Source organism: Jaculus jaculus, chromosome X (genome assembly GCF_020740685.1).
Source record: "Jaculus jaculus isolate mJacJac1 chromosome X, mJacJac1.mat.Y.cur, whole genome shotgun sequence".
Lineage (NCBI taxonomy): Eukaryota > Metazoa > Chordata > Mammalia > Rodentia > Dipodidae > Jaculus > Jaculus jaculus.
The window spans coordinates 27827690-28030451 of record NC_059125.1 but is presented as its reverse complement, the minus strand read 5'-3'; the positions used below and the strand labels follow the sequence as shown (position 1 = coordinate 28030451).

The 202762-nt window shown below is 39.8% G+C and overlaps 2 protein-coding genes across 5 annotated transcripts in view; one reads left to right on the top strand and one right to left on the bottom strand.

The window, feature by feature from the left end:
- Nucleotides 1-17051: 17051 nt before the first annotated feature.
- On the bottom strand, nt 17052-140913 carry Pcyt1b (phosphate cytidylyltransferase 1B, choline). Of its 4 annotated transcripts, XM_045140790.1 has the most exons (9): nt 106925-107053; nt 76966-77107; nt 75510-75609; nt 67529-67645; nt 50885-51036; nt 48550-48628; nt 42392-42534; nt 38108-38296; nt 17052-20794 (listed from the first exon to the last, which is right to left on the bottom strand). In XM_045140790.1, exons 2-9 carry the CDS (start codon nt 77029-77031, stop codon nt 20582-20584), a joined length of 1059 nt encoding a protein of 352 aa, XP_044996725.1. In that variant the 5' UTR covers nt 77032-77107; nt 106925-107053; the 3' UTR covers nt 17052-20581. The 4 variants fall into 4 exon arrangements, with proteins under 4 accessions (XP_044996725.1, XP_044996724.1, XP_004670052.1 ...); XM_045140789.1 differs by lacking the exons at nt 76966-77107; nt 106925-107053 and adding an exon at nt 140620-140888; XM_004669995.2 differs by lacking the exon at nt 76966-77107 and having other exon boundaries at nt 106925-107281.
- An 18621-nt stretch (nt 140914-159534) lies between these two features.
- Pola1 (DNA polymerase alpha 1, catalytic subunit) overlaps nt 159535-202762 on the top strand; it is a 357662-nt gene continuing 314434 nt past the window's right edge. The window contains exons 1-20 of the mRNA XM_045140429.1: nt 159535-159658; nt 167163-167287; nt 168557-168653; nt 169840-169911; nt 177118-177233; nt 177670-177732; nt 178535-178627; nt 179010-179097; nt 179348-179552; nt 179648-179826; nt 187520-187632; nt 188541-188657; nt 190179-190253; nt 191096-191234; nt 191910-192064; nt 194381-194465; nt 195517-195578; nt 196994-197083; nt 198604-198720; nt 200717-200892. Coding sequence (XP_044996364.1) covers nt 159616-159658; nt 167163-167287; nt 168557-168653; nt 169840-169911; nt 177118-177233; nt 177670-177732; nt 178535-178627; nt 179010-179097; nt 179348-179552; nt 179648-179826; nt 187520-187632; nt 188541-188657; nt 190179-190253; nt 191096-191234; nt 191910-192064; nt 194381-194465; nt 195517-195578; nt 196994-197083; nt 198604-198720; nt 200717-200892 — 2210 coding nt within the window. The 5' untranslated portion in view covers nt 159535-159615. The remainder of the gene's footprint in view (nt 159659-167162; nt 167288-168556; nt 168654-169839; nt 169912-177117; nt 177234-177669; nt 177733-178534; nt 178628-179009; nt 179098-179347; nt 179553-179647; nt 179827-187519; nt 187633-188540; nt 188658-190178; nt 190254-191095; nt 191235-191909; nt 192065-194380; nt 194466-195516; nt 195579-196993; nt 197084-198603; nt 198721-200716; nt 200893-202762) is intronic.

The following is a 202762-nucleotide window of genomic DNA, read 5'->3' as shown; positions in this document are numbered from 1 at the left end:
ACTCCAGTTTTCCAGTATTGAGTTCACTGATTTAGAAGTTTTCAAAAAACATTTCATTTTTATTATTTATTAGAGAAAGTGAGTGGCTGTATAAGTGCAGCCAGGCTTCTAGTCACTATAAACAAACTCCAGACGCATGTGCCACGTTGTGCATCTGGCTTACGTGGGTTCTGGGGAGTTGAACTTGGGTCTTTAGGCTTTGCAGGCAAGTGCCTTAACAGCTAAGCCATCTTCTCCAGCCCAGAAATTTGAACTTACAGCCAGGCATGGTGTAGTACACACCTGTAAAAGATTGGGCAGGAGAATCATGAATTCATGGCCTGCCTGGGGAGTGCAGCAACACTTTGTCTCAAAAAATTATTTAAACTTGTGTTCTTTGCCCTTTACTTATCCTGTAGGGGCATTTTAGTTATCCACATTACCACCACGATGACAGATTTTTTTCCTCTGGGAAGTTTGCTCAGACCAGCTGCAATTGACTTAAATTGCAAATCTGTTTCTCTTAATTAACAGTGAGCTGCCTTTCTTCCGTGTCATATTACCTGAACTACTGCTAGCTCCTTTCATCTCTGTAAAGATCTAATCAAAGAACTCTCATGAAATTATATAAAAAATATTGATGTCCTTCCAAGAGACTGTTGAGAGAGAGCCATATAGCAGCTCATTGTTTTCCAGACCCTTTCAGCGTCTTGAGGGTGGGGCTAGTTCAATAGGATTATTTTCTTGTGATGTAAGAATAATGATCCTTTACATTTAAAGACTCTGGCTTCCTTACAAATGTTAAATAGTATAGCTGTACTTACTAGGCCTAACTCCTTTATTTGCAAGCAGAGAGAGATAGAGAGAACAGAGAGGATGGCACACCAGGGCCTCCAGGGGCTGCAGATGAACTCCAAATGCATGTGCCACCTTGTTCACCTGGCTTATGTGGGTCCTGGGAAATGAAACCTGGGTCATTAGGCTTTGCAGGCAAGCATCTTTACTGCTAAGCTATCTCCCCAGCCTCCATTCATTATGGATTTAAGTATTTGAGGATCATGCCTATTATTTGAAATGATGCCAGGCACATAGTAGGTACTTAGTCCATATTTGTTGAACCAAAGAATGCAAACTGATAATTTACCATAGGTGGTGTGGTGGGAAGTTCTTTCGAAGTTCTTAAAATATCCTTTTCTCCAAGTTAGTAATTTGGGACAGGAGCTGTGGAAATACTGAATTTCCTTTGCATAATGCTAAGATAAGGCCTTCAAACGTGGAGAAATGGCAAGAAGTAGATATTGGTCCACAAGAGACATATGATTCATTCTTTGTGTCTGATTATCTGATTTACGGATCTATAATACACAGGGATTCTTTCCACTCATTGACAGCATGTTACAGTCTTGCTTATAGATTCCAAAGAGCATTCACATTCAATATCCCCTATGATCCTTAAAATGCCAGGAGGCAGGCCACCCAAGTCTTTATTTTTGTGTGGGAATCCAAAGCAGTTAAGTGGCTTGCCAAGGAGACAGGGCAAGTGATTAGCAGAACCAAAATGAGCGTCTGGGTCTTCCTGTTCCTAGATCAGTGCTCTGAACAATTTGAAGAGATTTATTGGCATATTAATCCTCAGGGGCAAGCTATAAACTAAACATTTTCTATAAAGCAAGATAATTTCATTCAGGAAACATTTGCTTTTGTGTGTTTTCACATTGGCATAGAGGAGATAATCAAGTAGATTTGGTCCTTGGAAAGACAGGAACCTTAAAGTGCATGTCATGCATGACGAGTTCTCTAGGTTTAATTCTATGTTTTAAGGAGATCAGTCTTCACTGCTAAGACTCTGCATCCAAGAGTCGTTGTGTTCATCTTTTTGTGGACTGGAGTTAGATTCTGGCATATTTGCAAATGTCTCTTGCCACCACTATTGGATAATAAACTGGCTCTCAGATTCTTGGATCCCATCCTTTCTCTTTGATTCTTTGGATATCTTTATTGTCTATGTCTACTGGTGCTGAGAATTCTGAGTCTAGATGGGGTTTTCTTCTCCTTTTGATCTAGATGACCTGCTTATTCGTCCTGGTTACCTGTGATTCTGTTTCTTTTTGAGATGTAGTAATGTTATTTGAATGTATCTCAGGGTTGATAGTGACCTTCTTTCCCTTATACACAGTGAGCATTAGATACTGAAATTTTGGACCTCGATGCTTTTGTATCATTTTGTACTGTTCCATTGTTGGAGAATTTGTGGTTTTATTGGCTCTGTGTTATCTAATCTTCACATTTATCTTTCTTTTTGATGGCTTTCATCTCCTTGTCTTCCTTCATGCTGTCTGATTCTTTTTCTGAAGTCATCTTCCATTTCACCAACACTGTTTTCCTCTACCATTGTTTCTTGGCCTTGCTACTTGTAATGTGGCTTGCACATCTGTTCCGCTTTTGTTTTCTTTACTTCTCTCTTTAGCTCAGTTTGTTGTTCTCCTTGATATCTTATTTAACTTCTTTGAGAATCAAACCATTTTGCCTAATTTTTTTCATACTTTATGAAAAAAATCATTCTTTTTATAGAATGTATTTGTATGCATTTTGATTTATCTGTGAGACACGCTCTTGGAGTCCATGATATGGGGTTGTGGTTCATATTAGTTTCATTATAGGTAGAGACAGCTTTTTGCTCAGTTTTTGGACATGTGTGCTGGGGGTTAGGAGTACTTATATAAACATGCATTTATTCTGCCATCTTTCCCAGTGGTCCAGGTGCTTAAACATTGACTTTGAAGATAATGTCCTTCATAATCTATATGTTAGTAAACAGACGGAACCAATATTGCCAGCAGGAGAGCTCCATTAACAACTTAATCAATACAGGATTTTTGTTTGCTGTTCTGTGTGCAAAGATAACTTTTAACTCAGGTTCCTGTTCCATTGATTAGAACTAGCAGCACCTTCTGGTTTGAAAATAGGGGACACATGAAATCTTAATGAACTTGAGAAGTTATCAGCCTTTGACAGTGATTAATTAGTTAACTAAACAAGGCAGAATATTTCAAGCTAGTGTGTAATTAGAGTTATCTAGAGAAGTATTAGCTCGTTTTATTAACAGGTGTAGACAAAGAGTCTAAGAGCTTTACTGTGGCACATTTTCTTACCTGTCTTTCCAGTCAATCCTTTGAAAATGTGATTCATTAATAGAAAGATGTGCTGGTCATAATAGTGCACACCTGTGAACCCAGTACTTAGTGTGGCGAAGGTGGAGACAGGAGCAGATTTGAGACAAGACTAAGTTACATAGACTCTCTGAAAGAAAATAATAGAGGATGGGAGAGCTGGAGGGAGGGATGAAGAACGGGTATGAAGTCTTACCATGATTTTTTTTTTTGTTAGTTACAAATCTACATTCAAATGGTTTGTAGGTCTGGGGCCTACTGTGGAAGGACATGGGGAAATGTTGGGAAAGTATATTTGTGGCATATCATGGGGTGGGGATGGTTATTTAGCCTATTTATGGGATTGAAGCTTCCCTGCCTTCAGTCAGCAAATTCTAGTAGACACCCAGCAGCAACTTCTGTCACTTTCAGAGCTCCCACATATAATGCTCAAGAAACATGAGTGGCAACCTTGCTGTATCCCCTAACTGCACTTGAGACAAGGCCTTCCCCTAAAGTCACAGTCTGTGCTAATGTGAAATGAAAAATTGAACACAGGTGATTTCATGTGCCTACTGACAGGAAGGTAGCAGGTAGAGGAATCATGGAAGTCTTCCGTTAAGGAGTGCACACGTGCTAGAAACTGAACTAAATGCCTGCCTGACACAAGGCAGCCATCAAAGCAGAGAGAAATCCCTGTGTCGAGCTCACAGTCTAGTAGGAAATATAGACTAGAAACAAAGAGAATAAGTTTACAGTTCAAGGGAGAAATGAAAATTATGGAGGAAATGAAACGGTGAGTTTCATCAGAGACAGAGTAGAAATAAAAATGATTCCCAAGTTGTTTTCTCCTTTGAATCTATCAAGATGAATTTGCAAAACCCACCTTTGTGCTTGGCTCTGCACTGGACTATGTGAGGTCCCTGCACTGCAGTGTCAGATAAAGACTGGGGACAGAATCCATCTCACTCATTGTCTCATTGACCAACAGAGAGCAGTGGTCAGCTGAGAAAGAGATGGCTTTTGTAATCAAATTTCATCTAGTGATGTGGACTGCTGTTTTCTTGTAACAAAAAAAAAAAAAAAAAAACAAAAAACAACCACATGGGTTTGGATTTATCTTTTTAGGACTTCAGAAATCCTCATGTAAATAAAAGTTTGAAGTATATGGAATGATGATGCTGGAACTAAAATTGCTGCTTGTCAGGAGAGACCCTGTTTAACACATCCAAACTCATTTTAGAGGTAGAAGGAGTATTCGTTTTCCCTTCTCAAGTCTGTAGTGTGGTATCAGCTGTGCTCACTCTCCAAAATGAAAACAGTGAGATAATATTTCAGCCACAGAAGTCTTCCGAAACGTGTTTCCACATTCCCATCTGTTTCTGAAGTAGGGACAACGATTTATCCCCTAATCTTTGTGTTAGGGTTGGTTGGAGTGGCCAGGACACGGCCACCTGCACCTCTCTGGCAACAGCCCCACTTTCCGTCAGATGGAACATCAGAGCCACACCTGTCTGCCCCCAAGGATAGAGCTAAGTGACCTAGCAGTGAGAGTTTTCATTGAGTGGAAATCGAATTTGTTTATTCCTATAGATACATCTAGTTTCAACCTTTTTAGTTGCCTTACTTACATATGAACAAAAGCACCCTAGAGTACTGACACACAGTTATGTGTCTGTATTAAAAGAAAGCCCCTCATCATTTCCCATTAATACCCTTTAGGTGTCGTTAATCAAGTTCGGAAGACATCCTATAGATGCATTTAGGTGTGCAGAAATTGTACTCAAGGTAGAAAATTGACCTCAGGTCTCAACATCCTCTCCCCATCAGTATGGGCGACTTCAGCACCAACCCATTCAAAGTGGTGACATTAGCCTTTGAAGGAGGTCTGCCTGCAAGTCTTGAAAGTAACAAACATTTGATATTTGGAATCCCATAGTCAAGTTAGGATGATTGGGAATCTTTTTGGTGGGACTTTAAAAAAGAGAATTGAGATGGTAAATCTGTGGTAATACCAGATCCAGGAAGCTTACAGTGAAAAGAGTATGAACTTACCCTGAAAAATATTTCTCTGTTCTATAAATCTCTCAGTGACATTTGGATTAATCAAGCATAATTAAATATAGTTAGGTTTTTGTCAGGTTGTAGTTCAAAATAATATTCATCTATGGCGAGGGTAATATATTCTGTAGAAATTTTATTAAGCACTTTAGTTAAGCAAACACTAAGGAGAACAAAATCAGCCTCAGGAAGGTTAATTACTAAAAAAAAAACCACAAAGTATAGTAGATTATGTAAATCATTTTAATTTTGAATACCATGGTTTGAGCTTTAATTTACATAGAGAGGTATTTTGGATTTGTTTTTCACATTCTATTTTCCAGAAGTACAAAATTATACTTGCATTCTTTAGAAGTACTCATCATTCTAGGATTCCATTAAGCTTGCTATAACTTTCCCCTATTATAGTTTGCAAAAGTGAAGACTTAGAGTTTCATTCCAACAAATATTCTTAGGATCCCGCTAGGTTTGTGTAAATTATAAGTACTGTATTTTTATTTCTACACAAATGGTGACTTTAAGTGAAGTATCAGGCGAGAATGTATGAAAGTATTCAACCCATGTGTGACTTTACAAGTGTTCATTTAAAAGAGAATTAAGAATGGTAAAACGTAAGGAAGATCAAATTGATTTTATATGTATTGTTTTTGGACTCAGACACACACTTGCACTACCCTTGCCTATCTCAGGGATAGCCTTTGATAAGAAATGTCTATAACTGTTTTGGAATATATCCAGATTTGCTAGTAAATATCAGACCTAAAGTTTTAAATGTATTATCCTCTCAGGAACTTAACATTATCCAAGAAACCTGAATTTGTACTTTTCATGAGAAATTACACCCAGATTTCCTTTGTGTTGTAGGCAGACAAAAGTCTCTTTATCATCGTTCTTTGGGATTTTCATAGAAACCCTTGTAATTTGTTTTTTTTTTTTTCAAATATTTTATGGACATTTCAGTGAGGGTCCTATTTTACATCAGAATGGACTCCTTTTGGGAATCTTTTACTTTAAAAAGATATTACACAATTCTAAATTCTCTTAATTTAAAAATGGCCTGTTAAATACTCTGGGTGGCTTTTCCAAATGGAGCAAAACAACACAAGCTAATCAATACCAGCCCTGTAGTTTGCAAAGTAAAGAGACATGGAAGTCTGGCAGATAGGACTGGTCCAACTTATTTCCGATTCATCTGTCTCCCAAAGTGATTGAAAATGGCAGTGCTCCAGCTGAATGCGTATTAATAACAAGACTACTTCACAACTAAAATGCCTTATCTTCAGATTCTTTTTGAGAAGAAAAAAGTAATAACATCCACCGCTGTTTTTGCTATTGACGTATGCTAGATACTAACAAGGAAGCTGTGAAAGTTAACTGTGATGGTAAATCCGTGGCACTCACCATTTAGCCATGCTGAATGTCATGTCACAAAGAGTTGGTGAAATTAGGTAGGATGACTATCGAATGTGATGTTGTTTACATCATGGCACCCCATCACATAAATTCCATTCACTTTTTGTCAGAGTATTTTCATTGAGAACCCTCTATCTCTATTTTCTATTAAAATGACCTATATGTTTTCAATAAGAAATGACTTATGCCTTTGTCTTAAAAAGTGCTGAGGTGGTTAATTAGACTACTTCAGTGTCTTGCCAGCTGATGCTTGTAGCTAGCTATAAGGATGTGAGAGGACTTGAGATTGCCTGCCACTGAAGAGGGATCAGGCTGGATCTTTGCAACCTCATTTGCTGAGTTGTCTCAGAAGATAGAATTTTCCTGGTTGTTTAACCAGCCAGCAGAGGAAAATAGAAGGGACATGACTGGCCCGGTATCTGCTCCTTCTCCCTTGTATGCTTATGTAAATCCTCCTGGGGAGAACATCACCTCTTATTAAAGTCCTCAGGTTTGTTACTTTTCATGTTGAAAAGTCATTCTTAGAGCTGATACATGACTTAGTCCAATACAATTGTGCATGCACTTAATTTTTTTAAGACTAAGTGTATTTTGACTCGAGTGAACATGAAAACTAAAGTTTCCCTAGAAAGTACAAAGCACCAAGTGGTTTGAGATATTCAGGGGACTGAAAATAGAAGATAGATAGAAGTATAGCTCAGTGGCAGAACACTCGCCTAGCATGTGAGAGGCTCTGGATTTCACCTCTAGCATCAACCAAAGAAAAAACAAACTGCATGGCTTATACTTGATATCATCCGTGCTTTTCGCTCTGCTCGTCGCTACAGATGCTTCGCTCTTCTGTGGCGCTCGGATTCAAAGCTGGAGTTGTGCTTGAGTCAGTTCTAGGCTACAACATACTTCTAGAAGAATGGGATGGCTAACCATAATCCGTGCAGAGCTCGGTGTTAAGATCCTTCGAGGTCACCATTGCTGCTAAAGGTTTATATACACACCTACATATCTGCTGCTGCGCTAAGTTCCCACTCCTGTGTGTGTGTTTGAAATGGAATTATCTCTCATAGTTAGAATACTACTTTTGAATGCCTAAGAAATGGTTGAACTGAATTAGATTGGAGGAAAATTATTGTGCACATCTCTGATGCTACAATTAAGTAAAAAGGGGTTTTTTTGCCTTGCAAATTTTTCTGCATAACTACTTGACTTATTAAAGTGCTGTCTAAATGGAATAAGTGCTGACTTGAGAAAATGTTAACTTACACATGAAATAAATGTTCATTATAATATTTGTACCTAGAAGTACAAATCTGACCTGGTTCACTCTGCACGTCTGACAACTTGGTTACCAGGGGTAAATGTACACACATGTCCAGTGTTCCTAAGCAACCTGGTGGTTTGTAAAATGAAGCCCAGACCCCACATTCTGTGCTGGTACAGTGTCATGAATGAAGAATGACTTTGGATGGGGTCATTTATCACTTCATGTTCATATGGAGTAAAATGTCGTCTTGTGATTGTTGGGAAAACACAACGAGAGAAGTGTGTGACTCCTATCATTCCCCATAAGTTGCTGAGCAATCTAGTGTTTGTCATAGTCAAGCTAATCTTGTAGCACATGGACAATTCTGTACCCCAGTAATCAGAACAATAAAACAGTTATTCACAGTGCATCGGTGTGTTATTTTCTGATCTCTGGTCTCTGTTCTCCTCATTCCCACCTAGCAACTTTACCTTCTTTGTCAGTTTCTGAAATTCAACACATAAACAGCAGCAAGCTCTTTTGCAAGTTGTCGGGAACTCAGAGGGTGCTGTTTTAAATTCACTTGATTGATCAAAGGAAAATTCTATGTGAATACTCTGTAGCAGAGCACACTGAACTCAGGAATATACATCCTGTGAGTAAAGTAGAGCAGCTGTGTAACGGTAAACTACTATATTGGTGATTTTCAAAAGATAACCCATGAATTAGGTGAAGTGGAACGTGTAATATATTGTCCAACTGACATTTGAGAGTGAAAAGGAATACTATTACTAATTATACTGTAAGCTGTATAAGCAAGTGTAAATTGGGACTGTCCTGGGAAAGCTGGTACACCTTGGTCATAACTCGCTATACCACGATTACCAGAAATGATGTTTAAATGCAAACTCCTGGGTTCTTCCTCAGCTCTGCCAACTCAGATTTCCTGGTATTGGGACTCAGAAATCTCCATTTTCACAAACACTCCATGGGAATGCTTTTTAAAGTGTAAGTTCAGGACCTGCTTCCGTATGCAGTGGTCTGATGATAACCTGCGGTTTTCAATTAAAAGACTTGGTTCTATGGACCTCATGGGGTGTGGGGGGGAATGAGAGGGCAGAAACAGCAGCAACACCAGTGCCCCCAAAAATAGTAGATGCAAAGCCGGGCGTGGTGGCGCACACCTTTAATCCCAGCACTTGGGAGGATTACCATGAGTTTGAGGCCACCCTGAGACTACAGAGTGAATTCCAGGTCAGCCTGGGCTAGAGACCCTACCTTGACAAACCCCAAAAAAGATAGTAGATGAAATTATGCTCTTCCTAAGTAAAAACATGCAGTCTTCATGTTAGTTAGCAGTGTGCCACTCTTATGTAAAGATTCAGAGTGAAGGGGTGTCTGGCTGGTTTTGTCCGTTTGATGCAGGGTCTCACTGCAGTCCAGGCTGACCTGGAACTCACTCTGGCCCAGCCTGGCTTTAAACTCATGAAGATCCTAGCCTCCAGAGTGCTAGAATTAAAGGTGTGAGCTAACATACACACAAAAGCCACCAAGAAAAAATTAAATAAAATTATATTTAATTTTTTTTTTTGTTGTGGCCCCATCCCAGATCAAGTTTCATCTTATCTTTGTTACCTTAGACATTGATCATGAATCCAGCTCCTCTCAGGCTCACTTTGTTCCCTGAAATGACAGTGTCATGTCACAATGTCAAAAGCACTCCCACTCTACATCTCGTTGTTCCACGAAGCTAGTGCAGAGCATTGCACTTCAGTGTGTTTGCGTTTAGTTCCTTGTCCTTCATCTCAGAATCCTTCCCAAATGACTTCATAATGCATGCTTATGCGTGATTGTCTGATGATAATATTTTCAGATGTTCACTTGCTAATAACACATAGATTAACACTTTGATCACATGAATAATTTATAAGGCATTGTGTGGAAGGGGTTGCCCTCTGGGAAGGGTTTCTGTAGACCACCATCTGCCACTAGAACTCTGAGTTGATGGAAATGTTAACTGTTCTGGAAACTATGGTTGTCACGAACCACTTGGATAGCCAAAATGTGGCTAGTGCAACTGAGGAATTAAATACTCATTAAAAAAAAAATTAGACACCTGTGGCTATAGGCAAAAGGGCTGTTATCTATAACTATTTCATCTACTGAATTTTTTAAAACCTACACTGAATGCCCATCTTTGCCAGTTACTGGGCTAGGTGCTTGATAGCAGTGATCATTTCCAAATGTTGCTCTTCTGTCCTTTGTCCTCTGCCCACTGATGACACTTGCATTGACATAGTAGTTGTAGTAGTACTTCATTTCAGGCAACTCAAGTGAGCTGAAGGGGAGCTGGGTCACTATCAATGGCTTGGGTCCTCAAGCAAAGTGTGTATGTCAAAGATGGCTTTGGGAGTTCACCTTAGCCTTTCTGCTGTTCATGGACCTACAAAGAGATCCGTCAGCTCCTTAATATCAACATACTCAAAGAGTGCTTCAAATAGAAATATTTTTGGTGTGTATTTGTTTGTGGGCGGGGGCGTGCATGTGCAAGTATGTGGAGGTCAGAGGACAATTTTTAGAATCAGTCCTCTCCTTCCACCTCGTCTGACCCAGAGTCTCTCGTTGGTTATTCACTTCACTCCCAAGGCTGGCTGATCCAAAAGCTTCTGGGAAATTCTGTCTCCATCTCCATGGTACCACAGCCATGTTGGGATTCCAAAAACCCTACACAGCATCCAGCTTTACATGGGATGTGGGGATCTGATCTCAGATATGCATGCCCTTGTGTAGCAAGCACTTTATCCACTAAGCCATCTATCTCCCCAGCCCTTCCAATAAACTATCTTTTTGTGTTCCATCTTAATATTTTATTGCTTTCTGTACTGATTGTATATGTCAGTGCAAATAATAGCTTCTGGAGGTTATAAAGCATTCCTGAATTGTAGGCCAGGGCTTTATACTTGACAACCTTTTCCTTTTTTTTTTTTTAAATAATCCAAACAGTAATACCTAGCCATAATACAGAAATTCAGAGCAAAAGGTCAATCCTAATATATTGTACTTAAAACATTCTTAAATTTGACATTTTCCAGAGGAAACTAGCATACTTCTAACAAATGATTAGTCAAAGATTAAAACTATGAACAGGAATAGGAGCCTGAAGGGAAAAAAAAAGTTTTTAAAAAGCACATGCAAACACTACAGCATATGTACATTATGGTCAGGCCCAAGCACAATTTAAAAATTATATTTGGTTATATGCTAAGAATATGAACTACAAAGTTTTACAAAATTAGTAAAATAATAGTCAATAGTTTATAATAAAAACAAGTTCACATGTTAGTGTTAAACCTTTTTATCTTTTTTCAATTACCTAGTCAAGAAAAACGTTCAAGAACTCACAAGCAAATGCAATACCTTTACTTTTAAAATTTTGTTTTCCTGGGCTGGAGAGATGGTTTAGCAGTTAAGCGCTTGCCTGTGAAGCCTAAGGACCCAGGTTCGAGGTTTGATTCTCCAGGACCCATGTTAGCCAGAGGCACAAGGGGGTGCATGCGTCTGGAGTTTGTTTGCAGTGGCCAGAAGCCCTGGCGCCCATTCTCCCTGTCTCTCTATCTGCCTCTCTCTCTCTCTCTGTGTGTCCATTGCCTTCAAATAAATAAATAAAAATAAACAAAAAAAATTTTAAAAATTTTATTTTCCCTGACTATAAATCTTGGAAATCTTTACATTCTGGAATATTTAGTAAAATAATGTAAGATTGATTAGTTACTAAGATAATTATAAAGTTCATATTTTGTTTATTCTGTGTGTTTTTGTTTTATAATAGATTTATTTTTAAAAGGCAAAACATTTAGACAATTTTTTTTCTTTTTTTAATTGACAACTTCCATAATTGTAAACAATATGTGTGGTGTGTTTTGTATGTGTGTGAGTGTATGTACAAGCACACAAATGCATGTTTGTGGAGGCTAAAGGTTCAGATTGGATATTTTCGTTAATCACTCTTTTTTTGCAGGGGAGGATTGAAGTAAGCTCTTGCTCTAACTCAGGCTGACCTGGGATTCACTATGTAGTCTCAGGCTGGCCTCAAAATCACAGCTATCCTCCGACCTCTGCCTCCCGAGTTTTGGGGTTAAAGGAATGTGCCACCATGCCCAGCTAAAGCATGTTTTGATTTCCATCTTATCTTTTGAGTCAGGGTCTCTCATTGAACCCAGAGCCCACCAATTCTGCCTAGGTTAAATCACCAGCAATCCCTAGGGATCCTTCTGTCTCTGTCTCCCTGGCACTGGGATTGTTAGCATGCTCTAGTGTGTCCAGCTTTTCAGTGGATATTAGGGATCCAAACTCAGGTCCTCATGCTTGCTTGCCTAACACCTTACCCACTGAGGCATCTCCTCAGCTCCCTGCTTTTGGTTTTTGAAACAGGGTAGTGCTGTGCAGCCCAGGCTGGCTTATGGCAATCCTTTTGCCTCAGCCTTATGTGCTGAGATTTCAGGTGCGCACAAGTCAGAATTTTTGATGGCCAGAAACATGGACTTTTCATTAGAGCTCAGTAGAATCAAAGGCAGAAACAGATGAGAGAGACTAGAGCTGACAGACTATTTATGCACTAGGGACAGGGGTTGTGTGCCTTTGAATTTTTGTGTTCCCAGCACCTAGTAACCCAAATGTTACTGAATATTCTAGATAGAGTATATGGAAGTCCTTCAGTTAAAATGTGGATCAAGTACCAAACAGCATAAGTAAAGTTTCTCTGGAAGGAGTTTGATACTGGATGGCTAGAAGTGAGTCTCACTCAAATAACCAGGACCCAAATCCAGGAAACGAATAGGCAGGAGACAGGTTTCTTCTGATTGCTAGAGGCTGGATTCCTGGGCTTGTTTCAGTGGGAACATGTCCAGTGATGAAAGACTTCCTTTAGCTGCCCTTTGAAAATTGCCTTGATGGAGCTACATGTGAATTAGAGGATATATACAGCGGGGCCCTTTTGAGGTATGATGGGGTGGCTCTTTCCTTAGGATCTACATCTCTCTGAAAAAGAGAAGCAGATTCTCTAGTGAAGAGTAAGTTAGCACCAGGACAAATGAGACAACCCTTACTTTTTATAGAGAATTTAGTAGGTGTAGGCCCATGATTGATAGTAGCTTGATAATGGAGAGTGGGCTTATGTTTGGGTATGGTTCTGACTTGTTTCCCAGCTCCAGCTATGGGTCCCACACCACTGAGGGGATCAGTTAGCCAAATAAAGAGCAGTTGGTTCCCCACCATGGCTGTGTGCCACTATTGCACTTGTGTGGGCATCACATCAGGTTATTTGCTGCTAAGTAGGTTAGGGAGTAAGGGGAGGTGAGTGGCTCATCAGTCTCCTTGTCTTCTGCCATGGCTTTATCGACGTTCGTGAGCTGAGGATTTCATACTTTGCTTCTCATGGAGCAGTTAGCACATTTACCTGGCTAGGATATCTATTATACCTATTGCATCTTTTCTGGATGTCCAGACTCAAGAAACATTCAAACAAGGACATTACTAGTAGCTGTTAGATAAAAAAAAATTAAATGTTAAATAGGTATGTTAGAAAAGAAAATTGATCTCTCTGCCTGAAGTTTGTTGTTATTTACCTGGAAAAAGATTTGATGGTTAGCCAGCTGTGGCAGCACACACCTGTATTCCCAGCACTTGGGAAGCAGAGAGGAAGATTGTGAGTTTGAGGCTACCACATCCAGGGATTTGAAGATTTCTTAAAGATTTTGATCACTGGGTATACTTTGACATGTATGAATTGTCACACTGTCTGAAAAATGTCACTATGAGAGTCTGGAGTTAACTCTTCAATATTCAACTCCAATAGCCAGTGAGGATACCAGCACAAAAGGTTCGTATTTGCAAACATTTTTGGAAGTGCACATGAGTTTTAGGACACGCTGGAATTTATAGTTTTTCCCTAGAGAACATGTCTGAGGCATTGAGGCATTTTAAGAATAACAAGTCTCCAAAAATAAAAGGGAGAAATATCTTTGAGCCTATAGGGGGAAAATCTAGATCATTCAATTTTGCTATAGGTCAGACATATCTGGCCTTTTCTTATCTATGCCCCATTGGGGGAGTCCTTCCACCACCTTCTGAGAAGTCCCTTCTAGAGTATTAAGATTTCTGGAAGATTTCCCTCTCCCAGAAATCCTGACCCCGGACACCTTATGTCAGGACTGGACTGACTAGTCTGGCTGCCCATCCACGGGGCTGACATAAAAGACCCAAACCTGGGTCTCAAGATACATACACTTTTTCACTTTAAAGAAACCACATACCTGCCCAGGTGGGCAGGAACCTTGCCTTTTCATTCATTTCCTTTAAGCTCTGTCTCTCCTAAGCTATAATTTAATAAAATCACTCTAAATCTTATCCTATGGTCAGTAGACTTCATTCATTATATGACAAGGATCTGGAGACCTCTGACTTAGTGGAAATTTTGTGTGACTGTGACAATCTGGGACCCTAACTCCCAAGAGCCAAGATAAGGCTCTGACACTCTCAAAGATACCTCAAATGCCTGTATCAGTATCATAGAAGAAACCAGTAACTTGCCTTAAATACAACCTGTCAAGAATGTGTACAATTTGAATGGCAAAGCAAGTAATATAGCCTATGAATAATAGGCAATCTGTTTTAAAATTCTCTTGTCTTACTGATTACACCTCTTGCTTTGTTTTGGAGCCCATGCTAATGTCAAAACTGTATTCCTTTCAAAGAGCTAACCCCCTCCAGACGAAGTTAAATGGAGCTCCTAAATTCAATGAGGCAAGTGCATATATGTAACTCTCGGGACAGCCACAGTGGCCTTTATTCTTAACATTTGGAATCATGCCTACATCTTCGTCTATTTACTTCCAGTTGAATAAAGTTTTCCCCCAAAGATGGAAAAGTGGTCAGAATGTCCACCTTCAAAATTCTAGGTACATTTGAAAAGCATCTTATTTTTAGTTTTCTGAGGAACCTACACAGTGATTTCCATAGTAGTTGTACCAATTTACATTCTTACCAGCAGTGACTAGAGGTTCCTCTTCCCCCACATCCTTGTCACCATTTTGTCCTATGTTTCCTTGATGAGAGACATTCTAACTTTGAAGTGGAATCTCAAAGCAGTTTCATTCCGTGGTGGCCAAGGATATTAAACTTTTTTAAATGCTTACTGACCACTTATTTGGGTTCAGTGCTGTAGCCTGTTTATTAATTGTATAATCTGATTTTTAAATTTTTTTAAAAAATTTATTTATTTGAGAGCAACAGACAAAGAAAGAGAGAGAGAGAGAGAGAGAGAGAGAGAGAGAATGGGTGCACCAGGGCCTCCAGCCACTGCAAACAAACTCCAGACGCGTGCGCCCCCTTGTGCATCTGGCTAATGTGGGTCGTGGTGAACCGAGCCTTGAACCCAGGTCCTTAGGCTTCACAGGCAAGTGCTTAACTGCTAAGCCATCTTTCCAGCCCGTATAATCTGATTTTTGATGTTTAATATTTGGAACTCTTTCAAAGAAAATACCCCATGTTCTCTCTCATATACAGAATCTAGATTTATATTTACATATATGTATAGAGACTATGAGAGGAGAGGAAGAGTTATAAGGGGGGAATAAATGAGGGTGAGGGATTCCATGTGGTGTGAAAGCACAAGGAGGGGGACTAATTGGAAATAAAGAGACCAATAAGAGGGGGGGAGGACTGGGAAGTGGGATGAATAAAAACAAATATGAGGACATATATGTATAGAAATGCTACAACACTAACTTAAATAAATAACAGCATTCTTCAAGTAGGAATAAAGGTAGATGGGGGCTCGAAAGATAACTCAGAGGTTGAGGTGCTTGATTCCCCAGTACCCACGTAAAGCCAGACATACAAAGTGATGAATGCACCTACAGTTCTTTTGCAGTGGTTAGAGGCCCTGGCATATCCACTCTCTCCCCCTCTCTCTCTTCTTGCAAATAAATAAATAAAAATATTTTTTAAAGGTAGGCAGGGAGCTGGGTGTGATGACACATGCCATTAATCCCAGCATATGGGAGGCAGAGGTAGGTGGATCACCATGAGTTCGAGGCCATCCTGAGGCTACATAGTGAATTCCAGGACAGTTTGGGTAGAGTGAGACCCTACCTCGAATCCCCTCCCCCCCCAAAAGGTAGGAACTATAGAAATGGCTTAGCAGTTCAGGTGCTTGCCTGCAAAACCTAAAGACCTATGTTTGACTCTCCAGGTCGCAAGTAAGCCAGACACACAAGGTGATGCAAGCGCACAAGGTCACACATGCACACAAGGGGGCGCATGCATCCGGAGTTTGCTTGCAGTGGCTGGAGGCCCTGGTGCACCAATTCTCTCTCACACTATTTTTCCCTCTTTCTCTCTCATAAAAAATAAAATAAAATAAAAATGTAGGTGGAAACCAAGAGCCTTTTATCATTATGTTTCAAGTGTGAAAATAAGGTCATCAATGTTGCTGGTTGTGGGGGACCCAGAGTATTGCCCACACAGTGAAAAGTCCTTTTTCCAGAGTGCTCAGTGATAATGTGGTGGCTGGGAGAAGCTTGGAGGATATGGAGGTTAGCTCATAAATCCAGAGATTTCTACAGGCAAACAAGACCTCAGAAACTATTTCCTCCAACCCCCTCCTTTTATGGAAGATACTGAAGCTGGAGAAGTGAAGTGATTTGGCCAAGGCTACAAAACAAGTGAGTAATAGGATCTGGGATTCAAAATCCTGGCTGGGATCACTACATGACCTCCCCTCCAGGTAAGTCTGTTCCTAATTATCTTAAAAAAAAATGAGAGAGAGAAAAGTGGCATGCCAGGGCCTCCAGCTGCTGCAATTGAACTCCAGATCTATGTGCCATCTTGTGCACATGTGCAGCCTTGCACATGTTTCGCCTTGTACATCTGGATCTGGAGAGTAGAACATGGGTCTTCAGGCTTTGCAGGCAAGTCCCTTAACTGCTAAGCCCTCTCTCCAGCCCCCTAATTATCTTTTAAATGAAATGAGGGTCATTTGGCACCTCCAAGATTTGTCCCAATTCAGCACAAAGCAGGATGAGATCTTTCCAAAGTGGGCAAAACCAGTTAGTGGTCCTTGATAGCTGCTTCAGTGCCTGTATTCTTCCACATTGGGTTAGAACTTCTACATTGGAATACACAGAAACAAGACACACAACAGGCCAAAATGCAACTCTGCATCCCTTTATTTATAAACAAGTTGGGAATACTGTGGTCCATATGGGAGCAGGGGAAGAGGGGCTAGAAGGTATGGGGATGGAAGAGGGGTGATTCCAGTAGTTCACATGATTCAGCACCAGAGCAAATGCTTGGGCATAAGGTCAGTCTTTAATCCAGACTAGTTGACTTCTTGTCTTATATGTACAGCAGTCTTAAGTGTGTATGCTCTTCTTATGGCTTTGTCCCCAGACACACTGCGGCAACACAACAGAAAAACTAGACAGGAAGAGATATTGAAAATGCTTATTTTTTTGACAAAATCAGATGGTCAGGACTGGTGGTGAGGGGTACCTGAGGTACAGGTTCATCTCTGCTAGATTTAACTGAGCCAATCACATCATCGCATGTCACTCTCTGGGCTATGACTGAGCACTAAAATAAGCCCTAAAGATAGGGAGAAAATAAGCTTGTACTCTTCTTGTAGCCACCTTTCCCCCAACCAAAGGGTAGAATTACAGTATTTAGTATCCTAAGTAATGGAGTGGCTACATCTCTTGCACCCAGAGCAAGTCAGAAGCCAGATTACATCAGTGCTTTTGGAAGGTCCTGGTACAGGGGAATTCTCTTGTCAGAAATAAGCTATTCAATGTGACTGTCACCTTACAACTCTACCCCTGTTATTTAGATGGAGAAAAGAAAGTCAACATTTGGTTTGAGGGATCCTTTCAGGGAGGAGATGGGAGTGTTAACATGAGGAAGTCAGCCAGAGAGGCTTGGACCCCCAAATACCACATAGGTATCCAGTAGCCTTGGAAGTATGTAATAGGAACCCTTCTTATCCTTCATCCATTAGGGGCCATGTTAACCCTGGAAAGGAAATAGAAAATACCCACCCTACTTCAGTCTCATTTTATCCCATATTCTTAACCTACCCCATTCAAAATCCTAAATTGCTTCTTTCCCTTTCTAAAGAGAAAGTACCATTTTCCTCACTTTCTGTCACTTCTGCTCACCACTCTGAGCTTGTAATACGTTGTTATTCCCACCTTACCTTGCTCTTGGCCATGACAGTTAATTGGATGGCCCAATCCCAGTTCATCTTAGGTGTGGGAGTTGTTGTTGGGTAAGGGATGGGAAAGACTGAGAAATGGCCAAGAAATATTAAAGGTTGGATTGTAGATTCATCCCATTCCTTCGCAACAGACTTGTGGCCTTAGGAAGGTGAGGAGATGTTGCACAAGGTTGAGGATGAAACTTTGAATTCACTTATAGGTTGTTTTGGCCCATGCCTGCAGTATCTCAGGCATTGGCCATTTTCCATCATTGGCATCTATGGTCCATACATGGCACTTGTCAGTATGGTATGTAAGGTCTGCACATTTATAGTCAGCCTGATATATCAACCCCACACTATTTGCCCCAGAACAAGACTCCATTAAAAGTGGATCTGTCCTAGGTCATGGAGTCAGAGCATTAAAAGGCCTCCTCAAGAGAAAATTTCCCCTGCAGAATGAGATGTTGACATGGCTTAAGAGAAATTTCCTTTTTTCTTCCTTTCCTATCTCCAGGAACCTCTTTCCTCCTCTTCCTCTGTTCTTAGTATCTTCGCGTGCCTAGTGGATCTCCTTATCCTTTCACTGCCGCAAGTGCCGGTTGATGGAAATGGAAAGCATACATGCACCATTCATGCTGGGTGCATGGAAGAAACTTGAGGTCAAATGTGCACAATGGAAGAATGGAAGCCCTTGCTTCTCGCTGGACAGCCATGCTCTGGGAGGGCCTTAATTGCAAAAAGAACTTGCCTTCTCACAGGCCATGTTCCTGCTAGCCCCCTGCATTGCATGAATGCTTTACAGAGTTTTGGAGAAAGTGCCAGGAACAAGTAGGTCCCAAGCTAGCTTAGCCTTACAGTTTTGCTTTCCAAAAATCACCACTGGTCTCCAAGTGATCAGGGAGGTAGTTTGACCCCCAACACAAAGGGGAAAGACTTGTTGCCTTTCTTCATTGGTGGCCCCCAGAAGGCTTGTTCTCAAGGCCACTGGAAAGGGGTACTTCTGCGATTAGAAGTGCTGGGCTCTGCCGACAAATTGAAGGTTAAGGCCTTTGCTCAGTCAAGTCCCAGCTCGGTCTGACTTCATCAGGATAACCAAGAGACTGGATCCAAACCTGGAATGCAGCTGATCATTCCCTCCATGTGGTTAGAGAGCAGTAGCTTCCTATACTTCTGCAGCAATCTGAGAGTCTTCCTCCCATTCAGCAAACCTAGGGCCAGAAATAACTTCAACACTACTCAGACCATTCAAAGGACCAAGCCTCCAGTCTTTTTAAGACTTTTTAGAGATTCCATTCACCCAAAACATAATGGGAGGCCATAAGAACAACAGTAATTTTCTGGAACAAACCATTTCTACAGGAATCTGGTATGAGCTTTTGATAAAGTGCCCAAGTCACATGGGAACCGTTTGGTTCTTTAGATAAGGATTTCAGTAGGATGTTTGGGTAGAGAGCAGGAGAGGCATACATGGTAAAATACCACCACCATATAGTCATATTGCATATTGGATATACCCTGGGGTGGCATATTTGAAGCATACATAGAACAGATACGTGCAGGTAGCACCCCCTATCGGTATACTATGTGTTTGGTTCATCAAACTGTTACTTGAGGTCTATGAAACTGATCAGAAATGGAGTCATTCCATAATAGCATCCTTTAAGAAGATGTTCCAAGGGATATTTTTCATCTTCCATACATGGAGCTGAAGCAAAGAAACTCGTTTTGTTGTTGTTGTTTGTTTGTTTGTTTTTTTGACCAGGATATGTTTTCTTGGTAAATTCCCATCAATGCAGGTAATTTCTGGCAAACAAGGAAGTCACACCACTGATGAGAAAATACAGCCAGGAGCATGTCAGACCTTAGGTGGAGTTCACCTTGACACAACTGTCCTCTGAATGGAGAAGTTAAGGTTCATACTAGGTGCCCTTTTCTATGGGGCCCAAAGTGAAGCTGTGTCTCTGAGCCATGGTTCTGGAATGGGAACGAGTTGATGAATCATCACGTCTCAATGGCTGCGCTGAAAAGGCTGGAATTTGTCTGTAACTTGCCTATTATGGAAGTACTTTGCCACCTCAGTTAGAAAATAACTTATTCTGGAGGAGCTTGGGTGATAGGAGGCAACGTGCAGGACCCTAAGAGGGCTGGACATAGAAGGGTGAGGCAGCAGCGGCTTCTGCAGAATCACACTACTCAGTGCAAGTCTCCATGGGGTGCTCCCCACTTTTCCTTAGCAAGGTTAAAGGGGAGTGATTCTATGATGCTAAGAAGGTTTGTGCAGGCTGTCATGTTGGAAACCTCCATGTGGAGCCCAGGCCAAGCTGTGTGGAGGAGGGGGAGCTGGACCAGACTTCCCCTTGGCAGAACTCCAGTCTCCCAGAAGAACTGTGGCTCCTGAAATGCTTCCCCCTTCAACCACCACCCAGGCTTCCCCAGAAAACCCTCCCCATCCTGTGTGGTGTGGCTCTTGCTGGCCAGCCGCCTTTACTTCTCGTCCTCGTCCCCCTCACTCATGCTGCTGATGGAGGCTGAGGCTGCCTTGGGTGATGAGGGGGGAGAGGTTTTGTTGGGGAGCCATGAGAAAGTTGGGGATGGGGAGCGGGAAGGGGACCGACTCCGGGTGGGACTGCTCACAGGGCTCTGCTTTGGGGATAAGGCCTGCAACATCCGGCTACTCCTCTCCTGGAACATCTGCTTCTAGAAAGAAAATTGAGAAAAGATGTCTCTTAACATAGCAATTTCAGGCAGTATCTAAAGAGAAAGGAAGGGCAGAGTGGAGAACCCCTTCAGACTTGTACCCACAAACAGACTTGTCCAATCAGTATTTCATGTTGTCCAAGGCTGGGTGGGAGGAACTGAGTGAAATTCTGGGCCAGTGAGATGTCCATACATAAGATCCCAATCCCTGCTGATTCTTCAGACTTTTTCCTTCACATTTTTTCTTCCATCTGCACAACTTAACTGTTAGGCAAAATAAGTGTCCTAAGTGCTTATGGGGTGGGAAAAATAAAACAAAAAGCATTTATCTTCATGGGTATGAGGAGGCATTGTACAATAAAAAAAAAATGTGTGGTACACCAGATGGAACTGTGCTCTGTGAGAGAAATGAGAGCAGATAGCAAGCCAGGTGGAGTGGTGCACATCTTCACTCCCAGAACTTGGGAGGTTGAGATAAGAGGACTGAAGGTTTGGGGCAAGCCTGGGATACATAGGAAATGAAGGCACAAAAAAGGGGTAGAAGGCTGAACAATGAAATGGAGTGTTCCTGCAAAGCCCCACTGCGAAAATGCTATTTGGGCAAAGACCTGAAAGAGATGAATGAGGGAGCCCATGAGTGGAAATCTGAGGGAAGTAGATTCCAGGCAGAGAATCCCAAGAAGACAGCAAGCAGTGCCTCAGGAAGAACAAACAGGCCATGGGATTGGAGTGGGGTCTTCTGGGTGGAGAGTGTGATGTGGAAGGAATTGAACGGGGGTCATGAGAGAATTAACAGACAGCTGAATCACTGAGATTCTTGGCAGCCATTGTGGGAACTATTTCACTCTTGATTAAGGGCAGAAGCAAGGCTATGGAGGCAGTGGTGGGGAGCTGAGACCCATCCACAAAAACGTCAGGACAGGGCCTTCTCAGAGAGGAGGAACCTCTGGAAAACTCTTAGCAAGAGTAACAAAATCTGCTTTTTGTTTTCCCAGAAACCCTCTGTCTACTACTGGGGACAACTGCAGCAAAGAGTGCAGGGGCAGGGAGACTAGTGAAGAGTCCATCACAATAACAACCCAAATTATGATGGTGCCTGGTTCAGAGTGATGACTATGATGAGAATAATAAAAATAGGATCAATCCCCAATATATCCCCCCATTTTTTTCTTTGGTTTTTCGAAGTAGTGTCTCACTCTAGTCCAGGCTGGCCTGGAATTCGCTCTGTAGTCTCAGGATGGCCTCGAACTCACAGCGATTCTCCTACCTCTGCCTCCCAAGTGCTAGGATTAAAGGCATGCACCACCATGCCCAGCCCCCACTCTTTTATTGTGGTATAATAAACCCTCTATTTCCATGTGAAGTTCTATGAGTATAAGTATACTCATATACAAGTATACACAGTTTTGTGACGACCACCATACTGAAGGCATAGAATTCCATCAGCCCTCAAATTCCCTCATGACCCTTTGCAGTCAACTCCTAGCCCATCCTTGACCACAATTCTGTCTGATGTCTATCCCTCAAGTTTTGCCTTTCCCAGAATGTCATCATGTAGTCTAGCTGGCAAGCTAGGAGGACTCGCTGATAGATGGAAACATGTAAAGAAGAAAAGAAGTCAAGTGGCTCTAGTTTCTGGCCTTGGAACTGGAAAGGAACACCACCATTTTCTGAGGTAGGGAGGACTTGGATATGAGGAAGTTTGGGTGGTAAAATTAGTTTCCCCATTTATATTTTTTTAATTTTAATTGTTTTAGGTTTTTGAGACAGGGACTCATGTAGCCCAGGTTAGCCTCAACCTCACTATATAGCCCGGAATGGTGTTGAACTGATTCTTCTGCCTGTGCCTCCCATGTGCTTGGGTAACAGGTGTGCTCCATGATGTCTGGGTCAAAAAGCAAATTTCCAGTCTGAAACTTCAGGTCATTCTTGCATGGTGCTTTCAGATCTGAGCCCTTCTCTGATGTTTTTAGCCTTCTGGGAGACACAATATTGCTTTGGATGCTACCAGCCTAGATGCCTCCTGCCCTTTGCGTGGAGCTCAGCAATGCCCACCCCCTTCCACACTTGTCTACTACCTACCATGCAATGCTCTCCTGTGTCACCTGGGGCCTTCTGTTTGCTCATCGCTGAGCCTTGGTTCCCCCAACAGCCCAGTTCAAACTAGTTCTCATGGCCAATTTTTCTGGATGCCTGAGAATCCCTTATCCAGTGCATGCCACCAGAAGTATTTCATATTTTGTATTATTTTTGATTTAGAGAAGCATACACACACACACACACACACACACACACACACACACAAATAGCTCAGAGATGGGACCCAAATCTGGACAAGAAATTTATTGTTTTATATATACCTCATACACATAGTCTAAAGATAATTTTATATGGTATATTGGGTTCACCTCTATTTTGCCTGTGACCATCACATGAAGTCAGGCATGAAATTTTTCATTGTGACATCATCCTGTCAACTAGCAAGAGATTTCAGATGTTGGGGCCCTTCAGATTTCAGATTAACAATGTTCAATCTGTATTGGCCACCTTAGACTTTGAATGTCACAGACCATTATGGGGACTCTCTAGGGACAAAATGCTATACAGGAGGAAGAGGAAGCAGATCATATAGCTGAAGGAAGTAGCTATGCCTGACCTAGGTCTTTGCTACTGCAAAGAAAGCAAGCTTAGATGTGGGGGTAAACCCATGGGAGCTGGTAGAGAGAGGACTGGCTTAGTCGACAGTACTAAGTGCAATTTCTTTTTTAAAAAAATATTATTTATTTCCAAGGAAAGAGAGAAAGGGAGATAGAAAATCAATATAGTCAAAGGGGAAAGTGTGAGTGGGGGAGGGAGGGAATTAACATGGGAAATTTTTTATAATCATGGAAAATGCTAATAAAAATTAAAATAAAATAAAAAAATCAATATTGGTGCACATGCACCAAGGCCTCTTGCAAATAAGCTCCTTTACCTGCTGAGCCATCTCTCCAGTCCCTAGGTACAACTTCTTTGGCATGAGTACAACCCCAACAGCCTATGGGGTGGCAGGCAATGTACTGATATGCCAAAAGAAGGTAGGACTGCCTCATCAAGAGCTCACGGAAGATTTTGATCAAGGTAAGGGTATGATCAAACTTGTGCTTACAAAGCATCATCAGATGTACATGTAAAAGTAACAAAAAACCCCATAAAGACAAAGATTAATGCTTGACCATATAAAAACTTTGGAACTTCAAAAAACATCATGAGCCGGGCATGGTGGTGCACACCTTTAATCCCAGCACTCAGGAGGCAGAGGTAGGAGGATTGCTGAGAGTTCGAGGCCACCCTGAGACTACATAGTTAATTCTAAGTCAGCCTGGACCAGAGTGAGACCCTACCTCAAAAAAACACATGAGTAACTTCTCTGCCTTTTGGCTAAGATCAAGTCTAGTAAAAAACACCATAAAAGCTGAGGAGATAGATGCCTTAGTAAAGTGTTTTCCTTAAAGCACAGGGCCTGAGTTCAAGCTAGGGAGACAGAGATAGGAGGATCCCTCGAGCTTGCTGGCCTAACTAGTGAGCACCAGGCCAATAAGAGATCCTGTCTTTTAAAAAGATGGACAGTTTTCCTGTGGCATGGACACTCGCAATTGTCCTCTGGCCTCCACTGCACAAGCATACACATGCACATGCACCTGAATCCACATGTGCACCCACACATAGGTATGTGTGCATACACACACACACACACACACACACACACACACATTTTAAAAGAACCATAAAACAAACAAAAATATGGGAAATTTTACAACAGTGGCTGAGGGTTCAGGCATGCACAAGACCCGGGGTTGCATCCCCAGCACCACAAAGCAAATAGGTAGCTACAAATTATAAATCTGGGTGTATAAACAGTGCTTATAAGTAATAAAGGAAAAGATAAAAGCCTTGTGAAAGTAGAGCAGAATGGACCTTTGGCCAAGACAGCCAAGCTCAGGAAGCACATGGCAAATCTCATAAGTCAACACAGAACCTACTGAGTCAAATGAGAGGCCCAACAATCCTATAGCAATCTGGGAAAGAAGAGATCTCAAGTTTCCAGCTAAGATAACACAAGCAACACAGAAACAAGGTATGATCTAGCAATGCCAGTGAGGACTCCTGGAGGCCTGCCCAAGACCACAGCACCATTCCGCATTGCCATGGGGTTGGAATAATCTTCCATGCACCATCTTGAGGGAGGATTCAGGAAACAGGGTTTACCTGAAACAAACTGTTTTCAAGCACATAGAGATTGGTATATTGTTAATTGACTCATTTAAAGTTCACCTTTGTTTCTCCAATATTCCAGAACAGTAGCCTTAAAGAAAATTCAATCAGTTGCAAAAAAAAATTAGTAACAAATGCATATTTCAGAAGTGGTGACTTGTGCATGAAATCCTAGCATCTAGAAGGCTGAGGCAGGAGGATTGCCATGGGTTTAAGGTCAGCCTGGACTACCTAATGAATTCTAGGCCAACCTAGGCTACTGAGTGAGACTCTACCCCCCAAAAAAAGAAAAAGGAAGGAAGAAAATAAAGTAGAAAAAAGAAAAGAAAAAGGCATATGGCATTTATAAGTGGCTTACAAATTTATAAATGTATTAAAAAATGTTAGGCATCACCAATGACCAAATTATTGAAATGAGACTTTATACACACACACACACACACACACTGAGATAACGTAAGGTTTTTTTAAATTGGTAATGGTTAGAATGAATAAAGGCACAGTAAACAGCCATACTCCCGTTGCTACTGCTGGCAGGAAGATAACATAGCAACACTTTCCTCAGGGGTATTTTCTCTGGCAATATGTACAAAAGCTGTTTTTCCTGAAGAGACAATCAGACATGTAAGCAAATGTTTATTGTGGATATGCATATTGCAGTATCATAACAGATAAAACTGCAAACTCCCTAATCCTAGAGGAATCTTATGTAACTCCAAGAAGATATACTAACCAGCTGATAAAATCAGTTTCTTAGAGAATATTTAATAATATGAAAAAATATTCATGAGTCATGGCAAACTCAAAATGACTTTAGAATAGTATGTTCTGCATGATTTCAGTATTATAGAAGAAATGTATAGAATGTCAATGGAACAAAGTTCTGGTTGACAGGACTACAAGTGATTAAAAAAAAAACATTTTAGTTATTTATTTGAAAGAGAAAGAGAGGGAAGAAAAGAAGCAGATAGAGAGAGAGAGGGAATGGGTACACCAGCGTCTCCAGCTACTGGAAACAAACTCCAGACGCATGTGCCACCTTATGCATATGGCTTACATCGGACCTGTAGTATCGAACCAGGGTCCTTACACTTCAAAGGCAAAGTCCCCTTAAAGTCTTTACATTTTTTTTTCTTTTGGGGTATTGGGGATTGAACACAGGTCCTCCCACATTCTAGGCCAGTGTTCCACCATTAAAATATATCCTTACTATACTCTCTTTTTCCTCCCTCTTTCTCTTTCCTTCTTCATTTTTTTTCACACAGGGTTTTATTAAATTGTCCATACAGGCCTTGAACTTGCAATCCTACCTTAGCCTCCAGAGTAGCCGAGATTACAAAACTGTGCCATCAGGCTTGGCTAGTCATTGCTCTCTAATAGTTCTATAATGAATACAGGCAGCTCTTCATAGTGCTACTTTCATATCCATGTATTCAACAACTACAGGTCAAATTTATACTTGCAGTGGACATGTTCAGACTTTTTTCTTGTGGTGATTCTCTAAACAATATAATAAAATGGCTATATATATATGTATATGTATGTATGTATATATAGCATTTATGTTATATTAGGCATTATGTCATTGAGATGATTTATAATATGTGGGAAGATATAGATAGTTTACGTGCAAAATTTATGCCATTTGATACAAGGGCCTTGAGCATCCACAGTTTTTTATATCTGAGGGAAGTCCCAGACCAGTCCACAGAAGATACTAAGAGGTGGCTTTTGCCATCATAAAATCTATTGTGGAAAAGAAAGAAGGTCAAGTAACCTGGACAGATAATCAAGTGCAAGGGCAGGCATTGCAATAATGACACATGAGGAACATTAAAACCTGTTAGTTTCCTTTCCTAAGCTCTAGCTCATCTGTCTTTAGAGTCTCAAGTTTCTTCTGGAAAATATATTAGAGATGATTTGCCAATTACTGAGATCCTTTCCAAATTGAAAATTCCACATGTCTACAAAGACACCAATTATTTACCTTCCATTAAGGGAACTGATAATTCTACCAAAAGACATCCAACTCCCAAGAAATCGAACAGAAAAAAAATAGTGAGGTACAAGAGCATTACCTTAGATTAAGCCCATTTATGAGACAAACTCAAATGCCAAAATGATTGGGTGGCCTATTATTAACAGCAACATTAAAAAAAATCCTTGAACCTCTAGCAGGCACTTTAAAATATGTGTTTTTATTACTGTAATCTTTAAGTATATTTTTAGTGGCAGCCATTAGCCCTCCTGCTGTTAATGGATTGTCAGCAATTCCATTAGAAGCCCACTTTCTAAGAAATCTACATCTTGTCTACTCTAGTTTGAATCAAACCCATAACTGAGAATATTCTGCCTAAAAGGATGGAAGAATTTGAATCCTTAATGATAAACAATGGTGTTGTACTTCATAAAATGTGGTATCCATGCAAAACAAGCTGGGCCTTGCTTTGCAGGTTCTCTGATCTGTTTCTGGTGCACTTGCAAGGGTGGTTCCCCTGCAAAGGAGCTGAATCAAATCGGGTCTGGAGACAGTTTGTAATGAGCTTCCTGGGAAGAAAAGCACTTTAGAAATATAACAAATAATGAAGACCATGGCATGACATTTTCAAAGAGAAAAGGTATTTAAATTCAATCTTTTACTGTATTAAGTGGTTTCCATTTATAAAGTTTTCCCCCAAGAAAATAATCCCATTTATAGTCCTGTCCATATGAAAGTAATTTTCTATTTCCCTCCTACAAAGTTTTCCCTTTTAAGAAGTACTTAACATCTAGTGAGGCAGTAAATGTCTTGACAAATGCCTTTAAAGGTTTCCGTGTTTCAGATATATCCTGGCATATCAGTTAAAGTGAAGTTTTTTTTTAAAAAAGTATGATCTGGTTTGGATTTCTGGTAAGCAAGATGAAACCCAAGGAGAAATAAGAGCTGATGTTTCAGGGCCGGGCGTGGTGGTGCACGCCTTTAATCCCAGCACTCAGGAGGCCGAGGTAGGAGGATTTCTATGAATCCAACGCCACCTTGAGACTACACAGTGAATTCCAGGTCAGCCTGGGCTAGAGTGAGACCCTACCTTGAAAAAACAAAACAAAACAAAAATCATCATCATAATAAATAAAATAAATAATAAATTTAAAAAAGTTGATGTTTCAGTTGTGGCCAAATCAGTAAGTGTCATCATCATCCATGACTAGCCTTCCCCTGCCATGGTCTGTGTACCCGCTCTGCTGTAAGGACTTTAAATATGAGCCAATTATTCCCAACAATTCCAGTGGAGATAGCTGAGCTTACTTTTCCCATTTACAAATGCTGTGATTAAGGGGTAGAGGTGCAAATGAACTTGCCAACACAGGGTGGGGTGTGGCTCAGTGGAAGAGCATATGGGAGCCATGGATACACCTTAGTGTGGAAAAACAAATGATGACAACAAAAGAATGTGCCTCACAGCTCAAGTGAATCCATACTAATGATGTCTCTCTTGTAATTACCTACTTTCATGGTAAAAGATACTTGGACACTTGTGTACTTGCTTTAGATAATTAAAAAGTAAACATTCATTTATGTGTGTATGTGGATGTGTTCATGCATGCCATGGGCATGCATGTAGAGGTCAGTGGACAGTTTTCAGGTTGGTCCTCACCTGTCCGCTTCATTATGAGTGTTTTTTGTGCTGTAAATTTTTGCTCTGCTCTCTTCTTTGTTGTACTCACCATTAGCCTCGGGGAAATTCTCTTGTCTCCGCCTACTATCTCATATTATGTCAGTGTGTGAGAGGACAGAAGTTTCTTTTTTTTAAAGAGAGAGTGAGACACACACACACACACACACACACACACACACACACACACACACACACAGATGCTTGCCCCACCTAGTGGGCATGTGCGACCTTGCACTTGCCTCACCTTTTGTGCATCTGTCTTATGTGGGATCTGGAGAGACAAACATGAGTCCTTAGGCTTCTCAGGTAAGCACCTTAACCACTAAGCCATCTATCCAGCCCAGCTTCTGGTTTTTGACGTGGGGTCTGGGGATCAACTCAAGTAGCCCAACTTGAGCAGTGAGTGTGCTTTATTCACTAAGCTACCACCCGGCCTTGTTTAAAGATAAATTTTCAAAACTGACTCTGCACTTGCTACTTAAGCATGAGGGCCTCTTGGGCTGGAGAGTGGCAAATTTGACTCCCCAGAACTCATAAAAAGTTGGGCATGACCACACACATGTGTGACCATAGAGAACACCTGATGGCTGGGTGTGGTGGTACATGTCTTTATAATCCCAGCACTCAGGAGGCAGAGGTAGGAGGATCACCATGAGTTTGAGGCCACCCTGAGAACATATAGTGAATTCCGGGTCAGCCTGAGCTAGAGTGAAAACCTACCTCAAAAAACAAACAGCAACAAAAAAAGACCTGCCCTTGGCATACATGCAAATGGGCCTCATTCATCTGCACACACACGTGTATACACCAAATGCATACTGTACACATACATACATACAAATTTGCAAAAGCTGCTACAACATTGATCCATGCTAGAAGATGGGCAAACCTTGAATGTATTATGCCAAGTAAAATAAGCTAGATGCAGGACAAATACTGTATTATCAAATACTACTTATATGTGCTACGTAGAAGAGTCAAATTCATAAAGAAAGGAAGGAGAAAGGTGTTGCCAAAGGCTTGGAGGGATTGCTTTAAGGGTACAGTTTATTTTTTAATGCATGTGTGCATATGTGTGTGTGCATGTTTGTGTGTGTGTAGCTGCATGTGCATGTGTGCATGCATGTGGATGCCAGAGGGCAACCTAGGGTGACATTTTCAATGCTATCTATCTCCTTAGAGACAGAGTCTCTCATCTCTCATTGTCCCAGAGCTCACCAATTAGGCCAGTCTGGCTTCTCAGTGAGCCCCACAGATCTGCCTGTCTCTGCCTCTCCGGCACTGGGACTACAGGTGCATGCCACCACACTCACCATTTTTGTTTGTTTGTTTGTTTTTATTTTTTATTTTTTTATGGTAGAGTTTTACCCCAGGCTAGGCTGACCTAGAATTTACTATGTAGTCTCAGGTTGGCCTTGAACTCATGTAGATCCTCTTACCTCTAACTCCCAAGGGCTAGGATTAAAGATGTACCCCCACTATGCCTAGCATTGCTAATTTTTTAAAACATTTTTAAAATATTTTATTAATTTGCAATCATAGAGGCAGTGGGAGAGAGACAGAGACAGGGACAGAAACAGAGAAAATGGGTGCACTAGGGTCTTTTGCCACTGCAAAAGAACTCCAGAAGCATGTGCCACTTCGTGCATCTGGCTTTACATGGGTAATGGGGAATCAAACCCAGGCCATTGGGCTTTGCAAGCAAGCTTCTTTAACATCTGAGCCAGCTCTCCAACCCCTAATTACCAACTTTTTAATTGTGACAAATAAATTTACAATTTTCCATTTTAACTTTTTATTTTCAGTACTGAAGACCAAACCTTGTGTATGCCTGGCCAGTGCTTTACCATTGAGTTATGCCTCAGCTTCATTTCAACTTTTTTTTTTTTTTCATTTTCCAAGATAGCATCTTTCTCTGGTCGAGGCTGACCTGGAATTCACTATGTAGTCTTAGGCTGGCCTCAAATGCACAGCATCCTCCTACCTCTGCTTCCCGAGTGGTGGGATCAAAAGGGTGCGCCACCATGCCTGGCAATACACGCAGCTTTTTTACTTGGGTACTGGGGATACAACTCAGGTACTCACATGTACACAGCAAATACTTTAACAACTGAATGGTCTTCATAGCACCTAAAATGTGTTGTTTCTCTATTTGGGATGATGGAAACATCCTGGAAATGGACAATGGTGATGGTTATACAATATTTTGAATATACTTAATGATGCTGTTCACTTAAAAATAGTTATAATGGCCGCATGTGGTGGTGCACATAGCAATTGGAGGTTGGGGAGCTGGCCCAGCAGTTAAAGGCGCTTGCAAAGCCTGATGGCCTAGGTTTGATTCCTCAATACCCATGTCAATCCAGATGCCCAAAGTGGCACATGCTTCTGGAGTTCTTTTGTAGTGGCAAGAGGCTCTGGTGCATCCATTTTCTCCCTCGCTCTCTCACTTTCCCTCTCCACCTCCTCTATGCTTGCAAATAAATAAAATACAATTGTTTTTGTTTAATCTAGCAATGCCATGCTAGTCAGTGTACCCCTTTAATCCTAGCACTTGAGAAGCAGAGGTAGGAGGATCACCATGAGTTCAAGGTCACCCTGAGACTACATAGTGAATTTCAGGTCAGTCTGGGCTAGAGCCACACCCCACCTTGGAAAACAAAAACAAAATCACAATGCCCTCACATTATTTCAATTTTGGTTTCCCCAAAAGCAAACACGCAGGTTTTTTTTTTTTTTTTTTTTTTTTTTTTTTACTGCTGAGGATTAAATTCAGGGCCTTGTATTTAGTAGCAAGAGTTCCACCACTGAGCTAAGTCCTCAACCCCCCACACAGTCTGTTTTGTAAAAGTAATCTCATGTATCATATGGCACATGATTTTGTGACTGGTCTGGGACAGGAGAATAAACTCCTGGTTTAAAAAAACCTGGTGTCTGATAAACTAAAAATCTGCATTAGATTTAAGATCATTCTCTCCTGGTGCTAAATTAAAGGGCCCATGTTGACATGGCAAAAAAAAAATAGACACACTTCATTTTAAACAGGAAGGAATTTATTCTCAGAGTCAGTGAAGAAATACAGTGGCAGATCATTCAAAATGATAGTTTTAATATTTTATTTATTTATTTGAGAGAGAGAGGGGTGGAAAGAAGGGGCATGCCAGGGCCTCCAGCCATTGCAAACAAACTCCAGAAACAAGCTCCCCATGTGCATCTGGCTTACGTGGGTCCTGAGAAATCAAACCTGGGTTCTTAGTCTTAGCAGACAAGTACCTTAACTGCTGAGCCATCTCTCCAGCCCCAGAATGATAGTTTTAGAAAACAGCATCTGTAGTTGAGGTGCTAATATTTAAATAGGTTGTGTCTGCTCTGGGAATTCAGATAGTTCAAACAAAAATAATAAAGTTTCCTTTAGAAGATCCTGTCACCAAAAGCAAACCATGAGTGCTGGGCCAATATGCTTGACCCTGAATAGTGAAGAACCATTTGGAGACAGCCCCACCTCCCACATGGCAACAAAGCTGCCCAACTGACCTTGTGAAAGCTCTTTCCTCCAGACCATGTGCCTTCAGAGAGAATACCCACGAGCAAAGGCAATACTGAGTCTTTTTAAGAGAGGTATTGTTGTTTGGACTGGAATGTCCCCCAGATGCCTAAATTGTTAAAGGCTTGCTTTCTTGCCCATAGCACTTCTGGGAGATGGTAGAAACTTTCACAATTGAATCCTAATGAGAAGTCTTCTCTTGCTGGGTAAATTCCCTTGAAGGGAATTGCCGGGCGCCACCCCCATCCCTGTCCCCTTGCCTCCTAGGTCCTGTGAGATGACTAGCTTCCTCCACTATATGCTTCCACCATGAAGTGCTCTCTCACTCACCACACGCCCAAAGGCAACAGGGCCAACTAACCAAAGACTAAAGCCTCTGAAATTCTCTCTTTCTGCTTTGCAGAAAGCTTTATTTGCTACATCCATCTTAAGAATGCACTACAAATAGTACAAGAGTCAAAATGTTTTTGGAATACAAAGCTAAAGATGTTTAAAGACTCGTCTGTTTGAAAATATTTGTTCTTTGTTCTTAATCTTAAAAAAGTTCACATGTTAAGTTAAAATTCACCTCAGTGGTGTACATGAAATTATTTTTCCCTCTTTTTAAAAACTGTTTCAGGGCTGGAGAGATGGTTTAGTGGTTAAGCACTTGCCTGTGAAGCCTAAAGACCCTGGTTTGAGGCTCAATTCCCCAGTACCCATGTAAGTCAGATGCATAAGGTAGTGCATGCATCTGGAGTTCCTTGCAGTGGCTAGAGGCCCTGATGCGCCCATTCCCTCTCTCTCACTAATAAAAAAAATAATAAAATATTTACTTTTGTTTATTTATTTATATTAGAGAGAATGTTTAAATGAGACTGGGTGAAGCAAGATCTGTAGCCGCTGCAAAGGAACTCCAGATGCATGCACCACCTTGTGCATCTAGCTTACATGGGTCCTGGAGAATCCAACCTGGGTCCTTTGGCTTTGCAGGCAAGCACCTTTACTGCTAAGCCATCTCTCCAGCCCTTTTCTTCTTTTTTATTTTTACTTTATATATATATATATTTTTATTTATTTATTTGAGAGCGACAGACACAGAGAGAAAGACAGATAGAGGGGGAGAGAGAGAGAGAATGGGCACGCCAGGGCTTCCAGCCTCTGCAAACGAACTCCAGACGCGTGCGCCCCCTTGTGCATCTGGCTAACGTGGGACCTGGGGAACCGAGCCTCGAACCGGGGTCCTTAGGCTTCACAGGCAAGCGCTTAACCGCTAAGCCATCTCTCCAGCCCTACTTTATATTTTTTCAAGGTAGGGTCTCACTAGAGCTAGAGCTGAGGATGACCTGGAACTCACTCCGTAGTCCCAGGCTGGCCTTAAACTCACAGCTCTCCTCCTACCTCTGCCTTCTAAGTGCTAACTTTTCCTCTTTTTAAAGTTATTGTCTTGGTTTTGTCTTATGCTAATGCAAGGCTGAGTAACAGATGTCTTCTATGGTTAGAATATAGGCTAGTATGACTCAAAACAACTTAGAAGACTTGAGTTAAATAAGTAGAGTAATGTGATTGGAAAATAAAAATTTGGACAATCCGCCAATCAGACTGAATAAAGTGGAAACAGAAAATACATTATAGTAATTAAGAAGGACATAGTTTGCTTGCTTCAAATTCCCAAACACCACTGTGGCATGAAGCGTCCAAGATAAGACTCCAAGATGACCTCAAGGGCCCCATCTCCTGAGATTCACCTCCTTGTGTGGCATCCTCCCACAATAGTTATGAAGCAAATTTCAACATTCCCTGGGGCCAGAATGAATGTCTGTAAAGTTGGAGGAGGCAGAGAAACCCTGGGAACTGATATAGCCATGCAAAACTAGAGTTCATGACCTTCGTAAAAATATTGCCGAAGCCAAGTAAACAAAGTCAGCCTATTTTGTTGCTAATGTTGTTTAAGATAGGGTCTCACTCTTTAGCTCAGACTGGGCTGAACTCATGATAAAAGTCTGCCTGTCAAATCTGATCTACCAAACATTCAGTTGTAATCCAACCTCTGTATTTAGCATAAGCAATGAAAAACTAATGAGATGTATATGTATATGGATTATTTAGGCCTCATTATATACTTTTGCTGGAGGGTTCTGTAAATCAGTTTTCCTCACACATCCTTTCATTTAGATATTCCTTCACTGTAGAAACATTTATGGAGTCTCTTCTACTATAAGCTACATAGTATCCTGCATACCAATCCTGCTGTACCAAATTTTAAACCTTAAACCCTTCTATTTTGCACTTTTCCAAATTTGGATTATTTGTATCAGTACTGTATTTGCAGGTTATGAAGATTCCTTATTTTTTAGCTTTATTTATTTATTTATTTGAGAGTGACAGAGACAAAGAGAGAAAGAGGCAGATAGAGAATGGGTGTGCCAGGGCCTCCAGCCACTGCAAATGAACTCCAGATGCATGTATCTGTACCCCCCCCCCCCGGCTTATGTGGAATCTGGGGAATTGAGCCTAGAACTGGGGTCCTAGGCTTCACAGGCAAGCACTTAACCACTAAGCCATCTCTCCAGCCCAAGATTCCCTATTTTAAGAAATGAGTTCCAGTCCCAAATCCACAAATAAAGAATTATTATAATAATAGCATATTCATGAAAAGCAAATTACTTATCTTGGCGTTTAACATCCTTGTAACTATTCCTGTACGTTTAATGTCAACAGAAAAAAGTAATATCTAAGTCTTGCTGATACAGTAAATTAATGTTAATAACAGTTTTGACACTAATAGCAAGTTTTAAAAAGAAAAACCTCCAGTCTCTAAGCCGAGTTTCATGTCTTCAAAATCACCTCAGCTCGCTGTTACCAGACTCCCAAGAACAACTTCAGCTACTATTGCACCTTCATTGGGAGCCTGAATTGATTGGGAGATAGAAAGTTTCTACAAAATTATATCCTTGCCTTGCCTTTGCTCACCCCAGGTGGAAAAAACATCCACCCCCTGAGTAACAATCTGAGGCCTTTTCAGCAGAGACATTTCTGGAGCCCTGTAAGCAAATAAGTAGCTGTATGGCTTCATTAAAAACCTGCTCACTATTTCTTCAGAGCCTGAAGATTAATTGTGAAAATGCAAACTACTAAGGCACACATTAGATCAAATGAGAGTTCAGAATTTATGTTCAGAGATCAGAGAACAGAGTGTTCACTCTGTCTTTGTGTTCTTCCATAGTGCCATGCATAGACAAGAAGATTAACAAATGTGCCACGACTTTAAATCATCTGAGCTGAACATTTTAACAGGCTTTGGGAAAATGAAAGAAAAAAAAAATGAAAAGGAGCCCAGTGCTTGGCTCTTCCACTTTTGCCAGCGCTTTCTGGAAGTTCTTAAGAGCTCAAGTAGAATTTGCACACTCTCCACCCTCTCAAACTCAGCTTGGAGATAGGATATGGTTGGCCTATAACATCTACTTCCATAATGACTTAGAGGCCTCCAGGGCTTTAAGCATCTCTTCCAACTTTCCGAACTTTGTTCTTTTTCTATTACTAATTGAATGTTTTGCTTTTAGATAATTCTATAATGAATGAACTCAAATGAGCAAAGGCAGCAGTGACAACCCATCAATAAAATAATTAAGATGAAGTGGATTTTTATTAGACTTCTCATATCATAATATGAAATCTCTGCTACTTAAAATAAGAAAAATCAAATAGAATCATTTCTTTTTGTTTTAAAAATGAAATTAGCTTTAGGAGTGTTTCATAGAATTCTCATCAACTCTGCTGACAGTACTGGCTATTCACTCTGGGAGGAACATGCACAATAGGAATGTCAATAAAATACAGGGCAATTTCCCAATTTTTCTTTTCCTTCCTTTCTTTTTTAAAAATTATTTTATTTTATTTATTTGAGGTGGGGGTAAGAGAGAATGGGCATGCCAGGGCATCAGCTGCTGCAAACAAACTCCAGAAGCATGTTCCACCTTGTACATCTGGCTTATGTGGGTCCTGGGGAATCAAACTTGGGTCCTTTGGCTTTGTAGCAAGTACCTTAACTGCTAAGCTATCCCTCCAACTCCCTTCCTTTCTGTCTTTCTTTTATTGTTTTCTTCTTTCTTTCTATATTTTTCTTTTAGGCTGGGTCTCACTCTAGCCCAGAATGACTTGGAGCTTACTCTATATCCCAGGCTGGCCTAAAATTTATTCATATCTAAGCCTCCCAAGTGCTGGGATTATATAAGTGTGAAGTACCACACTCGGCTTCTCCAGAATTTTCTTTTCCCTTTCCCTAGTTAACATTCACAGTTGTCTATATAAGTTAGGCAAATAAAAATCTACATTTTGGGGGCTGGAGACATGACTTAGTGGTTACAGTGCTTGCCTGCAAAGCTTGAGGACTTGGGTTCAATTTCCCAGTCCCCATGTAAAGCCAGATGCACAAGGGAGCACATATATCTGGAGTTCATTTGCAGTGCCTAGAGGCCCTGGTGAGCCCATACTTTCTATCTACTTCTTTCTCTCATAAATAAATGAATAAATAAAATAATTTTTAAAAATCTACACTTTCTATATCATATCATGACCTCAATTCCTTAAGATTTTTGAGACTTAGTCCTAACACTTACATGGTATGGAAAAAGGGGAAAATCTGGGTACAATGGGGCACAGACACAGGGGAAAATTCTATGGTTCTCTTCCTTGCCAGTGGGTGATAGAGGAGAGTTCCTCATGACAAAAAGTAGTGGGTGCAGCTACATTTCTTTTGCATTCTCCTCTGAGTGTGGAACAGTATTCTCCAAGTATAATGGCTACTGACAACTTAAAAAAAATTATTTATTAATTTGACAGAGAGAGAGACAGAGAGAGAAATGGGCATGCCAAAGTTTCATGTTTTTGTGAATAAACTCCAGATGCATGCACCATTTTGCACATCTGGCTTCACATGGGTACTGAGGAATTGAACCTGGGTCTACAGGCTCTGCAAGCAACTTCCTTTAACTACTGAGCCATCTCTCTAGCCCAGCCACTGCCATCTTAATTGGAGAAGCTGTGATTACTCTTAGGAGAACCTAAAGATTGGGATGGTTGGTGTGTAGGAGGAGGAGAGGGTCATTACACTGTCACCTGAGATTCCATCCAGCCATTCACTCCTTCCTGTACACCTCTCCCAGGTGCATGTTGTCTCAGGAGGTGCTAGAGTATATAGAGGGAGGAAGGTTAGTTGAAGCAAGCGTGGAAAATCCATCTCTGCAGCTATGGAGAAGTCACCATCCATGCTGGGGTAGAATTCTATGGCCATACAACTGTCTTGGGCTCATCCATGCTCCTGTAAATAACCCTTCTCCCATGTTCCCATAAGTAATTTCATGAAGCTACCCCTGAGTGCAATCATTACTTTGGTCTATTGTTGGTGCTGTATTTGGGATGAGCAGATTCTTGCTCATATCTCCCCAGGAAAAGTTAATGTACTATCTCCCCAAAACAAAAATATCTGTGGTTGATCTAAAAGTGCATTGGCTTCATCTTCCAACACAAAGTCCAAGCTCCTCTGACCTGCTTCACCCTTACTTCTAAGCTTTGCATCATCTCCAACAGGGACACTTGAATGAGCCGAGAAACCAACATCTACCATAGTAGACTTCTAATGGTAAGCTCTAGATGGGGAGTAGAAACAGAGCAGTCCTGGCTTTGCATGCTGTTGTGTACCACATTGAAGGATAAATCAGTAACTGAATAAAGAAGTGACATGGACTTGAATTCACCTGGGATGATGACCAAGCAGAGGCCACACAGTGGAGTGAAATAAGAGACACCTTTAAGTGGATTCATGAAGAGGATAAACTGAGAATACTTAACATTATGAGTACAAGTAAAATAATTACATACCCATGCTCCATCAGGGCCAAACAGCTCTAGGAAGTTGCCAATGAATTCCCTTGACTTCTCCTCCCATTTTTGAATTAGATCATGACTCTTTTCTTCCACTCGGTTAACAAATTCCTTTGACCTCTCTTCCACATTCTTGACCTTTTCTTTCATCTTGTCTACTTGGTTCTGGAAACGGTATTTCTTCTCCTGGTTAAAATTTACAAAAGAAACAAATGAATTGATCCAAGACGACATAAGAGACAACAATCACTCAAACTAATGGTTATATTTTATGTCAACTTGGGTTTGTTCCTAACCAAAAGTCAGGGATGTCACCAGTTCACAAAGGCCAGATTGATGGGAAGGCATATTTCTTGTAAGGAACGTCACTTGTTATTAATATCTTCAGATATGGAAAGGGAGGTACATGTGGTTATACTATCTTCAGTCTATTAAATGTATATTAGTTGAACTCATGAGAGAAGAATGAAAAATATACTACTGCCCTTTAATAGGCAAAAATTTCCACTTGGCTTTGCTGAGATTTAGACAAAAGTATGAGTTATGTACAGAATAACTGCTAAGGCTGCCTGAAATGTCTGTTTTGCTAGAACAGTGTTAGAACTTACATTAAGTGGCCACTGACTGGGCCTATGTCTTTTGCTAAAATTTTCACTGCAATGGTATTTTCCACTAAGGTAGTTGAAGTGTTTTGGTTTTCTTGGACATAAAAAAAACCTTTTGCGCTGGGCATGGTGGCACACGTCTTTAATCCCAGCACTTGGGAGGCAGAGGTAGGAGGATTGCTGTGAGTTCAAGGCCACCCTGAGACTACATAGTGAATTCCAGGTCAGCCTAGGCTAGAGTGAGACCCTACCTCGAAAAACCAAACAAAAAAAAAAAAAAAAAAAAAACCTTTTGGGGGCAGAAGAGGTGGTTCAGCGGTTAAGGTGCTTGCATGCAAAACCTAATGATCCAGGTTTGATTCCCCAGAACCCACATAAAACCAGTTGCACAAAGTGGCACATGCATCTGGCGTTCATTTGCAGCAACTGGAGGCCCTGGTATGCCCATTTTCTCTCTCTTTCTCTCTCCCTCCCCCCCCCCGTCTCTTCTTTATCTCTCTTTGCTTACAAATAAATAAATAAATAAATAAATAAAAAGAAACAATTGTTCTGATAGTCTCTCTGAATTTGGATTTTGTTCTTATAGCCTTTATGCAACAATGCTGTCCACCTATATTCCTGAAAGCCACTGTGTATTGGTCAAGTTATTTGTCACCTGTAAACCTCAATTTTCTGATCTTTAAATGGAGGTGATAATCACCCCTGTCTCACAGGATTGTTGTGGCAATCAGACAAGGTCATGCACACAAGTGCTTGTTTCAAAGCCCAACACTTACAGTAAGTGTTCCACATATGTTGGATCTGTTTTAAATATTAAGTGGCATAGGCATTTATTTGCATTACCCAATAAGCATGTTATCAGAACAATGACGATAACATGAGACAAAGGGTCTTTCCTATGAAAATCATGATCTATTTTTTTCTAAAGACATGATAGGATGGATATACTGCTTTTCTTTACTATGATGGGACTCAAGTTCATTCTGTTGACTTTTCTGAAATAACTTGAATGTTTTTAAACTGGCTCAACATTTCCTGGTTTAGACATTTCAACCCTTGTTGCATTTTTAGGATGGAATATGAGCTGTGTATATTACCACTTAGCAACATATTTGCACGTACATGCCATAGGAAGTCACTCTACCTTTTATCATTTACTATGAGTTGCTTAAGTTTTCTGGGTCTTTCCTTTCCCACTTCTATGTAGAATATTTTCATTCATTACCCATCCACAGTAGGCTTATCACACGGATTAAATGAGATAATATAGGTAAAACACTTAGATGGGTATATAATAAGCTCATTATAAGTGTTAGCTATTGTTTTTAAATCATGCTCCTCTATAGTTTGTTTTGCACTGCAAACAGCAGACTGAGCACTGGCTGGGAGTCAGGAGATTAGGAGAGAGATGCCACCTCCACCTCTCCTTTACTTAAAGAATGCTGACCAGGGCAGCTCTCTTGGCTCAGCTTTCCTTATCTCAAAATTGAGGGCTATAGACTGGATGACTGGCCTCCGTCAGGTCTCTGCCACTTCTAAGGTTCTGTGATTCATTTATACACCCATTCAACACATTCAATTTCCTGTCTGAGCTGTGACCAGGTTTGTTGTCACAGAAAGGCAGCAAGCACATCCCCACTGTCCTCATGGTTCCCTGAGCTAAGTGGCTTATCTAAAGACCATTTAAAAAGAGTGAGCAATAACTTTTGGAAATGGCTCACAATGCTTGGATGGTTGACTGAATTCAATTTAAAATAACAGACAGTTTAATTTATTGAAATAACCAGGGCTTTATTCTCTATAAGATACCAAATCATCACGTTGACTGATTTTTTTTTTTTCCAGCCACTTGTTTGGGTGCCACTCGAACCTGACATTTTCCATTTTGTTGCCCGGCTTGCATGAAGCCAGAGGGCCTGGATTCCAACACTCCCTACTTCATGAAGACAATTAATAATCACTGATTTTCAATTAATGAACCCCTTCTGTTTTGAAGGTACCGATGATCAATTGTGTAAGCTGTTAGATAATTATACATTGAAATTACCCTTTGAAAATACACCATCTATCTGTGGCCAGGGGAGGCTGGAATTCTAGATGTGTCTACAGAACACTGGTTTGAGTCAAAATAGAGGCTCCCTGGAGGCCTGGCAACTAGTTGTCCAGACTCACTAACATCACCCCCAGCCACCCAGCTACACTCTGCCTCATAACAGCTTGTTTTGCTTGTTTTAAAGATTGTTTTAACAGTGCTCTATTATTAAACTAACAGCAGCTCTGTGGGAACAATAAGGTAGAAATACAAAAGGAAGCCAAAGACTTCAGGCTTTATTTAAGCAGCTGTAATTTCTCTGGACAATAAAAAACAGCTGTTAAGGTTTCTAATAAGCATCTGCAAGGCCTTAATAAAATGAAAATTGTAAAATGTTAAAACAAGAAAGCATTTGCTCTGAGCTTAGCATCTCATTGCCTCTGCCCTCCTTCCTTTCCTTTGAGCAGAAGATAACACTTGCCTTCCCAAGAGGCAGATTTCCCAGAAACCTTTTGCTCACATCTAAAAACTAAAGAGGAAGGTTGGGTCGAGGGGAGGGAAGTTAGGAAACTCCTTTATAAAATGTGGAGCTCACTATTTAAGCTACTTGGTTAACTGCTGCTACTCCTTTGGACACTGGTTTCCTCATCTGTAAACTGAGGATAAAGCACATTATTATTGAGTTGGGAGTAGTGATGCATGTCTGCAATCACCACACTCAGGAGACTAAGGCAGGAGGGTCATGAATTTAAGACCACCATGGGCTACATAGCAAGTTGGAGACCAGCCTAGACAATATATCAAGATCCTGTCTCAAAAACCAAATACATCTTTGCATTGTATATGGGATAAAATGGGCTAATAAATGTAAAACATTAAGAGCACTGTATGCCCACTGCACTCATGAGCTCATGGTAGCTGTGATGATCTGTACAAGATAAGGCCACTCAACATTCCCTGCAGATGGAGGATGAGATGATGAGGACCAACCCCTCCCTCAAGCACTAATGGCAGTTAGTGGGTAGGAAGAGGGGAAGTCATTCTCTTCAGTGGTAAGCAGTAGGAAGAAGTAAGGGTTCAGTGGAGTGGGAGAGGGATAAGAGAGGGTAATGTGGCATATATGATCAAAATACAATAAATAGGGCTGGAGCTGGGAGTGGTGGCACACGCCTTTAATCCCAGCACTCGGGAGGCAGAGGTAGGAAGATCCCCATGAGTTCAGGGCCACCCAGAGACTATACATAGTGAATTCCAGGTCAGCCTGAGCTAGTGTGAAACCCTACCTTGAAAAACAAAACAAGAAAAGTAAATAGGGCTGGAGAGATTGCTTAGTGGTTAAGGTGCTTGCCTGCAAAGCCTAAGGGCCCAGGTTTGATTCACCAATACCCATGTACACCAGATGCACAAGGTGGCCATGCATCTAGAGTTTGTTTGCAGTGGCTAGAGGCCCTGGCACACTCAATCGCTCTCTCTCTCTCTCTCTCTCTCTCTCTCTCAAATAAATAAATAAAATATAAAAATACAATAAATGCATGTATAAAATTGTAAAAAAGGAAAGAAACATTGCTTGGCATATAGCACTCAGGAAATAGAAGCAGGTGTGTAATGTGGTAGCTCTCAGAGGATGTGGGGTGGCACACTTACATTTATAAAACTGACATTCAGTTCCTTGGCGGTGTATCCTCTCTGGAGGTTGCGTCGAGCATAAACATCATAGTCACGGACAATTCTGGTGATGATGTCTGATGTTGAAATGCCTTCTGTTCTCTGAGTTGGAACAAACATGCCTGTCCAGGGAGGAAAGAAATGATAAAGCTAAGATGACCTCACTTTGCCTACTTCCTTTAATGACTTTTCTGTTTCAAAATATTTATTTATTTGCAAAAAGAGAGACAGACAGAGAGAAAAGGCATGCCAGAGTCTCTGGCCACTGCAAACAAACTTGAGATGCATGAGCCACATTGTGCATCTAGCTATTTGTGGGTAGTGGAGAATTGAACCCAGTTCTTCAGGCTTTACAGGCAAGCACCTTAACTGCTGAGTCATCTTTAATGACTTTACTTTGCAGGACAAAACTGAAGCTTCAGGGTAGACTGGGAAGGCCTTCTTACCCAGCTCTAGCTGATTCTTCCAGTCTCAGTACCATACACTTCCCCCACCTTAACACTATAAAATTATCATCCCAATCCTGGCCCTGAAATTTGATCATGTTCTGTTCTTCACTTCTATCCTGACAGCCTCTATCACCTACAGAGTTCATCCTCGTCCTCAAAGTCCAGCTTTAAGGTTATGTCTCTGTGGGATCTTTCCTCATATCACCAGGAGAATCAATGGCATTTTGGACATAAAGGTGTCTTCTGTTGGCAAAAATATGTTTGGTACCTGTCTCTGTATTGAATTGGACATTTCAAATGTAGATCATGCCTTCATTGTCATTGCATCTTCAGTGCCCAGCTCAGTAAATATGGAAAGGTATTCAATAGATACAAATGGAATAAGTAAGTGAATGAAGAACAACAACTGAGTCAATGAGTTAATTAGATTACAGCAACTCTGCTTCTTCCCCAGAAGTCTGCATCATATTTTCCTGCCCACAGGAGAAGCAGAAAAACACTATTTTGTTATATCTGATCTAAATACGTGTCTGTGGGTGCTGGACAATTTCATCTCCCTAACAACAGTCTACTCTGCCTGGTAGTTTCACCTCCCAAAAGTCCTTTAATCTGGAATATGTGGGACAGAGGAAAAGTAAACAAGCACAGGATGCCCGGTTCTAATAGTTCTATGAGATTTCCTCCAAGTCTTTCAAGACATGTTTGAGTATACTAGCCAATGCAGCTCTAAAGAGGCCACAAATACAACAAAGAACTGGATTCATGCTCAAAATTCTGAACGACAATCACGTGTTGGCAAATGAGATATTCCTCCCTGATATTGTTATAATCACTTAGAGACATCACACATTGGTAGCATGATAAAGTCTGGGGCAAGGTTCTCAGTTTAAACTTGGGCTCAGTTTAGACTTAACCTTAGTCTCCTCAACTGAGAAATAAGTCAGGTGAACAAGCTTTTTCAGCCTCTGCAAGGCCTTTATATCACATACTCATCAATAACTGCTTTCCCTGCCTAACTATGAGCTACATGAAGGAAGGGAACATACTGCTCTTGTTCTATTCTATAGTCTTGATGGCACTATAAAAATATTTGTTCAGTGAATGACAAAATGAATATTGATTGCTGAGCACTTTTCTGAGGCAGTTTAGGGTTAATAGGCACCCCTCAAAGTAAACTGAAAGTACCCAATGTCTTTGAGCCTGTAAGGGGAAATCTATATGTTCCTTATCTCTTTTTTTCTTAAAGGAGTTTCAACCCTAGATCTCTTTTTCCTTAAATCTGACTCTCTCCTTAGATTTCTTCCTCCCTATAAGAGTTCCCCTTCCTATTATAAAGCCCAAATTAGAGTTATAAGGCAGATTATCTGCTTGGGACCCTCCTGTTTTTCATGGGCTTTGCCTTCTTCCCTTTAACCAATGAGCCATCCCTCCAGCTCTCAGTGGAAGTTTTGTGTGATCAGGACAGTCCAGGGCCCTAACTCCTGGGTTAAAAGCCAACAAAGAGTGAAGAATGGCTCCGTTGCTCTCAAAGACACCCCAAATTCCCATATCGCTTCCAATCTCACTTCTCTCTGAATTCTTCAGTCTTTAATATCAACTAGAATGTTCATTTGGAATGAATTAATGAAAATATATATATATATATATATATATATATATATATATATATATATATATATATATATATATATATTCTGCACATTCACATATCATCAGCAGGGTGGCACTGCTGTTCTTAAAGACAGAGCATCAGATTTCTCAGAGGACAGAGTAAAGGTTGGCCACTAGACCTGAAACTTCTTTTGTCACCTTCTAAGACTGAAGAATCCAATACAGAAAACCAAATGGAAGACAAAGGATTCAAACATCTAACCACATGGGCATAGATAACACTACAAGTGTCCCAAGCATTAGGTGAAGAAACCCTATGTGACCCTGAGCCAGTGCCCTGGGACAACATCTCCACCTTAGGGGAAGCAGTTGGGAGCTTTCTGGTGAGAAATCAATATCATCTTTCAGCAGGCCTGCTGAAATATGAAGAAGGTTTTCTAGCTACTAATGGATTTTGTGCAAGCCACTAAAATATCAGTAATATGAGCTTGCCCTGTCGTGGAAGCTAGAGGGTGAGGTCTCTGTGGCTGAGCAACTGAAAGTAGATCTAGGATTGGCGAGGTTTGCTTTGGCTGGTTGAGAGGTAGGTCTCTGAAAGAAGCCAAGCCCTCTGCTGACATAATGAGGCACCCAGCTTCCTCCAAATCCTAATTATTGCTCTGCTAAAAATATTCAGTAATGAGCATGATCAGAGAACCTTTTTTATCATGCTTTTCAGAATTGCAGCATTTGGTTATGGAGCTATTTAAAGAAACAGCAAAGCACATGTTAATGAAGAAACTTTCAACAGTAGTAGGCAATATTAGAATGATGATGAATAATGTGGACCTTACAGTCTGGTTCATCTTGGCTCCAAATTTTGTCCAGTTTTGCTAAAAGCTTTTGACACATAGTTCTGACGAGCAGAGCAGAATGTTGTAAAGCATAATTCATGTCCTTGATATCCCTGGCTTCATTTGAAGTGATTTTTGGCTTCCAAAATAAGCCATGATTAGAGTACAAAAGCCACATGTGAATGCTCATGCCATTTCTGAGCAGCTTTCTCCCACAATGAACACTGGCCTTCTCTTTGTAGGTCCCAGCTAGATATTTTAGAGTGACTCTCCCTCCTAGTGAAGAATCAGTGGAGCAGAGTAATGGATTACAAGGAAGGATCCCTGTACATATGGTGTTATATAGCCTTAGTCTTGAGTCTGTACTCCCAGGGCAAGGAAAATATCACCTGATCACTCAATTCAGTAAGGGAATTATAGACGATTAAAGAGGGCCATGATTTCTTTACCCTTGACTTTGAGCTAGCTTCATTAACTTCCTTGTCCTAAAAATAATAAATGATGCCATATGACTTCCAAGGCTAGATCACAAGAAGCCTTGCTGAATCCGTTAAAGTTGCTTGTTTGTGCCAGGCATGGTGGCACATACCTTTAATTCCAGCACTTGCAAGGCAGAAGTAGGTGGATCACCATGAGTTTGAGGCCACCCTGAGACTACATAGTGAATTCCAGGTCACCCTGAGCTAGAGTGAGACCCTACCTCAAAAAAAGAGAGAGGGGATGGAGAGATGGCTTAGCAGTTAAGACATTTGCCTGCAAAGCCAATGGATCCTGGTTCAATTCTCCAGGACCCTCATAAGCCAGATGCACAAGGTGGCAAATGCATCTGGAGTTCATTTACAGTGGCTGGAGGCCCTGGTGTGCCCATTCTCTCTCTTTCTCTCTCTCTCTCTCAAATAAATAAATAAATAAATAATTTTAATTTTTTTTTAATTTTTTAAAATTTTTGTGTATTTTTATTCATTTATTTGAGAGCAACAGAGAGAGAAAGAGGCAGAGAGAGACACACAGAGAGAGAATGGGCGTGCCAGAGCCTCCAGCCACTACAAACAAACTCCAGATGCATGCACCCCCTTGTGCATCTAGCTAACGTGGGTCCTGGGGAATTGAGCCTCAAACCAGCGTCCTTAGGCTTCACAGGCAAGCCCTTAACTTCTAGGCCATCTCTCCAGCCAATATATATATATATATATTTTGGTTTTTCGAGGTAGGGTCTCACTCTGGCTCAGGCTGACCTGGAATTCACTATGTAGGCTCAGGGTGGCCTCAAACTCACGGCAATCCTCCTACCTCTGGCTCCTGAGTGCTGGGATTAAAGGCGTGTGCCACCACGCCCGGTACCAGCCAATATTAAAAAAAAAATGTTTTATTTTTATTTATTTAAATTGAAGTAACAGACAGACAAAAAGGCAGAGAGAGAGAGAATGGTTGCACCAGGGCCTCCAGCCACTGCAAATGAACTCCAGATGCATGCGCCACCTTGTGCAACTGGTTTACATGGGCAATGGGGAACTGAGCCTCGAGCTGGGGTCCTTAGGCTTCACAGGCAAGTGCTTAACCGCTAAGCCATGTCTCCAACCCTAATTTTTTTTTAAGTTGCTTGTTTGCTAGATCGTGACCATGTGCAAGTATTGCAGTAACAAACAGAACCAAGTTCTTGGCTGACTGCCAACATTCAAGGCCAGCCACTATGTGTACAATATGAGAATCTGGATCCATCTGAACTTTCAGATTACTGCAATACCTGTCAGCTTCTGACTATAACTATTTGAAAGAGTCAAGCAAGAAGGACCCTCTAGGGTCAGAGATGCAGTTCAGTGGCAGAGCACTTGCCCCACATGTGGGAGACCATAAGTTCAATCCTCAGTGTCAGACAAAAAAGAAAAACAGAAGTCCCCAATCTCTGTTAAGATCTTTTCCCACAAAAATCATGAGCAATTCCAACGGTGGAATAAAGAAAATGTGGTGCATACACAACAGTGGAATTTTTTTCCGCCATAAAGAAGAAAAAAAAATCTTTCCTTTGCTGGAAATTTATGCAACTGGATATAATCATATTAAATGAATTAAGCCATTTTCTTTCATTTGTAGTTCTTAGATTTTACGTAGTCTCATAAAATCATGTGTGATGATATGAAAGTAAAAGTGACATTGTCTGGAGGAACAAAAGGGGCCAATGGGGAAGGGGCCAGAAAAGGGAAGCTAAGGGTATTTGGAGGATATGTTCAACATATAATATATGCTTGTATGAAAACTTAAAAATAAATTAATTTTTAATATCATGAACAAAATCAAGTAGCTTTTTTTCCTGATTTTATGAGGTAGAGTCTCTCTCTAGCCAAGGTAGATCAGGAATTCACTCTGTAGTCTCAGGGTGGCTTCGAACTTACAGCAATCCTCCTACCTCTGCCTCCTGAGTGTTGGGATTAAAGGTGTGTGCCACCACGCCTGGCCAAGTAGCGCTTTTTTTTTTAAATTTTTATGTAGGGTCTCACACTAGCTCAAGCTGACCTGGAATTCATTATGTAGTTTCAGGGTGGCCTTGAACTCATGGAGATCCTCCTACCTCTGCCTCCAAAGTACTGGGATTAAAGGTGTGCACCACCACGCCTGGCTTAAGTAGCTTTTAAAAATCACTACCTTTGGGAGTCATTTTGTTATACAATAAGAAGGATGCTGGACTGGTAGAGTTAGAAAAATGTTGAAGTTGTTCCTACTCCCAGATAACTGGAATTTGACATTGTATTCCCTATTTCCTATACCAGGAAAGCAACTTATTCTTAGCTCACTAAAGGCCACTTGCCCAGGAAGAAAACTACTACCAGTGTTCCTACACTACCAGGTAGCTAAGATACTCTTGACCAGTGATTCAGCCAACCCTGAAGTAACTCAGGCCATAACCCATCACCCATCATGATGTAGCTCATGAATGAAATAAGTTTCTTCTCCCTCTTTCTCCATACTGTGCTCTACAGCTCCACAACAGCTTGGCAAGGCTGAAGCATCTGGGATTTCCTGTCCTGGAATGCTTTACAAGCAAGATTGAGACTGAACAGTGTCAGGGCTCCCATTCTTACCCAATGTTCTTGATCCCTCAGGGAGCCTTTGCTAAGAGGATGGGATAGACCTGCTTCTTGAGAGACACTGGAAATTTCAACACTCTGTTTATATATGATGTAGGCCTGAGGCAGCAGTCTCTTCTAACACCTGATTGTGTGCTGTGGTGGATAGGAAAATGCCTCACCTGCTTCCTTTATATGCTTATAAACATCATCAGAACCAGCAGAAGAATATGGTATGTCATCATGAGCCACAAAGTCAATCTGTTGAAGAGAAGATAAGAGTGTGACATTACCACTGAAACAGAGGGAGGGGTAGGTTTGCAGATCTGAAGAGCACTGTGTCCCCTTTCAGTGAAATGAGGTAGTAATATGTTAGATTTATAGCATGAGTCTGAATCATTGGATGAAAGGAATTTCCAACTGTATATACTTCTTTTTGGAATTTTTTTTTAATTTTTTGAGGTAGGGTTTCACTCTAGCTCAGGCTGACCTGGAATTTACTATGTAATCTCAGGGTGGCCTTGAGCTCACAGTGATCCTCCTACCTCTGCCTCCCAAGTGCTGGGATTAAAGGTGTGCACCACCATACCTGGCTTTAGCTGTTCTTCTTGAAGAAAGTTTTCTTCTATTCTTCTTCATACCTGATTATCTTTTTATTTTAATACATGTGTTTTCATGTGTGTGGGGGGGTAATGTACATGTATGTGCATGTAGAGGTCAGTGGACAATTTTGAGTGCCATCCCCAGGAATGCCATCCATCTTTGTTTAGTGTCTCACTGAACCTTGAGCTCACCAATTAGGTTAGATTATCTGGCCAGCAAGCCCCAGGGATCCTCCTGTCTCTAATACTCCTGTATTACAAGCATGACAAACATGAGCCACCATGCCCAGTATTTTTATGTGAGTACATGTTTGTAAGATAAGTACATTACCAACTGAGCTATCTTTCCAGCCCCTTCATTCCTGATAATCTTCATACCTGTTTCCTGTTACACCCATTAAACACTTCTGGCACAACCTTTACTTTTATAGCCTTTTACTCAACCTTGACAAGTGGTTGAAAGGAGAAGTTTAATGTGCCAGAGTAAGATTTATGCTCCGCCACTTTCTAGTTTTAAAACTCATAAGATGATGGGAGGATTTTACCAGAATTTCTCAGTCTCAGTATCAGTAACATCACTGGCTAGGTAATTTTTTTGGTATGGGGGTCTGTCCTATACATTGATTAGAAGATGCTGAATAGCATCACATGTCCTCACCCACTAGATGCCAATGGCACACTCTAGCTATGGCAACCCAAATGTTTCTATACATTGGTCCTTGATGGGAGAAACTCACCCATGAATCACTGGAGTGAGTGACATAAGCATATAACAGTACTAAAAATAATAACTGGTATAAGGTAAATGCTCAATACATGACTATTATTACTATTATTCATCCTATTTTTAGCACTTAGACTTAGCTCCCTCTCTCCAATATATAATACTAGCAACTTTTTAAGGTAGCCATGAAATTGAATTAATTTCATATAATAGCTAAGTCTTGAGCACAGTGCTGGGCACATGGTCAATACACAATAAATAGCAGCCATCATTGTCATTCTTATTATATCCTAAAATGCCCATCACATGCTGAATATACAATAGATGCTTAGTAGAAAAAAAAGTGTGATTACTGGAAGTAAGTAAATCATATTGTAGTTTTTCCTTTTTCTTTTTATTCTCACCAGGAAATTGTCTCCTCTGCTATTACCCATGCACATTTATCAGTGTTCTCTATTCTCTTCTGCATTGCGGATTTAAAAATAGAAAAGAAAATTCTTAGAACAGCTTAATCTTATTTTTTTGTACTGCTTATAAAAAGAAGGAATAGCTCCTAATGTGGGGCTGGTAGGGAGATACAAAGCACATAATTTGATGCAGCTCAAAAGAATTTCTTGTGTTTCAACTAATAAACATCTTATGTCAGTAGGAATCTCAGAGTCACAAAATTATAGATATAGAGTTCTTTCCTTAAAGGCTGGCTGGCCCCTGACCTTCTATATAAGATATATGTTCATTTGTTTCATGTAAAAGGATATCTGTGAGTCTATAAGCACCAAAATGATGCTGGTAATAGTAGTGACAATAACATTCTTAGAGCTCTTGCTATGGGCTAGTCAGTTCTCCAAGCATTTTATTTAGGTTATTTCATGAGATCCTCCAAATGTCCGCATGAGGAAAACACCAGTATCATCCAATTTTAAAGATGAAGTGAGTACAGTGTAGTTAAACATACTGTTCACAGCTAGCAGGACAGGCAGCATTTGGACCTGGCTGGTACCTACACTCAAGGAAGGGAGAAGACAGCAGTCCTCAGTCTCAGGCAGAAGAGAGGTGTGACATCAGGTGATGCCTGTGACAATTCCTGAAGCTATCTCCTTGAGAAATTTGGAGAGTCTTTAGGAGTTTTTCAGTCTTGGCTACAGAGCAAGACTCCCTGATCCTGCTACAGATAGAATGTGAGAGAAGTACCTTGTGTTTTTCCAGAAACTCTGGTGTGAGAGTCCATGGCGCATCTCTGATGACTTCATCCACATAGCGACAGTGTCTAAGAGCTTCATATCTCTCTGCTTCATTCATCACAGTAAAACCTTTGAATTTGTGAGTAAGGTCATCACTGCAAACTGAAACAGACAAAGGTAATTAAATACTGTTATCAACCTCCTGGGAACTGATGTGGCTTCTTCAGAAAAACAAAGGGAGCATAGCCTCTCTAAGTGTGCTAAGTGTGGCAGTTTTTCACTGGAAAAAAAAAGATCAAGAGAGTGAAACAAATGGAAATTCACCAGGAATTCAGATTTCATTTTATTGCTAATTACCAGAGTGTTCTCCATAGAGTCTTCTTGAAAATTATTCTGCACACTACCTATTGTGACTTTCCTATTTTTTCATCCCCCATCCCACCCTTCAGTGAAAATTACTATTCAGAAATGAAATGATCAAATAAAGGAGAAAGAGAGGAAAAGGAACCAAACATCTTGGGTCCTAGGCTTGATCAATCAGTTCCAATTACTTCAATAGATCACTGTATTTAGTAATACAGTTGGGGTACACATATACACACACCCTTCCATTTTCTGGATCAAGGTTCAGTTGCTACATACCAGGCCACGCCATCAACAGGAGAAAGTCATAAAATAGAAAGTATGACCCGGCAGAGTTCACCATTTCATAATCACTTGTCCTTTCTAGATCTCAAATTTTAGAACCCTCAAATGAGAATAGTAGTGTCATTTATTTCCAGCCTCAGGAAGGATGTTTCTTTTGAGGAGTTCCACCAAAGTGCTTTGAAACAAACAAAACAAAATATTAATTTCTAGCCTAACTTTTGGTTGGTTAAGGCAGCTTTTCCTAAAGTTTCTTGTTTTCCAGGAAGAAATATCATACAGTCCTTGTTTACTAGGGTCATAGTGGGTATATTGCTGCAGCTGATCAGAGCTGGCCTCACTGCTACTTGCAATGAGGTATTTTTCCTTTATTTGCACCCAATACATTTTCTAATTTTAGCATTATAAGAAGATATGGTTTACAAGGATGTAGTAGACAGCTTCAGGTTCACTGAGATGAACTCCAGACAAGGCACAGTTATGGAGGAAGGGATTTATTGAAGCTTACAGATCCAGGGGAAGTTCCATAATTGCAGAAGAAAATGGCCTGCCTTCATGGGCCCAAACAGAGAGAGAGAGAAATACAAGCCTAAAGGTTAAAAGCTACAGCACACTTCAGGAACTCCAGCTAGGCACACTTTGCATATCTTTTTTTTTTTTCCTTCTCTCCAGACCTAAGTTTTTTTATTAGCTCACAAAGAATTAGGTTACATGATGGTGTTTTTATACAAGTTTTTTGCTTCCCTTCCCCCCTTGTCCCTTCCTTTGCCTTCCCCTCAACTTAATCTTCTTTTTGCTTTCATACAACCTGTTTCCCCTTGTCCATGGCCCCTTCTCATCACTTCCTGTTCCCCTCTCATGGTCTCCTATAGCCCTGGATATTTTTTAAATTTTTATTAGCATTTTCCATGATTATAAAAAAAATCCCATGTTAATTCCCTCCCTTCCCACCACACTTTCCCCTTTGAAATTCCATTCTCCATCATATTACCTCCTCATCACAATCATTGTACTTATATATATACAATATCAACCTATTTTTGCATATCTTTAGATTGAAATTTGAAACCCACCACCACAACTTAAGATCCACCCAGTGACATTGCCTCCAGCCAGGTGGCTACAGATGCAAACTACAAAGTAATAAAACACTGTATATATTGGGGGCCATCTATTCAAACTGCCACATTCCACCCCGGCCCCAATAGATTCATAACCATCACACATTGTAAATTGTATTCAGCTCAATTTCAAAGGTCCCCATAGTCTTGACCAACTTAAGATAGTAAGTCATGTAAAATCAAACAAGTTAAATACTTCCAACATATAAAGGCACAGAGTAAACATTTTCATCTGGTAAAGTGCATAGCAAGGACAGACTAAAACAATGCAAACTCAACTGCCATTAAACAAACTTCAAACTTCTGCAGTTCAAGTTCAATATAACCAGAGACTGACAGTGTCCAGATTTTCCAATTCTGCACCTCCAGCTGGTCAGAGTAGCCAGGGAACACTTCCATCCTAGGCCAACAGTGTGCTCTATGGTAGCCCTTGCATAGTCCTGCTATATCCAAAACATTTTCAAGTCTTTATGCAAACCACGGTTCATCTTCCGAAAGCTCTTTAAGCCCATCAGGGCATCAGGCCCTGCCTCATACCACATCTCAGCAGTGGCTCCTGGAACTGTTTACAATTCATGACCACTCCTTGCATTTTTCATGCTTCTAAGACTAATACTAGGTGTGCAGGACACAGCCATATTCTTAATTCAGGAACGAAATAAATCATAACCTTGAAAAGCAGGTTCCTTCTCCAGTCAACTCTTTCCAAAAGAATTTACATTTCTATGATAGTCTTTCCTCCATCAGGCTTTCCATTATTTTAATGTAAATCAGTTGGGCCATCTTCCTGAAGATTGCTAATGTGTTCACAATAGCAGGTTCAGTAACCTAAGACAAGTCTCAGTGCCTGTAATTTTAACTTGTTTGAGGTTTTCCAACTTAAAATCTTAAATTTCACACCAAGCATACCAGTCCATTACAAATTTAACCTTGATCAAACTCTCTGGGCCTGGGCATCAGGACGCAGCCAGCCCTTATGCCAGTAGCCCAGTCCCAACAAAGTCCTCTGCCATCTTTCCTTCCCCTTAGAAAGCTCATAAGCCACACCTCAAAGTTCAATACTGTCTGCACTTAGAATTCTCAAACTCTCATCAGAATAGTCCATTAAACTTGGCTTACCACTCCAGAAGGCATCTTCAGTTGCAAGCACCAAATCCATGCCCATTCCTCCAAAACAAAAGTTCCAAAAGACCAACATCTACATGGTCAGGTTCATCTTACCCTACTTCTGGTACCAACTTGTATTGTAGACAGCTTCAGGTTCGCTGAGATGAACTTCCAAACCAGGCATAGTTATGGAGGAAGGGATTTATTGAAGCTTACAGACCCAGGGGAAGTTCCACAATGGCAGGAGAAGCTGGCCTGCCTTCACAGGACCAAACACAGAAAGAAGCACAAGCCTCAAAGCCACACAGCACACTTCAGGAACTCCAGCTAGGCACACTTTGCATATCTTTCGATTGAAATCTGAAACCCACCACCACACCTTAGGATCCACTCAGTGACACCACCTCCAGCCAGGTAGCTGCAGATGCAAACTACAAGATAATAAAACACTGAATATATTGGGGGCCGATAATTCAAGCTGCCACAAACAGCAAGGGAGGAGGCTCATTGAATAAAGTGCTTGATAAAGACAGATGCTGTAGCAGGTGTCTATATTCCCATCAAGCCTACAGTGAGACAGGAGGCAGAGACATAATTGGAAGCTTACAGACTAGCCTGGTGAACAGAGCAGTGAACAAGAGACCCTGCCTCAAACCAGGTGGAAGGTGAGAACTGACACCCAAAAGATTTCCTCTAACTGCCACATGTGCACTGTGGCTCATACACCTCCATTCTCCTAAAACACATCCAAAAAAGATATGGTTTACAAACAAGACTACAATCATTTTTTCAGAACCAAAGCTTTGTCTACACCCAGTACCAAATCTGACCCCAGAGTGAGAGCTACCACCAGCAATGCTTAGCACGTCCCGGGAAAACCTCCCTTTGTAGCTCCTTCACACACCCCACATCCAGATCATCAGCAAAACTGCTGGCTCTGCCTTCAAAGGAGTAAGGAGCTTATTTTGGGGAATATTCTTTTGGGTTTTGTGCTCTTGATCAAAGAGTACAAAGTTTCAATTAGACTGGAGGAATAAATATTAGTTATCTAGTGCACTACATGGTGACCATTTAAAGACAACGCAGAGAAAAATCAACTCCTACCAAATCAGAGAGCCAGAGCCTCAGAGGCCCCCAACACCTCAGCACTGAAGCAGACCAAAAATGAACCCAGCATGGCTCAGGGAAATTTTGTGGAAGACGGGGTGGAAAGAATGTCAGAGTCACATGTTGAGTCATGATTTGCAGAGATATTTATCATACCAATAACTGGGAGCTAACTCCACAATGCACGACCCATTTACATCAACAAGGAGGGTCCAATGGGAGGGGGTAGATCATAGATGAGCCTAAACAATGGTACCAAACTGCGTGTATTTGCTGAAAAGAAAACTAATAAATTAAATTAAAAAAATAAAATAAAGTACTGTGGATTTTCCTGCTAGGGAATAAAAGTATTTTAAAATCTAAAAATAAAAAATAAAAAATAAAAATAAATAAATAAATAAATAAAGATAAAGCATGGTATACTTTAAAATTGCTAAGCCAGAGCTCAGGGTGGTGGTACACACCTTTAATCCCAGCACTTTGGAGGCAGAGATAGGAGGATTGCTGTGAGTTTCAGGCTAGCCCTAGACTATATAGTGAGTTCCAGGTCAGCCTGGGCTAGAGTGAAACCCTACCACGAAAACAAAACCAACAAAAAATTGCTAAAACAGATTCTGACTCTCGCCACAAAAAAGCAAAGATAAATTGATGAGGTGACAGATATGATGATTACATTGACTATTTTTATAATATATATACATATACATAAATATATATATTTAAATATCATGTTGTGCCCCATAAATATGCACAATTATTATGTTAATGATAGTCACATGTCACTTAATTATAGGGACAAGTTCAGAGAAATGCAATGTTAATTGATTTCATGACTGCAAAAACACTGCAGTATACACTTACACAAAGCTAGATGGCATAGGTCAATCACTAGATGTAACCTTTTGCTTTTTTACCATGTGTGAATGGTTAACAAAAAAGGGCCTTGTGCATGCTAAAGAAGCACTCTACCACTGAGATACATTCTCAGCCCAGACATAGCCTTTTTATGCAAACAAAGGACACATTGAGCAACGAACATGAGATATGCAGGGCTGCTGCCCATGTAACATAGCACAATGTTTCATAGTATGCTTTTAAAATAAGTAGGTATGGCCGAGCATGATGGCACACACCTTTAATCCCAGCACTCAGGAGGCAGAGATAGGAGGATTGCCATGAGTTCAAGACCACCCTGAGACTACATAGTGAATTTCAGGTCAGCCTGGGCTAGAGTGAGACCTTACCTCGAAAAAATTAAAAAAGAAACAAAAAAAAATAAGTAAGTAAACTCTAAATTAATAATTAATAAAAAGTAGAGTAGAAGTCAGGCTTGGTGGTACACACTTATAATCCAGCACTCAGGAGGTTGAAGAGGACAGGGATCATGAGTCTGAGGCCAACTTGGGCTACATATCAAGATCTTGTCTCAAACAAAAAAGAATTATAGCACAGTAAGTATTTAACCATCACCAACTATTTCTTGTATTGTGTAGTGTATAATTTTATAGTGTACTTTTTCTTAAAACAGGGTAAAAACAGTCCAAAACAGGCCTTTAACTGAGGAACCTCTTGCCTCAGAATTCTAAGTGTTGAGATTGTAGACATGCACCACTGTGCCTGATGAGACTTTCATTTTCTGGCAACAATACCTGGTCCCCTAATAGGCTCATAAAAGATATACTGAAAGAATTAATTGTGCCTGATGCATATAGCTGTTCAATAAATGTAATCATTTGCAATAATAGATACGTAGGGCTGGAGAGATGGCTTAGCGGTTAAGCGCTTGCCTGTGAAGCCTAAGGACCCCAGTTTGAGGCTCAGTTCCCCAGGTCCCACGTTAGCCAGATGCACAAGGGGGCGCACGCGTCTGGAGTTTGTTTGCAGAGGCTGGAAGCCCTGGCGCGCCCATTCTCTCTCTCTCCCTCTATTTGTCTTTCTCTCTGTGTCTGTCGCTCTCAAATAAATAAATAAAAAATTTAAAAAAATAATAGATGCATATCTATCGGTAGCTATACTTCAGCAACACATATGCACATAAGACTAATGAATCTGTAGATATATGCTTATTTCCTATAAATGCTTCCTGAGACACTTTCTATTATAGCAGTTTATGCTATCAAAACATTATGTCAAAGTGTTAATGAGGGCTGGGGAAATGGATTAGTGGTTTAGGAGTTTCCCTGTGAAGCCTAAGGACCCCAATTTGATTCCCCAGGACCCATGTAAGCCAGATGCACAAGGGGCACAAGCATCTGGAGTTTGCTTGCAGTGGCTAGAAGCCCTGGTGAGCCCATTCTCTCTTTCTCTCTGCCTCTTTCTCTATCTCTCTCTTAAATAAATAAATAAAATATTTTTAAATGTTGATGAGTTTTAGAATTGCCTAAGGGGCTTGTTGAATATAATATAAAATAAATAAAGATGATTGGGCTCTGCTCCTTAAGCTTTTGATTCAGTGGATCTGTAGTGGGGCCCAGATAGCTCTGTTTTTGAAAATCTTCATGGGTGATTTTGATGCCTACAATTATGAGGTATATTATGAACAACTTGAATAAAGACACCTGCTTGTCTTTGAATCATCCATCATGGCCAGAGGCGGGAGGGACCAGGGGAAGTAGGTAACAGGGCCATAATGACTATGTATTAACTCATTGATTATGTCTTTTGACTCTGTAAATAGGAATTATTTATGAGCCACACTATACAATTTAAAAACTGATATAGGACTTTTTAGATACTCTTTCATGACTTTCTTAAAATATTTCATAACAAGAATCATATTAAGTAGAGATGGATTTCATATCTATCAGTTTCCTATTTCAAACACAAAACTAGCCCAGGACTGCATCCTCCCCCTCTTTGAATCTTAATCTGAGCAATCTGGTATAACTTTTACATGACCAAGATAATGGCCTCCTGAAAGACCACAGTGAAAACAAACATCCTGTTTACACCAATACAGGACTCTTTCATATCCCAGGAGTGACCTCAGGAAGCAGCTGAACATGCTGACCAGTTATTGTCTAAACATTAATTACGCCCAAAGCAGCACTGTTGTTCTTGAGACTTGGCAAATGTACTCTGACAACCAGATGGAGAACTCCAAGCAGTTGTATTCCATGGATGAATTCATTGCTCTCTCTGGGAGCTCATGCCACAACTAACCTATCCTGGCAGCTCAGTGTACTCAAAATGAAGTACCCTGCAGGAGAGGGGGGAAAATAGCATGGGAACTTTGGAGCCCAATAGAATAAGATTCTAAATCACAGCTCTGCGCCTCCTCACTGGGAAAGTTATTCAAACTCTCCAAGTCTCAGTTGTCGCTCTTAAAAACTTTATGGTAAAGTTTCAAGAATTAATTTTTAAAAGATAGTTTATTTATTTATTTGAGAGAGAAAATGAGGCAGAAAGAGAGAAAGAGAATGGGTGTGCCAGGGCCTCCAGCCACTGCAAACGAACTCTAGATGCATGTGCCACCTTGTGCATCTGGCCTACGTGGGTCCTGGGAAATCGAACCTGGGTCCTTTGGCTTTGCAGGCAAGCGCCTTAATGGCTAAGCCATGTCTCTAGTACCTCAAGAATTAAATTTGAGGGCTGGAGATATGGTTTAACCGTTAAGTCACTTGCCTGTGGACCTAAGGACCCAGGTTTGATTTTCCAGGTCCCATGTAAACCATGTGCACATGGTGGCACATGCACCTGCAGTTCATTTTCAATGGCTAGAGGCCCTAGCATGCCCATTCTCTGTCTTTCTCTCTCTGTCCCCCTCTCTCTGTCTCAAATAAAAATAAATAAAAAAGAATTAAGTTTGATAAAACACATGAGCAGAGAACATTAGCCATTTGGCAATAGTAGTGGCAACATTTCCATTGTGGAACTATTCCTTTGGGTTTTGAACTGTCTTTTCCCTGTTCCAACACTAACCAGGTACCTAAGGTTCTCACTACAAACTCTTTAATTCAAATCCTGAAATGGGGGTTCAGAAGATAGCTCAGCATTTAAAGGCACTTGCCTGAAAAGCCTGCCAGCCCAGGGTTCAATTCCCCAGTACCTACTTCAAGCCAGATGCAAAAAGTGGCATGTGTCTGGAGTTCTTATGCAGTGGCAAGAGAGCCTGACAATCCCATATTCTGTCTTTACCTTCTCTCTCTCTCTCTCTGAAATAATAAAACCTGAAATGTTAAAACGGATAGAGGAAGACATGTGGAAAATACTTCAAGATATAGGTATAGGCAGGAACTTTCTGAACAAGACTTCAATAGTATAGGATATAGCTCCAACAATCAATAAATGGGACTGTAAGAAAACTGAAAATTTCTGTATATCAAAGGAAACTATCATTAAAGAAACAGATAATATACAAAGTGGGAGAAAATCTTTTCCATTTACACTTCAGCTAGGGGGCTACTAAGTAGAATATATAAAGAAGTGAAAAAGTTAAACACCAAAAAAAACCCTTGCCAATCAATAAATGAGCTAATTCAATGAACTGTTCTCAAAACACAAGTGGCCAATAAACATTTTTAAAGTGTTCAATATACTTAGCCATCAGAAAATGCAAATGGAAACTACTTGGAGATTATACATCACCCCAGTTAAAATGACTAGAATCAAGAAAAGAGACAACAACTTCTGGCAAAAATGTGGGGAAAGAGAAACTCTTATTCACTGCTAGTGGGAGTGTAAACTAGTACAGCCATCATGAGAATCAGTATGGAGATGTTTCAAAAAATTAAAGGTAGAACTACCATATGATTTAACTATACCACTTCTAGGCATATACTCAAAGGACTTTATATCCCGACACAGATATATACTAGCACATAGATAGCTTTATTGCATGTTATTCACAATAGCAAAGAAATGTGGCCAGCCTAGGTGTCCATCAACAGATGAATGGATAATGAAATTATGGTGTGTATATACACAATGGAATTTTATTTAGCTGTAAAGAAAAAGGAAGTTATGCCAGGCATGGTGGTGCACACCTTTAATCTCAGCACTTGCGAGGTAGAGACAGGAGGATTGCCATGAGTTTGAGGCCAACCTGAGACTACATAGTGAATTCCAGGTAGGTTTGAGCTACAGTGAGACCCTACCTTAGAAAGAAAAGGGAAGTTATAAAATTTGCAAGAAAACGGATTGAGTTGGGAAGTATTAGTGAGGTAACCCAGACTCAGACAAACAAAAACATGTGCTTTCTTTCATATGTGGATCCTAGCTATGTGGATGAGTGTGCAAATAAACTATGAAATTAGAAAGGAGATAGAGAGGCAGGCAGTAAGGCACATGTGATATGAATGTTATAAAAATTAAAAAAAAGAATACCTGGCCAGACATGGTGGGACACTCCCTTAGTCCCAGCATTCAGGAGGCTGAGGTAGGAGGATTCCCATAAATTTGAGACCACCTGGGCTTCAGAGTTCCAGGTCAACCTGGATTAGAGTGAGATCATACCTGAAAAAAATCACCTAAGGCAATAAATAGATAAATTTGTAGGAGAAATCCCTATATGCTATAAATTTTAATTTCTTAACCTATTTTAAGTGAAATACATTTTAAAATTAAAGTGGAAAAAAGTACTTTAATTTATAAATGGATAGTCTCAATTTACTAAAAAACTGCCACAAGGCCAGGCGTGGTGGCGCACGCCTTTAATCCCAGCACCCCAGCACTCGGGAGGCAAAGGTAGGAGGATCGCTGTGAGTTCAAGGCCACCCTGAGACTCCATAGTGGATTCCAGATCAGCCTGGGCTAGAGTGAGACCCTGCCTCAAAAAAACAAAAAAAAAAAAAAAACTGCCATAAGGATAAGATTGCACAGAAATTTCAAATTACTGCTTGCTAGATACTTAAAAATCATATACACAAGTCTGATAATTGAGGTAGACTATAGCACTTGCAGTTATCCCAGTTTCTGGTCCTTTAATAAATTATCTTTGCTAAGTACCAAATGTTTCTACCAAATCCTTGTCCATGTACTTTTAGCAATCTCAGCTTTGTGAATGAAGCATTTGCTCCATCCAGGTGCATTTGTGCAACAAACCTCCCTGTGTGATGTGAGGGTGACTGTGTGGGGGTTTGAAAGTAAAATGCCCCCCATAGCCTTATGGGTTTGTGATTAAGCCTCATACTTGGTCCCCAGCTGACGGAGCCTTTGGGAGGTGTGTCACTGGGAGCAGGCCTTAGAATTTTATAGTCCAGCTCTAGTTGCCAGTGCTCCAGCTCCATTTCTTTACTACCTCTTTGCTGATAAATGATGTGAGCCAGCTTCCTGCTGGTACCATGCTTTCCCTGTTATGATGAAATTTCCCCTTGAAACTATAAACTGAAATAAACCCTTTCCTTCTATAAGTTGCTTCTGGTTGGGTGTTTTGTCCCAGCAACAAGAAGGTAACTGCTCAGACTGCAATTAATATGACATGTTTTTTTTTTTTTTCACTTCATCACAAGCATTTTATTTTGTTTCGTTTTTTTGAGGTAGGGTCTTGCTCTAGCCCAGGCTGACCTGGAATTCACTCTGTGGTCTCAGGTTGGCCTTGAACTCACAGCTCTTCTCCTATCTCAGCCTCCTGAGTATTGGGATTAAAGGCATGTGCCACTATGCCCAGCTCACCACAAGCATTTTATTTATCTGTACACATCATACCAAGAACCAACCTTTTAACCAACAAAACAGAATATCTTTCTTCAAGAGCATCATTAACTTTCCTTAGAACAGAATTGTCTGTCACTAAGTTGGTTTGTGATACTCTGAAAAGATAATCTAAGACAAAGATCTCCTCAGAGTAGGGCACACACATATCCCTGAGGCATGTAAAAATAGTTTCGAAGACTTCTAAGCCCAGGGTTTTAAGGGAAACAATGTCTAAAAACCCCACTTCTAACAATATTATTTTCTTTAAAATTAATATATCTGAAGAAAAACTTTATTCCAATTTAGGACAGAGGCACCATCCAAACCTTATTATATTGCATTTCAAGGGGTGAAGGGTCACACCTCCAGGTCAAACCAAATAGGAACCTCATGCAATGGCCATTCAAAGCACCACAAACCTATGAAAGCTTCCTGTCTCCCTTCTATAACACACTAGTATACAGATGAAGGTGTTAGAAACTAAGTGCAGGAGAAAAGAGAATGATGCAAATTTTGGCCTAACAATTTTGCCTCCTCTCCTCCCAAGAATCATCAGGGAACACATGGATCTTGAGGGATAAGGTCCAGGAATTCAAAGCAAAAGGAGCATTGGAAAGAAATATTGAATGTAAAATTGGCTTTTTCATGTAGTTAAGGGTAAGCATTTTTCTAGCTATTCTCAACACTCATATTGAATCCTAAAAATGGCTTTTCTCTTGTAGTTAAGAGTAAGCATTTTTTTTTCTGGCTATTCACTTCAAAATCACTTTAATAAGCCAAAGCTGTACAGGCCGGCACTGCTTGCTTCTCAGAATATAACTGGAATATTTTCTGGAATTATAATATTTTAAGATACACTGGAATAAACACATGGGTAAAACATTGACATTTTTTCAGATTTTTACATGCATTATTTTAAAAGGAAGTTAAAAAACAATTTTATAAATTCCCATCATAAAATATTCCATTTACAGATAGTCTTTATCCAATTTCATCTTCTACAATGCTTATTTTCTACCTCTACCTAACAAAAAATAAAATTACTTATTTCCAGAGCAATTCCCTTTAGTAGTATATGCCTCTCTCTCTCTCTCTCTATTTTGATACATAAGAAAATTTCAATCACAGTATCTAATAGAGATAATGAAGTTATTTCTAATTTTCATAATTGATTTTACATAATTATTTCCAAAGATCAAACATTAGAATTTGCTATACACATACATATCAACATTTTGAGGAGTAACATGTCTTAAAAATATACTTCTTTGTTTATATAATATCATATTTCAACTAATTAAGCATACTGGCTTATTGTCTTATAACATTGTATTATGTCTTTAGTATTTTAATCTATTATTTTTTGAGGTAGGATCTAACTCTAGGCAAGGCTGACCTGGAACTCACTCTGTAGTCCCAGGCTAGACTCAAACTCACAGAGATGCTCCTATCTCTTCCTCCCAAGTACTGGGATTAAAGGTGTGAGCCACCACATCTAGCTAGTATTTTAACCTTGACTGATTATTTTTGTATACTACATTTTATAGTTTATTTCTCTGTTTTTCATAATGCTTCCTTAAACACATCAGTAAAGTTGAATTTAAAAGTTCCTAGGTATTCTCTCTCTCTCTTTCTCTGCCTCTTTTTTCCTCTGGTGTTTGTTTGCAGCAGCTGGAGGCCCTGGCTCTCTCTCTCTAGCAAATAAATAAATAAAAATAAAATATATTTTTAAAATTTTCTAGGTTTTGGGATGGATATATGGTTTAGTGATTAAGGCTCTTGCATGCAAAGCCAAAGGACCCAGGTTCAATTCCCCAGGACCCACATAAGCCAGATACACAAGGTGGCACGTGTGTCTGGAGTTCATTTGCAGTGGCTGGATGCCCTAGCATACCCATTCTCTCTCTCACCCCCACCTCTTTCCCCTTCAAATAAATAAATAAAAATAAAATATTCAAAAAGTTTCCAGGTTTTTAGTAAATTTGACCATAAGGACAGGTTTTACCATTTAGGTTAGAAGGTATGTTTTATGATAATAGTATTTTTTTCATAATATATTGACTTGTGGGCTGGAGAGATGGCTTAGTGGTTGAGGCATTTGTGAAGCCTAAGGACCCAGATTTGATTCCCCAAGACCCACTTAAGCCAGATGTAGAAGGTGGCACATATGTCTAGAGTTCCTTTGCAGTGGCTAGTCCCTGGTTTGCCCATTCTCTTTCCCCATCTTTCTCTCTCTCTCAAATGAACGAATGAATGAATAAATAAAATCTATTAAAATACATAAATGGTGTGATACAATTACCAATATTTCCATTTTACCAACCCTTTCTGAATATCTTATTGAATATGTTGCTTTCAAGTAAAATAACAAGGGTTATAATTAAAAGCATCTGATAAGTCTTTTTGTTTTGTTTTGTTTTTGTTTTTTGAGGTAGAGTCTCACAGTAGTTCAGGCTGACCTGGAATTCACTGTGTGTTCTCAGGGTGGCCTCAAACTCATGGCGATCCTCCTACCTCTGCCTCCGAAGTGCTGGGATTAAAGGTGTGAGCCACCACGCCTGGCTTAAGAGAGATGTTATTGATCAAATTTATCTTTATGTTTAATAATTCTTTATCAAAATGCATAATTAAATGCTTTGGTTAATTGTGTACTGAGTTTTACACATTTTTTGAGGTAGGGTCTCACTGTAGCCCAGGCTGAGCAGGAACTCACTCTGTAGTCTCAGGCTGGTCTCAAACTCACGGTGACCCTCTGACCTCTGCCTCCCAAATGCTAGGATTGAAGGCATGTGCTACCATGCCCTGCTTAAATTTTACACATTCTAAAAAGAAGTATGACAGGGATAAGTAAAAGATTTGCAAGCCCCAAAACATTATATTAGGAAATATTACAGGACAGAAAAAAGATTGGGAAGAAAGAAAATTTATAAATTATTTGGAAAGTGTAAAAAAGCTTGTCATGCATTTTGTAAATGTATGAAAGTACATGTTGAAGTGTTATGGCATTTAGATGCTACTGGAAGAATTTAAGTGAGTTGTAAACAATTGTGTTTGATTTAATTAATTAATTAATTTTGGTATTTGTGGTGTTTGTGTGTGTGTTTACATGTGTGTGAGTGTGGGTACATGTGGAGGTCAGAGGACAATGTTCAGGTGTTAATTCTCGCCTTCTACCTCCATTGAGGTAGGGGCTCATGTTGTTCGCCACTGCTTTTTAACATCAGGATAGCTGGACCCTAAGTTTCTGAAGAATTCTCCTGTCTTTGCCTACCTTCTCATCCCTAGCTGTGGCTTGGATTACAAACACCAGCCATAGCATCAGTCCTTTCTCATGGGTGCTGGGGTTCTGAAATCAGCACACACACACACACACACACTCACATACATACATATGTACATAGGCATATATGTATTTAGAGACAAGGTCCTATTATGTAGCTCAGGCTGACCTGGAACTTGTGATTCTCCCATTTCAATCTCCTAGGTATGAGAATTAACAGCATCTTGGTGCAGTTTTGTTTTGAAATATCAGTATGGGACTTTGGCATCTAGTCCAGCATGTAAATAGCTAAAACATCACCACCTTATTGTAGCAAGTACAAGGAAAAATAACTGATAACTCAACAAGCCTCTATAAACTTATCAGAGAAATGAGGTCAGAGGGCAAATTGCTGTCCTTGAAGTTGGAGACAGACCAATGGACAGACAGATGGAATCACAACTTGCTGAACAGAAGCCACAAGCTATCAGTTCTAGGCAGCAAAATTTCAATTGACAGATTGTCAGAGCTCTATGTGGACACATGTGAAAGTTTAAAATCTTTTCTTTTTACATTTTTTGTTTATTTTTATTTATTTATTTGAGAGTGACAGAGAGAGAAAGAGGGGGAGAGAGAGAGAGAGAGAGAGAGAATGGGCGAGCCAGGGCCTCCAGCTACTGCAAACGAACTCCAGATGCATGTGCCCCCTTGTGCATCTGGCTTACATGGGTCCTGGGGAATCAAGCCTCAAACTGGGGTCCTTAGGCTTCACAGGCAAGTGCTTACTGCTAAGCCAGCTCTCCAGCCCTGAGAGTTTAAAACTCCAGGTCACACAGTTAACTGTGACCCACACCAAACTACCTCCAAAGATTACAATGGCCAAATAATACAAACTCACGTGATCACAGAGGTCTTCCCAGCACTCTGGTGGCCTGGGAGACTCACATGGTAGTGTTCACCCAGGTTAACCATGAGCAACCAGTGGCTTATCTGCCTCCTTTGAGTTCCCTCTACATGACTTGCCTGGTCACCACTGCTTTCCACCATCTTGTCCTTCTGAAAGAACTCTATTCAATAGCCACATGGTCACCACCCTTAGCAAAATCTGCAACATGTTTTTGTAAAACTTCTCAAAAGTAGTCTTAGACTTGCAGAACTTAAAGAATACTTTGAAAACATGAATAGTGTCTTAGCTACACTTGTTTTCTTCAGTAGTGTCACAAAAACTAATCACAGCAAATGGGTATCTATGCTGATCCTCGAGAGCTACAGAAATGACATGTGACACTCAGTCAGGTGCTATCTTTTCTCTCTCTGTGTATGTTTCTTTTTTGTTGTATTTTTGAGGCAGGGTCTCACTCTAGCCCAGGCTGACCTGGAACTCACTCTGTAATCTAGGCCAGCTGTGGACTCAAAGTGATCCTCCTACCTCAACCTCCTGAGAGCTGGGATTATAGGCATGAACCACCATACTTGGAGAAGTACTATCTTTTTTACCAAAATTGAAATAAGTCAGTCTTCTGATGTTTGTGTTTTGTTTTTAGAGTTCTGGGAACTGAATTCAAGGTCTCATGCATGCCAGTCAAACATCCTAACTCTAAGGAACACCGTTACTCCTAGTAGGCCTTCTGAAAGACAAACCTTCAGTTTATATTGAACTGTTCTTTCCATATGCTTGGGAAGTAAGTAAGTCTATTCATTGTGTATCAAGGTGGCCTGCTTATGTAAACCCCATTTTGTTCTTTTTAAAAATTAAATTTTAGCCAGGCATGGTGGTGTATGCCTTTAATCCCAGCACTCGGGAGGCAGAGGTAGGAGGATCGCCATGAGTTTGAGGCCACCCTGAGACTACATAGTGAATTCCAGGTCAACCTGAGCCAGAGTGAGACCCTACCTCGAAAAAACAAAAACAAACAACAAAAAATTAAATTTTAGCCAGGCATGGTGGCACACGCCTTTAATCCTAGCACTGGGGAGGCAGAGGTAGGAGGATCACCATGAGTTTGAGACCACCCTGAGATCACATAGTAAATTCCAGGTCAGCCTGGGCTAGAGCAAGACCTTACCTTGAAACCTACCCCTCCAAAATTTAATTTTATTTATATGTGTGGAGTGTAGAGGTGAGTACCAGGGACTCTTGCCACTGCAAATGCCAGAAGTTTGCACCACATTTTGTACCTGGCTCATATGGGTGGCTTGGGATTTGAACACTGAGCCAACAGGCTGTGCAAGCATGTGCTTTTAATCACTGAATTATCTTCCAAGCCCCCAGCCACTATTTGTTTATCATATTGCACATAATTCACCTAATTATGGCTGTTTAAATCCACTACTGCTAGTACAATACTGCCCTAAGTGTTGTGGGTCACACACAAATAAAATAGAAAATGACCGTGTTTGTCTTCAATCATCCTAAACCCCTTCAGTTCTCTAAGATTTGAAACCAGAACAATATTACTTTTTCTTGACCCTTTGGAAAGTTTTAGAAACATAAATTGTATCATGCCTCACATATCAGAAGAAAGGCATTAATGGAAAACATGAAGCCGCTACCCTTGGTGGTATCATTAACCTGTCTCTCTCCAAGGATGAGTGGTACACAACACATGATATAATTTCCCCTATAGTTTTTTTTATGTCATTTTAAATTTCAAGTGTGGCAGTATGGATTGAACTGGAAGCATTAACAATGCCAGATTTTATGGACAGAAATCTAAAAGGGGTCCTTTTTGGGAAGCATTTTATAAAGGAGCCTTGGACAATGACAAAATGCACTTCTTACCTCCTACCAACAAGTAGCTGTTGGGAAACAGTGTTTTTGCTTGCATAAGTGCCCTTGCATGACCCGAGTGGAAGAGGTCAAATATTCCATCTGCATATACTCTGACGGGCCTGTCAACTGTGGAAGAAAGGAACTATTAACACAGCTGAAGAATAAGGAATCCCAGTTACCTTCCACTAGTGTAGCACCATAAGAAAGTTTACCTGCAGAAAACATAATCTCTATGTGCCATCAGTTTCACTTTAGTGCATGGAGTTGATTTTGAAAACAGGATCTTCTGGGCTGAGTGTGGTGACACACACCTTTAATCCAAGCACTCAGGGTAGCCAAGGCTGAGGCTGAGATAGGAGGATCACTGTGAGTTGGAGGCCAGCCTGAATCTACATAGTGAATTTCAGGTCAGCCTGGGGAGACCCTACCTCGAAAAAACAAATTAAAAAAACAAACACACAGGTTCTTCTAAAGATATCAGAGTAGAACAAACAAAATTAAGATCAAACCAGAATATAACAGCATTAGCCAACAAGGAAGACAAACACAGAACACTGGGGCGTTCTCTTGATCCCAAGTGGAATCTAGATGTCTGAGCCAGCAGATTTGGCCTGGCAGGAACATCAAGGTATCAGCAACAGAAGAGCTTGGAAAGGACAAGTGACTACATCTTTGAATCTGGCAGCCCTGAATAAAGACCTGAGTCCTATTTTCAAAAGCAATGATGTGCTGGAGTCTGCTCATACTGCCTAGATATGTTGCCCACATTTTTCCCCCCAAATTCAAGGTTCCTTGGTGGCTGGTTGAAATTAGCTGTTGGTAGGGATATTTACAACCCAGAAATTGGCAAATGCTCCAAATCAGGCTTTTTACATTAGGGCCAGTATTAAGGCATTGCTCAGCATAGTTGCACAAGGCAACTCTGTAATTCTGTGGTGTAAGAGAAGGGACATGCTCCCAAGAGAGAGGACAGTCAGTGTACCAATGTTGCAAAAAGGGTTGGTGATATGGGTTAGAATCAAGCAGTCAATATGACCTTCCTCCCTAGTCCTGTAGAATGCTATTGCTGAGCCAGGGCAGAGCCAGTAACCCTTCAAATCAGAAAGGAATGCCAATTGGCAGGGTTCTACCAATTCGCCAGATGAAGCAACTTAGAAAATGGGAAGAAGAGGGTTCTCTTTTCTCTTTGCTATCCCCAGCCTGAGAGTCTAGAAGATACTTGTTATATTTGTGGAGAATTTTGTATGTTTCTGCCAACCTTTCTCTATTCTTAAAAAAGGAACTAGAAAGTGAAGCTCTAAAAAGTAAATCCAAAACTGGATGACAGGAGAAAGAATCAGTTTCTCATATCAATGTACCCTTGTTCTAGGCATATCTCTGCCTCTTCTCCATGGTCACAAATAGCATAAAGACAAGTTCAACTTCCCAGTACCCATGTCAGATGCACAAAGTGGGGCATGCATCTGGAGTTTGTTTGTGACAGCTAGAGGCCATGGTGTACCCAGTCTCTCTCTTTGCTTATAATTAAGTTAAAAAAAAAAATAAAAGCCAGCCTGAACTACACAGTGAAACTATCTTTAAAAAAGATAACTATGAGGGCTGGAGAGATGGCTTAGCAGTTAAGGCACTTGCCAGTGAAGCCAAAGGACCCAGGTTTGATTCCCCAGTACCCACAAAAAGCCAGATGTACAATGTCACACATGAATTGTTTGCAGTGGCTAGAGGCCTTGGCATACTTATTCGCTTCCTCGTCTGCCTCTTCCTCTCTATCTCATATAAATAAATGAATAAATAAAACATCTAGAAAACTAAAAACAAGGGGACTATGCGCAGTGACTACCATAGAGACTCAAAACTCATCAAAGTGCTGAGAAAAAGAGACAGTGGCATATTCGGCACTGTGTGAGACATTATCATCACACCTTCTCAAGAGTCAGGGACCATTGTGGAAGAGGTGCCTGAAAGAATGTAAGAGCCAAAGGAAAGGGAGGAGTGCTCTAAAATACTTTCTTCCAGACACAAAGTGGTCATGCCATTCATGATTTCACAGGTAGGTAGCTGATGCTAACTGCACAAGACCTGTGTAATAGGAGGAAAAAAAATGATAATATCAAAATAGAAGAGGGACTAGTTGGAAAGAAGAGATTCAATGGAAGTGGGATAGGGGAAGCAGAAAATGGAGGATGGAAAGCGGATTATGATCCTAGTATATTGTCTATATATGGGGAGGTTGTCAGTAAAAATGAATATGAGAACTTATTCCTCCTAACAAGCTTCCAACCTTATGCCTATTATAGAGTTATCCTCCTCTTTCTTTTTCCTACCCTTACTCTTATAAGTCTCAAACAACCAGTATTCTCACTAATTACCTTGATTTGATTATTATCTAATACATACATGAATTAAAATTTCACATTATACCTCAGAAGTATGTAGTTTCATGTTAATGAAAAATAAAGGGCTGGGGAGATGTCTCAGTGGATAAAGCGCTCACAGTTCAAGCTGCAGTGCCTTAGTTCAATCTCCAGACCCCATGTAAAAAGTGTCAGGCTTTTGAAATCCCAGCACATTGAAATTGACTGCAAGATGGGAGGCAAGAGACAAGAGAATTGCCTGGATGCTCCTGGCAAACAGAGCATAGAACAGCACAGCAAGAATCTATAGCAAGAATCCCTGCCTCAACTGAGGTAGAAAGTGAGGACTAACTCAAAAGTATTCCTCTGACCTTTACATGCATTCTGTGGCACATCTGTGCCTACACACACACACACACATGAATATGTGCACACATGCACACACAAGCAAACATGTACACACAAGTAAATAAAATAATAAAAATAAAAATACAGGGGTTGGAGAGATGATTTAGCAGTTATGGCTCTTGTTGGCAAAGGCTAAGGACCAAGGTTCAATTTCCCAGCATCCACATGAGCCAGATGCACAAGGTGGAACATACATCTGTAGTTTGTTTGCAGTGGCTAGATTTTCTGGCATGGCGATTCTCTCTTGCTCTCACTTTCATTCTCCCTCTCTCAAATAAATTAATTAATTAATTAAAAGAACACACACACACACACACACATATGCAAAATAGAGGGGCTGGAGAGAGGACTCAACAGTTAAGGTGCTTGGTTGCAAAGCCTAGTTCAATTCCTCAGTACTCACATAAAGCTAGATGCACAAAGTAACACATGCATCTAAAGTTCATTTACAGTATTTAGAGGTCCTGGAGTACCCATTACCTCTATCCTTCTCTCTCTTTACTTGCAAAGAAATAAAATATTTAAAAAATACAATATAGAAAATGAGATATGTGAGGATTGCCAGTTCTCTCAAGACACCAGAAAAATTACCAAAAAGGAGTTTAAAAAATATTTTCCCCAGGGTTAAATAAAATGATGAAGAAAATGACAATGTATGGGAGACATCAACATTGTGCAAAGTTGATTATCAAGAATTAAAAGTCTACAGGGGCCAGGCATGGTGGTGCACACCTTTAATCCCAGCACAGGGAGGCAGAGGTAGGCAGATCTCTGTGAGTTCAAGGCCACCCTGAGACCACATAGTGAATTCCAGGTCAGCCTGGACTAGAGTGAGACTCTATCTTGAAAAACAAAAATGACTACAGGGAACAAGAATTAGACTTAGGGCAGGAAGGAAAGGATTACTGTTTTGCTTTTTTTTTTTTAACTAAGGGAAGTATAATTTTTTTTTTTTTTTTTTTGGTTTTTCGAGGTAGGGTCTCACTCTGGTCCAGGCTGACCTGGAATTAACTCTGTAGTCTCAGGGTGGCCTTGAACTCATGGCAATCCTCCTACCTCTGCCTCCCGAGTGCTGGGATTAAAGGCGTGCACCACCACGCCCGGCTGGAAGTATAATTTTAATGTACTTTTTTTAAAATCTAAGAGTGGCTGGAGGGATGACTTAACAACCAATTGCAAAGCCAATGACCCCTGTAAGCCAGATGCACAAGTTGGCATTTGTTTGCAGTGTCTTGAAGCCCTGGCATGCCCATTTTCTCTTTCTCTCTCACCCTCACTCTATCTGCCCTCCCTCTCTCAAATAAATAAATAGAAATTAAAAATAAAAATAATAAATCTAAGATTCTTACTAACTTTTAAAATATATGCATGCATTCTATTAATGCTACAAAATGAATTTTTAGGAGCTGTGAGTATGGCACCACTTTAGAGTACCTGCTTAGCATGTACAAGGCCCTGGGTTAAATTCCCAGCACCACCAAAAAATGTAATTAAAATAAATCAGTGTAAACTTCTACTGAATGATCTTCAGGACTTAGATTTAAAACTGCAATTAGGTCTTGACAAAATTCAAGCTTACTAATTTAGAAAATAAAGAAATATTTTATTAATAGATGCTGAAGGTACAATGTTTCTGATAAGTTAAATTTCACTAATAAAAGTCTAAAGACTTTATGTCAGACTAAGAACCGTGACTATTTTCAATTATGCACTATTTTGCACAAACAGAATTGCTTTCACAGGATTATACTGTATTCTAAATAAGGCACAGTAAACAGAAAATGCTTTGATATGACAAACTGTCTAATGAGGGATCCTGGGTTTCAATGCTCTTATTCAATTTCAATTCAATTGAGGAAAATTTGTTTTAGGATATAAATCTCACAAGAAAGCAGATGGCAGTTTTATAGAACTTTTTGTTAATGATTCAGAGGTGATCAGGATAATGAATTCAGGAAGCAGGGAGGAAAGAAAAGTAAAGAAAGATGACATAATTACTGAGAAAAAAGACCATTTAGTAAATTTGAAGACTATCTGTAGAGTTGATTTTGCAGTGAGCTCACTTTTTAAAATTGTAATGTGTCAGCAACTTCCATACTGTGGGAAACTACAGGGACCAAAACAAAAAGAACCTGGTATTGGGGGAGGGAGGGAGAGACAGAGAAGGAAGAGGAGGAGGAGGAGGAGGAGGAGGAGGAGGAGGAGGAGGAGGAAGAGGAAGAGGAAGTAGAGATGGAAGAGGAGGAGAAGGAAGGGAAAGAGAAGGAAGAGGAAGAGGAGAAGGAGGGAGGGAGGAGAGAAGAGAGAGGAGGAAAGAAGGACAAGGAGAGAAAGGGAGAGATAGAGAAGAGAGAAGAAGGGAGAGGAGAGAAGAGAAGAGAAGAGAGAGGGAGGGGAGAGAGAGAGAAAAGGGCAGCCCCCATTGTAATGGCAGTAGGGGTCAAGCTCTCACAATCTGAGGTAAAGTGCAGCTTTACCACTCAGCAGTGGTCCTCAGAGCAGCCGCACCATCTGGAAGGTTGTTAGGGTTGTAGAATTTTGAGACCCACCCCAGTTGAACAGAATCAGAGACTTTAGGGGTGAGGCTCAGCCATCTGTGTGTACACAAATCTAGATGATTCTGATGTGGGCTCAAATGTGAGACACCCTGCCACTTACTAGCTGAATGACCTTAAGCAGTTTGCCAACTTCTCCAAGCCTTCATTTCCTCTTATGTGAAATACTAAGTACCAACCATACAGACTTGTGAGAGTGAAATAGCACAACACATATACTTAATAGATACTTTTACTATTATTTAAGAAAATATTTCATTCAAGAGCAAATAGGCAACCTACAGAATGGGAGAAAATCTTTGCCAGCTATACATCTGACAGAGGGTTAATATCTAGGATATACAAAGAACTCAAAAAATTAAATAACAAGAAATCAAACAACCCAATTAAAAAATGGGCTATGGAACTAAACAGAGAGTTCTCAAAAGAAGAAATACAGATGGCATATAAACATCTAAAATAATGTTCTACATCCCTAGTCATCAGGGAAATGCAGATTAAATCTACATTGAGATTCCATCTCACTCCTGTCAGATTGGCTACCATCATGAAAACAAATGACCATAAATGCTGGTAAGGCTATGAAAAAAGAGGAACCCTTCTACATTGTTGGTGGGAATGCAATCTGGTCCAGCCATTGTGGAAATCAGTGTGGAGATGCCTGAGACAGCTAAAAATAGATCTACCATACAACCCAGCTATACCACTCCTAGACATACATCCCTAAGGACTCACTGCCTTAGAGATACTTGCTCAACCATGTTTATTGCCACTCTATTCACAATAGCTAGGAAATGGAACCAGCCTAGATGTCCGTCAACTGATGAGTGGATAATGAAGGTGTGGCACATTTACACAATGGAGTTCTACTTAGTGGTAAAGAAAAATGAAGTTATGAAATTTGCAGGAAAATGGATGGATCTGGAAAGGATTATACTTTGTTATGTAACCCAGGCCCAGAAATCCAAACATCACATGTTCTCTCCCATATGTGGACCCTAGCTAGCTACAAATGATTAGATTTCTATGTGAGTAGGAAGAAAATTCAGCAGCAGAGTCCAGTAAGTTAGAAAGGAGATATAAAGGTAATAGAAAAGGATGGAGAAGGACTTAATAGGATACTATTGTATATATGTAACTAGAAGAACAGATTAATGGGGGTGAAAAGGCCTAAGAGAGGTCAGGGGAAGAGATTGAGTAAAGGAAAGGTAGGTGGAGTGCTATTCAAAATCTAAGAGGATATAAATAAGTCATATGGAAACCTACTTTTTTTTGACAATGGAATACTCAGAAGCCATAGATTGTTACTAGAAAATTTTCAGTGCCAGGGATGGGATACTTTCTACTGAGTTGTTGGCCAGAAAGGTCTCTGATGCCTCTAAAACATTACAGGCCATTTCTGAAGCCCTTGGTTTCCTACCAGCAATAGATGGTAAGACCCTATTGCTGAAGACTCCACATACTTGGGCTGGGAGGTCACTGAGAAATCCTGATGGAACTGAGCTGGTAACCTCCTCCATATAGACCAGCTGACAGAAAGCTGGAAGAAGCAATGCTGCATGCAGTTCAATGGGAGAGAGAGAGAAATCACCAGTGAAGATAGTCAACAGTGGACACTGCAAGCCTTAAATTTAGCCAGCCAGGCCAAATGAGCTAATGGGTACAATAGTGGCACATCTGTTATGGGGGGAAACAACTACTCTCTAATTGGACCAGAGGCCCACTCCATGGGAGGGAATATATCCCTGATACTGAAAACCTACAATAGGGGTAGTCATGAGCCCCAAGGGTGTAACATCTGCTGGTGTCTGGCTAACTATGCTCACCAAACTGCCCAGTAAGCACTTCTCTTAATGTTCATACTCATATATTAATGCTACTCTCACTTTTGGTTAGAGAAGCTTCTCTTTTCAGATGGCAGTGATCTTGGGATGACTCAGAAGGTACCATGGTACTGAGAAGAAGTGACAGAGGAGTGCTCAACATATATGGTATTTTATAGTTCTTTTAAATTTTTTTCCCTATCTATCCTCTACTATATGCTAAAGGGATGAGTGGAGGAACGCACTTCTATGAACAGAGGCTAATCTTTGGGAGATGTGATTGGATTTTTTTTTTAATTGTAGAGATTTAAGAATAATGATAATTACAGTGGCTTGGGTTCCTCAAAGTCTTGAAAAATAGAACTTTCATTAGAATCTACCACAGAAAAACCATGTAGAGCAGGTATGGTTATTCATGCTTTACATATGAGTAAATAGACTCTAGTCGTTCTCATGATTTGACCCAAGTTGTAGAACCAGTAAATGACAAAACTGGAGTTCAATCTCATATGTTCTCTTTTATTTGGCTACTTTGGTTGGAGTAAATTATCACTATTTTACTTACTTTGTTTTTCTTAGACAGGGTCTCACTTTATAGCCTGGACTATTCTGGCACTCGCTATGTAGCCTGGGTTGGCCTCAAACTCGAAGTGATCCTCTTGTCTTACCTTCCCCAGTATTGGGATTACAAAAGTGTGTCATCACACATGGCTGGTTATCACTGTTAATGTTCACTCTTCTTGAAGTGCACTATAATCCAGAAGTTCCACTCTGATTGAGAGTGCTGCTTTTGTAATGGCACCAAATACCAAAACAGAATCCATGGGAGGAACAAGAAGAATAGTCTCACCTGGTGTTCCTAAGCGGGCCTGAGCAATGGTCAGCTTTTCATGGGGTGCTTGGCACTGGCAGCTAGATTCATCTGCAAATGGAGCTGGTGCAGTCAGTGTCTAGAAAAGGGGAAAAAAGAGAAAGGGAATATAGTCTGATAAAATTTCCTTCAGCACTATGCTCCCCTGAAGTTTTAGTTCCATCAAATACACAGTGTGATTACAAGTAGACTATAGGGCTTGGGAGAAAGCTCTGTGGGTAATAGCACCTGCCGTGTAAGCACGAGGACCTGGGTGAGCTCCTGTCACCCCAGTTCTGAGCAGGAGGCAGACATAGAAGAATGTCTGGAGCTCAGTGGTCAGCCAGTCTGACTTAAAAACAGCGGCACCAGCCTCAGTGAGAGATTATCTCCAGGAAACAAAGCAAAAGAGTGACAGGTCACCTGATTCTATTCTGGCCTCCACATGCATGTACATGGAACATACGCATCTACAATCACCTGTGCATACACTACACACACACACAAACATGAATGAATAAATAAATAAAAGATTAGAAGTAGAATATAGTTAAGTGTGGTGTTTCATACCTGTAAACCCAACACTCAAGAGGCTAAATTACATAGTGAGTAAAGCTGCATAGTGAGTTTCAGGACATCCTGGGCTACAAAATGAGATCCTTTCTCAAAAAATATAAAGGAGAGTTGGAGAGATGGCTTAGCGGTTAAGCGCTTGCCTGTGAAGCATAAGGACCCCGGCTCCAGGCTTGATTCCCCAGGACCCAAGTTAGCCAGATGCACAAGGGGGCGCACGCATCTGGAGTTCGTTTGCAATGGCTGGAGGCTCTGGTGCAACCATTCTCTCCCCTCAACCTCTCTCTCTCTCTCTGTCAGTCTCAAACAAATACATAAAAATAAACAATTTTTTTAAATACAAAAGAAACGATAAGAGAATTAGAACATATCTTCTGGATCACTAAAAGAGATATTTACGTTAGAAATAAAACACATCTTTGTTACTGAGTCCTTCTCCCTCTTTACCTTGAACTGGTACTCCAGAAATCATAAGAGCTAGTCAGGTGTAGTGGTGTACACCTGTAGTCCCAGCACTCAGGAGACAGAAACAGAAGAATCAAGAGTTCAAGGTCAGCCTCAGCTACATATTGAGACTCTCAAAACATTTTTAAAATAGAAAGAGAAATAATGCAAGCTTTTCAGTGTCCTCGGGGTCCACCATATGTTAGCTACTAGATGAGGCACTCTGGAGTTCTTTTCCCTTTAGGGCTCACAACACTATGACAAACACATACTTGTACTCTTGTGTAGCGTATGCTGACACTATGCCTATTTCAAGGAAAAGGCAACTGAGGCTCAGCAGAGTTAAGAAATATGCTAAGTCATGCCCGTGGAAAGTCAGAATGTCTAGCTTTGAACATTTCCTAACCAACAAGGGCAGTCTTCAAACATTCAGACTCACCCACACCCGGGGCACTCTGCTGAAAGGAACCTCATATTCGGAAGCATGGCACGACATCTCCTGCATTCACACACTCCAACCCTCCAACCTGGCCAATCACAAACTGATGTCTCTTCAGTGCACAGGCCAAAGCTGCTGATATCTGTGTCCAAAGAGCGGGAAAAAAAAATAAAAACACCAGCAATTCTGGCGGGCTGCAGATAACTGTTCCTGTGGTAGCTTCACCAGCCACCAATGGCTGGAGGCCCCGCCCCAGGCAGCTTGGGCTGGAGCTCTGGGGAACGCTGAGAGAAAGATGTAGTCACTTGGAAGCCTGCCCAGGAAGTGGCCCTGCATTTTTTAGTCAGCCTCTTAAAATGAAAACCTCGCTCTCTTCAGACAGAAGAAGACAAAGCAGGCGGTGTTTTTGTAAACAGGGCAATCACAGTCCAGAGTTGTCCACTTGCAGCCTATGAGCTATGCCATTACCACAGTCATCACTACATCATGCTCAGTAATTTTAAAGCTAAAGTTGACTAGTCACTGCAAACATTACGCAGTGCTGCATGAATTGTTTCTTAGAAATGGAGACAGGTGCTCCTTAACTAGGAAAAAATCAACTGAGGAAGTACAGACATTGGCACAAGGGCTGTGATTTACTTCTGCCTTCATGCATTCAATCAGCCATTCATTAAAATATATGTCAGACACTATCTTAAAATGTGAAGATAGATTTGGGGGTAGGATCACTCTCTGCTTTGTTTTGGTTTCTGGTTTTTGAGACAGGGTGTTGCAATGTAGCCCAGGTTGGCTTTGAGCTTACAATTCTCCTACTTTAGCCTCCTGAGGACAGGAATTTGTCACAATGATTGAAGGTCAGTCCCTTGCTTTTGAACAGCCTATTTTCTCTACACTGACAGGAACTGCTTCCACCAGCCCCACTCACCTTGGAAGTGGGAGTCTTGGCCTAGTTTTGCTTGGAGTCCTCCCAGTTATTTCCCCAAGCCTTTCTTAACCCTCACCCTCTTCTTCAGGGTTGTGAAAACAAACTGAGACTTGGGAGAAAATCAAGAAACTTGAGTCTATTATTGATTATTTTTCAGATACATTAAGGTGAGCTCGTGAGCTCTGGTGAGCAAGATCAGCATGTGTAATGTGACAGAGGAGTGCCAGGACAAGAGTAGGAACTGTTGGTAAGACTGATGTTCAAATTCTCTCTGTAGCACTTGCTGGCTGTGTGTCTTAATGTGGCCCTTCTGGTTAAAAAGAACTGACATTCACTAAAGTGGGCCAAAGGGATGAGGGATTTATTTTAAGGCTACATTGGCACAGAAACCATGGAGAAAGAGAAGAGTAGAGCGTGGCCTCAGAGTGTCAACTGCTTTGCACCAATCTGGCTGTTTTCGACATGTGATTCCTTCTGTTCACTCTATGCCTACTCTTCCACCATAGTCAAGTCTCTGCTTACCTTACGGTCCCCTAACTTCAGCTTGAATATGACTCCACATGGCTTTCTCAGCCAGCAACCCTTCACAACCAGTCTGTGTTTATATATATATTTTCCAAGCTTGGCTTGGTGGCATACTTTAATCCTAGCGTTTGGGGAAGCAGAGGTAGGAAGATCACCATGAGTCATTCCCAGACTACATAGTGAATTCCAGATCAGCCTAGCTAGGGCAAGACCCTACCTCAAAAAAACAAACAAACAAAAAATAAATAAAACAAAAACATTCTAGTTTTTTTGTTTGTTTGTTTGTTTATCAAGGTAGGGTCTCACTCTAGCCCTGGCTGACCTGGAATTCACTATGTAGTTGTTTCAGGGTGGCCTCGACTCATGGTGATCCTCCTACCTCTCTCTGCCTTCCAAATGTCGGGATTAAACATGTGCACCACCATTCCCAGCCCAGCTCCCATTTTAATGGAAATTAGAAAATATCAATCTTATTGTCAACAAACACATATAATTTGAAAAATCAATGCTATTATATCTGCTGGGTTTTTGTTTGTTGTGCTTCTTTTATGTTTGAGACAGGATCTTGCTATGTAGTCTAGGCTGGCCTTGAACTCATAATTCTCCTCAGTGGTAGAGTACTTGTCTACCATGTAAAAAGCTCTGGGTTCCATCCCTAGCACCACAAAAAATTTGCCAAGGTAGGGTTGAGGAGATGACTCAGCAGTTAAGGCACTTGCCTACAAAGCTTAATGACCAGGGCTCAATTCCTCAGTGCCCACAAAAATCCAGATACACAAGGTGGTGCATGAAACTGGAGTTTGCAGCAGCTAGAGGCCCAGGCACACCTGTTTTTTTTTTTGTTTTTTGTTTTCTCTCTCTCGTCTTGAAAAGGAAGGAAGGAAGGGAGGAGGGAAGGAAGGGAGGAAAAAAAGAAAGAGTTATAGGTTTTCCAAGATAGAATCTGCCTGGCTAAACTCATCTTTTCAGGTGACCACCCTAGGGCATAAAACCTGTGACAAGAAATTCATGGGTGACCTAAAATTGTCACTTTAACAAGCTAATTACTAATGGGGCAAAAAAAGCTGACTTAGCAAATTCTTTAACTTATCTAAGCCCGACATTATGTGCAAAACAAGCAACTATCATACAGAATTGTTCCAAAAAGAGAATGAATATGCATAATATGCTTAGTAATCAGAGAATTATAGCTATTACTGCTATCCTTATTATGTGTACCATATAACACTACATATTTTGATATAATAACAGATAATGTAGTTTTCCATTGAAACAAGCAAATTGACTTATGAATGGACTTTGAGGACACAACCCAAATGAGTAAATTATTTGGTAAATAAAAATATCTTACAGTAATGATTTGTTACCACTTTTTAAAAAAATTTGGAGGCTGAGAAAAGGAAAAAGAGGGAGAGGGAGAGGGAGAGGGAGAGGGAGAGAGAGAGAGAGAGAGAGAGAGAGAGAGAGAATGGACATGCCAGGGCCTTTCAGCTACTGTGAAAGGACTCCAGACATGTGCACCCCCTTGTGCGCATGTGCGACATTGCATGCTTGCGTCACTTTTGTGTCTGGCTATATGTGGGACCTGGAGATTCAAACAAGTGTTCTTAGGATTTGCAGTGCCTTAACCACTAAGCCGTCTCTCCAGCCCATCCATATCTATTTCGCCCAAGTTGTCCTATAACTTGCTATAGCCCAGGCTGGCTCAGAACACATGATCCTCCTGCCTCAGCTTCCCAAGTACAGGGACTGCAGGTATGGGCCATTATACTCAGCCATTACTCTGTGTGTGTGCAGTGAGTCTTTTTCACATGATCTGAAATAAATTACTATTTGAATATTATTTTTAAAATATTTTATTTATTTATTTGAGAGAGAGAGGAAAGAGAATGGGTGCACCAGTGCCTCTAGCCACTGTGAACTCCAGATGCATGCACCACCTTGTGCATTTGGCTTTATGTGGGTATTGGGGGATAGAGCCTGGGTCCTTTGGCTTTGCCAGCAAGCACCTTAAACACTAAGCCATGTGTATTTGGAGATTTTTATGTGTTAATCAAAAAGTTTATTAAGGAGTGAAGTTGTCAATTTTCAAGGAAAATGTATTCTAGAGTTGATGAAGGTGGTATTTAGAGCAGAGGTGAAGCCATTTATAAAGCTACAAGGTTTATTCAAAGATCAAAAAACAGTTCATGGGGCTGGAGAGATGGCTTAGCAGTTAAGCACTTGCCTGTGAAGCCTAAGGACCCCAGTTCTAGGCTTGATTCCCCAGGACCCACGTTAGCCAGATGCACAAGGGGGAACACGCATCTGGAGTTCATCTGCAGTGGCTGGAGGACCTGGCACGCCCATTCTCTCTCTCTATCTGCCTCTTTCTCTGTCACTCTCAAATAAATAAATAAATAAATAAATAAATAAATAAATAATAAATTTAAAAAACAACAGTTCATGTACACTGAATTTTGGTGATATGATGACCCTAGGAGTAAGCAAAGGTGAGAATGAATTTACATAGCAGAGAAATACTCTAAGTGTATTTGTATGTTTGTGTGCAATATGCACACATGTGAGCATCTTTTTTTTAATTATTTATTTATTTATTTGAGAGCGACAGACACAGAGAGAAAGACAGATAGAGGGAGAGAGAGAGAATGGGTGTGCCAGGGCTTCCAGCCTCTGCAAACGAACTCCAGATGTGTGCACCCCCTTGTGCATCTGGCTAACGTGGGACCTGGGGAACCGAGCCTCGAACCAGGGTCCTTAGGCTTCACAGGCAAGCACTTAACCACCAAGCCATCTCTCCAGCCCTACATGTGAGCATCTTTAAAGCAATTGAGGACACAATCCCCAGCTTAAAATCTAACTCACCCAGATTACATTATCTAGTGTTTATTAGCACAAGCTCCATGTTTAAGTGAGGCTAGATGTGTGGAAGGTAGATAAATAGAGGAGAGGCATAAGAAAGACAGGACCAAAAAAGCATTTTCTAGGCAGCAATCTCAACAAAGTCAATTTTGAATAAGAGAAGGCATTGGTTTGAAAAGGCATGTGCAACTTTTAGTAGTCTCATATTTGGATCCAAAGTCCTACTATTGTTTTCAACATTCAAACCATAGAAACTAAGAGTTTTGGATACTGGGAATGATAAGAGGATAGAATATTCCCTGCTGGAGAGCCATAGTTCAAAGTCAGGGTTAAGAAGGCACATGAGATTTTTTTTTTTCCACAGCAGAAGAGAGCAAGGACTTCAAAGGGTCAAGAAGCTCTGGCCCAGTGCCCTGGATCTCACATGTACAAGGGCCTTGCAAGACCACATACTTGGAGCTAGGCCACAAGAAAACTTCTTTCTGCTTAATTTAAAGTTTCAGAATATCCAAACATTGCATGTGAACATGCTGCCTATTTGCCATACATGTTCTGGTTATGTAAGTTGTACCACAGTACATGAAAGCCATATTCTCAGCAGGAGTTTTATGGAAAGGCATTATATGTTGGGAATTTCATTTGTAGAATCTCTTCAGGTGAGCATTGCCAAATATTTACTTTAAAAAAAAAACTATTAGGTCACCAGGTATGGTGGTGCATGCCTGTAATCCCAATACTCAAGAAACCAAGGCAAGGGGCTGGAGAGATGGCTTAGCAGTTAAGGCACTTGCCGGCAAAGTCAAAGAACTCAGGTTCGATTCCCAAGTACCCACATAAAGCCAGATGCACAGGGTGGCACAGGCGTCTAGAGTATGTTTGCAGTGGCTAGGACGTCCTGGCACATCCATCCTTTCTATCTCTCTCTCAAATAAGTATTAAAAAAAGAAACTGGCCGGGCATGGTGGTGCATGCCTTTAATCCTAGCACTCGGGAGGCAGGAGGATTGCCATGAGTTTGAGGCCACCCTGAGAATCCATAGTGAATTACAGGTCAGCCTGGGCTAGAGTGAGACCCTACCTCGAAAAACCAAAAAAAAAAAAAAAAAAAAACTAAGGGAGGGAAATCTTGAGTTCCAGTCCAGCCTGGGATGCACAGCAAGATATATACACACATGCCTATACTACAAAGTGAATCCCACATCATTCTTTGATAGAGTGAGACCTTGCCTCAAAAAATAAAGAAGCTGGATGTGGTGGAGCATGCCTTTAATTCCAGCATTCAGGGCTGGAGAGATGGCTTAGCGGTTAAACGCTTGCCTGTGAAGCCTAAGGACCCCGGTTCAAGGCTCGGTTCCCCAGGTCCCACGTTAGCCAGATGCACAAGGGGGCGCACGCATCTGGAGTTCGTTTGCAGAGGCTGGAAGCCCTGGTGCGCCCATTCTCTCTCTCTCTCCCTCTATCTGTCTTTCTCTCTGTGTCTGTCGCTCTCAAATAAATAAATAAATTTAAAAAAAAAATTCCAGCATTCAGGAGACAGAGGTATTAAGATCAATGTCAGTTTAAGGCTAGTCTGAAACTACATAGTAAGACCCTACATTGAAAAACAACAACAATAACAACAAAAATATACACACACAAAGACATCATACCAATTTTATTCCCCAGTCTCTTCTTTTAGGGAATGTATTCACTCATCCCTGAACATAATTTATTTTGAAGCAGCATCTCTATGGTGGTTTGAATCAGATGTCTGCTATAAACTCATGTGTTCTGAATTCTTGCTCCCAGCTGATGTAGTTTGGGAGGTGGGGCTTTGCTGGAGGAGGTGTGTTGTTGGGTACAGAGTTATGGGTGTCACAGTCAGCTTCCTCTTGCTCGAATCCAGTAGAATCCAGCTCACTCATCTGTTGTTTTCCACCTGTGGTGGCAGAGGTGATGTTCAGCCTCTGCCCATGCCATGCTGTTCCCTGCCATCATGAGCCTCCTCTCAAGACTGTAAGCCAAAATTAAAAAAAAAAAAAGTTCCTCCTCCAATCAGCTATATTGGTTGGGTGCTTTATCTGTATTACAAGAAGTTAACTGCAACAGTTTCAGTCTAGCTCAGGCTGAACTGAACTCACTGGGTAGCTCAGACTAGTCTTGAACTCCTAATGGTCCTCCTACTTCTGCATCCTAAATTCTAGGATTACAGGCATGAGCCACATGTCTGGCTTCTGAATGTAATTTTAAGCTAGATTTAATTTAGGGTCAGAACATTTTTTTTGAGGAAAGGAAAATAGATTCAACTGTTTGTCCACAGGTCTGACATATACAAGTTACTATATTCTTGAATTGGATCATTGAATATGTAGAATCCCACATCAGGCAGCTGTAACAAAAGCCTCACCAGAAGATTTACACAGAGTAGAGGAAAAAAGATGCCTAGGACATGGCTCAGCACCAAGAAGTATTTGTTTTCACTTTATTTGGGATGATCTACACATCTACTTCTGTAATAGCAACTGGGCATGGTGGCGCACGCCTTTATTCCCAGCACTTAGGAGGCAGAGGTACGAGGACTGCCATGAGTTTGAGGCTATTCTGAGAATACAGAGTAAGTTCCAGGTCAGTCTTGGCTAGAGTGAGACATTGCCTCAAACAAAAGAGAGAGAGAGAGAGAAAGAGAGAGAGAGAAGTAATAGCCACCATTATAAAGTATAAGACAGATAACATATATAATGACAAGGAATCATTTCTAAGAGATTCCACTGAGTGTAAAATGCATGCAAGTCACAAAACAATATGTATACATGTGATACAATATGATAGATACCATTATGGTTAAAAAAAAGGAAAGGATAACTGTAGAAATGAATTGGAACAAAAATAAATTGGAATAAACATTGTTCATTTGTGGATATTTGAATTCAAATGATAATGAAACCTAAAAAAAAAACCAAAAACTAAAATTTGGCTGAAGAAATGGCTTGGTTGTTGAGGCACTTGCTGGCAAAGCCAAGGGATCCAAGTTAATTCCTCAGTACCCACCTAAAGCCAGATGCACAAGGTGTCACATGAATTCGGAGGTTTTTTTCTTTGTTTTGTTTTGTTTTGTTTTGCAATGGCTAGAGGCCCTGGCACATGCTATTGCTCCCCACTCCCTGACTCTTTTTCTCTCTCAAATAAATAAAATAATACTTTTAAAGATTTAACTGGGTATGGTGGAGCATGTGTTTAATCCCAGTACTTGGGAGGCAGAGGTAGGAGGATTGCCAAGAATTCGAGGCCACCCTGAGACTACATAGTGAATTCCAGGTCAGCTTGAGCTAGAGTGAAACCCTACCTTGGAAAACAAAGCAACAACAACAAAAATAATTCAATTAAAATTACTTCAGTACTCCATGATCATTTGTATACAGCCACTGTGTATCACATTGGACAATGCAGATATATAGAGCATTCCCATCATCACAGATTTTTATTTGACAGCAGTGGCCTATGAGAATCAACACCAAACACTTAACTGGATGTACCTAACCTGGGGAAGTAGGGATCATTTGGAGAGAAGAGAACTATTAAAGATTTGGAGAGTGCATGATATTCCAGGCCTAGTGGTGAAGACCTATAACCTATACTAGGGAGGCTGAGGTAGGAGGATCACCAGTTCAAGACTGGTTTGGGCTATAGGATGATTTCAAAGACAGTTTTGGCAATTTAGTGAGAGCTTATCTCAAAATAAAAAGTAAAAAGAGAGCTGGGGATATAGCTCAGTAGTAGTGTGCTGGCCTTGGGTATGAAAGGCCCTAGGTTCAATCCTTAGTACAGAAAAGAATATGTAGTAGGAGGAGGTATGAGATGATCTGGCTGTGCTTTTGTTGTTGTTTTTATTTATTTATGTTTTCGAGGTAGAGTCTCACTCTAGCCCAGGCTGACTTGGAACTCACTCAGTAGTCCCAGGTTGTCCTCAAACCAACAGTGATCCTCCTACCTCTGCCTCTCGAGTGCTGGGATTAAAGTCATGTGCCACCACACCTGGTCCAGTTGCTTTTATTTATTTACAAGCAAAGAGAGAAAGAGTTAATATGGGCATGCCAGGGCCTCTTGCCACTGCTAACAAACTCTAGAAGCTTGCGTCACTTGGTGAATTTGGCTATTTAGTTTTATGTGGGTACTGGGGAATCAAATCCAGGCTAGCATGCTTTGCAAAGAAGCACCTTCAACCACTAAGCCATCTCTCCAGCTTGATTTGTTTGTTTTTGAGGCAGTCCAGGCTGACCTTAACTCTTAATCGTCTTGCCTCAGCCTCCTGGGTCCTAGGATTATAGGCATGAGCCACCATGGTTTTGCCTATGGCAAAATAGGATCTTGGCTAATGTTTGGAAAATAAGCTGCTGAGGTCAAAGGTAGAAACAAGAAAACTGCTGCTGTAGAGGTAATTAAATGTCAGGTTCTGGACAGATTTTAGATAAAATCTGGAATAAATTGTATGTAAAGTGTGAAAGAATAAAAAATTGGGATAATCCCAAAGTAACTGGCCTGGGAAACTAGAAAGCCTGGGCTAGCATTTCCTTAGCATGGGAAGGCAGTTGAAGAGAAGGTCTGTGGAAGGAAGGATGAGAAGATATAGAGTCCTAATCTCATTCATTTGCTTTGACATTCTATCAGATCTCCAAATGGAGATGTCAAACAAACAGTTGCTTGTACAAGTCTGGAGTTGAGGAAAGAGGACTAAATCAAAGATGAGGGTTAGAAGCTGAAAAAATATAAGTGTGTTTGAAGTGATTGAATTAAACTCACCCACCCAGCTAAAGGCATAAATGCAGGTAGAAGACAGGACCAGGTTGTCACATGAGGAGACATTAGATGCATGACATGTCTCTTCCCTCCATTTTGGAGTCTTCAAAAAAGCAATGGCTTAGCAACTTCATTGCTGTATCTCTGTTCCCTAAAAGTTCCTGACATACAGATTGGCCACCATCATGAAAACAAATGATCATAAATGTTGGCGGGGATGTGGGAAAAAAGGAACCCTTCTGCACTGTTGGTGGGAATGCAATCTGGTCCAGCCATTGTGGAAAACAGTGTGGAGGTTCCTAAAACAGCTAGAGATTGATCTACCATATGACCCAGCTATAGCGCTCCTAGGCATATATCCAAAGGACTCATCTCATTTCCTTAGAAGTACATGCTCAACTATGTTTATTGCTGCTCAATTTATAATAGCTGGGAAATGGAACCAGCCTAGATGTCCCTCAACAGATGAGTGGATAATGAAGATGTGGTACATTTATACAATGGAGTTCTACTCAGTGGTAAAGAAAAATGAAGTTATGAAATTTGCAGAAAAATGGATGGACCTGGAAAGTATTATACTAAGTGAGGTAACCCAGGCCCAGAAAGCCAAGCACCACATGTTCTCTCTCATATGGGGATCCTAGCTACAGATGACTGGGCTTCTGCGTGAGAATAAAAATACTTAGTAGCAGAGGCCAGTAAGTTGAAAAGGAGACATAAAGGGTGGAGAAAGGAAGGGAGGAGGATACTTAATAGGTTGATATTGTATATATGTAATTACAATGATTGTAATGGGGAGGTAATATGATGGAGAATGGAATTTCAAACGGGAAAGTGTGGGGGTGGGGAGGGAGGGAATTACCATGGGATATATTTTATAATCATGGAAAATGTTAATAAAAATTAAAAAAAAAAAAGTTCCTGACATATAGAAGGTCTTCAACAATATCAGTTGAATGGGGATTGGAGAGAGGGTGGTTATTGTTAAAAAAGGAAATAAGCATTAAATTCAATAAGAAAATACATAAACTTATCAGTATTTCATAAATTTATTTTATCATAATAATATATGTTATAGAGAACTAAGGGAAGAGAAGAGGGGAAAACAAGCTTTCCAATTGTGGTGATTTGAATGGAAATGTCCCCCACAGCTGCAAGTGTTCCTGTTTAAGCTTCCTACTTAGTCCCCAGTAGGTGGAGCCCTGCTGGCAGAGCTATGTCGATTAGGGTGGACCTTGGAATAAGTCTAGCCCACTGGATGTTAAAGGCTACCTTGCTCTTGCTAGTCTCTGCTGCAAATGGGTGATGTGAGATGGTCACTTTTTTCTACCACAATGAAGCTTCTTCTGGAAACAGTAAGCCCGAAATACATGCTCTCTTCCCTTCCATAAGCTGCTGCTGGCTGGGTGCTTTGTCCCAGCTAGGAGAAGCTAACTACTACACCAATAATTGTGCTTGTGCAGACACAACTGTTGCTAACACTCTATGTTTAATTTCTGTCTTTCTAATATGTCATATATAGAGATAATCAACTTTGGAATCTTGCTGTATAGTCCTCTTTCACTTGGTTTATCATGATTATTTTATCACAGTATTTAAAGAGTTCTCCATTTCACTAATTTGGAGAGTGGCAAAACATTACACTGACTAGAAAAACCATAGTATAAATATATAAATATCTATTGCAGTATATTTTTTCTATTTTTCTACTATAAGCAACATTCTAAACATAATTCTGGACCTCTGATTACTTCCTTAGATAGATACCTAGAAGCTAAATTACTTAGATCAGGAGTATGAACATTTTAAAGATAAACATTTGAAGAACGTCTTAACATGTATTGGTAAATTACCTTCTACAAAAGCTGTATCAGTTACATTCACATTACAATGTATGAAAGCACCTATCTTGCTGCCATCTCACGGGCATTCTGTACTATCTTTGTCAATTTTATAGACCAAAAAAGGTATCATGCTGTTTCAATTTGCATTATTTTGATTACAAAAAAGATTGAACATTTTTCAAATGTTTATTAGCCAATTGTATTTTCTTTGAGAATCTGTCCTTTGCCCAGTTTTCTATTGTTGAGAATAAGAGGGTTGAAGTTGTTTAAAAGCAAAATACCAGCACAGTAAAAAAAAAAAAAAAAAAAGTTGCCTAAAATATCTTTTAAAATGCATTTTGCTGGGAGCTGAGGAGATGGCTCAGTGGATAAATTACTTGCTGCACAACTCTGGTAACTCAGTTCAAATCTCCAGGCCCCATGTAAAAAAAAATGCATTTAGCAATTTTATTTAAAATTCCCTTGTCAGATATCCATTTGGGGGCTGGAGAGATGGCTTAGTGGTTAAGCGCTTGCCTGCGAAGCTTAAGGACCCTGGTTCGAGACTCGATTCTCCAGGACCCACGTTAGCCAGATGCACAAAGGGTGCACGCGTCTGGAGTTTGTTTGCAGTGGCTGGAAGCCCTGGCGTGCCCACTCTCTCCCTCTCTCTCTCTCTCTCTCTTTCTCTCTCTGTCACTCTCCAATAAATAAATAAAAATGAACAAAATAATTTAAATAAAAAAAATTTTAAAAAGATATCCATTTTGTATATTTATTTATTTGCTAGGAGAGAGAAAGACGAGAGAGAGAGAATGAGCATGACAGAGCCTCTTGGCACTGTACATGAACTCCAGGCACATGTGCCACTTTGGACATCTGACTTTATGTGGGTACTGAAGAATCATATTCAGGTGGTTAGGCTTTGCATGAAAGCGCCTTTAACCACTGAGCCATCTCTCCAGCCCTCATCTACCCACCTTTTTTTTTTGAGATGAGTGTGGTGGTTTGGGTGTGAAATGTTCCCATAGCTTCGTGTGCTTATGATTAAGCCCTCATACTCAATGCTCAGCTGGTGAAGCCTTGGGCGCTGGGGTCTTGCTGGAGGATGTGTCACTAGGGTCAGCCTTGAGGTTTATATAGTCCAGCTCCACCTTGCCAGAGCAAGCTCACTTTCTTGCTGCTTCCTGCCAGCTGCTATGGCAGATTGTGATGCCCAGCCTCTGTTCTGTCATGCTTTCCTGCTATAATGAAATGTCCCTTTGAGATTGTAAGCCAAAATAAACCATCTCCTCCCATTAGCTTTTGGTGTTTTTGTCCCACCCACAAAAAAGGTAACTGCAACAAAGGGTCTCTCATTGACCTGGAATGCACCCATCTGGCTAGACTAGCTGGCCAGTGGGCTACAAAGAGCCTCTTGTCTTCTCCCCAGTGCTGAGATTACAAGCCTATGCCATCACACCCAGCATTTTAGTGGGTACTGGGGATGAAACTCGGGTCCTCATGCTTGCAAAGCAATCACTTTACCAAATGATCAATCTACCCAGCCCTAGAACTCCACATAAAAACACTGGTATATGAACACCTACATCTGGCTCAGAATATTAATTACCACCCTTCTGGAGTTCAGAGATCTGAATTTTTATTATGCCCTGGGACAGAGGCTTCCTTAAAACACTGCCTGCCCACAAACTGTAATTCTCTCCCATGTGGTTATCTTTGGAACCTCACAACAATAGATTTCAAATAGCTAAAACAGTTCTAGAACTATAAATAAAATGACACTTCATTAATTATAAAATGTACATTACCTTCATATTTTAACATCTCCAAAACTAGGAAGAGACTCCTAACAAATATTGCTTCAAAATTGGCCATTGTTTCACTTAACACCTCTGAAGTGGAAGTGTAACTTATAGTTAATAAGTCTTGGATTAATGAAATGAATAGGGGCTAGTACTAATAGAAAACAATCTTTCTCTACAGATAAGAAACTCTCTCAGACAGTTAATATTAAGGAGTTTTTAATGACCAACAACAAAAATCATATAATGTATTCATACCTCATCTTCCCCCCAAAAAAGAGAATAAAATTTGAAAGTTTAAAATAATAATTAGGCAGGCAGAGGTAGGAGGATCACTGTGACTACATAGTGAATTCCAGGCCAGCCTGGGCTCCAGTGAGACCGTATCTCAAAAAACAAAACAAAACAAAACAAAAATAATAATAATAGTTAGAAAATCTGAGGCAAAGAAGGGAAAAATATAGATATTATTTTTAGACCAGAGGTGAGGTATGGGGATATAGCTCAGTGGTAGAATGCTTGTCTAGTAATATTTGAAGCTCCGGGTTCAATCCCCTGCATTAAAAAGTAATAGGATCAGGCTGGAGAGATGGCTTAGTAGTTAAATGCTTGCTTGTGAAGCCTAAGGACCCTGGTTTGAGGCTCAATTCCCCAGTATCATGTAAGCCAGATGAACAAGGTGGTGCATGCATCTGCAGTTCATTTGCAGTGGCTGGAGGCCTTGGTGCACCCATTCTCTCTCTCTCTCTCCATCTTTCTCTGTCACTCTCAAATAAATAAATAAAAATTAACAATTTTTTTTAAAAAATGATAGTAACAAGGGTGAGTAAGTACACAGAAATGTATTTCATGGTTATAAATATTTTAGAGATGTGAACCACAAAATGGCTTTAACTACAAGCAGTCATAGCAACAAAGAGAATAGAGTTAACATAGTTTTTATTTATTTATTATTTATTTATGCATTTATGAGAAAGACACACACACATAGAGAGGGAGAGAGAGAGTATGTGTGTGTGTTATGGGTGTGCCACTGCAAACTTCAGATACGTGTGCCACTTAGTGAGTCTGGCTTTACATGGGTACTGGGGAATTAAACCTAGGCCAGCAAGCTTTGCAAGCAAGTGTATTTAATCACTGATCCATCTCCCCAGCCCCAACATTGTTCTTAATAATAATAATTTAAAAAAAGTTGTTGAGAAAAAGCTCAGCATTACTGATGCCAAGTTGTGGGTATGATGGGGGGGAGGGGAATGCACATGTATAGAGGACAGGGGACAACCTTGGAGTGTTGTTGCTCTCCTAACACATTTTTTAAATTTAATTTAATTACTTGAGATAGTGAGAGAGGGAAAGAGGCAAACAGAGAGAGAGAGAGACCAAGAATGGGCATGCCAGGGCCTCCAGCCACTGAAAGGAACTCCAGATGCAGGTGCCACCTTGTGCATCTGGCTTACATGGGTCTTGGGGAATCAAACCGAGGTCCTTTGGCTTTGCAGGCAAATGCCTTAACCGCTAAGCCATCTCTCCAGCCCCTTACACATTTTTTGAGACAGGGTATCACTTTTTGTTTGCCACTAGGAAGGCCTTGGGATTCTCCTGCTCTGCCTCCATTGCCATAGGTGCTTTGGGATATGCCACTTTGGGTCTGGCTTTATGTGGATGCTAGGGATCCAAACTCTGGTTAGCAGGCTGATAGAACAAACACATTTAACTGCCATACCATCTCCCAAGTTCCACTAACATTTAATTCTAACATATGAAGTTACACTAACACCCCATCTTTGTCACCATTATCAAGTTGAGGTGTCCTAAAGGGAGCACACAAATTAAGCAGCCTGGATAAATATTACCTGGGCCTTGATAATTGCCTTTGTGGGTTATATATTACGTAGTCTTCATTAAACCAATACTCACAAGGTGAGCAGGTAGCTTAAAACATTTTCTGTAAAGAAACAGAGAAGTGGGCTGGAGAGATGGCTTAGTGGTTAAGCACTTGCCTGTGAAGCCTAAGGACCCTGGTTCAAGGCTCGATTCCCCAGGACCCACATGAGCCAGATGCACAAGGGGGCACACGCGTCTGGAGTTCATTTGCAGTGGCTGGAAGCCCTGGTGTGTCATTCTCTCTCTCTCTCTCTCTTCCTCTCAAAAAATAAATAAATAAAAATAAACAAAAAAATTAAAAAAAAAGAAACAGGGAAGCAAAAGCAATATAAGCCCAGGTAAAATGACCTGATTTGATCCTTCTACTCCCTATATAACATGAACAGGTATGACAATGACAATGTCATATAACAAGAGGACAGATGAATGGAAAAATATTACACAGAAGACCATTAAAAATACCATGATGCAAGCTGGGGAGATGGCTCAGCAGTTAAAGGCACTTGCTTGCAAAGCCTGCCAGCCTGGGTGAAATTGCTCAGTACCCAAGTAAAACCAGATGCTCAATGCAGTGTATGTGTCCAGAGTTCCTTTGCAGTAACAAAATGACCTGGCATGACCATTCTTTATCTAGCTCTCTCTCACACAGAAATAAATAAAAATAATTTTTAAAATACTGAAATGGTTCACCTCAAGCATATACTAGAGTACTAGCTAATGATTGTATACAGCTATTGTAATTATCATCATACACTAAAATGAAACATCCATAATATAATGACAAATGAATCCTTTTTTTGTTATTGTTATTTATTTGAGTCTGGTCTCACCAGGTTAATTTAGAACTCACTCTGTTGCCCAGACTGGCCTTGAATTCATGGTGATTCTCATACCTCGGCCTCCTGAGGACTGGTATTATGTGTGTGAACACCACATCCAGCTTGACAAGTGGGTCTCTCAGCTTCAATAGTTCAAGTCATGGGATATTCAAACCAATCCTTACCAAATATTGTTATGTGTAATGATATTAGAAGCCTTTTTTGAGTTAACTGTAGTTCAATAGACAAAACCCACAAAAGCCCATACCATTACAAAAACATCTGATCTTTCTTTATGCCATAATAAAATGATATGTTTGGATGTATAGAACAAAAACTGATGTCAAACTAAAATGCAATCTTTTGTCAGTAAATATATGTAGAAGGTATATACAAAACACTGCTGAAGATTAGAAGAAACAAGCATTAAAACAAATTATGTCGTGTGGGAGGTTTGCTATACAGTTGGATGGAAGCACAGATGTTTCTAACATGCCTTTCCCTGAAATACATTACAAACAGTATTTCAGTAATAAAATTTTTTTCTGAGTAATGGGCAAATACATCCATAGAAGATATAGTTGGTAAATTGATGACTTTAACAAAAAATACTATTTTTCTGGAAAACATGTAATTACCAATAAAGTAATTGCTTTGCCCTTGGCCACCTGATCTCCCACCTACATGAGAAATATCCTTCTGTTTTCTGTGACCCTTCCTCTGTTGGCTTTCTTGTTACTTCTTAGGTTCTACACTTGGAGATTGTGAGGTAAAGTAGATTAATTTAACCAGATTTCGTGTGGATATAGGCGGATATTGGGAGGATTCAAATAGCTTAATTACAGGGTCAGTTACTTTCTAGAATTAGCCCTGTAGTAGGATTATGCTCTTGTTGGCTAATCATTCAGTCTATTTCCTTCTGAGTCCAGAAACTTACTGCAAAGCCTAACCATTGTTAGATACAAATATGATTGAGGGCCATGGGTTTTAGTTGAAAGATTGCCTCCATAGAGATGGAGGACTGGTCCTAGAAATAAAACACATTAGTTCCAGGGTGTACCTAGGCTGTCTGTGGGGCTGGTTATACTTGCCCCTAAAAGGGTTGAATGTATTGAAATTATGCTAGCAGTAAAGAGCTCAGTGTTAAGTTGGCTCTGACACGACTCCTCAGAGTGTAATCTGTTATATCATGAAAATTATTTAGAAATGGAAAATATATGATCGTCTTTCTGCATTACTGAGGTCAAAATATGTTCAAGCATTGTACTAAAGAATAACATGCACACAGAAAATACATGACTCCCAAGTGAGTGGCTCAATGCACATTCATAAGCTGAGAACACCCAACATCCAGATCAAGTCACTGACAACTTGCCAGCATCCACTCTGCACCCCTGCCAGAATATGGACTTCAAATATCATTGGTGAGCTCTGCCTATTTCATTTTATATCTTATGGAAACAATACCATGTAGTGCATTTTATTTTATGTCTTGTTTCCTCTAGTATTAAGCTTGTGAGATTTTCCACTTTCTTATAGGTAGTTGTGTGGTTATCATTCTTGTTGTCTACCTAGAACTGCAATATATGAATATATTACAATTTATTAATCCAGTCTTTTTATGCTGGACATTTAGGTAGTTTCCAATCTGGAATAACGCTGCTAAAAGATCCTAATCTTAGCATATTTTTTGGTGACCACATGTACACACTTCTTAGGAGAGGAATTAATAGATCAAAAATAGTTGAGAATGTGCTGGAGAGATGGTTTAGCAGTTAAGGTGCTTGCCTGCAAAGCCTAAGGACCAAGGTTTGATTCCCCAGTACCCATGTAAGCCAGATGCATAAGGTGGCATGTGTGTCTGGAGTTCTTTTGCAGTGGCTGGAGATCCTGGCACACCCATTTTCTCTGTGTGCCAAATAAATAAATAAATATTAAAAAATATTTGAGGGGCTGGTCAGATGGATCAGTGTTTAAAAGCACTTTCTTGTAAAGCCTGTCTGCCTGGGTTCAATTCCCAACCCACCCATGTAAACCAGACACAAGAATGGTGTAACAGCCAGGTGTGGTGGCACATGAATTTTATCCAAGCACTTGAGAGGTAGGAGGATCACTGTGATTTCAAGGCCAGTTTGAGATTATATAGGAAATTCCAGATCAGCCTGTTCTAGAAGAGACTCTACCTCAAAAAAAAAAAATGTGTAACATTTGCCAGGGCCCAGAAAAAATTGCAGGGAAAGTGGCCACATGAATACTGCTCTGACTGCTAGCCTGACAACCAGCTCCAGGGTGATGATGGCAGCCATGGTGATCAATCAAAACCTGTCAAAGCATGAAATCTAGAGGCTACAGAGAACTCAACACTAAATCAGATTGCCAGCAGGTCTGCCATGGCTCAGAGAACACTGCAGAAGAGGAGATGGAAAGACTGTAAAAGCCATAGAGTGGGTAGGAATATCCTGAGGCATCGTTCTCCATCCCACCCCCCACTACCTCACAGGGACTGACTGAGCCCTTCATAACTCCACAGTGAATATCATAACTGCACTGAGGAAGGACCCCAGGGTAATGGAAGAAGGAGTGAGGGGATAAAAGAGTTACCTGTTATGATATATGTAAAATAACTAAATAAAAAGTGAAAAATAAAAAATAAAGTGGTGAAAGCATCTGGTGTTCATTTGCAGTGGCAGGAAGCCCTGACATGCCCATATGTGTGCAACACATTCACACACACATAAATAAATACATAAATAAATAAAATATTTGAAACTGGGTATAGTTCAGTGGTTAACCACATGCCCAACAACATGCAAAGCCCCATGGGCTCAATCCCCAGTTTTGAATTTCTAATCTTACCACAAGGAACCATAGATGTCTGATTTGTTTCACAGTCTTGGTTCTGTAAATAAGAAATGTGATATGGGAGGGCTCAAAGTGCACGCAAGCACATCTTGCTTCTGAATATGCTGAAGACTTGAGCAGGTGGATCATTGATCAGTGGTTTGAAACACATGTTCAGCTTAGAAGTCAGATAAATCTAATATTAAATTTCACCTTAATTGGTTAGTATCTAATATTTGGGAAATTTTGATTGATTTTCCCATAACATAGGGTATAGTAGTTCTCGATTTATGAGTCTACAGTCTATTTAAATGTGGTACACATATACAGCATTCAACATAATATCCAACACAGTGTGACTATGAATGCCTGTTCCATTTCCCCACTGCCCACAGAGAAAAATGAATGAGACATTTAGCCTTGAACTAGTATAGAACATTTACCTTATAACTAACCAATGTGGAGGTACAATAAAATTTATTATTATGTGACTGTGGCTACAGTCAATATCAGACACACTAAAGTCCTTGAAGCACAGATGTACGTGTGTCCCAGGATTAGGTTTTCAACATCATTGGTTTGCCAATGAACTATACACATCATTCATGCTATTTCTATTAACCTATTAATGCTGTTATTACTTTTATTAAATGTCAGTTTAAATGACCCTCAGCATTCTCTTACACTGATGTCAGGTTCAGCATGCATGAATTACAGAGTAGAAAACAAAAACACCAAGTCAAAGACTTTGGCAGGAGGGAAGAGATAATATGAAAATGAATCTTGCTCAATAGGCTAGCCCTGTGTGGCCCTGCACATTATTACATAGGCTCGTACTAACAGGGCTCACTGCTTTATTTTCTAATCACTGTGTTTTCAAGTCTGCTTTCAAGATTGTTGAGTGCTGAACTGTCTTTTTATCCCCAAGCAGGGTCAGCTTCCCCAGCCTCCCTTACAACCCAGTTCATGCTGGGATAAAGAGGAAGGTAGGAATGTTAAAACAATAATACTATGGTCTGAGGCCAGCAACGGGTAATCAGACCCTAGCAAGGTAGAGGCTGTTACCTGGGAGATTATTGGAAGAAAATAGGCCTAGCTTGCAATGACTTAGTTTGTTCCTACCTTCATCCAGCCCCCTGTGATCAGACAGAATAATTCTTTGTCTACATTATTTCCCTAAGGGTCACTGAATAGCTTTGCACAGGCATCAGCTAAAGATACAAGAGCTTCAGAACTATGGCCTGACCCATCACTGGGTTTTAACCCCAAGTATTAAACTTAGATGGACAGCTGCTATTAAGAAAGAACCCTATGGTCCAATACCATGCTGCTGTGCCTCAAAGAAAGCCAGTGTTTCAAACTTAACAATTCTGAAACATAAATGAGGAGGCTGTTGTTCACATGGAGAGAAGATTTGGCATAAGTTTCTTTAAACAATGAATAGAACACAGCAAATACAATTTGGAATGCATTCCGCCTGTTGAAGAAGCAGCTGAAGAATAAAGCAGAAGACAAAAGTGGCTTGTATAACATTCGTAAGATTTCAAAGTGCTTTGTGAACATTTGTTATGGATGTTTAGCCAATGTGTCTTACTATAACATCATTCAACCTACTTTGACCCCAATGGATTAAGAAGGTGAAGAGTGGGACAAGCAGAAATATTGCAGACCATGTTCCACAGTCTAAGAAGTATTGGCCACCTATTTAACTTATTATGGGTAGTAGAATTAGGCTTCAGAAGAAAAGTGATTTGCTTATGCCCACATAATAATTCCATAACAAAATGATACTGCAATGATATAGCAGGCTCCAGTAAGTAGAGATTAGGTTTTAGCTTCTCCAGGCCCCAGCCTTTTTACTATAGCCTAGTCTACTTACCCCTGACTAGTTTTGCATTTGTCCTAATGGCAGCTGATGTAGAGCCCCATTTGCTTTCATCACTATATCTCATCAGCAAGAAACCCAGACTTTCTACTGCTCTCTAATTTCAGCCTTGTGGCCTCTGAAAAAGAAATATCTCAGGGTCGGACCTAAATTCCCAGATTATCACAGAATGGCATTGCCGTACCTTCCAGAACCAAGCCACCATGTTTTTGCTGCTACCTTTAGAGATCTAACAAAGCTGTCAGATGAGAAGGGCCTTCATCTTTCACTATTCTCACTTTTGTAATTTATTCTTACCTAAACCATCTTTGCCATCATCCTCTCCTTTCCCGCCTGAAGTCAATCTTTCTATATGGGTGCTGGAGCCCAATCTCTTTAGCTTAGAGGATATTTAATTCATCAGTCTTCCCTACCACCTTCACTCTCTCCCTCTCTCACTGGCTTATATCCATTTATTTAAGTGCAAGTTTCTGTCATCTTAAAAGAACAAGCTAACCAGAAACTCTGGCAACTTGTATGGATAAAAGAAAAGAAAATGGAAAGGAATAAAGCTAAAAGGAAGGAAGGAGGGAATAACAGAAGAAAAGGAGAAAGTGAGCATCTTGCCCTAAACACTACTTTGTCTATCTCTGGGTATCTTATATTATATTGTTAGCTCTCTCAGTTAAGCTTCTATTTTCCTGCCTACTAGAGTCTCCTCAACTTTCCATCTAGCCTCTACTCACACTACTTTATTGAAATATCACTACTAACTTCTTCTTAAACCAAACCCAACATTCTTTCTTTTTAATTTTTTTGTTTATTTATTTATTTGAGAGAAATAGACAGACAGAGAGAGAAAGAGGCACATAGATAGAGACAGAATGGGCATGCCAGGGCCTCCAGCCACTGCAAACAAATTGCAGATGCGTGTGCCACCTTGTGCATCTGGCTTATATGGGTCCTGGAGGATCAAGCCTCAAGCCAGGGTCCTTAGGCTTCACAGGCAAGCATTTAACCACTAAGCCATCTCTCCAGCCCCTTCTTTCTTTTTATATCATTTGATCTCTCTGCTTCTGGTGGACATTCTCTCTATGGAACTTATTCTGACCTTGGTCTCCTGATCTCCCAGTCATCTGTGGAATAACCACCCCCCCCCCCGTCTCTCTCTCTCTTTTTTTTTCCATGAACTTCCTTTGTTGGATCTTTAAATGGCTTTCCTTAGGATTCCATCCTGGAAAGATCCTGGAATAAAGTTGATTAATTTAACCAGGTTTTGTGTAGAGACAGAATATATAAGTGGGATTTTAGTAGATTTAATTACAGCTTTAATTAAAGCTTTGCTGTCTCTCCCTGATTCCCCAAAACCTGATAGGATATCTCAGATTAAGTTAATTTCTAGAATTAGTTCGTGGAACAGGGTTATTTGGACTGACTGACTGGTTTTTGGTGGTTTATTTGCTTTTTTCTGTTATTGTTGGCTCTACTTTTTTTGAGGCAAGCTCAACAGACTGGCCTTTTATTTTATGTGAGAGTGAGAGTTGGGGAGAGAAAGAATTAGTGTTCCAGGGCCTCCAGCCACTGTAATTGAACTCAAGATGCATGTACTACCTAGTGTGCAATGTGTGACCTTACGTACTTGCATCACCTTGCATCTGGCTTACGTGGGACCTGGAGAGCCGAACATGGGTCCTAAGACTTCACAGGCAAGTGCCTTAACTGCTAAGCTATCTCTCCAGCCCTCTACTTGTTTTTAACTGGCTTCTCAATCATTATCATTTGGAAAGAGAACATTCTAGAGTAACATCATTAAAAACAACCTTGAAAGGGCATAGTCACTAGAATGTATACAAAAAAGCAAGCACAAGATATTTTACATTCACAGAGGAATGATACAGTGATGTCCTTTGCTTTGTTTTTCTTTTTTTTTGGGGGGGAGAGTTCTCTTTCTTTCTTTTTCTGACAAAGTATGGCTATATAACCCAAAGTTGCCTTAAATTTGTTATCTTTCCATTTTAGTCTCTCAAATGCTGAGATTACAAGAGTGAGCCACCATTAGTATTGTCCTGATTTCAATCTACTGCCTTTTCATTCCAGAAAGTGATCCACTTTGATTGTCATCAGTTTCACGTACATCTATTCCATGCTGTGTCTCAGATTCAAACCTTCAGTTTAGAAAGTTCCCCCTTGAATTCCAGAAACATTAACTAGATAAAAGTAATGTGAATCCCCATGCTGTCTTCCTCATCACTCTCACACACTCTTCCCTCTTGTTACTCACTTTTCAGTGATGGCACCCACTCTCTGGATCAAAAATAAATGGGTCTTGAGACTTTGGTGATGGCTTAGCAGTTAAGAGTGTTTGCTGCATAAACCTAACTACCCAAGCTTGGATTTCCAGGCCCTACATAAAGTCAGATGTACAGTGACTCACACATCTGTAATCTTAATGCACCTAGAGCAATGACAGGCAAAGTCAGTTGAATTCCCAAGCTTGTGGGCCAGCTAGTCTTGCCATCACAGTGGCAAAAATGAGAGACTCTGCCTCAAAGTAGGAGGAGAACACCAACACCCAAAGGTTGTCCTTTAACCTTCCGACATATGCAATGGCATATGTGCACCCATACACATACATGGATCACGCATGCATATACACACAAACACACACATATATACAAAAACTGAGTTGGGCATGGTGGCATACACCTTTAATCCCAGCACTTGGGAGGCAGAGGTAGGAGGATCACTGCGAGTTTGAGGCCACCTGGGACTATACAGTGAATTCCAGGTCAGCCTATGCTAGAGTGAAACCCTACCTCGAAAAACCATAAATAAATGAATAAATAAATAAATAAAAATAAGCAAAAGTGTCTGGGAATGGTGGCTTACACCTTTAACCCCAGCACTTAGGAGGCAGAGATAGAAGGATTGCTGTGAGCTTGAGGCCTCCCTGAGACTACATAGTGAATTCCAGGTCAGCCTGGACTATAGTGAAACCCTACCTCAAAAACCAATAATAAATAAATAAATAGTCTTTCCTTGACACTGCCTTGCTCTCAGACTCAATGATCAAATCCTGGGGCATTTACCTCTCTAATATCTCCCAAGTCTGTCTAGTTCTCTCCTTCCCTGTTGCCCCCTATACCTTCAAACTTGTTAATTCTAATCTAGATTATTTTAACAGCCTATTAATTGAAACAATAAAATGACAGGAAATATGAGTACAAAATATGAAGTAACATTTTAGTTATGACTTCAGATGTGTACTGTGAAAAGCATTCAATCATTATGGCTCCTCAGATCTCATCTTGCATAGGGCAAAGCAGGTAGATGTCTGAGTTCCCCCTAAAACCACATGTTGGCCACTGAGCATTTGAAACTGCCTAGTCTGAATTGAGAGGTATTGCAAGTGTGATATACTCACTGGATTTTAGATTTAGTATGAAGAAAACAATGAAAAATATTTCATGAATAATTTTATATGAATTGCATATTGACATAATTCAGATATATGACATTAAATAAGATACATTATGAAAATTAATTTTCTCAAACTTTTAAAACTATGACCACTAAAACATTTTAAATTATATTGATGACTTGCGTTGTATTTCTATTGTTGAGTTGTATTTCTATTGAACAGTACTGCCCTAGAGCCTGGAGTGTGCCACTCACAATGGGGGTTTAAGAGCCCCTCAAAAACATGGGCTGGAGAGACGGCTTAGATGGTTAAGGCGCATGCCTACAAAGCCTAAGGACCCAGGTTCGATTCTCTAGGTCCCACATACACCACATGAACATGGTGGCACATTCGTCTGGAGTTCACTTGCAGTGACTAGAAGTCCTGCATGCCCATTCTCTCTCTCTCTCTATTAAACAAATAAAAATGACTTTAAAAATACAGTTAGGGGTCAGAAAGTAGAATATTTTCCTCAAATACAAGAACTTGTCTTAACTTTAGGATCATGTTAACAGAGGCCTCCATGCTGGGAGGTACTTCTGCTCAATGTATAAAACACAGATTTTAAGAACATATAATATATTAAAGTCAAATTTATAAAAGGGCTCTCTAAGGGATTTTGGAATGCTGGCATTAATCCACATACCAAACTACTGCCTTTTGTTAAATGGAAATAATCTCTAAAGGCAGGAGCTTCTTTCTAAACAAATATTAATAAATATATATATTTATTTACATGTGTGCATACATGTGTGTGCATGCCAGGGCCTTTTAATGCTGCAAATTAATATCTGGCTTTATGTGGGTGTCTGGGGAATTGAACCCAGGCTGACAGGCTTTTCAAGCCTTTACCCTGGGCCATCTCCTTAGCCCCAGACTCACTTATTTCTCTCCACAAGACCTGTGTGTGAAAGTTGTTAACCACCTGGCTGACTGTAGATTTGGTTAGTAAGGGACTAAACTTTCTCTTAGTTGCCATGTAAAGCCCTCTGTATCAGTGAATGCTTTCAACCCCCAGAACTACCTGAATAATGGCCTATGTAACCCTTTTGATTTCTATATGATCAAATACCAAAATAAAACAAAGAGAGTACTTACCTTATATTTGACTTAAGTTTACTTCTTCTGTACGGAGTTTAGCTTTAGGCAAATGAGTGCTTGGGGTGGGGGGATAGTGAGAGAAATAATTTAAAAGAATGGAAGAAACTAATTCATTGATTCCATGCTCAATACACCTGGCTATTTCAGAAGGAAATGGATGATGCATTTGGACAGAGACCAGCGGGAAGATGTCTAATAATAACCTTGAGCAAAATTTCAGTTGACCACAGTAAATGCCGAAAGAAGCTTATATTCATTTTTTTTTCACCAATACAGCACATTAAATGCATCTTGCTTTTAAAATGCATGCTGGCCGGGCGTGGTGGTGCACGCCTTTAATCCCAGCACTCAGGAGGCAGAGGTAGGAGGATCGCCGTGAGTTCAAGGCCACCCTGAAACTCTGTAGTGAATTCCAGGTCAGCCTGGGCTAGAGGGAGACCCTACCTCAAAAAAACAAAAAAAATAAAAATAAAAAAAAATAAAAAATAAAATGCATGCTGTTCTGAGTGGCCAAATAGATGGTAATACTAGTAAAGGAAGACACTGAAGTCTGGAAATCCAGTCATCTTTTTGAGTGCTAGTGGGTGAGCATCTTACATCCCAATTGACATAATGCACCTTCTGCAAGACAGCAGTGTCTTGGCACAACTCCACTTTGAAGTAAAGCCTGAAATGAACTCCTGCTAGTGTGGCATATTGAATCAGCCCCTTTTTTATTTCCAAGGGCTTCTAGGTTGCTCTGTGGCACATCCATCTTCATGGACGTGACTGTTGCAGGCTAGAATTACAACTTTCTTCAGACAACAGAACACACCCCTAGAAGAACTTGACTAAGGTCACTAATTCAATCCTTAAGCAGACACTTTTCAGGGTGGCTGGGTCTTGTTAGGAAAGGTTTATGGAGCATCTGCTAGGCCCAGAGTATTTGTCTAGGCAAGGACAGTGTCTGGGGACATGTGAGGACAGTCCATGCCCACAAAGAGTGCTCATCTCTCAGGTGTTAGGTTTCTAAGAAGGGCTGTTACATCACTGTCACTCAAGGCCATTCAGTTTCTCTTCTTGACAGCCAAGCTTCTGAGTCATCTTACATCATGTTAAAGCAGGAAATATTAAAGAATAGAAAACCAGTCAAGGATTAAAAGCAAATACAACAATGGAAAGAAGAATTCTCAGAAATATCCCCAACCTTTTATCATGGTGAAAAGGGAAATAAGGGTCCATTCCTAAAATACAGGCTCTATCACAAAGGAAAAATAATTTTCTATAATTAATTTTCTAATTTCTTCAGCAGTGTTATTTTATTCCATTTGTTTGTTGCCTTGTATTTTTCCTGTAATGTGGAAAAAGGTAGCTGGGAAAAGAGTAAGTATTCCTTTCAGAAAAAAATCACCTAGAAGTATGAGTAAATATCAACAATATTATTTTCAATTTGCTACTTTACTGGGATCAAAAATATGGATTGTGGGCTGGAGAGAGATGGCTTAGCAGTTCAGATGCTTGCCTGCAAAGCCTAAAGACCCAGGTTTGATTCTCCAAGACCCACATAAGCTAGATGCATATGGTGGCACATGCATCTGGAGTTCGTTTGCAGAGGCTAGAGGCCCTGGTGTGCCCATTCTCTCTCTCTCTCTCTCTCTCTCTGTCTCAAATAAATAAATAAAGCTAAATCTGAAAAAAATTCAAAAATATGGATTGCTTTAAAGCCCTGTTTATTAAGGAAATACCAGCTTCTGCTTTTGTTTCAACAACTGGGAGAAGTGACCTGACATCTGAAGGGGAAACTTGAGTGTGCAGTTTTATTTCAAGCAGGCCCCTCTCAAATCCTTCACTCACTTTCCAAAATTAGTTAGGCAACTCACTAGCCATACCCTGCTCATGACTGTGACATAAGTGACCCACGTGTGATTAGTTATGATTAGCTTGGTTGGCGGGGAAACATTAACTTTATAGTTTAAAGATATCAACAAAGCTATATGATCAACAGGCACAACTAAAAACCACAAAAGAACTTAATTTCACGTCTTCCTGTGCCACTCATTTTCTTCATCAATGAAGTTTATGAAGTAGTTAACATGTGCATATTAGTTATTGAAGTAAAATCCTCAGCAAAGGAAAATTAGCTATATTGAGTTAATCACATTTTAAAATATAACCAATCCTACAGTGATCAAGTTCACTAACAAAAGAAAAGGCACTCCAAAAAATTTAGTAGTAGTTTATAAATTTCAAGCCTCTATTTAAAGAGCCAATTTCAGTAGCTCATAATAATGGCAGGCAACATGGTAACTCTATTTTATAAAAAGTAGATCAAAACAATTACCTCAACAGGTCAACTTCTGTACATCCCTGTCATACCTATGCTACGGGTTTGTGTATGATTCATTCTCATATTCTCATTCTCTCTCTCCAGCCAAAAAGATATGAAGAAAAAGTATCTCATTTAAGAGTATGTTGTAGGTGAAAGACCTACTTTTTAGGCATATTGCTCTGGGTTCAATTCCTAATTCTGTTCCTCAAAGTACTGTGACCCAAGGGAATGTTGCTTATTCTCTCTGAGCCTCAACTTCATTATTTCTAAAATGAGTGGGAGATGAGGGTGAGTTGCCACCTTAGATGAGCTGTCAAAAGTGAAAGTGAATTGTGAGACTGGGCTGAGTGCCAGGGCTGAGTGTTGGGGTTGAGCAATAGGGCCAGATGCCATCCTACTGCAGCTTCCTGGGAGCTAATAAACAAGGCAAAGCTCGGCAATGACAGAGAAAACAGAAGAGAACCAAAATCCATCGATAAGACAAGAAGATAGCCGACTGCCCAGCATGAAATATGCCACCTCTACCACAGCTGCTGGGGCCCAGGAGAAATTGCAGAGGAAGTGACAACATGAATACTGCTCTGACTGCTAGCCTGACAACCAGCTACAAGGTGATGATGGCAGACATGGTGATCAATCAAAACCTATCAAAGCAGAAACCCAGAGGCTACAGATAACTAAACACTAAATCAGACTGCCAACAGGCCTGCCATGGCTCAGGGAATATTTCAGAAGAGGGGACAGAAAGATTGTAAGAGCTACAGAATGGGTAAGAATAACTTGAGACATGGTTCCCCCCTTCCACCTGCTACTCCACAAGGACTGAATAAGGGCTTCATGACCCCACAGTGAATACCATAACTCCACTGAAGAGGTCCCCCAGGGTAACGGGAGCAGAATCAGAGAAATAAAAGAGTTTAACCTGGGCCAGATGTGGTGGCACATGCCTTTAATCCCAGCACTTGGGAGGCAGAGGTAGGTGGATCACAGTGAGTTCAAAGCTACCCTGAGACTATGTAGTGAATTCCAGGTCACCCTGGGCTACAGCGAGACCTACCTCACACACACAAAAAAGAGTTTAACCTGTTATATATAATAAAAAATTTAAAAAGTGAAAGTGAGGCTGGAGAGATGGCTTAGCGGTTAAGGAGCTTGCCTGCAAAGCCCAAGGACCTAGGTTCAATTCCCCCGTACCCATGTAAGCCAGATGCACAAGGTGGAACATGTGTCTGAAGGCCATGGCATGCCCATTCTCTCTCTCTCTCTCTCTCTCTCTCTCTATCTCTCTCTCTCTCTCAAATAAATAAATAAAATGTTTTTAAAAAGTGAAAGTAGAAAGCAAACTGAACTTATTCCCTTCTATTGTTTTTTTCTCTGCTCACCTTTCTCAGGCAGACTAACCAAAGAACAGAATAGCTAAAAGGTGAAAGGGTAGGAAGTGAAAACAAGAGGATAATTTACAAACTGGTCCTAGTTGCTGCCTTTTTCTCCCCTGCCCTATATCTCTGTCAGAAAAGTATGTGATTCAAATTTGGACACTGAGTTTACTTTAAAAACTATATCCTAGGAGATTCTGTAACAGACTTTTAATGGCATTTGTTTCAATGCTAAACCATGAGATGTTTAGTGACTCCAAGGAATTCCATAGGAACAAACTTATTGAGGTAATTTATATTCCATAAGAACATAGATGCTACATGATGCATGTTATTCAGTAACTGGCTAAAGGGTTGAGAAGCAGTTCTTATTAAACTGCCCTTAAAACATGCTTCAAAAAAATAGAAGCAGTGAACAAAATCTTAGGACTCTAATATAACTTCTTTTGTTTTCCTGCTTTTTAGGAAGTTCTTCTAAACCTGCCTTCAAATACTTACTGACCCTTACTAAGAAATTACAGTTTAATAATGGATTGGCATTAAAATATGTAAACCCTCATTTTGGGGGCTCACAGAAAATACTACACCACAAACTCCTTTTATAAACCCCTCTTCCCAGGGTCAAGTTCCACAGCCAATCAAACACTGTGCCTTTGAATTTGGGAGAAATAAGGAAGAAAGGAAAACTCTAAAGTGTACCCTTGGATTTGAGGGGCCAAAAGCAATCTCTACAAGTTCCAGAAGTCTTCAAGCCACTGAAAACCCACCACCCATGTGATGTTTTCTGATTCCTTGAGGTCACATGTTGAGGTAGTTGAGAACAAACTTCCACATTTACTTGGACTCAGGACCAAGAAGCAGTGAGGCTGGTCAATTGGGATAGCAGTTACTGAGAGAGAAGGAAGCCTTGAGGGCCGTGTTTCCACACTTTCATTCTTAAAGGCATGCAGTCCCATTCTAAATTAATGTAGCATCTCCAGGTCTCTACTACCTGAATAGAAGCCTTCCAAGCACACTCCAGAAATTTTCACCATTTTAAAAAAAATCACGTTATTTCTAAATACATCCTCGAGGGACTCACATTTGTTTATTTATTTTGCAATTTTCAAACGAATGGGGAAGTTTTGCTTCCATGTCGTTTTCATCCACCGCCCCCCCCCCCCACCATCAGGCACAAAAAAGCAGGGAGGATGGAATCATTCCTGAGCTAGAATTTAGAACTTCATTAAGGATAATGCTGCAAGCTTTGTGAAGAAAATCATTTTTTAAATTATACCGTAGAATGTTTATTTTTTTAACCTCCAGATGACAATATACCTAAAAGGAAGCATGCATTCCTTCCTCCCAAAGCACAAAAACATAGCACATCCCCGGCAGCCCGTTTCCTACCCAGCCAATACAATAATGCTTTGTAAGCTGACAGCAGCGTCCTGTATAGAAGCTAAATATAAACAGCTGAGAAGGATTAGGCAGTAGCTCCATTCTCATTTACATGAAAATCCTCTAAGCATCATCTTCCTCGCTGGCTGTGGGCACAGAAGAAACTCTTTTGTGCCCTAGCCACGCATGCATTCACATCCTTTGTCTTTACTTACCAGTCGAGGCTGTGGGCATGTGTGCTCTATTTCCTCCATGGTTTCTGAGGGAGGCTCATTGGAAAGGGATTTTGGGATACCTGTTTCTGACTCAGCATCAGTGGTAAGTACTGGCATGGCCAGTGAATGATCCCTCCAGCTCTACACCCTCTGGGAGTCTCCTCCCAGACAGAGAATGTTTTCTTTGTCACGTATTTTTCTCTTCTTTACCCATCCCCCTTTTTCCCTTCTATTTTGAATTCCCTGGGGGAAGTAAAGAGGTTACCCTCTCACACCGCCCCTTTCTCTCAGAAACCAAGCGGCAAGGCCTCAGTTTATCACTATAACAACCAGACGGCACTGGAGCGTCTGGTGCGGATACAGTATCCTCATTTGCATGGAGCGCTCTGGTTGGCTACTGTCATCATAGTACCACTCCACCGGGGAGCGGCCGGGCCCCATTGGCTGGCTGGCAGTACCCACCGGGCCTGAACTTGCTGCTTTTGTTTCTTCTATTTAATTCAGTTGCGAGGTCTCAGTCCATGCGGGGTAAAGGACTTGGGCTGCACTTCCTAGATAAGATAAAGCTGCTTCCTGAGAGGCCCGGGACGCCTCAAGAAAGAGCATAGCTATAGACCTCCACTAAAAAAGGGGACCATGTCCCTGTCATGAAGAGTATGATGTGCTGTAGTGAGACTATTTGCTAAATAGAAATCACCATTAATACAAGGCCACTTTGAAGCTCAAACCTGCTGTGCCAATTGGCAACTGGCCTCCGAGGGCCTTTCAGGGCATTGGTTGTGAGCACCTGAGTGCCTCCCCCACGTTCTGCATGAACCCAGACCCTGTCCGACCCCTAAAGCCTCATGTCATCCTGGAGTCTATCCCTGAGGCTGCCATAGGAAGAACTTTGAAGGGGTTAAACTGTCTTTGGCAGCCTGCCTCTCACGTCTGACTGCCCTCTTCAACTGCTTCCTCCCTCAGCCACTCTTCCTCTCTAAGGAAGTTACCTGCCTCCCAGGACGCTGGTTTGGCATCCCTCTGCTCCCACTTTAACAGTTCTGCGTCCCATTTCCTAAGCTCTCTGCTCTCCTTCAAGTGCTCCTGGCAATCAGAGAAACATCCTGGAAGGAATGTTAAACGATGAGGTGCCTTAGGGTTTAAATTGTCCTAGAACACAATTAAAAAGGAGCAATTTGAAGATACACACTGAGAGGAAAGAACCTGGAAGGGTGTTTGTCCTAGTGAAATGCCCTATCTAATACTAATGCAAGTTATAGTCGCTAGTATTTATTAAGCACAGGCACAGTACTAAGAACTTTACTTGGATCTTGTTTAATTTTCATAAGAACTCAAAGAAGTAGATCCTATTATTATCCCCACCTTATAGGTGAGGAAATGGCAACTTAAAGTAATTGCTTTGGGTCTCAAGGTTCACAAGTAGTGGAGCTGGAATTCGAAGGATTTTAGGGTGGGAGGCAGATACGGCAGAAAAAGAACTGAAGAGGAGTCCACTGAATATCAAACTAGGTGTTTCTAAATCTTTCATTTTGTCTATAGCCATGTTTTTCATATATGTGTGGTCCTGGACCAGTAGAATCACCAAGGAACTTCTTAGAAATGCAAATTACTGGTTCCATGACAGACCTTAACCAAATTAAGTAGGTCTGGGATGGGGTGTGTGTGCATGTTCATGTGCATATAAGGTGCATATGTGTATAAGTGTACATGCATATGTGTATATGTGCATGTGCATACATATGGAGGACAACCTTGTGTGCCATCCTCAGTGTTGTCTACCTTTTTGAGACAGGGTATCTCATTGGCTCACAACTCACCAAGCAAGCTAGACTAGCTGTCCAGGGAGCCCAAGGATTTACCTCTCTCTGCCTCCTAAGCATTTTTTGAAGATGAAAGCTGTGTTCTCATGCTTGTTTGACAAGCACTTTACTGATAGCTATCATTCCAACCTGAGTTTGCATTTTTATTGAGTGCCTAGGCAATTCTAGTGCTGCCGGTATAGGGACCAAAATTTGAGAACCAGTAGTCCAGAAGATGGGTTAAAAATACTAGCCCTTTCTTCCTCATAGAACTTGGAGATCAAATGAGATATGCTGACCCTCCTTGTGAATTAGAATGCTCCATAAAGGAGTTCACTTGTAAGCCTGTAGACCCATGTTTAATCTTCCTCAGCACCCACATAAAGCTAGACACAAAGTGGTACATGTGTCTATAATCCCAACAGGCCTATGGCAATAGGAAGTGGAGCCAGGAGAATCTGGAAGCTTGTAAGAAGCAGCAACAAAAGGGACCTTGTCTCAAAATAAACAGGGAAAAGACAAACACCCTAAATTTGTCTTTAGACCTCCACACTTTTGCTGTACACATGCATGCCCATATATATAAACACCATGTACATGTACACATACATATATGCATACAAACACAAGTAAATATTTAAAAATAGAAAAAGAGAGCCAGGCTTGATGGTGCATATCTTTAATCACAGCACTTAGGAGGCAGAGGTAGTAGGATTGCTATAAGTCTGAGTCTAGCCTGGTACTACAGAATGAGTGCCAGGTCAACATGGACTAGAGTGAGACCATACCTTGAAAAAAGAGAAACAGAATGTATCATGCTAATGGAAAGAGATTTTTAAAAATATTTTTATTTTTTTTTGTGTTTATGCACCAGGAGCTCTTGCCATTGCACACAAACAGCAGAAGCTTGTGACATTTTTTGTATATGGCTTTATGTGGGTGCTTAGGGAATTGAACCCAGGCTGACAGGCTTGGCAAGCAAGTGCTTGCAAACTGCTGAGCCACCCCCCCCAATCTGGAAGATAGTGGATTTATTTGCTCCTCAAATAAGGAAAGAGTACTCGTTTTAAAAAAGAAAAGAGATAATGCAGCAGAGAATTTCAATCTGACAGGTAAAATCCTTCTAATTAAGCTGAGGATGACATCACTTGACAATATATCCCTATACTCCAATGACAAAAAAAACCCAGCACCAGTACCTCTTGGATCACCTGAAGAGTAATCATTTCCTTCCTACCTGTTGCAGTTAGGTTCACATTGCTGGTAGAAATCACCCGACCAAGAGTAGCTTGTGGGGAAGAAAGAGGTTTATTTTGGCTTATAGACTTGAGGGAGAAGTTCCATGATGGCAGGGGAAATGATGGCATGAGCATAGGGTGGACATAACCCCCTGGCCAACATCAGATGGGCCACAGCAACAGGAGAGTGTGCCAAACACTGGCATGGGGAAACTGGCTATAACACCCATAAGTGCACTTCCAACCATACACTGCCTCCAGGAGGCTTTAATTTCCAATTGCTATCAGCTGGGGTGACTAGCATTCAGAATACCTAAGTTTATGGGGACACCTGAATCAAACCATCACACTATTCTTTCTACCTTTCTGGTAGCACAAATCACTGGTAATACCAAGTCAATCAACATGGAAGACCCAAACCCAGAATTACATTTCAAAAGCTCCTTTCTTCTCATAGTGGATGATGTGAGAATGAGGCTGTCCTTACAATTCTGATATTTTCTTTGATTTATGGCAGTGGTTCTGAAAGTGTGGTCTCCAGAGGAGCAGTAGCAGTAGCAGTATCAGCCCTGGCAACCTGTCTGATATTCTCACTCTTCACCCCAGACCCACTGAACCCACTGGCTGACCTGGAATTCCCTATGTAGCCTCAGAGTAGCCTTGAACGCTCAGTTGATCCCCCTGCTTCAGCCTCCCAAGTGCTGGGATTAAAGGCATGTGCCACCGTGCCCAGCTTGGAAATATGGGTTTTATTTAATATATTTTAGGCAAGCCCAATAGAATGGCTTTTTTTATGAGAGACAAACAGAGAGAGAGAGAGAGAGAGAGAGAGAGAGAGAGAGAGAGAGAGAGAATTGGCATGTCAGGGCCTCCAGCCACTGTAAGTGAACTCCAGACATGTGTGCCACCTTATGTGCATGTGTCACCTTGTGCATTTGGCTTACATGGGATCTGGGGATTCAAACATGGGTCCATACGCTTCACAGGCAAGTAAGTGCTTTAACCATTAAGCCATCCCTCCAGCCCCATAATATTTTATTATTTATTTGTATGTATAGAGAGAAAGGGAGAGAGAGAGAGAATGTGTGGGCATGCCAGGGGCCTCTAGCCACTGCAAATGAGCTTCAGATGTATGCACCAGTTTGTGTATCTAGATTTATGTGGCTATTAGAGATTTGAACCTGGGCCATCAGACTTTGCAAGCAAGTGCCTTTAATCACTGAGCCATCTCTCCAGCCCAGAAATCTGGGTTTTAACAGATGCTTCTGGTTTGGGAGATACTAAGACATATGCTAAAGTTTGAGAATGAATCAGAGTCACATATTCACATTGGAAATCACCTAACTCACTGCATTCTAGGCCACTGAATTGTGAGCATGGATCCTAATTGGTCCTCTAATGTTGGGCACTCCCAGGTACAGGCTGGAGCCTTCAGTAGATGGGCCTGAGCTGCCAGGCATGGCTAAGAACCCCTGGGCTACAGGAGGTCACTCCCTCTCCAAGCCTGGCACACCTGAACTTAGGCTTTGCCCTGTGACCTTTGGCCAGTTGCCTAGGAAACTCCTTATATGGTATCAGCCAGAAACCTTTGTGCAGCCCATCCCCCTGTACCCTATACCTTCTCCTTGCCATTGCTTACGTGCTGGAATGTATGTCCCCTTATGCTGATTAGGCATCAGCAAGCAACCTTGTATATCCAATCCCCTTAGGACCCTCAACTGCTTATAAATCCATTTCCCTATTGATTAAACCAAGCTGTCCACAGAGACTGTCTCCTGAAAGTGAAGCATCATCGTGCTCACCATGGTTGCCTGGATGCCTTAAGGGAACTGTGGCAGGACCTGAGGATCCAGGAACCCACACTCTAGTTCCCAGTCTAGAATAGGAGGCCCACTATAGTTTTGCCTACTTAGTTAGCTGAGTTCTGATGTCTAGCTGGGTGCTATAAAATGCTCTTGCCCCAGGGCATGGACTACTGTCTTAGACCCCTAGTCTTTTCCATTTCAAAGTGGGTAGATAGTCTTTCTCCTGCCCTGTGCATCTTCCCCTGTCCCAGCATACCAGGGGCTGCTTCTGTATAGGATTCAGCTCTTCATTGAGTCACCCATGTTAGATCCGTATTCACTCTATATCCTTGACCTTGACAATTACAGCTTCTGATTACCCTAAAGGTCAGTTCTATACCCAAGTCTATAACTGCTAATCTCCCTGCAGCATAGCCTTGGCTTCCTCTTGCCCCTGTCCTTGAAACTGGCATTACATATGTGCACCATTATGTGTGACTACATTACTCTTATAATCAGGAGGGAAAAGAGACAATATTATCTTCCTTCCAAAAGGCATCAAGGGCTGGAGGTGAAAAAGGGATACTTAGTACATGCACAGGTGTGTGGACCTTAGTGCAAGGAAATAAGAAAGCTGAACTGAGGAACAGGGTGTGGTTGACACACTATTTCCAGCTAATGGAGGCAAAGGAAGCATATTGGAGACAGATTATTCAGAAATACCCCAAAGAACATTTTGAAGCAGTGCTCCTAAATTCTGTAACCTCTCCATAAAGGGCATGCCTACTGAGACCTTGTTAGTTCAGTACTGCCCTGAAAAGTACCATCATTATTGATTCTGCCATTTACCAGGTACGTTTTAGGTTCTTAGCACTAATCTAAGTACTTAGCACAGACTACCTGTGGCCCCACGACACCTGATCAGATAGGTGTAGTTGTACCACTTTGTAGACTAGGAAGGTGAGCTATCGAGACCTTCATTTTAGCTTCTAAGAAACCCATAAATCTCTTCATATTAACAATATTAAATTGTTGAAAATACTATTTCCAAAGATTTTCACTAAAATATTCTCTTTGGAGTAGACACAGCTTGCTCAAATTCCCTCAGGCCTTACCACTGTAAGTCAGTACCTGCTCCACTACCAACCACAAACACCATCATGTCTCTGTCTGACCACTGTACCTCCTAACACCACAGAACAGACATGAAGGGCACACACTTCTAAGTTCTCAGCCAATGATTTAAAAAAATTATCTATTTATTTAAGAGAAAGAATTAGAATGGGTGTACCAGGGCCTTTAGCCACTGCAAATGAACTTCAGATGCATGTGCCACCTTGTGCATCTGACTTACATGGGTACTAGGGAATTTGAACTGGGTTCTTGACTTCGTAGGCAAATGCTTTAACCACTAAGCCATCTCTGCAGTCCTCAGCCAATGATTTAATGAGAAAATATCCAAGATCCTCTAGCCCCCACGTGGCCTCACTCTTTTACTACTATTTCTACTCCCAAATTGCACTGTGGATTATGTTCCATTTGCCACCATAGCAGCTTGTTTGGCAGTGCATCCTGTATTGGCTTCCTTCCTTTCCTTGCTTGACTTGATCACATTCCTGTGAGTGTTCCCTAAACTACTTGAACTTGAATCCTCTAAGGATGTGCTTCTGGGGATATCTCAATCTATGACGCATTACAGCTGCTCCACCATAAAGTTGCAATATGATATTTGTTTTTTGTTTTTTGAGGTCAAGTCTTATTCTACTCCAGGCTGACCTGGAATTTATTATGTAGTCTCAGGGTAAGTGCTGGGATCAGAGGTATGTGCCACTCCACCCAGCACAATGTGATTTTTTTTTTTTTTTGGCAAGGCACCTCTATTATCCTCATTACATTGGATAAAAATAAATTACTACATAATATATAAATATGTTTTTTGTCATGCTGAGATTAGACCCAGGACCTTGGGCATACTAAACAAATGTTCTACCACTGATCTCTGAATAAAGATCTTTGAGCCTTCTCCTTTTGTTTTACAGTGGGTAAATATGGCCTTTAATAAAGAAGGAATTTTTGTTGTTATTAATTTATTTATTTTGGTTTTTTTTTTTTTTTTTTTTGGAGGTAGGGTTTCACTCTAGTCCAGGCTGACCTGGAATTCACTATGTAGTCTCAGGGTGGCCTTGAACTCACAATGATCCTCCTACCTCTGCCTCCCGAGTGCTGAGATTAAAGGTGTGTGCCACCACACCTAGCCATTTATTTTATTTTAAATCTGTGAAACAATGGATCTGGACTCCTAGTGGGTATTCACATTTACATATGGCAGAAAAAATTAATAAAAAATATATTATCATATTCACCAGTGGGTCATGAATGGGGCTGATATAGGGCCATGATCCATTAGAGGAAAGTAATGTGAAGACATAGTAAAGCTTTTTTAAATTTTTAAAAAAATATTTTATTTATTTATTTGAGAGAAAGAGGAAGAGACAGAAAGAGAGAGAATGGACATGCAGGGCCTCTAGCCACTGAAAACAAACTCCATATACATGTGCCACTTTCTGCATCTGGCTTTATGTGGGTATTGGGTTAATCAAACTCAGGCCCTTGGGCTTTGCAGGCAAGTGTCTTATCTGCTAAGACATCTCTCTAGCCCTAAATTATTTCTTTATTTTTTTATTTATTTGTAAGCAGAGAGAAAGAGGAAAAGACAGAGAGTGAGAAAACATAAGCATGCTAGGGTCTCTTGCCACCAAAAACAAACTGTAGACACATGAGCCACTTTGTACATCTGGCTTACATAGGCACTGGGGAATTGTACCCAGATCTTCAGACCTTACAAGCAAGTTTTTGTAACTGCTGAGCCATCTCTCCAACACCATAGTAGAGCCTTAAGGCTTTTATGTTTTGAAAAAAAAGTAAAAGTTCAAGAAATAGAATGAAAGTACTTTGTTTCACTCTTAAAATGGATTTTCAATTTCTGTAATAACCAGAAGAAATTAGGCTTCAAAAAAAAAAAAAAGGACCTGTCAACTTGTCTTAAGTTTTCTTCTGTTCTAGCCTTTGTTATGTGGCTTTGTGTAAACTGTAAAAATTTGAAATGGCCACAGTTACAGAGGTGATTAGATGCCCCCACCTCTGGTTGAACTGTAAATAAACCATTTTCATTTACCAAAAAAAAAAAATAGACTTCATTTATCTATTTCACCAACATGTACTGATTCTAACAACAATTTTATATCACCAAGGAGCAACTTCACAGTCCTAACATAATAAACCTACTATATAATGAAAACATGGCTAACAATCATCTTATATCCTATATTTAAAAGAAACAAAAGAACTATGGAGTTCCACATTCTTAGCAACAAAAAGGCACCATACCATAATGGTTTTACCTCTGTTTGAGAAAGTATTAAAGAGGAGGTATCTTTTTCTCAAAATATATCACATCTATCTAAATACTGATCATTAAAATCAGATGAAATTTGATATATCTTGTCTTGCTGTAGCAAAATAGAAATGACAGGAATTCTGGCATAAATTAAAGTTGCTCTTAGCTGGAAAAAATCATTCTTATTGACATTAGCAGCTGTGTAGTCAGTAAAGAATTGTTGTTGCTATTACTTGGTGGTATTTATAAACACTTTTATTTTCTAAGTGCTTTACAATCACTTATTGTCTAATTAATATCTAATCATCTGTTTACAAGTAATAATCACACATGTAGTGCAGTTTAATCAAAATTCCAAACACAGCCACCATCACACTCAAGATTGCTATGTAAATTTTGGTCCCTTCTTCATGGGATTTGAGTTTATACATATGACTGAAACATATAATCCTATAGAAAAATGGATTAAAATTCCCCACTTGGATTGAGCATACTTTGAATTTTCAACTTTTGAATACCAAACATACTATATGAATGCCATTAGATAAGTAAGAACATAGATAATTTTCCATAGTTCATAGTTTAACTCATGCATATGTAAAATTTTAATTTACTTAACTCACAAAATTAGATGACAGTTCATGATAATTGTACAAGGCCATGCACCAACTTAATATTACAATTGTTAGTCACAATCACAGTTTCAGTGATTTTAATGAAGATGATCAAATTTACCAAAAATATTCAGGGAGCTTAGAGGTTAATAATCTAACCAGGTTTAAGTCTAGACCAAGCTACATCTGGTATGAAAACATGCTAGTCTTAATTATAATCATAAGTGGGTATATTTCTTTCTTTACTATCCCAACATGTTACTCATTTAAAATTTTTTGTTTATTTTTATTTATTTATTTGAGAATGACACACAGAGAAAGAGGCAGATATATATATAGAGAGAGAATGGGTGCGCCAGGGCCTCCAGTCACTACAAACACACACCAGACTCATGCGCCCCTTTGTGCATCTGGCTAATATGGGTCCTGAGGAATCAAGCCTCAAACCAGGGTCCTTAGGCTTCACAGGCCCAACATGTTATTCTATAAACAATTACAGGAACCATGGAAAGATTTTTAAATTTATTTATTTGCAAGAAGAGAGAGAGAGAAAGAGAGACATGCCAGGACCTCTAGCTGCTGTAAACAAACTCCAGATGTATGCACTGCTTTGTGCATCTGACTTGACATGGGTACTGGGGAATCAAATCTGAATCTTTAGGTTTTGCAGGCAAGTGTCTTAACCACTAATCCATCTCTTTAGCCCAGCATTTTTTTAAAGTAGATGACTATATGCATATTAATCCAGTTTTCACTCCTAGGATGACTTTTCTTATAAGGAAAATTGCTGAGTCGGAGTATTTGTCTTCCTAAGGTTTTTTTAAAGGTTTTTGACACATATTTTATACTATTAGCAAATTGTTCTCCAGAATGGTTGATCACATTTCACTTCACATACTCTTAAACTAATTGCCTTTTTTTTTAAAAAAAAAAAGATTTTATTTTTATTTATTTATTTGAGACAGAGAGAGAGAGAATGGGCACTCCAGGGCCTTTAGCCACTATAAACGAACTAATTGTTTTTCTTGGTTATGATCTGCAATAACCAGTTTTATTCCTTCTCATTTTTTAGGTCATAGTCTCACTGTATATTCCAGGTATGAATTTATGAACTTGCCAACCTCCTGACTCTGCCTCCTGAGGTTTGGGATTTCAGGCTGGCTCTACCATACCTGGCTTAGTTTTCTCCTTTCTTGTTGTCTCACTCTTTCCCAATACTACAGAAAATACTACAGGTTTTGCAGGATTTTGCCTGGATAATTACTGAATAATCATGATCAGATATCCTCATGGATACAGTCATTCACAAGTAAATTATTATTATAATCCTTGGATTTCATACTAATAAATTTTATTTTTAATTTACAATTTTTATTTTAGTTTTCGCCAATCTTATGTGTGTATATTATGTATTTGGATTATATTCACTCCCATTACTTTTCCCTTCCCCTCCTATGGAACCCCTTTTTGCCAGTTAGTCCCACTTCTACTTTAATGTCTTTTTCTTTTTTGGTGACCCAATGAGTTTAATTAGAGTTGCTTGAATGGGCATGGTTATAGGCTAGAGCATGCTTGCCAGTGACTACAACACTGAAGAAAATGTCTCCCCATTCCCCAGCAGCCATTCACTGCCAATACTCAGCAAGGGCTGGAGGCCTCATGAGTTCCTCCGCTATCCATGATGGAATGTTGGTAGGCCCAATCTTGTACAAGTTTATGCAGGTAACAATCACTGTGAGGTCATGAATGGCATGGCCATATCATGCCCAGGAGGCAGCATTTCATGGCACTCCTTTGCATCCCCTAGTGCTTACAGGCTTTTCATGCCCTCTTCTGAAATGTTCCCCGAACCTTGAAGGGAGTGACGTGGAAGTCTCATTTAGGGCAGAGTGGTCAACAGTCACTTATTCGTGGCATTTGGATGGAGTTTGAATCTCCCAAATTATCACTGCCCACTGTAAAAAGAAAATTCTCTGACCTGGCTTCCAAAGTGACTGTCTTGCAAATTCTGCTCTCAAAATCTTTGAATGGTCAAAGTAACAATAGGTTTAATCTTCTATATTCATTTTCTATAGATGCCATAACAATTTATCACAAATTTAGTGGCTGATAACCAGTCAAATTTATTATATTAAAGTTTTGGACTAGGGTCAGAAGTCTGAAGTGGGTCTCTATGAAATAAATCAATGTGTCTGTGTTTATACTTTTTCTGGAAGCTCGAAGGAAAAATATTACTTTGCCTTTCCAAATTTGAGAAGCTGCCTGTATTCCTTGGCTGATGGCCTGCTTTCTTCCATCGTCAAAGCCAGCAATTGCATCACTTCAGCCTCTGCTTCAGTAGTTTCTCTTCTAAGTCTCAGACCTCCTTTCACTTAAAAGGACCCTGGAGATTGCCTTGAGCACACCTAGATAATCCAGAATACTCCCTCTGGCCTCAGCATCTTTAAATCAGTCACATTTGTAGAGTCCCTTTTGCTATACAAGGTAATGTAGTCTATGGTTCTGAGGAGTAGGACAGCCATCTTTGAGAGGGTGTCATTATGTCTGCTATACATTCCTTAAGAGGAGCCTGACCTTGTATCTAATTTCTAGATATTCAGAACGATATACTACTTGTAATTTCAATACTCAGTACTTTATGAAACCCTACGCTGTGTCAGGTATAGGCACTATGCCTGGTTTGCAGATAACAACGAATACTTGGAGATATTAAATAATTTGCCCAAGGTCACAGAACTTGTACAGAGCTGAGTGCAGGGCCACAGTACTTCAGAACCCTGTTTTTTGTTTTTTTTTTTTTTTGCATGCTGCCTCAATATCTCAACATTTTCTCTCTTCATTTTGCTCTTTAGATATGTTGAAAGCTTTTCATTAAGTTTGCTTGACATTTAATGATACAAACTAGCTAGATAAAAGCTTTTATTAAGTCTCATAAATCTTCTATTTGACTCACTCAGTAGATGCCAGTGTAGTGGGTCATCAGAAAACACACATTCAAGATGATGCCAGGGCTAGCGGTATGGTTCAGTGGTACAGCTCTTGCTGAGCTTGCGTGAATCTCTGAGTTCTATCCACATACCATTTTCTAAACAGCTGTTTACATACCCTCCTTTATACCTTACAGCAGGTTGCATTGAGGGGTTCTTCGCAGGAAAGATTATTCTGCAATATGAACTAAAATGGATTCACTAGGTCCTCTTTTCAGCAAGTGACATGAAAATTTATAAATAATAATGGGAGGTGCTGGTGACAAAGCATCTTTCCGTGTTTCTTTTTTGTTTGTTTTTGTTTCATTTATTTATTTATTTTGGTTTTTCTAGGTATGGTCTCACTCTAGCACAGGCTGACCTGGAATTCACTATGTAGTCTCAGGGTGGCCTCAAACTCGTGGCGATCCTCCTACCTCTGCCTCCCGAGTGCTTGGATTAATGTGTTTGTTTGTTTGTTGAAGTAGGGTTTCATTGTAGCCCAGCCTGACCTGGAATTCACTACCTACCTCTACCTCCTGAGCACTGGGATTAAAGGTGCCCTGCCAAAGTATCTTTCTGAAACCCCACAAGTACATCAAATAACCATTATATATACATATATATAATTTATTTGAGAGGGAGGAAGAGGCAGGGGGTGAGGAAGGGAGAGAATGGGTGCACTAGGGCCTCCTGCCACTGCAAACAAGCTCCAGATGCATGTGCCCCCTTGTGTATCTGGCTTACATGGGACCTGGAGAATCGAACCAGGATCCTTTGGCTTTTCAGGCAAATGCCTTAACTGCTAAGCTATCCCTCCAGCTCCTCAAATACCCTATTCTTTAAAAAGAGAGAGTGACAGAGCCAGGATGGAGAGATGGCTAAGCAGTTAAGGTGCTTGCCTGTGAAGCCTAAGGACTTCCCAGAACCCACAATGTCAGATGGACATGGTGGTGCATGTGTCTGGAGTTCATTTGCAGTGGCTAGAAGCCCTGATGCACCCATTATCTCGCTCTCAAATAAAAGCACCCATTATCTCGCTCTCAAATAAATAAATAAGGCTGTAGAGATGACTTAGTGGTTAAGGCACCAGGTTCAATTCTCCAGGACCCACATAAGCCAGATACACAAGGTGGTACATGTATCTGAAGTTCATTTTCAGAAGCTGATAGCCCTGGTGTGACCATTCTCTTTCTCTCTCAAATAAATAAATAAATAAAATATTTAAAAATAAGTAAATATTTTTTAAACTAAAAAAAAGAGCCCACTTTTGGTCAGAGATGCTGCTTTTTGCAGATGGCGTTATCTACTGGAGAGGCTCAAAGCTTATCAACCTGCTGAGAATAACAGTTGAGTGCTTGGCACTAAATGACATCTCTTTATCATGACCTCCAAAGCTCAAGGAAACCCTATAGAAGAAATGACAGAAAGAATGTGAGAGCCAAAGGACGGGGAGGAATGCTTTGGAGTTCTGTCTTCTGGCCTCAAATTGGCCATTGTCTTCCTGATCTCACAGTGGCTGTCATTACCTATACAAGACTTGTACAATATTGGACCCATCAACATGTCATGAACAATGGAAGAAGGCAAAACAAATGATATCAAAATAGAAGAGGGGAAACCAGGTATGGTGGCACACACCTTTAATCCCAGCACTTGGGAGACAGAGGTAGGAGGATTACTGTGAGTTTGAGGCCACCCTGAGACTACATAGTGAATTCCAGGTCAGCAAACAAACAAACAAACAAACAAATGGAAAAAAATAGAAGAGGGAGTTGGAAAGAAAAAATTGGAAAGAAGGCGATGAGGAGGGGGACAAAACGTAGTAGATTATGATCAAAATTAATTATGTGGACTGGAGAGATGGCATAGCGGTTAAGGCACTTGCCTGCAAAGCCAAAGGACCTCAGTTTGCTTCTCCAGGACCCACTTAAGCCAGATGCACAAGGTGACACATGCGTCTGGATTGCATTTGCAGTGGCTGGAGGCACTGGTATGCTTATTCTCTCTCTCTCTCTTAAACAAATAAAAAATCATTATGTGCATGTGTGAAATCTGTACATAAAATTGAATGTAAAAATATAAATAAATAAATGAAAGCCTAACACTTTGGACTCTAAGATCGTGTCTTCATGAAACTTGACACCATCTTTTTTCCCTCCTTTAGGTTCCCAGCTTTGGTTGTACATGGAATTACTTGGGAAGTTTTGAAAAGCACTGAGGCTGGGTTTCTATGTCTTAGAAAGTCTATATTTTTTAATTGTTTTTCTTTTTTCCCTTTTTATTACAGACAGGGTTTCACTCTAGCTCAGGCTGTCCTGGAATTCACTATGTAGTCTCAGGGTGGCCTCGAACTCATGGCTATCCTCCTACCTCTGCCTCCTGAGTGCTGGGATTAAAGGTGTGTACCACCATGCCTGGCATAATTTTTTTTTAATTTACTTATGTAAGAGAGAGATTGAGAGAGAGATAGAGGGGGTTTCTAGCCACTGCAAATGAACTACAGATACATGCATCACCTTGTGCATCTGGCTTCTGTGAGTACTAGGGTATCAAAACTGGGTCCTGGGCTTGACAAATGGCTTAACATTTAAGAACTTGTCTGTGAAGCCTAAGGACCCTGGTTTGAGGCTTGATTCTCCAGGACCCATGTTACCCAGATGTACAAGGGGGCACATGTGTCTGGAGTTTGTCGGTAGTGGCTGGAGGCCCTGGCATGCCCATTCTCTCTGTTTCTCTCTTTCTATCTGCCTCTTTCTCTGTCTGTTGCTCTCAAATAAATAAATAAAAATAAACAAAAAATTTAAAAAATTAAAAACTGTGTCCTTAGGCTTTGCAGGCAAGCACCTTAACTGTTAAGCCATCTCTCCAGCCCATAAAGATGCTATTCTAATAGGCTTGCAGGATAGCATCCAGGGACTTTATTAATGCATGGATACTTATGCTAGCTATGACAGCATACTCCTGTAAACTTAGTTTTTGGAAAGCTGAGGCAGGAAGGTTGCTTCAAGTTTGAGTCTAGCCTGAGCTATGTTGTATGTTCTGGGCTAGCCTGTGCTACAAAGTAAAAGCAATAACATCAAACACAAAGAATAGACTTTTTTTTATCCCTATTAGACCCCTTCCAAGAGTCTCTATTATGTTTGCATCATAAGAAACTGTTGCATGTGTGCAAAATGCTGGCTCCATGAAGACCTCTAATAGATCCCCAAACAATCATTTTAAACACCTAGTCTACTAAAAACTGTAAAATGGCTCATTAATGATGCATGAGAAATCCATCAACAAGCAAAATTCTCGTTAGTAAGCAAGTAAGCATGAGATAAGCACAACTTCAAAGAAAAGTAATCCATTATTTCTGTGAAATGTCTTGAATAAACTCAATAACATTCAAACACATGAACACAAAAGGAGTAAAACCTAGTACATGTTATTCTACCATTGTTCCAAAAACTTTTTGACCAAGTCTTTTGAACTTTTCATCACAATAAGTCATGAAGGTGACTCATTGAAATCAGAAATTCTAATTAAGTAGTCCTATCATATTGAATTTTGTCCAAGATCACTGGTATTGCCTGATATTTACACTTTGAATAACATTGTTGTAAAGCAATCTGCAAAATGTAGTAAACACAGGAAATTGCCAGATGAAACTGTGAAGAGAGCAAGACACACATACACACACTGTGTGTGTATTGTTAACTTTTTTTTTAATGACAGAATTTGTCAAAAGAACTTAGGATCCAACTTTGAAGAGACTCCTGTCAAACAAGTTCAAACATCAATAAGGATAAGGATTGTGAGCCACCAAATATATTTAAATTCAGAAGTTCATAGCACCATTGGGAGAAAAAAAAAAAAAAACTTGCCAAGTGTGGTGGTGTATTCCTACCACTTGGGAGGTAGAGGAAGGAGAATCAAAAGTTCAAAGTCGTTCTCAGTTGCATAAAGAGTTCAAAGCCAGACTCTAGTACATGAGATCCTGTTTCAATAAATAAACAAATAGGCCTGGGGAGATGGCTCAATGGTTAAAAGTGCTCACTTGCAAGTTTGCCTACCCAAATTCCATCCTCCCCAGCACCCATGTAAAGCTTGGTGCAAAGTGGTGCAGGTGCCTGTGATCCAACACATCTACAGCAATGGGAGGCAGAGCTAAGAGAATGTAGAAGCTTGCAGGCCAACAGGACTGGCATTTGCAGTGGCAAAAATAACAGAGATATCTTGTCTCAAAAGAGGATAAAGGGCTGAAGAGATGGCTTAGTGGTTAAAGGAGCATGCTGGCAAAGTCTGACAGCCTGGGTTCAATTTCCCAGTACACATGTAAAGTGATGCACAAAATGACACATGTGTCTGGAATTCCTTTGCAGTGGCATGTGAACTCTTGGCACGGGAGTATGGAAGGCCCACAAGATAGCCTTCAAGCTATCTCTTCCTTGACCCTTATTTCCCCTTAAGCTGTCTCCTGTCACAATGTGGTTTTATTCACCTCCTTTGCTCAGTTAGGTTATGGGGTTTCCTGCCCTAACCCTCTCGGTATAGGGCTGCAGATTGAAAAATTACAGTTGCAATACACATTGGAATTTTCAGCAATATAGTCCAAGTCATCTAGCCCATTTTGTTTCAACTTTGTCCTTTTTCCTGTGTGGGACAAGACCCATGGGAAGCTAGTAGCTTTAGTACTGTTTCTTTTGCTGTCTGTAAGTGATAAACTCTCTGATTCTAAAAGTGACCTTTGTATTTTTATCATCCAAATCAGTCAGACCTTGACTTAGCTTTGTCTTGTGTGTGTATTTGACACATATAACAAGCACTTATCCCACCTAGAATGTCAAAAATGTCCGGGATGAGAATTTCTCCATGAAGCAAGCTGGTTCATGAGTTGATCACTGTTGACATAAGGAGGGGAAGTACACAAACAGGATTATAAAGTTTTGCCTAATTTTGTATAGTTTGAAACTCTCCACAAATAAAATTATATTTTAAAATAGATAAATACAGATTACTTAGAATTATTAAGCATATGGCACTCTAAGTACATATACCTAGACAATATAAACTCAGGCCCAAAAGCTGCTGGCTCCACTACTAAGTTTCAACTTACATGTTCTTGAACAAATCTCCTGGCTTCTGTAAGCCTCAGTTTTCCTCAATAATGAAATTAAGCTAATACTGCCTCTGAGAGGTTTGTGGGCATTAGATATGAGGGATGCAGTAATTGAAATAAATAAATAAATAAATAAATAAATAAATAAATAAATAAATGCCTTTATTAGATCTTCCTTTGCTGTTTTCTGCTGCTTCTCAGTACAGAAATGCAAAGAGCCCTTGTGTGGACAAGTAATTTTAATTAACCCTTTTCCTTTCAAATAATTCCATGCAAAAAGCATAGATGACCCTGGTATGGAATGTTTTGTTCTGAGTATTCAAAACAAAAACCCTAGAAGGTCCCAGGGGATGCAGGGTGAGAAAAAACGTCGTGACTATTTTAGTAGATAACTCAGGGATGGTTTTCTCCCACAAGGGACATTTAATAATGTGAAGAGACATTTTGGATAGTCAGAGGTGTTGGTATTTAATGGTTAAAAATCAGGGATGCTGCTAAACATCCCACTATGCACCATTCAGCCCTCACAAAACAGAGTTATCCAGCCCAAATGTAAGTTGTAAACAAGGGTGAGAAATCCTGGGCTAAGGTGACCAAGATTTCTTGATGAAACTCTGTTTAGGTAATTAAGTTTGCCTTTCTTTCCTCTTCATACCCAAAATGTACAGGCTATTAAAGACATGCTCAGGAGAAATCATTCAAAATGTGATTACCTTAGCTCTGTGGCCTTAATTTGTTATTCATTTCTTTATGAAAAAAAATCTGAGTAGTATTCTGATTTTATTGCCTTTGAGTTTCAAATACCAAACTTCAAGCATGCACTGATTACTTTCTTAATTAATATACTGTGAAGGCAGGGTATCACTTAATTAACTAGTGGAAAGGATGTACCTTATCCTGACAGCTCTGTAGTCTTTGTCTGCCAATGGTGAGAATTGAAATGAAGAGATGCAGATGCTACACTCCAAATGGGTTGTATTTGTTTATTGAAATAGCCTGTCCCAGAAGCTGGGCGTGGTGGTGCACACCTCCAATCCCAGCACTCAGGAGGCAAAGGTAGGAGGATTGCCATGAGTTCGAGGCCATCCTTAGATTACATAGTGAATTGCAATTCCAGCTAAGGCTGGGGTAGATTGAGACCCTATCTTGAAAAACAAAAAGGAAGGAAGGAAGGAAGGAAGGAAGGAAGGAAGGAAGGAAGGAAGGAAGGAAGGAAGGAAGGAAGGAAGGAAGGAAGGAAGGAAATAAGGGAGGAAGGAAGGAAATAAGGGAGGGAGGGAGGGAAAGAAGAAGGCAGGAAGGAAAGAGCCTGTCCTGGCCAGGTTTGGTGGAGCACACTTGTAGTCTCAGCATTCAGGAGGCTCCTTAGAAGGATTATTACTAGTTTGAGGACAGCCCAGGCTACAGAATGAGGTCCTATATCATACATACAAAAAATATCTCCATTTAAATTGTGCCTGACAACAATATCATCATTACATAGAAACAATTGTGTGTAATTTCAGCTGTGATTCTTGAATAGGATTTCCATCCTCACACACACCACAAGGATAATCTTGCAATACCTAAAGGCAAGATTGATTGTCACATTGGGAAGGAGGTTGATATCTGGTAAGCAGAGGTCAGAAATGCTGTTGAATATCCTACCATACTCAGGCCATCTCCTTAGTATAAGGAAGTATCCTGCTCAATATGTCAATAATAATGAGACTAAGAAACCCTTCTCCAGGGCAAAGATGAGTGTGTGACATAAATAACACAATTCAAAATGGGCAAAGGATTTAAGTAGACATTTCTCCAAAGATAGCCAACATGAAAAATGTTCTTCATTACCAATCAAGGAAGTATACAACTAAACTATGATGAGACAGCACTCACAACCACTAGTATGCAATAATATAATTTTATTTATTTATTATTTAAGTGAGAGAGGGACAGATAAAGAGAAAATGGTGTACCAGAGCCTCCAGCCACTGCAAACAAACTCCAAATGCATGTGCCACTTTGTGTATCCTGGCTTAAATAGATAGTGGGGAATCAAACCTGAGTCCTTAGGCTTCACAGGTAAGCGCCTTAACTGCTAAACCATCTCTCCAGTCCAATAATATACTTTCTTTTTTTCGAGGTAGGGTCTCACTCTAGGCCAGGCTGATCTGGAAGTCACTCTGCAGTCCCAGGCTGGCCTCAAACTCAAAGTGATCCTTCTACCTCTGTCTCTTGAGTGTGGGATTAAAGGCATGTGCCACCATGTCCAGCATAATATAATTTTAAATATTTTATTTATTTATTTAAGAGAAAGAGAGAGAGGCAGATAGAGAGAATGGGTGCATCAGGGCCTCAAGCTACTGCAAATGAATTGCAGATGCATGCACCATCATGTGCATCTGGCTTACTTGGGTACTGAGGAATTGAACCTGGGTCTTTTGGCTTTGTCAGAAAGTGCCTTAAGTACTAAGCCATCTCTCCAGTCCAGTAATATAATTGTTTTTTGCATTTTTTCAAGGTAGGGTCTCACTCTAGCCCAGGCTGACTTGGAACTCACTCTGTAGTCCCAAGCTGCCCTTGAACTCAAAGTGATGCTCCTACCTCTGACTCCTGAGTGCTGGGATTAAAGATTTGTGCTACCACATCCAGCATAACATTTTTTTAAATTTATTTGTGTGTGTATGTGTGTGTGTGTGTGTGTGTGTGTGTGGGAGAGAGAGAGAGAGAGAGAGGTGGGGGGAGGGAGAGAATGGGCACACCAGGGCCTCCAGCCACTACCAATGAACTCCAGATGTGTGTGCCACCTTGTGCATCTGGCTTATATGGATCCTGGGGAGTCGAACCTGGGTCCTTTGGCTTTGTAAGCAAGCATATTAACCACTAAACCATCTCTCCAGCCTGTAATAATAATAATATAATTTTTTAACCCAGGAAGTAACAATGATGGTGAGGCGATGGAGAAATTAGAATCTCATATATTGCTGGTGGGAATTAACACAGCTTAGCCATTTCTCAGAATTTGAAAACAGAGTTACAATTTGACTTAAGAATTCCATCTACAGGTATTGAATTGCAGATGTTCACACACACAAAAGAAATCTTGTACACAAATAACAGCATTATTCGCGAAACAATAGAAACAATCCAAATTTACATTGACTAGTAGAGAAACATTGTGATGTTTGTCATAAAGAGGAATGAGCACTGAGACATGCCACAATGTGGGGGAATCTTGAAAACATGCTAAATAAAGGAAGCCAGACACAAATGGCTATATGTTATATGATTTTCCTTACTGTTTCTGAACCAGTTTATTTTGTCCATTACACAGTGTGCCAATCACTGAAATGCTGAGCTTTTCAAAAGAGAAAGTTTATTCACAAGGTGACTAAATGTAAGGAGATGGGAGACCAAACCTCATATCCATCTACCTGAAAACAGAGCTTGGGAAAATTTATGGAGTGATGCATGAGAAAAGGAAAATGAAGCTTAACTTTAGTTAAGCACCCCAAACATGCTAAACTTACAGGGTTTATTCAGAATTCTGTTTGATTTTAAGTGGTCAGAATATTCAAATCTATATAAAAGAAAATGAATTAGTGGTTACTTTGGCTGGCATATTGAAATGTCAGGAATGAGTGGGTATGAGAGCTCTTCTAATGGGATGATGAAAATGTCCAAAAATTAAATAGTGCTCAAGTATATTCTGTGAATATACTAAAATGATTAAATTGCACATCTTAAATATGAATTCTGTCTTTTAAAAATGTGTCTTTGGGCCCTAGAGAGATTGCTCAATGGTTCAAGGAGCTTGCTTGCAAAGCCTACCAGCCTGGGTTTAGATCTACAGTACCCACATGAAAATAGATGCACAAATAGTGCATGCATCTGCAGTTCACTTGCAGTGGCAAGAGGCCCTGATATACCTATACATGTACTCTCCCAAATAAATAAATAAATATGTCCTTCCATCTCTGTGTGTGTGTGTGTGTGTGTGTGTGTGTGTGTGTGTGTGTAATATATGTGTGTGGGAACACCTGTTAGTGTGTGGAGTGGGCACATGAAGTGTGTGCTCATGCACAGAGAGGCCAAATGTTGATGTCAAATATATTTCTCTATTGAACTCCACCTTTTTGTTTTGTTTTTTGAGGTAGGGTCTCCCTCTAGCTCAGGCTGACCTGGAATTCACTATGTAGTCTCAGGGTGGTCTCAAACTCACAGAAATCCTCCTATCTCACAGAAATCCTCCTATCTCTGTATCCTACATGCTGGGATTAAAGGCATGTGCCAGCATACCTGGCTTTTTTTTTTTTTTTTTTTTTTTTTTTTTTTTTTTTTTTTAGGTAGAGTCTCTCTCTAGCGCAGGCTTACATGGAATTCACTCTGTAGTTTCATGCTGACCTCAAACTCACAGTGACCCTCCTACCTCTGCCACCTGGGTGCTAGGATTAAAGGTGTGTGCCACCATGCCTGGCTGTACCTTATTTTTTAAGACAAGGTCTCTCCCTGGCTTGGAGCTTGGTGACTTAGCCTAGACTAGTCAGCAAATGCTAGGGATCCTCCTGACCCTACCTCCTAAGAACTGGAATTACAGGCATGTGTTGCCATGGCCAGTGAGTGCTTTAAAAAATTATTTTATTTATTTGTAAGCAGAGAGATACAAGAGAGACGGAGAATGGGCATGCCAGGGCCTCCAGCCACTGAAAACAAATTCCAGATGCATGCATCACTTTGTGCATCTGGTTTTACATGGGTACTGAGAATCAAACCTGGGTCCTTACACGTTGCAAGCAAGCACCTTAACTTCTGAACCATCTCTCCAGCCTGTAAGTGCTTTTGTATGTGAGCGTTGGGCATCCAAACTCCCCAGGCCCTCTTTGCATTTCCTGAGTATTCGCACAAAATAAGTAAGTGCTTGTTAAATATTGCAGTAAAATAAGGCATAGAAGTCAGACACAAAAAAGATTTCTGTCATATCTGACTACTCTTCTCTTTACACTGTAGATCTGAAGAATTGCAATGATTCCCTTAAAATGACCTTCAAGCAATCTAGCCTGCAAAATTATCCAATGTTGTCAATTTATTCCAGGACTCCTAATAGCACTCTGAATGTCTCCAGCTAGTTGGTAAGCTACTCTAGAGATTTATTGGGTACATATGCTCCACTATTTCAGTTGTATATTTTCTAAGAGTTAACCAAGCTCTTTCTCCAATGTGATCAAGCCCACTGTATTTATGATTATACTTAAAGAGTCTAATTGAATATTGTATAGGCTATCCAGTTATAGTAGTACATTGCCTATAGTCCCAGCATTCAGGAGGTCAGGGCATGAATGTCACAAGTTAGAGACCTGCCTGAGCTATATAGTGAGGCCCTGTCTTAAAAAATAAATAAATAGAGCTGAAGCGATTTCTCAGTGATTAAGGTGCTTGTCTACAAAACCTAAGGACCCAGGTTCAGTTCCCCAGTACCCAAATATAACCACATGCATAATTTTGCACATGAATCTGGAGTTCATTTGCATTGGCTGGAAGCCATGTCATGCCCATTCTCTAATATATAAATAAGTAGTAATGTTTTACCTTTGATCAGCGAAGCTTCTTTTTGTAGTTGATGGAAAATATTAGGGAGACTCAAAACTTTTCAAAGGGTTGAGAATAAGTGACTATTGAGTACTCAGGATAAATGAGATATATACCCCCTCCAAGGCTCCAGTAACATTGTAGAAGAAGGGATGAAATGAATTTAATAGCCAAAGCATGGGAAGGAGTGCTATTGTAGTTACCTTCTCATTGCTAGGACAACATTATCCAACCAAGAACAGTTGATGGGAGGAAAGTTCCTTTTTGGCTTACAATATTCATGATGGCATGAAGCTTCATGATGGCAGGGGAAAGCATGGCATGAGCAGAGGCTTGACATCACCTCCTTGCCAACAGCAGGTAAAAAAACAGCAGCAGGAGAGTAGGACAACTCTGTCAAAGGGGAGCTGGCTATAATACCCCTAAGCCCTGCCCCAACAACACACCTCCTCTAACAAGGCTCCACTTCCCAAATTACCATCAGCTGGGGCCAAGTATTCAGAACACATAAGTTTTTGTGGGACATCTGATTCAAACCACCGCATTCCACCTATGGCTCCCATAAAGTCATGGCTATCTCATGATGTAAAATGTAATGCATTCAGTCCAACTTTAAAAGTCCCCATAGGATTTATCAATTACAGCAGTGTTCAAACATCCCCATAGACCAAGCTATAAGCTATAAAACCAAAAACACATAATGACACAGAGTAAACATTTACACTGTAAAAGATGGTACTGGGCATAGCAAGGAAAAATTGAACCAATGAAAGATCTAAAACAAACAGGGAAACATCAAATCTTTTAGCTGCAAGTATGACATCTCTAACCAGTGACAAAATCTCTGAGATTCCAATTCTGCCCCTCTAGCTGAGCTGCTTATAGTCCAGGGAACAATCCATCCAAAGCCAGTGACTCTCCTTGGTAGGTGTGCCACAATCCTGCCATCTAAAAAAAAATCCTATAGTCTCCACTGCAACCCATGGTTCATCCTCATGGTTCAACTGGGCCATCACACAGGGAACCCAACAACTCTGCCTCACATTACCCAAGGCAATTTAAAAAAAACAAACAAACAATAACTATGCTGAAAATAAAATGACCCTTTGTTTCTTGCATTTGTTATACTCCTATAGTATCAGTGGGCTACCAGGTTGTAATCCAGGGGACAATAAATCAGGTTTTGAAGAACAGGACACTCTTTCAGCATTAAGGTGCCATACTTTCAAAAGAAGAAGCATACTTTCTGCTGTCGTAATGTAGAGCATCTGGCCAACCTCAATGATTATAATCTCTCAAATAAGTTCAGCTGAATGGACACTGTCTCCAGCCAGTTCTCTGTGTTCCATATCCATCTTCTCATACCAGTTTATAAACTCCACGCTGCTCAAGTTCTCATGAAACAAGCAGATTGTAGCAAGCCTCTCACACAAATTGCTTCTAGCCCAGTTTCAACAAAGCTCTTTCTATCCCTCATAAACCAAGCCTCACAGTCCACAGTTCTTATTGCATTTAAGTCTTTAAACTATGACCAGAATGGTCCATCAAACTCTGCTTATAGCACTGAATGACACCTCTTAAGCCAAGGTTTCAAATCCTTCCACATTCCTCTCACAGATCAGTTCCAAATGACCAAAGTCATACAGTCAAGTTTCAAGGAGTAACAACCCCACTCCACTGGTACCAATATTCTGTTGTAGTTACTTTTGAGTTGCTGGGATAAAGCACCTGACCAAAAGCAGCTCATGGGAGAAACGTTTTTATTTTGGCTCAGAGTCTTAAGAGGACACTTTATGATGGCAATGTAAGCATAGCATGAGCAAAAGATAGACATCATCTTTGCCACAGCAGGTAGAAAATAGCAGCAAGAGGATAAGCCAAACTCTAGCAAGGGGAGCTAGCTATAGCAACCCTAAGCCAGCCCCCAACAACACATCTCCTCCAGCAATACTCCACCTCCAAAATTGCCATCAGCTGGGACTCAAGCCTTCAAAACATATCAGCTTATTGGGGCCATCTGATTCAAATCACCACAAGTGCTTGAGAATAATGTCTTTCAGATGTGAAATGGTTATTGCATTCACAATCTTACAGCAACTATTGTTAGCTGTACAAAACCTGTACAATATTGGGCCCATCAACATTTCATTATGTATGCTGGAGAAAGACCAAAAGAAAACAAGACATTAAAATAGAAATGGTACTGGTTGGAACAAATAAGGCATTAAGTGGAAGGGGTTAGGGAGGGGAGACAAGAGAAGATAATTGTAGGGAATTATGATCAAAATACATTATGTCTGGTACAGAATTGTTGGTATAGTGGTGAGCATGGCTAACTTCCAAAATATCATATGTATACATATGAAAAATGTAACTACAGGCTAGAGAGATGGCTTAGTGGTAAAGGCACTTGCCTGAAAGCCAAAGGACCCAGGTTCAATTCCCCAGGACCCATGTAAACCAGATGCACAAGGTAGCACACGTGTGTGGTGTTTGTTTGCAGTGGCTGGATGCCCTGGTGTGTGCATTCTCTCTTGCCACCCCCTCCTTTCCTCTGCCTCTTTCTCTCTCCTTCTCTCTCTCTCTTGCAAATAAATAAATAAAATACTCAAAAAAGTGTAACTAAAAAAGAAAAAAAAAGTATTGGTTTAAAAAAAACTAAATTGGCAAGACATGGTTATATAACTTAAAAATTGTTAAATTGCTTGTTGAGGGCAAGACAATGGTAAAATCTGGGGGATAAAATTGCAAAAAAAAATTTCTAGGTCCTATAGCTAGAGTCTTTTGAAAGTGTATTAAGTTTTCATTCCAGTTAGAGTAAATCAAAATCAGAAATAATAGGCAATGTACATGTGTCTGCCTAATGAAAACATGCATTTATCTTTTTTTTTTTTTTTTTTTTGAGGTAGGGTTTCACTCTAGCCCAGACTGACCTGGAATTCACTATGTATTCTCAGGGTGGCCTTGAACTCACAGCAATCCTCCTACCTCTGCCTCCCAAGTGCTGGGATTAAAGGTGTGTGCCACCACTCCCAGCAGCATTTATCATTTTTAAGATGAGTCTCATTACAATCATTCTATTTTTCAGTGAACTGAACTATTAATTCCCATTGAATAGGGCAAGAATATTACTGTTGCACTTTTTGCCAATTATACCTCTCTCCTATTTTTAATGGTATTTTTTTCTTTTTAAAACAAAAAAAATAAAACATTTTTATTTATTTATTTGAGAGAGAATGAGACAGAGGCAGACAGACAGAAAGAGAATGGGCACACCAGGGCCTCTAGCTGCAAAAACTCCAGATCCCTGTGCCATAATGTGCATCTGGCTTTATGTGGGACCTGGACAATCAAACCTGGGTCCTTTGGCTTTGCAGGCAAGTGCCTTTACTGCTAAGCCATTTCTCCAGCCCCCTTTTCTTTTCTTTCATTTCCTGTTTTTGTTTTTTTTTAAAGAATGGGTGCACCAGGGCCCCAGCCACTGCAAATGAACTCCGGATGCATGTACCACCCTCTGCATCTGGCTTACAAAGGTCCTGGGGAATCGAACCTGGGTCATTTGTAGGCTTTGCAGGCATGCACCTTAACCACTAAGCCATCTCTCCAACCCTTTAATGGTATATTTCAGGTAGGGTCTTCCTCTAGCCTAGCTTGACCTGGAATTCACCATTGTAGTTTCAGGCTGGCCTGGAACTCACAGAAATCCTCCTATCTCTGCCTCATGAGTGCTGGAATTAAAAGGCATGTACCACCATGTATGGCATTCTCTCCTGTTTTGTATAGTGGAGATAATCCTACAAATCTTTTATTGAAGTAATCTTGAATTGTTTGTGTGATACTTTTAAGAAATACCTTCAAGCTGGGTATGGTAGAGCATGATGATAATGCCAGCATTTAGGAGGGTGAGGCAGGAGGATTGAAAGTTTAAGGCCATCCTGGGTCACATAACAAGAACATGTCCCTCTCCCCCCATTCTGAAATTGCTACCCTAGAGAAAAGTAGAGCAGCAATGTAGGGAAGAATTTATGAGTCAAATATGCCTTCTAGGGAAGCTGAGCAAGAGTTTTAAACAAAGAGTTGTAAACTAGGTAAGTCTATCCTGGTGTGTTGGTACATGCCTTTAATGCCAGCACTCAGGAGGAAGAGGACTGTTGTGAGTTCAAGACAAGCTTGGAACTACAGAGTGAGTTCCAGGACAACCTGGGCTAGAGTTAAATCCTACCTCCAAAAGCCCCCCCCCCCAAAAAAAAAAAAAGAAAGAAAGAGAGAAAGGGTGTGCCTGCCATCTGTGATATCCATAAGCCAGCACTGCCTGGTCTTCAGGTGCCACAAACCTATAGCAACCCTAGAAATTTGGCAGGATTTGAGGGGGCGAGCCTTTTAAACAGTCATCACAATGTCTTTGTTATTAGTGTTAATAATGAAGTCAATCAATTTTGAGGCCAGAATCAAGTTGAGTTGGTCTACCTAACATTGAACCATGCCTCAAAGGCTAGATTGAAACTTATTCTTTCTCCTCAATCCTACAGATGATTCAAGATGGATAAAATTCAGACTCTCTCTGGACAAGAAAAGTTCAAAATAAAATGATTTGAATTTCTTTTACTTGTTTAACAAACATTTACTAGACACTACCAGAAGTCATGATTCCAAGATGATTGAGATAGTTCACATTTTCAAGAATATATATGTAGAGGGGCTGGAGAGATTGCTCAGTGGTTAAGGCACTTGCCTGTGAAGCCTAAAGACTCATGTTCAACTCTCCAGATCCCACATAAGACAGATGGACAAAAGGTGAGGCAAGTGCAAGGTTGCATATTCCCACTAGGTGGCACAAGTGTCTGGAGTTTGATTTCAGTGGCTGAGGCCCTAAGGTACCAATTCTCTCTCTCTCTCTCTCTCTCTCTCTCTCTCTCTCTCTCTCTCTCTTTCTGTGAAAAAAAAAAAAGGTTGGGGTTGAGGAGATGGATCAATGATTAAAACCACTTGCTTGCAATGACCACTGTCCAGGGTTCAATTCTCCAGCCACTCACATAAAGCTATACCCAAAAAGTGGTGCAAGCCACAACAATTCTCTCAGCCTTCCAAGTGCTGGGATTACAGGCATGCTTTCTCCATTTCCCGCTCAAAGGGCGTTTTAAACTTTTCTAATACCTAAGGCAAGATTGAAATAAAATGTGTATTTTCATACTTTAAGGCCTTGTAAAAATGGGGCAAAATTAATTTTATGACAGTTTCATCATTTTCTTTTCCTATAGTATTTGAGAGCTGACTCTAAGTCTTTGATAATAAGGGATAAACATTAAAGAAACAATAAGATTCCTCTCCCCTCCATTGTTCCTGGTGGTGTGAAGTCCAGGGAAACCCTAGGTTTATATTATAGACTCTCACAGGCTGGCTTCCAATTCCATATCTTTTTGCTGAGTGATCATTGGTTCATTTCAGTGAACCCAGAGGAGTTAGAAAATTTTGAGCCATCAAAGCTTGCACTCTATAGAGTCAGCCTGCATTCAATCTGTCAATAATTAGAGGGAGAAGTAGCAGTCAAGCAACCCATAGCAGTGGTTAAATATCTGCTAATCCCTAGGATATATGACTCTTATGTCAGCCTACTATAGTTTCCAAAGGACACAAGACTATTGAGTTTATTGAATGGTACATAAATACACACCTATTCTTGTGATATTGGGGTTCATGTGCAGGAATTACAGAGACATAGGAGCAAAGAAGGCCTAATGATGTTTTAAGATCACAAAGTTAACATGTAAATACTTTCCTTTTAGGTGCCCTTAAAAATGCTCAGTTAGGGCTGGGGAGATGACTCAGTGGTCAAAGATATTTACTTACAAAGCCTGCCAGCCTGGGTTCAATTCTGTAGTTCCCATGGAAAGCTGGATGCACAAAGTGGTGCAAGAGCCTGGAGTTCATATATAGTGGCAACAGGCCCTGGCATGCCTACTCATTCTCTTTCTTTCCCTCTCAAATAAATGAAATTTTAAAATATTTTTTTAAATTTTAATAATTTAAATTTAATAAGTTTTTAAATGCTCAGTTATCGACAGTTCTAATTCTGACAGGTTCTAAATTGTTTAATTCTTTCCAGATAACGCATAAATATTTGGTGTACATTTACATTGTTTCAATTAATTTTGCTTGCATGCTTATGGCCTGTGGGCTAGAAATTTTCCTTAGGGAAGAAAAGGAAAGAACAAATTATGTTCATTGAGCTTACTAATAAGTTGAGGAATTAGTTTTAAAGGACAGTAGGGAGTTATAACGGGGGTGTATGTATATGCTTACTCAAAACACATTTATACTTGTATGAAAATGTTCTTATGAAACTCAGTACCCTGTACAATAATTATATGCCACTAAAAAGGCATTAATGTTTGATATGACAGGACACAGCCAGCTGTAACAAAACACCTCTAAGGATTTTAAAACAAAAGTGATTTCCTTGTGGTGTTGTTCAGTGGTAGAGCACTTGTCTATCATGTGCCTGGACCTAGGTTTGATCCCTAGCATGGAAAAAAGTATCATTCTCAGCCGGGCGTGGTGGCGCACGCCTTTAATCCCAGCACTCGGGAGGCAGAGGTAGGAGGATCGCCGAGAGTTCGAGGCCACCCTGAGACTACATAGTGAATTCCAGGTCAGCCTGAGCCAGAGTGAGACCCTACCTCGAAAAACAAACAAACAAAAAAAAAAGTATCATTCTCTAAATAAAAATCCTTGAAGTTCTTTCTTGTGAAGGAAATGACAAATTTAGTTTTCAAATCATACTCATTTTTCCCTCCCTGAAGGCCCAGAAGTCATCTCTCTTTCTCATGAACAGAAAGCCCTTACCTCACCATAAAGACTTAGTCACAAAGACTGGTAGGGGAGAAAGAAACAAACAAGGGACAGGTTTCCATTTGACCCATGCCTTTGGTATGAAAAACCAGAGTCCATTTCAGTGAGTAGTATCTTGAAAGATCTGTCCCTTTCAATCAATCAACAGCTATTTTTCCACTCCCACTATGTATGCTGGGCCCACAGGAACACTCCTTCCATTGAATTATGGTATATGTTAGATGTGAAGGTTTTAGAACTAGATCTTTAACTAGTCAAAAGGTCAATGTGCAAATTTTTTTTGCCACCAATTTACTATGTGTTCAAAGGATTAGGGAAAGGGAAAGCAGTAGTATAAAATAATGTTACTTAGAATTTAGAAACAGCAAAAGAATTACTAGAAATAACTAGGCTCACTACATTATTTCCTATAGGGTGCCTGAGGGGATCCATATTTTAATGAATAAATAAAAATGATGTGTAATTATCATCTCAATTGCTTGCATCTAAGTGAGTGCTTCTAGAGCTATTTGATGGTGCTTTAAAAAAATCTTTGGTCTCTGAAGAGCATTTAACTGTCTCCTTGACTCTTTATCTATATTATTAATTTGTAGATCAAAAAGTTAACTTGGTACTATGCAAATAAGGAGACTTCAAATGAATGAAATTATAAAGTACAATTTTAAAGTTCATATTACTTAGAACTTCAATATATTTTGAGAATGTGCATCAACATATAGAAAAGGGACATTAAGTTTAAAGCTGTATCACTTGGTAGAACTTTTTGTAATTATGGATTGTTCTATAACTGCACTATCCAAAGAAAATTAAAATGTGGCTAGTGTGACTGAGGAATTGAATTTTAAATTGTATTTAATTTTTTAATAATTTAAATAGTTTTATGTGGTTAGTAGCTTGCCACCTTATTTGATGGTATAAGTTTAAAGAAGAAGTATAAATTTGATTTTAGGAAACTGAATTATAACTGTTTTTTAATATTTCCTTGAACAATTTACTTCTCAGAGCTTTAATTTTCTCACTTGAAAGTGAGAATGTAAACAATATGCATTTTAGGATTTAGGTAAGATCCAGTGTGGTGATATACATGTATAGCCAGAGGCAGGAAGCTAGAAAGTGGAAGCCAGCCAGTGCTATATAGCACAACTCTGTCTCAACAAACAAACAAATCCAAAATTCCATTCTCTCACTTAAAGGGAATTTTCATTTTCAGACAGCTCTAAAATATTATTAAATTTATACTTATCCTCATCTTACAGACGCAATATTCAATGATGCTTATAACTATTGTCTGGTAGACAGCACTATTAACAATAGCCAGAAACGGCTAGCTTGGTGATATCAATGTATGGTGTACAAAAATTCTGGCAGTCAGAAAGCCAAATTTATAAAAGTTGAGGTCTCCTTCATGAGAAACATACTGAACAACATAAGCTAGTAGTGTATTCCCTTTACTAGTATTACAGTTAATAGTGGAAACCATTTTAATTGCCCAAGGAGGTTAAATAAGCCCATTCAATTTAACTGGGAGGAAGTGAGAGACAAATTAGCCAAATAGGCAAGTGGTTAAGAGTTTGAGCCATTTTGGTGAATGTCACATGAAATGAGGCATAGAAACCTAGCATGGGGCATGCCCCTCTACTAAGAACTAAAAAATACAAACATTATTATGATAATAAGTGATGCTACTGGGGAATTATGAAATTGGAGACTTTTGTCTGGTCTTCAATTCATGAAAGATATAAGAATGAAGCATTATATTTCTACAAAATTGATTCTACATGATTTAAACATGGAAAGATCATCTCAGGCTGGAGAGATGGTTTAGTGGTTAAGGTGCTAGCTTGTGAAGCCTAAGGAACAGGTTTAACTCCCCAGAACCCACATAGTCCAAATTCACAAGGTGACACGTGCATCTGGAGTTTGTTTGCAGGGCTAAGGTCCTGACGTGTCAATTCTCTCTCTCTCTCTCTCATAAATTTAAAAAAAAAGGGGGGGGTTGGATAGATGGTTTAGCAGTTAAGGCATTTGTCTGTGAATTTAAAGGAACCAGGTTCAACTCTCCAGAACCCACTATAATCCAAATGCACAAGGTGGCACATGCACCTGGAATTCATTTGCAGTTGCTAATGCCCTGGCATGCCAATTCTCTATCTCTCAAAAAAAAAAAAATTAGGGAGCTGGAGGGATGGCTTAGCAGTTAAGGAACTTGCCTGCAAAGTTTAAGGACCCAGGTTTGATTCCCTAGGACCCACATAAGCCAGATGCACAAGTTGGCACATGCATTTGGAGTTCATTTGTGGCAGCTGGTGCCATGGCTCTGGTGCACCCATTCTGTCTATCTCTCTCAAATAAATATATTTTTTTAATTATTTATTTATTTATTTATTTGAGAGCAACAGACAGAGAGAGAAAGAGGCAGATAGATAGATAGAGAATGGGCATGCCAGGGCCTCTAGCCACTGCAAAGGACCTCAGATGTGTGTGCCCCTTGTGCATCTGGCTAACGAGGGTCCTGGGGAATCAAGCCTGGAACAGGGGTCCTTAGGCTTGACAAGCACTTAACCGCTAAGCCATCTCTCCACCCCTCAAATAAATATTTTTTTTAAAAATTAAAAAATTAAGCCAGGATTTGTGGTTCATATCTTTAATCCTTTAATCCCAGCACTCAGGAGGCAGATTGTTGTGAGTTTGAGGCCACCCTGAGAATACATAGTGAGTTCCAGGTCAGCCTGGGCCAGAGTGAGACCCTACCTCGACAAAAACAAAAATAATATTTTTTAAAGAAGTGAATTTAACTGATGTAATATGATTTCAAATGTAGCTTTATAACAAATAATGGATGAGTGAATGTCTCCTGATTCTCCCACTAACTCAATAAAATGTGCTAGTAAAACTCATGAGCCTTTGGCATTGGCCAAATTACTCCAAAGCTTAGATAACTATAGGTTAGGGGAAATGATTTACCAGTTGTGTAGCCCAAGTGTCCACTGGATACAGACTTAGTCTTGTTTTGGAAGACAGTCATATTCATTTCAAAGGGTATGGAAAGGTTTTCAGGGAATGCTGAGACAGAAAAGGGCAGGGCCAGTTTACAGTGTCCTGGGAAATCTCTGCAGGTTAGTGGCATGAAGCTCACTTAACATAGAAATTATATCAATGGGCTAGAGAGATGGCTCAGAGGTTAAAGGCACTTACTTGTAAAGCCTGTTGGCCTGGGTTAGATTTCCCAGTACCTATGTAAAGCCAGATGCACAAAAGGGCACATGTGTCTAGAGTTCATTTACAGAGGCAGGACCATACTTACTCTCATACTCTTTCTCTCTTAAATAAATAAAATATTTTTTAAAAGGAAAGAAAGAAAGTATATCACTGTTGGGAATGTAGCTTCTGATTCTAAATCTCTTCTTTTGTTATGTAAAGCCCATCCTAGCACTTTGTCCCACTGCCTAAACTTTCTCCATCTATAACCCAGTTCATTTAACAAGACTCCCCTCAAACATACAATCCTACAAACACCACTTCCTAAAATATAAGACTGCATAAGATGGCCTCACTTCTGCAATGGTTGCATTACATGAAATTCAGGAATGAATGTTCCAAGAGCAGTTCATGGTGGCTCATGCTTGTAATCCCAGCCCTGGGGAAGTCAAATCAGGAGGATCATGTGTTCCAGGTCAGCCTCAGCTACTTAGTGAAAGAGAGGCTACCTTGGGCTAAATTGTAAGACTTTGTCTCAAAGAAAAAGGAGAAGGAAGACAGAAAAAAAAAAAAACAAAACAAAACAAAAAAACAAGAAAGAAACTGATGTTCCAATCAAGATCTTGTGACAGTTCTACTAGGAAAATTTCTTACCTTATACGAAAATAAATATTTTGTTAAAACATTTCCCATCATCCTCAGGCATTCTAGATATCCTCCTTTGGCTTAAACTAGGCATTTCCTCATATTGATTTGATTTTAAAAATTATTTTACTTGCTTGCCTCATATATGCTAAGCATACACTGTACACTAAGCTACACTCCCATAGCAAGGTCTTTCTATATAGCTCAGGCTGGCCTTGAACTTGTGATCCTTCTGCCTCAGCCTCCCAATATTGGGACTGCTGCCATGAGCCACTGCCATAAGCCATAACTGTACCTGTCTCCTTGACATTTTTTCTTTGTAGAAATCAAGTTTGCTCTTGTTTGAATCTATTCGGACTTGTACAAACTTTGTAAGAGGATAAAGAAATAAAAGCTACATTTGGGGTTGTTTTTTTCTTTTTTAAATCACCTTCAAGATTTCCATTTTTCAGTGCCTCTGTTGGCTGTCACATTCACAGATACATAGGAATGTCATATTCAAAGAGGCAAAAGTTAACAAGAAAGCATATTACCTTGTGTGAGAATTTGGTAATGCAGCTGTCCTTGTCCATGGTGCATTTATGGTGGCCCACTATGCGTGTTCCTGACCTTCTTTCTCTCTTCTCTAGTGTCCTCTTCCCTGACGAGTTCTTTTGAGTCACGGGGTGCAATTTTTGTGGCTCCAGATTCATTCCGGGGTACTTAACCAAAGCACACTATGCTCAGGGCTAAACGATATGCTCTGAAGAACTAGGAAGGTCCAGTTATCGAATAAGCAGCAATTCAAGTTGTTCCGGCACTTTGGTTTTTTATTTTCTACAAGTGTCCTCTTGTCCTCTCTGTGCTGTTGTTCATTGACAATTGCTGTGCTCTGGACTGTTCGGTGCACTATGATGGCCTGTTGTGTGGGGACAGGCAGGTTATGGTGAAAGCTACAGTTGTGAAAAGACCATTGTTTAATCTACCCCGTCCCTCTCTGGAGCTATGGCAACAAATTCCGTTGGTGAATTAACTATGTCATTGTGTGCCGGCTCAACTGATTATGCTCCTGGAATGACAAACATTTTCTTTCTTTTTTTTTACCTCTACAAGATAAAAAGTAGCAAAAACCTTGACATCTTAACACACAAGTCAGCACTTTCTTAAACAGAAAAAAAACAAAGATAGAGAAAATAAATCACTTAAATGACTTCTACTTGATTCTAATAACCATTTTATGACTTATGAGTTGTTCTAAGCACTATTGATAATGAATTTGTGCATTTAAGCAATATGGAATCTTCACAATCTGTGCTAGATTAATGTCCCCTCAGATAACTGTGTGTGAAACAAGGTCTAGATATGCATGTGTTTGTGCCTGTCAGAGGAAAAGTTACTTTTAAATCTGGTTACCTCAACATTCTGTGGGAACTTTGGCTGCTGACTGTTACTTCCCAATTCAGAATGAAAGCAGTGTCTACTTGAATTTGCTTTAGCCAAGTAAGGATTTCCTCAGTCTCTTCCTAGCAGGATAACTCTTACTTAGTAGCTTTCCTGTTTTCTACATGGTGAGATACCATCTTAAAACAGCAAAATAGGGCTGGAGAGATGGCTTAGCGGTTAAGCGCTTGCCTGTGAAGCCTAAGGATCCCGGTTCGAGGCTCGGTTCCCCAGGTCCCACGTTAGCCAGATGCACAAGGGGGCACACGCATCTGGAGTTCATTTGCAGAGGCTGGAAGCCCTGGCGCGCCCATTCTCTCTCTCTCCCTCTGTCTTTCTCTCTGTGTCTGTCACTCTCAAATAAATAAATTAAAAATTAAAAAAATATTAAAACAGCAAAATCATCATCATCATCATCATGATCCACTTATAGATCATTGCTCAATGCAAACCAGGGATTGGTTCCAGGATCTCTCTCAGATATCAAACTCCACAGGTTCTCTAGTCTATTATGTCAAATGGTAAAGTGTTTGCATGTAATATATATATATATATATATATATATATATATATATATATATATATATATATATATATATATATATATACATACATACATATATACATAGTCTCCCTTTAAATCATCCCTACTTGAATTATGATATCTAATATACTGTCAAGGCTAGGTAAATAGTTGCTATATTGTATTGTCTAGGAAATATGACAAGAAAAATGTCTGTGTACATGTCTAGTACAGACACATTATTACTGGCCTAACTATATTTGCCACCTACAGTTGGTTGAATCCACAGATGTATTAACTAGTAAATGTGTAGGACAAATTGTATTTGCATCTATTTTCTGTTCTTAGTAATGGAAAACTTATTCTTGTGTCATGAAGGCCCAAAGATTTATGGGAGTTCTATTTGGAAATTGCCTCTTACTGTCATCTCTTAGAATACAGTGCATAATTATATTCCCAAGTTTCTGGTCTCATAGGCAAATTATTGCCAATCTAATCCATCAGTTCATTCCTACTGAGAGTAGGTGATTGTTTCTTGGGGTTGTAAGAAAAGTGATTGATAAGTTTTGATTAATCATGACTGCAAAGAAAATATAATGGGGCAGGATCCCTAACACAAGTACAAACTGTATTCTTATCACTACCTAACTAGGTCACTAAATTAAGCCATCTGCCACTGAATTATATAGGTGTGTATTATCTGAATACTTATAGATGCCTTTTCTGGATCTACCAATTTTAAGCGTTTCACAAACTACATAGTATCAAGGATCTACATTGAAAATTCCTCAACCTGGGCATGGTTGTGTATGCTTATAATCTGTTGCAGTCATGTTTGCATTGCTAGCAGAAATCACCTGACCAGGAGGAGCTTATGGGGGAAAAATATTTATTTTGGCTTACAGACTCGAGGGGAAGCTCCATGATGGCAGGGAAGATGATGGCATGAGCAGAGGGTGGACATCACCCCCTGACCAACATAAGGTGGACAATAGCCACAGGAGAATGTGCCCAACACTGACAAGGGGACACTGGCTGTAATACCCATAAGTCTGCCCCCAACAATACACTGCCTCTTAGATTCACAAATTTCCATCAGCTGGGAACCTAGTATTCAGAACACCTAAGTTTATGGGGGACACCTGAACCGAACCACCACATAATCCAAGGAGTCAGGAGACCAAAGCAAGAGGATAATGAGTCTGAGAGGTGGTTCAGGCTCTTCCCACTTTTCAAGCATGGACTTCAGGCACTTGATGTAGGCCATTTTTGCAGTACATTTGGCAAGTTAAGAAGATGGGTGCTGGAGAGATGTTTCAGCAGGTAAAGGTATTTTCTTGCAAAGCCTAATGGCCTGAATTTTATTCCCCAGCCACCCACATTGCTCGTGCATTTGGCATTAATTTCAGAGGCAAGAGACCCTGATGTGTCCACCCCCCCACACACAAATAAAATCTTTAAGAGAAGATAGAATAGATCTATTTAAATATTTAAGGCTATGATACATTGCTTCCATTTTATATTCTTGCTTTGACTCCAGAAATGCTAGGTCAGCCTAGCTAGGGTTATTCTGAATCATTGTGGAAATTAATGAGTCGGAATTTTCTTGTAATTTTGATTAGAGTTAATTGCAGGTATCTCTCAATTTGATTACCTCTGAATTTATGAACAATATTATTTTCCAAGTCTTAGTGGCTAAGAGCCAGATTCTGGACTGAAGTGATATAATTTGCCCCAACCCTAGCACATAGTTCTTGGTATGTAATAGTTTATTTATTTATTTATTTATTTATTTATTTCTGTGTGGGGAGCTCAAACTCAGGGTCTTATGCATGCTAGGTAAGCACACTAACATAGCACTACATCTCCAGCCCCCTAGTACTTGCTTTAAAAGTGATTGTGAAATGAATACACATGAAATGGACCCATACAACATTTTGTCAATTATCCCTTATCATTTGTGGCATAAGTTAACAGGCCATTAACTGTTTGAATAATGACTTCATTCAAGGCTGCTTTAGAGATCCTAGCCCTAATAAATGAATATTGCTCATTGCTCTCTATTCCCCCTTACCTTGCTTTGTTTGGCTTCATAATGACAACCAAAACAAGGAATATGTTGTATTTATTTTATTGTATTTATTTTATATTGTATGTCTTTTCTAGTAGAATACAAGTAAAATCTGATCCTCTAATAGTGTTGTGATTTGAATGTGAAATTTGCCCCACAAGTTCAAGTGTTTTTAACACTTGGTCCCCATTTGGTGGCTATAGCAGTTACCTTCTTCTCATTTCCGGGACAAAAAAAAAAAAAAAAAAACCTAATCAGAAGAAATTTATGGAAGGAAAGGATTTATTATAGTTTACAGTTTCAATAGGAGGTTTCTATCATGGTGAGGAAGCCATAGCAGGAGTAGACAGCCAGGCATCACATCTCTACAGCAGCAGGGAGGCTGAGTGTGGTGGTGTACACCTTTTATCTAAGCACTTGGGACGCAGAGGTAGGAAGATTGCCATGAGTTAAAGGACTGCCATGGTGAATTCCAGGTCAGCCTGGGCTAGAGTGAGACATTACCTCAAAATAAAAATTATATACAGCAGCAGGAAGAAACAGGCAGAGTAAGCTCAGTGGCAAGTGGGGCTACCCTATAACACCTTAAGGCCCATCTCCAGTGATACACCTCCTCCAGCAAGGCTCCACTTTCCAAAGTGTCCATAAACTGAGGTTAAGTATGAGGCATAATGACAAACACATTAGGCTATGGGGGAATATTTTACATTCAAATGACCATAGTGTGGATATTTGGAAAGGTTCTAGAATCTCTCTAAGGTGTAGTTCTATTGAAGGAAGTAGGTCACTTGGGATAGGCCTTGAGGTTTTAAAGCCAGCTCCACTTCCTATTTGACCTCTGCTTCCTGACTGTTGCTGCAATGTGACCCAGCCAGCCTCCTGCTCCTGCTGCCATGCCTTCCCTGCCATGATGCACTGTATCCCTGGAACAGTAAGCCAGAAGAAACCCTTTCCTTCCTTAAGTTGCTTCCTATCACAGCAAGGTATAAAGTAAGGAATACAGACAGTTTTTTTTTTTTTTCAGTTCTGAAAGAACAGGAGACAGATTAGTGCTAATAATGGAGCTAAGAGCTGAAATATTACTATCAAAGAAAACATGCACATTGAGAAACTATGGACAGCAAATGCCTTTGTAATTGATTAGCTTTCACTTTTGGCCCACAGTAGTTTCAGCTGTAATATCTTGGTGAAACAACCTAGTTTCAAGTTCAAGTTCAAACATGTTCAAGTTTGTTGAGCCATTAACTCACTAAAAAAACTTCTCTAAGCTGTTACAGTGATAAGTAATATCAAAATTGTTTTCTTCTCTCACCTCACAGCAATTATTTTAATGGATCACTAGAGTCTTGCATTTTTTTTTTTTTCACTCACAGCAAAATTGTGTACTGGATGTAGAACTGACCTGGAGAAAAACTGAACATGGTATGTTTTGTACTTGCTTCTACATCTTTCTCATGTTTTTTTTTTTTTTCTTTCTGTTTTCCAGCAGCCCTTGCATGATGTAAGATTTGTATGCTTGACCTGAGAAAGTGGCTCATTGCATCTTTCACCCTTTCCTTTCCCTCTTCTCCATTTCTCCACTCAAGTAAAAGAGTCTTTGACTTCCAGTATAAATCCAAAAGAAGTTTTGTGGGATAAGCTATAGGTCAAAACTTTCTAAAAAGTTCATTTGCATATACTCATGACTGTGGGCAACACATTTACATCAATTAACAATTACAAGAGGAACACATTGAGATGTTGTCTGCCATGTCTCAAGAGCAGGCCCTCAACAGCACTTTGATCTTGGAATTCCCAGCCTCCAAAATGTGAGAAGCAAATTTCTATTGTTTATAAATTACTTCAGTTAGAGTAGAGTACTTGATTGCAAACTGCTTAACCTGGCTCACAATTAATCTATAGAATCAATGTGATACCAATAGAAATTCCTACAACTGTTTTAATGGAAAATTTATTACAAAATTGTATGAAAATATAAAAACCTCAATTAGCAAGAATAAAAAATGTTTTATTTTAACATTTATTTTAATTTATATTTTTGTATTTGAGAGAGACAGAGAGAATGAGGTTGACAGAGAAAATGAGAGATAGAATCGGCATGCCAGGGCCTCCAACCACTGCAAACAAATTCCAGACACATGCGCCACTTTGTGCATCTGGCTTGTATGGGTACTAGGGAATCAAACCCAGGTTCTTAGGCTTCACAGGCAAGCACCTTAACTGCTAAGCCATCCCTCCAGACCTTTGTTGTTTTTTGAGGCACTATCTAACTCTATCTCAAGCTGATCTGGAACTCGCTCAGTAGTTCAGACTGGCCTTGAACTCATGGGGATTCTCCTGTGGTTTGCATCATAATGCCAATCTCAGCTTCCTTAGTGCTGGGATTGTAGGCCTGAGCCACTATGGTTGGCTATTAGAATCATTTTGAAGATAACTAAGAGTCCCTGATTTTAAGACTTATACAGAGCTATAGTAGTTAAAACAGTGTGGCACTGTCATACTAGATAGGTAGATGAATGGAACAAAACAGAAATCCCAGAAACAGACTCACATGCATGTGGCAGATTTTTACTAAATAAAAGGGCCACGGTATTTCCAGGGTAAAATATGCCTTTTAAAAGAATGTTGCCGGGCTGGAGAGATGGCTTAGTGGTTAAGCGCTTGCCTGTGAAGCCTAAGGACCCCGGTTCGAGGCTCGGTTCCCCAGGTCCCACGTTAGCCAGATGCACAAGGGGACGCACGCGTCTGGAGCTCGTTTACAGAGGCTGGAAGCCCTGGCGCGCCCATTCTCTCTCTCTCCCTCTATCTGTCTTTCTCTCTGTGTCTGTTGCTCTCAAATAAATAAATAAAAATTAAAAAAAAAAGAATGTTGCCATTCATAGTGGCACAAGAAGTAGAGGCAACTCAAGTGTTCACTGATGAAGAAAAGTATAAATAAAATTGTGGTATACATACCACAGAATGTTATTCAGCCTTAAAAGGGAAAGGAAATTCTATCACATGCTATGAGATTATTGAACCTTGAGAACATTATATTAAGCAAAATAAAACAGTGACCAAATGCTAAACACTTAGAGAAGGTAGCTACAGTAAACAAATTTATAGACAAATATCAGAATAGTATTAGACAGGAGTTGTGGAGAGGTGAAATGAAGAATTGTTCTTTAATAGGTAAGATGAAAACTTGGTTACACAACAATATAAATTCATTTACTGCCACTGAACTATAAACTCATTTCAAACTGGTTGTGATGATAACTTTCATTATACATATTTTAAATTAAAAAAGTAAAATAAGATGATTCCAACAATCTATAAGTGAAAATGTAACCTTTGACCTTTATCACACATTATATACAAAAATGCACTAGAAATGGCTCATCTACCTAAATGTAAAAGCCATAAAACTTCTAGAATAAAATATGGTAAATCTCTGTGGTCCTGAGTTACAGATTTTGTAGAGAGGACATTACAAGAATATTCTCTCTCTCTGTTTCACTCTCTCTATCTCACACACACACTGATGAATTGAATTATGTTAAAAAAAAAAAAACAACTCTTGGGAATGGGGAGATGGCACAGCAGTTAAAGGCACTTGCTTGCAGAGCTTGTTGATCCAAATTCAATTCCCCAGGCATACACATAAAGCCAGATTGGGCATTTGTTTGCAGTGACAAGAGACCCTGGTACATGTGCATTGCACATGCATGCAAATAAATAACTTTTTAATAACTCATGATCTTCAGAGATATAGTTTTAAAAATAAAAAAATTAACCCACAGCTTGTGAGAAATCATTTGTAAAACATATTTTATACAAGACTTTCATTTGTGATATTTAAGACTAATTTTTTTTAAATTTACTTTGAGAGAGAGAGAGAGAGAGAGAGAGAGAGAGAGAGAGAAAATGGGCATGATGGGCATGCCAGGGCATTTAGCTGCTGCAAACAAACTCCACATGCATGCACCCCCTTGTGTGCATGTGCAACATTGCATGCTTGCATCATTGTGTGTCTGGCTTACCTGGCACCTGGAGATTTATGAGTTCTTAAGCTTCACAGGCAAGTACCTTATCTACTAAGCTGTCTCTCCAGCCTTAAAACTTATAATTTAATGATTACACAAGTTGACTCAATTTTTCAATCTTGGAAAAGATTTCAGCCAGCACCTCATTAAAGAAAATACTTGCCGGGCGTGGTGGCGCACGCCTTTAATCCCAGCACTCGGGAGGCAGAGGTCGGAGGATCGCCGTGAGTTCAAGGCCACCCTGAGACTGCAGAGTTAATTCCAGGTCAGCCTGGACCAGAGTGAGACCCTACCTCGAAAAAGCAAAAAAAAAAAAAGAAAATATTTCCTTGGGCTGGAGAGATGGCTTAGCGGTTAAGCGCTTGCCTGTGAAGCCTAAGGACCCCGGTTCAAGGCTCGGTTCCCCAGGTCCCACGTTAGCCAGATGCACAAGGGGGCGCACGCGTCTGGAGTTCGTTTGCAGAGGCTGGAAGCCCTGGCGCGCCCATTCTCTCTCTCCCTCTTATCTGTCTTTCTCTCTGTGTCTGTCACTCTCAAATAAATAAATAAATAAAATTTAAAAAAAAATATTAAAAAAAAAAGAAAATACTCAACTTTCTGTCTTTTACTGACTTAAAAAATGTCAAAGGAGGGCTGGCAGATGGTTTAGCAGTTAAAGGCACTTGCTTGCAAAGCCTGATGGTATGAGTTGAACTCCCCAGTACCCACTTAAAGCCAGATACAGAAAGTGGCACATGCATGTGAAGTCCGTTTGCAGTGGCAAGAAGCCGTGATGTACCCTTTCTCTCTCATTCTCTCTCTCTCTCTTTTTCTCTCCTTGCAAATAAATAAATAAAATACTTTAAAAACTTACAAAAAAAAGGATGAAAAGGATGTCAAAGCAAGTACATGGTTGGTCATCCAGGGTAGAATTCCCTAAGATGTAACATTTTTAGACTTCATTTTTGAGACAAGATCTAAACTGTAGCTCAGGGTGGCCTTGAATTCATTGTGTAGCCCACCCTGGCTTAGCATTTATGACAGATCTCCTGCTTCAGCCTCATAAGTGCTGGAACTATAGGCTTGAGCCATTATGCCAGTTCCTCAGTGTGTTTTCTTATAGTTGAAACCGTGACCAATTATGCTAACAACACAGAAGTGAAAAACTGGGTGCCTTAGCTCCATGAAGGAATTTGAAGTGTGGCTGAATAGATTTCCTACTATTAGTGTGAGTAATGTGGTGATGATCACAGTCAAGAAAAACTAGGGATAGAGAGATAGCTGGTTTAGTGGTTAAAGTGCTTGCCTGAGGGCTGGAGAGATGGCTTAGCGTTTAAGGTACTTGCCTGCAAAGACTAAGAACCCAGGTTCTATTCCCCAGTACTCACGTTAAGTCAGATGCACAAGGTTGCACATGTGTCTGGAATTTGTTTGCAATGGCTGGAGGTCTAAGTATGCCCACTCTCTCTGACTATCTGCCTCTTTCTCTCTCTCTCTCTCTCTCTCTCTCTCTCAGATAAATAAATAAATAAAATATCAATTAAAAAAGAGAAAGTCAAATTATAGATCAGAAGGAGGTAAAAATATCATAACTCAACAATGGGAAGCATGTCAGAGAAACTATTTTTTTATTTTTTTAAAATTTTTATCGATTTATTTGAGAGACAGACAGAGAGAAATAGACAGAGAGAGAGAGAGGGAGAGAGAGAGAGAGACTGGGCATGCCAGGGCCTCCAACCACTGCAAACGAACTCCAGATGCGTGCGCCCTCTTATGCATCTGGCTAACGTGGGTCCTGGGGAAAAAAAGCCTCAAACCGGGGTCCTTAGGCTTCACAGGTAAGTACTTAACTGCTAAGCCATCTCTCCAGCTCCAGAGAAACTATTATTTTTTTAATTTTTATTTATTTATTTATTTGAGAGCGACAGACACAGAGAGAAAGACAGGTAGAGGGAGAGAGAGAGAATGGGCGCGCCAGGGCTTCCAGCCTCTGCAAACGAACTCCAGACACGTGCGCCCCCTTGTGCATCTGGCTAACGTGGGACCTGGGGAACCGAGCCTTGAACCAGGGTCCTTAGGCTTCACAGGCAATCGCTTAACCGCTAAGCCATCTCTCCAGCCCCAGAGAAACTATTTTTGAAGATAAATATTTTGAAGGTAAGAGTGATAGTAAATAAGAAAGGTGATCTACTATCATCAGTCCAGTTTGTAAGGGAGTTTGCACACTTGTGACTCAGGATTTGACTCTATGGTGGCTCCATAGAGTCCATGATTCTCCTGGATATTTATAATATAATTTTTTATGACTTAAAAAATCTGAACAAGTACATGGCTTTAATCACAGCACTTGGGAGGCAGAGATGTGATGAATGCTGTGAGTTCGAGGCCAGCCTGAGACTATATAGTGAATTCTAGGTCAGCCTGGGCTATAGTAAGACTCTACTTTGAAAAACCAAACAACAAAAACATCTGAATGAACTGAAAATAAGTGACCTTTTTTAAACCCATCAGAAGACTGAGGTAACAGGGCAAATTGCAAATCTCCAAGTTTGGAGTTCTGGGGGATTTTATTCTAGGAAGTCTAGCAAATGTTCACACTGAGATTTGAAAAAGATCCCCTAGGCATATTGGTAAGAGGAAAAAATAACCACTAGAAAACCTTTGCAAAATCTTGTCTAGAACAGAGTTCTACTCTTCATGGGGAAAGACTGTCAGGGGGCAAGCTTTCATCAAATGATGATACTAGAACTTTATTCTATTTGGGGAAGAAGACTGCAGCTCTCTTTATTCATCTTCTCTCACCTAGGGAAATTAGAACAACCATAATCAATAGGGGCAGGACACATTTGGAGAAAATCAATTGTAAACATGAGAATTAGAGAAAGGAGTGGAGAGACAATGCCAAAAGGTGTAGTATACATTCAACTGGAACATCAATAGGTGCACAAAAAATAGTATAGAAGAAATATTTGAAGAAATAATGGTCCCAAACTACCCAACTAATATGACAGATACAACTACAGATCCAGGAATTTTGGAAAACACCAATGCCAAAACCAAACCAGAAAACATTCCCAGGAATATTCCACTGCAGAAAATCAAAGTGAAGTTTTTGTTGTATTTTATTTCTTTAGAAACAAATTATTACTAGGTAGCTCAGATCAGCCTCAAATTTATAAACCTCCTTCCTTAACCTCCTGAGAATTAGGATTATAGGCATGTGCTACCATGTCTGGCAAAAGTAAAAATCTTGAAAGAAGCCCAAAGAGGAATAAAAACATTACTTACAGAAGAACAAAGATAAGAATTATGGTAGACATCAAAAACCATACAAATATAAGGAGAGTGAAACAAAATCTTTAAATTGTTGCAAGTGAAAAAAAAGCCTGTCAAAACAGAGTTCTATAATCAGTGAAATTAACTTTCCAAAGGAAAGGAAGAATATGTGATCAAGAACAATTTCAGAATTGAAGAAACAAAGATTCTTTTCAGTTGGCTAAAACAAAAGCACCAGGAGAATTGGAAATCCTAAGGCAATTCTTGGCAATTAGCAGAATGTTTTTGACTTAATTTATTCTGATTTTGATGATGCATACACCTCAGAGAACAAAGAACGCTGTGTGAAAAAATTGTATGCTCACCTTTGTTCTCATTCCTATTATTATGGATATGTAATTCTTTCTTTTGTGTTTTTAAAGCTTAGTTGTTTGTGATTTGTTATTTTGATTTTTATAATCTGTTGTGGAATTTTGAAATATTGATACAACAAAAATGTTATGTCAGCTATGAAAGCTTTTCATTATTTCTAATGCTGTTTAAATTCTGTCCATCTATTTAATATCAAAAGACTGGGACCTTTAGTGATTGCTAAATTTTTCAGTGTTTTAGATAATTACCATTTTGAGTGATTATTCTTCTGTTCAACATTAAATGCTGTTTTCAACGCATTCTGGATTTTCTTTTCTTTTAAAATGCTGCTTTGAAATAACTTCTCATTATGTGAATAGTATAAAAAAAATAAAGCTGCTAAAGCACCCAAAAAAGCAATAAAGTTTTTTTGAGATAAACAAAAATGGAGAGAATTAATCACCAGCCTATTTCCTGTACAATAAATATTACCAGAAATTTAAGCAGCAGAAACATTAGACAATTCAGAAATTGGCAACTAGATGAAGAAAAGAAGCATGTCAGACAAGGAATAAGTGAGGGCAAAATAACATTTTCCATTTTTCTTATTTATAGTGGATCTAAAACATAACTTTTGAAAACAATATAGTAATAATGTATTGGCTGGTAACTACATATGCATAAATGAAATTAATGGCAAAGAAGGGAGGAGTTAAGTCTACTAAGTGAAAAGTGTTATTTGGAAGTAGATTTAGATTATTTTTTAAATGTATATTGTAAATCCTAGGTCAATAAATAAAAAGTTAGAAATATATGAATGTCAGCCAGACATGGTGGCGCATGCCTTTAATCCCGGCACTTGGGTGGCAGAGGTAGGAGCACAGCCATGAGTTCAAGGCCAGCCTGAGACTAAGAGTGAATTCCAGGCCAGCTAGAGTGAGACCCTACGTCGAAAAACTACACACACATATGAATGTGGGTTGGGGAGATGGCTCAGTGGATAAGAGAGCAGAGAGCTTGTCACATAAGCATGAGGGCTGAAGGGGGCCTTGGACCATTTCACTTTGATTTCCTAGCACGTACACAAACAGTTGGGTATGCTCATACAAGTATGTAAGTACCAGTCTTATGGGGAGCAGAGGACTGAGAATCACAGGGATTCCCAAAAACTGAAGCTATAGGTCCTGAGAGAGACTCTGCTTCAAGAACATACATGGATACATATATGGATGAATGATACAGGGGGAATTCAGATATTGTTCTCTGGCTTTGGCTTACACATCTGCACATACACGAGCATACACCACACATATACACCCACACCACACATACTATACATGCGTATACAATAAAGAGTATATGTGTGTGTGTGTGTGTGTGTGTGTGTGTGTGTGTGTGTGTGTGTATGTGTGTGTGAATGGTATGCCAAAGGGGATGAAATGAAAATGTATGAATTGCTCCACTAAAGCAGAAAAAGAAGCATTATACATGTGAAGAGAAAACAGTTATGAATGGACAAAAGGCATACGCAAAGTTACTCAATATCATTAGTCATTGGGAAAATGCATTTTAAAACTCATAAAATTATTAATATGCACCACTACAAAGAAAATTAAAATAAATCTCTGCACTCAGAAGGCTGAGGTAGGAGGATCCCCCTGAGTTTTATGCTACAGAGTGAGTTCCAGGTCTGTGTGGGCTAAAGTGAGATACTGCCTCAAAAACAAACAAACAAAAGAATGGGAAACCAAACAAAGGTTGAAAGTTGAAAGCAGGGGGAGTGTGCATGTCAAATTTAGGAAAGGTAGTTTGATATTTAAACTAGATTTGAATAACAGAATCTGAAAGGAAACTGACATTTGTGCTCTGCACACTGAAGTGTAATATGAATGTTCTTACATATTGTTATATTACATATTGTTAGACTTTAAAATGTCATTGTACAGGTATTCAACTGAGCTTGTTTTTTTTTTAAGAAAGGATTTAACATCACTCATTTATTTAAACATTTGCTGGAAAATATTTAATTATTATGGATGTATGGTTTACATAAGAAAAGATTTATTGAGATATTTATCAATGTAAACTTTCCTATGATTTTGCAGTTCTGTGCATTGCATTTCTGAAAATTCTCTTAAGGAATTTCATCATCTATTAGAAATGTCTTCATTTTTCACAGAACTCATAAAACTTTAACATATTTGCTCATTTTCTATTTTGTTCACACTTTAGCTGCACAGTCAGTGGCTCTGTGATTAGTATTCCCTGTGAGCCTGTTGATAACAACTCATAATCCCGTTATTTCATGCACAAAGAGTCAATGTTCTTTTTTGTTTTAGTTCCATACCTCTCTCAGAAAAGTATATTGAAACCCTCAGTCCAAAGTATGCCTGCCTTTGAGGTGGATAGCACAAGAAAAAGTATAAAGATGGGTGAAATGTAAACTGTAGAGTTCTTAGCATAAATGCAAATTAAATAGTAATATAATTCATATGTATAAAGAAGCAGTTGGTAAATATATGATTCTTACTATGGCTAGGTATGAATTTTCAAGGGAAATTGGTCTTTAGTTTTGGGGATAATTCAAGAAATGTCTAAAACAAAAAAAAAAAAGGAGGGAAGGAGAGAGGTCTGCAGAAAAGTGGTTCATGGTCTTAATTTTTATATTATTAATTATTTTTTGTAAATCTCTTCATTTATCTGTTTTGGAGAAGCCCAAAATAAATTATTGGACACTTGAAAAAAAAAGAAAAGATGTATAAAAATTGTTTAAGGGTCGTAGAGACGGCTTATCAGTTAAGGAGCTTGCCTGTGAAGCCTAAGGGACCCAGGTCCCATTCCTCAGTAACGACGAAAGCCAGGTGCACAAGGTGACACATGCGTCTGGAGTTCATTTGCAGTGGCTAGAGGCCCTGGTGTGTCCATTCTCTCTCTATCTGCCATTCTCTCTCTGTCTCTCAAATAAATAAATAAATAAATAAATAAATAAAATATTTTAAAAATTATTTAAGTTATGTTGAAAGTCATCTTAAGAATCTCCAAGATAAGGGCTGGAGAGATGGCTTAGCAGTTAAAGCGCTTGCCTGTGAAGCCTAAGGGTCCAGGTTAGAGTCATCAGTACCCACATAAACCAGATGCACATAATGGTGCATGTGTCTAGAGTTTATTTGCAGTGGTTGGAGGCCCTGGCGCACTCCCCTCTCTATTTCTATCTCTTTTTATCTCTCTCTCTCTCACAAATAAATAAATAAAATATAAAAAGGTACCTTAAATTTGAAAAACAACTGGAAAACTGGTCTGGGACAGAAAAGACTTAAGAGCAATTGAGGGTTTCTTTTTACCTGAATAGATAACATGTATGTTTATAATAAATGTGATAAAATTTAATTTTAATGTCTCTTTTTTGCATATGGGCCACTTACAAGGCTCTAGAGATGCATTAGCAATGGTCTAATGCTTTCTAAAGAATTTGCAGCTGGGGCTGGAGAGATGGCTTAGTGGTTAAGTGCTTGCCTGTGAAGCCTAAGGACCCCAGTTCAAGTCTTGATTCCTCAGGTCCCACGTTAGCCAGATGCACAAGGGGGTGCACATGTCTGGAGTTCATTTGCAGTGGCTGGAGGCCCTGGCGCACCCATTTTTTCTCTCTCTCTTTCTCTATTGGCCTCATTCTCTCTGTCTGTCCCTCTCAAATAAATAAATAAAACAGAAAAAATATTAAATAAAAGAATTTGCAGCAAGCAGTTTAGCAACAATCAGTTATTAATTTGGCCTTTTTTTTGGTAGTGCTGGGCATGGTACCCAGGGCTATATTTTTGTATGCAAGGCAAGGCAAGGGCTCTTCTCCTAGCCTTTTGTACCCCTAGCCTTTTGCAATGAGTTATAAATATTTTCTATACATTGCTTGCTAGTAAACTGACTGCTGTAGTTACTTTCTTGTTACTGGGACAAAACACCTGATCTAAAGTAGCTGATGGCAGGAAATGGTTTATTTATTTTTTTAAAAAAATATTTATTTATTTATTTGAGAGAGTGAGAAAGAGGCAGACACAGAGAGAGAATTGGTATGCTAGGGCATCCAGCCACTGCAAATGAACTCTGGACACATGCACCACCTGTGCATCTGGCTTATGTAGGTCCTGGGGAATCGAACTGAGGTCCTCTGGCTTTGCAGGCAAATGCCTTAACTGCTAAGCCATCTCTCCATCGAGGAAATGGTTTATTTTTGCTTATAGTCTCAAGAGGAAAGCTTCATGATGGCATGGCATGAGCAAAGTATGGATATCACTTCTGCCATGACAGGTGGAAAACATCAGCAAGAGAGTGAATTGGGCTTTGGCAAGGGGGAGTTTGATGTAATACCACAAAACTTGCCCTCAGAAACACACTACCTCCAGCAAGGCTCCACATACAAAATTGCCACCAACTGTGGACTAAGCATCCCCCAAACACATGAATTTACAAGGGCCATCTGATTCAAATCACCACACTCTCTAAAAATGTTCTTATGTGCATCATTTGTTTCAACAGTGTAAATATTACCACCATGATTTCAAGTTATACACGGTTTAACATGCAGATTTTAAAGATCCTGAATATTTATGAACCTTCATTTGTCCTTTTGCTATGTCTTTCCTGCCTTGTGGTGTTGGAATCGGCACAGACATTTTGGGATTCTACTATGGGAAAGGAAAATTGATGTATTTAGTTTAGGTATAGTCATAAATTTATAAGGGTTGAAGGTATTTTCATATATGTATAAGTTCCTGATAGGCCTCTTAGTGTGGGAGTAACTTGCAGGAATATTCCTATCTCACTGTGTTTATTGACTTAGAGTTATAACCTGATTGTACAGAGACAGAAGTCGTATCATGGTATAAAAGTGTCTTATTCCCTAAAACATGTGGATATTTGTCATAGTTTGTTTTTGCTATGCTGCTATGACAAAATTCTGTAATCGAGTAGTTTATAAACCAAAAATTATATTCACAATTATGAAGGCTAAGATCAAGGTGCTGGTAGGTTTAGTGTATGGTAAGGACACTTTTCTGGTTCATAAAGGGTATTTTCTTGATGTATTTTCATATGGTTGAAAGGGCAAGTCAGCTCTCTGGAGTTTCTTCTGAAACGGTGTGACTTCCATTTATGAGTGTCATCATGACCTAATCAATTCCCACTTCCTAATATTAGCACATTGCTAACTAGGTTTCAACATAGGAATTTTTGGATGATGCAAACTTTCAGATCATAGCAGTAGTGAAAGGGAAACATGATTTGAAATGCTTGGAGTTATAAGCTGGCAAAAAGAAAATGATCAGACATGTAAAATTAAAAAGTTTTGGTTCATATTGATGCCTAGCCAAAATGGTTCTCTCTTATTAGGAATAAATCTGATAACAAAACTATTTAAGACTTCTAACATTTTTTGTTGTTTTTCCGAGGCAGGGTCTTGCTCTAGTCCAGGCTGATCTGGAATAAGTCTCAGGCTGGTCTTGAACTTACAGTGATCCTCCTACCACAGTGTCTCAAGTTCTGGGATTACAGGCATGTGCCACCACACCTGGCGAGTTCTACCAATTTTTAAGGGAAGTGTAGGCATAAATCTGTAACAGCAATTTAAACAGCAAGTGTGAATTACTATGTGTTATGAATCACTACATACAGATTATATACTAGCATGATACTCAATGAGTCATGAAGCTGAAAACCAAATTTATAAATAATTAGAAATTAAGAAACATGGCTTGAGAAATTGCTCAGTGGTTAAAGGCACTTGTTTGCAAAGCCTGATGGCTAGGGTTCAATTCTCCAGTATTCACATAAAGGCAGATACACAAAGTGACTCATGAATCAGGAGTTCATTTGCAATGGCAACAGGCCCTGGTGTGCCTATTCTCTCTTTTTGCAAATAAACAAATAAATAATATTTAAAAATAAAAGAAAAATAAAAAATAGTGACCAACCATGCTAAAGGACATTGAGTTATCTTTAGATCCTCTCTAGAAAAAAAAGGTTACCAAAGTCTTGCCACATGATGAACACAAGCATGGGTACAAAAATGTACGAAACAAACAGTACACATGCTTGGCAAGCATTTCTTACTAAAAATATGATGATTTAAGATAAAATGACATATGCGCACTGTATCAAACACAAGAATGTCTTTTTGGCCTTTCACAACATTAACATTTTGTGGGAATCTCAGCAAGATATTTTGTAAGTGGTCTTACATTTTGAATACCACTAATCTTTTGTTTTTTTGAGGTATCGTCTGTCTCCCTTTAGCCCAGGCTGACCTGGAATTCACAGTGTAGTTTCAGGGTGGCCTTGAACTCACTGCAAACCTCTTATCTCAGCCTCCTGAGTGCTGGGATTAAAGGCATGTGCCGCCACGCCCTGTAGAGAGAGAGAAAGAGAACAGGCTCTAGCCACTGCGAAGGAGCTCTAGATGCCTGCGCCACCTTGTGCATCTGCCTTCATATGGCTGCTGGGAAATCAAACTCAGTCGTTAGCTTTTGCATGTAAGTGCCTTAACTGCTGAGTCATCTTCCTAGCCCCTTATTAATATTTTTTAAAAAGTATTATTTATTTATTTAGAGAGGGAGGGGAGAGAAAGAGAGCAAGTATGCCAGGGGCCTCCTGCCACTGCAAACAAGTTCCAGACACTTGTGCCACTTTGCACTTCTGGCTCTTCATGGGTACTGGGGAATTAAACTCACCTTTAAAATCCGCCTTTAACCGCTGAGCTATCTCTCCAGCCCCAAACTTCTTACTTTTGAGGTGAGCTTGTGGTTTTTGTGGACAGCCCTGTCTCAAAGCAAACAAAACAAAACCAACCAAAGAAAAACTGCCCAAGAGATGTTCCCTTTTCAGGTGCATTACGTCAGGAAGCATATGAAGACAGATGGATGTTTATTGGGGATGCTACATTGGTCATTTCTTTAAGATGGTATATATAATTTTTAAAATAATTCGTTTTTTAAATTATATTTGAGAGAGAGAGAGAGAGAGAGAGAGGGAGGGAGGGAGAGAAAGAGACAGAGGGAGAAAATGGGCGCACCGGGGCCTCCAGCCCCTGTAAACGAACTCCAGACGCATGCGCCACCTTGTGCCACTGGTTTACGTGGGGCCTGGGGAATTGAACCTGGGTCCTTTGGGTTTGCAGGGTAGCGCCTTAACCGCTAAGCTATTCCTCCAGCCCGCTATATGTATATACATCCTTTTGAGTAGTGATATAAACTTTATGTGTGTGTGTATATATATGTAGGTATATATATACATACATACACACATATGTGTGTATATATATATATATATATATATATATACACACACACACACACACACACATATATACACATACATACATATACACACAACTACAACAATGTTCACACTCTGAGACAAAGTATTAAGCAAATCAGAGTGCATGCCTGGAGACAATCACGTGTGGACCAGGAGATGGTCCAAACATGCCCTACTTGTCTGCCCACCCGCTCCTCTTTTTCCGGAAAAATCACCTCTGAAAAACAGAGAGTCCCATTTCCCACGAGTCTCCCAAATTTTCCAGTCGCGTGCGTGCGCCTGCGCAGAGCGTTCAAGAGGCTCCCTTTCAGCGCCCGACCGCTTTCCTTTTCTAGTTCTTCTAGGGCCTGCCTCGCCTAGGCTCGAGCTTTTCCCTCAGGGGTCATCACAGGGCGCCAAACGCGTACCCGCGGGAAGGCCTTGGGCGGGGCGCGGCGCAGCGCGGCGCGGCGCGGCACGTCAGTGGTCTTCCGGGCGGAAGTCCGCAGCCTCCCAAGCTACTGATTGGCTTGCGGGCTGGCGCCTGTCTCGGCCCCCGCGCCAGTTTCGGGCTGGTTGGCGCGGAATCGGAGTCTGCCGGACCATGGCGCTTGTGCACGGCGAGGACTGCGAACTGGGGGCGAGCGGTGAGGGTCGCCTCCGCGCTCAGGGCTCCGGGTTGGGGATTTGAGGGGTCGTGACATGACTGCGGGTAGTGGAGGCTCTGCTGGCTCCCCCCCCACCCCGAAAGTGGCGAGCTCCCAGATCGCCCCGTGAGACCGGTCTGTTTGGCCACAGACCTCCATCTTTTGGGGAAGAGACCCCGCGGGTGCGGGACTGGGCTTCCTCGTAGGGCCACCCACTGCAGAGGTTTGTTTGTTTGGGAAGTAGCCTCACCTTGACCACACTGACAGTCTCCACACTCTCTTGCCGTTTTATTTCCATTGGTGAGTCGCACCCACATGCTGGGCACAACTTCGTGGACACTGGTCTGGGTGGGACATGCCCTCCCCTGGCTGAAAGTGTTTCGCCGTTCCCATCGCAGGTGTCCCTTTGAGGGCTAGCGCAGAGCATCTGTGAGCTTCCCTTTCTAGGACTTCCCAGGATATTTATTAGCATTGGAAGTGAGCAGGAAAGGAAGCTGGAAGTGCTGTCACCAGATCCACATGCGTTTTGTCCAGGGCTGCTACTTTTATACATTAGTGCTTTTTCTTTCAATTCTCCCATGGAAAATTCTTAAGATGCTGCATAGAAATAGTGTTCAAATCTAGAGGTTTTGGAGGAAATTTGTAAAGAAAAAGTTATTTCAGATGCCCTGTATATCACTCAGTTTGTCAGTAGTAATCTTATTTTTGAAAGTAGAATACAAAAATGCAAATGGTTTTGTCTGATTTCTGATTTCTGAACAGTGTTCAACTAAAGTGCGACTCAACCACAGTGAACTTCTAACTTAAAATCAGATACTTCCCTTTCTTAGCCCACATCTCCTGTCAGTCACTCAAATGCATCACCATTAATGAGAACTTGCTTCCTAATCAGCTTCCTTTGCATTCAGCTAGTTGTAAATCACAGATTTCAATTTGTTCTTTAGCTTTTCGTTTAAGACAATTTATTTTGGAGAGTCGAGTAACCTGGATTACAAATGGATGTATGAGAACAGTCTTTGCAGCCCTCTATCAGTGATTTACCACTAAGCCCTTTCTTCACTGTAAAACTGAACTCCATCCATGAACATCAAGAAATCACTCTCTGGAGGATACTGTGCAATCTTGAGACCCCTCTTAAGTCATGGTGTTGATTAAGTAGTTGCGGTGGACTTGTGACTGGAATTTTTTCTTTAGAGCTGTCTCAAAGATTACTGATAGACTGCTGTAGGCTAGTTAGCATCCCCAGGCTTTCCTGGAGGGTGGAGGCACCCTTGGTAGAAATTTTGAAGCAATATTCGAATCTTTGTGAGGTTTTCCTCCATGGTTATTTTTTACTGCTAACTTACATATATGAAACATTGTAAAAAGGAAATTTAGTTTTTTCTTGTTAGCAGGTGGAGCACCTCAACAATAGCAGAAAAGTTGGTACTGTGGTCTATTTAGCAAATATTCATTATGTAGGTACTAGATTTAGGCGTTGTGCCAGGCTCTGACATCACTATGGTGAGTATACTGGATGTGGTTTCTGTCTTCATAGAGTGGAGAAAGTAAACACCCAGTTATATGTGTGCTATATTGTGTTTTCCCTGAGGGAACTGCTTTATTTTTGCTTTATGAAGATACACAATGATATTGTTAGGTGTGATGTGTGGGGTATGTGAATGTGATCACCCTGCAGTTACACACACACACATACACACACACACACACACACACACACACACACATGAGTTTCTCTCATATTTTTCAGTGCAAAATGAGATAATCATTTTCATTTAGTACTTACAGAGTTATGAAGTAGACATGGTAATCCCTTTTTCACTGGTGGGGCAGCAGAACATTGAAAGGTCTACAGCTAGCTGTTCCTGTGTATCTAAAAGGATCAGGGAAAAATTAATAATTAAAAAAATGGTACGTGGTTCATTCAGGAGCCAACAGCTACAGAAATCAACTCTAGTTGATTTAAACCAAAGGATTTTTTTTTAAATTACTGTATTTTCAGAGATCCAGTAGGACTAGAAAGCCAATCTGGGGGCAACTTACCCAGCGACAGTAACAAAAATTGTTACACCGGGCTAGAGAGGAGGTCATTACCAACTATGATCAGGTACTTAGGTCTTATAATGTATACATTAGGACAAGGCTGGCACTATGCCTTTATATTCTCAATACTCCTGCCACTGTTGATATTTCTTGAGGTTTCCTTAATCTCACTTTTCCCTCCTTGGTCATTGGTCTCTCTAACTTGAAGTCTGAACAGGTGCTTGTAATTGGTAGAGCCTTTTGTCTTTTAAAGATTTTATTTTTATTTATTTATTACAGTCAGAGGGGGGGAGAGAATGAGAATGGGTATGTTAGGGTTTCTAGCCACTGCAAATGAATTCCAGATGCTTGCACCACCTTATGCATCTGGCTTATGTGGGACCTGGAGAATTGAACCTGGGTTCTTAGGCTTCTCAGGCATGTCCTTAACCACGAAGCCATCTCTCCAGCCCTAGAGCCTCGTTTTTGTGCCCATAGCCTAGTTAAAAGGTTTCTGGGAAAGGTCACCACCTAATTTCTCTAGTGGGGCATAGGTTATGTGAGTCCTCAAGACTTGTAAGGAGAGAATTTCACAAACAGTTGCAGATCCTGAATAGCTTAAAACAATGCAAACCAGACTGTTGTAATGTCAGTGCTTTGGAGGCTGAGGCAGGAGTATCATAATTCAAGACTCTCCTGGCTATGTAGTCAGATTTTGTTGCAAAGAAAAATAAAATTACATAAAACAACAAGATGAGATGAATGTGTACTGATAACTGGCTACCTCTTGGTCTCAGGTCAGCCAGTAAATGGCAGAGTTGGGACATCTACTTTTTTAAAAAAAATTTTTATTTCTTTATTTGAGAGCGACAGACACAGAGAGAATGACAGATAGAGGGAGAGAGAGAGAATGGGCGCGCCAGGGCTTCCAGCCTCTGCAAACGAACTCCAGACGCATGCGCCACCTTGTGCATCTGGCTAACGTGGGACCTGGGGAACCGAGCCCCGGTTCCAGGTGCTTAACCGCTACGCCATCTCTCCAGCCCCTACGTCTTAATATCAGTTCTGCTTGCTGAGCACTCTCATAGTAAACTTACATTCTATGTGGACTTTCTCTCAGATTCTGAATATACTTCACTCCTTTGTAATTTGCCTCAGTCCTCTTCTGTTGGTGCAGCATTGTACCCTGTTCTCTGAGGTTGACATTCTGTTCTTCTTTCCAGGCCTGTGTTGGAGACTGCCTCTGAAATATTTCATGTTTTCCTGGATAAAATTAATGTCTCTCCTCTTTACATTTCCATTGAATTGTTATCCCTTATAATGTGCCCTGTTTGTATTCTGAGGGAAGTCTCAGGTCTGCATTACTTGACTGTGATCATCTTGAGGACAGAAAATTCCTTACTTGTAATTGCACCTCAAATATTCTGTAGTGGTACAGTGCTGCTTATAGAGTAAGTCTATTTAAAGACCCTAGAGATTTTGTAAGGATTGAAGGTCTTGAGGGGAATAAACTGAGGCTGGCATTTCACTCTTAGAAAAAATTATTTTATTTGAAAGAGAGAGTGAGAATGGGTGCACTAGGACTTCCTGCCACTGCAAGCAAACTCCAGACACATGTGCCACTTTTCACATCTGCTTTTATGCGTACACTGGAGAATCAAGCCTGGGCCCTTATGCTTTGCAAGCATGCATCTGTAACCACTAGAGCAATATCCCTAGCCCATATTTCACCTTTTAAAAATTTATTTATTTATTTATTTTTATTGAGAGAATGGGCACGTCAGGGCCTCTAGCCACCATGTACCTCTCTGGCTTGTGTGGATTCTGGGGAATCAATCCTGGGTCCTAAGGGTTTGCAGGCAAGAGTCTTAACTGCTAAGCCATCTCTCAAGCCCCACCCTCTCGTTTACTCTTAATGGCCATGTCTAATAATATCTGAAACCTTTTCATGTAGGCCTACTCAAGAGTTTTTAAATCACTTGAATGACACCCCAGATTATGTGGCTGCCATCAAGTACCTGCCTTCTTTAATTTCTTTTCTTAATGTCTTTCTGAAGATGGATTTAAAAGTTAAGATGTGAATGTGTCAAACAATTGACTTAGATATTATAGAGATTTCATTTCCAGAAAGCTAGCAAAAATTCTAAGTACGATCTACCTTTAAGATCAGTTTTCAACAGTTTATTGCCAGCATTTGGTACATGTTCTCTAAATTGTTTCTATTTCAGTTAGACACTTAGTCAAACAACTGAATGTTACTAATGTTCCATTGTGGGCGGTTTTTTTTTTTTTGATGTCTCTTAGTATGTCTTCTGTGTCTACTCCTTTTAATAAATTAATTGTGTAATTAATTAATAGTGGTGTTCACCTTTAATCCCAGTACTTGGGAGGCAGAGGTAGGAGGATCACCATGAGTTTAAGATCACCCTGGGATTACATAGTGAATTCCAGGTCAGTGTGGGCTAAAGTGAGACCCTACCTTGGAAATAAATAAATAAATAAATTAGTACCAGATGCAATAAAATACTTAATTCCACACATGTAGATGGCATTTATGCTGAGCCTAAACTCATTGCTGTGAAGTAGCACTGTTGACTTGATCATTCATTAGCTGGTTTTTGGTATGTGTGTGAGGTGATCATTTTGTAATTATGAAAAACATAGATAAGGGCTGGAGAAATAGTTCAGTGGTTAAGGCACTGGCCTGTAAAGCCTAACAACCCAGGTTTCATTTCCCAGTACCTACATAAAGCCAGATGTACAAAGTAGCACATGCATCTGGAGTTCATCTGCAGGGGCTGGAGGCCCTGACATGCCCATTCTCTCACTATCTCTCTCTGCTTACAAATAAATAAAAAAATAAAAAAATATTTTTTAGGGTTTTCGAGGTAGTAGGATCTCTAGCCAAGACCTAGAAGTCACTCTGTAGTCCCAGGCTGGCCTTGAACTCACAGTGATTCTTCTACTTTTGCCTCCTAAGAGCTGGGATTAATGGTGTGCACCACCATGTCCAGCTCTTAAAAAAATATATTAAAAAAGCATAGGTTAGAAGTTGAAGGAATGAACACTGAAATCCTCTGGTATTCCAGTACTTTTTAGCAAACGCTTAGCCTTTGTGCTTTTTGACTACGGTTTTATGATGATGTAACAAATTGAGGCCTTGAAATCAGTGAGAAGATCAATAGTTTCCCTTGAGCCATCTTTTAAAATTCCCCTGCTCCTAATCTGTTTCTCCTTTAGATTTCCAGGTAATTTATTTAGTCCATGGACATGCCCTGAACGTGTCTGATTTAATTAGGTAATTTATTTAAACCTCTGTTAGGGCTTGTGCTGCATCTAAAAAGTTTCAGAACCACTTGCTACTTATCTCACGTGTTAGCTTGTAAGTTTTTTATTTTTTAAAAAAATATTTTATTGTGCTGGAGAGCTGGCTTAGCAGTTAAGATGCTTGAGAAACCTAAGGACCTAGGTTTGACTCCCCAGAACCCACGTAAGCCAGATGCACATGGTAATGCATGTGTCTGGAGTTCGTTTTCAGTGGCTAGACACCCTGGTGTGCCCATTCTCCCTCTTCCCTCTCTAATAAATGTTTTTTTTTTTTTTGAGAGAGAGAGAGGGAGGGAGAGGGAGAGAATGGGCTTGCCAGAGCCTCCAGCCACTGCAAATGAAAATCATACACATGTGCTTCCTTGTGTATCTGACTTATGTGGGTCTTGGGGATTGAACATGGGTCCTTAGGCTTTGCAGGTAAGTGCCTTAACTGCTAAACCATCACTTCATCCCCAGTTTGTAAGTCTTTTTTGTTGTTTGTTTATTGAGGTAGGGTCTCCCTCTAGCCTTGGCTAACCTGTAATTCACTGTGTAATCTCAGGCCTCAAACTCAAAGTGATCCTCCTATGTCTTCCTCCCCAGTGCTGGGACTAAAGGCATGTACCACCATGCCTGGCTCCAGCTTATGATTTTTATTTATTTATTTATGAGAGAGAAAGAGGGAGAGGGAGGGGGAGAGAGAGAATGGGTGCACCAGCGCCTCTTGCCTCTGCAAACAAATTTCAGACACATGTGCCACCCTGTACATCTGGCTTACGTGGGTACTGGGGAATTGAACCTGAGTCCTTAGACTTCACAGGCAAGCACTTTAACCACTAAGCTGTCTCTCCAGCCCCAGCTTATTATTTTTTATGAGTGTAAAGACCATGTCTTTTTCATCTTTATGTTCCTCATAGTGCCATATAATTTGCAAAGAGTAGATGCTCCTTCAATCTTTTCCACTGTTGATTAATAGAATAAAAAGTGAACTGTCCTTTTACGACTCACTGGATTACTTGTGTCTTATTATTTCTAATGGAAAGGTTATAGATTTGCTAATGACTGGTCTCCTTTCTTTAATGCTTCTGCCAGGTTTAAGTTTGAGATCTTTTTTTTTTCTTATTAAATACACACTTTGTATGGACACATCAATCAACATATCATGTGTTGGTGCCATCATTTCCCTCCTCTCTGACCCCATTCCACTGAGGACCCTCTTCAGTGGGATTGCTGGCATTCACCATGGGGTTGTCGGTTATGAGTTGTGAGAACAGCAGTCAGTTACTGTGTGTGTGTGTGGGGGGGGGGCAATGCCTTTGGATACTCCCTCCCACCCTGTGGCCCTTACAATCTTTCCAGCTCCCTCTACTTCAAAATTCCCTGAGCCTTGTTAGGTTGTGTTTTAATGTGTTTTAAGTCTACTTTAGTGTTGAGCTCTCATCAGCTTCTGGATTTCTTCTTTGGTATGTGTTGAGTATCCTCAGTGTCTGTCTCTGTCACTCTGGCACATGTTGTCAGGCTTGCCAGGAAAGTAGCCCTCTTGCTCATCTTGCCAATTCTGTGGTTTCACCTGGGCCCTGGCTGATGTGCGAGGGTTGGTTCATCTGCCAAGGAGTCAGATATCTTTTCTTGTCTTCTTTTTTTCTTCTTCTTTTTTTTTTTTTTTTTTGTTTTCTAAGGTAGGGTCTCACTCTAGCCCAGGCTGACCTGGAATTCAGTATATATTCTCAGGGTGGCCTCGAACTCATGGCGATTCTCCTACCTCTGCCTCCCAAGTGCTGGGATTAATGGCATGCACCACCACACCCGACTTTTTCTTGTCTTCTTGATAGGTTTTGTTTGTCCTTGGTTCTTGCTGCCTTTTGGTCTGAGCACACAGGCCTCCAGTACACCGGCACCTCTCCTAGTCCAAGCACACAGGCCCCAAACATGCCTCAAGATTTTCTTCTTTTGCAAGGAAATAAAAACTAACAATGGCTTCAGTTGTTTTAACTGAATCATGGAGGAAATTTCTAGAGAGCCACTGAATCTTCATATTTGGCCCTGGGCTTTGTGCATCTTAACATTCTAAAAATACTCACTTCGGTATTATTATTGTCTAGAAACATTCCTTTGTTTCTGGGGGATGATGGCTAATAATTTTGTAACATGTGGATTTGTCCTTTTTTTCCAGCTGTCTCAGATTCAGGCAGTTTTGTAGCTTCTCGAGCTCGGCGGGAAAAAAAGTCAAAAAAAGGTCGCCAAGAAGCACTAGAAAGATTGAAAAAGGCTAAAGCTGGTGAGAAGTATAAATATGAAGTAAGTAATCATTTTCTCTCTTTTTCTTTTTGGTTTTTCAAGGTAGGGTATTTTTCTAGCCCAGGCTGGTCTGGAATTCACTACGAAGTCTCAGGGTGGCCTTGAACTCATGGTGATCCTCCTACCTGTACCTCCCGAGTGCTGGGATTAAAGGCATACGCCACCACGCCCGGCTCATTTTCTTTTTTAAAAATTTTTTTTTGGTTTATTTTTATTTATTTATTTGAGGGCTACAGGCAGAGTGAGAAAGAGGCAGAGAGACAGAGATAAAGAGAGAATGGGCATGCCAAGGCTTCTAGCCACTGCAAACAAACTCCAGATGCCTGCCCCCCCCTTGTGCATCTGGCTAATGTGGGTCCTGGAGAATCGAGCCTTGAACCAGGGTCCTTAGGCTTCACAGGCAAGCGCTTAACCGCAAAGCCATCTCTCCAGTCCAGCCCAGGGATTTTTTTAATAAGGTTATCTATGCGGTCTTGCCAACCAGCCTGCTGTGTTCTCATCTGAGAAGTCAGTGGTTTGTCATGGGCAGTTGCAGCAGTAATGTATGTCTGTCTGTTCCATTTGTTGGTTTAACTATGCATTGGCAGTCTACATTCTTCATACCTGTGGTTCTTGCTGCTCAGACCCTCTGGTGGACAGGTAACCAGTGTGATTGGAGGACCTTGGACTTGCCTTTCAAGTACTTCAGCATTTAAGTTCCTGTGTGCATTGTGGTAATCAACGGAAGGCAGACAGATCACTCCAAAACAATTTTTTGTTTGTCTGCAGAATCTAGAATATATTTGCTAATTTTTGGAGGGGATGAATTTGAATTTTATTTATTTGGTTGAACAGTTATTAAAATTATTATCTATTTGCATGACACCCATCAGCTAATGGAGAAAAAGCATGGTATACTTCATGCATTTGTTAAGGTATAGGAGAAACTAGTCTAGAAATTAGGTGAATAATCCCCAAAGCAGCTAATGAAGAATTGGCTATAATTCAGTTTGTTTTTTATGGATTAGATGAGTAATTGATGGTGTGACAAGTATATTATGCTAATGGAATCATTTAATATCTTATGTTAACACCCACTTAAAAGGAATACTAAGTTAATTGATGTCTATTTAAGGAAAACCCTGTAGTGGTGTTGAATGTCAGAACTCATGATTTGGTTGCAGCTACTCTGTCAGGCTGCCATTCCAATTTTAATTTGACTTTTTAAAATCAGAATTGTTTAACACTTTCACTCCATTTGAAGCTTTTTCTTAAACTTTGCAATGGCAGGTCGAGGACTTCACAAGTGTTTATGAAGAAGTTGATGAAGAGCAGTATTCACGGCTGGTTCAGGCTCGCCAGGATGATGACTGGATTGTGGATGATGGTATGTGGGAGGAAATTGCTTTTGCATGCCAGGCACTGTGTTAGTTGCTTCTTGATTGTCATGTGGCAGAGTTGCTGCTATGTCTGAATAAATGTAAGGCATTGTTAGGATCATGTCTCTAGTTTAGATTTTTCTTAGTTATTTTAGGATGAGGAAGCAGAATGTTGGGAACCTGATATTACAGCATTTTGAAGAATCTAGGCACATATGGTCAGAATAAATCCCTAGAATGTGGCCTTATAGGAATTGAGAGGGTGCTTGGGCCCTGGGTTCAGTCCACAGCTTACTGCCACCCTGTAACAAAAAGAAATTGGGAGGAGTCACATGTCTGTGGATTCAACACATATCCCCATAGCAGGTTCGGGTTTTACCTTTTCAAATGTATGACCTTGGAAAAGTCAGTTAATATCACTGAGTCACAAATTATCCTTCTGTAATGTGGAAATAAAAATAAAAAGACAAACAGACCTAGCTCTAAGAGTTGCTATGAGGAGTGCATGAGGTTGAAGGTGTGAGAGGTAGGTTGAGCAAAGTATAAAAACACTGTGTAAAGCTGGGCCTACTGTTCTTGTATAAACATTCACTAGTTCCTGTTTGTAGAGTCTGACTTTGGCTACGTGAATGCTGACCACAGGAAGAAGATGGGGCCTGTGCCTATGGTTATTATTTTACTTATGTAATTGAACTCAGCTGTGTCACTATTCTGTTTACATTTTCATAGACTAAAACTATTATCAAACAATCTTTTGTGGTAGTTTTTTGATTCTGTGGGTCAAATCATTTCTTTAGCTTTCCTAGCTAGAATATACCCTTTGGATTTCACTCTGCATCTGCTCTGTGGATGCTACACTTGTCTGACATCTGCTTGAACAGGATTCTGCCAAAGTTACAATGAAATAGGCCAGGAGAATATTTGAGTTGGTATAAAAATGTTTTGTTTTTGTTTGGGGGCAGTGGTTAAAGTAGCACTGTCTACTTGTATGTTTGTTCATTTTTTTGAGGCAAGTTCTTACTATATAGCCCAGGTACTACTCAGTGCACCCTCACTGTGTAGCTACAGCTGGCCTCAAACTTGTGGACCTTCTTGCTTAGTCTTGGGAGTGCTGAAGTTACAGAGGTGTTCCTCCATGCTCATCTGTGGCCCACTTTTCAAAATTTGATTTAAACATCCAATTTTGTTCTATAGATGGTATTGGTTATGTGGAAGATGGCCGAGAGATTTTTGATGATGACCTTGAGGATGATGCCCTTGATACTGGTGAGAAAAATATCTACATCTTTTTCAAGAGAAAAAAAAAATTGTGCGATTTAAGATGACTTGGTATTCTGATATACTTAGCCTTTGAGAAAGGCCTGTAATAATTGTCTAGATAGAGAATATCTTCTAGTGAGAACAGCATTACTGTGTAGAAAATCACATGTAAAAAGCAAAGCTACCACCAGGAGTTACTAAGTTTTATGTCCCCATCACCCAAAGAGTTTGGTCTTATACTTATTTTGAAATTCTTAGTCCTATAGTCATTTTTGATTTGTGAATTTTGAGGGTTACAATGGTAAGTAAAGCCTTTTAATTCCTACTGGAGTAATATACTTAGAATTTTAGCTCTTTGATTATTGTACGCTACAAAAGCATGGTTCAGAGTTAATGTAATCAACTTGCTTTCTTTAATTGAAATTTAAAATGAAATTACATTTTGTCAGATTTTGTTAGCTACTCAATTATTGGCAACTTTTTGAATAAATAAGTCTGACTTGGTACCTGTAAAATGAGAATGAAAAAAAAATTCTCTTTTTTGTTTGATTTGTTGATTTGTCTTCTACCACTAAGTGGTAGATCAAGAGTCACCAACTTATGGCTCATTCGCAGTAGATCTTTTTAAAATGTTTATTGAGATAAAATTCACATGCTGTACAATTTGTCTGTTTAAATTGTTCAATTCAGTGGCTTTTAATGTAGAGTTGTGCAGCTATTAAAGTTAATTTTAGGACATTCTTATTTTAAAAGGAAGTTATATATGTTTTTATTATAGTCCTTGAGCTAAGAGGTTTTTAACTTTCTTATCTGTGTTTTTTCAAAGTTTTAATTTATTTGAGAGGGTGAGAGAGAAAGAAGCAAAGTGGGGGGGGGGGGAGAATGAGAATGAATGGGGTGTGCCAGGGCCTCTAGCCACTGTAAACAAACTCCAGATGCATACACTATCTTGTGCATCTGGCTTATGTGGGTCCTGGAGAATTGAACTGAGCTGTTTTGGCTTTGCAGGCAAATGCCTTAACCACTAAGCCATTTCTTCAGCCCACCTGTGTTTTTCTTTTTTTTTTAAGGAAAAAGGTCAAGGAGAATATGTACTACTTAAGGTAGTAGTATGAGAAAATCCTGTTAGGCCACTGTTGTAGTTACATTCTCATTGCAGGGATTAGACACCCTAACCAAAAGCAGCTGATGGGAGGAGAGTTTTTACTTTGGCCTACAGTCTTGAGAGGAAGCTCTGTGATGGCAGGGGACAGCGTGGCATGAACAGAGGCTGGGCATCACCTCTGTCAGGGCAGGTGGAAAACTGCAGCAGGAAAGTGAACCAACTCTGGCAAGGGAAAGCAGGCTATAATACCCCTAGGCCTGCCCCCAACAACATACCTCCAACAAAGGGTCCCCCACCAAAATTGCCACCACCTGCTGAAAAAATCATTTAAAACACCTGAGTTTTTTGGGGGACATCTGATTCATACCACCACAGCCATAAAGCCTTTTGGATCTGTTCTGTTCTTTATTGTATACCTGGACCCTCATTTGCAGATTAACATTTTGTAACACTTGCTTTCTCTCCTTCTTCCCACCCACATACACATAGACTTTTGTTTTTGAGGTAGGGTCTTACTCTAGTCCTGGATGATGAACTCATTGTGTAGCCCAGGCTGGCCTTGAACTCATAGTGATCCTCCTACTGAGGTAGCCTCCCAAGTGCTGAAATTGTAGGTGTGACTCATCATACCTGGCTTAGACTTTTTGTGGTAAATATATTTTCTTCTTCTTCTCTCTTTCTCTCTCTCTCTTGTGTGTGTGTGTGTGTGTGTGTGTGTGTGTGTGTGTGTGTGTGTGTGAGGTAGGGTCTCATTCTTGCCCAGGATGATCTGGAACTTACTCTATAGTTCCAGGCTGGCCTTGGACTCAAAGAGATCCTCCTACCTCTTCCTCCCACATTTAGGATTAAAGGCATGCACCACCATGCTAAACTGTTGTAATTTTTTTTTTTTTTGAGGTAGGGTCTTGCTCTAGCCCAAGCTGACCTGGAATTCACTATGTAGTCTCAGGGTGGCCTCAAACTCACAGTGATCTTCCTACCTCTGCCTCCCGAGTGCTGGGATTAATGATGTGCGCCAACATGCCCGGCTTGTGGCAAATATTTCGAACTTCAGCAGTGATTTCTTAATATGGATTATTGTCTGTTTAACCATAGCACCATTATTTTGGTATTATCAATACATTTCCCATAATAACATTTTTCTTATTCACCCAGTAATGTGTTATGGCTGTGTTTTTTTAAATTTATTTTCCATCTTTTTATTATTTGAGTGTGTGTATGTATGTAGATGTGTACGGTGTGTGTGGGGAGGTTGGGGTTGTACATGCTATAGCATACTTAGAGGTCAGAGGACACCCTTGGGGTGTTTGTCCTCTCCTACCTTCTTTTTGAAAGAGTCTCCTTTGTTCTTGCTATTGTGTGTGTGCCAGTCTAGCTGGCCCCTGAGCTTCTAGATTTTCCTGGCTCAGCCTCCTATTGAAAAGTGTGTTGGGATCACAGATGTGTGCCCTACTTTGTGTCTGGCTTTATGTTGGTGCAAAAGAACTAAACCCAGGGAGGCTTGCAAGCCAGTGCTGTTAATTGTTGAGCCATTTCCCCAGCCCCTATAAGCTGTTTTTTGTTTGTTTTGGTTTTCTCAAGGTAGGTTCTCACTCTAGCCCAAGCTGATCTGGAATTCACCACAATGTAGTCTCAGGGTGGTCTTGATCTTACAGCAATCCTATTACCTTTGCCTCCCAAGTGCTGGGAATAAAGGCCAACACTCCTGGCTTTATTTTTTCCCCATGCATAATCTATTTTAGTTTTCATGTCTCTTCAGTCTTCCTTAGTGTGGAACAGCAATTTTCTCTTCACTGCCATTTACCTACACATCTCTATTGTTCAGTATTCCTCACTAGAAGCCTGGTAAGGTCACTAGACCTTAGGTAGGGAAATTGACTTCAACAATCCACTTTAAGAACTTAGAAATTACAGAGTTTTGGCTAGAAGTAAAAGGTCAACTCTTTATTGTATAGATCTAATCCCTGGTGTGCTGTTTTCAAATCGAGGCAAAAATATATTTACATGCCAGTGAGGAGAAATCAGTGAGAAAACATTAAGACAAAACAGAAACACTAAATTGTGGAAAAATTATTTCAAATGTTTACTTGTATTGTTTATTTTTTTGTACTTTCTGTCTAAACCCTACTAACCTTAAATGGTGAGTGTAAAGCCTACTTATGAAGCCTTTCTTGCCAATCCATCCCCTATTGACCTTTTCATACTCAGTCTAAAAGCCTGAGTTTTGTATACTAACATTTTAACCATTAATTACATTGTTTCCAAACTGTTCCAAAAGATCTTGGTAAAAATGTAAATTTCTTTATGTAATTCTCTTGATTTACAATATTCATAAATGTCCTACCAACCCTTTCCACTAAAATTTACCATTAATGAGATACATTTGTAATGTTTGCAACCCACACCAGTGTCTAATTCCAGAATATTTTCATCATTTCAAATGGAGCTCTTGTACTCATTAAGCAGTCATTCCCCAGTCTTCCTCCCTTTAGTGCCTAGCAGCCATTAATCTGTTTTTTGTGTCTATGGATTTGCTTATTTTGAACATTTCATATAAATGGAATCATACAGTATGTGTACTTTTGTGTCTCGCTTCTTTCACTTACAATGTTTTCAAGTTTAATTCACTTTGTAGTATATGTTAATACTTTATTCCTCTTATGACCAAATCTGGTGTGTCAATGTGTGCAACACATTTTGCTTATTTCTTCATTAGTACAGGTACAGTTGGGTTATATCTATCTGTTGTTTAGTTATTGCACTTAGTGTTACTATGAATATTTGGGTTCAAGGTTTTGCTTATATACTTTTGTTCACTTTTAAGAGGTATATGCTTCATAATTGTAGGTTATGTATTTGTATTTCTCACACAAAAATAATGTATTTGGATAGTTTTGTGCTTTGACACGTTCCTCTGAAAATCACTCTATAGTGTGATACATAGATAATCTACAGATCTTAGCTGCTTATTTCTAGCTACATAGCTGCGAAATATTTCATTGTGTAGGGATGCTATAGTTTATTCTAATGATTATTTTGGAAGAACACTTATTTTCAGTAATTTGTTATTAAAGATAGTACCCTATCCAGTAACTCTGTGCATATGTTTTGTTTCCTTAGGGGGAAAAAATCCTAGAAGTGAGATTGCTGGCTGAGAATTTTTTGTTTTTTTTTTTTGAGACAAAGTCTCACTAGGTAGCCTAGGCTGGCCTTCAACTTCAGATCCTGCTGAATGCTAGGATTATAGGCATGAGATACCATGCTCAGGTTATGTTAAGTTTTATTAGATATTTTCAAGTTCTTCACAGGAGTTGTCCTGTTACACCTTCTTGTAAATAAGGGTTTGTTTTCCCAAAGCCTTTTCAATAGTATGTAGTCAAGCTTTTGAATATTTCTTCTTCTGAAACCTTTTCATAAAACATAGTAACTACTTGTATGTTTGTGTTTATTGCTTACTTCCTAGTTGAGATTTTGTTTTTATTTTTAATTTTTAATCTGTTGGCTTCCTCTCCTCTCCTTTTCCTATCCTCCTTCTTCTTCTTTTTTTTTTTTTAATGTAGGATCTCGCTGTAGCCCAGGCTGACCTGGAATTAGTCTCAGGCTGGCCTCGAACTCACAGTGATCCTCCTATATCATCCTCCCAAGTGCTGGGATTAAAGATGTGTGCTACCACGTGCCTGGCTGTTCATTGGCTTTCTTTTCAAGTCAGGGTCTCATCTAGTCCAGGCTGACCTGGACCTCACTCTGTAGGCCCAGGTTGGAGTATAAATCACTGAGATATTCCCATCTCAACCTTAGTGCTTGTATTCAAGGTGTGGTATCAAGTAAATTGATCCTTTATTTGTGATACATATCGGAAAACTTTTCCCTGGTTTTGTTATTTTTGGGATAATAGAATTTATCAGTCCTTTTCTGCAAGTGGATTTTGAGTTATAGTTACAAAAATTTTTACAACACCAGGTTACAAATAACCCTTTTTTAAAAAATTAAAGATTATTTGTTTATTTGCAAGGAATGAAAGAGAGTGAGAGAGGAGAGAGAGAGAGACAGAGAGAGACAGAGAGAGACAGAGAGACAGAGAGAGAGAGACAGACAGACAGACAGACAGGAGAGAGAGAAACAGACACATAGAGAATGGGCACACCAGGGCCTCCAGCTATTGCAAACAAAATCCAGATGCATGTTCCACTTTGTGTATCTGGCTTTGCATGGGTACTGGGGAATTGGTCCCCGGTCATTAGGCATTACAGGAAAGTGCCTTAACTGCTTATCCATCCACTTGCTTTTTTATTGTTTGAAACTTGTTTTCTTAAAAAGCAAAATATTTGTGTAGTTAGCTTTCTTTTTCTTTTTTGTTGAGGTAGAGTCTCACTCTAGTGCAGGCTGACCTATAATTAATTCACTATGTAGTCTTAGGGTGGCCTCAAACTCACGGTGACCCTCCTACCTCTGCCTCCCAAGTGCTGGGATTAAATGCATGTGCTACCATGCCTGGCTCTGCTAGCTTTCTTTTTAAAATTGCCATTTTGTCATTAGTACTGGTTTACTTCTTTAAAATGGTTAGCCAATACTACTCAATAAGTCCAAATGATGTAAAGTGCCACTTTTATTACATATTAAATTTCCATAAGTCATTTCATAAGTCATTCTTCCTCTAGTCTTTTCTTATACATGGTCTGTCTGTGCATGCTACTACTATACTATCTTAATTATTCATTTTAATTTTTTTTGAGGTTTATGACTATTCTGGATAAATTAGAAAATGATATTAAAATTGACAGTATTAGAAAAGTTCACTGGTCATTTAAGGCCATCAGAGAAAACACAGAGAAAACTTTTTTTAAAATTTATTTATTTGAGAGCGACAGACACAGAGAGAAAGACAGATAGAGGGAGAGAGAGAGAATGGGCGCACCAGGGCTTCCAGCCTCTGCAGACGAACTCCAGACGTGTGCGCCCCCTTGTGCATCTGGCTAACGTGGGACCTGGGGAAGCGAGCCTCAAACCGGGGTCCTTAGGCTTCACAGGCAAGCGCTTAACCGCTAAGCCATCTCTCCAGCCCCAGAGAAAACTTTTTTAATGAGTAGATATCTCTTTGCCACTTAGTATTGATAAGACATGGTGCATGTGTTCAGTTGCTTTTGGTTCCAGATGAGCAAGAAAACAGAGTATCTCCTTAGTTTTTTAAATGCTTTTTATTCACATTAACAGTGACAAATAGTCATCCCTAAATCACTCTTATATTTTCCAGAATATCAACTTGTTTTCATAATAGCTTTGAGCCCAAGCTTTCTTTTTTTTAATTTTGTTTAGTTTTGAGAGTGACAGAGAAAGAGGCAGAGAGAGAGAGAGCAAGAGTGAGTGAGTGAGCGAGCATGCCAGGGCCTCCAGCCACTGCAAATGAACTCCAGATGCATGTGTCACCTTGTGCATCTGGCTAAACTGGGGTCCTTAGGCTTCACAGACAAGCACTTAACTGCTAAGCCATCTCTTCAGCCCTGAGCCCAAGTTTTAGTTCATTTTAAAGATTGAGCCCTATGTATCTTTTATAAAGTTTCCTATTTTATATTTTGAACTCTCTTTATAAAATATTTTTTTTATTTTTATTTACTTATTTGAGAGAGAGAGAGAGAGAATATGAATGAATTAATATGGGTGGGCCAGGGCTTCCAGCCACTGCAAACAAACTCAAGATGCATGCACCACCTTGTGCATCTGGCTTATGTGGGTCCTGGGGAATCAAACCTGGGTCCTTTGACTTTGTAGGCAAGCGTCTTAACTGCTAAGCCACCCCTCCAGCCCTGGTGTGAATTCTTTATGGTTTTCTCATTAAATTCTCATACAACCAGGTGTGGTGACGCTCATGCCTTGAATCCTAGCATTTGGGAGGTTGAGGTAGGAGACTTGCTGTGAGTTGAAGGCCAGCCTGAGACTGTATTGTGAATTCCAGGTCAGCCTGGGCTAGAGGGAGACCCTACCTTGAAAAACAAACAAACAAAAAAACAAAATGAACAAAAATTCCCATGCAGAGAATGGATGGCTAGCCTTTTAGTTTTCTGTTTTGATTTTGTTCAACACATGTGTCTGAATACTTAATATTTTAATAGGAAATGATGGGAAACCACGCAAGAAGGAAAGAAAGGATGTAAAGAAACCCACAGTGATGAAACCAAACAATATTAAGGCAATGTTCATTGCTAGTGCTGGAAAGAAAACTGCAGATGTGAGTTTTGTGGTTTTCTTATATTCTGCATTTTCCTTTATCAAATGAATTTAATCATTGATCATACAAACAATAGGTGCTCAATACATGTTTGAGTAACATTTTTTTCAATTTCACTCACTGAGTTAAATTTAGATTTCAAGTAAATATAGGTACCTTAGTGGTTAGAACTTAGGAGATAGAGAAGATAATTGAACATAAAAGCTGACCTGGCATTATGTTCAATTTCATTGACTACCAGGAAGATTACAGAGTGACAATGAATGTAGAGGATGGGAATATAAATTCAAAACTTATATATGCACAGTCGATGAGAGTAAGCAGTGAAGAGGCAGGACTGATTGATTAGATGCTTCCTTTCATAGATGTGTATATAGCCTAAATGAAAGTTTTCAGTCTATAGCTCTTTTATTTTACCTTCCTTTATAATCTATAGAAAACTGTAGACTTGTCCAAAGATGATCTGCTGGGTGACATTCTACAGGATTTGAACACTGAGGTAAGTGAAGTTCCAGAGTAAAATACATAGGGACACAGGCTGAAGAAACACTAGTAATTATACAAAACAGACTAGTGCTAGAATTAAAAAAAAATCCTGGGACATCATTACAAAAAGTCCAACAAAAAATTAAAAACATAGCCTATAAGTTCATTTTTTTCTCACTATTTTAGGTGAGGAGATCTCAGCTGTTACAGCTCTGTGATTATGTAGATGGGCTGTGTGGGTGTATGTTGGAAGTAGTAAGAATACACCCAGGAGTCAATTCTGTGAATACTCACTGCTTGTGTTCAATTGCTATAGTGTATGTTCCCTAAATAGACTGAAGCCTGTCAATCTGCACACTCAGGCGTGAGAGCCCGTTCTGAATTCTGAGTGGGAATAAAGGAAGAGTCAGTGAGCTGTCCCTATAGAACTCAGGCTCAGCTACACTACAACTTTGAAATAAAGAGTAAGCTTTTATTTAGACATATACTTTTTAAGTGACTGTTGATTAAAATAACTAATGTTAACCAAACATAGTTGCATTTTGATAGTTTTTAAATACATTCTGGAAGAGTAAGTGAAAGTATGTTAAATGCTTTAAAAAATCTGGTGAAGGGTAGATTCAGTATCCTGGATTTCTAGTGATTTTTGTATTATTGTTGCTATAGTAACTGCAGTGCATGAACATAGATCCCACGGGGGGGGGGGGGCAGGGAAGGGAAAATGCTTTACTTATTGGATATGAATGAAGAAATGCACTTTTTGTGTTTTGTGGTAAACCAAGCATGGCAGTGAATGTCTCCCCCTTCTGTTTTAGACACCTCAAGTAATTCCACCACCTGTAGTGATACCAAAGAAAAGAAGATCTACTGGAGCATCACTAAATCCTTTCTCTGTGCACACCCCCAGTGTAAGTACCATCAGGCTTGATTTAGAGTACTGCTTTACATATGTTTGGTGTTTTTTTTCTTTAAATTAGGATTGCCAATGTATAGTTTCACATATTTCAAAAATAGCATGTGCTTGCCTTTTTTTCATAGTAAGTTTTGTGGTAACTAGTATGTGTTTATTATAGGTATTACAACTGTGTTAAATGCAATAATTTTCCTCTTAGAAACAAGCATTTTTTTGTAAACCTAGGTAACAGTAAAATAATTGAATGGCTGTTACATTAATAATACATAAAATCTTTTTTATAAATGGGAGCTGTCATTATCTCTGGTCAGGGAAGGACAGTTGCATATTTTTTTATATGTAGAAATAACTGACTAAACACTTTAAAACGTTTACAGGCAATTCCTTCAGGAAAACCTGCTTCCCCTGTCTTCAGGAAGGAATCTCTATTGACTCCAGTTCCTCTTAAATGTGCTGAATTTGATGGTAAGTCTAATGTCAGGCAAAAGTGCATGGTGTTGAGTAATTGCTGCCACAAATGGAAGCTTCATGATATAAGAGTGGAGGTTATTTTGAGGGTATTTTGATGGCAGTCTTAAGTGTAAAAGATTGAATTCATAGTATTAACAATTAAAAACATCCAATTTTGAGATTAAAGAGGTTACTACTTCAGTGTTGGGCAAAACTTTGTGTCCCATGGTACTAGCATGTGATAGAAGTCTGATGATACCGACAGGAGAGCTGGTGCACCCAGAGCATCCAGAAGATGAGCAGGTGGAGTCAGGGGCAGTGGAGTTTGAAGATGATGACTTTAACGAGCCCATGGAAGTTGAGGTGAAAGATGTGGAACCTTTGACTGACAAGGCTTGGGACCAAGTGAGTGAGCCAGCAGAGAGTGTGAAACACGAGGCAGATCCTAGGAAAGGGACCATGCCCTACTTGTAAGTGCATTTTATGGTATTTTCTCCCTGGCAAACAGCACTCTTAATTGTTATGCTGGATTTTGAAAGGTTTTTTGAAAATGTCATTTCTGCAGAGGAAGTTTTCTCCCAGATGTTTCTTGTTGGGACGTTGATCAGGAGGATGAAAGCAGTTTCTCAGCTCAGGAAGTTCAAGTGGATTCCAATCACTTGCCATTGGTAAAAGGGGCAGATGAGGAGCAAGTGTTTCAGTTTTATTGGCTGGATGCTTATGAGGATCAGTACAACCAACCAGGTAATCATGCATGTGCATTTATTACAGAGTAGCACCTTTTCCCTTTAATACTTTAGTGATTATAATTGGTGCAGCTCTGCCCTCACTTCTGTGGATTATTAAGGAGGAGAGCAACACTCATTCACTGTAAAGTGCATGAGCTACCCTGATGGAGAGGAGCTGAGGTGTAAATAATTCTTAAAGATGCTTATTTTTAAAAAAAAGTTATGTTATTTGGGATGTGTGCTTGTATTCCACCATTGATGTATCTGAAATTATTAGAATTCAGTTTAAATAGAATCGGGCATTAATTTCTCTCTTTATTCAAAAAGTGAGCACCCAGTGTGTATCCTGCACTAAGATGGAGTAAAAAAAAAAAAGCTGGATAAATTGCCTGCACTGTATTCTGGAGCTTATCTAGTTTAACAGGGTGTGAGTGGGTGGTAGGAAATCCGTAGTATATAAAATAAATTGGTAAATGCTGTAAATTAGTTGGAGGATGGCCAACGGTGGCTTGTCTTATGAGATGAACCCGGACTGAGATGTGAAACACTCAAGAAAAGGCTTTTAAGCTTAAAGAGCAAGCAAAGGTCTGACAAAAGGAGGCCTGTATGGGTCTAGCATACTTTACAAGTGACAAGATTGGTATAAAATGAAGGTTGGAGATAAAGGGTAAAGGCCACATAATGAAGGACCTTGAAAGTAGTATCAAGAAATTTGAATCTTATTCTAAGAATCATGAGAATAATGAGGAAATCTTGACGAGTTTTAAGTGCTGGATGCGGTTGTCTTATAATTGAGCTTGCAGTTTAACTAGAACACTGGTGTGTGCTTGTATATGTACATATGGAAGTTAGAGTACAGAAGCAGGGAAGTTGGAAGGTATGGAATCAGTCCAGGGCAGAGGTGTTAGATACTTGGACCCTGATGGCCAAGGAGAAGGAGAGAATAAGATATTTAGCTATATTTTGACATAATTTATGGATAAATTGGATGGGGGACGGAGAAGGCAAGACTGACTACCAGGTCATGCTAATGAGCTAGCTGAAACTTTAAATTTATGACTTACAGAAAGCCATTCTCTTTAAAAATTTATAGGGCTGAACTTCCAGTGAGGAATGTTGCTACTTCCTTGTAGGGGAAAAAAATCATCTAAGAGGGGTTCAGTATCCCTTATGTCAGAGGTGGCTCCTTCTATTTTGAACAAAAATAACTGTCTGAAAAGATCCTCTTTGAATTGATGTCTGTTGTGAGTTTGTGTCTCCAACCAAGCTGATCCTGTCTTATTCCAGTTGTTCAGGTCATCTTTTTCGGAATTTAAAAATTACTCCGAAATGAATGTGGTTTTTTTTTTTTTTGTTTGTTTGTTTTACTAAAGTAGAGATGCTATGTTTTTTAATTGTTACTTACTTTCTACCCATAAATAGGAGACAAAATAATTTTGACATATACATTTGTTTTTCTTTCTTTGTCTTTCAGTCTGTATATGTATTATGATATGTATATGTTCATATAGGTGCACATGTGTGAAGGTCAGAGGACAGCTTCATGTGCTGTTGCTTACCTTCCACCTTGTTTGACTCACATGCCAGGCTGGTTAGCCCCTGTACTTTTGGATAGTCTCCTTTCTGACTCTTTATGTGTGTTCTGCAGATCCAAACTCAGGTCCTTATATTGGAGCAGCAAGTGTTCTACCCACTGAATCATCTCCCCAGCCCCCTTATGTTTGGTTTTCATTAAATTAATCCCCGCATGTGGCTCAGAATCACTTAGTTGTGGATATATGGACTGTACTTGAGAAACTTACTCTGTTAGCCTGGGGTTCTTACCTTCCTTATCATTTTCTAAGTCCTTTGGGAGAACTTAGCTTTGTGTAACAGAGGTGTGATAGGCAGCATAAAGACTCACCCCAAAGGTGTCTGGATACTAATGCTTGGATTCTGAGATATATTATCTTAAATATTAAAACAGAATTTATGGATTTGGTTCAATTAGGATAGTTGCAGTGGATATGCAAACAGACTTTTGAAAATTGTTTCCTTGAAGCTATATCCAGTAAAAATAGAAGGAGTAAATTATGTTAGTGTAGTGGTTTGAGTCAAGGTGCCCCTATAACCTCATGTGTTCTGAATGTTAGGTCCCCAGCTGGTGGCATTTTGGTGACTATAACCTTTGTGGAGGAGATGTGTTGTTGGGTCTGGGCTTATGAGTGTTATAGCCACTTTAACCCTTGCTGGCATTTGGCTCAGTCTCATGCTGCAGTATTCTACTCACTGTGGCAGAGGTCATGTCTAGCCTTTACTCCTCCAAACCTTTCCCCTGTATCATGGAGTTTTCTCTTGAGTTTGTAAACCGAAATAAACCCTATCCTCCCACAAGCTACTTTTGGTCAGGTGCTTTGTGCCAGCAAAATGAAGGTAATTACAATAGTCAGTAAAGCAAGTATATGAGTAAGAAGAATGAGGATTAGCAATCAGACTTAAAAGACCCAATTTACCTTAAAGATAATCAGATACTGACTTTAACTAAAAATGTTATTAGTCCCTGGGGGGGGGTAGCAGGAGCAGTTTTATGATTCCTCTTATTAATTATCTATATGCTGTGCAGAACCAATTGAGTAGAATCCACGCATAAGTTTCTTAGGCTAAGATACATAATCAAATTTGGAAATGTTGTCTTAACTTATTTTAGCTAGGGCAAAATGATGTAGCTAGACCCTTTTTTCTTTGTTGCACTCTACCGGAATGTGGGTTGGAAACTAGGATTATCTGATGCTGAGTAAATGATTTCCCATCCAGTGTTGAAGCCTAGGCACTGCTTCATTGTACAATCTCAGAGGACAAGTTCGTACCATAGCAGTGTGAGTGGTGCATCCTGGAGCTGTGCAACCGTGTGGGCTTGCCCATCTCAGTGCTGCTTGTACTTGCTTGTCTCTGCTCCTTATTATTTATATAGAAAGGGGCTGTCTTTGTGGCCCAATCTAGCTATGAACTCGTGATCCTCCTGCCTAGGCCTCTTGAATCCTGGGGTTATAGGCTGTCTACCACGCTCAGTTCAGTATTATATTTTATTCCCTGTCTTGTCTAATAATCCTATCAAAACTTGAAATATGGGAGCCATTCTTTAATTCCCTTCTTTCACCAAGTCTTAATTTGTTTTCTTCAAAGTGGACATTATATTTCCACACCTGCCACCTCCAATCTCTTCTTGCCTACTGATTGCATTGCATCAGCATCCTAATTGATCTCTCCACTGCCATCCTTTATGTTACTGCCAGACTGACTGATGAGAAGGGCAACTCTGACCATGCCATTTTCTCATTTAAAACAGTCCTTGAGGCTGGGTGTCATGGAGCATGCTGTTAATCCCACCACTTGGGAGGCAGAGGTAGGAGGATCGCCATGAGTTTGAGGCCATCCTGAGACTACATAGTGAATTCCAGGTCAGCCTGGACTAGAGTGAGACCCTACCTCGAAAAACCAAAAAATTAAAAAACAACAACAACCAAACAGTCGTTGGTGGCTATTGCCCACAAGATAGTAAGGCTTCTGATGGCTGCTGTCTGAATCTTTACCCCAGAAACAGGTCTGTGTTTACCATGTTGCTCCTTTACTCACTGTACTTGACTAGATTACATTCATCAAGGTATTATTCTGGGGATGTTTTCCTAAGGTTCCAGATGGCCTTTTTCCCAGGGACCTCATCATGTCTTTTCTGTTCTAGTATTTGTTATATTATTTTGAAATGATTTGAATTGGTGTTTTCTTTTTTCCCTCCAGGGTCTTTAAGCTTCTGGAGGGCTAGAACCTTTTATTTCCTTAATTTAGCACAATGCCAAGCACAAAGTAGGCACAGATTATTGAAATAAACTATACAGAGATTGATAGTTCTATGAATGCCCATGAAAGGTCTCAGAGAATCCGAGTTGCATTTTCTATTTATTCAGTTTACCTCTTAAAGCCTTATGACACTGTGGGGTAAGAATGGGAAAGAAGGGGTTGGAGAGATGACTTACTGGTTAAGGTGTTTGTCTGTGAAACCTAATGACCCAGGTTTGATTCCCTAGTACCCATGTAAGCCAGATTCACAAGATGGCACTTGTATCTGGAGTTTATTTGCAGTGGCTGGAGGCCCTGCTATACCCATTCTCTCTCCCTCTCCCTCATCTATCTTTCTATCTCTACTTCTCTCTCATAAAGGAAATAAATAAAAAATTCAAAAAAGAATAAATGGTGGGTCCTTCCATAGTAAATATGCCTGCACAACATTGCCAGTGCCAGTTGCCCAGGATCAGAACATTAAGAAACAACAACCCTCTTTTGTGAGAATACATTATTTCCACCCTTTGTTTACTGGTTGTTACTCTTATTAATAAATAGAACATTATTTTACAGGGTGAATATATTGTCTACTATGGTAGCTACTGGCCACTTGTAGCTCTTTAAATTTATTTTATTTTTTTAAAATTTTTTTTGGTTTTTTGAGGTAGGGTCTCACTCTGGTCCAGGCTGACCTGGAATTCACTATGTTGTCTCAGGGTGGCCTCGAACTCTCGATGATCCTCCCACCTCTGCCTCCCAAGGGCTGGGATTAAAGGCGTGCGCCACCACGCCCGGCTCAGCTCTTTAAATTTAAATTAATTGACGTGAAATAAAATTTAGAATTCAGTTTCTCAGCTGTTAGCCACCTTTCAAATGCTCACTTGCCACATGAGGCTAGTAGCTGCTGCATTAGATAGCTCAAATACAGAACAATTATGTCATTAGAGAAATTTTTTTACCTTGTGTTAGTCTGTTGTAATGGAATTTGGCAGTTAAGATTGAAGCATTAAAATACAGCTTCATTTGCAAAGCCACCCATTTATGTTATTTGATGCTGAATTCTTAATGCTGACCATGTTATTGAAAGGCTTTTTGGCCAATATGTGGAAATACCTTTGTGGTGGTATTGGGGATTGAACTCAGGACTTTGTGTATGCTAAGCACATGTGCTACCACTGAGCCACACTCCAGCCTTGGAAAATATTTTGCAGTTAATTTCGTTTTTGTTTTTGTTTTTCAAAATAGTGTTTCATTCTAGCCCAGGCTGATCTAGAATTCACTATGTAGTCTCAGGGTAGCCTTGAACTTACAGTGATCCTCCTACCTCTGCCTCCCAAGTGCTGGGAATAAAGCCGCGTGCCACCACGCCTGGCTCACAGATAAATTTTTTTTTTTCGAGGTAGGGTCTCACTGTAGCCCACGCTGACCTGGAATTCAGTCTATTTTCAGGGTGGCCTCGAACTCATGGCAATCCTCCTACCTCTGCCTCCCGAGTGCTAGTATTAAAGGTGTGTGCCACCACGCCCGGCAGTTAATCGTTTGAGATGAGATTTCATTATGTTTCCCAGGCTGTTCACTATGTTTCCTCAGACATGTGAACTGAAGTGACCCGCACACTTTAGCCTCCCAAGATGGCTGTGTCACTGTTCTCAGGTTAATTTATTTATTTTACACTTGAAAGAGGTACTGATATGGTTTTGGTCCATCATCCAAGTTGTTAAGGTAAAAGGAAATTTCTAGCTATAAAGATGGCCTCAAAAAAATCTAACTAATTATTCACTTAGGAAACTGAAGTGGCAAAAGAAAAAGGAATTAATTTTTCAGTAGCAGAAATCCCAACTTCTCTCTACTTTCCTGTTCTGTGGTATTTCTCAAGTTGTATCCTTTGTAGTAACATGTCTTCCTCTGTTTTTGATGTCAGTGGGTTAAATAAAATGGCTTAAAAGCTCCTTTAATTTCAGAGGGTTGAACAGTTTCATCGTGGTAGTTGGTAATGATCAGTGAGGTTTGGTAGAATCAATGCTGCTAATAAAAATGAAGTACTCCCAAAGACCCTGTTATTGTTTCTCACATTCTTACTGATTCTAAGTCAGTCAGTTGATGCTGAATATGCCGTAATTATGAAAAGAATCTTACTCTTTGCATATGAGAACATATCCTGTCTTCATTATGACTTTTTCAAGGTTGAATAATCCTGACTGCACCTGGTTTCAGCTAGTAACTTTGGGGGGAATGTAATCTTTGTTTACCATGATCTTTTTGTGGCAAATGAGGCATAAACAGTGTCAAATGTGTTGCATGAAGTGTGATATTAGTTTGACTGTAAAATGAGCTATTTAAATCTTTGAATCCAATATTAGGGTCTTTATTTTCTTTGCTTGGCATTTTGTTTTTTCATCCTTAGCTGTTGTGAAGATGACTTCTAATTTTCTGTGCCACCTTCCCCCCTCTGTTATCTCCTCTACTTCCCCCTCCTTGTTAAAAAAAAATCACACAACTCTTATAAGAATTTTAATCATCTGCAGGAATGAAAATCCTTAAATGGTCCTATTTCTACCAGGATGAGTGACAAAAGGAAACACTGATGAGCTGTCTTGTGAAATGGGTAATTGGCCTTGTGAACAGTAACCTTTGCATCTGTCAGAATGTTCTTAGTATCTCAGATAAGAGGCTGTGTTGAGTGGCTATGTTGATTACTGGTAATTCATGAAGCTCAGTATTTTGCAAAGTGACCATCTCTTGGGTTGACTGTCAGATCTTTGGTGTCCTTTTTTGATGGCCAGTTTTCATGAAAAAAATGACTTAATGTCTGTAGAGGCCTGCTTTTAATGTTGCAGTATTTATTACTTAATGATCTCAAGATAATAGAATACAAAGGGACATTATAAGTACTAACTTGCCAGCTTTTTGAGTAGCTTATGGTAGACAAGGGTAAAATAGATTACAGTAGAACCCTACTATGATACTTACTATTATATGGAATAAGAGATGAGATAAATTACATGTTTCCCAAATATAATTTTACATGTAGAAAATACTGTTGTATATTTATTCTAATACATGAATATTTATTTTTCATTAGTAGATGCAAATGCCTAAAAAATTAGAATTCTCATATTTATATGTTCTCACAACAGGCTTTAAAGTAGCAGATATGCTGGAGAATATTTTAGTTTTTATTAAAAAAAGAAAACTATTGAGGCTGGAGGGATGGCTTAGCAGTTAAGGTGCTTGCCTGCAAAACCAGAGGACCCAGGTTCGATTCCTGAGGACCCATGTAAGCCAGGTGCACAAGGTGGCACATGTGTCTGGAGTTCCTTACAGCGGCTGGAAGCCCTGGCATAACCATTCATTCTCTTTCTCTGTGTCTTTCTGTCAAATAAATAAAAAGTAAATAAAAAAAAATCTTTGCATACGTGTGTACGTGTGTGTGCATGCCAGGGTCACTTGCCACTGCAAATGGAATGCCAAATACTTTTGCCACTTTTTGCATCAGGCTCTATGATGGTAGCTGGGAAATTTAACCAGGCCTGAAGGCTTTGCAGTTAAGCACCTTTAACTACAAAGCCATCTTCCCCAGGCCCTCTTTTGTTCTTATTGATTTGTATAATCCTGGTTATAGAGAAAATGCTTATATAAAGGTAAAGAATTATCCTGTCCCCCTTCTTTGGTGTACCATTTTTTTTTTTTTGGTGTACTTTGATTGTATCATTACGCTGGTGTATATGGCTTAAGTATTGAGAAATGAATTGATCCTAAGGAGTGGACAACTTTTGGGTCAAAATGAGCTATCATGAAGACATAAATATGTGAACACCTTCAGTAAGCCTTTATAATGTCCCTTTATTTTATTTCTTATTGTTTTCCTTTATGTGTGGTTTTTTTTCCCTCAGGTGTGGTTTTTCTATTTGGCAAAGTATGGGTTGAATCAGCCAAAATCTACGTGAGCTGTTGTGTCATGGTGAAAAATATTGAGCGAACACTGTACTTCCTTCCCCGTGAAATGGTAAACATTCGTGATTAGATTTTAGTTCTCAGTACTTGTAAATGTCACACATTCTGTGCCAGACCTGTTCCTTTAGTAGGGTAGGACTTCTCTGCAATCTGATTCTTTTTTCTTGCCACTTACCCCTGATTGTCAGCAACTCCTTTAAAGGTTGGGAAGAGCATAGACATAAAGTAGAACTGTGTTTTTCAGTGTTAGAGTAAAACTTTAAAACATATCATGCTAAAACCAGGTGTGGTGACGCATACCTTTAATCCTAGCACTCAGGAGTGAGAGGCAGGAGGATTGCAGTGAGTTCATGGTCACCCTTAGTCTATATAGTAAATTCTAGGTCATCCTGGGCTAGAGTGAGACCTTAACCTTGAAGAATTGAAAAACCAAAAATAAAAAAAAAAAAATCTACCTTTTTTTTTTTTTTTTTGTTACTCCTCATGTCTTTAACATCTGGACTTGTGGCTTTGTCTCTAAAATCTAACATGACATTTGGCTTGGTTTACATGCCTTGCTCCATAGGCAGCAGTAAAATTCCCTTCATGGCTATTTAACAGACTCAGTTCCCTTTTTATTGGCACTTGTAATATCCTAAATCTCCTCTAAGTCCTAGCCCTTAACTCTTTCCATCTCAGTTGTACTGTGGAACTTCTTGCCCAGGATTTACAACAATTATTTCTCCCATTTTGTAGGATTGATCATTTTTACCTGTTATTTGCTTTTGTGGTACTCTGGGGGAACTTGGCATTGGGTTTAATATATTTTTGAGGTCTATCTTTGAACTCATCTGTAAAACTGTGCTATTCAGTGTTTCAATGAGTGAAGTTGAAAACTGATTTAGATTAGGTTTCTGGTAGTTGAGAAGACTTATATACAAATATTTTTTTCCCTTTATTCTCCTCTCCATGGGAGAACAGAAAATTGATTTAAATACGGGGAAAGAAACAGCAACTCCAGTTACAATGAAGGATGTTTATAATGAGTTTGATGAGAGAATAGCAACGAAATATAAAATTATGAAGTTCAAGTCCAAGGTTTGTATTCAGTGACAAATTTTCTAGTTCTCTTTATTCAGTCTTTTGATTTAGCAGTTGCATTATACATTCATGCAATTTATATTCTGCATAGACATACCTCATGGAATGGAAATCTTATAGGTATGAATGTAAAAACAGTATGCTAGATTTGTAAAAATGTTTTTCTTTTTAAATTGTGTATGAAATAATGGTTGTAAATTTGAATTAAGTAATAATTCACAGCAAAATAATTACTCCAATGCTTGTAATATATCATGTACTCCTATTCAGAAGTAGAGAAGAAAGTATTCTGGTTTTGTTTATATTTGTTATTGTCTATGCATTTTAGTTAGAAGGACAAGTAAGGGTTTCTATTTGAAAATCTGGGACTATGGCATTGTTTCTGATCGATGAAAATTTTATATTCCTATAATATGTATGACATATACATTGTCTTGATTTTGGTGTAGCCTTTGGCCATAATTGTGAAGACTAGCCTATTCTAAATACTGGCTATTAATAGAGATTGGAGTAAAGGGAGGATGAATGGCTAAAGAGAGGCTAGAACCCTTAATTATTTGAGCTAGAATTGTGGAGAACCGTATTTTTTTTTAATATTTTTTGTTCATTTTTTATTTATTTATTTGAGAGCTACAGACATAGAGAGAAAGACAGATAGAAGGAGAGAGAGAGAGAATGGGCGCGCCAGGGCTTCCAGCCTCTGCAAACAAACTCCAGACGCGTGCGCCCCCTTGTGCATCTGGCTAACGTGGGACCTGGGGAACTGAGCCTCGAACCGGGGTCCTTAGGCTTCACAGGCAAGCGCTTAACTGCTAAGCCATCTCTCCAGCCCAAGAACCATATTTTTAATCTAAGAACTGCTCATGGCCCTGGCTTTGGTCACCAGTAGTACAATCAAGCTAGCCTACAAACAAATAACACAAAAGAACCCAAAACATAAAATGCCATAAGTGATGTAATATAATGATAAAGCGCTTAAGTATTGGGGCTGGATTACTTGTGCTTCAGTCATAGTCTTGCTGCTTACTACTAGTGTGTGGCTGGGTTGAAGTGCCTTTTATGTGCTAAGAATTGGGCCCTACTGCAAGTGTTGTTTGAAGGGTTAAATCACATGTCACCTTTCATATTAGGTGATTATAATAGTCCTTGACACTTTGCTGGTACTACATGTGAGATATAATTGTTTTTTTTTTTTCTAACAAGATGCAATAGCTTAATATCAAGTAGAAAAAGATCTGATAGATTGATATTGTAAGAAATTTAATATTTTCTTGCCTCCTACATAAACATTTCTTCAATTCTCTAGTGTTTAGAAGTCCTTTAGCATTTTGTCACTAGGTATTTTGGTGCCACTTGAAAGGAGAAGCATGCATTTTTTATTTCATTTACCTTTGTTCTGTAAGGATGGTAGATTTCTGGTGATTAAGTACAAAAGCAGGTATTTTGAATGTAATACTGGCCAGTTCATTTTTTAAAGAATTTTTGTCTTAATGATTTTTAAAATATCTACTCACTCAGACAGTGGAAAAGAATTATGCTTTTGAGATACCTGATGTTCCAGAAAAATCTGAGTACTTGGAAGTTAGATACTCGGTAAGTCAAACAAAGAAAATTACTGGGTTGGTTGAGAATAACATTTTTCCATTTTTAAACTTTCAGCTGACTTTCAGTTTAGGAGTATTGGCTGGAAACCTTAGGTCCACAGTTCATTGAGGTGGACTTACACTAATGAATAATTTAAAAGGATAAAATTAATGTACATAATAGACCACAGGGCATACTACCTTTCAAGTGTGCATCTTCAAATAAGTTGGAAAGCATTACTATTTGTCAAGTGGAATAGATGCCACATGATGCAGTTGGACATCATTAGTCTTTTGAAGTGTCTCTTGTGAGCACAGGAAAGGGGAGAGAGGAGTGTGAGTGGCATTGCTGTAGTGCTGTGACAGGCAAGGTCATTGATATGGGATGGTAATTAGCCAGACCTTAGCCAATTTTCTATTTTTTCTAATCCTATGATGTTGGGAAAGGGAGACTTTAAGAAATGTTTTTGACAGTGGTAGTGAACAATAACATGGAAGCATTTTCAGTGAGTCTCACTCTATTTTATTCTTCTATGGAGTGGTACTTACTTGGCTATTCTTTTATCAGTGAGGCATATACAGCTCTGGACAGAAATTCTCTTTTGGGGGAGCTTCTTGTCCTATTTTTTCTTCTAATGGGTGTCATCAAGATGCATTATTTTGTCATTGTGAATTGTTTTTGTTTCCTACTGTGAATTGTTTTGGATTTCATTTGAGGCAAATTACATTTCATATATATCAAAGGGTTTTTCTGGTGCTTCATAGAGAGGCTATTGTTTATTTCAAATATAGACTGGAAAATGTGAAGTAATAGTTTTAAACAAAAAGTTTTTTTTTTTTTTCCTTTTTCAGGCAGAAGTGCCTCAGCTTCCTCAGAATTTAAAAGGAGAAACATTTTCTCATGTATTTGGGACCAACACATCCAGTTTGGAACTGTTCTTGATGAACAGAAAAATTAAAGGACCTTGTTGGCTTGAAGTAAAAAATCCACGTAAGGAAAAAAAAAATGTTAAGATTGCTGATAGTTGTGCGTGTGTGTGTGCAGTGTGGTATGTGTGCTTAAGGGAAGTTAAGGAATTGGTCTATTTATTTTGCTGTCTATAATTCTTTTTGTGCTTGTTTCTTCAAGGTTTTCATAGGCAGTGCATTTGGAATCAGTTTGTCTCTTAATACTTGGCAGTTTAATCTGAAGGAGGCCTTAGTGCAGGCAGATGTTTTGGGGTTGTGACCTTCCTTATGTTGCTGTGTGCATGTTCTTCTAACCTGGCCAGAATAGCACGGTGGTTGTCCAAGTGAAATACTGACCTTTGAAGGGGAGAAGAATCATACCCCAATGTGGGTAGGGCTGACTGGCATGTTACCTAATCTTTTTAGCACTTATATTTAAGGATACTCTTATTTTATCTTCCTGAATCTCTTTAAAATGTTTTAATTCCTCCAAGGCAGGTCTTTTAAAGGCCTGTCTTGGGCCCTGGATTCTTTGGAGTACTTTATGAAAGCTGTGGGCCTTTCCTCCCCGAATAAACAAATGTGTATTTAGTTAGATGTTAGAATATGGCATTTTTATATCTAGTAATCACAGATTTCATAATTAATTCACAGATTTCATAATTAATGTTCTTTTTCAGTTAGTAGCTATTGATGTATTATATCTATTTATTTTCAGAGCTCTCTAATCAGCCAATCAGTTGGTGTAAATTTGAGGCAGTGGCTTTGAAACCAGACCTTGTGAATGTAATTAAGGATGTCAATCCTCCACCTCTTGTTGTGATGTCTTTCAGTATGAAGACAATGCAGAATGTGAAGAACCATCAAAATGAGGTAAAGCAATAGGACAGATTTTGTATTTATTTTTTAGATATAATACTTATCTGAACTTTTTACAGTTTTTTTTTTTTTTTTTTTTCCTGCTAAAGCAGGTTATTCTTTTTGGAGGGGAAAGGATATTAACTTAGTGCCAATCTCTGTTTTGGAAAACGAATTTATTTTGTCTTGTAGGTTTTTTTTAAAGTACTTTAAGAAAGTATTTTGAGTTTTTTTTTTTTTCCTTTTTAGTGGACACAGAAAATATAATAAACTCCTTATGTTAATCATACATATTCAGATTTTGTAATGCTTATTTAGCCCTTTTCCCTTTTCTCCTGAAAGTGTTTCTTTTGTTAAAATTTTTTTTGGTTTATTTTTATTTATTTATTTGAGAGCGACAGAGAAAGAGGCAGAGAGAGAGAGAGAGAGGGAGGGAGGGAGAGAGAGAGAGAGAATGGGCGCGCCAGGGCCTCCAGCCACTGCAGACGAATTCCAGACGCATGCTGCCCCTTGTGCATCTGGCTAACATGGGTCCTGGGGAATCGAGCCTCGAACCGGGGTCCTTAGGCTTCACAGGCAAGCGCTTAACTGCTAAGCCATCTCTCCAGCCCCTCCTGAAAGTATTTCAAAGACGGTCTCAGACATTGTATCATTTTATTTTTTGCATACTGTGGTATAGTACTCCCAGAACACTTACATAACACCATTATCATACCTAATGACACTTAAAAGTGATTCCTTGATACAATCCAAAATATCCAGTAAATACTTGCATTCCTATTTCTTACAATATCTTTTTTTAACACTTGGGTGGTTTGAATCAGGATTCACACAAAAGGTTCATAGATGACATTTAATTTTTATGTCTTTTGAATCTCTTTTTAAATAGGACTAGTTTCCACCCATCCCCTCCTGTAATTTTTTTTTTTAAAGAATCACTGATGATTGTCACATCGAATGTCCCATTTTCTGTATTGGTTTGCTTTGTTATACTACCATGGATGACTTCTGTACCAGGAGTTGGCAGATAGTGGGCCTGTGTGTTAAATTCAGCTTTCCATGTCTTTAGCTGCTTTTTTTACAACAGCAGTCAGGTACTCATGATAGAGACGATATGGCTTACAAAGCCCAATATTTTCTATCTGGCCATTATAGAAACATATTGATTCTTGTTCTGTCCTTCATATTCTTTTATGCTAAGTTACCTCCAAGGATCAAATAGGTTCAGGATTACCTTTCTTGGACAAAATACTTTATAGATAGTACCATTCATTTTATATTGCATCATATCAGAAAGCAGATAATGTCAGGTTAAACTGCTACTACCGAGGCTGTGGTTGACCAGAGGGTTCAACTGGTGCCCACTATTATAAAATTCTCCAGAGCTTTTCGTACGATTTTTTTAACCTTGGTACCACAGATGTTTTAGGCTGGATAATTCATTGTTGAGCTCTGTCCTATTCATTGCAGAATGTTTACTAGTATATCCCTAGCCTCTATCTACTACATAGTGATAGCACTGCTCCCTGATAGTTGTGACAACCAAGAAAATGAGTACAGCCACTGCCAAATATCCCTCAGAGGGAGGAGGGGGTAAAGTTAACCTCAGTGGAGAGTCACTGATCTAATGACTTAATATATTAGTTATTTCTTCTTGAATTAGTTATTTTATTAGGTGCTGTAAATGGTAATTATCTAATTATATCCATATTTATAAGTTATTTTTTTCTGTCAAATTATCTTTCATTCATCTGCATATTTGGTTACACTATAACAGTTTATATAGGAAAGACAGGACAAATACTTAATGCTTTCTTCCTTGATTGACAATTTCTGAGTAGGTAGTTAGGAACCTGTGTTACAGTGGCAACTAATGCTTTATTTGTTTTTGTTGTTACTTTTTTTAATAGAAGAATCACTATGAATACATGGGTCGTATATGTTCCCTGTTTCCATTCATTGTAATTGTTAAACCCTTTCCTTTGAATTATAAGATACATTTGGCAGTTTTTGGGGAGACTTTTGGTTGGTATAACTAAGGGATTTGGGGGAAGGGAATATTGTAATATTGGTATCTAGTGAGTGGAATCTAGACATCCTTCAATGCACTGGAAAACCCCCAGGAGGATTAAGAATTATTTGACCAAGAATGTCAATAGTACTGGGGTTGAAGAACACTGTTTCAGAGTTTTAAATTTTGTTTATATATTTTCATAAAAGGTTAAAAGTATTTATGTGTATTAAAATATCTCTTTTAATATTCTTGGTGATTCTTGTAATAATGTAGAATATATAGTACATGTCTGATGATTACCCCTCCCTTCTTTGCAGATTATTGCTGTGGCAGCTTTGGTTCATCACAGTTTTGCATTAGATAAAGCACCTCCACAGCCTCCCTTTCAGACCCACTTCTGTGGTATGTATTTTTTTGTTTTCGAGGAAGGGTCTCACTCTAGTCCAGGTTGACCTGTAATTCACTCTATAGTCTCAGGGTGGCCTCGAACTCATGATGATCCTTCTACCTCTGCCTCCTGAGTGCTGGGATTAAAGCCGTGTGCCACCACACCTGGCTGTATGCATTTTTTTAAAGCTAGTTTACTAATGGCCTGATTTTAGTTTCTTTTTATTCTCTAGCTGTTGGGTTAGTAACTTATTTATCGATAAATGAGAGAAAGAGAGAATATAAATATGTTTATGAATGGGCATGGCCACTCTAAACGAACTCCAGATACGTGCCACTTTGCATGTCTGGCTTTGTGTGGGCATTGGAGAATGGAAACTGGGCCATCAGTCTTTGCAAGCAAGCACCTTTGCAATCAATGATCTGTCTCTCCAGCCTATTAGCACAGATTTAACAGTTGTGGGAACATATGAATCTCTGCTTCGCTATTGTTTTTTTTTTAATTGATAACCGCCATACATTAACACAGTGTACCCTGATCTTAATCTTATTCCACTACTCTTCTTTGTTCTCACTCCCCTACCCTCTGATTGAACCTATTGCAGCTAGGCTGTCTTCTATTTTGATGTAAGTTTTTGCCTTCCATCCTTCATGACAACATGTTGATGGACCCAGTATTATGCAGATCTTTTTCAGGTAATGACAGCCACTGTGAGGTTATTAGTGCACCTGCCACTTTGTGTCTGGAAGACAGCATTCCAAGCAAGTTCCTTTAACTACTGAGCCATTTCCTTAGCCCTTAACAAAACATTCCAAAGCACTCCTCCCCATCCTTTGGCTCTTAAATGTTTTTCTGCCATACCTTCCCTTTTGCAATGGTCTCTGAGTGTCTGTGGGTATGATAGAGATGTCTTAGCTGTTCTTTTGAAGTTCAACTGACACTGGCTTTCTTAAACTGCTTAGAGGTAAGGGGAGAAATTATATTTAAAGCAGTTTCTACTTAGAAACATGTAGTACCTGAAATTAGATCAAAATGAGTGTTAGACTCTCTTTTTTCTTTCTATAGTTGTGTCTAAGCCAAAGGACTGTATTTTTCCATGTGCTTTCAAAGAAGTCATCAAGAAAAAGGTAAATAACCCATTCATTTTAAGTATGGAATATCTACTTGTTTGGGAAGAGAATAGGATGGTATGAGTTAGTTAAAACAGGTTATTTGCTATTTTAATTTATTAGATTTATTTTTGATTTGACCATGAAGTTGGCTTGTTAAAACATATTAGAAATGTAGAACTAGAAATATTTAATAATGATTTAGCACATGAAAATAATGAAATTGTACATTGTGTTAGTGCTTGGATAAGTGTATCAAATCTATGTTTAGTTAGCTTACTCGGGAGCCTTTCCAAAGTGATCCTATGTTTTTGGGAAGGTGCTGAGTGGAGCACATCCTCAGCTTGAGGAAAACCAAGTGATGTAGGGAATATTGTGGGTATTTGAGGGCCATTATTGATATAGTTGACGTGGGCTGCCCCAAATAGATCTGTGATACCTAAAGCCCCCAGTGTGCTCAGTGAAGTTGTTTTCATGAGGTCTTAATTAAAATTGTAGGGAGAACAGTTTATTATACTGTTTTTCACAAAGGTAAATGTATTGATATGTACACCATTTAGTTTTGGACAGGATGTTGTTGGTTTTATGAAATAATGGTGTTGATATACTTGTAAGTTTATTTTACTTTTTAATGTGCTCACTTGACAAAATTAAATGCTACAACCGTGTCAGTTTCCACTTACATTATTTTAATTTGGATTGAGAAGTCTCATTGTTGAGGGTTACTATTAGATTACTGTCATATGTGACATGTCTTAAATTATCTGTCAATGTAAAATGACCTAGAAAAATTCTCTTAGAGTCAAACTGACATTTTTAACTGAGCTAGTTATAAAAGCATAATAGTTTTCAACTTTCTTTTAAAGAGAGTTTTAATAAGAACAGACCTTTTGAATATTTGATTTATATTCTTGAATCCAATTGGAAGCCTTTTTATGTGAAAATAAATTTTATTTGTACTTCAGGCACTTGTAGTTCCTAAATGCATGTTTGTTTTTAGTTCCTTATCTAATAGTTCTTATACCAGTATTTGTGATTAGTTTATACAATTCTTGGGATTTCCTTGCTTGATAAATAACATAAACTGAAGTCCACTAGGGATTATATAGTAAAGTAATGGTTTTTCAAGGTACTCTGATTTATATGCTTTAAAATGTGTCCAATGTGCAAACATGTCTCAGTGGAAGGACATTTCTGCTCATGATGTTGCTTAGCACTGACAGTTTTGTTTGATTCTCATGCATATTGCTAGAATGAGCTCCTCAGAGAATTTGTACAATGAGTTTTGCAAAACTTAGTATCAGAAATTTCATTGTTTCATTTGGTTTTGAAGTGAATGTTTGCTTTTAACCCTAAGGAATCTTACCCTGGTTGAGCAAGAAGACAAAGCAAGGTATTTTAAAGTCAGTGATTGGTGTATTTTTATCTAACAGAATGTGAAGGTTGAGGTTGCTGCAACAGAAAGAACCCTGCTAGGTTTTTTCCTTGCAGCAGTTCACAAAATTGATCCTGATATCCTTGTGGTGAGTAGATGCTTGATAGTGTCATGGAGAAGCTCTTCATTCTTTAGTTCTTTTCAGTGTGACTTTATTTTTTATTAAGATATTTTATTTATTTGTTTAAGGGAGAGTGAATATGAATGAAGGGGCATGCCAGGGCCTCCAGCCACTGCAAATGAACTCCAGATGCATGCACTACCTTGTGCATCTGGCTTTATGTGGGTACTAGGGAATCGAACCTGGGTACTTTGGTATTGTAGGCAAGTGCCTTAACCATTAAGCCATCTCTCTAGCCCAACATTTACTTTTTACTGGTTATTTACTTTTGAGTAACAAAGACTCTTTTCATAGTGAAATGACACTGGGGTGGTGTGGTGGGAATTGCTATAGAATGTGGGGGAAATCCTAACCAGTGCAAGACAGTTTTTTTTTTCCCTAATATAAAAGCAATCTTCAAATTATTATTGAAATTTATTTACACTCAGTAGCATGTTAGTAAATGAACGTGTATAAACTGTTAGTATCTGAAATTCTTAGAGAGAAAGTAACAAAGAAGGCAGGCAGGCAATATAGATGGAAATATTGCCAAATCCTTCAGCTCATTTTACTGATGGATAGCTTATCTGGTAGTGGTTTAGCTAAAATATTCTGAGAGCCTGTGCATTGCTACCAGTGTCTGTATACTCTTCTCTTATTTCGGAATCGATCATTAAAGTGCCAAGAAGATTCTGTGTTACAATGTTGTGGCTCAGCACAGTATTTTGAATCCCAAGGAGATGGTATATGGAATACCAGGTCTAGCTTAGGGTATTTTGTGCACATTGGTTAAAAGTATACATTAGTAGTGCTCAAACTCAGGTTTTAAAGAAAGCAGGTGTAGTTTCTTAGAAATCCTATGCAACCTTATACAACACAGACATTTATTTATTTATTTTTAAAAATATGTATTTATTTATTTGTTTGAGGGGAGGGGCAGAGAAAGAGGCTGATAGAGAGAGAGAGAGAGAGAATGGGTCACCAGGGCCTCCAGCCACTGAAAACGAACTCCAGACACATGCACCCTCTTGTGCATCTGGCTTACGTGGGTCCTGGGGAATAGAACCTGGGTCCTTGTGCTTTGCAGACAAGCACCTTAACTGCTGAGCCATTTCTACAGCCCCAGTTCTTTATTTTTAAGGAAGCAAAATGAAATTGTTTGAATATAGCCTTTACTAATCATGTAAGAGGTATGGGGCATTAAAATTTGCATTTTCCTTCAACATTGTGAAACATGAGCTGCAAATTAAGACATCATATGAACCTTGCATCAATTAGTATAAAATAAAGTTTATTCCAGCAATCTGCTTAGCAGCCTAGTTAATGTCAAGGCTAATGAATGCCGTTGATGAATAAATTCCTGAAGAAAGAACCCCAATCGGAGGTAAGCTCATGATGTCTTCAATTAGAGACAAAAAAAGAGAAAGGGCAAAGAAATTTTGTGCATCCAAGATAAATCTTCTAATTTGTGTTTGCTATGTTATTGGCCGCCTTCTTTCTTTGACTAGGGTCATAATATTTATGGTTTTGAACTGGAAGTGCTACTGCAAAGAATTAATGTGTGCAAAGTTCTTCACTGGTCCAAGATAGGTCGACTGAGGCGATCCAACATGCCAAAACTTGGGGTAATAATAATTTTCAAAATTTTACTTCTTTATTTGGCTTTTTCATATGGTTTAGCTACCAGGGAATACATTGTTTTTGAATAGGAATTGGTTGTCTTGTCATAGAAAGTGCCACTAAGAAGAAAAAAAATAATAGGAAAAATAAAGCCCAAGTTGCCAATGCATATAAAGTAGGGTTTTAACCTCCTACTCAAAAAATTAGCAATGATAAATAATTTAGCATTTATCCTGTTTCCTGTATATACTGTTAAAGTATAACCACATACTGTTAATTAATGAAGAAAAGAAAAAATTAACTCATAAATGTGGACAGAACTAGAAAACCATTTTATAACACCTAATAAAATGGCTAATTCTGGCAAAAAAAAGATTAATATATGAAGCCAGTAGATCAGTGGCTCTCCACTGGGAATAATTTTACCTCCTCCTTTGTGGTAACATTTTAATTAAAAAATATATTTATTTGCAAGCAGTGTTAGATAGAAGAGAGACAAACAGAGAGAGAATGGGCATGCCAGGGCCTCCAGTCACTAAGTGAACTCCAGGTGCATGCACCACTTTGTGCATCTGTCTTTAAGTGAGTACTGGGGGAATTGAACCTGGTTTGTTAGGCATTGTAGGCAAGCATATATCTTAACTGCTGAGCCATCTCTCCAGCCTGCCATTTTAATTTTGACACGAAATATCTTATTTGAATCCATCATCTTACTTGTAAAAACCACTTGTATGTTTTCAAAACAGCACTTAAAACTAGTGATTTTTAGCTCATAAATGTTACCTTCACTTTGGCATTTCTGAAGTGATAACTCAGTATTGCAGGGATTCCTTAAACCATTGAGTTAATACTGGTAGGTGGGAAGATTGAATGGAAGGGAGGTAAGTGATTTGTCTTGTATCTACTTTTTTATAGACACTCTTATAGGGGTTGTGGGACTGGTTTGAAATCTTATGATAGATTTGAACCTAAGCCTGTCTTTTTTAAAAGCATTCCCTCCCTCATTACCTTGAACTCCTGATCCTCTTGCTTCTGTCTCCCAAGAGCTAGGATTACAGGTGTGCACTTGCACACACACATACCAAAAAATCAAAACAACAGGGACTTGCAATGTATCCCTGGTTGACCTTAGATTTCCTTTTTAGCCAGATGGCTTTAGCTTTAGTCTATGTCATTCATTACATCTGGTTCTCTCTACCTTCTCTTCTGTCTGATTACTTCATATATGGAGATTTTGGATGCTTTCTTCTGCAACCTGTTACTACTTATTGCTTGAAATCTTATGTTACCTAAAGCTTTTAAATAAGGTGAAAACATGCTGCCTCACTGGAGAACTAAGGAATGTACTCCTTTTATAAGGCAAGAGATCTCTAGATAATGTTGCTTTTTGAAATCAGAGTTGGGGCTGTTTTTTTTTTTTTTTCTTTCCTTTGTTTATATCTTTAAGGTGGAAGGCCATTCTTAATGCTTTATACACATACTTGTTTGTCTGGCTTCCAACCTACTTTAAATTGGTTTTAATTTTTTAATTATTATTATTATTATTTTTTGAGACGGGGTCTGGCTGTGTAACCGAAGCTGGCCTCAAACTCATGGTAATCCTTCTGCCTCCTAAGTGCTGGCATTATAGACATGACTCATCACGCATGACTCAAGGGTTTTGGCAGATGGCATCTTTTCAGTGGGGTCTTCCTTGATCACTCTATTTAAAATGTAGTCCTTACAGTTTCTATATCCCTGCTCTTCCTAAAGCTGTATAATTTCTCAGGTATGTGATTTTTATTGCACATCTCAAAAAAGATCAGGAATAATTTTCTGTTTTCATCATTCTACAATGCCGAGTGCCTAAAATGTGTCAGATACAAAGAAGGTGTTCAAAATCTTTTGACTGAATAGAAGGGGAATTTCATTAGTATAGTTTTGAAGACAGCTCCAAAATAGGACAGAATGTTCTCAGTACCTACTCTTTTATGAGATTTACTTTTTGTCCCTGCTTTGCAGAGCCGGACTGGATTTGGTGAAAGAAATGCTACCTGTGGCCGAATGATATGTGATGTGGAAATTTCAGCAAAGGAATTGATTCATTGTAAAAGCTACCATTTGTCTGAACTTGTTCAACAGATTTTGAAAACTGAAAGGAATGTAATTCCAACAGAAAATATACGAAATATGTATAGGTATGATGATCCTGGATTCCTCAGCAATCTTTCTTGTAGTGCGCAATAGCAGAATGCCACTATTATTTTTAGACTCGAGGAGCATGAGAAAGGCACTAGTACTGTGGGACAGAAAGTTAAAACTATTCATTTCAACACAACCATACCCATTACATTCATTATTTAAACTAGTTTACCTCTTAATTTTTTCTAATTTGGTCAGTTTATCTCCATCTCCCTTACCTGTCTTAACAATATCTTGTTTCCTAATAGTTATTTGGAAATTGATAATTTCAATTTCCACTCAACTCACTTACTAAGGAATTAGTATAGACATTTTAGTATGTAGAGGTGACCCTTCTTTATTATTTTTGGTGTATATGTGTGTGCAGGTGCATGTGCTCATATGTGTGAAGGCCAGAGGACAACCTTAGGTATTTTCCTGAAGAATGCTTTTCATACTTTTTGAGACAAGGCATTTTATTGGCTTAGAGCTTGCTAAGTTGGCTAAACTGACTAGCCAGAGCCCCAGGGATCTGCCTGTCTCCGTCTTCCCAGGACTTGGATTACAAGTGCATGATTGAACTCAGGTCCTCATGCTTGCATGGCAAGCAAGTTATTGAATGGGGTATCTTCTTTGCTCAGTGGCTTAAAAACAAAACAAAACAAAACAACAACAAAAACCCAAAGATGATATTGCTGTATAGTCCAGGATGACCTTGAATTTGTTTTATATGTCAGCCTGGAGTCATCCTCCTCTTGCCTCTCAAGTGCTAAGATTACAAATGTGAGCCACCATGCCATTATGCCTGCTTATTTCTTAAGTAGTTTTCTTCTACTTGTCTAGCCTTTTCCTGCCCATTTCTCTTAGTCATTGGATAACTGTTTTTTCCTCTGTAGATTGTTTTGTGGAGTCCTGGAACTTTAAATTCCATGTGAGGCTGTATATCTTCAGTTTAGATCCTATTCCTTAATTCCCAGTTCACCTACCTCTTCTACTTAAAAAATATCTAATATGGGCTGGAGAGATGGCTGAGCGGTTAAGCGCTTGCCTGTGAAGCCTAAGGACCCCGGTTCGAGGTTCAGTTCCCCAGGTCCCACGTTAGCCAGATGCACAAGGGGGCGCACGCATCTGGAGTTCGTTTGCAGAGGCTGGAAGCCCTGGCGCGCCCATTCTCTCTCTCTCTCTTTCTCTCTCTCTCTCTCTATCTGTCTTTCTCTCTGTGTCTGTCGCTCTCAAAAAATAAATAAATAAAAAATAAAAAAAATATCTAATATGAACCTTCAGACTGTTCAAAACTGAGCTACTGATCTCTTTGTGTAGTCTTTTGTTACTAAATCAATGGCAACTCTGTCTCTCACCACTGGACGCCTTCAAAGTTATTTTCGGCACCAAATATCTGAAGCATCCTTGGTTCTTTTCTGACATTCTACAGTAGATTAATCAGGGAATTCTGCAGCTCTATCTTCTAAATATATTTAACTCTGACCACTTCTTTTACATCCATTGAACCTACCTTGGTTCAAGCCACCATCCTCTTTCACCTGGATCACTGAGTGGTATAGCCTATTTTCTGTCTATAACGACACAACAGAAGGGAGATTTACTTATTTATTTAGGCTTAGAGGTCTGGAGGTCCAGGGATCTGGTGATTGACCCTGCTGACAGAGTCCCAAGGTAGTTTCAAGGTGTAGATTGGTTAGTAACAGAGCACATGTATATGTGTAGATCTTCTGGTGTCTTTTACTATAAAGCTACTACTCTAGAGGTTCAAAGGACTCATCTTTAAATTCTGTTATATCTGTATTCACTTACATATTTTACCTTCACATTTGAGATTAAACTCAAGTTTTCAGTTTCAGAAGAAACAAACCAAGGCAAACCATAGCA

What these genes read in the sequence shown, in the direction of transcription:
- Pcyt1b (XM_045140789.1), bottom strand. Translation starts at nt 140,778, where the DNA reads ATGAATCTGGAGCCACAAAAATTGCACCCCGTGACTCAAAAGAACTCG. An exon ending in TAAGCATATAAAGGAAGCAG is followed by an intron (nt 42,535 to 48,549) that starts GTGAGGCATTTT and finishes CTCCCTGGACAG; the next exon opens with GCATGTTTGTTCCAACTCAG. An exon ending in TTGGCCCTGATGGAGCATGG is followed by an intron (nt 20,795 to 38,107) that starts GTATGTAATTAT and finishes TTTTCTTTCTAG; the next exon opens with AAGCAGATGTTCCAGGAGAG.